The following is a 288,358-nucleotide window of genomic DNA, read 5'->3' as shown; positions in this document are numbered from 1 at the left end:
CAATGTTTCGAAACGCCCAGCCCTAGACTGATGAGTATGGTAGATTTCAAAGAACGGCTGCTTGTGAGCGACAACATGCAGCATCAGAAGTCACATTAAATGTATATTGACATTGTATGTGTTGACTTTAAAGTGAAAATTTCAGGCCTGATTGAGTGAAGAAATGTTATTATGGCTCGCACAGAAATGCAGTTGGAAATATGTACCATTTGTGGCTCTCTTGACAAAAAAGGTTTCCGACCCCTGCGATAAACTATAAAGTTAACGTGTCAGTCTGAATTGCTGAATTGATTAGGTCAAATAAACAGTATTTAAACATTGTTTTTTTGAATGAACACTATTTGGAAAATGTAAGTAGAATTGAGGAAGTCAGTTAGGAGAAAATAGTTAAATTGAAAATATACATGAAAAGCGAGAGAGCCAGTCGAGGAAAAAATGTATAAATTGTCAGCGTCATGCTAGGTTCGTCGCAGTTACAACTGTCGCGCTTCTGACTTACATGACGCTACCTTGCGGAGATAAATTAAAAGGGGAATTTCAAGCAATCGCAATATGGGATGACATCGTCTACTTGACACAAAATGTTCGGAGAAAAAATATTAACTTTTTTGAGTTCACCTTATGTGACGTCCGTCATCAAAACACAATTTTAAACTGCAAAACATTTAAACGACAGCCTCACATAAGCAATATCCCAATTTTTAGGATGCCGTGATTGTATTATACTTCCTACATCAGGGGTGTGCTAGGCGGGCCATAACACGACAAGCAATTTAGTGTGGCCATTGTCAAAAGTCAGATTTTACCCCATCAGGCATAAAATCCTAATCCGACAGTTTATGTTTGGAAGGGCGCTCACATGGACGTTTTTTCTCGGCACTCCATAGGTATGTGCACCAAGATGGCGCACAAACTGATAACCCTAACCTAGTACAAATACTATGTCCAAGTTGTATGCCATCTTGGTGCACATACTACGGGGATACCTTTTTCTCTTGTCGCGCTTTAAACTTTCGCAGGTTTTTTCCGGTGCAATTATTAAGCGACAGTCGCATTCTCTTCTACCTTTCCTGCTAAATTTTTTGTGTGGCCCAGCTAGATGTCCGAAGTTCGTTATATAGTCGACGTAAAATGTTGCACAGCCTTATGTTAAGTTATATAGCCTACAATAATTACGTTTCTGCTATAAAACTATTCAATCTAACTTACGTTAATCGCAGTTGGCACCTTCAAATCCAGCTGGACAATAGCATGAGTCAGTATCCGATCAATAGCAAATTTCTCTTGTGTTCGAGCATTTCGTGGTGCATGAATCGCCCAAAGATATAATTACGGTCGTTTAATTAGGATGAATAACATGATCCCAACGATAATTGTCCTGAGATCTCTCGTACAAAAACCACGCCAAAAAACAGCCCCGCCAACACTCAAAATAAGTAAGTAATTACGAGTTTGGGTTAGGATTAAAAATGCAAATTTTCAAATCCTTCCTAGCCGTTTTGTAGAACTTATTCGTTATTACTTATCGGTCTTATCAGCAAAGATGCCTTTGTTTAATCAGAGAGATTACTCTCTTCAAAGCCAACGCAAATATTGTTAGTCACGTGATCCCACACCATCACGTACCGATCGGTAAGTATGTTGATAGGTATTTGTCTGTCTGTCTGTTAGATGAACGCGATATCTCACGAAGGCGAGGTTGAATCTGCTCCAAATTGCATACATGCATGCGCATTCAGCATAGCTAGGATCAAAAGCCTATAGATTTTGAATGAATTATGTTGTATAATTAGCGAGTTATTAATTAATTAGCGATCTTCGATCGATAAGTCTTCGGTCTCCGACCGATATTCTCGTTTTAAAACGTGGTGTAAATTTTCTCAACTCACATATTTGTTGGCGGGGTATTTATACAAAAGATCTTTGTTCCGTACGAGGATGACCAGTGCACTGCTCTTGGCACCAGGTGGGAGAGAATTGCACTTTGTTTGAAACTCTCAAAATTTTCTCAGGAGCTAAACTTGACAGCAAAGGGACAGCCAGCTTGTGGTTCTCCCAACAAGTCAACATTTGGCTCGTATATACCTGAGTTATAAAACCTACAGCCTGCAGTAATGGTCGTTGAAACCCCTAAAAATACAATTCTTAATCATTCTTATATCTAGAATTTATAGAAGGTGGATCAATAAGCAGTGCCGCGAAGACGGTTTAATCATATGGCGAACCACGGCCTCTCGTCCGGTTACCAGTCCAGGTCAGATCTGGGATTAGTTAGCCGATTATTTGTTTTCGGAAGCTTGAACATGGTGGTGGAGGAAGCCGTAAACGACCAGAGGTTACGTGAACCACCCTACGGCGGCCAGGAGTCCAGCAATCTTCTCGCACATAACTATCCCCACATGGGATTCGAATTTGCGAACGCACGCAGGGTAATAAGAGATGCGGTGGCGAGCGTATTCCTAACGTTTAGCACGTATGTAACATCGCCGAGCCGTTAAATTTATATTGTACTGATAACCTACAACAACAATCACTAAAATCACGAAACATGCGAATGTATTGTCTGGTGACCACTTTTTTCATTATGCCCAAGCCTGTTGGTTTATTTCACTTTATTTCCTCGTGTGGTAGGGATCTTAGATGACTAATGTTTGTCAGAATTTATATTGTTTATTAGTTTTGTTCTTAGATTTTGTTAATTTTTCTCAAAAATTAATTTCTGAATCTCAGCGTTTTCCAATGTGGTTAGTTGTAACAGCCCGGGATAGATACAATTATTACGATAATTTCTCCATACCCGCAAACTTTGCACGAACTAATCGACTGTTTTGACAATGTAGATGCAATGCAATTTTGAAAATACAATTTTTTTCATCGCATTGTCCCGAGGGCAGGTTCAATCTCTATAATTCGATATAAATTATCGTTCAAGCTTTCATAATGTCAGTGAGATGAGAGCAGCTTGGACAAAATCTGCCAAGATGGATAAATATTTCTGCATTGCAATCTTATTCTCGTTTGCTGTTGCTATCAATGCATCATTATTCAATGGATTATTGGAGGGTTCAGGTTGGTGGATATATTCACAAACTTATTCTTTAGTTAGCATTTCTATTCTATTAGTAAGTGATTCTAACAGTATTATATAGGGATTACGGTTTGTGAACAAAGTTTATGATAAAATTTTTCTGCGGGATTCCGTTGGATAGTTTTTTTTCTCAACCCAGTTCATTTCAAAAGTAGCATAGTAAACTATTGTAACCAAAGCACAGTAATAGTATAAGTTGAACTAAGAAGTTTGTATCAAAATATTGAGTGAACTATATTCAAAGCAATCTAATAGTGAGGTTTCGCGCTATCAACAAACGATTGCTAAGAGTATCCATAGGTGAACAAAAATATGTTGTTTTCTGAGCCCCAAGTAAGGCCATAATAATATCTTGAAAATCTGTAGTTAGTTCACTTTTTTGTTGCAAGAATTTTGTTCGGATTCCCGTAAAGATTAGGCCGAATTGTTCTTGATTTTATATGCCTTCTCGTAATTATAGTTTAATTTATGTTGCTTTTTTTACCAATGTAAGAATTTCGTTCCCTCTCTGGTAACATGTTGTTCATATTTTTGTTATCTATTTGAAAAAATGTTAAAATTGTTCATACTCGAAATATCTATTTGGTACAAATTGCTTGCCTATTACTAGATTATGAATCAAAAGTTGCCGTTTTAGGACATATTCCGATTTGTTAATCCGTTTGACTTCTGGCAGAGTTTTTGGCCATTTCCGTTATTTCTTGTAGAATTAATTAAATTCCCAGACTAGACATCATTTTTTTTTTTATTTATCGCGGTGTTCACTTGTTTCACGCTTATTCCCCCCTTGTATTTTGACGCCATTTTACTTCGAAAATATACGCAATGCGAGGCGAGCCAATGTGAGTCTTTGGGGCCCAAAGTTTCGACTATTGTGTATTGGGCAGTCAGATTTTGCTGATTCTCGCAGATATGACTGAATAATGTGGCCAATGTGCACAGATTTAACCTAATGTATATATATGAATTAGACGCGTACTTGAAGTAAATTGAATTTGAAACCGACTCGGATTTCTTGAGCTTCTTGACATAGCAAAACGGTGAACTCACACGTAGCGAAGCATCATTCGCGATACTATTCTTCAAGTACAACTATGGCCGGGAAGTCCAGTCATTCTCTCTCATTTAATGACACCAAGAGAAATGTTCTAACTGGCCATCCTCATACAAGACAAGTATTGTATGGCAGAATAAAACTACCGTATTTTTTTTAGGAGATACTTGCGCTGGGACCGGTGAATGCACAGAAACAAATGAAGTTTGCTTTGAAACAGATAATAACCAATGCTGGTGTCCAGCTGGATTTACAGGAGACGACTGCACAGAACGTAAATGGAAATGAATAATATAATATCAGATACTCTATCTATGCATAGACATGGGTTATATAACATAAAATACTCACTCACGGTATATTGAAATAAGGGCACTCCCGAAGTATGTAAATCAAGATGGCGGACACCGGAACGTAGTATATGTACCAGGTTTGGCCATAATTTTATATTTCAATTTTCCTAATTTCAGTTTTATTACAAGTTCGGGGACTAGCCATGACTCCGGTAGTATTTGTACCTGAAATTAGGGCCTAACCCTAACCTGGTACACCTACTACGTTCCAGTGTCCGCTATTTTGGTACCGAAATAAGTACGTTTTGATTTTTCTATTTGATGTTAAGCTCTGCATCCAATAACAAATCGATGATACAGATCACAGGGAAAATTATAATGATTATCGTTACGAAACTATCACGTCCCACCCAACACATTGTAAACAATTTTATATCAAATAAATTATGCCAGGACGTCACTTATATTAAAAAATTCAAATAGGGGATTGTATATGTTTTCCAAAACAAATATAAAGTATATTAACATAAACTTGTAGAATAATAGCTAAAGGGATTTTTTAGTAAAATTGCAGTTCTATTTTTGATAATATTACGAGCTCGAAAAAAATTCACTATTGAACAAATCTAAATTCTTATCTCATATACGACTTCCAGCGAACACTGATTTCATCGACGAAAGATGCCGGCCACCAACGCTACCAGACTATCCTTGTTCTACTAAAGGTGTGAACTACTGCTACCCTGGTTGTTCCGATGGGACTATATGCTGTTCAGTAGGATGTGTCATAGCGTGTGTAGATCTTCCCGGTAAGAATTGCTTTTGTGAATCCATTTTCGCCGCTTTTCATGAGAGCCGACCTTTCCAGCAGAGAATGCATGGGATTTATGTCGCTTTAAATATTCAATCCATGATGATACAAGCATTTAGAATGTCCGCGGTTCATCTGCGATTCATGGATAAATTTATTCATGATTATATGTTGTCTATTTTTTATTGGGTGTGTCACATACTCATACCTAAGAAAGCCTTAGATAAATGTATACTGCTAGATCAGGGGTAATTTGCCGACCCCTGTGCTAGATGATAACATTTTTTGAAAATGCTTTTTACGGTTAACTGTAATTAATCTTAAATTCGCGGATGTTTGATCTGGTGATTTAAGTATGACAGTAATTTTTTTGCTCATTCAAACTTTATTGGAACGAAGTAGATCTATAGATAGCTTTGATATTATGTTGTTGTTGTTGTTAGATTTTTTATTTCTATCCTTATGAAAGAAAGCGCTTTTCTCTTCCATTACCGGACCAATTGCTTTACAATTTTCTATGGTTAAAATTTTTTTCTTTCTGAAAGGCTATTACTTTTATTTATTTCAAAAATTTTTGTGGGCTTTATGGGATTCGCTTTTCGTGTGCGACGACGTCATCAAAGTCTTCTCGTGGTAAATCTTCTCTAAACTCAATTCGAATGTATTTCAAGTGTTATATTGAGTTAGGATAAAAACAGCATTTGAAATAAAAAATATTATATCACCACGGTTGCGAAAATCGAAAATACAGGTCAAATATCTGAAAGCCACAATTTTTCACAGCGAATTAACATTTAACTCAGTTAGGTAACAACTAACAATGTCTGAGATTTGATTTTATCGGAATCAATTTTAAACGCTCCAAGTATCACAATAAATATCCGATAACAAGCAGTACGAGATAACCTGATGAAAGAGAAAATCATTGACACGAAATTTTATAATGAATATAACTGAACACGGCCGAAGTTTTATATATTTTCTTTAAAACAACGGGCCGTGGAGAGTGTCGGGAACGTGCACAATACTTAGCGGTTCGAGTTACCACTCATTGCTCAGGAATGTCTTGTCCGGCGGTTCTAAACGGGGGGCCACGGAGCAGTCAAATAAAGGGGGGATAATGCTAGGCGAAAACCTGAATTTACTTTTCTGTTTCAAGAAAGCTCTTCGCTCCTTCCTAGTTCCATATCTTGGTAAGGTTATTCCATGCAGGTAGGGTCACTTTGTTGAGCATGAACTATATGAACATAATGGGATTCGGAAACTACCAATCAAAATACCACACTGTAAATTCCACTGGAATGATAAACAGGGGGCCATGAGTGCTAAGAGCATCCGGAAGGGGGCCAAAAGCCAAACTTGGATACCCCTGGTCTAGTCTAAACATTGTGATATTCTTATAAATATTTAAGTCAAGATGAAAATTTGATGTATGATTCGTCATTGCAAACCGATAACTTTAAATCAAAAAATCAAGACTTTAAAAATAATCGTTTTGAGAAAACATATATTTTTGTCTTTTTACCATCTAAAATTTTATTGAAATACTCTGGTGAATATGGCTTCAAATTTTGATCAAAAAATAAGCTCAAAGCAGTTCTTTCTTTGTTATTTTCATAATTAATATTTTTTTCAAAATTTTAACATTCGCCCTTATGTCTTGAAACAAGGGGCGCAGCCAAGATTTTCAAAAGGGAGCTGTAAAATCGGAATTTTCTATACAACGGCTTATGAACCAGTCGCTCCGATTGTGCTACCCGTCAAGTTTCCGCGAATATTTGATACATACTTGCATTTAAAATGTCGTGTTATGTTGTTTTAACAGCGGTAATGTACTCCGCGGTGGCGCCGACGACAAAATGAAAACACTACTGCTATAAAATACCACGGCAGTTCGTGGACATAATCACGAGCGATAAACTTCCCGTTATGGCTTTCAGAGGTATCCCAAGATCTGTGCCCAAAGAATACAATTTATCTCGGTACAATAGAAAATTTGATTGAACACACTTGATCGAACACTGATTAGCCGGGAGAAAAGTCGAGTGCGTTCCCGATAGGGAATCACGAATGGATGAAAAGGCACAAAAGAAATTCGAGTTGCAAATTCACTCATTTTATTATTGTCTGGTCACTGATGATTTTGCACTGGGCGTACAGGTTTAAAATTGCCAATTCTAATGTCAGCTTTAAAAAGTTCGATTTGGAAGTGCAGACTGTAATTTTAGCTTTTATATATATTTTCCATTAAAAATCAACCAGTATTTAAAATGAAAATATAAAGTTTTTTTAACTATTTAATGCTGGGGTAAATGCCTGTAAAAAGTTTGAAACGAATTTTTAAAATTTAAAAATGTTATTACGGGGGTTGCGTTAATTTACAATTTTAGCTTGTTACGTCACAATGGTTACAAAGCTATTTCGCGTGATTTTATCCCGGTATCGCTCGAAATTATTCGCGGATAGTTTCATGATCGCTCCGCTGCAAAAGATATGCAGCGTACTTCGGACATATGGAAGTATTATAGTTAGGCTTACCATAAATCTGAAACAAAAAACCGGGACGGTGCGATTTGGCAAACATTCGGTCGATTGCCAGTCTTGATAATATTGGAACGTCTACCATGCCATTGCGGGTATATACGACTGTAAATCTCTACTGATCATTGAATTAGAAAAAACACAAAAAATTAGTTTGTATTATTCATTTAGACCAAAAGTATTTGTCCGCAGATGGAACCTTTCTCAAAAATTCTTGTTTTGATTTTGTCATAAAACTGATAACAAGAGACATCACCATTAAATTTGCAGGTTACGGAGTGGTTTTATATTTTCTTCTGACATTCTGCACCTGCTTTCGGACCAAAATTTTTTAACAATGGAAAAAATCCTTTTAACAGATGTTACGAAAAACAAAATCAACCAATTTGCTGCAAATTCGAAATGCTAATATTTCTGTTAGAAAAAACGTTAAACATCTCTGTCTACTTAATTTCAACCGGCAAAGTAAGTCAAATTGCATTTGAACCATGCTCAGATAAATATCTCTTTATCAGTATTCGTCGAAAAGTGCATCGCTATTCAAAACCTGATCAGCTAACCAAACATATCATTTATCAATTTTGCAGACCAAACTCTTCAGTCCAGTTTATTTCACTCTTCAAATTTGTCCATATGTGTGGCCTGGCAGCATTGTAGGCTTCATCGTGCAGCTCTATATACGATAGACATTTCTTTTAAAAATCGCAAACATTATTTTTAAATACAAATTTTTTCCCTGCAAATTTAGCTTCACCTCTGACAGAATATTTGCAACATCTACGGCAGGGGTCGGCAACCTTTTGTCGCCCGAGGGCCAAAATTAAGGGTTGCGAGTCATTGGCGGGCCGCACATATTTTTAGAAAGTTGAAACTGAACGGATGGTACTTTTTATATTAAAAATCATGCAGTGATACATCTCTCGAATAGAATATAGATTTATTTCCTCATTGCATCTCAAAAAATTCCATTTGAATATTTTCAGCGCCATTGAACCCTTTGCACTCAGCTTCAACTTTTCTGCGTTTTGTTGCCATTCGAGCTTGAAGTAAATCATCATTAAATTCAGAGGAGAACAGCGGAGCAATGCACCAACTCTCATTTATTCCTGGCTAAACGTGCAAAATCAGCGAATCCGCTTATCAGACAGCGGACATGAAAAATTCTAACTGTGTATATTTACAAGTTAATGCAAATTTAGCCTCAAAAAAATTTGAAATTAATTTAGAGGTGCAGTCAAAACTTTGGTCATGAATAGCAGTGTGATAGGTAAATGTCGGCTGCCAACGACACAGAATCATCCTAATATTTGTTATCGCAAAATTGGTCAGTCGAGTCGATGCCTCAATGTTTTGTGCTTCCTGCTCTGGATATGATTGTTGACATCTGAATGTCCGCCATGACTAATAGAAAAACAAATCTGCAATGCGTACAGCGTACCTTTCCTCCTTTAGTTTGCTTCAAATAAGGAAAATCTTTCTTCAACTCATCAGAAAACTTGTACTTTCTTTTTGGCATTTCGACAACTTAACGACATTGCAGTTAACGCCAGAAAACGCATTAAAACATATACTAATTGTGACATAACAATAGAGCGATTTCTCTTTCTGAACTAGCAAAGTGTGTCGCAAAACAGTGGTAAATGGGCTGTCACCGTTAAAAAAAAATTTGTAATAATAATGAATTTGAATTTTTTACCCATGAAAACCGTGCTGACAAACCGGGACCTTTGAGTCAACCGGCCGGGACAGCATGTCAAATCCGGGACTGTCCCGGCTAAACCGGGACGTATGGTAAGCCTAATTATAGTAGAACCCGATTCCGTTATTAAATGTCATTTATGTGACAAATTTTCAGTGTTCGACGCGCAAATTCTACTTTGAGATATCATAGATAGAGAAAAACAACATCAACTGCGCACTTTGTTGAATGACATTGAATATACGCTTTTGCAATGAAATGAGTATTTTTTTATTCTCGCGTGTTATTTGCATCCCTGTATTGGAACGTATAGTAACCATATTCCCGACCTGCAGTGACAATTGGACATGCTGTCGTGTGTAGCCATATGAATAAGTCTTTTTGTGGTAAATTTCCTCGAAAGGTAATACAAATATATTTCAAGTGTTATAATGAGTTAAAATACAAACAGCATTTAGGATGAAAAAATATTTTATTATCATGGTTGCAAAAATATATGTCTACATGATAGTTACAACTCGTTTGAGGCTTTGTTCAAAGTAATTCCTTAAGTTTTTCCCCACAAATAAGCGTAACTTATAAAACTTACAGATCTCTATCGAAACGCTCTTCAAGGGCAAAAAAAGTTTTGCAAAAATCAAAAACACAGGTCAAATATCTGCAATGTCACATTTATTTTTTGCAATGGAATATTAATTGGCTCGGTTTCGTAACAACTAACGATGTCTGAAGTTTGATTTTATCGGAATCAATTTTAAACACCACAAGCTTCACAATAAACGTCTTGTACATGCGGTACTCACACAATAGTCTGATTAAAGAGGATTTATTTGACAGTTCTTTGATTTGATTAAAAAGGATTTCTGAGGATTTATTTGACAGTTCTTCGATGTGATTAAAAAAGGATTTCTTTGACCACAATCCTCTTTAATCAGATTATCGTGTGAGTACTGTTTGTACAAGACGTTTATTGCGAGGCTTGTCGTGTTTAAAATTGATTCCGATAAAATCAAATCTCAGACAACGTTAGTTGTTATGAAACCGAGCTAAATGTTAATTCGCTGTAAAAAATAATTGTGGCAATTATTAATCCATTGGCTCAGTTTCGTAACAACTAACGATGTCTGAGATTTGATTTTATCGGAATCAATTTTAAACACAAGCCTTACAATAAACGTTCTGTACAAGCAGTACTTATTGACAATAAACGTCTTGTACATGCGGTACTCACACAATAGTCTGATTAAAGAGGATTTATTTGACAGTTCTTTGATTTGATTAAAAAGGATTTCTGAGGATTTATTTGACAGTTCTTCGATGTGATTAAAAAAGGATTTCTTTGACCACAATCCTCTTTAATCAGATTATCGTGTGAGTACTGTTTGTACAAGACGTTTATTGCGAGGCTTGTCGTGTTTAAAATTGATTCCGATAAAATCAAATCTCAGACAACGTTAGTTGTTATGAAACCGAGCTAAATGTTAATTCGCTGTAAAAAATAATTGTGGCAATTATTAATCCATTGGCTCAGTTTCGTAACAACTAACGATGTCTGAGATTTGATTTTATCGGAATCAATTTTAAACACAAGCCTTACAATAAACGTTCTGTACAAGCAGTACTTACACGATAATCTGATTAAAGAGGATATCTTTGACATGAAATGTTATATTGAACATAATTAAACACGACCGAAGCTTTGCTCAATTTTCTTTAAAAACTACGGGTCGTGGAGAGTGTCGGGAACGTGCACGTTGCTGTTCAAGTTACTTATTGCTCAGAAATGTCAAGTCTAAACATTGTCTGAAAAGTCTAAAAACATATATTTTTGACTTTTCAACATCTGAAATTTCATTGAAATACTCTGGTAAATATGGCTTCAAACTTTGATCAGAAAACCAGCTCAAAGCAGTTCTTTCTTTGTAATTTTTATAAAAAAAAATTTTTTTAAATTCCAACATTCGCCCTTATGTATTGAAATCAGATGCGTAGCGAAACAGTCGATAAGATTGCGCTACTCGTCAATTTTCTGCTTCGAATAATATTTTATACATACTAGCATTCAAAATGCCGCGTTATGTTGTTTTGAAGGTGTTAATGTAACTTACGGTGGCGTCGAAGACTTAAATACAATACTACTACTACAAAACACAACGGCAGTTCGTGGACATAATCATGAGCGATAAACTATCCGTTATGGCTTTTGGAGAAATAGCAATTTCTGTGCTAAGATCCAAAATATTTTCAATTTATTTCAGTACAATAAAAATTTTGATTGAACACAGTTGGTTGAACATTGATAAGCCGGGAAAAGGTTAAGTGCATCCCCGATAGTGAGTTAAGAATGGATAACAAGGTCCATCACGAGCACAAAATAAATTTGATTTGCGAATTCACTTATTATATTATCGCCTGGTCACTGATGATCGCATGATTCCGCACCGGGCGTACAGTTTCAATTTTTTTAATTCTATATCACATTTATTAAGTTTGATTTGGTAGTGCAGACTGTAATTTTAGCTTCGATATATATTTTCCAAAATTTGAAGCGAATTTCAAAATTCAGGAATGTTCTTACGGGGTTACGCCTCGAGTGAATATGACAATTTCTTAGTGTCAAGCGATATTATGATGTAAACTGTAGAAAAATTTGAACATTTTTACATCAACTCGCGCTCGCCTTCATATTGTTTTGCGAAGGTAAAAACAAATATCTGCAAATTCACAATGATTGTTTACATAGTTAAAATTTAACGACTTGATTCATCAACGATTTTATAATGCTATATACTCTACCCCAGTATTTTTTTTTGTCATCATCCCATTTATTACTGTGTTGTTATCGGGGGTATTTGATTGTATTAATATTTAAGCTCAAGAATAGGCCACTTATTACGTCGTTTTATTGATGTTGTGACCTTTCACTTCATTTTATTGATATTCAGAGAAAACCTGCACAACAACCGCGAATTGTTCGGCAAATAATGTGTGCACTCAAGACGAGTTCGTAAATGTTTGTCGATGTCCACTTGGATATACAGGAGATGATTGTATGGAACGTGAGTATCCGATATTTTGTTTGCATTTCTCAGAATTTCGACTTCAAGTAGTCTAGTGATGTGAGAATAGGTGAAACAAAAATATATTGTTCAACAGGACAAGATGGCATCGACGACAGATGTCCCCTTCCCGATAATCTGATTGATGTTTGCGTGGCTTCCCAAGTAGACAACCAGTGTTCTGAAGATAACCCATGTCCGGATAGAGAAATATGCTGCCCAGGAGCAAATGGATGTTCAACCAACTGTCTTCCAATAGGTCAGTGCTATAGATATTAATACCTTTGTCGTTCACTACTATATCAGGAGTATTTGCTCGTGTAATGATTTTAAAACCGATAAAAAGTCATTTCATGTAGTAGGCTAAAGGTTACTTTAAACCCATATGAATAATAGATTTGGTTTCAATAGTTACTCAAATAACCGCTGCTGTAGAGGGTATATTAGTATATACGCCTATTTGATACGTTTGATTTTTAATTCACACAATTCACCAAGTTAGAATATATATTTCTCTATTTAATATCAAGTTTAAATTGAATAAATGGTTATAGTTACGACATAGAATTAAAGTCGCATCGATTATTCAAGGCTATTGCACACGTCGCAATCATGTCGCAATCTGAAACAGCTCAGAGTCATTGGTCAAATGTGATAAGAGAGTGATAAAACGATAAAAACAGCATTTAGAATGAAAATAATTTATTATCATGGCGTAGATAGTATGATCATACATGGTAGTGTTCAGGGTTTCGTTATATTCTAATGTGTTTAGTCACGAACACACCAAATATCTGCAATGCCACATTTATTTTTTCAGTGAATTAATACTTAGCTCAGTTTTGTATAAACTAACGATGTATCGGAATAAATTTTACAACTCCAAGCATTATCATAAATATCCCGCAACAAATAGTACTCGATAATCTGATGAAAGTGAAAATCATTTGACACGAAATGTTATAAAACGACTACGAATATAAATAAACAGGACCGAAGAGTTTTCCATTTTGTTTATTAGAACAGCGGGTCGTGGGTTGTGTCGGGAACGTGTACGATAAATGAATGCTCAGGAATGTCAAATCTAAACATAGTGACTTCTTCTCAATATTTAAAATAATGACAAAATGCGGTGTGAAACGTCTTAAATTCTAACTACTAATTAAACTAGCTAGATTTAATCTGACTCCATAACAGAAAGGTTAATAGGTTAGCGTGTTCTATTTGAGATGCCTGTTGATTTGATATAATTTTGTTTGTCATCATAGCATTTATTACGACTACGAATATATATATAAATAAACACGACCGAAGCTTTCCCTTTTCTTTTAAAATAGAGGGCCGTTGGCTGTGTCGGGAATGTGTACGATAAATGAATCCTCGGGAATGTCAGGTCTAAACATTGTAACATTCTTCTGAATATTTAAATCAAGAACGAAATTCTGTGTATGATTCGTCATAGCAAATCGAGAGCTTATTGCGGCGCTCCAGAAGTAAGTGCTCCGAACCGAACTTGTAATAGAACTAAAATAAGGAAAATCGGAATAAAATTATGGGCTAACTTCAACCTGGTACACATAGTACGGAATCGCGTAGTTTAATTTGGAGCGTGGTTCTAATTCTAATTTAATACAGAACTGGTAAACTTGGTGTTAGGGGTATTAATTATAAACACCTCGAGTGAATATGACGAGTTCTTAGTGCCAAGCGGTTGTATGTGTGAAAAAATGCGAACATTTTTACATCAACTCAGGCAATTGTCTCAGTGCGCGCTCGCCTTCATATTGTTTTGCAAAGATTTAAAACCAAACCAACAGTTGGAGTTACGTGAAATTAACTACCTTTTCTTGTTCTATGCCTCAACACAAGGATGCTGTAGCAAGAGTAAAAATGACTGTTCTATTTATTCAAGAGTCTTGCTGCACACTAATACATTTGAATAAAAATATATAAAAACCATTATATGCAAAATCATAATAATTGTTCACACAGTTGGGCCTGGTAAAATTTAACGGTTCGATTCATCACTGATTTTATAATGCTAAATTCCAATATTTTTATTTGTCATCATACCATTTTTTCCTGTGATGTCATTCGAGTATTTGGTTGTATTAATAATTAGGCTCAATAATAGGCCACATATTACGTCGTTTTATTGATGTTGTGACCTTTCCCTTCATTTTATTGATATTCAGAAAAAACCTGCACAACAACCGCGAATTGTTCGGCAAATAATGTGTGCTCTCAAGACGAGTCCGTAAAAGTTTGTCGATGTCCACTTGGATATACAGGAGATGATTGTATGGAACGTGAGTATTCGATGTTTTGTTTGCATTTCTCAGAATTTCGACTTTATCTAGTCTAGTGATGGAGAATAGGTGAAACGAGAATATCGTTCAGAGACCGAAGACTTATCGATCGAAAGTTAGGGGATACCCCAAAACAGCGCTTTTACTCCATAGTGACACCTTGTGTCTCATCACTAATCAATTAATAACTCGCTAATTATACGACATAATTCATCCAAAATCAATAGGCTTCTGATCCGAGATATGATGAATGCATATGCAGAATTTGGAGCGAATTCATCCTCGCTTTCTCGAGATATCGCGTGTATCTAACAGACAAACAAACAGACAAATACCTATCAACATACTTAACGATCTTAAGATCGATAAGTAACAAAAATATATTGTTCAACAGGACAAGATGGCATCGACGACAGATGTCCCCTTCCCGATAATCTGATTGATGTTTGCGTGGCTTCCCAAGTAGACAACCAGTGTTCTGAAGATAATCCATGTCCGGATGGAGAAATATGCTGCCCAGGAGCAAATGGATGTTCAACCAACTGTATTCCAATAGGTCAGTGCTATAGATATTAATACCTTTGTCGTTCACTACTATATCAGGAGTATTTGCTCGTGTAATGATTTTAAACCCGATGAAAAGTCATTTCATGTAGTAGGCTAAGGGTTACTTTAAACCAATATGAATAATGGATTTGGTTTCAATAGTTATTTAAATAGCCGCTGCTGTAGAGGGAATATTAGTATATTGCCTATTTGATTTTTAATTCGCACAATTCACCAAGTTAGAATATATATTCCTTTCATTTAATATCTCAAGTTTAAATTGAAACAATGGTTATAGTTACGACATAGAATTAAAGTCGCATTGATTATTCAATGCTATTGCACAGGCCATGAAAACATGTCGCCATCTGAAACAGCTCAGATTCATTGGTCAAATGTGATAAGAGAGTTATAAAACGATAAAAACAGCATTTAGAATGAAAATAATTTATTATCATGGTTTAGATAGTATGATCATACATGGTAGTGTTCAGGGTTTCGTTATAATCTAATGTGTTTAGTCACGAACACACCAAATATCTGCAATGCCACATTTATTTTTTCAGTGAAATAATACTTAGCTCAGTTTTGTATAAACTAACGACGTATCGGAATAAATTTTACAACTCCAAGCATTATCATAAATATCCCGCAACAAATAGTACTCGATAATCTGATGAAAGTGAAAATCATTTGACACGAAATATTATAAAACGAATATAAATAAACAGGACCGAAGAGTTTTCTATTTTGTTTATTAGAACAGCCGGTCGTGGTCGCTCGTGGGTTGTGTCGGGAACGTGTACGATAAATGAATGCTCAGGAATGTCAAATCTAAACATTGTCACATTCTTCTCAATATTTAAAATAATGACAAAATACGGTGTGAAACGTCTTAAATTCTAACTACTAATTAAACTAGCTAGATTTAATCTGACTCCATAACAGAAAGGTTAATAGGTTAGCGTGTTCCATTTGAGATGCCTGTTGATTTGATATAATTTTGTTTGTCATCATAGCAATTTATTACGACTACGAATATATATATAAATAAACACGACCGAAGCTTTCCCTTTTCTTTTAAAATAGAGGGCCGTTGGCTGTGTCGGGAATGTGACATTCTTCTAAATATTTAAAACAATACAAAATACGGTGTGAAACGTCTCAAGTTCAAACTACTAATTAAACTAGCTAGATTTAATCTGACTCCAAAACAGAAGGGTTAAAAGGTTAGCGTGTTCTATTTGAGATGTCTGTTAATTTGATATAACAGAAAAAGAACCAGAAAATGCTTCTATAAGATTTTATTTCTTTTGATAATATATTACAATAAACTTAAGTCAATTGAACCAACTCACATTTCTAAGGTATTATTATTGACAGTTGAAATTTTGGCGTAATTGAACAATTGTTCTCGAGGTCGCATTAAAAAGGGTACACACTTTTTAATATCACTCGTTCAAAATCGTCTCTTCCTTTATTATGTTAAAGATCATTCGTTTTCACGAGCAGGGTTTGCTCTTTGTCATTGCAAACCGACAGCTCTTCTTCCTATACTTTACCATCGCAAAATTCCAGATTGATACTAAAAATTTAGTGCCAAATGTGATAACATATTGTTACTATGCAGGCTGTAAAGACCCCGTTGATCATAAAACATGCACCGACCAGAACAAAATCTGCATAGATGACGATTCTACTGCCGGTTTCGATTGTAAATGTCCTTTCGGATACAGCGGGGCCATGTGTGCCACACGTGAGTTTTCATACTTTATTGAATACAAAACCATTTTTCATAATATTTTTTGGTTTTTGTCACCCTAAACTGACCACAGCTGCATAATTAATGTATCGTAATTCACAATCCAGAATTGTATATTATAAGGGAAAATAGCAGAAGGCAGAAATGCTGCTCATTGTGAACTAGGCGTCCAAATGACTAATAAGTTTTTACTACCTATCCAGGAATTGCCGGTTTTGATGAGAAATGTCCTTTTCCCGAAGTTCCTGGAGATACTTGTAATGAGATTGAAACTCCAACCTGTACGAAAGCTGACGATTGTGAAGACGATAAAGTATGCTGTTCTACAGGTTGTGGAACGGCTTGTGTGGATCTTTCAGGTAAGCAATTCAAGGCATGACCGAGTTCACGTAATTAAGCGATATTTTTACACTCGAGTTAGTTGGATGGAACATTAATGAACATCATTTTAAAAAAGAATTGAACAAGGCCCAGGAAGTTCTAGGCAATGTTGTTTTCTGTTTTCGGTGCGTTGGCGCAATGTGATTACATGTAGAGTAGGCAAACTGAGAAATTGAGAATTTGAGTAGGTTATGAGGAACTGAGCTATCTATGTTCAAAAGGCTGTTGGTGCTTGGCTTGACTTTTTGAAAAAATAAAAAATAAACTTGTTTTTGTTTCAGATCCAAAACCGAAAGGAAAGAAACCAAAATTACCAGTGGCACCAGTTGGTTGCCCACCAAAGCGATGTGTTTGTTCAAAGAACCTCGGTGCAATTTGTAAACCAAATAAAAGGGGTTGCGGCGCCAATATTCGTGATCAACACACTGGAAAACGCATCACACAATATTGTAAGTATACTCGATTCTAGGAATGTACTGCTGGTAGGAAATTTACGATCTTAATCGGCGATTGGTCATTGTAAAATGTTAATAAAAACGGGTAGGCCATCACACCTGAAACCTCTATAGTGATAATTGTTTTATTTTGGTTAACATAACCCCGCGTAAAATATCCCCGATGAATTTCACTACAACTATCCAGTTTTAATATATTTTATCTCAGCTCCACGTGTGATTAGGACATTTTCATGCATTGGTTGTTTAGTATGTAAATTGGTCATTTTTCACTATTTATTTATTGTATTGTACTGCGATCGAAAGTTGGTGGCTGTTAAATTAAAGTGTCTGACAAAGACGTGGGGAATTGGGCAGTCGAGGCGCTGCTGTTGATACTCGTCGTTTACCGACAGACGATAAGCTGTCGTCTACAAGCCAATACACTTTTTAAAACCCTAAACATATGTCTTTCCTGGAACGAAAAATTTAATAAGACAATAGTTCCTGCCGCATCAGTTCCCATTTTTTCCACTGCGTAGCCTGAGACCCCAAAAATTGAGTCTCAAATAGCAGATGAGGCAACATTTTAAATACAGAATCCAACGTGTAAACAAGCCGAGACAATCATGGTCTTATCACTCTTTTTGTGTTACAGGCAAATGCGATCCATGGTATCAGATATACAGCCCTTGCTCCAAGAACAAATGTTTCGACGTGAATGGAAATGCATTAGTGTGCCCAGGTCATCCGAACGCTAGATGTCGCGTGACTCAGTGTGGAAGATGCCAGGCATATTGGATCGATATTCATACAGGAAAACAGGTCAAGTGCAAGAGAGGACAACCAGGTACTAAAAACGAAACAAGATTTTACAAGTAAATAGAAAACCATAAGCTGAACACTATCTCATTAAACTGAAAATCATAAACGATTGGCTTTGACTCTAACCCTTGGCTTCGGGAAACTAACTTTTAACAGTAAAAATATTAATAAAAATAATTAGTTTCGGTTGTAATCGATTTGAAGAGTGGAATTACGACTACGCACGCGCTGGTCAATGGCATTGCGAGTGTTATGCATTTTTTCGTGGAAAATCAATTTACAAAATGATGAAAATAAAGAACTTTAGAATATTAAAACATGAGGTTAGCCGCGCAGAAGCAGCTCAACCTAATTTCTGAACTCTGAAGTTGATCAATTAAAAAGTAGAATTGGAAATGCTTGTTAATATTTGTTATTCCATAATCTATAGCAGGGGTGTGCAAAGTGCGGCCCGCGGGCCAAATGCGGCCCGCAAGGGAAAATTGTGCGGCCCGCGGAGGCAACTGGAGAGCAATTTAAAAAAAATAATATTAAAAGATAGAAAAGTTATCTGAGTTTTGGTTACAGCCTATCGGTTGATTTTGTCTAAATTCAACCTAGAATAAGATTTGACAGCAAATTATTTGAAATGAATCTTGGCGTATTTTACAGAAAACATCTCAACCAAAATAACTTTCCACATTTGAAAAAAACCATGGCTTCAAATATATCACTTTTCAGTAACATATTTTTTTTCTAAAATGGGCGTCCTTTAGAATTGCTAGCACTTCCATTTAAGCAAATTTGGATAAAAGTAGTCGGGAAAAGAATCCAGCAGCAAATTTCTCACTGAATTCGTTTAAATTGGGTGTGACAGTATATTTGAATTACAGTTTTAAGGAGTTTATGCATTTCAACTCATCATTTCTGCAAGGACCCCCAATGATGACATGAGATCAATAACAAAAAGACATTATTTTGTGCCTGCAACTAATAGAAAGCCTGTGTAGGTGCGGCCGGCGGTTTCACCCGGTTATTGATAATTGGCCCGAGTGCGAAAAAGGTTGCACACCCCTGATCTATAGTATATTATTGCGCTCCATTGAATCCTATTGTGGGAGTTCTGAGTGGTAGTCAATTAGGCCAAACGTTTATGTATATGATAAGATTATTTATTAGGACTTGTGAAGCTGTGCTGATAGTTGCTTTTAAATTGTATGGTATTTCCAATTTAGCATTTAATATATTTCAGGTGCAGCATGTGGACCCGGAGAGATTCCGGTTCTAGGATGTCCAGATGTATGTCAACATATTAAGTGCTCGAATTATCCGTATGCAACTTGTAGAGTTCGAGCTTGTAATGGGTGCACGGCAAAGTACACCTACCTGGGAAGAGATGTCACGTCAGATTGTCATCAAGTCGTGGGATAAGAATGACTGTTAACACTCACACTGGACTGGAAAACACTTTGAAACAAAAAAAACTATTTTGAGCTAATAACTCTGATTTATTCAAAAACACAACAAACTTTACTGGGAAATTCAGTTTAAATTTATAAAATAAAAATTAGAATATTAAACCAGGGGGGTTGCCCCCATCCCCTTAAAATGTAAATAAACCTATTTTGGTACTCCTGAAATATGTGAATCAACGAAGTATGTGTACTGGGTTGGAGTTGGACCATAATTTTATTCCCATTTCATTATTTCAGTTCCATACCGCGTTCAGGGACTAGCCAAATGACTCCCATATCATTTGTACCTGAAATTACGGCCTGAATCTGGTACCCATACTATGTTCCGGTGTCCATCGTCTTGGTTCACATATTCCGGGAGTACCCCCATTTTTCTGTTTCATACACAGAAATCTTTTGCAGATTGAAACGGTTTTTGACCCTCAAGAGTCCATTAAAATCCCACGAGTCAAAAATCTTGAAACACACCCGAACCTGCTTGCTTTTACGGTCAAACTTGGTCATTAGGAATTTCAGAACACCAATTTGAAAATTACTGGCCACGCCCCTGTAATCAGCTCCGGGCAAAATTGGGTCAAATCGCCCAGACGACTGCACAATAAACCTGAAAATACCCCTTTTCTTGCCGTTTTCTTAAATCCATTCATGCAAGGCATGGTTCATTCACACACAAAAAATTTTTTACCCATGATGTCCTAAAACTTTTTTAGAATTTCTCTATTCATCGAGATGGAGCTAAAGGGTAAATCGAGATCAATAAATTACGTGTGCGATCTGATGCCAAAATCTTTACAAATTTCATGTGATATGAATGTGTTTAAAGTAAATAGTTTGCATCGTAATGTATATTGATAAAAAATGTAGTATTCATATACCTTATGTATATGCTTTGTTACTTATTTGCCTTCCAGAAGAGTTGCATTTTCGTTGTTTTTATGAACTTCAACTATTCATGAATAATCATCGTATTCTCATTTACCGGTCTTTCATCGCAGGCAGAATATTTTAATAAATACATTGTTTGGTGAAGTATTGCTAATAGCCGTTGTGGTCTGGTTTCAACATTTAGGCAGCGATCTGCACCTACCGTCTGTTCCTGTTTGTCTATGGTATGATCTGAGCAAAAATTTAAATGTCTCACGTCGAATTGTGGTACTAAAAGATTTGTACATGAAAGAATTAAGTCTTCATAAGTGTGGTACTATACTCCAACCATTGCTATACTCTAATTAATAAAGGTATCTCGCTACTCCCGAAGTACGTGAACCAAGATGGCGGACACCGAAACGTAATATGTGTACCAGGTTAGGGTTAGACCATAATTTTATTCCAATCCTCCCTAGTGTCCCCATCATGGTTCACATACTTGGAGAATACCGGCGTCTCTGCTTGTATGGTGCCTAAGTCGAGTGAGACCATAGAACACTCATGTGGAAAGTAAGCATATGTAACTTATCCACCTTCATGTATCGAATGAGTCTATATAAGTCGAGTACTATATAGCCATTGTATTAAAAAGTGTTCCCGGTTGTCTGGGCCTTGATCTGGGAGAAAAGCTAGAACGCTTCGAGGAAAAGTGTAGTACTGAAATGTGTTATTTTATGCGTGGTACTCCATCGTTATGATTGGGTAAATAATTTCTTTTTTGCTTGTCTAGGGCCTCATTCTTAGCGAAAACGTATAACGCCTTATGTAAGAAGTTTGGTACCATCAGTTGCCAAATGCTGGATTTAAATATGAGGTTTCTAGCACATATTGCTCCATTGACGGTAACATATTCGTTTTTGCTTATAATCGTCGCTATGAGCGAAAAAGAATAGTTAACTATGAGAAAGCAGACAAGCTTCAAAACATATAAATATCGTCTATTGTACTTAATTTTTTTGGTAGCAATTTCAATTGATTTTGAGCTTTGCGTAATAATCCCGTGAAAAAGAGATGTGAATTGTTTTCGCTTTTCGTCGTCATCAAAGAGGATCAAATATACTTTAGAAAGATTTTTACGTCCTTGTGCCTTTGCAGTGACGGATATTTTGGATGACGTAATCGGGTGGGGGTCATGAATGTAATGTGCAAAAAATGCACGTCAGCTAGATGTGGCCGTGGGTGTGTTGCTCTGATACACTAGATTCTGACTAGAACAACAATCTTACATGTGAAACTTCTTTATATACATCTATCTCAGCGACATGTATGGGGAAAAATGCAGCATTGTTACTATCTCTCTAGGCTCTTATCATTCAGGCAAATCACGCTTTATTAATTTTTAAACACGAACGAGTAGGATAGCATACCCAAAAAGGTGCCGGTAGGAAAATATCAATGGGTACCTGTTTCAATTTGTTCTTGTAACTTGACCGGCATATCATTCCTTCAAGTAGTCGAGCTTCATTGATAATCAATCCACATACTGACATAATGTATAAATCCATAAAACACTCAAATACCATACACCTCTCAATTCATCCTGACCCGTCTCAGATTAAAAAAAAACTGCGAGCTGAAAATATTATTGTTACTGTTGCCAGATATTTAACCGAGTAACCAATGATCCATAAGAGGCCAGGGGAGAATGATTGAAATATACTATTATGCACAAAAAACAATATTTCAAATTTTCCGTACTTTAGGATAAAAGGGGGTGCGCCAGAAGGCTGTAATTTTCGATTTTTGAGTTTTCTTCGATTTCTACGGGACCCAATGTGTTTTTAAACGAGAACCGTTTTCATTCGACCGCATTTATTATTTCCTATCCTCATTCTCTTGTTTTTTATTACTCATGATAACATGAACAAATATTAAATGTTTTTGATGACTGCAGTCGATATATTTTAGCTTAAAAGCCTAATCCAAAATTTTGGCTTTTTATCGATACCGTACTTGAAGGTTTGTCTGCTCCCTTGACTTTGCAATAAGTTTTTATTTGTTTACTTTCATCGAATATTTTGTCGTTTATTATGCCAATCATGGATTCGTAATAAACCTATAATTATGGGAAGTAGCTAAAATTTAGTTGGTTATATGCCACAGAGAAACAGACAGAAAGAGATATTTCTCCGCGAATATAGCGTGAGTGATCGGAATCTCATAATACTATTACAGGTATCAGCAGAGCAGAGGCCAAAAATCAGCATCAAACAAGGGCATCATCATAGTACATGAAAGCATAAAATAAGTTGAAATATTAACTATAAATAGACCAATCACGCAAATTATACGAGGAAACTTGAAAGTCTATTAGATTAGAGTCTAATAAGCATCTAGTGGACATAAACCCACGGGTACGTGTGCCAATATCGCCCTTCGTAAATCAATGACCATTACATGGCTCCCCTGAAACTACTTTTGTTACCAACAAAGGAGTTTCACACAATTCTTAAAATACAAAATTAGAACGAAACACATATTTCACAATGAAATTTCAGTTAAATATCACAATGTTCATAGCACAGGAAATCACTATAGTGAGAAACTGAGTGATCAAGGCTCCCTGTCGGGGAATCCCCATATTCCACACACAACTTTCACAGATCATAATATATACAATCTGTAACCCTATATTGTTTCTCAGAAATAAGATTTAAATTTAAAACTGGTACTTTTAAAAAACAGATTGTTGAATGCTATGAATCAGAATGATGGTTTGAAACAAATACCCCATTTTACAGGTGCCAATTCGCGAAATTATTCTTAAAATAAGCACCGAAAATTTTTAAAGTATAGGAAGAATTTCCCGGGAGTCAAAGGTCCGGGGAAATTTCCATTGCAAATTAGTGTCTCACAGTCCACTGTTGTATTTAGCCACACCACTCTAAAACCATTTTTCTAATTTTTAGCCTTGCTTCCTTGAATAGACATTGTACTTGCACGTAAGATAAAAACGTTAGTACTGTATTGAATTTGGTTAAATGATAAACCACTCATTCCAGTAACCTGCTAAATATAAAAACGCTTATAACTTTTTTAGTAATTTCTGGTGAAACATAATTATTATATAACACTTTTCATTTGGAACAAGTATCGTTAAAACGGTTATCTTTTTTGAATAGTTTCTGCGGTCTGAAAAGTCGAATAAGCGTTTCGACATAGTAAATGCTATGATCTTTGCCTATGCCTACCATACGTCCCGCTTTAGACGGTACAGTCCCGCTTTTTAGCGTCTTGTCCCGCCGTCCCGACAAGTCAGCCAAAAGTCTCGCTTTGGCGTTAAGCCATCCAGCATAATACACGAACATGTTCTCGTTACTGTTGTTGCTGTGTAGCGCAACGGTATTTATAAATAAATACAATTCTGAATTTAACCTGATAAGGACGTAACGTGGAAGAGCGAGAAAAATCGAAGCGCGTGATCAGCGGTGCGTTAGAAGACCACGTATTACCCGTGCGGCCGCGCAACTTTTACAATAATGTGAGGTGCTCCGAAGACGCTCTCGTTTCTATTAATGTAAGAAAACAGTTCTAATATCGGCAACTATTAACCATTTGTTCGCGTTCGACTACCGTACTCTTAATGGGTGGAAAATATTCTTGTTTTGTGATAGATGTGCCGCGATCATTCAAAGAGCTAAATAGTGTGACACGATATCAAAAAAAGGTTGGGAACCACCGCCCTAGATGCTCTAAGATTTCTGCGTCGATATTACAATGAAATAAATACGTGATTTTATTGCCATGCAAATTGTTTCAATCTTTTACTTAATATCGAAAAATCCCGGATTATACGGCTCAATCCCGGGATATCCCGATACCGGAATTTCGAAAACTGGTCCTGGAATCCCAAACCTAGTACTCAGTACTACGTCATCAAAGGCCATTTTCAAACTGCGGTCGATTTTTGTTGGGGCGGCTTTTATAAATTCATAACAAGAAAATTAGGTCGACTTCATGTAAATAGTAAGCGTCAAAAATTATGAAAAAGTATACAGTATAGAACTAAATTCATCAGAAAGAAAAATTCCGTGAGCCACCTTTAAAGCTTGTAATTAATTCTCAAAATTGGTCGCTGGTCAACCCACGACTGCTTTTGTATTACCTGGCTCTCGTTATATGTGACGCTACATTCGATAAAGTTCTGCTTCGCTTCTTAATAGCACATACTTTGACTGAATATTACATCAAACAGCCGAAAACGAAATAAAGTGGTACAAACCTACTCTAGAATCAGTTCTACAAAGCCTATTGTCGGACGGCCAGTAACGGCACGTTCAATACGTAAAACGCTATACTTACTATATAACGCAATATATGGAATTAAATTAATCAAAAAAATAATATTTCCGCGAGCCTGCGTGGGGTCTACCACACTCAGGGGCGTGCCAAACTCTTCTGCTGCCCGGGGCGAGTTTCTGATAATGCTGCCCCCTTATACCTAACCTTAAAAATAATTCGTGCAATGAACAAATTATAGATGTTGTTATGTACGAGAATAAATAAATTAAAGGTCAATTAAGCAAGATGGAAACGTTTGTTTCATTAAATAAATCATCAACCTAAGCAACAAACTCACATTTACAAGATCGAACTCATTTATTAGCAAATACAAGTCACTTATTTCTATGTCCGATCGCTACTTTGCTATCCACAAATGTCTGAACGACCTTTTCCCCCCTCGTTCGTCAGGAATATCTTTTGGGGAATAACGCAAACTACAGCTCGGTTCTGCTGCCCCCGATTACGTGCTGCACGGAGCGTTTGCCCCTTCCGCCCCCCTCTAGGCACGCCACTGAGTCCACACTGTAGCGTGAGACCTATCTCAAGCTGGTACTACATCGTGAGGTCTATCTCATTATAGCGTGAGATATATTACCATAGCATGAGATTCGCAACATGCTAGTAACATACAAATAAGACCACCAACCAAAATAAATCAACGAAACAACCCGTCTGGACTTATGAGTTTTTCATCCGTATTCACTGCCGCCATGCTGAGTAAATAATATTGACTCCAATTCCGCAATTTTTCGTGACATCTCGGATTTATCTCAACCAATATATGGTTACACTAATTTCAATAAGCTTTCATTATTCATCAGACGAAAATCTGGCAACGGTAAAGTTAATATTTTCAGCGCGCATTTTAAAAATCTGAGGCATTCCGCTGCCATTGTACTATATGAGTTCAGAAAACATACAGTGTTTTGTGGATTTAGCCGTTCAGGAACTACATTATACGGATGGATTAGCGATGAATCGTGGTATTAGACGATGAGATTTTTGCAGGTCAAGTTGCAAGAAGAAATTCAAAGCAGGTATCGATTGGTATTTCCTACCGGTACCTTTTCAGAGTTTTCCATCGTAGTATCCTACCGGAACATTTTGTCCTATTTTCATGTGCGTTTGTATCGTATTTCCAGGACCACGGCGAAATGCCTTTTACATTATCTTATTGTTTATTTTGTTTATTTATTTTTTGATGGGGGGTTTTGTCATTATGTTTGTCTGTGTCGGACCGCTGCTATGTTCATTCCTACCCCATGAAAAGAATGCCTAATCATCCTGCGACGTTAATTCGTAAACAGATGCGCCATAAAACTACCCAAAAGCAATTCTTGTGACAACGAATACTTCATCAAACAATGCGTTTATTAAAATATACATTATATGACTCACTATACAAAAAAAATATACATTATATGAAACAGTATATATTTTATCAATACACATTGATTACAATATCACCAGGACTGTTGTATAGTCTGAACGATTTGACTGAATTTATAGCCTGTTGTTGTATTTTCAATTTCGAAGTTTTTTAAATCCAAATATTAAAGCTTCCAGAAGTTTCGTGCAAATTTTCAGTGTCAAAGTTTACACATCTTGTTGCGTCCTTATTTAATTTGAGACCGTAATGCCAACTAGTCAGTAGATGCTTTCACCTTTAGCATTTATTTTGATATCCATTCTTATCCCACGACTTGGCCACAGTATGCTGTGACATCATTTCCCTGGCGATTGTACCACCTTGTCGTGCACCCATTGCATGGGTGAACTCTACAAATTGCAGACCCATTATTCACGCGAGCGAGCACCTTGACATACATCTGGACATCCATGAATTAGAGCTTCTCCGTAACCACATGCTGCACCTAAAATATATCAAACGATGAAATAGTATGAGGAAAATATGTCTCGTGCAGAAAATGCTTGGCTTACGAGTAATATTATAGGAATAAAAACATGTTTGAAAATGTTATTTTTGTCTCCTACTAAAAGATACTGGTCGCATCGTACCAAACTACCTCTGACTAGGGCTGGGCATTTCGAATTGAATAGTAAATTACGAATCGCGCCAACTTGATTGATTTAAATTCGTTAGTTTTTATTTTTGAAGCCACATTTTTTATGGCAATGTTGAAGTAGGACTCTTTTCTTTCTGGCGAGTTATTATGAAACATGTGCCTTATTGTGTGTGACAACTCAGCGGATTGACTGAAAGTCATAGCAAACAAAAACAAATCTCACTGAGCTAACAGAAATATTTAAAATGAATAAAAATAATAGCCTTCTGGGGAAAAATTTCATCTTTAACCACTAAAAATTTCAAAGCAATTGGTCCAGTGATCAAAGAGAAAAGCGGTTTTTTAATATTTCCACTAGGTGTCCCAAAGATGTCAAAGAACAACACGAACAACATAACAACAAAACGATCGTTATGTCCACTAAACGTGTCCAATAAGGAAAATTGGAATAAAATTATGGCCCAATCTGGTACACATACTATGTTCCGGTGTCCGCCATCTTGGTTCGCATACTACAGGAATACGAAAATTGACCATCGCGCTGAAACATTTCGACACCAGCTCTCAACACCGAGAAATCAAATTTCAACATCTTAAATGTTGGCGAACGCAATTCTTTTTTAATAAATTGTTAAACAAGCTCAGTAAAGTTAACGCATTTTGAGTGCATTTCAAAAGATCTGATTTATTTTCATCGCCATATAAGTTTCAACTCGGAATCTGGAGAATTAAGGGTTCTGGGTATTTCCGACTCTCTAGAATTTGAAACCCCGACTCCGGTAAAAATATGCGAAACTATGACTCCATAACCATGTCCGGGATTGGCTATTTCTCCAATTGTTTATTACGAGCCCTCCATCATTGTTGTAGATTTTTTTTCGGCAAACGTGTTCTTTTTTTCACCATTTTGTAAGTGTATATTTGTGAAAAACTGTGCGCAATGCGCGCGTGCACAGTTGTCGAATTCTTACTCATCGTGGTCGGGAGTGTGTATTTCAATCATCGAGTTTGTGACTTAGGGCAACAATTGAGATTAAAATGCTTGTAAATTCCATAATTTTCATTGTTAAAACTTATCGCCCACAGCGACCCCCATAATGACAGAAAAGATAAAGAGCACCATAATGAATAACACAAAAAAAGTAATGTTCCTCGGTCCCTGTAAATGCTGGAGCAAATTTACCGCTGGCACGGCTGGTGGTACTTGTACAAATGGTGCTCTTAGTACAGTTTGGTTGGGACGATTTGTTAAACTCAGTAGGAGTGCAGTGAGAGCGAATTTTGAAATCTTTCGTGGTGGTTTCTTATCTGTAATAAAAGAAGATTGTGATTAAGTGTTTGATTTTACTTTAAAGATTTAAACATAGATAGCTAAATTCTGCATAATAATAGTCAAAGGCCATTCCGAGGCTTTTGAATTTCCTTGCTACGATATCCAACTATTAAATCATTTTCTCAATGTGCAACTCTGCACTCGAGAAAATGCATTTTCATAGCCCAATTTTGTGCGCGGCGCAGAGCGGACAGTGCAGACGTGCGGCGTGCTTGACCAGACGCACAAAAAGAAAAAGATAGGAGGCTTAAGAGCGCATTTTTGCTGAATTTTTTTCTATCAAGGCACTCCTTTTTTTTCAAGCTTTTGTCTAAGTACTCTAAACTAACTAAAGTCGCGTTTTTGCTTCAACTGTTTTAGCCCTGTCAAAAAATTTTACCGCTTACTTGAAAGTTTCACACAATCCGTTCCACAACCTGTTGAACAGCATACTTCATCGTCTTCACAATCGTCAGCTTTCGTACTGGTCGGGGTAGTTTCAAACTCATCACAAGTATCTCCAGAAACTTCGGGAAATGAACATTTCGCATCAAAACCGGCAATTGCTGGATGGTATATAAAAACTTATTAGTCTTTTCCGCGTCTAGTTCACCAAAGAATCAGCAGTATTGCTCCACCCTGCTTGGGATGAAAATAATGCCAATTAGTTACGGAGAGATACCAGATAGCATTGACGCTTTTGGAGGTCAAACCTTTCGTTATATTTTGAAAATATTACCTGCTCCGAAATTACTTTATTTTCAAAATTACTCCGCGCCAATTATTTATTATTGTACAGCGATTTAACCAGGTTGGATATTTACAGCTTTGTATACCATAGCAGTCGAGTGGATACTGGTTTCTGAACTGAATTATTATTTCAAACGAAATTTATACTATTCAAGTAAGATGTACTTTAAAATATCAATCTGTGTTTTCGCCAAAAACCAACTTTGCAATGGGATTCAAGTAATATTTTCTATTTTTCGCTGAGCGTTTTGATAGAAAGTTGTTCCATAAAGAATATCAATATATATTTCTGGAATAAAACACTTTTCTGATATAAAGAACAGTGCAGATAGTGGACCCCTGTTAAAATGGTACCGGTTTTCTACTGCTTCATTTAATCGTATGAACTTGTTCAAAATAAATTTTGACCACACAGTCTGGCTTGACGAGAATAGCCCAAAATGCTAAGAAATTGATTTTGAATTCAATAAAATGTGGAAACTTACGTTGGCACACATCAATCCGCTGTATCCCAGTGGACATTGGCATGTAAAGCCGTCAATAGAATCATCGTTCATGCAGAGTTTCCGCTGATCATTTCATGTTTTCAGATCGATGGCGTTTTTACAGCCTGTAGGAATACAAAGTTAATAACAAAACTGAGACTAGTGGGGGAAATTTTGAAACTTAATCTTACAACAAGAAAAGGCGCGATAATGTTTTAACTCATTTATCTCGCCTTTAGTAACAAGATGAGATGGAGATGAGACTGGAATTTAACAATTTCTAAATGAGCATAATGTACGCGAAGTTTAACTATTTTTTCGCAGACCGTTTTGTAAATTTAGTAATATTTGTAGGGAATCATCATTGTGACCACGTAGAAATGCTATTACTGTCGATTTATTCAGTATTTTAATGGGAATGCAGCACTGAGGATTGACGGACAAAATATTAACATACAGGTAAATGCAATTTTTATCTAACGCCAAATAGTACAGATGCGGTTAAAAAGAGAGGAAAGTCGACGCGCGTTGTTACCGTTGCGCGTTGTTGACGTTTTCGTTTTCCAGTAATTTCCAAAGGTAGTATTGACCGCGTGGCATCAACTGGATGGTAGATTAAATCTAACGTAATTCGAATATTAGGTATTCTTCAAAATTAATCGAAATATTTGATAAAAAGTATTCGATTTTGCTCACCTCTAGTCATAACTGACCTTGTGTCTGTATAAGCCAGTGGTCGACAAGCTGCGGCCCGCGGGCCAAATGTAGCCCGCGAAAATTTTTTGTGGTCCTCGAAGACCTCACTTTTAACGCATAAAATCAAAAATTGCCCATAAAGTTATTATTATCTGCGCACGGATTGTATGTCGTAACAATAGTGTTTGTTATGTTGTAAATGGCTTAAGAGAAAGCACGTGTAAGTTGTTTGTCGTTTACTTGCAGCCCTGTCGGTTGTAATTAATACAGAAATGGTGGAGCGGGTGCGTCATAATTTGATGTTTAATGTGCAATTGTTTATAGGCGGAAATTAATATGGCCCGCTCACAACCATCAATATAAATGTTTGGCCCAGTAGTACATAAATTTTGCCGACCACTGGTATAGGTGTTTGATGCGTATGAGATAGGGGATAATATTCTGTGGTTCAATAAAATGACTTTGTGCCTTCGCTGACGGATTATATATCAAATCTTGTTTTATTAATAAATGATTGTTTAGACCTCACATTCCTGAACAATAAGTAACTTTAACAGTTAGAGGTCATGAAGGGTGAGCGTTTCCGTCAATTCCTGCGGCCCGTTGTTTTAATTAAAAGAAAAAATGTGCGGTCGTGTTTATTTGTATTTGGCGTTGTTGTATACCATTCTGTGTCAAACGTCTTTCACTTTCATCGGATTATCGTGTCAGCAGTGCTTGTAACCGGGTATTTATTGTAATGCTTGGAGTGTTTAAAATTGATTCCGATAAAATCAAACCTCATAATCGTTAGCTGTAACGAAACTTCAAAGTTCATTCAGAGTTCAAACATTATTCAAATGTGAAAAAAATAATAATTGTGGTATTTCAAATATTGGGTAGGTACTTTATTTTTAGATTCAGATTTACTTTTAAAGATCTATTCGGAGGATCACTATGAATTTTACTAATGTACGAGTATCTAAGAATATAACTTATGTAGTGGCGCAGCCATAAGGCCAAGTACAATTCCACTGTCAAAAATAATCGTGACTTTGCAGATACAACTAGCAGTACTATCATGTGCGCGCATGTTATTGCATACTGGTTTGGTAAATATTTGGCCTGTGTTTTTAATAATTGCAAAAAAATCGCCGCCTTTAAAGAGAGCGCTGCAAATTTTATAAGTACGATTACATAAAAATATTATAACATATGAATTTTCTTCGAACAAGGCCCTGAACTAGCAGTAACTATCATGTACACACAAACTATTAAAACCATAAAAATAAATAATTTTTTATCCAAAATGCGTTTGTACCGTATTATAATACTCTTATTACATTTGATTTCATAATATTAACCTCGAAGAGACGACTTATTTATATGGCGATCCACGACAACTTGTCGTTTCAACACTTTCTCGTACACGACCTCAAACCTGTTTTTGATTGGGAAATTTTCCATGTTCTACTTCATTAAGACAATACCTTTGTTGGACACGAAGTAGGCCTATGGTCGTTTCGTTATTAGGTTGTCCTTGTTGGTATTATTGTTATGAAAAATCGCCTTTTTCTTTAACTACTAGACCAATTTCTTTGAAATTTTCAGTGATTTAAAATTTCTGTTTTTTTTCAATCAAAAAATCCTGTGGGTTCTTAGGGATTGGTTTTTGTATGTGCGAACAACGTCCTCAAAATTGAAAATTGCGCACCCAGTGGCGGTTCCGCTAAGTTGATCGATGCGATTCGGTGATCAGGCGAAATCGTAAATACTATGATCAGGAGCGTAGCCAGAAATTTTCATAGAGAGGGTCTATCATTTCTAATTGTCAAGTTAGACCGTAACAGCTAGTTGGCCTATCGAAAAAAACGGGGGTTTTCAAGAGTCTAAGAAACGTTTAAAGCTACGAAAAATTGCTATGTATGATACAGAAAAATGTTTTTTTTTAACAGTTCAAAAAAAGGGTTCCGTCTCTCAAATTGGGTACGCCCCTGATTGCGGTAAGGGAATTTATTGATACCATATATTGTTTTGACCTTACATATGTATCGAATACTTGAACAATTACTGATTAAAATACAACAAACCTGGTTAAGATGTATTGGCAACTGACTTTGTACCAAATTGAAATTGTGAAGGTACTTTATGGACACCCCGTATATTAAAAAAACTAGCAAAACGAAAAGCGGAGTGCTCGCGAAAGACTCAGCGACACCCTGTTGGTGAATTCAAACACCTGATAAAGCGAAGAAACGATTATATGAGACAAACAATTATATTAATTCAAAATACACAATCATGAAAATAACAACATATTAGCAACTGGAACAAGACAAGTAAATAGAACCAATGTGATTTTTTTCATTTAGATGGCGAGCGACATCTAGTGATAAGGATATCCTCAATACGTGCAAACAGGATAAATTATGCTGATTAATATGATCAGGCACAATAGGAACACAACTGTTTACTTTAGCGCTTCTCCTAGGATAGGATTTACATATTTATCCGGGAGAAAGGAAAACCGATAGGACGGCTTGATTATATGGCTCGTCCGGTTACCAGGCAGTGGTTCCAAAACTTTTTTCCGCGACCCCATTTTTCATAAAATCAAAGCCTACAGGTACTCGCGACCCCGCAACAAGAAACATTCAGGAAAATATTATTGGCACTCGTGACGCTATCACTCAATTACTTTTACTAATATCGGTACTTGCCGACCAGCTGGAAAGGTTAAGTACCACATGAAAGTTTTGCCGAGCAATTTTGGCGCCGGTTGGACAATAAATGGTCGAGTTATTGCTGAAAAATACTGAGTTATGCACTTTTACGGTACCTGCCGACCAGAACAAATTTCACATTCCAACCTTCAAATCCCAGTCACTTGTGTGCGGCATGTTTGACAGAAATTATGCGACCTGAGAAAATCTTCACGCGACCCACAGTTTGGGAACCACTTACCAATTAGTTTTTAGTAAGCCAGTTATTTGTTCCAGATGCATGAGATTTTTAACATCAAATTCAACAAAGTGTAAATAGCGGCATTTTCCCGCATTGAATGGAATTAAAACCTCAACCACTCACGCTTCCTTTATGCCGATGTAACTCTAACTGCACTAGAGTAGATTACGCTCATGGGAAATAAAACAAGAATACTCACGTTCCATACAATCATCCCCTGTGAATACAAATGAAGGACAAGCACAAACAGCGAGCGGTGGTAGGAATTCGTAGTGGATTTTATTTCCTGAGCAATCGGCGGTTGTTTCGCAGGATTCTAAATATTAATAAAAATGAACTGAAAGGTTACAACATCAATAAAACGACATAATAAGTGGCCTGAACTGTTATTGTGCTTAGAAGTTTTAATACAACTAAATGCCCCAATAGTATCACAGGAAAAATTGATTTGATGACTTACAAATACTTCAAAAAAATCGTACAGAGAAAAACTCCTCATAAAAACTAAAATTTCAACGAATTTGTTTCAACCAATAGTGACAGTGGCAATAGTGTCAGTCAAAATAAGTGCGGGTTACGATAGTATTTAGTAATACAAAATCAAATTGATCTTTTTCGGTGAATCAAACCAACAAATAATGCTTTTATTATACATGTTTCTAAGGATGGAATCTCGCACCGTTCATATTGTTTAGACTTGACATTCCTAAGAAATTAGCAACATAAACAGATAGCGATCCAAATTGAATCGGCACGCCTGCGTCGGCCGAACGCTATACTACGCGTCCTTGAATGTTTCAGAAATAAATATTCGCGAAGAAATCGGACAATTGAATACCCAGTGAAGTACAGTATTCAGAAAGAGCGCTAAGACATCTTTCTCATACAAAACAGTATGCCATTTCATATAGTAGAATAGTTTTAATTTGCGAAAAAAGGGTCAAAATATTATGTTTTGTAGACAGCCCGCGCCAAAAAAAAATCCCTGCCCCAGTTAGAATTTTTGTTCATTGATGGAATTCAGCGATGTCAGCCAATATTTTATAAACCCCAACCCTAACTTTGTTTTGCCCCTCCCTCAAATAAAATTTAGAACTTGATACATTTTCTCGGGGCGTTTATAATTAGCTCCACTTAACGAAAAGTTTACGATGTTACCGACTCTGACAAGCTCAAGCAAATATTTTTGTACCACCTTTCCCTCTAATTATTTTAATGATTGATTTTGTATTCAGTTTCTAATATAAAAAAATTGAGTGAACCCCATAATTATCGCCATTAAGCAGTAACAAAAATATCAGAACCAGCATTCGCGAATTTGAAACTTTTATCTCGGCGGACTGTGGACACACGCTTTTTTTAAAATGAAGGTTTCACTCTGCTAACGTGGCAGTTTGTAATTAATTTTTCTCCGCGGTCCAATTTAACCATAATTTATGTTGTTCAATTTTGCACACAATCGCACCTAAAAAGCATTAGTGAATCGATATCTTTCGTACCCGGCATAGTCTGGCAATACGTACATTCCTATAAATAAGGCGTGGTTGGTAAAAATGCAATTCTCCATAAAATCTATATGTTGTATTTACTGGTGAATCTAAATACATACACAAACTACATTTCGGTGGCGGCCATCTTGGTTCGCATACCACGGGAGTACCATTTATAGACCTTTAATGTTATACACTTTCACCTGTCAGCCACATCTCGTTATTGATATGAATGATTAGAGAAAATAGCTACGTAGTGTTAATTTGAATTTGTTGTTTCACTTTCATGTTTTGTTTTAAATTTTTTTCCGATTATTGCGTCGGTACTACTTGTTAGCGACCATCGTTATATTTTACGAGACTTGGCGAAGCATTATTTCCTGTAAACACCAATTGTATTTTATCGAGCTACATAGTCAGTGTTTTTTATCTTGGCAAAATATGTTTCTGTTCTAAACGGAATTTCGAAGGAGAGTCGAAATGTTTACAGAGATCAATTATATTACAATAAGATATTTTTATCTTTAAACGAGGTCGTGGAGAAGCGCTCATTGTTGTGTATAGGAAGCTATTACTGTACTCAATTCCATATGTATCTTTTTATTTGTCTTCAAAGAGAAAAGCCGACAAGACGACTCCATCAAATGTTGAAACACTACATTTTTCGATCACCAAGGTCAAGAATGGCGACTGTATATGCGTTATACTTTAGGATGGATGGGATTTGCTATGTCTATCTAGTCTAGCGTCTCGGTGGAGTCCGTCGAACTTATCGCCCATGTTACTTCCCCCAGAGAAGAATTCTATGTGAACCCCTCTCGCAAATAGTATTAAGCGCTGTAATAGACGTTACTAAGAACTGATATATTTGCTCGGGGCCTTTATAATCTTTCCTTTTCACATGAAATCCGCGATGTCAACAAATCTGCCAAACGTAATTAACCAGTAAATAACGTGCACTTTTGGCGATTAATATGAAAGAGGTATAACACAACCAATTGTTGAACAAAATCCATAAATCATTACCATGAAATTGTGCTTATTAACTATATATTGTGGCCGGAAACGGAATCTTTCATCGACCCATGTCATAGATTGTCGTTGTTTTTTCCAAGTATACGTTTGGGCCAAAAAGCGTGGGCTGAGTGACAAAGGTCATGGCTTACCCCTAACCGTCTAAGACAAGTTCATCCATTTTAATTATTCCTGAACCCAAAGAGCATTTGTTTATGCTTATAAATCGATTGAAAAAAAAACAATTCTTACTTAGGTGAATGAACACGTACCACTTCTTTTTGGCAATACCTTCCATCTTATATTCTGTACGTTTTAAACCTTGTCCAAGGTTTTGTTTACTCTCCTGATTTCATAATCAGTTTTTATTTATTTGTTTTTATCAACCATTTTATCGCCTTTTTGCTGATTATGGAGTCGAAATAAACTTATCTTATCTTACTGGGAGAATAAGATCGGCAGGATAAACTGCATCCATCTGAACAGCATATAGTGTCCGAAGGACAATTTGGCATCGGCCAATGGTATCATCGCAAAAATCCGGTATCGGTGTTGGCTAAAAGTTGTAATTGATGGAAAAAGATTTGAATAATTCTTGACTACCATATTTGTACGGTTTTAATCACGGATATATTTACATTCTGCAGCGAATCGTGTTTTTCAAACTAATTTTAGGTTCCTCTTGCTCTTAAGCTTGATCTTAACACGATCAAAACGTTCATATAGAATTGCAGTTTTACTAAAATTTCCATCCAATAATAATTCAAAATTGGAAAAGTTCATGAAATTAATAAAATTTCCAAGTCGTTTTGAAAAATACATTCCGGTTATTTTTGAATTGTAGATTCAGATATTCTTTTCCGTCGTGCATGAAATATTGTGCAAATAAACAGTAAAAATAGACGAGGAGCGAATAAACTATTAAGTTAACGTGTGAGCGACACCCGAATTGCTGTATACAGCAGCAGATGACGTCAAATAAACAGTATTTAAACAAATATTTTTTTTTGAATAACACAATTCGAAAAATGTGAGTCGAATTGAGGAAGTCAGTTAGGAGAAAATGATTAAATTAAATGCATGGAAAACGAGAGAGCCGGTCGAGGAAAAATGTATAAATTGTCAGCGTCATGCTCGGGTCGTCGCAGTTACAACTGTTGTGCTTCTGACTAAATTATTTTGTGGAGATAAATTAAGGGGAAGTCCCCGCCATCACAATATGAAATAACATCATCTACTTTGACAGGAAATCATTTACAAAATGATCGGAGAATAAATAATAGCTTTAGACAACAGTCGTTTTTTTTCGAGTACACTTAATGTGACTTCCGTCATCAAAACGAGATTGCAAAACACAATATTAAACTGCAAAACTTCATTCTAAACTGCAGCTTCACAAACGCAATATCCCAATTTTTAGTATGCCGTGAATGTATTATACTTCTTAGGTCAGGGGTGTGCAACAGACGGGCCACAACACCACAAGCCATTTAGTGTGGCCCTTGTCAACAGACGGATCTCCATCAAGCATAAAATCCTAATCCGACAGTTTATGTTTGAAAGGGCGCGCACATGAACGTTTTTTCTCGGCGTTGCTGTAGTATGTGCACCAAGATGGCGCGCAACCTGATAACCCTAACCTGGTACACATACTATGTTCAGATTGTGCCCTATCTTGGTGCACATACTACGGGTACACCTTTTTCTCTTGTCGCGCTTTAAACTTCCGCGGGTTTATATAAAGAAAACTATCAGAATAAAAGCTTTGTCCACAAACTGCCAGGATAGGATTTACCTATTTATTCCGGGGGAGAGGAAAGCCGTTAAGACGGTTTTTTCATATGGCAAACCACGGCCCCTAGTCTGGTTACCAGTCCAGGTCGGATATGGGACTAGTTAGCCGGGTATTTGTTTTCGGAAGCGGGAACTTGATGGTGGGGAAGTCGTAACCGACCAGCGGTTACGTGAACTACCCTACGGGGGCGAGGAGTCCAGCAATCCTCTCGCACATAACTATTCCCGCATGGGATTCGAGTGCAGTCTGCCCAATTAAAAAAGTATGTAGGACTACTTGGAAGTATAATATTTGCATTTTAAACGGATTTTGCTTTTCGGTCGACCTATTCTTGAGCAGATATATTGCAGCAAGTTGCCTAATGGTTGCACAATTTTTGAAAAAAAATCGAAAGTCGGGGAGGTTATTTTCCTGTCCCATTTTCTTGTTCACCATCAGGCTTGTCATACAAATCAGAGTCAGAATCAAATAAAACTGCTACAATTTCTTCGGCTGTATGCTGCGGATGCATTGCTAGGCCATCTTGCTACGTTGCTAGGCTATCTTGCTAGGATGCCGAAATGCGTGATCAATCTGAACCGTGAAGGGAAATCACCAACAGCAAATTCACCATCCAGATTGTGACGCATCGTGTCGTCTGACTTTTTTGCAGTGCTTCTGTTTTGCTTCAATATACGCCAAATCCTATATTTTAAACTTTTTTTTTGTTGTTGTTTATAGGATTTTGTATGTGGACGGCCGCATTATTTTTTCACGACGGCCGCAGGTTGTGCACCGTTGTATTAGACCGACAAAAACAATCACTAAAAGAATAAGATTGCTAACCAAAGAAGTTTGTTTGATAACACCACTTACCCGAGCCCATTAATATAATTGTCCATTGATAGCAACAGCAAACGAGAATACGATTGCAATGCAGAAATATTTATCCATTTTGGAAAAGTTTGACGCTGCTCTCATCTCACTGGCATTATGAAAAGCCTGAGCGATAATTTGAATCGAATCACGCGAAATAAATTTGCCTCGGGCAATGCGATGAAAAACAAAACATGTTTTCAAGAATTTCACAGTTATTGACTAAGGCTACACTGACAAAACATTCGATTAGTTTGTGCAAACTTGCGGGTATGGAGAAATTATTGTAGAATTGTAGCTATTCCGACCAGACCACTAACTATATTGAATAACGGTGGGAATTAGAACCTAAATTCAAAACTTGATTAGAAACAAAAAATAATATCGCCTGACGAACAGCGAACATCGAAAATCCATCTTACATAGGAAAATAAAATGGAATAAACAAGCAGAAGTGGACATTAGAGACTAAATTTTCAGGTTTTATTGGACACGAAGTGGACGTATGGATAGTTGTATTATTATGTTGTTGTTGATCAACAATATACACTATTGCCTTCGCAAACTGACGTATTGCTCCATTGAAGCCCAATATCGTGTATACCTCATTAACCAATAAACAACAATAATATGTAATGTATTTGGCTATACAGCTATATTGTATGTTTGCCTCAATTTACCGGTTCTGGCACCGGTAACTAATTTGTAAACGCATCATATTAATTTTAACTATTTAAAATACAGGTATTATTTATTAATATTGTTATCCAGAACCCCATTTTTCACAAACTTTAAATTTTTCGATCATAGTACTGAAACTTCACCCTGCCTTAATTAGTTATGACTTCCTTGTTTGCTTCATTTGTTTTGTTACAAAAGACTCGGGATTTCTTGCAGATAATCACGTGATTTAACTTTGTAGATATTCCATAACGCTTTATTACACAATTTGATACTACAGCCACTAGGGTATGCCAATGAGCAACCGAAAATACTTATTTCTATTGTGTTGTACTGTTACTGCTCTTTTAATTTGTTTCTTTTATTGGACACGTAGTGGACATAACGATCGTTTTGTTGTTATGTTGTTCTTGTTCTTTGACACGTTTTGAAGAAATCGCTTTTCTCTCTGATTACTGGACCAATTGCTTTGAAATTTTCAGTGGTTAAAGATGGAAACTTTCTCCAGAAGGCAGATATTTTATTTTTTGCTATGACGTCATCAAAATTATGTGGTGCTACGTGGGCATATATTAGAGCACGGCTCTTTTGTTTTCTTTATTTCTCACAAAGTGTCGTAAATCCGATGACGATACAATCTTTCCTTCACGACATCTGTCATTTCTATACCATAATTATTACAGACTATTTACAGACACTTTAATGTTGAATGTTTGGCGCTCCCGAAGTATGTGCATCAAGATGGTGCACAACCTGATAACCCTGAGCTAGTACACATACTATGTTCAGGTTGTGCGCCATCTTGGTGCACATACTTCGGAAGCACCGAATGTTTTTTTAATTGACAAAAAAAATAAATCTGATTCTGATTCATGTTGTTAGTATTTCTATTTTTTTTTTATTGTGAAAAACCCGCTTTTCTCAATAACTACTGGATCAATTGCTTTACAATTTTCTGTAGTTGAAGATTGCATTTTTGTTTTTATTTATTTCAAAAATTTCTGTGGGCTCTATGGGATTTCGTTTTTTGTTTGCGATTATGTAATCAAAAACATTGTTGCAGTTACATGTTTGGCGTGACGTTTGGGGTACGTACTAGATTTCGTGTCCATATATTTGAATATCTCTTTCTTGTAATTTTTGTCAGAAAATTTGTGAATTTCGATAAAATTAACAAAATTTAATTTGTTGCGGAATTATTTTGTCAAAGACTAATATTTTATCTAGACCTTTACTTGAAATTTTGGCATTGACTGGTATTTCTTTCACCGAAGTAATAATCGTCTCGTTATCCTGCGGCGATGAAGTTAGGCGGCATACCGGAACTGAATTTTTCTAGTTGTTTTTACAGTAGCATAGATATGATGGAAACCAGTCCATGTCATGGAACAGTTAGCCAGGTTATCGACCCCGACAGTCCGGCCTTATATTTATATCCGCATTATATTTTTGGGCCCAACCTTGTTTTTAGACATGAATTTTTTTTTTCTATTTGTGATTATTCATCTTGGAGTTATTGCCCATCACTTCTACATGGGTGTGGAGTTTGCAGCCTTAGCAATTTTTTTACGGCTTGATATTTGTATTAGTGTTTTTCGTCAAATCTGTGCACCATAATGGCGCACAACCTGAACACTAACCTGGTACACATATTATGTTCAGGTTGTGCGCCATCTTGGTGCACATACTACGAAAGCACCAAATGTACTAGGAAATAGAATCAATAACTTTCAGGTATTTGTTGAAAAAAATCGTACCGAAAATATTTTCAGGCAACCCAGTTTTGGGTCGCGGCCCATATATTGGGGAACACTGTTGAAACATGTGCGTAAAATAAAGAGTACTATTTCAAAATACCAGATATTGTTGCAATTAACAATACAAGCCTGCTAATGCAGTCGGCAGTGGTTCAAGTGGATTGCGCACAGTGTGCGCAAATATACACCCGGTGGATAACAGTCAATTATTTGTTAGCAAGGATTGTTATGTAGCGGGATGATAACGACGATGCAGTATAAGATAATGCTATCACGAGAACACGAATGAGAAAATAGCTACATTTTATAGTATATCCCAGAAAAGGAATGTAATTCATGTTTATGTTCCATGGGACCATGTCAATGCTTTCCAAACTACCAAAGACTTTCAACATTTTTGCTTCTTCTCTTTTATAAAAATACATAGATATTATATACTCGCATTTCCATCTGTTTGTTCATGCTCCCAGATAACCGATCCGTGGCCTCCAAGGAGGCCGGGGTCCCCTTTTGAGAAACCCTGTCATAAACTAAAAGAGTAGACCGCGCTTCTCTTGCCTGTTGTCATGCTGTCCCTCAATTCAGCAATATCTACCTAGGACTTGGTGATATGCATCTGTTGATGATTTTATGTGTTTCTTTCGGAAGTTTAATGACAGAATTAATTGTGGTTGTTGGGGATGTTTCAAAACAAGGTTGAATGGGAAAAAAAACTTCACAAAATGTCAAGGTTTGAGAGAAGTAGAAAAAAATATTTCCAAGTTTTCTTCATTTGATAACCACGCCACAGAACTTCTCCGATAAATATACGCAGCAATTGCGAGAGGCAGAAATGCCAACATGGGATTTTATCGCATTGCAAACCAACATTAGCGATTCTTGTATATATTCGCGCATTCCCATCTGAACTGCGTGGAAGAGATTATACCTATCTACTTTGCAGCCAAACACTTGAAAAACAATGTCAGATAAGCGTCATATTATCGATGGCGATTGGCACTCATGTAAACTGGTAAGAGGCAGGTTTCATATTGAAACGCCACGGGAGGGAGCAGATAATATGAGTATCCATCCCCCAGCTGCCATTTGAGTGGGTACTGCTGTTTTCATTGCAGATGATACTGATTTTTTTTTATTAAAGATTTACTGGCATCACCGATTGGATGTCAAATGATGTATATCAATAAACCAGTTAAAAACCAACACGCAATATTACAAACCTTACTTCGAACACGCGGTTTGAATGAATGAAAACTAGTATTCTTTAGAACAGCATATAAATTCTATGGGATGAAATCATACAAAAAAGCTCGTCAAAATCCTATAGGTCAATGAACAAGTGAAATTTGATGAATGTGCGCGTTACCACGTGCAACTGAAGAACTCAAGAAAATATGTGTGATGTACTAGTGATCAAAATGTTTGATTTACCTATTTTGGCATAGCAGGTGCACACATTTCGGTTTCGCATACGCATACTCTCCACAAGGATGTATTAATTTGGCCAAAGTCAATGCTGAACCTGAAAGGGCCGGTTTTTCCAAAAGAAAACACGTTACACATGGTTAGATACAAGTGGATTCCTTTACTGATATTCGATAATATGACGCTTATCTGACATTGTTTTTCAAGTGTTTGGCTGCAAAGTAGATAGGTATAATCTCTTCCACGCAGTTCAGATGGAAATGCGCTAATATATCCAAGAATCGCTAATATTGGTTTGCAATGCGATGAAATCCCATCTTGGCATTTCTGCCTCCCGCAGGTTAAGGTTCAGGATGTGCGTCATCTTGGTACGAATACTTCAGGAGCGCCTTAATATCCACTTAGAAAAGATTGCTCAACATAATATACTCCATACCCACCTGGGAAGCATTGGATCTCCGCTTTATAGGAGACCCTTATTATTAGTCGTTCTGTCTGTCTGTGTATCTGTCTGTCTGTCTGTTTAGATGTAGCGTCTTGGCTGGACCAATCTGAATGAAATTTTTCACGTGGGTTATCCTGTCACCCTAGTATTATGCGTTTTATAGGAAGTCCAGATAAATGTTTCGTTTCCATGGTAATAACGAAACACGCGCCGATCGTTATGAAATATCTATTTTTATCACAATTCATCGCCATTTTCTTGCCAACCAAGTCGAAAATTAAAATTCCAAGAGCGCTCCCTTCCGCATGACGAAGTACTCTTTCCAGTAAGTCGTCTTTGGTCTCGATACTCCATAAACTGGAGAAGCCTTAGGGATTTTGGGTAACATTATTTTTCTTATTTTCAGTCACAGTATATCAGTCACGCGAGTACGTCAACAGAACGCCCAGCGTTTGAAATGAACCCAACGGAACGCGCAGAGTTCAAATGAACTAGCATTTTTGGTAACCAGCTCTTTTTCTTAATCGCATGGTAACCGGTTGCTTGAGTGCTGGACTGGTAACTGGTTATTGCATGTCGTTAGAGGACACTGCGGCACGCTGTCGTTAAAGGTCAGCAATTTTTCTTGGATGGTGAAAGATTGCTGGGGTGTAATCCGACATTATTCAGTAACTTCAAGAAGTTGCCCGTCAAAACATCAAAACTTTTACGGAGAATTGCCAGTTGAGATCGCACATCAGAATTGGATAGGAGCAGTGGTGGGATTCAGCCGGTTCGCACCGGTTCTATAAAACCGTCTCACAGAATTTTATGAGATCAGCGAACCGGTTGGCATTACTGGTTAATGTCAATGTTCTGTTTGTAACGGAACCGACTGAAATTCCTTCTGATCGAGACACTCAATGTAATCAAGAGTTTTTCTCGCCTATTTCTTACGAGGAAATTTTCAGGAATTCACGTCCAAGCTCACACAAATTAAAGAGATTTAAATCTGAACGAAGTTAGGCCGACCACTGAAGTGCTACAGAGTCTAAAATGAATTGGATCCTCGCGATATACTGTATGCCGCGGGCCTGGGTATCAGCGGAGATCCTGGACGCCTACCGGCTTGTTATTTATGTCAACGACATTATATCTAAACAATAAAAAAAAACTTTATGTCTCAAAACGAGCTTCGGCCACGATTCTGCCGGACTGCGATGCATGAACGACAAAAAAGACTGATATTGAGTCATTCGTTTCTCACGTTTTTTGATCTTTATCCAGGAATTAGGTATTCGAATCGCGATTTCTTTGTTAGCGCAACGTAGTAAACGTTAGGAGCACGCTTGTCATATTTAATTGCCCAGTACTAGAATTCTGTAGTGCAGTGGTACCCAACCTTTTACAATACATTTCTAATTTTGTTCTTTCGCATTTTTGAAAATTTTCATTACCCTTCGCTGTACATGAAAACTCTGTTGCCGCAATTACGCCACTCTTTGAAAATGTCGAATTTTTCGGGAATAACGATTTCTCTGTTGTGCAAAATATTCAATCCATGAACAATACGAGCGTTTAAAACGTCTTTCCATATTAAATTATTTTCAGCATAAATCACGGTTGAGTCGACTTACGAGAAAAAAAGAACCGATTCGAATATTTCAATATTCGATTGAAATGCCCTTTATTATAACGTCTGTCATAAATCATGAGCTCACGGAATTTTGGAGATTCACGGTATCTAAAATAGCGTTTATCTGTCGTAGTTTTCCTCGACACAAAATTCAAAGTGTATTTCGTTTTCTTCTTAGTATTGACACCACTATGGTGGCCCATCGTTGACACGCGTAAAATTGAAAAAAAAAAAATTTAAAAATAAAATAAAAAACTGAAAATAAAAGTAAAATAAAAAAACTAGTGGTGAAAAAACATAAAAGAATAAAACAAGAATGAAAAAAAAAATGTAAAATAAAAAATTCAAAATAAAAACGAAAAAAAAAATAAAAACGAAACAAAAAAAAGCAAAAAAAAAAGTAAAAAAAAATGGGAATAAAAAGAAAATAAAAAGGCGGGCCATCGTTGTCAATCTTTTTATTTTCTTTTTATCCGAGTTTTTTTTTTTTTCAATTTTTTTTTTCAATTTTTTTATTTCGTTTTTATATTAATTTTTTTTTTCATTTTTTATTTTATTTTTGTTTTTAATTTTTTTTTCATGTTTTCTCACCCCTATTTTTTTTATTTGGCTTTTATTTTCATTGTTTTTTTTTTTTTCAATTTTATTTTGCCATTCGCAAATTTGAGTTGCTGATTTACTTCTCACCTTCGATATAAGCCTTTGTAAAGTTGTTATGTTTGAGAAGTATTTTTTATGATGTATTCTTGTAAAAATACAAATTTTTGTTTATATTTTAAAATTGCTACAGATCCAAACTTGTTTCTGACCGCGGTACAGAAAGCAATGATTGTATATAGCTATTTTTGTAACCTGGCACTTTTTCCCACCGACTTTCGTAAATTAACAGCGTAGCATGTCTTTACACCGTTTGTTGCTGTTACGTTACAATCTGAAGCGACAAAAAAAAATCTCAGATACCAAACTGCGAAGTTTCTGCAGATAATTTGGGCTGTACCCTTGGTTGAACCCTATTTTTAGTTTGTGTTGCTTCAGCGCCAGCGCTTACTTAATTCGACCGAGCCTTGGTGAGAACCATATTCTGTTAGTACGTAAATATAATATTAAAAACTGGTCGGGAATAGCCGGCGGCGTGATCGCGAGCGACGAAGGTAATAAAATTGTTTTTTAATAACAGCATATGATGTTGAAATATGTTTGTAAATATATAATGTGATCAATCACATAATTTTGACAGTTTAGTGTTTTAACTTTATATGAATGTTCATGAATATTGAGGGCACCAATGCGCCAGAAAAAAAATTAATAATCAAATGACACGGATGTCGTCCGAGTCCCCTAAATGTGTGGGCAAATTGGTTGGGATGAGACAAATCTGGTATTACTGGGATTCGATGAACCCGAGAAATAGGCCGACGTTATAAAAGAGAAAAGGTATAAAAACACGCTTGCAACTGAGTCACAACAAATAAATCTGTCTTTAAGTCTAAAACAATTTTGAAGAAAATTATCCTATTTAAATTAACGAAATAAAAAAAGGGATCTGAGCTTTGTTACACTGCCCGGAAAAGAAGAAGATTTTCGAACAAATTTACGGAACATGCAAATCTATTGTCTGGTGACTACATTTCCCATTATGCCTAATAATGTTGGTTTATTTCACTTTATTTCCCCGTGTGGGATGGATCTTAGATGACTAATGTTTGTCAGAATTTATATTATTTATTAGTTTTGTTTTTAGATTTTGATAAATAATTTTAAAAACAAATTTCTGAATCTCAGCGTTTTCTAACGTGGTTCGTTGTATCCCAGCCCGGGATAGATACAATTATTACAATAATTTCTCCATACCAGCAAACTTTGCACAAACTATCCGACTGTTTTGACAAAGTAGCCTTCGTCGATAATTGTGATGTTTTGGAAACACAATTTTTTATCATCGCATTGTCCCGAGGGCAAGTTTAATCTTCATAATTCGATTTAAATTAGCGTCCAAGCTTCACCTAATGTCAGTGAGATGAGAGCAGCCTGGACAAACTCTGCCAAGATGGATAAATATTTCTGCATCGCAATCTTATTCTCGTTTGCTGTTGCTAACCATACACCCCTTGCGATATTGAAGGGTTCAGGTTGGTGGGTATATTAACAAGCTTCTTCGTTAGTTAGCATTCCTATTCTATTAGTAAGTGGTTTTACCGGTGTAACAGTAGTACACAGGGATTACGTTTTGTGAACAAATGTTTTTGATAAAAGTTTTCTGTAGAATTCCCGTTGGATAGACGCTTTTTTCAACCCAGTCCATTCCAACAGTAACCTGGTAAACTATTGACACCTAGGTACAGTATCAGTATTGATTGACTTAAGAAGTTCGTAGAATCATATTAAGTGACTTAGATTATTACATTATTATTACATATTAAGTGACGTGACTAAGCAATCTCGTAATGAGGTTTCGCGCTATCAACAAACGATGGCTGAAAGTATACATATGTGAACAAAAATATGTTATTTTCTGAGCCCCAAGTAAAGCCATAATAATATCTTGAAATCTGTAGTTTTTTTTATATTTTAATTGCAAAAATTTTGTTCGGATTCTCGTAAAGATTACGCCGAGTTTTTATTTTTATTTTATATGTTTTCTCGTAACTATAGTTTAATTTAGGTCGCTTTTTTACTAATGTAAATATTTCATTCTTTCTCTGGTGACATGTTGTTCATATTTTTGTTATCTATTTGAAAAAATGTTAAAATTGTTTATACTCAAAACATCTTTATGGTACAAATGGCTTGCCTATTACTAGATTATGAATCAAAATTTGCCGATTTAGTTCATATTCCGATTTGTTCATTCCGTTTGACTTCTGGTAGAGTTCTTGGCCATTTCCGGTATTTCTTGTAGAATTATTTGTATTATACATTCACAGACAAGACATTATTTTTTGTTTGGATTTATCGCTGTGTTCATTTCTTTCACGCCTACTTTCTCCATTGTATTTTAACGCCATTTTACTTTGATATAATATACGCGAGGCAAGCCAATGTGAGTGAGTCTTTGGGACCCAAAGTTTTGGCTATCGTGCATTGGGCAGTCAGATTTTGCTGATTCTCGCAGATATGACTGAATAATGCCAATGTGCACTGATTTATCCTAATGTATATATATGAATTAGGAGCGTACCTAAAGTAAATTGAATTTCAAACTGAATCGGATTTCTTAACCTTCAAGACATAGAAAAACGGTGGCGCAGTGCATTGTCACTCACACGTAGCGAAGCATCCTTCGTAATACTATATCTCAAGTTTACCTATGGCCGGGAAGTCCAGTAATTCTCTCCCATCTAATCACACCAGGAGAAATGTACTAACTGGTCATCATCATACAAGACAATTACCTTTGTATTGTATGGCAGAATGAAACGACCGTATTTTGTTTAGGAGATTCTTGCACTGACAATGATGATTGCACAGAAACGAATGAACTTTGCTTTGAATCAGATACCGAATGCTGGTGTCCTGCTGGATATACAGGAGAAGACTGCACGGAACGTAAGTGGAAATGAATAATATGATATCAGATACTCTATCTATGCATAGACATGGGTTATATAACATAAAAGACTCACTCACGGTATATTGAAATAAGGGCGCTTCCGAAGTATGTAAACCAAGATGGCGGACACCGGAACGTAGTATATGTACCAGGCTAGGCCATGATTTTATTCCAGTTTTCCTCATTTTAGTTTTATTACAAGTTCGGGGACTAGCCGAGTGACTCCCGTAGTATTTGTACATGAAATTATGGCGTAAGTCTAACCTGGTACGCATACTACGTTTCGGTTTCCGCCATCTTGATTCCGGAATAAGTATGTTTTGATTTTTCTATTTAGTGTTGAGCTCTGCATTCAATAACGAATCGATGATACCGATCTCATAGAGAAATATAATGATTATCGTCACGAAACTATCACCTCTCACCCAACACATTGTAAACAATGTCATATCGAATCAATTATGCCACGACGCCACTTATATTAAAATACAATCGAAATATGAGATCGTATATGTTTTTCAAAACAAATAGAAAGTATATCACCATAAACTTGTAGAATAATAGCTAAAGGGATTTTTCAGTAAAATTGCAATTCTATTTACGAGCTCGAAATAAAATTCACTCTTGAAAAAAATCTGAATTTTCTATTCCATTCATATACGACTTTCAGCTAACACTCATTACATCGACGATCGATGCCAACTACCAACGCTACCAGACTATACTTGTTCTAATGAGGGAGATTTGAACGGCTGCTCAGATGGTTGTACCGATGGGACTATATGCTGTTCAACAGGATGTCGGATAGAGTGTGTAGATCCTCCCGGTAAGAATTGCTTTTGTAAATTCATTTTCGGCGTTCGTTATGAGAGCCGACCTTTTTAAGGGATTTCTGTCGCTTCAAATATTCAAACCATGATGATACAAGCATTTGAAATGTCCGCGGTTCACCTGCGATTCATAGATAAATTTATTCATGACTATATGTTGTCTATTTTTCATTGGGTGTGTCATACATTCATACCTAAGAAAGACTTAGAATGTGTCGACTGATAGATGATTACATTTTATGAAAACGCTTTTTACGGTGAACCGTACGTAAATAATCTTAAATTCGCGGATGTTTGATCTGATGATTTTATTATGACAGTAATTTTGTTGCCCTTCCAACCTTCATTGGACACGAAGTGGACCTATAGGTAATTTTGTTATTATGTTGCTGTTGTTGTTAGAAATTTTCTTTTAGTCCTTATAAAAGAAATCACTGTGCGATGACGTCATCAAAAAAATTGCGCACTTTTTGGCGTTTGTGTTAGTCGTGAAGTTTGCGGTACGTTTTGACCCCGCTTTCGTGTTGATCGTGAACTGTGACCCGTACTACTTCGTATCCATATATTTGAGCATCGCTCTCTTGTATTCAAACAAATAAAATTTAAGAATGTTTGGAAAAATTATCGGATCGTTTGTACAAATCCCCCGCCAAGGCATAAAATGAGAAAATTAGTAATTATCTAGTTAAGTTTTGGGTTAGGAATGCAGATTGTGTTGGAAATTCAGATTTCCAAATCATTTCTAACTCCAAACCCTGATGTATAATCACAAATTTTCCATTTTAAAACTTGACGGGGGTGTTTTTCTCAAACCCTACATTTTTGCATTAGGGGCAGGACAAAGAGATCAAAAATATTTCGTGCCAGGGTAAATAAAAGTATAAAGTTGAAAGCTACTTTTCAAATATAGAAATGTTATTACGGAATCGGTAGAGTTGGAGACATCGCGGATACCGTGTTGATGGTGTTAATTATAAACGCCTCGAGCAAATGTAACAAGTTCTATCTATGTGTCGCACGGTATTATGGAATAATTGAAAAAATTATTACCTCATCCAACTGAGAATGGAATTTTAACCGTATAAACTTACACTGACTGACACTTTTGTCACCAAAAGGATAATTATCCGAATAGCCATCCATTGAACGTTAATTTTTTCCATTTCTTGTTGAAAAAAATCTTTGAAATTTTAGGTTTTATGGATGGTTCCAAGCATTCTGCCCTTGTCAAGCAACCACATTTTTATTGCTGCATTTTGTTTGTCACCATCCATTTAATTCTGTGACGTTATTAGGATATTTGGTTGTATAAATAGTTGGGCACAATAATAGCTCAGGCCACATATTAAGTAGTTTTCTTGATGCTGTGACCTGTCACTTCGTTTTTTATTATTAATTATTAGCCTGCACATCAGCCGCGGAATGTCTGGGAACTGAAATGTGCGTTCAACCCCCATCATGGCCTAATATTGATTGTATGGAACGTGAGGAACGCATGTTGTTCTTGTTGTTAGAAGTTTTCTTCCTATCCTTATGAAAGAAATTACTTCTATTTAATTACTCGACCAATTGCTTTAAAATTTTCACTGGCTAAAGATTGTATTTTTCTATTACTTTCGAAGATGTTGCGTAGGACCAGATGGATGTTCAACCCGCTGTATTATATTTGGTCAGTCCTAGATAATAATGATTTTGTCGGTCACTACTATAGAGGAGTACTTGCTTGTGTTATGATTTTGAAAACCACTAGAAAGTCATTTTATGTAGTAATTAACCGCTTTAGAACTTATAAGGATAGGGCCCACATCGGTATTCGAAATGGTTCCACCACATTAATACACCAAATTCACCGGGTAAGACTATGTACTTTTTTTTCTATTTTATAACCCAACGTTTGACTGAAACCATGAACATGATACGCGACAGAATAAAATTCACACTGATTAAAACTATTGCATAGCATAGACCAGGGGTCCTCAAACTGGAGGGCGCGCGCCTCCCCTTGGGACGTGCGAGATGCTCTCAGGGGTGGCGCGAGAGGTCAAATTCCCATGCAACGTCTTCTGAATCGGTTTCCGCGTTCGTTTAAAATGCCGGCTTTTTCGCGGTATAATACATTTTTCTGTCCCGTAATTTTCAATCTATGAATCTCTATTTTACTACATTTATGTTGAGGGTAACTCGCATTTGCGGCGACTCATGACAAAGATCAACCGCCCGATTATATTAAGTTTTGATATATATTGCGCTCATGCGAATTCGTTATCGTCGTTATAAAGATCTGGTATAAAATTCCAGAAAGTATATTTATTTCATTTAGTACAATGAAAATACATATAAAGTATATTGGTAAATCATATTACACCCGCGGTACGCTCCTGGGTCAGTCGTCGAGATTACGATACTCGTTGAAAGAGCCGACTTTTTATCGGATATGTAAGGTTTTTTTATGAGATTTCTGATTTAGGGAGAATACCCACCGAAATAACAATCGAAGAATTAAATGAAATGCAATCACAAACGTCATTAACGATTTTATTTTTCAGCAGTCAAGGGCCCGGGAAATGTCCACATGCATATACTATTAAAATGAATGAACGTTTTTTTATGCTAAAAATGTACATAAATTCATTTGTACTTCTCCATTTTGTAAACTGTATTTTTGACCTGGTGGTTGTCCAAAGGTTTTGGTAGTAAATTTTGAAGACGCCTGGAAGTCTGTAATTGCATTGCTCAATAGTGATGAAGTAAACAATTGATTGAAATGTTAAGTGTCTTATGTAAACGTTTGAGCATAAAATACATTAGAGCGCGAAAAGCATTCGTTTATTGCGCGTTTAGTTTTATACTTAAAACTTAGTTTGACTTTACCAGGTATTGTAAAATAGGCGGAAGAAGAATATATGATGACCAGTATTTGAGTATGACTTTATACATACGACTGTAAATAGCGAAGTCGTTCTTCGATAAGTTTAATGCCCAAACAATCTGAGCAATGAGACCAACACTCTTACGGCGCCATCTTGATATAAAGCAACCTGCCCATCACAAAAGCATTTTTTCAATGCAAACGGGAGGGGCGCAAAGTTTGTAAACTTTTTCAAAGGGGAGCGCGGCTCAAAAAGTTTAAGAACAACTGGCATAGACCAACGGGGGGCAAACCGTAGCTCGCCGGAGTTTTTATGCGGTTTTTCCCGCTAACAATGATTATATCCAAATTTTTCTAAGAGAAACTGTAGCGTAACAGTTTTTTTTAATTCATCAAGCGGTTGAATAATATATATACTACTATAATTTTGCCTCCTCCTGGCATAGACTATAAAGCATGAGAACAATCGCAATCAAAAGTAAGTCAGGTTTATTTGGGTAAAGGCCGTGCGCGAAAGTATTGACAAAACCCCACATGACGCGCCGAATATAAGTTCCGTCCAATTCCCCTTCAATATCTTATGCATAGCAGGAGTACAAATAGAGATTTGAGCCCACTTTCTTACTCGGACGCGAGCCTCATTTTTTTTTATTCGAAAAGTAAATAATAATAAAATAAAATAAAGCGAGCTGGACTTGATTATGTTACTCTCTTATCATCAACTGTCGGCGGCGGCTCAAAAGTCGCTAAGGGCGCTTGTGAATTTCACGGGATTAAATTTCTTATATTCGCCGATTGTTTTCAATAGTGTGGCGTGGTTATTTATCGGAGAGGAGACGTTTAAAGATGAAGTGGGAAAAATTAATCCGAAAACACCCTACATTTTGTTTTAGGAGCCCAGCGCCATATTGAAACGCTGGTTTAGACACCGTAAATCGCCAAAATTTTGTGTACTATTACTACGGCACACATGTTTAGTTAGTTGCCTTTGGAAACTACGGCATAGTCACTTAATTTGAAAAACTGAAAATTGTGCAAGCGATGTAACCATTCTTAAATTACCACCGGGCCGAAATAGAATATTTTCTCGGATTATGATGATATATAAGCTAATCAAAATATCAATAATATATCGCTGATCTTGGGATTTTTCTAACGGTGATGTATTAAAAATAATATCAAGTGGCAGCACTGCGTAGGAGCGGAGCAAATACAATAATCAAAACTATATATGATCAGGCAGTTCCCCACGCATTTTATGCCCGCATATTGCTGCGGTATTTTAGATAGACTGTAGTACTGCTTTTGTTGGCGTTGAATCTGACCCGCTCCAGAAGTATGTGCACTAAAATGTCGCACAACCTGAACTCTAACCGATACATACATACTATGTTCAGGTTGTGCGCCATATTGGTGCACATACTTCTGGAGCTCCATTTTGCTTGGTCAAGAGTTGACACAATCTCGAGTTACATTTAACACATTTAAAATATTGTAACATGACATCTCAAATGTCCATATCGGTTATAGATTGAATATTTTGCGCAAAAAATAGTCATTTTCTGCAAATTAATTTGTCTCATTTAGCTAGTGGCCTAATCGCGGCAACCGTTTAAGAGACCCATGCCGGAAAACTCCGTTTCCATTTTACCCCCATTAATCACGGAATCAAAAGGACACAAATATATTAATTAATTCCGTTTTGTGAGTTATTTTTATACTTGCGAGCTATTTGAAGGCAAAAAAGTTTTGCAAAAATCAAAAATAGAGGTTAAATATCTGCAATGCCACATTTATTTTTTTGCAACGGAATAATAATTGGCTCAGTTCCGTAACAACTAACGATGTCTGGGATCCGATTTTATCGGAATCAGTTATAAACACTCCAAGCACCACAATAAATATACGGTAACAAGCAGTACTCACACGATAATCTGATAAAAGAGAAAATCATTTGACACAAAATGTCATAATGTATATAATTAAACACGACCGAGGCTTCTTCCATTTTTTTTTAATAACAACTGGTTGTGGCCTTGTGGGGAGTGTCGAGAACGTGCACGATACCTTAGCTGTTCCAGTTAGTTAATCCTCAGGAATGTCAAGTTTAAACATTGTGACATTCTTCTAAATATTCAAAACAAAATATGGTGTATGGACCGAGAGCTTTAATTTAAAAAGACAAAACTTTGAAAATAAACGTTTTAAGTAAGCGTTTATTTTTGAGTTCTGAACATCCGAATATTTATTAAAATACTCTGGTGAATATCGCTTCAAGCAGCAGTTTATCTTTGCAATTATTATAATACATATTTTTCATTTAAATTTAAACATTCGCCCTCATATCTTGAAAACCGCTGCGCGGCCAAAATCTTCAGAAGGAAGGTTGTAAAGTCGAAATTTTCTATACAACGGTTTCTGAAACAGTCGCTGCGATCACGCTACTCGTCAGCTTTCTGTTGCGCAAGATATTGAATACATACTAGCATAAAAATATCGCGCTATGTTGTTCAATAGTTTTAACGTAACCTTGGGTTGTTTCGAAGACAATATAAAATACTACTACTATAAAATAACACGTTAGCGATAAACTACCCGTTATGGCTGTTAGAGATATCCCAAGATCTGTGCTAAAATCCCAAAGAATGCAATTTATTTTAGTACAATAAAAAATTTGATTGAACACACTTGATCGAACACTGATTAGCTGGAAGAAAAGTGGAATGCGTCCTCGACAGTAGGAATAGATAATTAGGTCCATCACGAGCACAAAAGAAATAATATTTGCGGAATCACTCATTTTACTATTGCCTGGTCACTGATGATCGCATGATTTTGCACTGGGCGTACATTTTTAAAAATGTCAATTCTATTGTCACCTTTACAAAATTCAATTTGGAAGTGTACTGTAATTTTGGACTGTAATTTTTGCTTTCATATATATTTTCCATTGAAAATCAATCAATATTTAAAAACAAAAATTAAAGTTTTGTAAAATATTCAATGGTGGGGTAAATGCATGCAAAAAGTTTGAAGCGAATTTTAAAATTCAGGAATGTTATTAGGGGGTAGCGTAGTTTAATTCAGAGCGTAGTTAATTTAGCAGAGTTGTAATTTAATTAGGAACTGGTAAAATTGGCGTTACGGGGTATTAATTATGAAAACTTCTGTAAACAAAAACTGTAAACAAATTCGAACATTTTTACATCAAATCACCCAATTGTTTCAGAGCGCGCTCGCCTTTATATTTTTTTTATGGAATTTTAAACTCTTCAAGCATTATTATAAAAATACCTCAACAAAGAGTACTCGACAATCTGATGAAAGACAAAATACTTCGACACGAAATGGTTTAAACTTTAAAACGACTACAAATATAAACAAGAGAGCAATGCTCAAATACATGGTCACGCAGAACAATTCCCCAAAAATCATATGCGGTGATTTACCAGTACCTGTATAAACGAAGCACCACATCACAGCAATCAACACGGTGGTCGCAAATTGGTTGACAAAGATATTATCGACGTATTGGAAATGCGCACCCCCCTATTCCCCCTCCTTTGAATGTAAAACGCGAAACTTGCAAAGATGGGTAAAAGAAACACAACTCTACCCACCTGCAAAGTTTCATCTTTTTATCTCTTATATTTGTATGGATTTTCAAGCTTTTTACAGCTACAAATTAGTTCAGTTTCACCGCGCTGTGTTACGGTATCAGAACTCTTCTATCTTTAAAAACATTGGGCTTCTAATCGCATATCTGACCGTCATATATTTTAGGAACACGGTTATTTCAAACAAAACTCGTCAAATTATAAGCAGAGCACCACATCACATCAATCAAACAGACAAAAACACGGTGGTCGCAGATTGGTTAGCACCACATCACAACAATCGAACAGACAAAAGCATCGTGGTCGCAAATTGGTTGACAAAGATGTTATCGACCTATTGGAAATGCGCACCCCCCCTATTCCCCCTCCTACCTGTAATGCCAGACGCTCCTTATTTGCAAAGCCAACCTATTCGATTTATCACGGTATTATAACAGCAGATACCACAGCGAATCATTTCGACCACAGTCTATACTATAGAGACTCTATAGATATATTCACACCAAGCGAAACAGTACAGTACCGGTACGGTTTACCGTACCTTTAGACCACAGTATACAAATATATTCACACCAAGCGAAGCAGTGAAGTACGATTTACCGTACCTCTAGACCACAGTCTACAAATATATTCACACCAAGCGAAGCAGTACAGTACGGTCTACCGTACCTTTAGCATCACCGCCATTCACCGGTAACCTCGAAAAACTTGCGATTCTTGAGTAACGACTTTCAGAATCCGCTGTTACGCCAACGTTCGATGTCATGTGATCAAAAAGAGGAGTGCCTGCATATGCGTCCGCAGAACGTTCAGTGACGTCATAGCAAACAAAAACAAATCTCATAGAGCTAACAGAGATTTTTGAAATAAATAAAAGTAATAGCCTTCTGGAGGAAAATTTCATCTTTAACCACTAAAAATTTCAAAGCAATTGGTCCAGTGATTGAAGAGAAAAGCAGTTTTTTAGATTTTCCACTGGAATGTCAAAGAACAACCACAACAAGACCAACATAATATTGAAACGATCGTTATGTCCACTTCGTGTCCAATAACACGACCGAAGCCTTTTCTATTTTCTTTAAAACAGCGAGGCGTGGGCTGTGTCGGGGACGTATACAATAAATGAATGTCCAGAAAGATCAAATCTAAACATTTTTCTAAATATTTAAAACAAGGACAAAATTTGGTGAATGATTCGTCGTAGCAAACTGAAAGCTCTAACCCAAAAGGACATTTATAATAAGAACAAAACTTCATGCATGATACTGATGATTCCGAGTGGGCGTGCAGTTTAAAATTGTTAATTCTAATGTCACCTTTACAAAGTTCCAGTTGAAAGTGAAGACAGTAGTTTTAGCTGTGATATATATTTTCCATTGAAAATCAACCAATATTTAAACAGAAAGTTTATAAGTGTTGTAAAATACTCAATGCTGGGGTAAATGTCTGTAAAAATTTAGAAGCGTATTTTTAAAATTTAGAAATGGTATTACGGGGTAGCGTAGTTTAATCTAAAACTGGTAAAACTCATGTTATGAGCTACTAATTATAAACATTTCGAGTAAATGTGACAGTTTCTTATTGCCAAGCGATACTATAGTGTAAACTGTAAAGAATTTCGAAAATTTTTGCATCAACTCACCCAATTATCTCAGTGCGCGCTCTTCTTCATATGATTTTGCAAAAATATAAATATCTACAAAAACACAATAATTGTTCACACAGTTAGGCCTAGTAAAATTTTAACAATTTGATTCATCAGGGATTTTATAATGCTAAATTCCAGTAATTTCGTTTGTCATCATAACCTTAATTCTTGTGCTGTGATGGGGTGTTTGGTTGTATTAATATTTGAGCTCAATATTACGCCACCTAATATGTCGTTTTATTGATGTTGTGATTAGGGGTGGGCAACATCGGATATTTTTTTAAAATCGAATAATTCGAATATTTTTAACGAATATCGAATATTCTTTTTATACACAACAGGGGCCCATAACGTCGGATGTCGACACTCCCTTATGAAAAAATTGGAAAAAAAAATAAAGTCAGGAATAAAGCGTTTTTTATTGGGTAATTTCATCATAATCGCTGATTGCTTTTGTCGTTGTGATTGTTTTGTCGGCGATATCCTAAAGTTGGTAATCTAAATTTCCCCCTTTCTCTTCTATTAATTCTTGCGTGTCGGCGGATATCGATGTTCTATTTTTCTGGTTTACCCGTACGGACTGATTTCAAAACCAAAATTAATTTTATTCTTATTTTAATCTTTTGCGTTGGATTGGATCTTACTTATCATCGCTTGTAAATTAACCCATTTAAAAGCGAAGGGTGATATCATTATTGCACCGGCATGCGAATATTTATTAAAACGATAACTGATTTTTTTATGCTTTTCTGTGGTGTCTGCGTTATTTTCGTATTAGATAGATAAACCTCGCAAATCTGCGATTGCGTGAATTCTGAATGATGATTTAATCCCGATTTAAAATAGTGAATAAATAAATTGGCAATAAAGGCATTTCTACGTAGTCATAAGGCTTTGTGCCTAATAGACAGTCAGACGCTAAATATAACTAATTCCCTCAAGTTCTAACGTTTTTTTTAACAAAAAATATAGCTAAAATCGTTACCGAGTAATTCACAATTTTATTTATGGAATTGGCCAATTCAACACTTCAATTAACGGTTTTGATGATGTCACGCCTTAATTCTTACTGCTAAAATGCTTTAAAATTCAACAACTGTAATCATTTCTGATGATAATAGGCTTAACGATGTGTAAACGAGTGTGCGTGGTTACAACAAAATTCACTATTGATTCTACGTTCTGTTCTACTCTTGTTTACAATTTTAACACTCTACCATACATGTTCGAGTAAAATGTTCAAATATTCGAAACATTACTTGGACAAGGATGAAAGGGATCACTGAAGAGCTAATAAAAAGAATTAAAGAGACTAATTATGGCTGCCATTTCTTATCCGGTTCCAACTCAATAATGGCTTTTCATACAAGTAACTCATGCCAGCTTATGGAAATACTTTGACTTATCATTTTCTAATCGATGCTATTTATATAACTCGAACTTTCTGACGATCTGAAATCGCTCTTTTCGCAATATATGGTCTTTACAAAAACGTCATTTTAACTTCTAATTTTTATCAATTTCATTTTCGGATGACGCAAGAAATGGCTAATAACATGTCGCCAATCATACGGAGTTTAGAATCTGGGGAATTTATATTTTAATACCTAATCTGGTATGACGTGTTTAAATTTACGGAATGGTCGGTTCGCTTTTTGAAAAATAGAGAATTGAAACGATACGTTAGGCGCAAAAATAAAGCAAATAACACCATAATAAAAACACAACGATTTCTCAAATTTGTCGCTTTTGTCTGTTAGCGATACTTTTGGGTGAATTCTCGCGCAATACAAGATTGATTTCGACATTCATGAGTTCCGTGTCCAAGCGATGCGGCTCAGATCACGTGGTACCGGATATTCGACTAGTAAAATGCCATTCGGATATTTTAATTTTCGATTCGCTATTCGAATATTTTGCCCAGCCCTAGTTTTGTTCTTTCACTTCGTTTTATTGATATTCAGAGAAAACCTGCACAACATCCGCTGATTGTCCGGCAAATAATATGTGCGTTCAAGTCGATACATCGTCACCCACTGTTTGTAAATGCCCACTTGGATATCAAGGAGAGGATTGTACGGATGGTGAGTATTCGATGTTTTGTTTGTATTTCTCAGAATTTCGACCTGACCTAGTCGAGTGATGTAAGAATAAGAAAGACATATCATTTTGTTCAACAGGAGAAGGTATCGTCGACGAAAGATGCCCATATCCCGGTGATCTGATTGCTGTTTGCGTGGCTTCCGAAATAGACATCCAATGTCGTGAAGATAACCCATGTCCGAACGAAGAAATATGTTGCATAGGATCAAACGGATGCTCAACCCGCTGTATTCCAGTTGGTCAGTGCTATAGATACTAATGTCTCTGTCGTTCACTACTATAATAGGAGTATTTGCTTGTGTTATGATTATGGGAACGGATAGAAAGTCATTTTATGTTGTAGGCTAGCGGTTACCTTGTTTAAACCAATATGAATAATGGATTTGGCCTCAATAGTTATTCAAATAGCCTCGCTGTGGAGGGCATGTTAGTATACCCTATTATTGTCTATTTGATATTCAATACATACAGTTCACCGGGTTAGAATTTATATTTCTTTTATTTAATATCCCAAGTTTAGATTGAAACCATAGCCATAGTTACGCCATAGAATAAAAGTCGCATTGATTAATCGAGGCTATTGCACAGACCACGAAAACATGTCGCAATCTGAAGCAGCTCAGATTCATTGGTCAAATGAAATAAGAGTGTTATAATACGAATAAAAGGGCTTTGTCATATTCTAATATTGTTTTGATTTGTTTTTCATCACAAACACACCAAATATTTGCAATGGCACATTTATTTTTTTCTGTGAATTGATACTTAGCTCAGTTTCGTATCAACTAACGACGTATCGGGATTAATTTTAAACGCTCCAAGAATTACCGCAAATATCCCGTAACAAATAGTACTCGATAATCTGATAAAAGTGAAAATCATTTGACACGAAATTATATAAAACGACTACGAATATAAATAAACACGACCGAAGCCTTTTCTGTTTTCTTCAAAACAGCGGGGCGTGGGCTGTGTCGGGAACGTATACAATAAATGAATTTCCAGAAAGTTCAAATCTAAACTATTTTCAAAATATTCGAAAAAAGGGCAAAACTCGGTGAATGATTCGTCACAGCAAACTGAGAGCTCTAACCCAAAAGAACAATTTTTAAAGAAAAACGTTGCGATAAAATCATATAAAAACTTTGCTCCAGAATATCAACTCTGAACCAGTGATTCGGAGTGGGCGTACAGTTTAAAATTGTCAATTCTAATGTCACCTTTACAAAGTTCGAGTTGAAAGTGAAGACAGTAGTTTTAGCTGTGATATATATTTTCCATTGAAAATCAACCAATAATTAAAAAGAAAATTTATAAGTGTTGTAAAATACTCAATGCTTGGGTAAATGTCTGTAAAAGCGTATTTGAAGCGTATTTTCAAAATTTAGAAATGTTATTACGGGGTAGCGTAGTTTAATCTAAAACTGGTAAAATTCATGTTATGAGGTACCAATTATAAACAGTTCGAGTAAATGTGACAGTTTCTTACTGCCAAGCGATACTATGGTGTGAACACTGTAAACTGTTAAGAATTTCGAAAATTTTTGCATCAACTCACCCAATTATCTCTGTGCGCGCTCGCCTTTATATTGTTTTGCAAAAATATGAATATTTACAAAATCACAATAATTGTTCACAAAGTTAGGCCTAGTAAAATTTTAACGATTTGATTCATCCGTGATTTTATTGACAGTGACAGTCATTGCAAACCGAGAGCTTTAATTCAAAAGGATAAAACTTTGAAAATAATCGTTTTGGGAATAACATATATTTTTGTCTTTTGAACATCTGAATTTTATTGAAATAATCTTGTGAATCTAGCTTCAAACTTTGATCAGAAAACCAGCTCAAAGCATTTCTTACTTTGTAATTTTTAAAATTAATATTTTTGAAAAATTTAAACATTCGCCCTTATGTATTGAAACAAGGTGCGCAGCCAAGATTTTCAAAAGGGAGGTTGTAAAATCGGAATTTCCTATACAACGGCTCCAATTGCCCTTGTCGTCAAATTTCTGTTGCGGAAAATTTTTATTACATACTAACAATTAAAATGCCCTGCTGTGTTGTTCTAATAGTGTCAACGTAACCCGTGGTGGCGTCGAAGACAAAAATAAAACACTACTCGATAAAATACCACAGTAGTGCATGGACATAATTATGACTACCCGTTATGATTGTCAGATATATCCCAAGATCTGTGCTAAAATCCCAAAGAATACACGATAATCTGATTTAAGTAAAATTTTTTTGACACAAAATGGTATAGAACGGCTACGAATATAATAAACACGATCGAAGATTTTTCTATTTTCTTCATCAGAACAGCGGGTCGTGGGTTGTGTCGGGAACGTAAATGAATGCTCAGGAATGTCAAGTCTAAATATTGTGACATTCTTCTAAATATTTAAAACAGGAACAAAATTTGGTGTATGACTCGTCATTGCAAACCGAGAATTTCAATTTAAAAGGACATTCCCCCTCATATATTTTATGCATTGCAGGATTACAAATAGAGATTTGAGGCGACCAGTATGGCGTGGTAGCACACTTGCTTACTCGGACGCGAGCCTCGAATTTTTTTTTTTTATTTGAAAAAGTCCTACAAATAAGCTTGATTATGTTGCTCTCCTATCATCAACTGTCGTATGCGGCTCGTAATTTTCGAAAGACCGAAAAAGTTGCTGATAGCGCGTGTGAATTTCACGGGACTAAGTTTGTTAAGTTCGCCGATTGTTTTCATTGGTGTGACATGTTATTTATCAGAAAGGAGATGTTAATTAAAGATGAAAAAAGGAGTGAATCCGCAACTCAATTTCCGACTGCAAATAAAGACTAATACTAAGGCTGAAAACGGTGTAGTAAAAATTAATTGAAAAAAAACTCCACATTTTGTTCTAGAAGCCCTACGCCATTTAAAAAAAACGCTATTTTAGACTCCGTAAATCGCCAAAATTTCGGGTGCTATTGCTACGGCACACATGTTTGATTGTCTTTGAAAACTATGGCATAGTCACTTAACTGGAAACACTGGGAATTGCGCAGGCGATGTACATATTCTTAAAATACCACCGGGCTGAAATAGAATATTTTCTCGAATTATGATGATATATAAGCTAATTAAAATATCAATATTTTATCGCGGATCTTGGGTTTTTTTTAACGGTAATATGTTAAAAATATTATGACGTGGCAGCACTGCGAAGGAGCGGAGCAAATACAAAAATCAAAACTATATATGATCAGGCAGTTGCCCACGGATTTTATACCCGCATATTGCTACGGTATTTTAGACTGTAGTACTGCTTTTGTTAGCGCTGACTCAGACCCGCTCCAGAAGTATGTGCACCAAGATGTCGCACAACCTGAACTCTAACCGATACATACATACTATGTTCAGGTTGTGCGCCATATTGGTACGCATACTTCTGGAGCTCCCTTTTGCTTGGTCAAGAGTTGACACAATCTCGAGTTACACTTAACACACTTAAAATATTGTAACATGACATCTCAAATGTCCATATCGGTTATAGATTGAATATTTTGCGCAAAAAAAAGTCATTTTCTGCAAAAAATTTGTCTCATTTAGCTAGTGGCCTAATCGCGGCAACCGTTTCAGAGACCCATGCCGGAAAATTCCGTTTCCATTTTACCCCCATTAATCACGGAATCAAAAGGACACAAATATATTTATTAATTCCGTTTTGTGAGTTATTTTTATACTTGCGAGCTATTTGAAGGCAAAAAAAGTTTTGCAAAAATCAAAAACAGAGGTTAAATATCTGCAATGCCACATTTATTTTTTGCAACGGATTAATAATTGGCTCAGTTTCGTAACAACTAACGATGTCTGGGATCCGATTTTATCGGAATCAGTCATAAACACCCCAAGCATTACAATAAATATACGGTAACAAGCAGTACTCACACGATAATCTGATGAAAGAGAAAATCATTTGACACAAAATGTCATAATGTATATAATTAAACACGACCGAGGCTTCTTCCATTTTCTTTAATAACAACTAGTTGTGGCCTTGTCGGGAGTGTCGAGAACGTGCACGATACCTTAGCTGTTCCAGTTAGTTAATCCTCAGGAATGTCAAGATTAAACATTGTGACATTCTTCTAAATATTCAAAACAAATTTGGTGTATGAACCGAGAGCTTTAATTCAAAAAGACAAAACTTTGAAAATAAACGTTTTAAGTAAGCGTTTATTTTTGAGTTCTGAACATCTGAATATTTATTAAAATACTCTGGTGAATATCGCTTCAGGCAGCAGTTTATCTTTGCAATTATTATAATTCATATTTTTCATTTAAATTTAAAAGTTTGCCCTCATATCTTGAAAACCGCTGCGCGGCCAAAATCTTCAGAAGGAAGGTTGTAAAGTCGAAATTTTCTATACAACGGGTTCTGAAACAGTCGCTGCGATCACGCTACTCGTCAGCTTTCTGTTGCGCAAGATATTGAATACATACTAGCATAAAAATATCGCGCTATATTGTTCAATAGTTTTAACGTAACTTGGGGTTGTTTCGAAGACAATATAGAATACTAATACTATAAAATAACACGTTAGCGATAAACTACCCGTTAGGCTGTTAGAGATATCCAAAGATCTGTGTTGAAATCCCAAAGAATGCAATTTATTTTAGTACAATAAAAATTTGATTGAACACACTTGATCGAACACTGATTAGCCGGAAGAAAAGTGGAATGCGTCCCCGACAGTAAGAATAGATAATTAGGTCCATCACGAGCACAAAAGAAATATTATTTGCGGAATCACTCATTTTACTATTGCCTGGTCACTGATGATCGCATGATATCGCACTGGGCGTACATTTTTAAAAATGTCAATTCTATTGTCACCTTTACAAAGTTCAATTTGGAAGTGTACTGTAATTTTGGACTGTAATTTTTGCTTTCATATATATTTTCCATTGAAAATTAATCAATAATTAAAAACAAAAATTAAAGTTTTGTAAAATATTCAATGGTGGGGTAAATGCATGTAAAAAGTTTGAAGCAAATTTTAAAATTCAGGAATGTTATTAGGGGGTAGCGTAGTTTAATTCAGAGCGTAGTTAATTTAGCAGAGTTGTAATTTAATTAGGAACTGGTAAAATTGGAGTTACGGGGTATTAATCATGAAAACTTCTGTAAACAAAAACTGTAAACAAATTCGAACATTTTACATCAAATCACCCAATTGTTTCAGAGCGCGCTCGCCTTTATATTGTTTTTTTATTTAATTTTAAACTCTCCAAGCATTATTATAAAAATACCGCAACAAAGAGTACTCGACAATCTGATGAAAGACAAAATCCTTTGACACGAAATGGTTTAAACTTTAAAACGGCTACAAATATAGACAAGAGAGCAATGCTCAAATATATGAACACGCAGAACAATTCCCCAAAAATCATATGCGGTGACTTACCAGTACCTGTATAAACGAAGCACCACATCACAGCAATCTAACAGACTAAAACACGGTGGTCGCAAATTGGTTGACAAATATATTATTGACGTATTGGAAATGCGCACCCCCCTATTCCCCCTCCTTTAAATGTAAAACGCGAAACCTTCAAAGATGGGTGAAAGAAACACAACTCTACCCACCTGCAAAGTTTCATCTTTTTATCTCTTATATTTGTATGGATTTTCAAGCTTTTTACAGCTACGAATTAGTTCAGTTTCACCGCGCTGTGTTACGGTATCAGAACTTCTCTATCTTTAAAAACATTGGGCTTCTAATCGCATATCTGACCGTCATATATTTTAAGAACACGGTTATTTCGAACAAAACTCGTCAAGTTATAAGGAAAGCACCACATCACAGCAATCAAACAGACAAAAACACGGTGGTCGCAGATTGGTTAGCACCACATCACAGCAATCGAACAGACAAAAACATCGTGGTCGCAAATTGGTTGACAACGATATTATCGACGTATTGGAAATGCGCACCCCCCTATTCCCCCTCCTACCTGTATTGCCAGACGCTCCTTATTTGCAAAACCAACTTATTCGATTTATCACGGTATTATAACAGCAGATACCACAGCGAAGCATTTCGACCACAGTCTATACTATAGAGACTCTATAGATATATTCACACCAAGCGAAGCAGTACAGTACCGGTACGGTTTACCGTACCTTTAGACCACAGTATACAAATATATTCACACCAAGCGAAGCAGTGAAGTACAGTTTACCGTACCTCTAGAGTCTAGACCCCAGTCTACAAATATATTCACACCAAGCGAAGCAGTACAGTACGGTCTACCGTACCTTTAGCATTACCGCCATTCACCGGTAACCTCGAAAAACTTGCGATTCTTGAGTAACGACTTTCAGAATCCGCCGTCACGCCAACGTTCGATGACATGTGATCAAAAAGAGGAGTGCCTGCATATGCGTCCGCAGAACGTTCAGTGACGTCATAGCAAACAAAAACAAATCTCATAGAGCTGACAGAAATATTTAAAATAAATAAAAGTAATAGCCTTCTGGAGAAAAATTTCATCTTTAATTAACCACTAAAAATTTCAAAGCAATTGGTCCAGTGATTGAAGAGAAAAGCAGTTTTTTAGATTTTCCACTAGATGTCCAAAAAGTGTCAAAGAACAACAACAACAAGACCAAAATAATATTGAAACGATCGTTATGTCCACTTCGTGTCCAATAACACGACCGAAGTCTTTTCTATTTTCTTTAAAACAGCGGGGCGTGGGCTGTGTCGGGGACGTATACAATAAATGAATGTCCAGAAAGATCAAATCTAAACATTTTTCTAAATATTTAAAACAAGGACAAAATTTGGTGAATGATTCGTCGTAGCAAACTGAGAGCCTAACCCAAAAGGACATTTATAATAAGAACAAAACTTCATGCATGATACTGATGATTCGGAGTGGGCGTGCAGTTTAAAATTGTCAATTCTAATGTCACCTTTACAAAGTTTGAGTTGAAAGTGAAGACAGTAGTTTTAGCTGTGATATATAATTTCCATTGAAAATCAACCAATATTTAAACAGAAAGATTATAAGTGTTGTAAAATACTCAATGCTGGGGTAAATGTCTGTAAAAATTCAGAAGCGTATTTTTAAAATTTAGAAATGGTATTACGGGGTAGCGTAGTTTAATCTAAAACTGGTAAAATTCATGTTATGAGCTACTGATTATAAACATTTCGAGTAAATGTGACAGTTTCTTATTGCCAAACGATACTATAGTGTAAACTGTAAAGAATTTCGAAAATTTTTGCATCAACTCACCCAATTATCTCAGTGCGCGCTCTCCTTCATATGGTTTTGCAAAAATATAAATATCTACAAAAACACAATAATTGTTCACACAGTTAGGCCTAGTAAAATTTTAACAATTTGATTCATCAGGGATTTTATAATGCTAAATACCAGTAATTTTGTTTGTCATCATAACCTTAATTCTTGTGCTGTGATGGGGTGTTTGTTTGTATTAATATTTGAGCTCAATATTACGCCACCTAATATGTCGTTTTATTGATGTTGTGATTAGGGGTGGGCAACATCGAATATTTTTTTAAATCGAATAATTCGAATATTTTTAACGAATATCGAATATTCTTTTTATACACAACAGGGGCCCATGACGTCGTATGTCGACACTCCCTTATGAAAAAATTGGAAAAAAAAATAAAGTCAGGAATAAAGCGTTTTTTATTGGGTAATTTCATCATAATCGCTGATTGCTTTTGTCGTTGTGATTGTTTCGTCGGCGATATCCTAAAGTTGGTAATCTAAATTCCCCCCCTTTCTCTTCTATTAATTCTTGCGTGTCGGCGGATATCGATGTTTTATTTTTCTGGTTTACCCGTACGGACTGATTTCAAAACCAAAATTAATTTTATTCTTATTTTAATCTTTTGCGTTGGATTGGATCTTACTTATCATCGCTTGTAAATTAACCCAAAAAGCGAAGGGTGATATCATTATCGCACCGGCATGCGAATATTTATTAAAACGATAACTGGTTTTTTTATGCTTTCCTGTGGTGTCTGCGTTATTTTCGTATTAGATAGATAAACCTCGCAAATCTGCGATTGTGTGAATTCTGAATGATGATTTAATCCCGATTTAAAATAGTGAATAAATAAATTGGCAATAAAGGCATTTCTACGTAGTCATAAGGCTTTGTGCCTAATAGACAGCCAGACGCTAAATATAACTAATTCCCTCAAGTTCTAACGTTTTTTTTTTAACAAAAAATATAGCTAAAATCGTTACCGAGTAATTCACAATTTTGTTTATGGAATTGGTCAATTTAACACTTCAATTACCGGTTTTGATGATGTCACGCCCTAATTCTTACTGCTAAAATGCTTTAAAATTCAACAACTGTAAGCATTTCTGATGATAATAGGCTGAACGGTTCGTAAACGAGTGTGCGTGGTTACAACGAAATTCACGATTGATTCTACGTTCTGTTCTACTCTTGTTTACAATTTTAACACTCTACCATACATGTTCGAGTAAAATGTTCAAATATTCGAAACATTACTTGGACACAAGGATGAAAGGGATCACTGAAGAGCTAATAAAAAGAATTAAAGAGACTAATTATGGCTGCCATTTCTTATCCGGTTCCAACTCAATAATGGTTTTTCATACAAGTAACTCATGCCAGCTTATGGAAATACTTTGACTTATCATTTTCTAATCGATGCTATTTATATAACTCGAACTTTCTGACGATCTGAAATCGCTCTTTTCGCAATATATGGTCTTTACAAAAACGTCATTTTAACTTTTAATTTTTATCAATTTCATTTTCGGATGACGCAGGAAATGGCTAATAACATGTCGCCAATCATACGGAGTTTAGAATCTGGGGAATTTATATTTTAATACCTAATCTGGTATGACGTGTCTAAATTTACGGAATGGTCGGTTCGCTTTTTGAAAAATAGAGAATTGAAACGATACGTTAGGCGCAAAAATAAAGCAAATAACACCATAATGCAAACACAACGATTTCTCAAATTTGTCGCTTTTGTCTGTTAGCGATACTTTTGGGTGAATTCTCGCGCAATACAAGATTGATTTCGACATTCATGAGTTCCGTGTCCAAGCGATGCGGCTCAGATCACGTGGTACCGGATATTCGACTAGTAAAATGTCCTAACCCATGTCCGAACGAAGAAATATGTTGCATAGGATCAAACGGATGTTCAACCCGCTGTATTCCAGTAGGTCAGTGCTATAGATACTAATGCTTTTGTCGGACACCGGACACTACTATGACAGGAGTATTTGCTTGTGTTATGATTTTAAAACCAAAGGAAATTCATTTCATGTAGTAAATAGTAATAGTAATCTTTATAGTAATAGTAATCTTTATTTTGATTTTCCCAAAAAAACATACACATAACAAATAATGGAGACATAAAACAAACACACAGAATAATGGGAAATCGGGAAAACAGGCAAAACCTCGAGTAGGGTTTAAAACACGTATAAATACATGTGCCTGTTGGGTTATTTAAAGCGGTTAGCGGTTACTTAAACCAATTTGGATAAAGTCCCAATAGTACCTTAAATAACTTCTTCGGTAGAAGGCATATCGGTATACCCTATTTGATAAGTTTGATTTTTATTACACGCAATTCACCGGGTTAGAAAATATATTTCTTCATCTTCTTCCATCAAGTTCAGATTGAAACCATAGCCATAGTTACGCCATATATTAAGGTCGCATTGAATATTCAAGGCTATTGCGCAGACCATGAAAACAGGTCGCAATCTGAAACAGCTCAGATTCATTGGTAAAACGATAAAAACAGCATTTGAAATTAAAAATAAATTTATTACTAAGGCTTACGTAGTATGATCGTACATGATAGTGAGTGACTGCTAGTTCGGGTTTCCTTATATTCTAATTTGTTTTGCACGAATCACAAACACAACACACTTAATATCTGCAATGCCACATTAATTTTTTTCGGTGAATTAATACTTAGCTCAGATTCGTATCAACTAACGATGTATCGGTATTAATTTTGAACGCTCCAAGCACTACGAATATAAATAAACACGACCGAAGCTTTTTCTATTCGCTTTGAAGCAGCGGGTCGTGGGTTGTGTCGGGAACGTGTACGATTAATGAATCTTCAGGAATGTCAACTCTAAACATTGTGACATTCTTCTAAATATTTAAAACAATCACAAAATCCGGTGTGAAACGTCTCAAGTTGTAACTACTAATTGAACTAACTAGATTTAATTTTACTCCAAAACAGAAGGGTTAATAGGTTAGCGTGTTCCATTTGAGAACTCCATTAATTTGATGAAACAGCAAAAGATCCAGAGAATGCCTCTATAAGATTTTATTTCCTTCAATAATATATTACAATAAATTTTAGGCAAATAAACCAACTCACAATTTTAAGTTATTAATATTGACAGTTGAAATTCTAGCATAATTGATTAATTGTTCTCGAGGTCGCATTAAAAAGGGTACACACTTTTTTCATATCACTCGTTCAAAATCGTCTCTTTCTTTATTATCTTTTAAGATCATTCGTTTTCACGGAACATGATTTGATCTTTGCTCGAATATTCGAGCTCCTCATGACAGATATCTATGTAAAACAGAATAATTCGTCATATCACATGGATGATTATTCACTTCGCAAATGGCTGTGTCGCAATATCATACTAGAATGTTCTAGAATTTCCAATATTTTATGACGTCAAGAACAATACTTAGTGTTGATGTCAATATATTCAAAAGTATCGGTTAATTTGCTAAAAACTTATATACTTATTGTTCAAGAATATCAATTCTGAACAAGTGACATTTTCCAACGTATTTATAACAAGAACAAAACTTGGTGCATGATTCGCCAGCGTAAGCGCGATTTAATTTCATAAAATTGTATTTTCGAGGAACGCACACACTTAAGGCTTATACTGCTGCATTATTCGTTACACGAGACTGGTGTTCGATTAACCATTGGATTTATTCATTGGTTGAATAAATTCTTTGCGCAGTTTTCTTACTTTTCATATGAGCATTATGACGTTATGCTGTTCATAAGTGTAATACTTTTTGGTATTTGGTTGTCTTAAGATTTAAACATTCAATAAAAATTACCAATTCTGCACAGTACTCTTAAGTCTAATATACCAGTATGTGTGAAACCGAGTGAGAGCTACATATAAGCAGAATTTCTCGCTCATTTTTAATATAACTTTCCGTAGTGTAAGATTAGGTTAAGATAATTTCCCCATTTCATCTTGATACTAAAAAGTTAGTGCCAAATGAGATGAAATATTTTATTATGCAGGCTGTGAAAACCCCGTTGATCGTAAAACATGCACCGATCAGAACAAAATCTGCGTTGATGACGATTCTACCACAGGTTTCAACTGTCGATGTCCTTTCGGATATAGCGGAACCATGTGCGCCACACGTAAGTTTTCATACTTTATTGAATACAAAATCATTTTCATAATATTTTTGCGTTTTCTTCAAACCAGACTGGCCACAGCTGAATAATTAATGTATCGTAATTCATAACCCAGACTGATATATTATAGCCGAAAAAATTAACAGCAGAATTGTTAGCAATAGATAACAACATTTTCTTGTAAAACCGATTGATTCTCCATGGAAAACAACAGTAATTTCGATTACCTGAATTGAAAAGTATAATTCGTTTGAAGTTATAAATGATACAAATAAACAGCAAATGCCTTTTTCGAAAAAAGGTCGGCCCGTTTCAATATTATTCGGTATCTCTCCGTATTCCGCTTAACAGGTAGAAATGTTGCTCATTCATTAGTGAACTAGGCGTCAAAATACTAAGAATTATTTATTAACCATCCAGCATTTGCCGGTTTTGATGCGGAATGTCCATTTCCCGAAGTTCCTGGAAATACTTGTGATGAGTTTGAAACCACCCCGACCTGTACGGAAGCTGACGATTGTGAAGACGATAAAGTATGCTGTTCTACAGGTTGTGGAACGGCTTGTGTGGATCTTTCAGGTAAGCAATTCAAGGCATCGCAGAATTTAGTTAATTTAGCGATATTTCTCCACTCGAGTTAGTTGGATGAAACATTAATAAACATCACTTCAAAAAAAAGACTAAACAAGGCCCATGAAGGCTACGGCAATATTGTTTTCTCTTTTCGGTGCGTTGGCGCAATGTGAATGTTGGCAATCTGAGAAATTGGGAATTGGAGTAGGTTATGCAAAACTGAGCTATCTATGTTCAATAGACGGTTGATACTTGACTTTATGAACAAAATTATTAAACTTATGAAAACCTGTTTTTGTTTCAGATCCAAAACCACCAGGAAAGAAGCCAAACCTTGCATTAATTGCACTACTTCTGTCCACACGCCGACAACGACCTTCTGTAATTCCTGTAGCACCACCAGTGCCAATTTATCCAGTGGCCCCAATTTATCCAGTAGCCCCAATTTATCCAGTATCGCCAGTATTACCAGTGACACCAGTTCGTTGCCCACCAAACCAATGTGTTTGTTCTAAGAACCTCGGTGCAATTTGTCAACGAAATATAGGAGGTTGCGGCGCCATCTTCATTGATCAGCACACTAAAAATATCATTACGCAATATTGTAAGTATACTTGATTCTAGGAATATACTGTTGGTAGAAAATTTACGATCTTAATCGGCAATTGTTCATTGAAAAAAAAAAGAAAAAACAGTAGGCCTACACCAATCATAGCTTAAAACATACGCTTTTTCTGGTACCAAATAGTTAGTAGCGCAATACTCACTGCCAAATTAGTTTCCATTTCCATTGCGTAGCCTGAGACCCCAGAAACTGAAATTTAGTCGCAAATACAAGATGAGGCAACATTTTTAATTACTAGATTCAACTTGTAAACAATCCGAAACAATCATGCACTTATCACTTTCTTCGTGTTACAGGCAAATGCGACCCAGGTTATCAGATATACAGCCCTTGCTCTAAAGATAAATGTTTCGACATGTATGGAAGACAATTAGTGTGCCCAGGTCATCCGAATGCTAGATGTCGCGTGACTCAGTGTGGAAGATGCCAGGCATATTGGATTGATATGTATACAGGAAAACAAGTTACATGCCAAAGAATACAACCAGTAAACCCAGGTACTAACAATTAAACAAGATTTTATAGATTAAATAGAAGGTATTCCCAAAGTATGCGAACCAAGATGGCGAACCGAACTCGTAAGTGTGCCAAGTTGAGGTTAGGCCATAATTTTATCCCAATTTTAGTTCTATTACCACTTCAGGGAATAGTCAAGTGACTCTCGTAGTATTTGTACCTGCAATTATGACCTAACTCTAACCTGGTACACGTACTTCGTTCCGATGTCCGTCATTTTGATTCCCCTACGTCGGGAGTACCAAATAGAAAGCCACGATGCTGGAGATTATTTCATTAGACTGAATTTCATAAACGATTAATTTCGACTCCAACGCTCATCCTTGGGGAACGAAATTTGAACAGTTCTCAATAAACAAGCATCCTTAGAATGATAATTTCTGAATATTAATTGACATGCGAGTAACCGCACAGAAACACAGAGCCATATCCTGGCTCCATTTAATTTCTGAAGTTGAGCAATTGAGAAGTAACATATGGAATGCTTGTTAATTAAATGATAATTCTGGATCATTGTGCTTCATTGAATTCTGATATGAGGCCTGAGTGGTAGCAAATTAGGCCAAACGTTTATGATAAGATTATTCATGAAGACTTGTAAAGCTGTGATGTTAGTTATTGTAATTATTATAATATTTCCCACTTTATCATTTGATATATTTTAGGTGCAGCATGTGGTCCCGGAGAGATTCCGATTCTTAGATGTCCAGATGTATGTCAACATACTAAGTGCCCGAAGCATCCGTCTGCAACTTGCACAGTTCGAGCTTGTAATGGGTGCACGGCAAGGTACACCTACTTGGGAAGAGATGTCACGGACGATTGTCATCAAGTCGTGGGATAAGAATGACTGTTAACACTCACACTGGACTGGAAAACACTTTGAAACAAAAAAACTATTTCGAGCTAATAACTCTGATTTATTTAAAAACACAACAAAACTCAAACCCAGCACCTGACAAATTTTCATATTTTCCTGGAAAATTCAGTTTAGATTTATAAAATGAAAATCAGAATATTAAACCAGGGGGTTGACGGTCGTCCCCACACCCTTTAAAATGTGGTACTCCCGAAGTATGTGAACCAACGTAGTATGTGTACCAGGTTAGAGTTGTGCCATAATTTTATTCTCATTTTTATTATTTCAGTTCTATAACGCGTTCGGGGACTAGCCAAATCACTCCAGTAGTATTTGTACCTGAAATTAAGGCTTAACCTGGTACCCATACTATGTTCCAATGTCCGTCATCTTGTTTCACATATTTCGGGAGTAACCCTATCTTTCTGTATCATACAATAAAATCTTTCGCAGATTGAAACGAATTTTAGACCCTCAAGTACCTTGTAAACACACGAGTCAAGAATCTCGAAACACACACGGACCTACTAGCTTTTGCGGTAAAACTTGGTCATTAGGAATTTCAGAACGCCAATTCGAAAATTACTGGCCACGCCCCTGTGTAAGCTGCTCCGGGCAAAAAATAGTCAAATCGCTCAGACGACTACACAATAAACCTGAACCTACCCATTTTTCTGGCCTTTTTTTAATCCATTGGCATGGTTCATTCGCACACAAAAGTTTTTTTTACCCACGATGACCTAAAACTCCCCTGAGGTTTTTTAGAATTTCATGCTTGTGCTCTATTCGTCGAGATGGAGATAAAGAATAAATCGAAATCAATAAATTACGTGTGCGATCTGATGACAAAATCTTCACAAATTTTGTGTCTTATGATTATGAATGTGTTTATAGTAAAAGGTTTGCATTGTAATGTATATTGATAAAAAATTTAGTATCCATACACCTTATGTGTATACTTTGTTACTTATTTGCCTGTCAGAAGAGTTGCTTTTTCGTTGTTTTTATGAACTTCAACTGTTCATGATTAATCATCGTATTCTCTTTTATCATTCTTTCATCGCAGGCAGAATATTTTAATAAATACATTGTTTGGTAAAGTATTGATAATAGCCGTTGTGGTCTGGTTTCAATATTCAAGCAGCGGTCCGTACCTATCGTCCGATTTCTATTGTCTGTCTCTGCTTGTCTAGGCTCTGTACTAAGCAAAAATGTAAATGTCTCACATCAAATTGCGGTACTAAATAACCAAGTACTAAAAGACTTGTTCTTGAAAAAATATTAAGTCTTCACAGGTGTGGTAGTATAATTAATGAAGGCGTGTTGGTAATCCCGAAGTATGTGAACCAAGATGGCGGACACCGGAGCTTGTATGTGTACCACGTTAGGGTTATCCCATAATTTTATTCCTATTCTCCCTATTTTAGGTATATTCCGAGTTCGGGGATTAGCCAAGTGACTCCGGTAGTATCTGTACCTAAAATTATGGCCTAACCCTAACTGGGTACTCATACTATGTTCCGGTGTCCCCCATCTTGGTTCACATACTTGGAGAGTATCGGCGTCTCTGCTTGTATGGTGCCTAAGTCGAGTGAGAACATAGAATACCCACGTGGAAAGTAAGCATTTGTACCTTACCAACCTTCATGTATCGAATGAGTCTATTATATAAGTCGAGTACTATATAGCCATTACTATATCAAAAAGTGTTCCCGATTGTCTGCGCCTTGATCTGAGAGAAAAGCTGAAACGCTTCGAAAAAAAGTGTGGTACTGAAATGTGTTATTTTATGCGTGGTACTCCATCGTTATGATTGGGTAAATAATTTCATTTTTGCTTGTCTAGGGCCTCATTTTTAGCGAAAACGTATAACGCCTGCCAAACGTTGGATTTAAAATATGAGGTTTCTAGCACATATTGCTTCATTGAGAGTAACCTACTCGATTCTGCTTATATTCGTTGCTTTGCGCGAAAAGGATTAGTTAATTACGAGAAAGCAGACAAGCTTCAAAACCAATGAATATTCCTACATAATTACGCCCTGGTGACGTTTTCGTCTATTGTACTTAATTTTTGTGCTAGCAATTTCAATTGATTTTGCGTAATAATCCTGTGAATTGTTCTCGCTGTTCGTCGTCATCAAAGAGGTTCAATTATACTTTAGAAAGATTTTTACGTCGTTGTGCCTTTGCAGTGACGGATATTTTGGAACACGTAATCAGGTGGGGGTCATGAATGTAATGTGCGAAAAATGCACGTCAGCTAGATGTGGCCGTGGGTGTGTTGCTGCACTGCTACACTATAACAACTTTCTTACATGTGAAACTTCTTTATATACATCTATCTCAGCGACATGTATGGGGTAAAATGGCAGCATTGTTACTATCTCTCTAGGGCTCTAGGCTGTTATCATTCATGTAAATCACGCTGCATTAATTTTTAAACATAAACGAGTTGGATAGCAAACCCAAAAAGGTGCCGGTAGGAAAATATCAATGAGTACCTGATTTCAATTTGTTCTTGTAACTTGACCGGCATATCGTTCCACCGAGTCGTAACGCGATTCATTGGTAATCCGTCCACCTACTGACATAATGTATAAATCCATAAAACGCTTAAACAGAATACACTGATGAATTCACCCTGACCAGCCTGGTATTAGAAAATGTGACCTGAAAATATTATTTTTCCTGTTGCCAGATCAATGTAAGCCTGTTTATAGAATTCATGCTTTGGGAGAGTGGTTGTAGTTGTTACAATAAATACACTTTCAAACAGTGGCGGCGCGTCAATAGGGCCAACCGGGGCAATGCCCCGGTTGTTTTTTCGGTATAATAAAAAATATTCGAAAATACCTCAATATCGGTTGCACAGACTGTCTACACTAGCCATATACTTCCGACATGGTTCATTTTTCGCTCGCAAAGCCTTCGCCGAACGTCGACGGGGCGACGCCAATTTTGCCCCGGTTGCTCATTGTATATCGTATTCTCTCTTTTATCTTCCACTTGCCGCGTTTGTCTCGTTTGTTTTCTGTTTCTTTTACTAATTCATCGGGGCCGATCGGGCCTAGCCCCGAAATTATGACGACACAATGCCGACGTTTCTTACAACAACGTGTTGACATATTTACGCATTCCTTCTCGTTCGTTGGTTGCTTGAAGAGTTGATAGTTTCCTCGCCTTCGTTTTTGTCGCTTGTTTCGCTATTTGAATCAGTTAGAGACCTTTAGTCCGTTTGCTTTCCATTTTCCACATTCCTTTTGAGCTCCTCACTTCTTTCCAGCTTCGCATTTCTTAGCCTTAGATCTCATAATGAATAAGGTTGATGCACTACTTCGCACTCCGTTTTCGCAGCTGCCGCTGGAACAAAAATTAGAGGTACAACGTCTTGGGCCTTATCAACCAAAAAATTGTTCACTGGAACAATCCCATGACGGAGGAAAGCGTCGGCGTACATTCTGCGCAGAAACTTGGTATAAAAAACACGAATGGTTGTGTTACAGCGAGGACAAAAATGCACTTTTTTGTTTTTATTGCCTACTTTTTGCTACCGCCCGTGACTCACGTTGGTGTAAATTTGGTTTTAGAGATCTTAAACATCTTTCCGAGCGTGCCAGAGATCATCAATCTCCTATGGAGCATCTGGACAATGCAGTAAAATACCGAACATTCGGAAATGTTAATATTGCAGCACAGTTGGATGAAGGACGCGCGGTTTCTATTCGTCGGCACAACCAAAACGTCGAGAAAAACCGCCATGTTCTCGGTCGATTGATAGATGTTTTGAATTTCATTGGTTGTCACGAGCTGTCCCTCCGTGGGCACGATGAACGGGCTGGCTCTTCTAATAGAGGGGTATTTTTGGATATGGTGGAATACACCGCATCCCTAGATACAGTATTGAGAGATCATCTTGATGCCGCAACTGTTTCGAAAGGGACATCTAAGGATATCCAAAATGATTTGCTCGACTCAATGTATAAAATTTATTTACAACATTTGGCTCTGGAAATTGAGAATTGCCAGTTCCTTTCGATTCAGTCTGACGCGACAACTGACATCACATCACGTGCGTTCCCCAACTGGCTGTGATTTTTCGGTTTGTGAAAAATGGTAAACCTACCGAGAGATTTCACAGCTTTGTACCAATCGTTGATCGCACGGCTTGCGGGATATCGGCTGTACTGAAAGAAGTGTTACAGCCTTACAACGCGAAGTCAAAATTGATAGCTCAAACTTATGACGGCGCGGCAGTCATGAGTGGGTCGAAACATGGTGTTCAAGTTTATATAAAAGAAGATTTTCCTCATGCTCATTTTTTACATTGTTATGCACACCAATTTAACCTCGTTATTAAAAATATGTGTCTTGATACCCCTCTCGTCCGTATATTTTTTGCAAATCTTTCGGGGTTTTCTTCATTTTTTTCCGTTTCGCCGAAGCGCTCTGACCTCCTTCGCCAGATATGTATGCCGCCGTCTCCCAGCTTGTGCACCAACAAGTTGGAACTTCCAATCACGCGTGGTGCAGGGCGTGTCCAAAATTAGGTCTGAGCTCATTGAGTGTTTCAATGGCATTCAGAGCTCTCCGGTTTGGGACGAACGCTCTGTGAGGGAGGCGGCAGGTCTAAAGCGTCTGCTAGAAGATGGTGAGTTTTCATTTATTCTCGCTTTTTTCTCCACAATATTCTATCACGTGGATGTATTATACGGCGCATTGCAGTCAAGGCTAATGGATGGAGCGTCTGTGCAGTCGTGTATTTCAGACTTCTGCGATGCTGTATCTCGTATCCGGGAAACAATAAAATACGACGACACATGGAGTGCTTCTTTACGCCGCGGGCAAACAACGCAGCGTTTGATTTTGTGGTGCTGTGACATTCTGGTGAATCAAATAGGCAATCGTCTGCGCACTGAACACCTTGCCGCGTTCTCTTTGATGAACCCCAAAAATTTTTCAAAATTTGCACGTCAATTTCCCATCCATTTGTTGGCTACTGTCTCCAAATTTTACCCCATGATAAACGTGGGTAAATTGGAAAATGAATTGCGATGTATATACACCAATCAAACTTTTTTGAACATCACATCAACTTGCGCGCTCTATGGGTTCCTCATAGATAACACTCTAGTAACTACCTTTGCGGCGTCTGCAAAATTTCTGGACATCATTTTGACGACGCCTATTTCTTCCGCCGACGCAGAGCGAACATTCAGCACGCTGAAGCGTATTAAAACGTATCTCAGAAACACAATGAAGCAAGATAGATTAAATTCCTTGGCTGTTTTATCCATTCACAGAGACGTTATTTCTGGGATGCATGACTTTAATCAGCGTGTTATTGAGCATTTTGCTTCCAAGAAACCGCGGCGTGTTGCATATATGTTCAAGCAGTAGAAGTGAGCGACGCATGTCCTTATCTTTGCATTAACTTTCCTTTCTTCATAGTAACGTTTTAAACCTTATTTTAGGTTTTGTCTGCTTTCCCGAAGTTTCTGTTAATATGTCATTGTATTTATCTGGGTAAATATTGCCTTTCCTTTTGAAAGAGGTTTCAAAATAAACTATGTCTATATTTATTAATCCCTTGACTCGGACCGGTTTTAAAGACACTTTCTTATCGTTAAAAATTGTCGCTTATGCCGATTGGTTGTTACCGATGGAATGGTTTTTATACTCATAAAATGATGGGAGAACTTACAGCGCTCATCCTGTCCCCGTAGATGGGGGTGACTTGGTCCCGCAGTAGCTTGCCCCGGTTGTCAAAATGACCACGCGCCGCCACTGCTTTCAAATAATTCAGTTTTCAAAATTTCAGAACTTGAAAATGGAAAATAGTGCCAGGAGCTCTAATTTTAGTTTTTTTTTAGTTTCCTTCGATTTCTACAAGAACCGATGATTTTAAACCAGAACCTTCTCATTCGGTATTATTCGACCGCATCCATATTGCCTCTCCGCCGATCATTACTTCTTTTCTTTTTTATTATTATTTATTACTTGTGATAAAATGAACAAATAATTGATATTTTTGATGACTGCAGTTTATATATTTCAGCTTGAAAGCCTGATTTAAAATTATGGTATTCTATTCATACCTTGAAGGATTGTCAGCTCCCTCGATTTTGTAATAAGTTTTCGTTTGTATATTTTCGACGGGTATTTTGTTCTTTGATATGCTAACTATGGATTTGTAATAAACTTATAATCATGGGAAGTAACGAAAATTCAAATGAGCATATGCCACAGAAAGAGATATTTCCCTCGCACATACCGTGGGTGATCGGAATCTCATAATACTATTACGGGTATTGACACAGTGGAAGCTACCAAATCAGCATCAATTGGGCAGAATCATAGTATATGGCAACGTAAAAATATGTAGTGTTTAAATAATAACGATAAATAACCAAATCACGCAAGTTATACAACGAAACTATAAAGTCTATCAGAGTACATTTAAAACTATAAACAAGTAAGCGTGACCAGTGTTACTACTCGAATGGTTTCCTACAAGAAATTCACAAAGCAACGGTTTGAAGATGACGTTGTATTTCTCGATCAACATCTAGCGGTAACTCTCAAACACAAAAATACACAAAACAAATACGGACATTGTGGTTTGTGACACACACATCGACTGAATTGTGTTATTGGTGTTATATTACAGTAGCGACTCGGATCGCTGGTGTTACTACATTTGTAAGTCGGACCATCTTGCAATTTTAATTCACGCTGTCACATGGCAGGAATTTCTGAAGATATGGCAGTTCCGGTACCGTAACACAGCGCGGTGACACTGAACTAACTCGTAACTGTCTCGTAAAAGCGGGGCTTGCACTAACTATTATGACTAATGTCTTCTAATCTTGGTGCTTTTCTTGGAATCGGTAAACTGTGCCGTACTGAGACACTGTGAGATAGCCATGTAGCTGCTTCACTGTTCAGGATACCCTATTTCGGTGAATTTATGATGAAATATTTTGTTTCGGCCTACGTGCCCATATATTGGAGCATAGCTCTGTTGTTTTATTTGATTCTATTAATTTCTTTTGAGCTGTAATGTCTGTATAACTGTCACAATTTACCTTATTTTAGTTCAATTACGAGTTCGGGGACTAGCCAAGTGACCCCTGTAGTTTTTGTACATGAAATTATGGCCTAACCCTAACCTGGTACAAATATTGCATTCCGGTGTCCGCCATCTTGTTTCAGATACCTCTGGAGTACCAATCCGTGTTCCCATGAATAAAAATAATACAGCGAAATTTTGTACGGAATATCAGATTTCATAGAATCCATACAAAATTTAGAAACAAATAACAGTAATAGCCTTGTAGAGAAAGATTCCATCTTTAACCTTCAGCCACTATAAATTTCAAAGCAATTTTCCAGTAATTAACAAGAAAAGCGATTTTTTTATAACGTTAGGATAAAGACTAACATGTTAAAGAACAACAATGACATAATAACAAAACGACCCATAGTTCGACTACGTATCCAATAATGAAGTATGCCCAAGATGCCTGAATTTTTTCTTTATAGTGCCTTACGGGCTTCAGGACCTGATGATGCCTACCAGATGCCCTGAGCACTTTGGTGCTTAGGAGACTAGTAAGACTAGTGGTCCGCGTTATCTAAAATTGAACTTAGTTTCAGTGTGGATGTTTTCACGGCAATTGTTTAATATTTGTAACAATGACCAATCAGCATTAGGATAATAATTATGGAACAATTGCAATTTGTCCAGTCGCGCAGACAGATATCCAAGCATCGTTGTAAACATTGTTTTCGTTGTTTTGCGCTTTACTAATCAGTTTTCAATTGTGATCACAATGAATACTTTTATCTCTTCTTAATAATGTCAATGGCAGCTTTTAAATACAAACACACCACATTCGTAGGGAAGGTGTGAAAATCATCTCATAAAATTACTTAAGATTAAAAAATTCAGCGCCTTGGAAAAAGCTTTAAATTGAGGAGCGCGGGCTTTCTACATATAGGCCAACACATCAGAACAACAACACAACAATTTGTTTATTTCTATGTTTTGTAATATTTTCCATGATCAGTCAATCGCAGGTGCATACATGTGTGTGGCCTCCTGAAGTTTTAATTTACAAGTAAATCAATATATAAACACGATTAAGCTAGAAAAATTGTTATGTATGACACAGAATTTTTTTTATCAAACGGGGGGGGGGGTGGCCGACCCGGAAAACCACCCCCATACGCACGCACCTTGCTATATTATGTTAAATAGCATTCTCTTTCACAGGCAATGCAAAATCAAATAATCTTCCAGAAACTCGTAGAGCCTTGCAACATTCTTTCCGCTGCAATTTCACCAAAAACAACCATAACAAATTCTTCTACAAGCCAACCCATATCGCCTTCTAGCGGAAAGAACTAGGATACAAGATTGCACTGAGCATTTTGCAATCGCAACACCGTTCGTAGCTACTCTGTTCCTGTGCATTTTTCATTGAAAATGTACGATATGACTCTTCATACACTGTTAAAAAAAAATTTCCAAATTTACTAAAAAAAATGGCAGCAAAAGTACTGGCCCATGTAAAAAAATTTACAGGCCCTATCAGTAGTATTATGAACAGTATTTTCAGTAAATTTACAGAGATTGATGGTAGCACAAATTACTATAAAACTGTAAAAAATACTACTTTTTTGACGGCAGTAAACCTACCCACCAGTAGTAATATTTTTTTAACTTAAAATAGTAAATAAAATTACTATCTCGATGGCAGCTACCTTACCCGACAGTATTACCAAACAATACTAGCATGATGGTAATTTCTCACTCGCGATGACCGAACCACTACGAGAGTAGCAAAGCTATTTACTGGCACGACACAACAGTAAACACACAGAATATTACAGTTAAAATAAATAAACGAGATTCTGGAAACGAAAATCATTTTATTACAATTGATATTTTTATAAAACCATAAATACACACTGAATGCCTTTAAGGCATGTAAAACAGTTTCGAAAGAAATTTCAGAAAATATATGGTCTACAGTCAAATTTAATCACCTATTATGAGACGTTGAAGGCTATCCATGCAATAAAATGAGGGCACAAGTTCTTGTAGGACATAGGAATTCTGTATTTAATGGATCAAAATTGAGTTTCTATCGGCACTTGTTAGAAATCTGGTCTATACATTTCGAGGTCTATTTATTTATCTCAATAGATCCAAATAAAGTCAAACAAGAAAACGTTTTAGGACTGGGTTGTTTAGTTGACAAACTTATTTTGAAATCAAATTTTTGAATACCAGGCTATGAGACGCTGGCAAACGTGACATAATAACGAGACTATTGTAAGAATTTCACGATTTTTTGCACTTTACTCTAATTATAATGTTTCAAAATGAAAATTTTGGGAAATATCATGCAACCTATTTTGTAGCTATGGCAAGAGTTTCAAAGATGACAAATTCTAAAGTTAATTATGCAAGATAATTTTCAAGATAAGATTTCAAGGGGCGTGAAGTCGAAGAGCGGGAGTTTGAGGATTTTGGTAGGAGCATGAGTGGGAGTTCTAAATTTTGAAGCTTGCAGAGTCTATAGAGTTAATCATAGTCGGAGTTTATCCACCCTTATGAATAGAGTTTGACTGGACATTTTTAAAGCTCATGAGCTAGAAGCAGAGTTTGCAGAAGTTGCAAATTCGAAAATGTTAAAATTGATAAAACTGGACAAAAAGTTACACTAAAGCAGCTAGCATAGCAGCAGTCAAATCTTAAAAGATCAGGGAGTCAAGAGTTTTAATTCATATTTTGAAGGAGTCTTGAGCAGGAGACGGAGTCATATATTTGCAAATGTGGGAGTTGATAGTCATGAGTGGAAGCCAGAAATTTTGTGGTTGAAGAAGATCACGGAGCTGTTTGTTTGTTTAAAATTATCCAGACTTCACACCCAACACACAGCTAAATCATTTTTTATCAAATTAATCGATCAGCCAAAAGCAGGGCTGCGAACTCGAACTTCGAAAAACTCGATCAAATACATGAACTCAAACCTCTGACCAAAGTGATGGGTCAAAAGGTCAAAAGTGATGTAAGCTGCAGTAACACCACCAAAGTTTACTTAAACATCAATTTCTAACAACGGCACATATAACGCCTGTGATAGATTCACTCTTCTTGCAAGGCCGATTACTTTTGCATGAACGTCTTTGCCTTTACTTTTTTTCGACTTAGTGCCTCTGGGGTTTATGTCACCGAAGAACCTGAAAAAAGGCCGAACTTAAATGGCGAATAGGTTTCACATATGAAATTTGGAAAACGTCCTGTCATCTCACCACCAAAATAGTGAAAACACAAACACTGGACAAAAATAGTAAAAATGTCAGGTATTTATAATGTATCGTGCCTTGCCAAGGAATAAACAAAAAATTGTCAGTGGGACAGGAATGCAATTGCCAAACCAGAAAGCTCCAGATCCTCCTAGCCCCCAATTGTCGCTAATCGCAATAGGCTCTTCCGCTCGTTGACATTCGATTGCAAATGCAGCAATTGAAAAATATTGTATTAATTTCTGTCATTAGTAATGATTTTTTGCAAATATATCAAAAATTTCCTGCTACAAAATGGAGAGCACAGTGACATCGTTTGAAATTGAAGTTCACTAAAATAGGATTGTTGTGAGTTAATTTTTCACATATGGATGTAAAACATATTAGATTAGGAGGAAACATGTGTGGTACCGCCCGTCAGTCATGATTTATTTTAACCATTAATCGGTACCGTACCGATGAATGGTTAAAATAAATCATGACTATTATTAACCACCTAAAAACTGTTTAACTAATTAAATTATTCCCAGCCCTACTTATGGCCCAGTCCCCAGGGTATGGACACCATGAGTTTGTGCAAGTCCAGTCACATATTTCATTTTCACAACCCATTTTTTGTATTGTATGTCATCAAATAACACTACATGACAGAAGTAACAGGTAATTCGTCAACAACGTGTACATTGTGTCAACAGCAAGAATTATATCAGCACTGTAGACTAGCACATTTTTTCTTACCTCTGAATAAAATCAAACGTCAGCAAGGCCTTCTTTGGATATTCTATGTTGAAAACATATAACGAAGCAAACTGAAAAGCTACCGCTTCAAAAAACGATCTACAGGAACACACCACTTCTCGTTCAGCGATGACGTAAAAAGTCTCAGCAGTCGCTACCGTGTTACCTGAAACACAAGATTGTAAACTTTAGCTTCGAATCTATAGGCTTATGAATAAAGTGAAAGTCACTTGACAGGTTGATTAATCTTATTATCTCAACTTCTAAAGCCAACTAATAACAAATACACTTACTAGAGGTGGACAATTAGGGATTTTTTGATAATATGCAATTACACAATTATTAATTGTATAATAGTACGGTCATCTCAAAATTGGCTTTGGCTATATATCTAAAATAGCAGACATGGATTTGTTCTTATTTTCACTCACCGTTGATAGCAAGCGTAACACTGATAAAACGAAGGGAGAACTTATTACATTGATGAGGCTTATGATGCGCATTACGTTCTTTCAGAAATATTATATTTCATATTTCAAGCAATGCATACTGTGATGCAACAGTTAAAGCAGGTTGCATGACAGAAGCTGGTGATATTATTTTATAATAATCACAACTGAGAAGTATATGGCGACACAAAATGGCCTTTGAAAAAGTTGCAGAATTAATCACAGGAAAACAGCTATCATATCATATTTCGAAATTGTTCCTGATATTCACAATTACATCGCTCACCTCTAACACTTACGATTTTGGAATATCTTCTAATATCTGGGAAAAAGTGGTTTCTTTCTGAAAATAGGCGAAGTAGTGAATAAATATGCAAAAAAATTCCGTTAACCACTATCATGCAGTTAGTTTCCAATTAATTTGCAGTCGGCTCACATAACTTTATACGAACAGTGTTGTGCAGAAGTTACATTACTCTTGATGCGAAAACTTTCAAAAAAAAGCACTTTACACAAAAAAAGCATAGAACATACCTGGAAACACTTAAACATTTGGTTTAGGTCCTCTCCAAAATAATAGGCGATCAACGTGACCACCCCAGTCGATTTCGGTAATTCAGTTTTCAGACTCTTTGATTCCGACTTTCAAGAACTTATAAATTCAGAAATTTCCTTATTGGTTGAATATTTCAATGTCCTAAATAATAATGCCGGAGTAAGTGATCCACTTTCTGATTGAATGACACTAAGTACTGGTAATTTCATAGAGGTTGGGTCATCGACCTTGCGATTAAAATAAAGAATAGAAGAACTTTAGAATATTTAAGTATAGCCTAACCTCAGATAAGTTATAACCTCTTATATTTTTCCAAAAACAAATAATCCTTATTTTAAACCATCACCTCAACAATAGCGAATTTAGTTTCAGTCATTTCAATTTATTATTTTCCGTTGTTACAATTATTCGTACTTTAGGATCGGTCCCCCATATTGTAAGATTTTTCATGAATCAAATATGAAATGACTAAAATTGTTCTGGTTCATTTGGAGCTCTCGAATCGAGATTCAAAATGACGTCATTTTACTGTGAAGAATAAAATGTCCTAAAAGTATTAGGATATATATATAATACAGTGTAAATTGTGAAAGCGCCAAATACGTTCCGACCAAGATGGCCGCCTTGTAGACTTTGTAGCTATAGTCTAGTTGAATTCATCTGTCTGTTACCGTACCTATTGTCGCCACTGACTTGTAACGTTTGAACGTATCATATCACCATAGGCTACCGGTAAGTTACATCTATTCCGAAACAAATACTGAAATAGTCAATTCAGATTTTTACTCTTGGTCGTCGATATATACCGTACCGGAAACACGGCGAAACTAACGCAGTGTGTAAGCATGTCGCTGTATACAGGTACGGTACCGGTACCATTAGACGCTGATGTACACGGTATTTAAAGAATATTTTGGTCTACCAACTACAAGTCTACTACTGTAACACAAACATGCTCAATTAACGCATGAAAAGCTACAAAAACCATCCACTAATAAACATCCACTAACGACAAAGAGCCTCGCTAATTCCCGAACCAGAAAAAGCGCGGGCTACAGGCACGTGACATTTGAGTGATGTCATAATTGGCACATTACCGGTACTAAATGACCTATGACGGTAAAGGGAAAGAATTAAAATATAGGAAACTTTGATCTCTGCAAAAAGCACCAGTACCATTACCTCAATAATCAGACCACTACCCGTGGTAAATCCGCACCTACCGTACAGACCGTTGCTAACACAATCATCAAACTGAGACTCACGCTATTGCATACTTAACATACGTACCGCATTGAGTTTTCATACGCACGCAACCGATGCTGAGCTCCCAAACAGCTTAGCGTCCCAGCCGAGATGGGCGGCACAAGGAAACTCGAAATCAAAAATGCTGCGCACGCAACCTGCCTCGTGGAGTTTTTGCGGATGAATATTTGGACAAATAGGTCCGCTTACTTCCGGAAAAATAATATATAAAAACAATATCTTATCTTGTCTAATGCAATAGCAAAACAATCAGAATTTTTGGGTGATAAACCAAAATAATTTTAGAATAAAATTAATTCAAATTAATACCCAGAGCAAAATTTAGATGAAATTCTAAAGGAGTATTTGAATTTGCCTCGTGACTATATCGCATGCGTAGGTAGATAAATTCGTTTATTGGAAAGAATAGTTACTCGTAAATTAGAGGATCTTAGATTTTTTTACTTTTTCCAAGTATACTAATCTTTTTACTATTTTTCTGTTATATTAATTACTAACTGATCAGTGGAATTACTATTCATTAGTAAACTATTAACAAACAAGCACCCTGATTGGCTCAGCTAAACAAGTCACGTGATTTCAATAAAATACTCTTGTAGAAAGTAAAATTTAACAAAAAATTAGTAAAAATTTACTAGAAAAATTAGTATATTTACTAATTTACCTACCATTTTCATGAAACAATTTTTTTATACCAATATGTCGTGCAAAAACTTATGGGCAATGCAGTGAGATGGAAAAATGTCGTCTTTTTTAAATTGCTCACGTACCCCAGTCTTTTCTATCCGCATACAGTTATGTTGGAACCAAGTTACTCTTTTTTACTGAACAAAAAAATCAAATTTCTGTATAGTTAAGTTGCCGTCGTTAAACGCGAAAAACTGGAAAAGTATAAAACGTTTAAATCGTACTCATATATGGCAAAGCACTAAACGTGCGGTTTGAACAAACTTTGCCTGAAGAAACGAAGCCTGCTCATTGACAAAGTAGATAAGTTCACAAATAAATCAGGACATTCATATTTGCTGCTGTAGAGCAAAACTGACTTATGTCCCCTTTTTTAAGATTTTCAATTTTTTGAGGTTTTAAACTATGCTCTTACGGTTGCACATACCCCCAAATTAGTATAGTTTGGAAGATAGCCTTAAATCAGTTCCCTATGCTGGAGTAAAAGACTGACTTATGTTACGTTTTTGAATATTACATCAAGCTTTCATGCGAAAATATCAAGAGTCCGAGTATCTTCAAAAAAAAGTTCCACAAAAATTAACTTCCATTTATATTATTTAAATTAAAAAAAGACTCGCAAACAAGCTGAACTTTGATGAGTTGTCCAACAAACCAAATTACGAAATATGCAAATCTAATCTCTGGTGACCACTTTTTGGATTTTACCCGATACATATTCGTTTATGCCATTTTTTCCGTGTGGGATAGAATCACATGTACTTAAATTAATCTCTGAATCTCAGAGTTTTCTAACGGAGTTCCGCTGTACAGAAACGAATGTATAGGTATGTATGTCTCTTTTGTAACCTGGCACTTTTTCTCATTGACTTTCGTAAATTAACAGCGTATATTTACATGACGACCCTTCGTTGCCGTTACGTCAAGCGAAAATTCTCAGCTATCAAACTTCGAACGACAGAAAAGAAGTTGATTAATCAAGGACTCGGCAAACATGACATGGATATCATCCGAGTCGCCTAAATGGGGCAAATTGGTTGGGATGGGATGAGTCGGGTATTACTGAGATTCGATGAATCCGAGTAAAAAGTCGACGTCATAAAAAAGGCAGAAAAACACGTATGTAACTGAGTTACAACAACTAAATCTCCCTAAGTCTCTAAAAATGTGTGGAAGGGAATTTGGAAGACCAATGTTTGTCAGATTTTAAATTATTTTGTAGTTTTGTTCTAACCGTTTTTATATTTTCTCCATACCCGCAAATTTTGCACAAGCTAATTGACTGTTTTGACAATGTAGACTTATAGTAGTCAATAATTGTGATATTTTTAAAAACAAAATTTTTTCATCGCATTGTCCCGGGGCAAATTTAATCTCCATAAATAGATTTAAATTAGCGTTCAAGCTTTTCCTAATGTCAGTGAGACGAGAGCAGCTTCGTCAAACTCAGCCAAAATGGATAAATATTTCTACATTGCAATCTTATTCTCGTTTGCTGTTGCTATCAATGGACAATTATTAATGGGCTCGGGTTAGTGCTGTTATTAAGAAACTACTTCTTTAGTTAGCATTCCCATTCTATTAGTAAGTGATTTTACCGGTGTAACAATATTATACAGGGATTACGGTTTGTGAAAAAAGTTTATGATAAAAGTTTTCTGTAGAATTCCCGTTGGATGGACGCTTTTTTCAACCCAGTCCATTTCAAAAGAAACTTGGTAAGCTATTGAAACCGAAGCACAGTTTTAGTATAGGTTGGACTGAGAAATTTGTATCAAAATATTAAGTGCGCTAAATTCAATACAATCTTATAGTAAGGTTTTGCGCTAACAACAAACGATGGCTGAAAGTATACAAAGAGCATAGATGAACCAAAACATGTTATTTTCTGAGCCCCAAAAGAAGGCCACAATTAGATCGTGAAAAATTTCAGTTGGTTCACTTTTTTATGCTCAAAATACGTATAAGCTATAGCTTGACTATTACGTGTTCATTTATTTCTCGCATTGTATTTTAACGCCGTTTTGCTTCGGTAATAAACGCAGTGTGAGGCTTTCTGACAGCGAGCCAATGTGATTCTTTGGGGTATCGTGCATTGGGCAGTCAGATTTTGCTAATTCTCGCTGATATGGAAGAATAAAGCCAACGTACACTGATTTATCTTCTCATATATATATATACACACACGAATTGCGAAACCTAAATTTTAAATCGAACTTGCTTTCCGCACGAACATAGCAACACGAAGCAAAGCAGCCGTTCGAAAATTATATTTTAAGTTCAATTAGCCCGGCAAGTCCAGTAATTCCCTCCCATCTGATCACGTCAGAAGCAATGTATTCACTGGTCATCCTTGTACAGGCTAATTATCTTTGTCTAATAGGGCAGAATAAAACGACCGTTTTTTTAGGAGATGATTGCAGTGGGGATAATGAATGTACAGAAACGAATGAAATTTGCTATGAACCGGATGATAACCAATGCTTTTGTCCAACTGGATTTACAGGAGACGACTGCAAAGACCGTAAGTGGAATATGATAATGTAATATTAGTTACTCTATGCATAGCCATGGGTTATATAACATAAAAATCTTCACGGTTATATTGAAATAAGTATTAATTAATGATTGTATTAATTTTTCTATTTAGAGTTAAGCTTCGCATTCAATAGCAATTCGGTGATACAGATCACATAGAGAAATATTTTAGTAAAATTGCAATTCTATTTTTAATACTAGTACGAGCTCGAAAAAAATTTTCGTATTGAAGAAAATCTGAATTCTTATTCCATTTATAACTTTCAGCTAACACTGACTTAATCAACGATGAATGCGAACTACCAACGCCATTACCCTCAACTTGTGTTAATCCGACTGACAACTGCTCCCCGGGTTGTCCCGCTGGGGCTATATGCTGTTCATCAGGATGTAATTTAGATTGTGTAGATCCTCCAGGTAAGAATTGCTTTTGTGAATCCATTTTCGGCGCTCGTTATGAGAGCCGACTATTCCAGCAGATAATGCATGGGATTTCTGTCGCTTTAAATATTCAATTCATGCTGATACAAGCATTTAAAATGTCCGCGGTTAACCTGCGATCCACTGATAAATTTATTCATGATTATATGTTGTGTATATTTTATTGGGTGTGTCACATATTCGTACTTAAGAAGGCATTAGATAAATGTATAATCTGATAGATGATTACTTGAAACTCATTATTCTGAAAATGCTTTTTACGGTAAAAATAATCTTAAATTCACGGATGTTTGATCTGATGATTTTGGTATGACAGTAATTTAGTGGCTCATTCAAACTTTATTAGACACGAAATGGATCTATGAATAGTTTTGGTGTTATGTTGTCGTTAGAATTTTCTTTCTATTCATATGAAATAAATCACTTTTCTCTTTAATGACCAAACCAATTACAATTTTTACAATTTTCCAAGCTTTACAATTTTCAATGGTTGAAATTTTATTTTTTTCTGAAAGGCTATTACTTTTATTTATTTCAAAAAATTGTGTGGGCCTTATGGTATTCGCTTTGCGTGTTCGACGATGTCATCAAAATGTGACGTTTGTGTTAGTCGGGAAGTTTACGGAACGATTTGGCCCCGCTTTCGCGTTGGTCGTGAAGACTGTCGTACCGGTAAATGGAGTTGTGACAGATTGCATACCCGTACTACTTGGTGTCCATATATTTGAGCATCGCTTTATTGTATTAAAAACAAATAAAATTTGATATGTTTAGAAAAAAATTGGATCTTTTGTACGAAGCCCCAACCAACGCACAAAATAACAAAATTATTAATTATCGGCTGTACTGAAAGAAGTGTTACAGCCTTACAACGCGAAGTCAAAATTGATAGCTCAAACTTATGACGCGCGGCAGTCATGAGTGGGTCGAAACATGGTGTTCAAGTTTATATAAAAGAAGATTTTCCTCTTGCGCATTTTTTACATTGTAATGCACACCAATTTAACCTCGTTATTAAAAATATGTGTCTTGATACCCCTCTCGTCCGTATATTTTTTGCAAATGTTTCGGGGTTTTCTTCATTTTTTTCCGTTTCGCCGAAGCGCTCTGACCTCCTTCGCCAGATATGTAGCCGCCGTCTCCCAGCTTGTGCTACAATACGTTGGAACTTCCAATCACGCGTGGTGCAGGGCGTGTCCGAAATTAGGTCTGAGCTCATTGAGTGTTTCAATGGCATTCAGAGCTCTCCGGTTTGGAACAAACGCTCTGTGAGGGAGGCGACAGGTCTAAAGCGTCTGCTAGAAGATGGTGAGTTTTCATTTTTTCTCCACAATATTCTATCCCGTGAATGTATTATACGGCGCATTGCAGTCAAGGCTAATGGATGGAGCGTCTGTGCAGTCGTGTATTTCAGACTTCTGCGATGCTGTATCTCGTATCCGGGAAACAATAAAATACGACGACACATAGAGTGCTTCTTTACGCCGCGGGCAAACAACGCAGCGTTTGGTTTTGTCTGCAAAGGAATGCTGTGACATTCTGGTGAATTAAATAGGCGATCGTCTGCGCACTGAACACCTTGCCGCGTTCTCTTTGATGAACCCCAAAAAATTTTCAAAATTTGCACGTCAATTTCCCTTCCATTTGTTGGCTACTGTCTCCAAATTTTACCCCATGATAAACGTGGGTAAATTGGAAAATGAATTGCGATGTATATACACCAATCAAACTTTTTTGAACATCACATCAACTTGCGCGCTCTATGGGTTCCTCATAGATAACACTCTAGTAACTACCTTTGCGGCGTCTGCAAAATTTCTGGACATCATTTTGACGACGCCTATTTCTTCCGCCGACGCAGAGCGAACATTCAGCACGCTGAAGCGTATTAAAACGTATCTCAGAAACACAATGAAGCAAGATAGATTAAATTCCTTGGCTGTTTTATCCATTCACAGAGACGTTATTTCTGGGATGCATGACTTTAATCAGCGTGTTATTGAGCATTTTGCTTCCAAGAAACCGCGGCGTGTTGCATATATGTTCAAGCAGTAGAAGTGAGCGACGCATGCCCTTATCTTTGCATTACCTTTCCTTTCTTCATAGTAACGTTTTAAACCTTATTTTAGGTTTTGTCTGCTTTCCCGAAGTTTCTGTTAATATCTCATTGTATTTATCTGGGTAAATATTGCCTTTCCTTTTGAAAGAGGTTTTGGTTTCGAATCAGTAGATTGGAGACATCGCGAAAACAGTGTGGTGAGGTATTAATTATAAACGCCTCGAGCAAATGTAACAAGTTCTATGTACCACACGGTACTATGGAATATATAATTGTAGAACATTCACTACCTCATTCAACTGAGAATGAACTTTTAACTCGTCTGCAACACAACAATGATTTTTTACAGTGGAATAAAGACTGGCTAAGTCTAGTAAAGCTATCGATGTTTGCAATTTTAATTCTTTAAGTTTAAACATTGTGAAATTCTTCTAAATATTCAAAACAAAATTTGGTGTATGAACCGAGAGCTTTAATTCAAAAAAAGTTGAAAATAAACGTTTTAAGAAAAGCGTTGTTTATTTTTAAGTTCTGAACATCTGAAGATTTATTAAAATACTCTGGTGAATATCGCTTCAAGCAGCAGTTTATCTTTGCAATTATTATAATTCATATTTTTCATTTAAACATTCGCCCTCATATCTTGAAAACCGCTGCGCGGCCAAAATCTTCAAAAGGAAGGTTGTAAAGTCGGAATTTTCTCTAAAACGGGTTCTGAAACAGTCGCTGCGATCACGCTACTCGTCAACTTTCTGTTGCGCAAGATATTGAATACATACTAGCATAAAAATATCGTGCTATGTCGTTTAATAGTGTTAACGTAACCTGCGGTTTTTTCGAAGACAATATAGAATACTACTACTATAAAGTAGTAGCGATAAAGTACCCGTTATGGCTGTTAGAGATATCTTAAGATCTGTGCTAGAAACCCAAAGCATGCAATTTATTTTAGTACAATAAAAAATTTGATTGAACACACTTGATCGAACACTGAATAGCCGGAAGAAAAGTGGAATGCGTCCTCGACAGTAAGAATAGATAATAAGGTCCATCACGAGCACAAAAGAAAATTTGAGTAGCGAATTCACTCATTTTATTATCGTCTGGTCACTGATGATTTCGCACGTAAAGTTTCAAAATTGTCAATTCTAATGTCACATTTATAAAGTTCGATTCGGAAGTGCAGAATATAATTTTAGCTTTCATATATATTTTCCATTAAAAATCAACCAATATTCAAAAACAAAAATTAAAGTTTTGTACAATATTCAATGCTGGGGGAAATGCCTGTATAAAGTTTGAAGCGAATTTCAAAATTCAGGAATGTTATTACGGGGTAGCGTAGTTTAATTCAGAGTGTACTTAATTTAGCAGAGTTGTAATTTAATTAGGAACTGTTTTTACAATTAGGAACTGTTTTTACACCAACTCACCCAATTGTTTCAGGGCGCGCTCGCCTTCATATTGTTTTGCAAAAATATAAAAATCTACAAAATTACAATAATTGTCCACACAGTTGGGCTGGGAAAATTTAACTATTTGATTCATCAGTGATTTTATAGTGCTATATACTCTATCCCAGTATTTTTGTTCGTCATCATCCAATTTATTCCTGTGATGTTGTCGGTTTTTTTTTGGTGTAATAATATTTAAGCTCAATCCTTCTATTGATGTTGTGACCTTTCACTTCGTTTTATTGATATTCAGAAAATACCTGCACAACAACCGCGAATTGCCCGGAAAATAAAATGTGCGCTCAAGTCGATTCATCGCCGCTCAATATTTGTATATGCCCATATGGATATGAAGGAGATGATTGTATATATGATCAGGCAGTTCCCCGCATTTTATGTCCGCATATTGCTGCGGTATTTTAGACTGTAGTACTGCTTTTGTTGGCGCTGACTCCGACCCGCTCCAGAAGTATGTGTACCAAGATGTCGGTGTACCAAGATGTCTAACCGGCACATCAGGGATGCACAAACTTTTTGCTATTGGCGCCCACATTGCATTTATTTGTATTCAATACGGCCTTCAGGGGGTTAATGAGTCGAAAACTTATTGACTTTTATGACGTCATAACCGCGTATTTGACCCATGCGAGGTGCAGTCTGCCCAATTATGAAGTATGTAGGACTACTTGGAAGTATAATATTTGCATTTTAAACGGATTAACGCCCCCATTTCCGTGTCCCCAAAAGTATAACCAAATGTCAAATATTTTAATGAATTTATTCTATAAAAGTTCGCAAAACATTGTAGCAATTTAATGACCCCCTTGGTCTTGCATGTGGGAAGATGAACTTGCAAAGTCAGGTAACTGGCTGGATACCATCAGCCTTAGTTCAGACTTCAGATTGACGTCTAACAATCTGATTCGGTACTCATTCTTCAGGTACTTCATGCCACTGAAGAATCTGATTGAATGTAATTGGGTGAATTATCACCAACAAATTTGTCACGGTATAGGTCCTTCAAAATCTCTTGATTGTCGCCCAATAATACAGCATTTGTAAACGGTTTCAAATCGTCAGCTGTTGAAACTGCACCGCCTAAGAAGCTGTTGCTGCCATCCGCGCAAGGTACAGGGTTCTCCGCAACCGGAACACGTATGTGTCCATCTGTTGAACTACTCCCGTCATTCATTATAACAATTGGGCTGTTTCCTAGATGTGCTTGGTTACCGAACAAATCTGAATTCATAGCATTTTTTCGAGATGGACCGAAGTTATCATATCCTTTGCATACGCCAGCATAGCCGCCAAATCCTATATTTTACAATTATTTTTTTTTTGTTTATAGGATTTTGTATGTGGAAGGCCGCATTATTTTTTTTACGACGGCCGCATGCGGCCGTAGGTTGTGCACCGTTGCGGGTACATATATACTATGTTCAGGTTGTGCGCCATATTGGTGCACATACTTCTGGAGCCCCCTTTTGTTTGGACAAGAGTTGCCACAATCTGGAGTTACATTCAACACATTTAAAATATTATAACATGACATCTCAAATGTCCATATCGGTTATAGATTGAATATTTTGCGCAACAGGAAAGTCATTTTCTGCAAAAAATTTGTCTCATTTAGCTAGTGGCCTAATTGCGGCAAGCGTTTCAGAGACCCATGCCGAAAAATTCCGTTTCCATTTTACCCCCATTAATCACGAAATCAAAAGGACACAAATATATTTATTAATTCCATTCTGTGAGTTTTTTTTTATACTTGCGTGTTATTTGCACTCCTGCAGTGGAGCGTAGAGTAATCCTATTCCCAGCCTGGGGTGACAATCGGACAAGCTATCGTGGGTAGCCATATGAATAGGTCTTCTCGGGGTAAATTCCCTCGAAAGTTAATACAAACAGATTTCAAGTGTTATAAAGAGCTAAGATAAAAACAGCATTTGAAATAAAAAAAATTTATTACCATGGTTGCAAAAATATACGCGTACATGATAGTGACAACTCGTTCAAGACTTTGTTCAAAGTTATTACATAATTTCATAAGTACGAAACGCTTATTGAAGGCAAAAAAAGGTTTTGCAACAATCAAAAACACAGTTCAAATATCTGCAATGCCACATTTATTTTTTGCAATGGATAAATATTTGGCTCAGTTTCGTAACAACTAACGATGTCTGAAATTTGGTTTTATCTGAATCAATTGTAAACACCCCAGGCATTACAATAAATATCCGGTGAATCGGTGATAAGAATTGCCCTCGCTAATCTGATAAAAGTGAAATCTTTGACACGAAAAGTTATAATGGATTTAATTAAACACGACCGAAGCTTTGCACTATTTTCGTAAATAAATAACAACGGGACGTGGAGTGTGTCGGGAACGTGTACCGAATAGTTTATTTGTTCAAGCTACTTATTGCTCAGGAATGTCAACTCTAAACATTGTGACATTCTTCTAAATATTTAAAACCAGAACAAAATTCGGTAAATGATTCGTCATTGTAACCCGAGTGCTTTAATTCAAACGGACAAAACTTTAAAAATAAACGTTTTGAGAAAATGAGAAGAACATATTATTTTGACTTTTAAACATCTGAAGTTTTATTGAAATATTTTGATGAATATGGATTCAAACTTTGATCAGAAACCAAGCTCAAACAACAGTTCTTTCTTTGTTATATCTAAAATAAATATTTTCAAAAGGGAGTTTGTAACAGTTTCTGTGCAGCGGCTTCTGAAACAGACAAACAGTCGACGACAAAAATAAAATATTACAGCAGTTCGTGAACATAATCATGAGCGATAAAACCCGTCATGGATGTTAGAGAAATCCCAAGATCTGCGCTGAAATCCCATAGATTACAATATACTTTATTACAATAACAAATTCATTTGAACACACTTTATCGCACACTGATTAAACGAGTGCGTCCCCGATAGTGAGTAAAAATGGATAATAAGGTCCATCACGAACACAAAAGAATATTGAGTGGCGGATTCACTCATTTTATTATCGTCTGGTCACTGATGATCGCATGATTTCGCACTGGGCGTACAGTTTTAAAATTGTCAATTCTAATGTCACATGGAAATGTAGACTTTAATTTTAGCTTTCATATATATTTTCCATTAAAAATCAATCAATATTCAAGTAGAAAATTCAAAGTTTTGTAAAATATTCAATGCTGGGGTAGGTAAATGTCTGTAAAAAGTTTGAAGCGAATTTTAAAATTCAGGAATGGTATTACGGGTTAGCGTAGTTTTATTTCAAGCGTAGTTAATTTAGCGTGGTTTTAATTTAATTTAGAACTGGTAAAATTGGTGTAATAATTATAAATACCTCGAGGAAATGTGACAAGTTCTCAGTGCCAAACGATACTATTGCGTAAACTGTGAAGAAATTCTTACATCAACTCACCCAATTGTCCCAGCGCGCGCACGCCTTCATATTGTTTTGCAAAAATATAAATAGCTGCAAAATCACAATAATTGTTCACACAGTTTGGCCTGGTAAAATTTCACGATTTGATTCATCAGTGATTTTATGATGCTAAATTGCAGTATTTTTGTTTGTCATCATACCATGAATTTTTGTGCAGTGATGGGGTATTTGGTTGTATTAACATTTAGGATCAATAATAAATAGGCCACCAATTATGTCGTTTTATTGATGTTGTAACTACGGGTGGGCAAAATCGAATACTTTTTCGAATCGAATAATTCGAATATTTTTCCAAATATCGAATAGCGAATATTTTTTTTATACACAACAGGAGTCCATAACGTCGAAAATTTTAGAAACATTGACAAGTCGGGAATAAAGCGTTTTTTACTGGTTAATTTTATCATAATCGCTGATTGTTTTTGTCGTCGCGATTGTTTCGGCGGCGATATCCAAAAGTTGGTTTTAAAGTTCCGCCCTTTCTCTTATTTATTTGTTCAAGTATTAATTTTTGCGTGTCGGCGGATATCGATGTTTTATATTTCTAGTCTACCTGTGCGTTCACATCGGCAACAGCTGTTAAAGACATTGAGAACTGATTTCAAAACCAAAATTAATTTTATTCTATTTTAATCTTTTGCGTTGGCTTGGCTCTTACTTATCACAGCTTGTAAATTAACCGTCCCGGCTAAAGGCGAACGGTGATATTATTATTGCACCGGTATGCTGATATTTATTAAAGCGATAACTGATTTCTTTTGTATTCTATGGTGTTTGTGTTCTATTTCGCACTAAATAAATAAACCTCGCAGATATGCGATTGCGTGAATCCTGAAAGTTGATTTAAAATAGTGATTAAATAAATTGGCAATAAATAACAATTATAACTAAATAACAATTAGAACTAATTCCCTCAAGTTTTAACATTTTTTTCATGCAACAAAACATATAGCTAAAATCGTTACCGAGTAATTCACAATTTTATTTACGGAATTTGCAAATTCAACACTGCCATTATCGCTTTTGATGATGTCACGCCTTAATTACTGCTAAAATGCTTTAAAATTCAACACTTGTAATCATTTTCGATGATAATAGGCTTAACAATTCGAGTGTGCGTCGTTACAACGGAATTCACGATTGATTTTACGTTCTATTCTACTCTTGTTCACAATTTTAACACTCTGACATACATGGTCGAGTAAAATGTTCACATATTCAAAACATTACTTGGCCAAGGATGAAAGGGATCACTAAAGCTAATAGAAGAAATTGGAGGGACTAACTATGGCTGTCATTTCTTATTCCGTTACAACCCAATAATGGTTTTCCATAAAGTAACTCATGCCAGCTTTTGTAAAAACTTTGACTGGTCATTTTTAAATCCATGCTATTTATAAAACTCGAATTTTCTGAGGATCTGAAATCGCCCTTTTCGCAATGTATGGTCTTGCTCAAACGTCATTTTGACTTTTACTTTTAATCAATTTTATGTTCGGATGATCAAGAAATGGCAAATAACATGTCGCTAAGCATACGAAGTTTAGAATCTGGGGAATTTATTTTAAATACCTAATCTGGTATAACGTTTCTATATTTACGGAACGATCGGCACGCATTTTGTAAAAATAGAGAATTCAAACGATACGTTATGCGCAAAAAGAAAGCAAATAACACAATAACGCAAATATAACGACTTCTCAAATTTGTCGCCTTTGTCTGTTAGCGGTCCCTTTGGGTGAATTCTCGCGCGATTCAATATTGATTTAGAGAGACTCGCGAGTTACATGTCCAAGAAATGCGGCGCAGGTCACGTGGTACCGGATATTCGAATAGTAGAATGCCATTCGAATATTTTAGTATTCGATTGGCTATTCGAATCTTTTGCCCATCTCTAGTTGTGACCTTTCACTTCATTCTATTGATATTTAGAGGAAACCTGCACAACAACCGCAAATTGCCCGGCAAATCATATGTGCGCTCAACCCCCATCAGGGCCCAATGTTTGTATTTGCCCAGTTGGATATGATGGAGATGATTGTATGGAACGTGAGTATTCGATGTTTTGTTTGCATTTCTCGGAATTTCGACCTGACCTAGTCTAGTGATGTGAGAATAAGTGAGACACAATTATATTGTTCAACAGGACAAGGTGGCTTCGACGACAGATGCCCTCCTCCCGATGATCTGATTGATGTTTGTGTGGTTTCCCAAATAGACATCCAATGTGATGAAAATACCCCATGTCCGGATGGAGAAATATGTTGCATAGGAGCAAATGGATGTTCAACCCGGTGTATTCCAATAGGTCAGTGCCATAGATACTGATGCTTTTGTCGGTCACTACTATACAGAAGTATTTTTTCTTGTTTTATGATTTTAAAACCAAAGGAAATTTATTTCATGTAGTAAATAACCTTAGCGGTTACTTAAACCAATTTGGATAAAGTCCCAATAGTACCTTAAATAACTTCTTCGGTATAAGGCATATCGGTATAGCCTACCCTATTTAAAAAGTTTGATTTTTATTACACGCAATTTGCCGGGTTAGAATATATATTTCTTCATCTTCTTTCATCAAGTTCAGATTGAAACCATAGCCATAGAATAAAAGTCGCATTGATTATTCAAGGCCATTGCACAGACCATGAAAACATGTCGCAATCTGAAACAGCTCAGATGCATTGGTAAAACGATAAAAACAGCATTTGAAAGTAAAAAAATAGTTCATTACTAAGGCTTAGATAGTATGATCGTACATGATAGTGAGTGACTGCTAGTTCAGGGTTTCCTTATAAAATAAACAAAATTTGATGCAATGATTCGCCAGCGTAAGCGCGATTTAATTTTATAAAACTCTATTTTCGCACAACGCACACACTTACATACTCATACTGCTGCATTATTCGTTACACGAGACTGGTGTTCGATAAACCGTTGGAATTATTCATTGGTTGAATAAATTCTTTGCGCAGTTTTCTTACATTTTTATATGGGCACTATGACGTCATGCTGTTCATAAGTGTAATACTTTTTGGTATTTGGTTGTCTTAAGATTTAAATGATCAATTAGAATTACTAATTCTGCACAGTACTCTAATATACCGGTATGTGTGAAACCGAGTGAGAGCTGCATATAAGCAGACTTTCTCGCGCATTTTTGATATAACTTTTCGTAGTGTAAGATTAGGTTTAAGATAATTTCCCCATTTCATCTTGATACTAAAAAGTTAGCTCTAAATGTGATAAATATTGTTACTATGCAGGTTGTAAAGACCCCGTTGATCGTAAAACATGCACCGATCAGAACAAAATCTGCATGGACGATGATTCTGCTACAGGTTTCATCTGTCGATGTCCTTTCGGATACAGTGGAGCCATGTGCGCCACACGTAAGTTTTCATGCTTATTTGAACAAAAAATCAGTTTTTCATAATATCTTTTTTTAAATCAGACCGACCACAGCTGCGTAATTAATGTATCGTAATTCGTAACCCAAAATTATATTTTAGTAAGGAAACAAAATTTACAGCAGAATGGTTATGAATAGATAACAACATTTTCTTGTAAAACCGATTGATTCTCCATGGAAAACAACAGTAATTTCGATTATCTGAATTGAGAAAACATTTCAATTGAAAAGTATATTTTCGTTTGAAATTATAAATGATAAAAATAAGCAGCAAATGCCTTTTTTGAAAAAAGGTCGGCCCGTTTCAATATTATTTGGTATCTCTCCGTATTCCGCTCAACAGGAGGTAGAAATGCTGCTCATTCATTAGTGAACTAGGCGTCAAAAATACTAAGAATTATTTATTAACCATCCAGCATTTGCCGGTTTTGATGCGGAATGTCCATTTCCCGAAGTTCCTGGAGATACTTGTGATGAGTTTGAAACCACCCCGACCTGTACGAAAGCTGACGATTGTGAAGACGATGAAGTATGCTGTTCAACAGGTTGTGGAACGGCTTGTGTGGATCTTTCAGGTAAGCAATTCAAGGCATGACCGACTTCAGTTCATTTAGCGATATTTCTCCACTCGAGTTAGTTGGATGAAAAATTACTCAACATCACTTTAAAAAAAAAGACAAAACAAGGCCCATGAAGGTCAAGGCAATGTTGTTCTCTCTTTTCCGTGCGTTGGCGCTATGTGATTATACGTAGAGTTGGCAATCTGAGAAATTGGGAATTTGAGTAGATTATGCAAAACTGAGCTATCTATGTTCAAAAGACGGTTGATACTTGACTTGATTTTTCGGAACAAAATCAATAAACTTGAAAACCTGTTTTTGTTTCAGATCCAAAACCACCAGGAAGGAAGACAAACCTTGCATTAATTGCACTGCTCTTGTCCACACGCCGACAACGACCTCCTGTAATTCCTGTAGCACCACCAGTTCCAATTTATCCAGTGGCCCCAATTTATCCAGTAGCCCCAATTTATCCAGTATCGCCAATATTACCAGTGACACCAGTTCGTTGCCCACCAAACCAATGTGTTTGTTCTAAGAACCTCGGTGCAATTTGTCAACCAAATATAGGAGGTTGCGGCGCCATCTTCATTGATCAGCACACTAAAAATATCATTACGCAATATTGTAAGTATACAAGTATACTTGATTCTAGGAATATACTGTTGGTAGAAAATTTACGATCTTAATCGGCGATTGGTCATTGAAAAAAAAAGTAGTAGGCCTACACCAATCATAGCTTGAAACATACGCTTTTTCTGGTACCAAATAGTTAGTAGCGCAGTATTCACTGCCAGATTAGTTTCCATTTCCATTGCGTAGCCTGAGACCCCGGAAACTGAAATTGAGTCGCAAATACAAGATGAGGCAACATTTTTAATTACTAGCTTCAACTTGTAAACAATCCGAAACAATCATGCACTTATCACATTCTTTGTGTTACAGGCAAATGCGACCCAGGTTATCAGATATACAGCTCTTGCTCTAAAGATAAATGTGTCGACACGTATGGAAGAAAATTAGTGTGCCCGGGTCATCCGAATGCTAGATGTCGCGTGACTCAGTGTGGAAGATGCCAGGCATATTGGATTGATATGTATACGGGAAAACAAGTTACATGCCAAAGTATATAACCAGTAAACCCAAGTACTAACAATTAAAGAAGATTTTATAGATTAAATAGAAAGTACTCCCGAAGTATGCGAACCAAGATGGCGAACCGAACTCGTATGTGTGCCAAGTTGAGGTTAGGCCATAATTTTATCCCAATTTTAGTTCTATTACCAGTTCAGGGAATAGTCAAGTGACTCTCGTAGTATTTGTACTTGCAATTATGACCTAACTCTAACCTGGTACACGTACTTCGTTCCGATGTCCGTCATTTTGATTCCCCTATGTCGGGAGTACCAAATAGAGAGCCATGAGGCTGGAAATTATTTCATCAGACTGAATTTTATGAACGATTAATTTCGACTCCAACGCTCATCCTTAGGGAACAAAATTTGAACAGTTCTCAATGAACAAGCATCCTTAGAATGATAATTTCTGAATATTAATTGACATGCGAGTAACCGCACAGAAACACAGAGCCATATCCTGGCTCCATTTAATTTCTGAAGTTGAGCAATTGAGAAGTAACATTGGGAATGCTTGTTAATTAAATGATAATTCTGGATCATTGTGCTTCATTGAATTCTGATATGAGGCCTGAGTGGTAGCAAATTAGGCCAAACGTTTATGATAAGATTATTCATGAAGACTTGTAAAGCTGTGATGTTAGTTATTGTAATTATTATAATATTTCCCAATTTATCATTTGATATATTTTAGGTGCAGCATGTGGTCCCGGAGAGATTCCGATTCTTAGATGTCCAGATGTATGTCAACATACTAAGTGCCCGAAGCATCCGTCTGCAACTTGCACAGTTCGAGCTTGTAATGGATGCACGGCAAGGTACACCTACTTGGGAAGAGATGTCACGGCAGATTGTTATCAAGTCGTGGGATAAGAATGGCTGGAAAACACCCACACTGGACTGGAAAACACTTTGAAACAAAAAAAACTATTTCGAGCTAATAACTCTGATTTATTTAAAAACACAACAAAACTCAAACCCAGCACCTGACAAATTTTCATATTTTCCTGGAAAATTCAGTTTAGATTTATAAAATGAAAAACAGAATATTAAACCAGGGGGTTGATGGTCGTCCCCACACCCTTTAAAATGTGGTACTCCCGAAGTATGTGAACCAACGTAGTATGTGTACCAGGTTAGAGTTGTGCCATAATTTTATTCCCATTTTTATTATTTCATTTCTATAACGCGTTCGGGGACTCCAGTAGTATTTGTACCTGAAATTACGGCTTAACCTGGTACCCATACTATGTTCCGATATCCGGCATCTTGTTTCACATATTTCGGGAGTAACCCTACTTTTCTGTATCATACAATAAAATCTTTCGCAGATTGAAACGGTTTTTAGACCCTCAAGGACCTTGTAAACACACGAGTCAAGAATCTCGAAACACACACGGACCCGCTAGCTTTCACGGTCAAACTTGGCCATTAGGAATTTCAGAACGCTAATTCGAAAATTACTGGCCCCTGTAAGCAGCTCCGGGCGAAATTAAGTCAAATCGCTCAGACGACTACACAATAAACCTGAACCTACCCCTTTTCTGGTCGTTTTCTTGAATCCATTCATGCATGGCATGGTTCATTCATACACAAAATTTTTTTTACCCATGATGTCCTAAAACTCCTCTTAAGTTTTTTTAGAATTTCATGCTTGTGTTTTATTCATCGAGATGGAGCTAAAGGGTAAATTGAGATCAATAAATTACGTGTGCGATCTGATGCCAAAATCTTTACAAATTTCCTGTGTCATGAATGTGTTTAAAGTAAATAGTTTGCATTGTAATGTATATTGATAAAAAATTTAGTATTCATATACCTTATGGATATGCTTGACTTATTTTCCTTCCAGAAGAGTTGCATTTTCGTTGTTTTTATGAACTTCAACTGTTCATGATTAATCATCGTATTCTCATTTACCGTTCTTTCATCGCAGGCAGAATATTTTAATAAATACATTGTTTGGTGAAGTATTGCTAATAGCCGTTGTGGTCTGGTTTCAACATTTAGGCAGCGATCTGCACCTAATGTCTGTTTCTGCTTGTCTATGGTATGATCTGAGCAAAAATTTAAATGTCTCACGTCGAATTGTGGTACTAAAAGACTTGTACATGAAAGAATTAAGTCTTCATAAGTGTGGTACTATACTTCAACCATTGCTATACTCTAATTAATAAAGGTATCTCGGTACTCCCGAAGTATGTGAACCAAGATGGCGGACACCGAAACGTAATAGGTGTACCAGATTAGGGTTAGACCATAATTTTATTCCAATCCTCCCTATTTTAGTACTATTAGGAGTTCGGGGATTAGCCAAGAGACTTTCGTAGTATCTGTAACTAAAATTATGGCCTAACCCTAACTGGGTACGCATACTACGTTCCGGTGTCCCCATCATGGTTCACATACTTGGAGAGTACCGGCGTCTCTGCTTGTATGGTGCCTAAGTCGAGTGAGACCATAGAACACCCATGTGAAAAATAAGCATTTGTACCTTACCCACCTTCATGTATCGAATGAGTCTATATAAGTCGAGTACTATATAGCCATTGCTATATTAAAAAGTGTTCCCGATTGTCTGGGCCTTGATCTGGGAGAAAAGCTAAAACGCTTCGAAGAAAAGTGTGGTACTGAAATTTTTTTTTTTTTATGCGTGGTACTCCATCGTTATGATTGGGTAAATAATTTCTTTTTTGCTTGTCTAGGGCCTCATTCTTAGCGAAAACGTATAACGCTTTATGTGAGAAGTTTGGTACCGTCAGTTGCCAAACGCTGGATTTAAAATATGAGGTTTCTAGAACATATTGCTCCATTGACGGTAACATATTCGTTTTTGCTTATAATCGTTGCTATGAGCGAAAAGGATTAGTTAATTATGAGAAAGCAGACAAGCTTCAAAACCAATAAATATTCCTACATAAGTAAGCCCTGGTGACGATTTCGTCTATTGTACTTAATTTTTTTGGTAGCAATTTCAATTGATTTTGAGCTTTGCGTAATAATCCCGTGAAAAAGAGATGTGAATTGTTTTCGCTTTTCGTCGTCATCAATTATACTTTAGAAAGATTTTTACGTCCTTGTGCCTTTGCAGTGACGGATATTTTGGATGACGTTATCAGGTTGGGGTCATGAAAGTAATGTGCAAAAAATGCACGTCAGCTAGATGTGGCCGTGGGTGTGTTGCTCTGATACACTAGATTCTGACTAGAACAACAATCTTACATGTAAAACTTCTTTATATACATCTATCTCAGCGACATGTATGGGGTAGAATGGCAGCATTGTTACTATCTCTCTAGGCTCCTATCATTCAGGCAAATCACGCTTCATTAGTTTTTAAACACCAACGAGTAGGAAGGCAAACCCAAAAAAGTGCCGGTAGGAAAATACCAATGGGTACCTGTTTCAATTTGTTCTTGCAACTTGACCGGCATATCATTCCTTCAAGTAGTCGAGCTTCATTGGTAATCCATCCACATACTGACATAATGTTAAAATCCATAAAACACTCAAATACCATACACCTCTGAATTCATCCTGACCCGTCTCAGATTAAAAACTGCGAGCTGAAAATATTGTTGTTACTGTTGCCAGATATTTAACCGAGTAATCAATGATCAATAAGAGGCCAGGGGAGAATGATTGAAATATACTGTTATGCGCAAACAGCAATTTTTCAAATTTTCAGTACCTTAGCATGAAGGGGGATGCCAGAAGGCTGTACTTTTCGGTTTTTGAGTTTTCTTCGATTTCTACGGGACCCAATGTTTTTTTGAACGAGAACCGTTTCCATTCGACCGAATTTATTATTTTCTATCCTCATTCCCTTGTTTTTATTACTCATGATGACATGAACAAATATTGAATGTTTTTGATGATTGCAGTCAATATATTTTAGCCCAAAAGCCTAATCCAAAATTTTGGCTTTCTATCGATACCGTACTTGAAGGTTTGTCTGCTCCCTTGACTTTGCAATAAGTTTTTATTTGTTTGTGAGCTGTATTATCCGTATAACTGTTGTCGCTTTTGTCACACACAATCTCATTGCCAATGTCCGCAGAATAAGGAAGTATGCCCAGGATGCCTCTATTTTTTCTCTATTGTGTCTTACGGGCCCCACAAGCTGATGATGCCTACGCCATGAGCACTTCGGTGCTTAGGGGACTAGTGAAACGAGTTGTAGTGGTGGTCACGCTGTGCCACAGATGTTGATACTAAAAATTAACTTGTGGACGCGGTCTTTACTTAGTATGCTCTGACGGGACGGCACCTTTACGAGCGAATATTACAGTCTGTGTCCTCCAAATACCCATAAACAACAGTCTACTTGACTGGATACAATCAAATGTATTATAACTTGGAAAACGTGTAACAGACGAACAAGGATTGCAAAATCAGGTCGAACACAATAACACTCGCCAAACAGTTTGGGAGGTACAAAAAAACGGTAAATAATTATAGTGTCACTCGGGTATGAACAAATGCAGTACCAAATACATTTCTAAACAGTAAGAAAACATAATGGTTACACCTAAAGAAACACGAATCAATTACAAATACAAGTCCATGTTGGGAGAGCCAGAACTAACTAAGAACGACAGACGGGGCAATTAGCCTAACGCGCAGTGCGTCGAGAACACAAGTGAACAGCACGTGGTACTATCCCAAAGTCAGAAGGTGACTGCTCTCTCGCAACACCTAGTGGACATAAATCCACGGGTACGTGTTCCAATACATTTCTAATTGCCAAGTTGGACCATAAAGTTAGCGACCCGGAAAACCACCCAAGTACGAACGCATCATGCTATAGTACGTAAAATAATATTTTTTGCAAAAACAAATAATCAGCCAGAAACTCGTGAAGCCATGCTTTTCGCTGCAGTTATCCCCAAAACAACAATACCAAATAATCGATAGGCTAATTCACAGCGCCAACTAGTGGTAAGGGGTAGGATACCAGATTTCACTGAGCATCATTTTGCAATCGTAATACCATTTCAGATACTCAGTTTCTGTGCATTTTTCATTGAAGAAGTACGATATGACTCTTTATACATTCTATTTTCACATCAATAGATCGTGCAAAAACTTATGGGCAATGAAGTGAGATGAAAAAATGGCGTTTTTTTTTCAAACTGCTTACACACTCAATCCTTTCTGTCTGCATACAATTATGTTTTAAGCAATTTTTTTTTCTAAGCCGAAAATTAAATTTCTGAATTTGAATCTTACTCATATACGGCAAAGCACTAAATGTGAATGAAACTTTGTCTGAAGAAACGAAGCCTGCTAATTGACGATGTAGATGAGTTCAAAAATAAATTTGGACAAAAGGACATTCACATAAACTTGAAAAAGAATAAAAGTAGAGTACTTTGAAGTTTGGCGTGAAATTTCAGTTTGGTTAATTTTTTTGTTTAATTTAGCTTAGCGTAATTTGTGAAAGTTGCTAGGTGATATTTTAGTTCGGTTTTGACAACAAATGCGATACCGAAAATGTCCGGGCTAATATGTGCTCGCTTTTATAACATTAATATTTATATTTCCACTGTTTCTATGTTTGTGTCAAGGGCCTGTAATATTGATTTGAGAGTATCTCGTCGTTTTAGTGACTTTGATTGAACAAACTTGCAACTCTTCTATCAGTTCTTCATTTCTAGACGAGGGCTTAGAGCATTGCCTCGAGCAAATTTGCAAGTTGCAATTCTTCTATCACTCCTTTTCACTTGTAGTAGAGGGCTCAAGACCTTGTTTTGAGCAAACTTAAACTATTTTTTCCGTTTTTCCACTTTTAGTTGAGGGCTTGCGTCCCTGCTTTGGGTAATCCTGTATGAAGAAGTATATATGTTAAGCAATTATGATAAATATATTATTACGATATATAATAATTAGAGGTATAAGAAGCTTTGACTTGAGATACAAACTGTTTGACAGTTATCTTTGTAATTACGATAAGTATGTTCATGATTGTGGAAAAATAACTGGTTAATGATTCTCGTACTCTGTTGCGACCATCTCATCAAACAGAATTTAATATTGACATTTTTAATATTACATAGTAATTATGAAGAAATATATCAGCACAGCACATAACAAAAAGCAACTAGGCGCCCAGTTTCAAATCATACAGTGGAATTGGGGTCCTTATTAACGGCACATGGACTTTTGGCACGGGTATAAATTCTGACTGTTTGTCGTCAAGTCACGAGTATCATTTAGTCCGTCGACATCGATAAACTAAATTCCGAAATTCAAAATATACGATAGCAATTGTAAAATATTTTATATTATAAAATAGTAAAGTAAAAAAACATCCTCGACGGTTAAAGGTAGGCCTTCTTTTTGTCGGTGCTAATTGATATCCTTTCATTTTGGCTTTGACTTATTGCGTCGACGATTACGATTAGCCACGAAATAAAATATTTGTAAAATGCTTTTAATTTGAACGTAGGACGGCGGCGCTAGAATGTGTGGGTGATATTCGATATTCTTTTAAACACGAATAACGATATTCGAAGGTCGCGATATTCATATTAAGTTCAAATCGGACATCCGGGCTTATGAGTTTTCTAACTGAACACCGAGATTACTAGCGTTACTGTACAATGTATCTTAATCAGTTGAAGCAAACACCAAACATTAATTTCATATTATGTGATATATCTTTTTTTCGATCTGAAATAATGTGTACTATGAACAACGCTCAAAGACCATTGCTTTAACCCGTCTGCCCTACACAGCACACCTAATTAAGTAATAATTACATAGTATCGGTATCGGAATATCAGTAATATCGGCCTTTTTGTAGTATCGGCATATCGGTATCGGCGTTTTTAGATGGTATCGGATCGGTATCGGTATCGGCGACAAAAGTGGTATCGGTACATCTCTACTACATGGACGTTTTTTCTCGGAGCTCCCGTAGTATGTGCACCAAGATGGCGCACAACCTGATACCCTAACGTGGTACACATAATATGTTCAGGTTGTGCGCCATCTTTATTGCACATACAACGGAAGCACCTTTTTCTCTCGTCGCGCTTCAAATTGACTCGGTGCAATTATTAAGCCACACCCGCATTCTCTTCTGCTAAATTTTTGTGTAACAATAAAAAAAAAGATGTCCGAAGTTCGTTATATGGCCAGCCGACGAAAAATGTTGCACATCCATTCTTAAGTTATATAACTGTCGTGTATTTAGTTTTCTCCTTAGTATTCTATGACACCGCTTTTTTAGTTTTTGTATTAATTCTCTTATTGCCAATCGCAAATTTGAGTAGCGGATTCACTTCTCACTTTTGCTATATGCCTTTGGGACGCTGTTATTGTTTGAGAAGTCTTTCTTATGATTTGTGAAATATAAATTCGTGTATATATTTTGAAAATTGCTACAGATCGAAACTCGTTTCTGACCGCGGTACAGAAACCAATGATTATATAGCCCTTAGACTTTGTAACCTGGCACTTTTTCCCACCGACTTTCATGAATTAACAGCGTAGCATGTCTTTACACCGTTCGTCGCCGTTACGTTACAATCTGAAGCGACAAAAAAACATCGAAAATCGCAGATACCAAACTGCGTCCGAGGATCGCGAGCGACGAAGGTAATAAGTTACTTTTACAGCATATGGTGTTGAAATATGTTGGTAAATATATAATGTGATCAATCACATAATTTTGACCGTTTAGTGTTTTTACTTAGCTTTATAGGAATGGTCATAAATATTGAGGGCACCGATGCAGCAGAAAAAAAGTTGAATTGACATGGGTATTATCCGAGCCGCCTAAATGGGGCAAATTGGTTGGGATGGGACGAGTCTGGTATTACTGGGATTCCATGAATCCGAGAAATAGGCCAACGTTTAGGCTTGCACGTAATTTACGGAATTACGGAATTATTTCGAGTTACGGAAGGGAAGTTACGAATTACGTAAATTCGTAATTATTGGTCGAGCGCTTTCGCGATTGAAACGAGCTCTCTTTAAAGCAGTCGATGGTAAAAAATGAAAGTTTAATAAGTAGAAGAAGTTAGAGTTTCGGTATTCGCAGCCGTTTTTCTCTCTTTTGCCAATACGTCGCCGTGATAATTAATGTCGCGCCTTTCAAACAGCAATATGACGTTGGAAGAGAAACTGCGTAATGAACCAACACAACTTCGATTTTTCGGCATCGGTAAAGCGATTGAGACGGCAGAGAAACAACAAAACGACGGGATTTCCCGCGGACCGGTAAAAATCCTTTACTTACCGGCGGTTGGGAACCACTGTTCTAGAATACTTGAATCGAATCCAGAATCCCATTCTATTTTTACAGCTACCCGTATTTAAATAGTGGGAATTCCCCACCACAATGCATGATTGCAATAATAATGAGCTAAATTGTAGCCTAAATGTATAACGACCTCTGTACAGTATTTAATTGGAAATGTCCTGATCATTGGATCATATTTAACCAAGGCAACGAGATCAAGTATTTTGACGATCATCTTTTTGTCTTTAACAGTTCAATATTCTCAATTTAACTACTATCAAGTATGAGCCAGTGTGTTTATTCTGTGCGAGATCCATTTTCTATTACAAAATCTTGATGTTCTGTTACCGGTTTTATCGTTTATATCTGTCCGGACTTGGCCTTGCTCAATATGTTTTTAACAATGCCTCGCAATATTTCGGCCAAATATGACTAACTGTCTTCACCAAATGCGGCGACTTAATTTGATTTTATCGTCGATTCGAATACCACCGGCACTCGATCAAACTTGACCGATAGGATCGTCGACTTGAGTTACTAAAAATAAGAAAATTATCTTATTTATATTAACGAAATAAAAAAAAAGGATCTGAGCTTTGTTACACTGCCCGGAAAAGAAAAGATATTCGAACAAAATTACGGAACATGCAAATCTATTGTCTGGTGACCACTTTTTCCATTATGCCTAATGGTGTTGGTTTATTTCACTTTATTTCCCCGTGTAGGATGGATCTTAGATGACTAATGTTTGTCAGAATTTATATTATTTATTAGTTTTGTTCTTAGATTTTGCTAATTTTTTTTAAAAACAAACTTCTGGATCTCAGCGTTTTCTAATGTGGTTAGTTGTATCAGACCGGGATAGATAAGTTATTACAATAATTACTCCATGCCAGCAAACTTTGCACAAACTAATCGACTGTTTTGACAAAGTAGCCTTCGTCAACAATTGTGAAGCTTTTAAAACACAATTTTTTTTTCATCGCATTGTCCCGAGGGCAGGTTTAATCTCCATAATTCGATGTAAATTAGCGCTCAAGCTTTTCCTAATGTCAGTGGGATGAGAGCAGCCTGGACAAACTCTGCCAAAATGGATAAATATTTCTGCATTGCAATCTTATTCTCGTTTGCTGTTGCTATAAATGCATCATTATTATACAATGGGTTATTGGATGGTTCAGGTTGGTGGATATATTAACAAACTTCTTCTTTAGTTAGCATTTTTATTCTATTAATAAGTGGTTTTACCGGTCTAACAGTATTATACAGGGATTACGGTCTGTGAACAAAGTTTATGATAAAAGTTTTCTGTAGGATTCCCGTTAGATAGGCATTTTTTTCAACCCAGTCCATTCCAACAGTGACCTGATAAACTATTGACACCTAGGTACAGTATCAGTATTGATTGACTTAAGAAGTTCGTAGAAAATTATTAAGTGACCTAGATTCTATAGCAATCACATAGTGAGGTTTCGCGCTATCAACAAACGATGGCTGAAAGTATACATAGGTGAACAAAAATATGTTATTTTCTGAGACCTAAGTAAGGCCATAGTAATATCTTGAAATCTGAATACTTTTTAATTGCGAAAATTTTGTTCGGGTTCTCGTAAAGATTACGCCGAGTTGTTTTTTATATGTTATCTCGTAATTATAGTTTAATTCATGTCGCTTTTTTTGCTAATGTAAGTATTTCGTTCCCTTTCTGGTGACATGTTGTTCATATTTTTGTTATCTTTTTGAAAAAATGTTATACTCAAAATGTCTTTTTGGTACAAATTGCTTGCCCATTACTAGATTATGAATCAAAATTTGTCTAGTACAACTATGGCCGGGAAATCCAGTAATTCTCTCCCATCCAATCACACCAGGAGAAATGTACTAACTGGTCATCCTCATACAAAACAATTAACTTTGTATTGTATGGCAGAATGAAACGACCGTATTTTTTTAGGAGATATTTGCGCTAGGGATGATGATTGCACAGAAACGAATGAACTTTGCTATGAAACAGATAATAACCAATGCTGGTGTCCAGCTGGATTTACAGGAGACGGCTGCACAGAACGTAAGTGGAAATGAATAATAAGATAACCGATACTCTATCTATACATAGACATGGGTTATATAACATAAAATACTCACTCACGGTATATTGAAATAAGGGCGCTTCCGGAGTAAGTAAACCAAGATGGCGGACACCGGAACGTAGTATATATGTACCAGGTTAGGCCATGATTTTATTCCAATTTCCCTATTTTTAGTTCTTACAAGTTCGGGGACTAGCCAAGTGACTCCCGTAGTATTTGTACCTGAAATTATGGCGTAACCCTAACCTGATACACATACTACGTTCCGGTGTCCGCCAAGTATGTTTTGATTTTGCTATTTAGTGTTAAGCTTTGCATTCAATAACAAATCGGTGATAAAAATCACTTGGGAAAAAATAATGTTTAACGTCACGAAACTATATCAACTCCCACCCAACATATTGTAAACAATTTTATATCAAATCATTTATGCCAGGACGTCACTTATATTTCAAAAAACCCAAATACGGCATCGTGTTTTCCAAAACGACTAGAAAGTTCATTATCATAAACTTGTAGAAAAATAGCTAAAGGGAATTTTTAGTAAAATTGCGATTCTATTTTAATAATAGTACGAGCTTGGAAAAAATTTACTATTGAAAAAAATCTGAATTCTTATCCCATATACGACTTCCAGCTAACACTGATTTTATCGACGAACGATGCGGACCACCACCACCGCCGTCCCCACCTTGTTCTACTAAAGATTTGAACTTCTGCTCTAGAGGTTGTACCGATGGGACTATATGCTGTTCAACAGGATGTGTCATAGAGTGTGTAGATCCTCCCGGTAAGAATTGCTTTTGTGAATCCATTTTCTCCGCTTTTTATGAGAGCCGACCCTTTTCAGCAGATAATGCATGGGATTTCTGTCGCTTTAAATATTCAATCCATAATGATACAAGCATTTAAAATGTCCGCGGTTCATCTGCGATTCATGGATAAATTTATTCATGATTATTCATTGTCTATTTTTTATTGGGTGTGTCACATATTCATACATAAGAAAGCCTTAGATAAATGTATAGACTGCTAGATCAGGGGTAAGTTGCCGACCCATGTGCTAGATGATAACATTTTTTGAAAATGCTTTTTACGGTAAACTGTAATTAATCTTAAATTCGCGGATGTTTGATCTGATGATTTTATTATGACAGTAATTTTGTTGCTCATTCAAACTTTATTGGAACGAAGTGGATCTATAGATAGTTTTGATATTATATTGTTGTTGTTGGATTTTTATTTCTATCCTTATGAAAGAAATCGCTTTTCTCTTCAGTTACCGGACCAATTGCTTTACAATTTTCTATGGTTAATTTTTTTTTTCTTTCTGAAAGGCTATTACTTTTATTTATTTCAAACGTTTTTGTCGACTTTATGGGATTCGCTTTTTGTGTGCGACGACGTCATCAAAGTCTTCTCGTGGTAAATCCTCTCTAAACTCAATTCAAATGTATTTCGAGTGGTATAATGAGTTAAGATAAAAACAGCATTTGAAATAAAAAAATATTATATTACCACGGTTGCAAAAATCGAAAATACAGGTCAAATATCTGAAAGCCACAATTTTTCTCAGCGAATTAACATTTAACTCAGTTGGGTAACAACTAACAATGTCTGAGGTTTGATTTTATCGGAATCAATTTTAAACGCTCCAAGCTTCACAATAAATATCCGATAACAAGCAGTACGAGATAACCTGACGAAAGAGAAAAACATTGACTCGAAATTTTATAATGAATATAACTGAACACGGCCGAAGCTTTTATCTATTTTCTTTAAAACAACGGGCGGTGGAGACTGTCGGGAACGTGCACAATACTTAGCTGTTCGAGTTACCACCCATTGCTCAGGAGTGGCTTGTCCGGCGGTTCTAAACGGGGGGCCACGGAGCAGTCAAAAAAAGGGGGATAATGCTAGGCGAAAACCTGAATTTACTTTTCTGTTTCAAGACAGCTCTCCGTTCCTTCCTAGTTCCATATCTTGGTAAGGTTATTTCATGCAGGTAAGGAGGTCACTTTGTTGAGCATGAACTATTTGAACATAAAGGGATTCGGAATCTACCAATCAAAACAACACACTATCAATTCTTTGGAATGATAAACAGGGGGCCATGAGTGCTAAAAGCATCCGGAAGGGGGCCACGAGCCAAACTTGGATACCACTGGTCTAGTCTAAACATTGTGACATTCTTCTAAATATTTGAGTCAAGAACAAAATTTGGTGTATGATTCGTGTTTCGAGGTTTTAATCATAAACACCTCGAGTAAATGTGACAAGTAGAGCTGATAATTTCAGGGTAAACACCTTAACTGGTAACCAAGTAAAATGAAACGGTTAACCGCAGTGTGATGTTTGATGTAATAATTTACAATTTTAGCTTGTTACGTCACAATGGTTACAAAGCTATTTCGCGTGATTTCATCCCGGTATCGCTCGAAATTATTCGCGGATAGTTTCATGATCGCTCTGCTGCAAAAGATATGCAGCGTACTTCGGACATATGGAAGTATTATAGTAAACCCGATTCCGTTATTAAATGTCATTTATGTGACAAATTTTTAGTGTTCGACGCGCAAATTCTACTTTGAGATATCATAGATAGAGAAAAACAACATCAACTGCGCACTTTGTTGAATGACATTGAATGTGAATGTCGTGTGTTTTTTATACTCGCGTGTTATTAGCATCCCTGTATTGGAACGTATAGTAACCATATTCACGACCTGCAGTGACAATTGGACATGCTGTCGTGTGTAGCCATAGGAATAAGTCTTTTTGTGGTAAATTTCCTCGAAAGTTAATACAAATATATTTCAAGCGTTATAATGAGTTAAAATACAAACAGCATTTAAGATGAAAAAATATTTTATTATCATGGTTGCAGAAATCTATGTCTACATGATAGTTACAACTCGTTTAAGGCTTTGTTCAAAGTAATTCCATAAGTTTTTTCCCACAAATAAGCGTAACTCATAAAACTTACAGATCTCTATCGAAACGCTCTTTAAGGGCAAAAAAAGTTTTGCAAAAATCAAAAACACAGGTCAAATATCTGCAATGTCACATTTATTTTTTGCAATGGATTATTAATTGGCTAGGTTTCGTAACAACTAACGATGTCTGAAGTTTGATTTTATCGGAATCAATTTTAAACACCACAAGCCTCACAATAAACGTCTTGTACATGCAGTACTCACACAATAGTCTGATTAAAGAGGATTTATTTGACAGTTCTTTGATCTGATTAAAAAGGATTTCCGAGGATTTATTTGACAGTTCTTTGATGTGATTAAAAAGGGTTTCTTTGACCACAATCCTCTTTAATCAGATTATCGTGTGAGTACTGTTTGTACAATACGTTTATTTTGAGGCTTGTCGTGTTTAAAATTGATTCCGATAAAATCAAATCTCAGACAACGTTAGTTGTTACGAAACCGAGCTAAATGTTAATTCGCTGTAAAAAATAATTGTGGCAATTATTAGTCCATTGGCTCAGTTTCGTAACAACTAACGATGTCTGAGATTTGATTTTATCGGAATCAATTTTAAACACAAGCCTTACAATAAACGTCCTGTACAAGCAGTACTTACACGATAATCTGATTAAAGAGGATATTTTTGACATGAAATGTTATATTGAACATAATTAAACACGACCGAAGCTTTGCTCAATTTTCTTTAAAAACTACGGGTCGTGGAGAGTGTCGGGAACGTGCACGTTGCTGTTCAAGTTACTTATTGCTCAGAAATGTCCAGTCTAAACATTGTCTGAAAAGTCTAAAAACATATATTTTTGACTTTTCAACATCTGAAATTTCATTGAAATACTCTGGTAAATATGGCTTCAAACTTTGATCAGAAAACCAGCTCAAAGCAGTTCTTTCTTTGTAATTTTTATAAAAAAAATATTTTTTAAATTTCAACATTCGCCCTTATGTATTGAAATCAGATGCGTAGCGGAGAAATCAGAAGTTTCTGAAACAGTCGATAAGATTGCGCTACTCGTCAATTTTCTGCTGCGAATAATATTTAATACATACTAGCATTCAAAATGCCGCGTTATGTTGTTTTGAAAGTGTTAATGTAACTCACGATGGCGTCGAAGACATAAATACAATACTACTACTACAAAACACAACGGCAGTTCGTGGACATAATCATGAGCGATAAACTATCCGTTATGGCTTTTAGAGAAATAGCAATTTCTGTGCTAAGATCCAAAATATTACAATTTATTTCAGTACAATAAAAATTTTGATTGAACACAGTTGATTGAACATTGATAAGCCGGGAAAAGGTTAAGTGCATCCCCGATAGTGAGTTAAGAATGGATAACAAGGTCCATCACGAGCACAAAATAAATTTGATTTGCGAATTCACTTATTCTATCATCGCCTGGTCACTGATGATCGCATGATTCCGCACCGGGCGTACAGTTTCAAATTTTTCAATTCTATATCACATTTATTAAGTTTGATTTGGTAGTGCAGACTGTAATTTTAGCTTTGATATATATTTTCCAAAATTTGAAGCGAATTTCAAAATTCAGGAATGTTCTTACGGGGTTACGCCTCGAGTGAATATGACAATTTCTTAGTGTCAAGCGATATTATGATGTAAACTGTAGAAAAATTTGAACATTTTTACATCAACTCACCCAATTGTCGCAAATGCGCGCTCGCCTTCATATTGTTTTGCGAAGGTAAAAACAAATATCTGCAAAATCACAATGATTGTTTACATAGTTAAAATTTAACGACTTGATTCATCAGTGATTTCATAATGCTATAAACTCTAACCCAGTAATTTTGTCTGTCATCATAGCATTTATTCCGACTACGAATATATATAAATAAACACGACCGAAGCTTTTTCTATTTTTTTTTAAACAGCGGCCGTGGACTTTGTCGGGAATGTGTACGATAAATGAATCCTCAGGAATGTCAGGTCTAGACATTGTGACATTCTTCTGAATATTTAATTCAAGAACAAAATTCTGTGTATGATTCGTCATTGCAAATCGAGAGCTTATTACGGCACTCCAGAAGTAAGTGCTCCGAACCGAACTCGTAATAGAACTAAAATAAGGAAAATCGGAATAAAATTATGGCCTAACCTCAACCCGGTACACATATTACGGAATCGCGTAGTTTAATTTGGAGCGTGGTTTTAATACTAATTTAATACAGAACTGGTAAACTTGGTGTTAAGGGTATTAATTATAAAAACCTCGAGTAAATGTGACGAGTTCTTAGTGCCAAGCGAACGTTTTTACATCAACTCAGCCAATTGTCTCAGTGCGCGCTCGCCTTCACATTGTTTTGCAAAGATATAAAACCAAACCAACAGTTGGAGTTACGTGAAAATAACTACCTTTCCTTGTTCTATGCCTTAACACAAGGATGCTGTAGCAAGAGTGAAAATGACTATTCTATTTATTCAAGAGTTTTGCTGCACACTAATACATTTGAATAAAAATATATAAAAACCATTATATGCAAAATCACAATAATTGTTCACACAGTTGGGCCTGGTAAAATTAAACGGTTCGATTCATCACTGATTTTATAATGCTAAATTCCAATATTTTTATTTGTCATCATACCATTTATTCCTGTGATGTTATCGGAGTATTTGGTTGTATTAATATTTAAGCTCAATAATAGGCCACTTATTACTTCGTTTTATTGATGTTGTGACCTTTCACTTCATTTTATTGATATTCAGAAAAAACCTGCACAACAACCGCGAATTGTTCGGCAAATAATGTGTGCGCTCAAGACGAGTCCGTAAAAGTTTGTCGATGTCCACTTGGATATACAGGAGATGATTGTATGGAACGTTAGTATTCGATGTTTTGTTTGCATTTCTCAGAATTTCGACTTTATCTAGTCTAGTGATGTGAGAATAGGTGAAACGAGAATATCGTTCAGAGACCGAAGACTTATCGATCGAAAGTTATGGGGATACCCCAAAACAGCGCTTTTACTCCATAGTGACACCTTGTGTCCCATCACTAATCAATTGAAAACTCGCTAATTTGACGACATAATTCATCCAAAATCAATAGGCTTCTGATCCGAGATATGATGAATGCATATGCAGAATTTGGAGCAAATTCATCCTCGCTTTCGTGAGATATCGCGTGTATCTCACAGACAAACAAACAGACAAATACCTATCAACATACTTAACGATCTTAAGATCGATAAGTAAGAAAAATATATTGTTCAACAGGACAAGATGGCATCGACGACAGATGTCCCCTTCCCGATAATCTGATTGATGTTTGCGTGGCTTCCCAAGTAGACAACCAGTGTTCTGAAGATAATCCATGTCCGGATGGAGAAATATGCTGTCCAGGAGCGAATGGATGTTCAACCAACTGTATTCCAATAGGTCAGTGCTATAGATACTAATACCTTTGTCGTGCACTACTATTTCAGGAGTATTTGCTCGTGTTGTGATTTTAAAACCGATAAAAAGTCATTTCATGTAGTAGGCTAAAGTTTACTTTAAACCAATATAAATAATGGATTTGGTTTCAATAGTTATTCAAATAGCCTCTGCTGTAGAGGGCATATTAGTATATTGCCTATTTGATTTTTAATTCAAACAATTCACCAAGTTAGAATATATATTTCTTTCATTTAATATCTCAAGTTTAAATTGAAGCAATGGTTATAGTTACGACATACAATTAAAGTCGCATTGATTATTCAATGCTATTGCACAGGCCATGAAAACATGTCGCCATCTGAAACAGCTCAGATCCATTGGTCAAATGTGATAAGAGAGTTATAATACGATGAAAACAGCATGAAAAATAAATTATTACTAGGGTTTAGATAGATAGAATGATCATACATGGTAGTGAGTGACTGCTAGTTCAGGGTTTCGTTATATTCTAACGTGTTTAGTCACGAACACACCAAATATCTGCAATGCCACATTTATTTTTTCAGTGAATTAATACTTAGCTCAGTTTCGTATGAACTAACGATGTATCGGAAATAATTTTACTCCAAACTCCAAGCTTTATCATAAATATCCCGCAACAAATAGTACTCGATAATCTGATGAAAGTGAAAATCATTTGACACGAAATATTATAAAACGAATACGAATATAAATAAACAGGACCGAAGAGTTTTCTATTTTGTTTATTAGAACAGCCGGTTGTGGTCGCTCGTGGGTTGTGTCGGGAATGTGTACGATAAATGAATGCTCAGGAATGTCAAATCTAAACATTGTGACATTATTCTAAATATTAAAAACAATACAAAATACGGTGTGAAAAGTCTTAAGTTCAAACTACTAATTAAACTAGCTAGATTTAATCTGACTCCAAAACAGAAGGGTTAATAGGTTAGCGTGTTCTATTTGAGATGTCTGTTAATTTGATATAACAGAAAAAGAACCAGAAAATGCTTCTATAAGATTTTATTTATTTTGATAATATATTACAATAAACTTAAGTCAATTGAACCAACTCACAATTCTAAGTTATTATTATTGACAGTTGAAATTTTGGCGTAATTCAACAATTGTGCTCGAGGTCGCATTAAAAAGGGTACACACTTTTTAATATCACTCGTTAAAAATCGTCTCTTCCTTTATTATGTTAAAGATCATTCGTTTTCACGAGCAGGGTTTGCTCTTTGTCATTGCAAACCGACAGCTCTTCTTCCTATACTTTACCATAGCAAAATTCCAGATTGATACTAAAAATTTAGTGCCAAATGTGATAACATATTGTTACTATGCAGGCTGTAAAGACCCCGTTGATCATAAAACATGCACCGACCAGAACAAAATCTGCATAGACGACGATTCTACTGCCGGTTTCGACTGTAAATGTCCTTTCGGATACAGCGGCGCCATGTGTGCCACACGTGAGTTTTCATACTTTATTGAATACAAAACCATTTTTCATAATATTTTTTGGTTTTTGTCACCCTAAACTGACCACAGCTGCATAATTAATGTATCGTAATTCACAATCCAGAATTGTATATTATAAGGAAAAATAGCAGAAGGCACAAATGCTGCTCATTGTGAACTAGGCGTCCAAATGACTAATAAGTTTTTATTACATATCCAGGAATTGCCGGTTTTGATGAGAAATGTCCTTTTCCCGAAGTTCCTGGAGATGCTTGTGATGAGATTGAAACTCCGACCTGTACGAAAGCTGACGATTGTGAAGACGATAAAGTATGCTGTTCTACAGGTTGTGGAACGGCTTGTGTGGATCTTTCAGGTAAGCAATTCAAGGCATGACCGAGTTCACGTAATCAAGCGATATTTTTACACTCGAATTAGTTGAAACATTAATAAACATCATTTAAAAAAGGATTGAACAAGGCCCAGGAAGGCCTAGGCAATGTTGGTTTCTGTTTTCGGTGCGTTGGCGCAATGTGATTACATGTAGAGTAGGCAAACTGAGAAATTGAGAATTTGAGTAGGTTATGAGGAACTGAGCTATCTATGTTCAAAAGGCTGTTGGTGCTTGGCTCGACTTTTTGAAAAAAAAAAAAAATAAATAAACTTGTTTTTGTTTCAGATCCAAAACCGAAAGGAAAGAAACCAAAATTACCAGTGGCACCAGTTGGTTGCCCACCAAAGCGATGTGTTTGTTCAAAGAACCTCGGTGCAATTTGTAAACCAAATAAAAGAGGTTGCGGCGCCAATATTCGTGATCAACACACTGGAAAACGCATCACACAATATTGTAAGTATACTCGATTCTAGGAATGTACTGTTGGTAGGAAATTTACGATCTTAATCGGCGATTGGTCAATGTAAAATGTTAATAAAAACGGGTAGGCCATCACACCTGAAACTTCTATGGGGATAATTGTTTTATTTTGGTTAACATAACTTCGCGTAAAATAGCCCCGAGGCATTTCACTACAACTATCCAGTTTTAATATATTTTATCTCAGCTCCACGTGTGATTAGGACATTTTCATGCATTGGTTGTTTAGTATGTAAATTGGTCATTTTTCACTATTTATTTATTGTATTGTACTGCGATCGTTGTTGGTGGCTGTTAAATTAAAGTGTCTGACAAAGACGTGGGGAATTGGGCAGTCGAGGCGCTGCTGTTGATACTCGTCGTTTACCGACAGGCGATAAGCTGTCGTCTACAAGCCAATACACTTTTTAAAACCCTAAACATATGTCTTTCCTGGAACCAAAAAGTTAATAAGACAATAGTTCTTGCCGCATCAGTTCCCATTTTTTCCACTGCGTAGCCTGAGACCCCAAAAATTGAGTCTCAAATAGCAGATGAGGCAACATTTTAAATACAGAATCCAACGTGTAAACAAGCCGAGACAATCATGGACTTATCACTCTTTTTGTGTTACAGGCAAATGCGATCCATGGTATCAGATATACAGCCCTTGCTCCAAGAACAAATGTTTCGACGTGAATGGAAATGCATTAGTGTGCCCAGGTCATCCGAACGCTAGATGTCGCGTGACTCAGTGTGGAAGATGCCAGGCATATTGGATCGATATTCATACAGGAAAACAGGTCAAGTGCAAGAGAGGACAACCAGGTATCTCATGACACTATCTCATTAAACTGAAAATCATAAACGATTGGCTTTGACCCTAACCCTTGGCTTCGGGAAACTAACTTTTAACAGTAAAAATATTAATAAAAATAATTAGTTTCGGTTGTAATCGATTTGAAGAGTGAAATTACGACTACGCACGCGCTGGTCAATGGCATTGCGAGTGTTATGCATTTTTTCGTGGAAAATCAATTTACAAAATGATGAAAATAAAGAACTTTAGAATATTGAAAACATGAGGTTAGCCGCGCAGAAGCAGCTCAACCTAATTTCTGAACTCTGAAGTTGATCAATTAAAAAGTAGAATTGGAAATGCTTGTTAATATTTGTTATTCCATAATCTATAGCAGGGGTGTGCAAAGTGCGGCCCGCGGGCCAAATGCGGCCCGCAAGGGAAAATTGTGCGGCCCGCGGAGGCAACTGGAGAGCAGTTTAAAAAAAATAATATTAAAAGATACAAAAGTTATCTGAGTTTTGGTTACAGCCTATCGGTTGATTTTGCCTAAATTCAACCTAGAATAAGATTTGACAGCAAATTATTTGAAATGAATCTTGGCGTATTTTACAGAAAACATCTCAACCAAAATAACTTTCCACATTTGAAAAAAACCATGGCTTCAAATATATCACTTTTCAGTAACATATTTTTTTTCTAAAATGGGCGTCCTTTAGAATTGCTAGCACTTCCATTTAAGCAAATTTGGATAAAAGTAGTCGGGAAAAGAATCCAGCAGCAAATTTCTCACTGAATTCGTTTAAATTGGGTGTGACAGTATATTTGAATTACAGTTTTAAGGAGTTTATGCATTTCAACTCATCATTTCTGCAAGGACCCCCAATGATGACATGAGATCAATAACAAAAAGACATTATTTTGTGCCTGCAACTAATAGAAAGCCTGTGTAGGTGCGGCCGGCGGTTTCACCCGGTTATTGATAATTGGCCCGAGTGCGAAAAAGGTTGCACACCCCTGTTCTATAGTATATTATTGCGCTCCATTGAATCCTATTGTGGGAGTTCTGAGTGGTAGTCAATTAGGCCAAACGTTTATGTATATGATAAGATTATTTATTAGGACTCGTGAAGCTGTGCTAATAGTTGCTTTTAAATTGTATGGTATTTCCAATTTAGCATTTAATATATTTCAGGTGCAGCATGTGGACCCGGAGAGATTCCGGTTCTAGGATGTCCAGATGTATGTCAACATATTAAGTGCTCGAATTATCCGTATGCAACTTGTAGAGTTCGAGCTTGTAATGGGTGCACGGCAAAGTACACCTACCTGGGAAGAGATGTCACGTCAGATTGTCATCAAGTCGTGGGATAAGAATGACTGTTAACACTCACACTGGACTGGAAAACACTTTGAAACAAAAAAACTATTTTGAGCTAATAACTCTGATTTATTCAAAAACACAACAAACTTTACTGGAAAATTCAGTTTAAATTTATAAAATAAAAATTAGAATATTAAACCAGGGGGGTTGCCCCCATCCCCTTAAAATGTAAATAAACCTATTTTGGTACTCCCGAAATATGTGAATCAACGAAGTATGTGTACTGGGTTGGAGTTGGACCATAATTTTATTCCCATTTCATTATTTCAGTTCCATACCGCGTTCAGGGACTAGCCAAATGACTCCCATATCATTTGTACCTGAAATTACGGCCTGAACCTGGTACCCATACTATGTTCCGGTGTCCATCGTCTTGGTTCACATATTCCGGGAGTACCCCCATTTTTCTGTTTCATACACAGAAATCTTTTGCAGATTGAAACGGTTTTTGACCCTCAAGAGTCAAGACCATTAAAATCCCACGAGTCAAGAATCTTGAAACACACCCGGACCTGCTTGCTTTTACGGTCAAACTTGGTCATTAGGAATTTCAGAACACCAATTTTAAAATTACTGGCCACGCCCTGTAATCAGCTCCGGGCAAAATGAAGTCAAATCGCCCAGACGACTACACAATAAACCTGAAAATACCCTTTTTCTTGCCGTTTTCTTAAATCCATTCATGCAAGGCATGGTTCATTCACACACAAAACTTTTTTTACCCATGATGTCCTAAAACTTCCCTTGAGGTTTTTTAGAATTTCTCTATTCATCGAGATGGAGCTAAAGGGTAAATCGAGATCAATAAATTACGTGTGCGATCTGATGCCAAAATCTTTACAAATTTCCTGTGTTATGAATGTGTTTAAAGTAAATAGTTTGCATTGTAATGTATATTGATAAAAAATGTAGTATTCATATACCTTATGTATATGCTTTGTTACTTATTTGCCTTCCAGAAGAGTTGCATTTTCGTTGTTTTTATGAACTTCAACTATTCATGAATAATCATCGTATTCTCATTTACCGGTCTTTCATCGCAGGCAGAATATTTTAATAAATACATTGTTTGGTGAAGTATTGCTAATAGCCGTTGTGGTCTGGTTTCAACATTTAGGCAGCGATCTGCACCTAACGTCTGTTTCTGTTTGTCTATGGTATGATCTGAGCAAAAATTTAAATGTCTCACGTCGAATTGTGGTACTAAAAGATTTGTACATGAAAGAATTAAGTCTTCATAAGTGTGGTACTATACTTCAACCATTGCTATACTCTAATTAATAAAGGTATCTCGGTACTCCCGAAGTACGTGAACCAAGATGGCGGACACCGAAACGTAATATGTGTACCAGGTTAGGGTTAGACCATAATTTTATTCCAATCCTCCCTAGTGTCCCCATCATGGTTCACATACTTGGAGAGTACCGGCGTCTCTGCTTGTATGGTGCCTAAGTCGAGTGAGACCATAAAACACCCATGTGGAAAGTAAGCATATGTAACTTACCCACCTTCATGTATCGAATGAGTCTATATAAGTCGAGTACTATATAGCCATTGCTATATTAAAAAGTGTTCCCGGTTGTCTGGGCCTTGATCTGGGAGAAAAGCTAAAACGCTTCGAGGAAAAGTGTAGTACTGAAATGTGTTATTTTATGCGTGGTACTCCATCGTTATGATTGGGTAAATAATTTCTTTTTTGCTTGTCTAGTGCCTCATTCTTAGCGAAAACGTATAACGCCTTATGTAAGAAGTTTGGTACCGTCAGTTGCCAAACGCTGGATTTAAAATATGAGGTTTCTAGCACATATTGCTCCATTGACGGTAACATATTCGTTTTTGCTTATAATCGTTGCTATGAGCGAAAAAGAATAGTTAACTATGAGAAAGCAGACAAGCTTCAAAACATATAAATATTCCTACATAAGTACGCCCTGGTGACGTTTTCGTCTATTGTACTTAATTTTTTTGGTAGCAATTTCAATTGATTTTGAGCTTTGCGTAATAATCCCGTAAAAAAGAGATGTGAATTGTTTTCGCTTTTCGTCGTCATCAAAGAGGATCAATTATACTTTAGAAAGATTTTTACGTCCTTGTGCCTTTGCAGTGACGGATATTTTGGATGACGTAATCAGGTGGGGGTCGTGAATGTAATGTGCAAAAAATGCACGTCAGCTGGATGTGGCCGTGGGTGTGTTGCTCTGATACACTAGATTCTGACTAGAACAACAATCTTACATGTGAAACTTTTTTATATACATCTATCTCAGCGACGTGTATGGGGAAAAAATGCATCATTGTTACTATCTCTCTAGGCTCTTATCATTCAGGCAAATCACGCTTTATTAATTTTTAAACACGAACGAGTAGGATAGCATACCCAAAAAGGTGCCGGTAGGAAAATATCAATGGGTACCTGTTTCAATTTGTTCTTGTAACTTGGCCGGCATATCATTCCTTCAAGTAGTCGAACTTCATTGATAATCCATCCACATACTGACATAATGTATAAATCCATAAAACACTCAAATACCATACACCTCTCAATGCATCCTGACCGGTCTCAGTTAAAAAAAAAAAACTGCGAGCTGAAAATATTATTGTTACTGTTGCCAGATATTTAACCGAGTAACCAATGATCCATAAGAGGCCAGGGGAGAATGGTTGAAATATACTATTATGCACAAAAAACAATATTTCAAATTTTCCGTACTTTAGGATAAAAGGGGGTGCGCCAGAAGGCTGTAATTTTCGATTTTTGAGTTTTCTTCGATTTCTACGGGACCTAATGTGTTTTTAAACGAGAACCGTTTTCATTCGACCGCATTTATTATTTCCTATCCTCATTCTCTTGTTTTTTATTACTCATGATAACATGAACAAATATTAAATGTTTTTGATGACTGCAGTCGATATATTTTAGCTTAAAAGCCTAATCCAAAATTTTGGCTTTTTATCGATACAGTACTTGAAGGTTTGTCTGCTCCCTTGACTTTGCAATAAGTTTTTATTTGTTTACTTTCATCGAATATTTTGTCGTTTATTATGCCAATCATGGATTCGTAATAAACCTATAATTATGGGAAGTAGCTAAAATTTAGTTGGTTATATGCCACAGAGAAACAGACAGAAAGAGATATTTCTCCGCGAATATAGCGTGAGTGATCGGAATCTCATAATACTATTACAGGTATCAGCAGAGCAGAGGCCAAAAATCAGCATCAAACAAGGGCATCATCATAGTACATGAAAGCATAAAATAAGTTGAAATATTAACTATAAATAGACCAATCACGCAAATTATACGAGGAAACTTGAAAGTCTATTAGATTAGAGTCTAATAAGCATCTAGTGGACATAAACCCACGGGTACGTGTGCCAATATCGCCCTTCGTAAGTCAATAATCATTACATGGCTCCCCTGAAACTACTTTTGTTACCAACAAAGGAGTTTCACACAATTCTTAAAATACAAAATTAGAACGAAACACATATTTCACAATGAAATTTCAGTTAAATATCACAATGTTCATAGCACAGGAAATCACTATAGTGAGAAACTGAGTGATCAAGGCTCCCTGTCGGGGAATCCCCATATTCCACACACAACTTTCACAGATCATAATAAATACAATCTGTAACCCTATATTGTTTCTCAGAAATAAGATTTAAATTTAAAACTGGTACTTTTAAAAAACAGATTGTTGAATGCTATGAATCAGAATGATGGTTTGAAACAAATACCCCATTTTACAGGTGCCAATTCGCGAAATTATTCTTAAAATAAGCACCGAAAATTTTTAAAGTATAGGAAGAATTTCCCGGGAGTCAAAGGTCCGGGGAAATTTCCATTGCAAATTAGTGTCTCACAGTCCACTGTTGTATTTAGCCACACCACTCTAAAACCATTTTTCTAATTTTTAGCCTTGCTTCCTTGAATAGACATTGTACTTGCACGTAAGATAAAAACGTTAGTACTGTATTGAATTTGGTTAAATGATAAACCACTCATTCCAGTAACCTGCTAAATATAAAAACGCTTATAACTTTTTTAGTAATTTCTGGTGAAACATAATTATTATATAACACTTTTCATTTGGAACAAGTATCGTTAAAACGGTTATCTTTTTTGAATAGTTTCTGCGGTCTGAAAAGTCGAATAAGCGTTTCGACATAGTAAATGCTATGATCTTTGCCTATGCCTACCATACGTCCCGCTTTAGACGGTACAGTCCCGCTTTTTAGCGTCTTGTCCCGCCGTCCCGAGAAGTCAGCCAAAAGTCTCGCTTTGGCGTTAAGCCATCCAGCATAATACACGAACATGTTCTCGTTACTGTTGTTGCTGTGTAGCGCAACGCTAGCCTACTTACAGAATGTACTATTTTGTTTGTTTTATTGTTTCCTGCCAACATTGTTAGCGTATCACACGTAAAACCAATACTAACTAGAGCTGCGTGCAGCTTTAACAGGCTTCCCGCGTAAAAAAAAATTTGCATTTTATTGCTAGCTGAGAACTTCTGCACATTTGAGGTGAATTTCAAGTTTGTAGGACCAATTTGAAAAAAAAATAATATTAAATAAATAATAAGGGAACTTGGATATTGTGTATTGAACTGCAGGTCCTTTCTCCTTGTTTACTTTCTACTTCGGATCCGTATGTGGTACTCACCAAAGGATGCTGATGTCAGTTAGACCGACAGTTCGGAGTTGATATGGATTAAATTACCATAGCATCTAAATCAGTTATAGAAAACTTAATTTTAAAATAAATTAAATTCTTGTGATCTTTATATTTACAGTTATATCTTGTATTGTTTGAAGAAGTTAGACCATGTTCTAACGAAAGCTCACAAATATACTTACTATTTCGTTGAAAGATATCATGTTATTTTAAAATGATTAATAATAATAATAAAACACAGGAATACAATAGGTTCCCTGCTGACAAGCAGCGGGAAGCCTAATTAGTCAAAATTTGAATTATTTGTGCCGTATCTTTAAAGCCAATTTCTTTATATTTTTTGAACTGAAACGATATTTGGACAGAGAATATGCGCATGAACTCTCGATGACAATATGGTCAATGATGACAGCCGGGATAGCTTTAAATGTAGGCCTATTTAGTGAAATCGGAAATTGTAAAGTTACAAAATCACAGCTAAGGGGTCGTTGTCTTTGGAGGCGTCCCGCTTTATAGTCACAAACATATGGTAACCCTATCTTTGCCATCAAATTATGCTCGGGCCTTGCACGCAACTCATAACGTGAAAATGTACGTCCAGCTGGGAAAATTGTTTATAACAACTTTAAACCTATTTAGTGTTTTTAGCGATAATAATTAATTGTTGTAATGAAATACAGTTTGTTTGCCACTTTTATTTCTGAATTAGGTTGTGAAAAAATGAGAATACATGCTTTTTTTCTATTTTCTTCCATGCACTTTTATTCAAATCAACAATTGTACATTCGCCAGTAACAGGGGGGGGGGGGGGCAAAACGGTATTTATAAATAAATACAATTCTGAATTTAACCTGATAAGGACGTAACGTGGAAGAGCGAGAAAAATCGAAGCGCGTGATCAGCGGTGCGTTAGAAGACCACGTATTACCCGTGCGGCCGCGCAACTTTTACAATAATGTGAGGTGCTCCGAAGACGCTCTCGTTTCTATTAATGTAAGAAAAACAGTTCTAATATCGGCAACTATTAACCATTTGTTCGCGTTCGGCTACCGTACTCTTAATGGGTGGAAAATATTCTTGTTTTGTGATAGATGTGCCGCGATCATTCAAAGAGCTAAATAGTGTGACACGATATCAAAAAAAGGTTGGGAACCACCGCCCTAGATGCTCTAAGATTTCTGCGTCGATATTACAATGAAATAAATACGTGATTTTATTGCCATGCAAATTGTTTCAATCTTTTACTTAATATCGAAAAATCCCGGATTATACGGCTCAATCCCGGGATATCCCGATACCGGAATTTCGAAAACTGGTCCTGAAATCCCAAACCTAGTACTCAGTACTACGTCATCAAAGGCCATTTTCAAACTGCGGTCGATTTTTGTTGGGGCGGCTTTTATAAATTCATAACAAGAAAATTAGGTCGACTTCATGTAAATAGTAAGCGTCAAAAATTATGAAAAAGTATACAGTATAGAACTAAATTCATCAGAAAGAAAAATTCCGTGAGCCACCTTTAAAGCTTGTAATTAATTCTCAAAATTGGTCGCTGGTCAACCCACGACTGCTTTTGTATTACCTGGCTCTCGTTATATGTGACGCTACATTCGATAAAGTTCTGCTTCGCTTCTTAATAGCACATACTTTGACTGAATATTACATCAAACAGCCGAAAACGAAATAAAGTGGTACAAACCTACTCTAGAATCAGTTCTACAAAGCCTATTGTCGGACGGCCAGTAACGGCACGTTCAATACGTAAAACGCTATACGTACTATATAACGCAATATATGGAATTAAATTAATCAAAAAAATAATATTTCCGCGAGCCTGCGTGGGGTCTACCACACTCAGGGACGTGCCAAACTCTTCTGCTGCCCGGGGCGAGTTTCTGATAATGCTGCCCCCTTATACCTAACCTTAAAAATAATTCGTGCAATGAACAAATTATAGATGTTGTTATGTACGAGAATAAATAAATTAAAGGTCAATTAAGCAAGATGGAAACGTTTGTTTTATTAAATAAATCATCAACCTAAGCAACAAACTCACATTTACAAGATCGAACTCATTTATTAGCAAATACAAGTCACTTATTTCTATGTCCGATCGCTACTTTGCTATCCACAAATGTCTGAACGACCTTTCCCCCCTCGTTCGTCAGGAATATCTTTTGGGGAATAACGCAAACTACAGCTCGGTTCTGCTGCCCCCGATTACGTGCTGCACCGAGCGTCTGCCCCTTCCGCCCCTCTCTAGGCACGCCACTGAGTCCACACTGTAGCGTGAGACCTATCTCAAGCTGGTACTACATCGTGAGGTCTATCTCATTATAGCGTGAGATATATTTCAATATATTACCATAGCATGAGATTCGCAACATGCTAGCAATATACAAATAAGACCACCAACCAAAATAAATCAACGAAACAACCCGTCTGGACTTCTGAGTTTTTTCATCCGTATTCACTGCCGCCATGCTGAGTAAATAATATTGGCTCCAATTCCGCAATTTTTTGTGACATCTCAGATTTATCTCAACCAATATATGGTTACACTAATTTTATTAAGCTTTCATTATTCATCAGACGAAATCTGGCAACGGTAAAGTTAATATTTTCAGCGCGCATTTTAAAAATCTGAGGCATTCCGCTGCCATTGTACTATATGAGTTCAGAAAACATACAGTGTTTTGTGGATTTAGCCGTTCAGGAACTACATTATACGGATGGATTAGCGATGAATCGTGGTATTAGACGATGAGATTTTTGCAGGTCAAGTTGCAAGAAGAAATTCAAAGCAGGTATCGATTGGTATTTCCTACCGGTACCTTTTCAGAGTTTTCCATCGTAGTATCCTACCGGAACATTTTGTCCTATTTTCATGTGCGTTTGTATCGTATTTCCAGGACCACGGCGAAATGCCTTTTACATTATCTTATTGTTTATTTTATTTATTTATTTTTTGATGGGGGGTTTTGTCATTATGTTTGTCTGTGTCGGACCGCTACTATGTTCATTCCTACCCCATGAAAGGAATGCCTAATCATCCTGCGACGTTAATTCGTAAACAGATGCGCCATAAAACTACCCAAAAGCAATTCTTGTGACAACGAATACTTCATCAAACAATGCGTTTATTAAAATATACATTATATGACTCACTATACAAAAAAATATACATTATATGAAACAGTATATATTTTATCAATACACATTGATTACAATATCACCAGGACTGTTGTATAGTCTGAACGATTTGACTGAATTTATAGCCTGTTGTTGTATTTTCAATTTCGAAGTTTTTTAAATCCAAATGTTAAATCTTCCAGAAGTTTCGTGCAAATTTTCAGTGTCAAAGTTTACACATCTTGTTGCGTCCTTATTTAATTTGAGACCGTAATTTCAACTAGTCAGTAGATGCTTTCACCTTTAGCATTTATTTTGATATCCATTCTTATCCCACGACTTGGCCACAGTATGCTGTGACATCATTTCCCTGGCGATTGTACCACCTTGTCGTGCACCCATTGCATGGGTGAACTCTACAAATTGCAGACCCATTATTCACGCAGCGAGCACCTTGACATACATCTGGACATCCATGAATTAGAGCTTCTCCGTAACCACATGCTGCACCTAAAATATATCAAACGATGAAATAGTATGAGGAAAATATGTCTCGTGCAGAAAATGCTTGGCCTACGAGTAATATTATAGGAATAAAAACATGTTTGAAAATGTTATTTTTGTCTCCTACTAAAAGATACTGGTCGCATCGTACCAAACTACCTCTGACTAGGGCTGGGCATTTCGAATTGAATAGTAAATTACGAATCGCGGCCAACTTGATTAATTTAAATTCGTTAGTTTTTATTTTTGAAGCCACATTTTTTATGGCAATGTTGAAGTAGGACTCTTTTCTTTCTGGCGAGTTATTGTGAAACATGTGCCTTATTGTGTGTGACAACTCAGCGGATTGACTGAAAGTCATAGCAAACAAAAACAAATCTCACTGAGCTAACAGAAATATTTAAAATGAATAAAAATAATAGCCTTCTGGGGAAAAATTTCATCTTTAACCACTAAAAATTTCAAAGCAATTGGTCCAGTGATCAAAGAAAAAAGCGGTTTATTAATATTTCCACTAGGTGTCCCAAAGATGTCAAAGAACAACACGAACAACATAAAACCAAAACGATCGTTATGTCCACTAAACGTGTCCAATAAGGAAAATTGGAATAAAATTATGGCCTAATCTGGTACACATACTATGTTCCGGTGTCCGCCATCTTGGTTCGCATACTACAGGAGTACGAAAATTGACCATCGCGCTGAAACATTTCGACACCAGCTCTCAACACCGAAAAATCAAATTTCAACATCTTAAATGTTGGCGAACGCAATCCTTTTTTAAAAAATTGTTAAACAAGCTCAGTAAAGTTAACGCATTTTGAGTGCATTTCAAAAGATCTGATTTATTTTCATCGCCATATAAGTTTCAACTCGGAATCTGGAGAAATAAGGGTTCCGGGTATTTCCGACTCTCTAGAATTTGAAACCCCGACTCCGGTAAAAATATGCGAAACTATGACTCCATAACCATGTCCGGGATTGGCTATTTCTCCAATTGTTTATTACGAGCCCTCCATCATTGTTGTAGATTTTTTTCGGCAAACGTGTTGTTTTTTTCATCATTTTGTAAGTGTATATTTGTGAAAAACTGTGCTAAATGCGCGCGTGCACAGTTGTCGAATTCTTACTCATCGTGGTCGGGAGTGTGTATTTCAATCATCGAGTTTGTGACTTAGGGCAACAATTGAGATTAAAATGCTTGTAAATTCCATAATTTTCATTGTTAAAACTTATCGCCCACAGCGACCCCCATAATGACAGAAAAGATAAAGAGCACCATAATGAATAACACAAAAAAAGTAATGTTCTTCGGTACCTGTAAATGCTGGAGCAAATTTACCGCTGGCACGGCTGGTGGTACTTGTACAAATGGTGCTCTTAGTACAGTTTGGTTGGGACGATTTGTTAAACTCAGTAGGAGTGCAGTGAGAGCGAATTTTGAAATCTTTCGTGGTGGTTTCTTATCTGTAATGAAAGAAGATTGTGATTAAGTGTTTGATTTTACTTTAAAGATTTAAACATAGATAGCTTAATTCTGCATAATAATAGTCAAAGGCCATTCCGAGGCTTTTAAATTTTCTTGCTACGTTATCCAACTATTAAATCATTTTCTCAATGTGCAACTCTGCACTCGAGAAAATGCATTTTCATAGCCCACGGCTAGAAAGCAATTTTGTGCGCGGCGCAGAGCGGACAGTGCAGACGTGCGGCGTGCTTGACCAGACGCACAAAAAGAAAAATATAGGAGGCTTAAGAGCGCATTTTTGCTGAATTTTTTTCTATCAAGGCACTCCTTTTTTTTCAAGCTTTTGTCTAAGTACTCTAAACTAACTAAAGTCGCGTTTTTGCTTCAACTGTTTTAGCCCTGTCAACCGCTTACTTGAAAGTTTCACACAATCCGTTCCACAACCTGTTGAACAGCATCCTTCATCGTCTTCACAATCGTCAGCTTTTGTACAGGTCGGGGTAGTTTCAAACTCATCACAAGTATCTCCAGAAACTTCGGGAAATGAACATTTCGCATCAAAACCGGCAATTGCTGGATGGTATATAAAAACTTATCAGTCTTTTCCGCGTCTAGTTCACCAAAGAATCAGCAGTATTGCTCCACCCTGCTTGGGGTGAAAATAATGCCAATTAGTTACGGAGAGATACCAGATAGCATTGACGCTTTTGGAGGTCAAACCTTTCGTTATATTTTGAAAATATTAACTGCTCCGAAATTACTTTATTTTCAAAATTACTCCGCGCCAATTATTTATTATTGTACAGCGATTTAACCAGGTTGGATATTTACAGCTTTGTATACCATAGCAGTCGAGTGGATACTGGTTTCTGAACTGAATTATTATTTCAAACGAAATTTATACTATTCAAGTAAGATGTACTTTAAAATATCAATCTGTGTTTTCGCCAAAAACCAACTTTGCAATGGGATTCAAGTAATATTTTCTATTTTTCGCTGAGCGTTTTGATAGAAAGTTGTTCCATAAAGAATATCAATATATATTTCTGGAATAAAACACTTTTCTGATATAAAGAACAGTGCAGATAGTGGACCCCTGTTAAAATGGTACCGGTTTTCTACTGCTTCATTTAATCGTATGAACTTGTTCAAAATAAATTTTGACCACACAGTCTGGCTTGACGAGAATAGCCCAAAATGCTAAGAAATTGATTTTGAATTCAATAAAATGTGGAAACTTACGTTGGCACACATCAATCCGCTGTATCCCAGTGGGCATTGGCATGTAAAGCCGTCAATAGAATCATCGTTCATGCAGAGTTTCCGCTGATCATTTCATGTTTTCAGATCGATGGCGTTTTTACAGCCTGTAGGAATACAAAGTTAATAACAAAACTGAGACTAGTGGGGGAAATTTTGAAACTTAATCTTACAACAAGAAAAGGCGCGATAATGTTTTAACTCATTTATCTCGCCTTTAGTAACAAGATGAGATGGAGATGAGACTGGAATTTAACAATTTCTAAATGAGCATAATGTACGCGAAGTTTAACTATTTTTTCGCAGACCGTTTTGTAAATTTAGTAATATTTGTAGGGAATCATCATTGTGACCACGTAGAAATGCTATTACTGTCGATTTATTCAGTATTTTAATGGGAATGCAGCACTGAGGATTGACGGACAAAATATTAACATACAGGTAAATGCAATTTTTATCTAACGCCAAATAGTACAGATGCGGTTAAAAAGAGAGGAAAGTCGACGCGCGTTGTTACCGTTGCGCGTTGTTGACGTTTTCGTTTTCCAGTAATTTCCAAAGGTAGTATTGACCGCGTGGCATCAACTGCATGGTAGATTAAATCTAACGTAATTCGAATATTCGGTATTCTTCAAAATTAATCGAAATATTTGATAAAAAGTATTCGGTTTTGCTCACCTCTAGTCATAACTGACCTTGTGTCTGTATAAGCCAGTGGTCGACAAGCTGCGGCCCGCGGGCCAAATGTAGCCCGCGAAAATTTTTTGTGGCCCTCGAAGACCTCACTTTTAACGCATAAAATCAAAAATTGCCCATAAAGTTATTATTATCTGCGCACGGATTGTATGTCGTAACAATAGTGTTTGTTATGTTGTAAATGGCTTAAGAGAAAGCACGTGTAAGTTGTTTGTCGTTTACTTGCAGCCCTGTCGGTTGTAATTAAAATCAGAAATGGAGGGTGCAGAAACGGGTGCGTCATAATTTGATGTTTAATGTGCAATTGTTTATAGGCGGAAATTAATATGGCCCGCTAACAACTATCAATATAAATGTTTGGCCCAGTAGTACATAAATTTTGCCGACCACTGGTATAGGTGTTTGATGCGTATGAGATAGGGGATAATATTCTGTAGTTCAATAAAATGACTTTGTGCCTTCGCTGACGGATTATATATCAAATCTTGTTTTATTAATAAATGATTGTTTAGACCTCACATTCCTGAACAATAAGTAACTTTAACAGTTAGAGGTCATGAAGGGTGAGCGTTTCCGTCAATTCCTGCGGCCCGTTGTTTTAATTAAAAGAAAAAATGTGCGGTCGTGTTTATTTGTATTTGGCGTTGTTGTATACCATTCTGTGTCAAACGCCTTTCACTTTCATCGGATTATCGTGTCAGCAGTGCTTGTAACCGGGTATTTATTGTAATGCTTGGAGTGTTTAAAATTGATTCCGATAAAATCAAACCTCATAATCGTTAGCTGTAACGAAACTTCAAAGTTCATTCAGAGTTCAAACATTATTCAAATGTGAAAAAAATAATAATTGTGGTATTTCAAATATTGGGTAGGTACTTTATTTTTAGATTCAGATTTACTTTTAAAGATCTATTCGGAGGATCACTATGAATTTTACTAATGTACGAGTATCTAAGAATATAACTTATGTAGTGGCGCAGCCATGAGGCCAAGTACAATTCCACTGTCAAAAATAATCGTGACTTTGCAGATACAACTAGCAGTACTATCATGTGCGCGCATGTTATTGCATACTGGTTTGGTAAATATTTGGCCTGTGTTTTTAATAATTGCAAAAAAATCGCCGCCTTTAAAGAGAGCGCTGCAAATTTTATAAGTACGATTACATAAAAATATTATAACATATGAATTTTCTTCGAACAAGGCCCTGAACTAGCAGTAACTATCATGTACACACAAACTATTAAAACCATAAAAATAAATAATTTTTTATCCAAAATGCGTTTTTACCGTATTATAATACTCTTATTACATTTGATTTCATAATATTAACCTCGAAGAGACGACTTATTTATATGGCGATCCACGACAACTTGTCGTTTCAACACTTTCTCGTACACGACCTCAACCCTGTTGTTGATTGGGAAATTTTCCATGTTCTACTTCATTAAGACAATACCTTTGTTGGACACAAAGTAGGTCTATGGATCGTTTCGTTATTAGGTTGTCCTTGTTGGTATTATTGTTATGAAAAATCGCCTTTTTCTTTAACTACTGGACCAATTTCTTTGAAATTTTCAGTGATTTAAAATTTCTGTTGTCGCTAGACGGCTAATTTTTTTTTAATCAAAAAATCCTGTGGGTTCTTAGGGATTGTTTTTTGTATGTGCGAACAACGTCATCAAAATTGAAAATTGCGCACCCAGTGGCGGTTCCGCTAAGTTGATCGATGCGATTCGGTGATGAGTCGAAATCGGAAATACTATGATCAGGAGCGTAGCCAGATATTCTCATAGAGAGGGTCTATTATTTCTAATTGTCAAGTTAGACCGTAACAGCTAGTGGGCCCATCGAAAAAAACGGGGGTTTTCAAGAGTCTAAGAAACGTTTAAAGCTACGAAAAATTGCTATATATGATACAGAAAAATGCTTTTTCCTTCACAGTTCAAAAAAAGGCCTCCGTCTCTCAACTTGGGTATGCCTCTGATTACGGTACCGGTACTGTAAAAAATTAGATACCCGTACTACTTCGTTTTGGTCTTCGTGTTCATAAATTTGAGTATCGCTCACTTTAGAAATGTTCATTTTATTCTAAGTGGCAAAACTATGGCTATAGTTTCGATCTAAACTTGTGATAATACAAGATCAAATATATATAGCAGGGTCGGCGAACCACTGACCACTAAGTTTATTCGGTGACCCGTCAAGTCACGAATCATGGGAAATCATACCAACATTTCACTTGTAAAGAGTTGTAAGAATCTTCTTTTCACAATAAAAATATAATTTTTGACCATTTGATTCTGCCGCCGTCCCTGATATACTGTCTTATAGTATTATTAGTTTACTTGGTGCTCCCGAAGTACGCGAACCAAGATGGCGGACATCGGAACGTAACATGGGTAACAGGTTAGGGTTAGGCGATAATTTTTTTCCAATTTTCCAATTTTAGTCCTATTATCAGTTTGAAGATTAGCCAAGAGCCTCCCGTAGTATTTATAGCTAAGATTATGGCCTAACCCCAACCTGGTACACATATTACATTCCGATGTCCGCCATCTTGGTTCGCATACTTCGGGAGCCCCGTTCACTTAATAGACATAACTTCCTTATTCGTTTTAAAATCATAATACAAGCAGGTACTCAGATACAGTATTGGCCGAATGGTACTACTATCTATCTGACCTGTTGGAAAACATTCATTTGATCCTACGCAACAAATTTCTCCATCCGGACACGATTTGGATCCTTACGGATGCATTCATAAACTATTTCGGATGCCTTGCAAAGATCGACTGGATTATTCGTAGAAGGACATCTGTCAAGTCAGGGTACTTGTATTTCTATTGTCAATCATTAAAATCGTGCAAGAATAAATGTCAGGCAATAAAGACAGTACGTTCTAATTTTTTTTTATGAACTAGTAAAGGGAATTTATTGATACCATATATTGTTTTGGCCTTACAGATGTTTCGAATACTTGAACAATTACTGATTAAAATACAACAAACCTGGTTAAGATGTATTGGCAACTGACTTTGTACCAAATTGAAATTGTGAAGGTACTTTACGGACACCCCGTATATTAAAAAAACTAGCAAAACGAAAAGCGGAGTGCTCGCGAAAGACTCAGCGACACCCTGTTGGTGAATTCAAACACCTGATAAAGGAAAGAAACGATTATATGAGACAAACAATTATAATAATTCAAAATACACAATCATGAAAATAACAACATATTAATTAGCAACTGGAACTAGACAAGTGAGTAGAACCACTGTGATTTTTTTCATTTAGATGGCGAGCGACATCTAGTGATAAGGATATCCTCAATACGTGCAAACAGGATAAATTATGCTGATTAATATGATCAGGCACAATATGAAAACTGTTTACTTTAGCGCTTCTCCTAGGATAGGATTCACATATTTATCCGGGGGAGAGGAAAACCGATAGGACGGCTTGATTATATGGCTCGTCCGGTTACCAGACAGTGGTTCCCAAACTTTTTTCCGCGACTCCATTTTTCATAAAATCAAAGCCTACAGATACTCGCGACCCCGCAACAAGAAACATTCAGCAAATTCAAAAATTAGTATATCAGTTTAATTATCTCAATGGGAACAATGTTGACGTTGACGGTGAACGTTGGCCAAAAAATATATGAACAAGTCCGGCAATGCGACGGAAAAATGGGGAAATCACATATTTAAGGGTCAATCGCCAAATAAAGCAACTTTGCTTTGTATATTCGATAACCAAGAAGCTAAACTGGTACAAAATAATATACCAACATAATTTCTGGCAGCCTGGATGTAACATGATCAAAAAGGCTATGGAAAGGAAAATATTATTGGCGCTCGTAACGCTATCACTCAATTACCTTTACTATTTTCGGTAATTGCCGACCAGCTGGAAAGGTTAAGTACCACATGAAAGTTTTGCCGAGCAATTTTGGCGCCGGTTAGACAATAAATGGTCGAGTTATTGATGAAAAATACTGAGTTTGGCACTTTTACGGTACTTGCCGACCAGCACAAATTTCACATTCCAACCTTCAAATCCTAGTCACTTGTGTGCGGCATGTTTGACAGAAACTATGCGACCCGAGAAAATCTTCACGCGACCCACAGTTTGGGAACCACTGCATTAGGGTATGGAATTAGTTTTTAGTAAGCCAGTTATTTGTTCCAGATGCATGAGATTTTCAACATCAAATTCAACAAAGTGTAAATAGCGGCATTTTCCCGCATCGAATGGAATTAAAACCTCAACCACTCACGCTTCCTTTATGCCGAGGTAACTCTAACTGCACTAGAGTAGATTACGCTCATGGGAAATAAAACAAGAATACTAACGTCCCATACAATCATCCCCTGTGAATACAAATTGAGGACAAGCACAAACAGCGAGCGGTGGTAGAAATTCGTAGCAAATTTTATTTCCTGAGCAATCGGCGGTTGTTTCGCAGGATTCTAAATATTAATAAAAATGAACTGAAAGGTTAAAACATCAATAAAACGACATAAAAAGTGGCCTGAACTGTTATTGTGCTTAGAATTTTTAATACAACTAAATGCCCCAATAGTATCACAGGAAAAATTGATTTGATGACTTCACAAATATTTCAAAAAAATCGTCAGAGAAAAACTCCTCATAAAAACTAAAATTTCAACGAATTTGTTTCAACCAACAGTGACAGTGGCAATAGTGTCAGTCAAAATAAGTGCGGGTTACGATAGTATTTAGTAATACAAAATCAAATTGATCTTTTTCGGTGAATCAAACCAACAAATAATGCTTTTATCATACATGTTTCTAAGGATGGAATCTCGCACCGTTCATATTGTTTAGACTTGACATTCCTAAGAAATTAGCAACATAAACAGATAGCGATCCAAATTGAATCGGCACGCCTGCGTCGGCCGAACGCTATACTACGCGTCCTTGAATGTTTCAGAAATAAATATTCGCGAAGAAATCGGACAATTGAATACCCAGTGAAGTACAGTATTCAGAAAGAGCGCTAAGACATCTTTCTCATACAAAACAGTATGCCATTCCATATAGTACAATAGTTTTAATTTGCGAAAAAAGGGTCAAAATATTATGTTTTGTAGACAGCCCGCGCCAAAAAAAATCCCTGCCCCAGTTAGAATGTTTGTTCATTGATGGAATTCAGCGATGTCAGCCAATATTTTATCAACCCCAACCTTAACTTTGTTTTGCCCCTCCCTCAAATAAAATCTAAAACATCGTTAGCTTTAACGAGACTTGGACAAGTAATATTCCACAATAAAAAAACATTGTGATTTTTATAATATTTGCAAAAATGTTCGCAGTGGTTTCTGCCTACTGAGAACTTGATACATTTTCTCGGGGCGTTTATAATTAGCTCCACTTAACGAAAAGTTTACGATGTGACTGACTCTGTCAAGCTCAAGCAAATATTTTTGTACCACCTTTCCCTCTAATTATTTAAATGATTGATTTTGTATTTAGTTTTTAATATAAAAAATTGAGTGAACCCCATAATTATCGCCATTAAGCAGTAACAAAAATATCAGAACCGGCATTCGCGAATTTAAAATTTTTATCACGGCGGACTGTGGACACACGCTTTTTTTAAAATGAAGGTTTCACTCTGCTGACGTGGCAGTTTGTAATTAATTTTCCTCCGCGGTCCAATTTAATCGTAATTTATGTTGTTCAATTTTGCACACAATCGCACCTAAAAAGCATTAGTGAATCGATATCTTTCGTACCCGGCATAGTCTGGCAATACGTACATTCCTATAAATAAGGCGTGGTTGGTAAAAATGTAATTCTCCATAAAATCTATATGTTGTATTTACTGGTGAATCTAAATACATACACAAACTACATTTCGGTGGCGGCCATCTTGGTTCGCATACCACGGGAGTACCGTTTATAGATCTTTAATGTTATACACTTTCACCTGTCAGCCACATCTCGTTATTGATATAAATGATTAGAGAAAATAGCTACGTAGTGTTAATTTGAATTTGTTGTTTCACTTTCATGTTTTGTTTTAAATTTTTTTCCGATTATTGCGTCGGTACTACTTGTTAGCGACCATCGTTATATTTTACGAGACTTGGCGAAGCATTATTTCCTGTAAACACCAATTGTATTTTATCGAGCTACATAGTCAGTATTTTTTATTTTGGCAAAATATGTTACTGTTCTAAACGGAATTTCGAAGGAGAGTCGAAATGTTTACAGAGATCAATTATATTACAATAAGATATTTTTATCTTTAAACGAGGTCGTGGAGAAGCGCTCATTGTTGTGTATAGGAAGCTATTACTGTACTCAATTCCATATGTATCTTTTTATTTGTCTTCAAAGAGAAAAGCCGACAAGACGACTCCATCAAATGTTGAAACACTACATTTTTCGATCACCGATAAAGGTCAAGAATGGCGACTGTATATGCGTTATACTTTAGGATGGATGGAATTTGCTATGTCTATCTAGTCTAGCGTCTCGGTGGAGTCCGTCGAACTTATCGCCCATGTTACTTCCCCCAGAGAAGAATTCTATGTGAACCCCTCTCGCAAATAGTATTAAGCGCTGTAATAGACGTTACTAAGAACTGATATATTTGCTCGGGGCCTTTATAATCTTTCCTTTTCACATGAAATCCGCGATGTCAACAAATCTGCCAAACGTAATTAACCAGTAAATAACGTGCACTTTTGGCGATTAATATGAAAGAGGTATAACACAACCAATTGTTGAACAAAATCCATAAATCATTACCATGAAATTGTGCTTATTAACTATATATTGTGGCCGGTAACGGAATCTTTCATCGACCCATGTCATAGATTGTCGTTGTTTTTTCCAAGTATACGTTTGGGCGAAAAAGCGTGGGCTGAGTGACAAAGGTCATGGCTTACCCCTAACCGTCTAAGACAAGTTCATCCATTTTAATTATTCCTGAACCCAAAGAGCATTTGTTTATGCTTATAAATCGATTGAAAAAAAAAACAATTCTTACTTAGGTGAATGAACACGTACCACTTCTTTTTGGCAATACCTTCCATCTTATATTCTGTACGTTTTAAACCTTGTCCAAGGTTTTGTTTACTCTCCTGATTTCATAATCAGTTTTTATTTATTTGTTTTTATCAACCATTTTATCGCCTTTTTGCTGATTATGGAGTCGAAATAAACTTATCTTATCTTACTGGGAGAATAAGATCGGCAGGATAAACTGCATCCATCTGAACAGCATATAGTGTCCGAAGGACAATTTGGCATCGGCCAATGGTATCATCGCAAAAATCCGGTATCGGTGTTGGCTAAAAGTTGTAATTGATGGAAAAAGATTTGATTAATTCTTGACTACCATATTTGTACGGTTTTAATCACGGATATATTTACATTCTGCAGCGAATCGTGTTTTTCAAACTAATTTTAGGTTCCTCTTGCTCTTAAGCTTGATCTTAACACGATCAAAACGTTCATATAGAATTGCAGTTTTACTAAAATTTCCATCCAATAATAATTCAAAATTGGAAAAGTTCATGAAATTAATAAAATTTCCAAGTCGTTTTGAAAAATACATTCCGGTTATTTTTGAATTGTAGATTCAGATATTCTTTTCCGTCGTGCATGAAATATTGTGCAAATAAACAGTAAAAATAGACGAGGAGCGAATAAACTATTAAGTTAACGTGTGAGCGACACCCGAATTGCTGTATACAGCAGCAGATGACGTCAAATAAACAGTATTTAAACAAATATTTTTTTTTGAATAACACAATTCGAAAAATGTGAGTCGAATTGAGGAAGTCAGTTAGGAGAAAATGGTTAAATTAAATGCATGGAAAACGAGAGAGCCGGTCGAGGAAAAATGTATAAATTGTCAGCGTCATGCTCGGGTCGTCGCAGTTACAACTGTTGTGCTTCTGACTAAATTATTTTGTGGAGATAAATTAAGGGGAAGTCCCCGCCATCACAATAGGGAATAACATCATCTACTTTGACAGGAAATTATTTACAAAATGATCGGAGAATAAGTAATAGCTTTAGACAACAGTCGTTATTTTTCGAGTACACTTAATGTGACTTCCGTCATCAAAACGAGATTGCAAAACACAATATTAAACTGCAAAACTTCATTCTAAACTGCAGCTTCACAAACGCAATATCCCAATTTTTAGTATGCCGTGAATGTATTATACTTCTTAGGTCAGGGGTGTGCAACAGACGGGCCACAACACCACAAGCCATTTAGTGTGGCCCTTGTCAACAGACGGATCTCCATCAAGCATAAAATCCTAATCCGACAGTTTATGTTTGAAAGGGCGCGCACATGAACGTTTTTTCTCGGCGTTGCTGTAGTATGTGCACCAAGATGGCGCGCAACCTGATAACCCTAACCTGGTACACATACTATGTTCAGATTGTGCCCTATCTTGGTGCACATACTACGGGTACACCTTTTTCTCTTGTCGCGCTTTAAACTTCCGCGGGTTTATATAAAGAAAACTATCAGAATAAAAGCTTTGTCCACAAACTGCCAGGATAGGATTTACCTATTTATTCCGGGGGAGAGGAAAGCCGTTAAGACGGTTTTTTCATATGGCAAACCACGGCCCCTAGCCTGGTTACCAGTCCAGGTCGGATATGGGACTAGTTAGCCGGGTATTTGTTTTCGGAAGCAGGAACTTGATGGTGGGGAAGTCGTAACCGACCAGCGGTTACGTGAACTAACCTACGGGGGCGAGGAGTCCAGCAATCCTCTCGCACATAACTATTCCCGCATGGGATTCGAGTGCAGTCTGCCCAATTAAAAAAGTATGTAGGACTACTTGGAAGTATAATATTTGCATTTTAAACGGATTTTGCTTTTCGGTCGACCTATTCTTGAGCAGATATATTGCAGCAAGTTGCCTAATGGTTGCACAATTTTTGAAAAAAAATCAAAAGTCGGGGAGGTTATTTTCCTGTCCCATTTTCTTGTTCACCATCAGGCTTGTCATACAAATCAGAGTCAGAATCAAATAAAACTGCTACAATTTCCTCGGCTGTATGCTGCGGATGCATTGCTAGGCCATCTTGCTACGTTGCTAGGCTATCTTTCTACGTTGCTAGGATGCCGAAATGCGTGATCAATCTGAACCGTGAAGGGAAATCACCAACAGCAAATTCACCATCCAGATTGTGACGCATCGTGTCGTCTGACTTTTTTGCAGTGCTTCTGTTTTGCTTCAATATACGCGAAATCCTATATTTTAAACTTTTTTTGTTGTTGTTGTTTATAGGATTTTGTATGTGGACGGCCGCATTATTTTTTCACGACGGCCGCAGGTTGTGCACCGTTGTATTAGACCGACAAAAACAATCACTAAAAGAATAAGATTGCTAACCAAAGATAAAGTTTGTTTGATAACACCACTTACCCGAGCCCATTAATATAATTGTCCATTGATAGCAACAGCAAACGAGAATACGATCGCAATGCAGAAATATTTATCCATTTTGGAAAAGTTTGACGCTGCTCTCATCTCACTGGCATTATGAAAAGCCTGAGCGATAATTTGAATCGAATCACGCGGAATAAATTTGCCCTCGGGCAATGCGATGAAAAACAAAATATGTTTTCAAGAATTTCACAGTTATTGACTAAGGCTACACTGACAAAACATTCGATTAGTTTGTGCAAACTTGCGGGTATGGAGAAATTATTGTAGAATTGTAGCTATTCCGACCAGACCACTAACTATATTGAATAACGGTGGGAATTAGAACCTAAATTCAAAACTTGATTAGAAACAAAAAATAATATCGCCTGACGAACAGCGAACATCGAAAATCCATCTTACATAGGAAAATAAAATGGAATAAACAAACAGAAGTGGACATTAGAGACTAAATTTTCAGGTTTTATTGAACACGAAGTGGACGTATGGATAGTTGTATTATTATGTTGTTGTTGATCAACAATATACACTATTGCCTTCGCAAACTGACGTATTGCTCCATTGAAGCCCAATATCGTGTATACCTCATTAACCAATAAACAACAATTATATGTAATGTATTTGGCTATACAGCTATATTGTATGTTTGCCTCAATTTACCGGTTCTGGCACCGGTAACTAATTTGTAAACGCATCATATTAATTTTAACTAAGTAAAATACAGGTATTATTTATTAATATTGTTATCCAGAACCCCATTTTTCACAAACTTTAAATTTTTCGATCATAGTACTGAAACTTCACCCTGCCTTAATTAGTTATGACTTCCTTGTTTGTTTTGTTACAAAAGACTCGGGATTTCTTGCAGATAATCACGTGATTTAACTTTGTAGATATTCCATAACGCTTTATTACACAATTTGATACTACAGCCACTAGGGTATGCCAATGAGCAACCGAAAATACTTATTTCTATTGTGATGTACTGTTACTGCTCTTTTAATTTGTTTCTTTTATTGGACACGTAGTGGACATAACGATCGTTTTGTTCTTATGTTGTTCTTGTTCTTTGACACATTTTGAAGAAATCGCTTTTCTCTTTGATTACTGGACCAATTGCTTTGAAATTTTCAGTGGTTAAATATGGAAATTTTCTCCAGAAGGCGAATATTTTATTTTTTGCTATGACGTCATCAAAATTATGTGGTGCTACGTGGGCATATATTTGAGCACGGCTCTCTTGTTTTCTTTATTTCTCACAAAGTGTCGTAAATCCGATGACGATACAATCTTTCCTTCACGACATCTGTCATTTCTATACCATAGTTATTACAGACTATTTACAGACACTTTAATGTTGAATGTTTGGCGCTCCTGAAGTATGTGCATCAAGATGGTGCACAACCTGATAACCCTGAACTAGTACACATACTATGTTCAGGTTGTGCGCCATCTTGGTGCACATACTTCGGAAGCACCGAATGTTTTTTTAATTGACAAAAAAAATAAATCTGATTCTGATTCATGTTGTTAGTATTTCTATTTTTTTTTATTGTGAAAAACCCGCTTTTCTCAATAACTACTGGATCAATTGCTTTACAATTTTCTGTAGTTGAAGATTGCATTTTTGTTTTTATTTATTTCAAAAATTTCTGTGGGCTCTATGGGATTTCTTTTTTTGTTTGCGATTATGTAATCAAAAACATTGTTGCAGTTACGTGTTTGGCGTGACGTTTGCGGTACGTACTAGATTTCGTGTCCATATATTTGAGTATCTCTTTCTTGTAATTTTTGTCAGAAAATTTGTGAATTTCGATAAAATTAACAAAATTTAATTTGTTGCGGAATTATTTTGTCGAAGACTAATATTTTATCGAGACCTTTACTTGAAATTTTGGCATTGACTGGTATTTCTTTCACCGAAGTAATAATCGTCTCGTTATCCTGCGGCGATGAAGTTAGGCGGCATACCGGAACTGAATTTTTCTAGTTGTTTTTACAGTAGCATAGATAGGATGGAAACCAGTCCATGTCATGGAACAGTTAGCCAGGTTATCGACCCCGACAGTCCGGCCTTATATTTATATCCGCATTATATTTTTTTTATTTGTGATTATTCATCTTGGAGTCATTGCCCATCACTTCTACATGGGTGTGGAGTTTGCAGCCTTAGCAATTTTTTTACGGCTTGATATTTGTATTAGTGTTTTTCGTCAAATCTGTGCACCATAATGGCGCACAACCTGAACAGTAACCTGGTACACATATTATGTTCAGGTTGTGCGCCATCTTGGTGCACATACTACGGAAGCACCAAATGTACTAGAAAATAGAATCAATAACCTTCAGGTATTTGTTGAAAAAAATCGTACCGAAAATATTTTCAGGCAACCCAGTTTTGGGTCGCGGCCGATATATTGGGGAACACTGTTGAAACATGTGCGTAAAATAAAGAGTACTATTTCAAAATACCAGATATTGTTGCAATTAACAATACAAGCCTGCTAATGCAGTCGGCAGTGGTTCAAGTGGATTGCGCACAGTGTGCGCAAATATACACCCGGTGGATAACAGTCAATTATTTGTTAGCAAGGATTGTTATGTAGCGGGATGATAACGACGATGCAGTGAAAGATAATGCTATCACGAGAACACGAATGAGAAAATAGCTACATTTTATAGTATATCCCAGAAAAGGAATGTAATTCATGTTTATGTTCCATGGGACCATGTCAATGCTTTCCAAACTACCAAAGACTTTCAACATTTTTGCTTCTTCTCTTTTATAAAAATACATAGATATTACATACTCGCATTTCCATCTGTTTGTTCATGCTCCCAGATAACCGATCCGTGGCCTCCAAGGAGGCCGGGGTCCCCTTTTGAGAAACCCTGTCATAAACTAAAAGAGTAGACCGCGCTTCTCTTGCCTGTTGTCATGCTGTCCCTCAATTCAGCAATATCTACCTAGGACTTGGTGATATGCATCTGTTGATGATTTTATGTGTTTCTTTCGGAAGTTTAATGACAGAATTAATTGTGGTTGTTGGGGATGTTTCAAAACAAGGTTGAATGGGAAAAAAAACTTCACAAAATGTCAAGGTTTGAGAGAAGTAGAAAAAAATATTTCCAAGTTTTCTTCATTTGATAATCACGCCACAGAACTTCTCCGATAAATATACGCAGCAATTGCGAGAGGCAGAAATGCCAACATGGGATTTCATCGCATTGCAAACCAACATTAGCGATTCTTGTATATATTCGCGCATTCCCATCTGAACTGCGTGGAAGAGATTATACCTATCTACTTTGCAGCCAAACACTTGAAAAACAATGTCAGATAAGCGTCATATTATCGATGGCGATTGGCACTCATGTAAACTGGTAAGAGGCAGGTTTCATATTGAAACGCCACGGGAGGGAGCAGATAATATGAGTATCCACCACCCAGCTGCCATTTGAGTGGGTACTGCTGTTTTCATTGCAGATGATACTGATTTTTTTTTATTAAAGATTTACTGGCATCACCGATTGGATGTCAAATGATGTATATCAATAAACCAGTTAAAAACCAACACGCAATATTACAAACCTTACTTCGAACACGCGGTTTGAATGAATGAAAACTAGTATTCTTTAGAACAGCATATAAATTCTATGGGATGAAATCATACAAAAAAGCTCGTCAAAATCCTATAGGTCAATGAACAAGTGGAATTTGATGAATGTGCGCGTTACCACGTGCAACTGAAGAACTCAAGAAAATATGTGTGATGTACTAGTGATCAAAATGTTTGATTTACCTATTTTGGCATAGCAGGTGCACACATTTCGGTTTCGCATACGCATACTCTCTATCTCCACAAGGATGTATTAATTTGGCCAAAGTCAATGCTGAACCTGAAAGGGCCGGTTTTTCCAAAAGAAAACACGTTACACATGGTTAGATACAAGTGGATTCTTTTACTGATATTCGATAATATGACGCTTATCTGACATTGTTTTTCAAGTGTTTGGCTGCAAAGTAGATAGGTATAATCTCTTCCACGCAGTTCAGATGGAAATGCGCTAATATATCCAAGAATCGCTAATATTGGTTTGCAATGCGATGAAATCCCATCTTGGCATTTCTGCCTCCCGCAGGTTAAGGTTCAGGATGTGCGTCATCTTGGTAAGAATACTTCAGGAGCGTCTTAATATCCACTCAGAAAAGATTGCTCAACATAATATACCCCATACCCACCTGGGAAGCATTGGATCTCCGCTTTATAGGAGACCCTTATTATTAGTCGTTCTGTCTGTCTGTCTGTGTATCTGTCTGTCTGTCTGTTTAGATGTAGCGTCTTGGCTGGACCAATCTGAATGAAATTTTTCACGTGGGTTATCCTGTCACCCTAGTATTATGCGTTTTATAGGAAGTCCAGATAAATGTTTCGTTTCCATGGTAATAACGAAACACGCGCCGATCGTTATGAAATATCTATTTTTATCACAATTCATCGCCATTTTCTTGCCAACCAAGTCGAAAATTAAAATTCCAAGAGCGCTCCCTTCCGCATGACGAAGTACTCTTTCCAATAAGTCGTCTTTGGTCTCGATACTCCATAAACTGGAGAAGCCTTAGGGATTTTAGTTAACAATATTTTCCTTATTTCCAGTCACAGTATATCAGTCACGCGAGTACGTCAACAGAACGCCCAGCGTTTGAAATGAACCCAACGGAACGCGCAGAGTTCAAATGAACTAGCATTTTTGGTAACCAGCTCTTTTTCTTAATCGCATGGTAACCGGTTGCTTGAGTGCTGGACTGGTAACTGGTTATTGCATGTCGTTAGAGGACACTGCGGCACGCTGTCGTTAAAGGTCAGCAATTTTTCTTGGATGGTGAAAGATTGCTGGGGTGTAATCCGACATTATTCAGTAACTTCAAGAAGTTGCCCGTCAAAACATCAAAACTTTTACGGAGAATTGCCAGTTGAGATCGCACATCAGAATTGGATAGGAGCAGTGGTGGGATTCAGCCGGTTCGCACCGGTTCTATAAAACCGTCTCACAGAATTTTATGAGATCAGCGAACCGGTTGGCATTACTGGTTAATGTCAATGTTCTGTTTGTAACGGAACCGACTGAAATTCATTCTGATCGAGACACTCAATGTAATCAAGAGTTTTTCTCGCCTATTTCTTACGAGGAAATTTTCAGGAATTCACGTCCAAGCTCACACAAATTAAAGAGATTTAAATCTGAACGAAGTTAGGCCGACCACTGAAGTGCTACAGAGTCTAAAATGAATTGGATCCTCGCGATATACTGTATGCCGCGGGCCTGGGTATCAGCGGAGATCCTGGACGCCTACCGGCTTGTTATTTATGTCAACGACATTATATCTAAACAATAAAAAAAAACTTTATGTCTCAAAACGAGCTTCGGCCACGATTCTGCCGGACTGCGATGCATGAACGACAAAAAAGACTGATATTGAGTCATTCGTTTCTCACGTTTTTTGATCTTTATCCAGGAATTAGGTATTCGAATCGCGATTTCTTTGTTAGCGCAACGTAGTAAACGTTAGGAGCACGCTTGTCATATTTAATTGCCCAGTACTAGAATTCTGTAGTGCAGTGGTACCCAACCTTTTACAATACATTTCTAATTTTGTCCTTTCGCATTTTTGAAAATTTTCATTACCCTTCGCTGTACATGAAAACTCTGTTGCCGCAATTACGCCACTCTTTGAAAATGTCGAATTTTTCGGGAATAACGATTTCTCTGTTGTGCAAAATATTCAATCCATGAACAATACGAGCGTTTAAAACGTCTTTCCATATTAAATTATTTTCAGCATAAATCACGGTTGAGTCGACTTACGAGAAAAAAAGAACCGATTCGAATATTTCAATATTCGATTGAAATGCCCTTTATTATAACGTCTGTCATAAATCATGAGCTCACGGAATTTTGGAGATTCACGGTATCTGAAATAGCGTTTATCTGTCTTAGTTTTCCTCGACACAAAATTCAAAGTGTATTTCGTTTTCTTCTTAGTATTGACACCACTATGGTGGCACATCGTTGACACGCGTAAAATTGAAAAAAAAATTTAAAAATAAAATAAAAAACTGAAAATAAAAGTAAAATAAAAAAAATAGTGGTGAAAAAACATAAAAAAATAAAACAAGAATGAAAAAAAAAAGTAAAATAAAAAATTCAAAATAAAAACGAAAAAAAAATAAAAATGAAATAAAAAAAAATTAAAAAAAAAAGTAAAAAAAAAATTTGAATAAAAAGAAAATAAAAAGGCGGGCCATCGTTGTCAATCTTTTTATTTTCTTTTTATCCGAGTTTTTTTTTTTTTTTCAATTTTTTTTTTTCTACATTTTTTATTTCGTTTTTATATTAATTTTTTTTTTCATTTTTATTTTTTATTTTTGTTTTTAATTTTTTTTTTCATGTTTTCTCACCCCTATTTTTTTTATTTTACTTTTATTTTAAGTGTTTTTTTTTTTTCAATTTTATTTTGCCATTCGCAAATTTGAGTTGCTGATTTACTTCTCACCTTCGATATAAGCCTTTGTAAAGTTGTTATGTTTGAGAAGTATTTCTTATGATGTATTCTTGTAAAAATACAAATTTTTGTTTATATTTTAAAATTGCTACAGATCCAAACTTGTTTCTGACCGTGGTACATATAGCTATTTTTGTCTTTTTTGTAACCTGGCACTTTTTCCCACCGACTTTCGTAAATTAACAGCGTAGCATGTCTTTACACCGTTCGTCGCCGTTACGTTACAATCTGAAGCGACAAAAAAAAAATCTCAGATACCAAACTGCGAAGTTTCTGCAGATAGTTTGGGCTGTACCCTTGGTTGAACCCTATTTTTAATTTGTGTTGCTTCAGCGCCAGCGCTTACTCATTTCGACCGAGCCTTGGTGAGAACCATATTCTGTTAGTACGTAAATATAATATTAAAAACTGGTCGGGAATATCCGTCGGCGTGATCGCGAGCGACGAAGGTAATAAAATTGTTTTTTAATAACAGCATATGATGTTGAAATATGTTTGTAAATATATAATGTGATCAATCACATAATTTTGACAGTTTAGTGTTTTAACTTTATATGAATGATCATAAATATTGAGGGCACCAATGCGCCAGAAACAAATTTAATAATCAAATGACACGGATATCGTCCGAGTCCTCTAAATGTGTGGGCAAATTGGTTGGAATGAGACGAATCTGGTATTACTGGGATTCGATGAACCCGAGAAATAGGCCGACGTTATAAAAGAAAAAGGTATAAAAACACGCTTGCATCTGAGTTAAAACAAATAAATCTGGCTTTAAGTCTAAAAAAATTTCGAAGAAAATTATCCTATTTGAATTAACGAAATAAAAAAACGGATCTGAGCTTTGTTACACTGCCCGGAAAAGAAGAAGATATTCGAACAAATTTACGGAACATGCAAATCTATTGTCTGGTGACCACTTTTTCCATTACGCCTAATGTTGTTGGTTTTTTTCACTTTATTTCCCGGTGTGGGATGGATCTTAGATGACTAATGTTTGTCAGAATTATATTATTCATTAGATTTGTTCTTAGATTTTGATAAATATTTTTAAAAACAAACTTCTGGATCTCAGCGTTTTCTAATGTGGTTAGTTGTATCAGCCCGGGATAGATAAGTTATTACAATAATTACTCCATGCAAGCAAACTTTGCACAAACTAATCGACTGTTTTGACAAAGTAGCCTTCGTCAACAATTGTGAAGCTTTTAAAACACAATTTTTTTTTCATCGCATTGCCCCGAGGGCAAGTTTAATCTCCATAATTCGATTTAAATTAGCGTCCAAGCTTTTTCTAATGTCAGTGAGATGAGTGCAGCTTGGACAAACTCTGCCAAGATGGATAAATACTTCTGCATTGCAATCTTATTCTCGTTTGCTGTTGCTATCCATGCATCATTATTCGATGGGTTATTGAATGGTTCAGGTTGGTGGGTATATTAACAAGCTACTTCGTTAGTTAGCATTTCTATTCTATTAGTAAGTGGTTTTACCGGTGTAACAGAAATATACAGGGATTACGTTTTGTGAACAAATGTTTATGATAAAAGTTTTCTGTAGAATTCCCGTTAGATAGGCGTTTTTTCAACCCAGTCCATTCCAACAGTAGCCTGGTAAACTATTGACACCTAGGTACAGTATCAGTATTGATTGGCCTAAGAAGTTCGTATCAAAATATTAAGTGAACTAAATTCAATACAATCTTATAGTGAGGTTTCGCGCTATCAACAAACGATGGCTAAAAGTATATACATGGGTGAACAAAAATATATTCTTTTCTGAGCCCCAAGTAAGGCCATAATAATATCTTGAAATCTTTCAGATTACGCCGAGTTGTTTTTGATTTTATATGTTTTCTCGTAATTATAGTTTAATTTATGTCGCTTTTTTACTAATGTAAGTATTTAATTCCCTCTCTGGTGACATGTTGTTCATATTTATGTTATCTATTTGAAAAAATGTTAAAATTGTTTATACTCAAAACATCTTTTTGGTACAAATTGCTTGCCTATTACTAGATTATGAATCAAAATTTGCCATCTTAGTTCATATTCCGATTTGTTTATTCCGTTTGACTTCTGGTAGAGTTTTTGGCCATTTCCGGTATTTCTTGTAGAATTATTTGAATTATACTTTCACAGACAAGACATTATTTTTTGTTTGGATTTATCGCTGTGTTCATTTCTTTCACGCCTACTTTCTCCATTGTATTTTAAACGCCATTTTACTTCGATATATTATACGCGAGGCGAGCCAATGTGATTCTTTGGGACCCAGAGTTTTGGCTGTCGTGCATTGGACAGTAAGATTTTGCTGATTCTCGCAGACATGACTGATTAATACCAATATGCACTGATTTATCTTAATGTATGTATATGAATTAGGCGCGTACTTAAAGTAACTTGAATTTTAAACTGAATCGGATTTCTCAACCTTCAAGACATAGCAAAACGGTGGCGCAGTGCATTGTCACTCACACGTAGCGAAGAATTCTTCGCAATACTATATCTCAAGTGCAACAATGGCAGGGAAGTCCAGTAATTCTCTCCCATCTAATCACACCAGGAGAAATGTACTAACTGGCCATCCTCATACAAGACAATTACCTCTATAGTATGGCAGAATGAAACGATCGTATTTTTTTTAGGAGAGACCTGCACTGAGTCTGGTGATTGCACACAAACGAATGAATTTTGCTTTGAAACGGATAATAACCAATGCTGGTGTCCAGCTGGATTTACAGGAGACGGCTGCACAGAACGTAAGTGGAAATGAATAATATGATATCAGATACTCTATCTATGCATAGACATGGGTCATATAACATAAAATACTCACTCACGGTATATTGAAATAAGGGCGCTCCCGAAGTATGTAAACCAAGATGGTGGACACCGGAACGTAGTATATAAACCAGGTTAGGCCCTGATTTTGTTCCAATTTTCTTAATTTTAGTTTTATCACAAGTTCGGGGACTAGCCAAGTGACTCCCGTGGTATTTGTAACTAATATTATGGCGTAAGTCTATCCTGGTACGCATACTACGTTTCGGTTTCCGCCATCTTGATACCGGAATAAGTATGTTTTGATTTTTCTATTTAGTGTTAAGCTCTGCATTCAATAACGAAGCGATGATACAGATCTCATAGAGAAATATAATGATTATCGTATCGTATATAATGATTCAGTAAAATTGCAATTCTATTTTTGATAATAGTACGAGCTCGAAATAAAATTCACTATTGAAAAAATCTGAATTCTTTATTCCATTCATATACGACTTTCAGCTAACACTAATTTCATCGACGATCGATGCCAACTACCAACGCAATTAGACGATACTTGTTTTACTAAGGAGGAAACTGATTTCAACCGCTGCTATGGTGGTTGTCCCGATGGGACTATATGCTGTTCAACAGGATGTGGGATAGGCTGTGTAGATCCTCCCGGTAAGAATTGCTTTTGTGAATCCACTTTCGGCGTTCGTTATGAGAGCCGACCTTTCCAGCAGATAATGCATGGGATTTCTGTCGCTTTAAATATTCAATCCATGATGATACAAGAATTTAAAATGTCCGCGGTTCACCTGCGATCCACTGACAAATTTATTCATGATTATATGTTCTCGATTTTTTATTGGGTGTGTCACACATTCACACCTAAGAAGGACTTATATAAATGTATCGACTGAATGATGATTAAATTTTCTGAAAATGCTTTTTACGGTGAACTGTAATTAATCTTAAAATGGCGAATGTTTGATCTGATGATTTTGTTATGACAGTAAGTTTGAGGCTCATTCAAACTTTATTGGAGACGAAATGGACCTATAGTTAATTTTTTTATTATGTTGTTGTTGTTAGAAATTTTCTTTCTATCCTTATAAAAGGAATCACTTTTCTTGTTAATTACTCGACCAATTAATTAAATGCCATGAATTTTGTATTGTTGTTTTTTTCTTTATTACTTTTACTCAAAAATTTTTGAGGGCTTTTTGGGATTCTTTTTTCTTGTGCGATGACGTCATCAAAAATTGCGCACCTTTTGGCGTTTGTGTTAGTCGTGAAGTTTGCGGTACGTTTTGACCCCGCTTTCGTGTTGTTCGTGAAGACTGCCGTACCGGTAACGCTGGTCTACTGTGACAGCTTACATACATAAACACTTCAAGCATTATTACAATATATATCTGGTAACAAGCAGTGCTAACACGATAATCTGATTAAAGTAAAAATATTTGACACAAAATGGTATAAAACGGCTACGAATAAAATAAACACGATCGAAGATTTTTCTATTTTCTTTATTAGAACAGCGGGTCGTGGGTTTTGTCGGGAACGTAAATGAAGGCTCAGGAATGTTAAGTCTAAACAATGTGACATTCTTCTAAATATTTGAGACAAGAACAAAATTTGGTGTATGACTTTTCATTGCAAACCGAGAGCTTTAATTCAAAAGGACAAACGTGTCAAATAATCGTTTTGGGAAAAACATATATCTTTGGCTTTTGAACATCTGAATTTTATTGAAATAATCTTGTGAATCTAGCTTCAAACTTTGATCAGAAAACCAGCTCAAAGCAGTTCTTTCTTTGTAATTTTTAAAATTAATATTTTTGAAAAGTTTAAACATTCGCCCTTATGTATTGAAACAAGGTGCGCAGCCAAGATTTTCAAAATAAATATTTAAAACAGGAACAAAATTTGGTGTATGACTCGTCATAGCAAACCGAGAGCTTTAATTTGAAAGGACATTCCCCCTCATATATTTTATGCATTGTAGGATTACAAATAGAGATTTGAGGAGACCAGTATGGCGTGGTAGCACACTTGCTTACTCGGACGCGAGCCTCGAATTTTTTTTTTTTTTCATTTGAAAAAGTCCTACAAATAAGCTTAATTATGTTGCTCTCCTATCATCAACTGTCGTATGCGGCTCGTAATTTTCGAAAGACCGAAATATTTGCTGATAGCGCGTGTGAATTTCACGGGACTAGGTTTGTTAAGTTCGCCGATTGTTTTCATTGGTGTGACATGTTATTTATCAGAAAGGAGATGTTAATTAAAGATGAAAAAAGGATTGAATCCGCAACTCAATTTCCGACTGCAAATAAAGACTAATACTAAGGCTGAAAACGGTGTAGTAAAAATTAATTGAAAAAAAAACTCCACATTTTGTTCTAGAAGCCCTACGCCATTTAAAAAAAAAACGCTATTTTAGACTCCGTAAATCGCCAAAATTTCGTGTGCTATTGCTACGGCACACATGTTTGATTGTCTTTGAAAACTGTGGCATATTCACTTAACTGGAAACACTGGGAATTGCGCAGGCGATGTACATATTCTTAAAATACCACCGGGCTGAAATAGAATATTTTTTCGAATTATGATGATATATAAGCTAATTAAAATATCAATATTTTATCGCGGATCTTGGGATTTTTTAAACGGTAATATGTTAAAAATATTATGACGTGGCAGCACTGCGAAGGAGCGGAGCAAATACAAAAATCAAAACTATATATGATCAGGCAGTTCCCCACGCATTTTATGCCCGCATATTGCTACGGTATTTTAGACTGTAGTACTGCTTTTGTTGGCGCTGACTCAGACCCGCTCCAGAAGTATGTGCACCAAGATGTCGCACAACCTGAACTCTAACCGATACATACATACTATGTTCAGGTTGTGCGCCATATTGGTACACATACTTCTGGAGCTTCCTTTTGCTTGGTCAAGAGTTGACACAATCTCGAGTTACACTTAACACACTTAAAATATTGTAACATGACATCTCAAATGTCCATATCGGTTATAGATTGAATATTTTGCGCAAAAAAAAGTCAATTTGTCTCATTTAGCTAGTGGCCTAATCGCGGCAACCGTTTAAGAGACCCATGCCGGAAAATCCCGTTTCCATTTTCCCCCCATCAATCACGGAATCAAAAGGACACAAATATATTTATTAATTCCGTTTTGTGAGTTATTTTTATACTTGCGAGCTATTTGAAGGCAAAAAAAGTTTTGCAAAAATCAAAAACAGAGGTTAAATATCTGCAATGCCACATTTATTTTTTGCAACGGATTAATAATTGGCTCAGTTTCGTAACAACTAACGATGTCTGGGATCCGATTTTATCGGAATCAATTATAAACACCCCAAGCATTACAATAAATATACGGTAACAAGCAGTACTCACACGATAATCTCATGAAAGAGAAAATCATTTGACACAAAATGTCATAATGTATATAATTAAACACGACCGAGGCGTCTTCCATTTTCTTTAATAACAACTGGTTGTGGCCTTGTCGGGAGTGTTGAGAACGTGCACGATACCTTAGCTGTTCCAGTTAGTTAATCCTCAGGAATGTCAAGTTTAAACATTGTGACATTCTTCTAAATATTCAAAACAAAATTCGGTGTATGAACCGAGAGCTTTAATTCAAAAAGACAAAACTTTGAAAATAAACGTTTTAAGTAAGCGTTTATTTTTGAGTTCTGAACATCTGAATATTTATTAAAATACTCTGCTGAATATCGCTTCAGGCAGCAGTTTATCTTGGCAATTATTATAATTCATATTTTCCATTTAAATTTAAACATTCGCCCTCATATCTTGAAAACCGCTGGGCGGCCAAAATCTTCAGAAGGAAGGTTGTAAAGTCGAAATTTTCTATACAACGGTTTCTGAAACAGTCGCTGCGATCACGCTACTCGTCAGCTTTCTGTTGCGCAAGATATTGAATACATACTAGCATAAAAATATCGCGCTATGTTGTTCAATAGTTTTAACACTTTCGATGCCAAGATCAGTTTTTTCAAGTTTACCGTTCCGTGCCGAGGTGAAAACGAGAGAGTTCTCTCCTATTCATTCTCTCTCGTATTTAGTTTTTGATTCATCGGGAAAGGGGCGAACCAAGCGGTGTCATCAGTTATCGTTCATTCCGACACTTCAGTCGTAGGTGAAAGAACTCACCTACACACGCGTATCTTGTCGGAATTGCTCTCTCATGCTATTATAACATAAGTTGATGATAACTTGTCTTGATCTCTCATTACGATAAGGATTCAATTCGAACATTTTATTCAGCAATCAGAATCATTTTATTATACGAAAATATCAAATTTGAACAAAGAAAACAAAATCGTTTACTAGCATAAAAGAATATCCTCCATTCGCTATATATTCCAATAACATTAATAATGGCCAATTATTGTCACTCACAAGGATAACATATTGCAAAATAAACAAAGTAGTCACATTGCATATTCATACAACTGTAACACATATGTATCTCTATGACCTCGTCACCATTACAATACGTCGAAAGTATTGAAATCGGCCTCTTATCTTGCCATAGTAGTGCGAGTAATTGTCCTTTTCGTAGTGAGATGATTTCCCCTTTCTTTAGTTTTGTTTTTATTTCTGCTGGAAGTCCCTTCCGGTTTGCCATGACTGTTCCCGTTATCGATGTTTTCCTTCGCTGCAATTCCTCGGCTAATGCGACAGAGTTATGAAGTCTAAATTAAAAATGAATATTATTAAAAATTGGTTGTGATAAAACAGTTTATGCAATTGATTGATATATCCGACAATGATTCGTTATCTAAAATAGAACGCAGTATGGCGCCGAGACGTAAATTATCTAATTTGTCTTATCAATACCGAATAATCAACATACCTATCAACAAATACGTGATATCCTCTATCCAGATGACTTCCCATTAGTTGCAAAACTAAATTCGAAGTTTTTGTGACGCCGGATGGAAGTTGTTCCAAGTTTGGATTACCATAATCTATTTTCACATTGAAAATGTATCCAGTTGTTGAATCACTCGCACTACTATGGCAAGATAAGAGGCCGATTTCAATACTTTCGACGTATTGTAATGGTGACGAGGTCATAGAGATACATATGTGTTACAGTTGTATGAATATGCAATGTGACTACTTTGTTTATTTTGCAATATGTTATCCTTGTGAGTGACAATAATTGGCCATTATTAATGTTATTGGAATATATAGCGAATGAAGGATATATTTTTATGCTAGTAAACGATTTTGTTTTCTTTGTTCGAATTTGATATTTTCGTATAATAAAATGATTCTGATTGCTGAATAAAATGTTCGAATTGAATCTTTATCGCAATGAGAGATCAAGACAAGTTATCTCCAACTTATGTTATAATAGCATGAGAGAGCAATTCCGACAAGATGCGCATGTGTAGGTGAGTTCTTTCACCTACGACTGATGTGTTGGATAATACCGAAACATGCGTAATACATTTCAGGTGCGTTTGTATCTTAGTATTGCTCCTGAGTTTTCGTCGGGCGCTTCCAGATTTGGTGGGTTCAGTCAGTAAACGATGAAATTCGAAGTCTTTACTTGCCTCGGCAAACATTTCATTCAATCTGGTATTTATAGCGAGCAAATACTTATTTGTGTGGATATTTGAACTAATATTGGCGTGCAAATGAAGTATTTCCAAATGCAATTTCAATATTCATTATACGCATCCGGTGCCTCTAAGTTGACATAATAAAAAGGTTTAAAGCTTCATCGAAATTCGTCAGTTGATCTGTCAAGAACACGATTTTCCGAAATTGTCATCTCACGCAATTTGCTACGCAAGTCGTCTCGACTGCACGTAGTCCCGTCTTCGTGGCGCCAGACACGTGATCGCTATTGCGTAGCTACGTAATCAGTACGCCATGGCTGCTTATTGAACTTGTTCATCCGACACAAAGTCGTAGGATTGCATATTTTGCTATAATTATGGTTATACAATAGCTACGGAAGTAATTCAATATGAGCTGAAAGCATACGAGGGGCACTGTGTTATTGGTAATATATTTCCCACTAAATTACTATATCTCGGATCATATCTCACTGACAAGTAGAAAAATATATGTTCCGAATAATATCAATTTCTCACTTTATTATTTCAAAATGTAACATTTCACCTCTCAGGACGATAAAATTTGCTTTCGTTGCAGATGTCCGTCAATCCGTTACCCAAAAATGATAAAAAATTAAAAAAACGTTCAAAAATACCAACATTTTGAATCATTTCATCGTCCTGCCAATAAGACGACGATCATGCATATAAAAATATTCGAATTATTTCCCGGTTTAGTAATGTTTTTCTACATCTTCGTAACATGATTAATAATATTATCATCTCTCCTCACACCTTCCAATCATTTCACCGTAAAAAGTTGAAACCGTGTGTTGGCGTCAGTCGGTCTCGTACAAATTTTTGATGATAATTTGCGGCTAATATGTACCTCGGCCATGCTAAATATGTTGATAATTTATTTCATGGCAGACCCTCCTTCCATCTTGGTATTTCTTGAATGACGCGATTGGCTGACGACGTCATTCTTTCCCCCCAACTTGACAACAAGAGAGAGAGAGAGAAGAAAAAAGACGGCAAATACCTGAACTCGACCTTCTTCTATCTATTAAACTTTTTCCTTTTCGAATGACGTATATATACGTCATTTTGCATTGATGGCACGGAACGGTTGGCGCCAAATGACGTATATATACGTCCTTGGCATCGAAAGTGTTAACGTAACTTGGGGTTGTTTCGAAGACAATATAGAATACTACAACTATAAAATAACACGTTAGCGATAAACTACCCGTTATGGCTGTTAGAGATATCCCAAGATCTGTGTTGAAATCCCAAAGAATGCAATTTATTTTAGTACAATAAAAAATTTGATTGAACACACTTGATCGAACACTGATTAGCCGGAAGAAAAGTGGAATGCGTCCCCGACAGTGAGAATAGATAATTAGGTCCATCACGAGCACAAAAGAAATATTATTTGCGGAATCACTCATTTTACTATTGCTTGGTCACTGATGATCGCATGATATCGCACTGGGCGTACATTTTTAAAAATGTCAATTCTATTGTCACCTTTACAAAGTTCAATTTGGAAGTGTACTGTAATTTTGGACTGTAATTTTTGCTTTCATATATATTTTCCATTGAATATCAATCAATATTTAAAAACAAAAAATATAAATTTTGTAAAATATTCAATGGTGGGGTAAATGCATGTAAAAAGTTTGAAGCGAATTTTAAAATTCAGGAATGTTATTAGGGGGTAGCGTAGTTTAATTCAGAGCGTAGTTAATTTAGCAGAGTTGTAATTTAATCAGGAACTGGTAAAATTGGAGTTACGGGGTATTAATTATGAAAACTTCTGTAAACAAAAACTGTAAACAAATTCGAACATTTTTACATCAAATCACCCAATTGTTTCAGAGCGCGCTCGCCTTTATATTGTTTTTTTATTGAATTTCAAACTCTCCAAGCATTATTATAAAAATACCGCAACAAAGAGTACTCGACAATCTGATGAAAGACAAAATCCTTTGACACGAAATGGTTTAAACTTTGAAACGGCTACAAATATAGACAAGAGAGCAATGCTCAAATATATGGACACGCAGAAAAATTCCCCAAAAACCATATGCGGTGACTTACCAGTACCTGTATAAACGAAGCACCACATCACAGCAATCAAACAGACTAAAACACGGTGGTCGCAAATTGGTTGACAAAGATATTATCGACGTATTGGAAATCCGCACCCCCCTATTCCCCCTCCTTTAAATGTAAAACGCGAAACCTTCAAAGATGGGCAAAAGAAACACAACTCTACCCACCTGCAAAGTTTCATCTTTTTATCTCTTATATTTGTATGGATTTTCAAGCTTTTTACAGCTACGAATTAGTTCAGTTTCACCGCGCTGTGTTACGGTATCAGAACTTCTCTATCTTTAAAAACATTGGGTGTCTAATCGCATATCTGACCGTCATATATTTTAAGAACACGGTTATTTCGAACAAAACTCGTCAAGTTATAAGGAAAGCACCACATCCCAGCAATCAAACAGACAAAAACACGGTGGTCGCAGATTGGTTAGCACCACTTCACAGCAATCGAACAGACAAAAACATCGTGGTCGCAAATTGGTTGACAACGATATTATCGACGTATTGGAAATGCGCACCCCCCTATTCCCCCTCCTACCTGTAATGCCAGACGCTCCTTATTTGCAAAACCAACTTATTCGATTTATCACGGTATTATAACAGCAGATACCACAGCGAAGCATTTCGACCACAGTCTATACAACTGGCGGACCGCGGTCCGAATCCGGATCTTTCGAGTATTGGATTTGGACCGCACCTAATTATTTATTTTGGATCATTAGCCCCACTTTTTGAATTTCCTATCATAAAATGATTTTCATAGTTTTGAATTTATAGGAAAAGAAATATAACACCATAATAAACAATTTTAATATGCTACTAATCATTAGTCGGTCGAGGAAATGCCCGTTTAAGGATGCCGAAATATCAGTTCTGGAAAGACCGGACCCAAATAATTTTGAAGTTTTGTTTGCGGACCTTCGATAAAAATAGTTGAGTAGCCCTGGTCTATACTATAGAGACTCTATAGATATATTCACACCAAGCGAAGCAGTACAGCACCGGTACGGTTTACCGTACCTTTAGACCACAGTATACAAATATATTCACACCAAGCGAAGCAGTGAAGTACGGTTTACCGTACCTCTAGACCCCAGTCTACAAATTTATTCACACCAAGCGAAGCAGTACAGTACGGTCTACCGTACCTTTAGCATCACCGCCATTCACCGGTAACCTCGAAAAACTTGCGATTCTTGAGTAACGACTTTCAGAATCCGCCGTCACGCCAACGTTCGATGTCATGTGATCAAAAAGAGGAGTGCCTGCATATGCGTCCGCAGAACGTTCAGTGACGTCATAGCAAACAAAAACAAATCTCATAGAGCTGACAGAAATATTTGAAATAAATAAAAGTAATAGCCTTCTGGAGAAAAATTTCATCTTTAACCACTAAAAATTTCAAAGCAATTGGTCCAGTGATTGAAGAGAAAAGCAGTTTTTTAGATTTTGCACTAGATGTCCAAAAAGTGTCAAAGAACAACAACAACAAGACCAACATAATATTGAAACGATCGTTATGTCCACTTCGTGTCCAATAACACGACCGAAGCCTTTTCTATTTTCTTTAAAACAGCGGGGCGTGGGCTGTGTCGGGGACGTATACAATAAATGAATGTCCAGAAAGATCAAATCTAAACATTTTTCTAAACATTTAAAACAAGGACAAAATTTGGTGAATGATTCGTCGTAGCAAACTGAGAGCTCTAACCCAAAAGGACAATTCTTAGAGAAAAACGTTGCGAGAAAATCACACTTTGCTCCGGAATATCAACTCTGAACCAGTGACATTTTCCAATAAATTTATAATGAGAACAAAACTTCATGCATGATACTGATGATTCGGAGTGGGCGTACAGTTTAAAATTGTCAATTCTAATGTCACCTTTACAAAGTTCGAGTTGAAAGTGAAGACAGTAGTTTTAGCTGTGATATATATTTTCCATTGAAAATCAACCAATAATTAAAAAGAAAGTTTATAAGTGTTGTAAAATACTCAATGCTGGGGTAAATGTCTGTAAAAATTTAGAAGCGAGAAAATCACACTTTGCTCCGGAATATCAACTCTGAACCAGTGACATTTTCCAATAAATTTATAATGAGAACAAAACTTCATGCATGATACTGATGATTCGGAGTGGGCGTACAGTTTAAAATTGTCAATTCTAATGTCACCTTTACAAAGTTCGAGTTGAAAGTGAAGACAGTAGTTTTAGCTGTGATATATATTTTCCATTGAAAATCAACCAATAATTAAAAAGAAAGTTTATAAGTGTTGTAAAATACTCAATGCTGGGGTAAATGTCTGTAAGAATTTAGAAGCGTATTTTTAAAATTTAGAAATGTTATTACGGGGTAGCGTAGTTTATTATAAAACTGGTAAAATTTATGTTATGAGGTACTAACTATAAACAGTTCGAGTAAATGTGACAGTTTCTTACTGCCAAGCGATACTATAGTGTAAACTGTAAAGAATTTCGGAAATTTTTGCATCAACTCACCCAATTATCTCAGTGCGCTCTCTCCTTCATATTGTTTTGCAAAAATATAAATATCTACAAAAACACAATAATTGTTCACACAGTTAGGCCTAGTAAAATTTTAACGATTTGATTCATCAGTGATTTTATAATGCTAAATTCCAGTAATTTTGTTTGCCATCATAACCTTAATTCGTGTGCTGTGATGGGGTATTTGGTTGTATTAATATTTGAGCTCAATAATATGCCACCTAATATGTCGTTTTATTGATGTTGTGACTAGGGGTGGGCAATATCAAATATTTATTTTAATCGAATAATTCGTATATTTTTAACGAATATCGAATATTCTTTTTATACACAACAGAGGCCCATAACGTCGGATGTCAACACTCCCTTATGAAAAAATTAGAAAAAAAAATAAAGTCAGGAATAAAGCGTTTTTTATTGGTTAATTTCATCATAATCGCTGATTGCTTTTGTTGTTGTGATTGTTTCGTCGGCGATATCCTAAAGTTGGCAATCTAAATTTCCCCCCTTTCTCTTTTATTAATTCTTGCGTGTCGGCGGATATCGATGTTTTATATTTCTGGTTTACCCGTACGTTCACATCGGCAACAGCTGGTAAATACATTATGGACTGAATTCAAAACCAAAATTAATTTTATTCCTATTTTAATCTTTTGCGTTGGCTTGGATCTTACTTATCATCGCTTGTAAATTAACCGTCCCAGTTAAAAGCGAAGGGTGATATTATTATCGCACCGGCATGCGAATATTTAGTAAAACGATAACTGACTTTTTTATGCTTTTCTGTGGTGTCTGCGTTATTTTCGTATTGGATATATAAACCTCGCAAATCTGCGATTACGTGAATTCTGAATGATGATTTAATCGTGATTTAAAAAGGTGAATAAATAAATTGGCAATAAAGGCATTTCTACGTAGTTATAAGGGTCTTGTGCCTAATAAACGGCCAGACGCTAATTATACCTAATTCCCTCAAGTTCTAACGTTTTTTTTTCAACAAAAAATATAGTTAAAATCGTTACCGAGTAATTCACAATTTTATTTACGGAATTGGCCAATTTAACACTTCAATTAACGGTTTTGATGATGTCACGCCTCAATTGTTACTGCTAAAATGCTTCAAAAACAACTGTAATCATTTCCGATGATAATAGGCTTAACGATTCGTAAAAGAGTGTTCGTGGTTACAACGAAATTCACGATTGATTTTACGTTCTGCCTACTCTTGTTTACAATTTTAACATTCCGACATACATGGTCGGAATTTTAATCAATTTCATTTTTGGATGACGCAAGAAATGGCTAATAACATGTCGCCAATAATACGGAGTTTAGAATCTGGGGAATTTATATTTTAATACCTAATCTAGTATGACGTTTCTAAATTTACGGAACGGTCGGTTCGCTTTTTGAAAAATAGAGAATTGAAACGATACGTAGGGCGCAAAAATGATGCAAATAACACCATAATGCAAACACAACGATTTCTCAAATTTGTCGCTTTTGTCTATCAGCGATACTTTTGGGTGAATTCTCGCGCAATTCAAGATTGATTTCGACATTCATGAGTTTCGTGTCCAAGCGATGCGGCTCAGATCACGTGGTACCGGATATTCGACTAGTAAAATGCCATACGGATATTTTAATATTCGATTCGCTATTCGAATATTTTGCCCAGCCCTAGTTTTGTTCTTTCACTTCGTTTTATTGATATTCAGAGAACACCTGCACAACATCCGCTGATTGCCCGGCAAATAATATGTGCGTTCAACTCGCGACATCGCCACCCAATGTTTGTAGATGCCCACTTGGATATCAAGGAGATGATTGTACGGAACGTGAGTATTCGATGTTTTGTTTGTATTTCTCATAATTTCGACCTGACCTAGTATAGTGATGTAAGAATAAGAAAGACATATCATATTGTTCAACAGGAGAAGGTAGCGTCGACGTTAGATGCCCTTATCCCGGTGAACTGATTGCTGTTTGCGTGGCTTCCGAAATAGACGTCCAATGTTCTGAAGGTAACCCATGTCCGAACGAAGAAATATGTTGCATGGGATCAAACGGATGTTCAACCCGCTGTATTCCAGTTGGTCAGTGCTATAGATACTAATGTCTCTGTCGTTCACTATAGGCCGCGAGCCGAGGCCCTGAAAAACGCCTAGAAAGTGAGTTTCGTAGCGCACATCAGGTAACTACCTGAAAATGATTTTAAAATGTTCCTTAAAAATTTAGTAACAAATATTGCCTTGTTCCCACTTCCAAAAGTTGCACGTTTTACGGAAAAGACGCTTTTACTACAAGAAATATGTGCTACGATCTGTCCTATATTCTCTACATTTTCGGCACTGAACAATGACTTCTGCATGACGTAACAATTGAATTAAACCAGCTGTTAGCGAGCGGATGAATATTAGTTATTTCTGCTCGACCTTGCGCTGAGTTGGGCAGGCTTTCCATAGCCCTGTTTAGTTATTATTAGTTAAGTTATGCTAAGACGTTGTTGAAAAATGTATAAGTAAATTATTAAACACTTGTAGATCCTTACCACGGATATGGGCCGTGAGACGAAACCATGAAAACGCCAAGAAAATGAGTTTCGTAGCGCACATCTGGTAACTAAATAAATTCTTCAGTTTTGTGTGAAAACGAACATAATGAACGCATTACAGCTTGTTCCACAATCCTGGTGCGAAATTGAATATAAGAGGTTCCCGGAAATTCAATAACCATAAGTTTACAACGCATACATAAGAACTATACAATTCGAGAGCCCTACAGCACACTAACACAAATGTATTCCTGTAATGTTTTGCCTGACCAAAATCGGACTTCCTCAGTCAATCATAATTTATTAGGTAGATTACGAAAAATATGGCATACATGTAACCAACAACAAAAAATACTTTAATTGTGTGACAGGAGTCGGGAGTGACCTCGAAAGCAGCGACACCAACAACGCTGATTCACATTTGAGAATAAATTTTATGTAATAACCACAAGCAGTTTACAACAAGAACAGCATAAAAAGCTACATCCATTTTATAGAAGCTATCAAGTATCAAACGTATTTATTTTTAAGCAATGAAGTCACAAATTAACATCGTGAGCACGAAAACACAAATAAATCAGTTATTTCTCACTTAGAAATTTACCGCAAAAGTCAAGAAAATTAAATGAATGTACAATATGTACATAACATAGTGAACAGAAATATTACAATTTACAATTAATCTTTTTTTAGTTTATGTGGTTATGTATTTGAACAAAGGCAATAATATTTCTAGAAACAGGACTACGACAGTAGCAAATGTCCGGAAAAAAAAACAAATGTATGATAGCCTACTTATTAAATCAACTGTAATATCTAATTCACTTTCTTCTGAATTGTTTTCGAAATCCACTATCTCAAAAATCGACTTTTCCTCTATAGGTGTACTGTGATTTCTGCAGTCAATACAAAAACAAAAATCTGTGCAATTTAAGTTGATTTTGGCACACTTTCATAAATTATTTTGACTATTTTTCTTTGCAGTTTGCCAACTCAAGAACTGATTTGAGGGCCACATGCTTCTTCAGTGAATCATTGTTGGGTGAAGAGTATAATCCTTATGTTTGACAGTGTTAAATAGACGTGCCCTGGTATCATTTACATTCTTCATATCCTCTTCAAATTCCTCAGCTTTATTTATTAATACCTCGTTAACCTCGAAAGATCTTCATAGTCGAGGGAAAAAAATGAATTGAAAATCTCAATGAAGTCTCCAACATGAATTTGATGGGCAGTTCCAATTGCAGAAAAGTGCTAAAGTATTTCAATATGAATAGCCCATCTAAGCTGTTTGCAACTATTATGATTCTCATATACCTTTAAGCTTCAAGACTTCTTGTTTAATCCATTTTATAGCACTGATAGCAGCAGGGATCAGAGCCTGCGTTAGGTCGGATTGGTGGAACATTGCCGTTTTCTTTTGTAGTACAGTATCTAAAATAAGGAAGAAAATAATATTTGGAGCAGCATGATTTTAAAAATACCCCTAAATACTAACTAATACCTTGAATACATAATGCATTTTATCTGATGTACTAAATGAGCGTATATATGCTCATTGCATGTTCTACAGTCCAGCAGTGTTTGCATACCATTACTAGACTATATCTACACTAAATTTTGATATATCACAGTCTGAAATGTCCTATGACAGTATGAGTATGGACTATAGACTATATTTTGAAACATCAACTGTTTGTCTACAAGTTCATTTCTCACCTCTCAATCATTTCCAATGCTACCTTTCTTTCCACTCCGGCATAACTTATCATTGCTTCCCAGGTTCTTGTCGACTCTATGAATTTAGATTTAGACCAACCGACATTAGTAAAATTGATTAATTTCTTCTCTTTCACACAACCGTGCATTACAGAAACAGCCATTCATTTCTATTTCCCAATATGCTGTGGCCTATATAGTAGTATAAGTCTGCTGAATAGTCAAGAAGAGTCATTAAATTAATCATAAACATTTCATGCAAGCCAGAAAATATCGTTGTTTGTGACATATAATTCTAGGTCTACCCTTCCTTGGAGTTACCGCACCGTACCTATTTAACAACGTCTTATGAGCTAGTGCTCAACTAAAATTGCTATTTATGGCAAGGATATACAAGTGATTAATATCTTACCTATACTTTTCAACACCTCCTTAGAATAACTGGACTAATATTACCGGTAACTGAAAAAAACTATGGAAAGGCTACTCAACGCAAAAGCGAGCAGTTGAGTACATCTGATATTCATCCGACCACTGGGGATCCACCTACAGCTGACTAACTTGACTGTTACGTCGTGCAGAAGTCTGCGTTCATTGGCCCATGATACCGGAAAAGCAGAGAAAATAGGACAGATGGTAACACATATTTATTGTAGTAAAAGCGTCTTTTCTGTAAAACGTGCAACTTTTGGAAGTGGGAACAAGGCAATATTTGTTACTAAATTTCTAAGGAACATTTTAAAATCATTTTCAGGTAGTTACCTGATGTGCGCTACGGAACTGAAAGATAAATGGCCTCGGCTCGCGGCCTACTACTATAATAGAAGTATTTGCTTGTGTTATGATTATGGGAACGGATAGAAAGTCATTTCATGTTGTAGGCTAGCGGTTACCTTGTTTAAACCAATATGAATAATGGATTTGGCCTCAATAGTTATTCAAATAGCCTCGCTGTGGAGGGCATGTTAGTATACCCTATTATTGTCTATTTGATATTCAATACATACGGTTCACCGGGTTAGAATTTATATTTCTTTCATTTAATATCCCAAGTTTAGATTGAAACCATAGCCATAGTTACGCCATAGAATAAAAGTCGCATTGATTAATCGAGGCTATTGCACAGACCACGAAAACATGTCGCAATCTGAATCAGCTCAGATTCATTAGTCAAATGAAATAAGAGTGTTATAATACGAATAAAAGGGCTTTGTTATATTCTAATATTGTTTTGATTTGTTTTTCATCACAAACACACCAAATACCGTATTTTCCGGCGAATAAGACGATTTTCTAGACCTAAATTTTTGGCCTGATTTAGGGGGGGGGTCGTCTTATTGGGCGAATATGGTAATATTAATTTTTTTCGATGTCAGTTTATTCTGCAATTAGGACCATGAAATATCTTGCGAGCGATAATATGCCTTCCCCGACAGTTTAGTTTGATGAATAGGCGTTCTCGCTTGGTAAATCTGGAATATAAACGCTTTTTAATTATTGTATTTGAAGTTTCCACATTTGCGTGTGCATCACGAGCAGAGTATAAGTCGCCAAGATGGCGTCGCATTTGTGTGTGCATCACGAGCAAAATTAATCGATGAAATGAGAGAGGCGGGCGCGCATGCCATCGCGAGAGAAACATCAATCTGTTAATCATTACTAGACAGATCAAAGTTATTGCGCGATGACCGAATCCGAATATCAAATTTCAATACTTTGAATTGCCCATGCGTAAATACGGAGGTCTCACCATGGATTTATAATTAGCCGCAGAAATATTTGAATAATATAATATTACCGCAAATAAACAACATTTGAGCGGAAACTAAATTTAACAATGGACATTTAAATATATAACTTTTAAAAACACGAAATTCAAGTCAAGTAAATTTTTTCATCATCAATCAGCACCCTTTTGTAATAAGTTTTTATTTGTATACTTTCATCGAGTATTTTGTTCTTTAATATGCTGACTATGAATTTGTAATAAACCTATAATTGTGGGAAGTAACGAAAATTCAAATGAGCATATGCCACAGAAAGAGATATTCCCTCGCACATACCGTGGGTTATCGTAATCTCATAATACTATTACGGGTATTGACACAGTGGAGGCGCACAAATGCATCAAATGGGCAGCATCATAGTATATGGCAACATAAAAATATGTGGTGTTTAAATAATAACGATAAATAACTAAATCACGCAATTCATACAACGAAACTATAAAGTCTATCAGAGTACATTTAAAACAATAAACAAGTAAGCGTGACCAGTATTACTACTCGAATGGTTTCCTACAAGAAATTCACAAAGCAACGGTTTGAAGATGACGTTGTAATTCTTGATCAACATCTAGCGGTAACTCTCAAACACAAAAATACACCAAACAAATACGGACATTGTGGTTTGTGACACACACACCGACTGAATTGTGTTATATTACAGTAGTGACTCGGATCGCTGGTGTTACTATACAGTTGTGAGTCGGACCATCTTGCAATTTTAATTCACGCTGTCACATGGCAGGAACTTCTAAAGATATGGCAGTTCCGGTACCGTAACACATCGCGGTGACACTGAACTAACTCGTAACTGTCTCGTAAAAGCGGGGCTTGCACTAACTGTTATGACTAATGTCTTCTAATCTTGGTGCTTTTCTTAAAATCGGTAAAACGGTGCGGTACTGAGACACTGTAATTTAGCCATGTAGCGCGGCGGTGGGACTCAACGGGCTAAGCGTCAGGAATACGCTCGCCACCGCACCTCTAATTACTCTGCGTGGGTTCGCAGGTTCGAATCCCATGCAGGGATTATGTGCGAGAGGATTGCTGGACTCCTCGCCGTCGTTGGGTGGTTCACGTAACCGCTGGTCGGTTACGGCTTCCTCCACCACCAAGTCCATGCTTCCGAAAAAACAAACAATATAACTAATCGCATACCTGACTTGGAATGGTAACCGGACGAGAGGCCGTGGTTCGCCATATGATTAAGCCATCTCATCGGCTTTCCTCTCCCCCTGGATAAATATGTAAATCCTATCCTATCCTTTTGTTCAGGATACCCTATTTCGGTGAATTGATAATAAAATATTTCGTTTCGGCCAACGTGCCCATATATTTGAGCATAGCTCTCTTGTTTTATTTAATTCTGTTAATTTCTTTTGAACTGTAATGTCTGTATAACTGTCACATTTGTCACACACAAATTTGCAGTATCAAAACAGACAGTCAGTCAGGCCTAAAAGATGCACCAAGATGGCGGACACCGGGTATGTGTACCATGGTTAGGCTATAATGTTATTGCAATTTACCTCAATTTAGTTCTACTACGAGTTCGGGGACTAGCCAAGTGACCCCCGTAGTATTTGTACACGAAATTATGGCCTAACCCTAACCTGGTACACATATTGCATTTCGGTGTCCGCCATCTTGTTTCACATACTTCTGGAGTACCAATCCGCGTTCCCATGAATAAAAATAATACAGCGAAATTTTGTACGGTATATCAGATTTCATAGAATCCATACAAAATTTAGAAACAAATAACAGTAATAGCCTTGTAGAGAAAAATTCCATTTTTAACTTTCAGCCGCTATAAATGAGGACAAGAGGACATTCATATTCGCTGCTGTAGAACAAAACTGACTTATGTCCACTTTTTCAGATTTCACTTTTTCCAATTTTTTGAGGTTTTAAACCATGCTCTTTCGGTTGCACATAGGCTTGACCGCCAAAGCAGGATAGTTTGGAAGATAACCTTAACTTAGTTTCCTATGCTGAAGTACAGGAATTATGTCTCAAAATTCTTGGTTCGATGTTTTTTTATGCAAAAGTTGCTTATGTCTACAAAAGTGGATATAAGCCCTATTCACACCATAACAAATTTCAAATATACTGGACATGAGTCTTTATGCATGACTGCACATACCTAGTGAATTCTGTTGTGAGTCATGTAGTCTACTTATATCAGTAAAATTTGAGAATTTTTTTCAACCAATATGTGATATTAAATGTTTATGTAATGAAAGGAAATCAAATTTTTTATCTAGGTAATCAGCTTTCTTTAACACAATCTCTTTAATTAAATTGAGAACTAATCGCTTTTTACCAATGGCACCATAGGAAAAAGATACCTTGTGGAAAAAGAGATCTCAGAATAGTTGATACAGTTCGTTTTGGCTACTCATATGCACGTTGTTATCATTTATATTATAAAATGCTCCATATAATAGTGTTTACTAGGTTTTAAGCAAATTGATGAGTATGGTGATGTTGCCTTACGGCACACACGCGGCAAGGATAAAAAGAAATAATTTAGTGCAAAAAAGACTTATGTCCAAAACATTGTTGTGCGCTATCAACAAATTATGGCTTAAAGAAGGGGTCACCAACGCGTTGCCCGCGGGCATCAAGTCACCCGTGAAGATATTATTGGTAGGGCTGGGAATTCCGCCCTTATCCCGGTGAACTGATTGCTGTTTGCGTGGCTTCCGAAATAGACGTCCAATGTTCTGAAGGTAACCCATGTCCGAACGAAGAAATATGTTGCATGGGATCAAACGGATGTTCAACCCGCTGTATTCCAGTTGGTCAGTGCTATAGATACTAATGTCTCTGTCGTTCACTACTATAATAGAAGTATTTGCTTGTGTTATGATTATGGGAACGGATAGAAAGTCATTTCATGTTGTAGGCTAGCGGTTACCTTGTTTAAACCAATATGAATAATGGATTTGGCCTCAATAGTTATTCAAATAGCCTCGCTGTGGAGGGCATGTTAGTATACCCTATTATTGTCTATTTGATATTCAATACATACGGTTCACCGGGTTAGAATTTATATTTCTTTCATTTAATATCCCAAGTTTAGATTGAAACCATAGCCATAGTTACGCCATAGAATAAAAGTCGCATTGATTAATCGAGGCTATTGCACAGACCACGAAAACATGTCGCAATCTGAATCAGCTCAGATTCATTAGTCAAATGAAATAAGAGTGTTATAATACGAATAAAAGGGCTTTGTTATATTCTAATATTGTTTTGATTTGTTTTTCATCACAAACACACCAAATACCGTATTTTCCGGCGAATAAGACGATTTTCTAGACCTAAATTTTTGGCCTGATTTAGGGGGGGGGGTCGTCTTATTGGGCGAATATGGTAATATTAATTTTTTTCGATGTCAGTTTATTCTGCAATTAGGACCATGAAATATCTTGCGAGCGATAATATGCCTTCCCCGACAGTTTAGTTTGATGAATAGGCGTTCTCGCTTGGTAAATCTGGAATATAAACGCTTTTTAATTATTGTATTTGAAGTTTCCACATTTGCGTGTGCATCACGAGCAGAGTATAAGTCGCCAAGATGGCGTCGCATTTGTGTGTGCATCACGAGCAAAATTAATCGATGAAATGAGAGAGGCGGGCGCGCATGCCATCGCGAGAGAAACATCAATCTGTTAATCATTACTAGACAGATCAAAGTTATTGCGCGATGACCGAATCCGAATATCAAATTTCAATACTTTGAATTGCCCATGCGTAAATACGGAGGTCTCACCATGGATTTATAATTAGCCGCAGAAATATTTGAATAATATAATATTACCGCAAATAAACAACATTTGAGCGGAAACTAAATTTAACAATGGACATTTAAATATATAACTTTTAAAAACACGAAATTCAAGTCAAGTAAATTTTTTCATCATCAATCAGCACCCTTTTGTAATAAGTTTTTATTTGTATACTTTCATCGAGTATTTTGTTCTTTAATATGCTGACTATGAATTTGTAATAAACCTATAATTGTGGGAAGTAACGAAAATTCAAATGAGCATATGCCACAGAAAGAGATATTCCCTCGCACATACCGTGGGTTATCGTAATCTCATAATACTATTACGGGTATTGACACAGTGGAGGCGCACAAATGCATCAAATGGGCAGCATCATAGTATATGGCAACATAAAAATATGTGGTGTTTAAATAATAACGATAAATAACTAAATCACGCAATTCATACAACGAAACTATAAAGTCTATCAGAGTACATTTAAAACAATAAACAAGTAAGCGTGACCAGTATTACTACTCGAATGGTTTCCTACAAGAAATTCACAAAGCAACGGTTTGAAGATGACGTTGTAATTCTTGATCAACATCTAGCGGTAACTCTCAAACACAAAAATACACCAAACAAATACGGACATTGTGGTTTGTGACACACACACCGACTGAATTGTGTTATATTACAGTAGTGACTCGGATCGCTGGTGTTACTATACAGTTGTGAGTCGGACCATCTTGCAATTTTAATTCACGCTGTCACATGGCAGGAACTTCTAAAGATATGGCAGTTCCGGTACCGTAACACATCGCGGTGACACTGAACTAACTCGTAACTGTCTCGTAAAAGCGGGGCTTGCACTAACTGTTATGACTAATGTCTTCTAATCTTGGTGCTTTTCTTAAAATCGGTAAAACGGTGCGGTACTGAGACACTGTAATTTAGCCATGTAGCGCGGCGGTGGGACTCAACGGGCTAAGCGTCAGGAATACGCTCGCCACCGCACCTCTAATTACTCTGCGTGGGTTCGCAGGTTCGAATCCCATGCAGGGATTATGTGCGAGAGGATTGCTGGACTCCTCGCCGTCGTTGGGTGGTTCACGTAACCGCTGGTCGGTTACGGCTTCCTCCACCACCAAGTCCATGCTTCCGAAAAAACAAACAATATAACTAATCGCATACCTGACTTGGAATGGTAACCGGACGAGAGGCCGTGGTTCGCCATATGATTAAGCCATCTCATCGGCTTTCCTCTCCCCCTGGATAAATATGTAAATCCTATCCTATCCTTTTGTTCAGGATACCCTATTTCGGTGAATTGATAATAAAATATTTCGTTTCGGCCAACGTGCCCATATATTTGAGCATAGCTCTCTTGTTTTATTTAATTCTGTTAATTTCTTTTGAACTGTAATGTCTGTATAACTGTCACATTTGTCACACACAAATTTGCAGTATCAAAACAGACAGTCAGTCAGGCCTAAAAGATGCACCAAGATGGCGGACACCGGGTATGTGTACCATGGTTAGGCTATAATGTTATTGCAATTTACCTCAATTTAGTTCTACTACGAGTTCGGGGACTAGCCAAGTGACCCCCGTAGTATTTGTACACGAAATTATGGCCTAACCCTAACCTGGTACACATATTGCATTTCGGTGTCCGCCATCTTGTTTCACATACTTCTGGAGTACCAATCCGCGTTCCCATGAATAAAAATAATACAGCGAAATTTTGTACGGTATATCAGATTTCATAGAATCCATACAAAATTTAGAAACAAATAACAGTAATAGCCTTGTAGAGAAAAATTCCATTTTTAACTTTCAGCCGCTATAAATGAGGACAAGAGGACATTCATATTCGCTGCTGTAGAACAAAACTGACTTATGTCCACTTTTTCAGATTTCACTTTTTCCAATTTTTTGAGGTTTTAAACCATGCTCTTTCGGTTGCACATAGGCTTGACCGCCAAAGCAGGATAGTTTGGAAGATAACCTTAACTTAGTTTCCTATGCTGAAGTACAGGAATTATGTCTCAAAATTCTTGGTTCGATGTTTTTTTATGCAAAAGTTGCTTATGTCTACAAAAGTGGATATAAGCCCTATTCACACCATAACAAATTTCAAATATACTGGACATGAGTCTTTATGCATGACTGCACATACCTAGTGAATTCTGTTGTGAGTCATGTAGTCTACTTATATCAGTAAAATTTGAGAATTTTTTTCAACCAATATGTGATATTAAATGTTTATGTAATGAAAGGAAATCAAATTTTTTATCTAGGTAATCAGCTTTCTTTAACACAATCTCTTTAATTAAATTGAGAACTAATCGCTTTTTACCAATGGCACCATAGGAAAAAGATACCTTGTGGAAAAAGAGATCTCAGAATAGTTGATACAGTTCGTTTTGGCTACTCATATGCACGTTGTTATCATTTATATTATAAAATGCTCCATATAATAGTGTTTACTAGGTTTTAAGCAAATTGATGAGTATGGTGATGTTGCCTTACGGCACACACGCGGCAAGGATAAAAAGAAATAATTTAGTGCAAAAAAGACTTATGTCCAAAACATTGTTGTGCGCTATCAACAAATTATGGCTTAAAGAAGGGGTCACCAAAGCGTTGCCCGCGGGCATCAAGTCACCCGTGAAGATATTATTGGTAGGGCTGGGAATTCCGCATCGAATAGTAACTTATTCGAATCGGTCCAAAGCTAAATTTCGAATCGCCGCCATCTTGTTTTTTTCTTTTCGCCAATGATCTAGGCCAGGGGTGGGCAACCTTTGTCGGCTCGCGTGCCAAAATCGGCTAAATTTAACGACGAAATTCTTCCGCGTGCCGACCAAAATTAAAAACAATTATCTGCTACTTTTCATTCGAAAATACACAATAAACCTTTTAAACACGTACAGACAGATTCACCATTCGGAAAAATATCAATCCGACAAATGGACTTGATTACTTTCTATCAATCAATCATTTATTTTGGTTCTCTGACATAAACAATACAAAAAGTAAACACACAAAACAGATGCAGAGATACCTGGGAGACGGGCATAACTTAAAAAAAGTGATAAAGCGTACAGTGTACGTGCCCGCCCACCAAAAAAGAATAAAACAAACACAGGAAAACGCAATTTACAACCAGGCAGTACTTTGCAAGCAATTTAACAAAAACAGCAACTCTCATTCTATATCAGTGCGACTCCTGCTGCTGCATTACCACTGATAGAGATTTTACATTGGGTTTATATTTTGTAACTTTTCGAGAAACACACGGACTACTGATTTCATCTTTCGGGCTACTCCTGTTACGAGACTTGATAAGGTTCATAACTGAGAAAAAAGATTCAAATGCATAATATGTAGATGAAAACATTGAAATTAATGCAGATACAAAGTTTTTAAGACATGAAGAACTTTCGAGAATGGCATACTAATCACGCAATAGCTCGTTTTATGCACTTCTCTCTTGTATTCCCTTCCCTAATCGCTTATATTGCTTTTGAAATCAATTTATAACAGTAAGTTAGCAAGTAACCAATTGAGCCGTACAACTCCATAAATCAAGCAGAAATGAAAAAAATGGTGGTACAGACGGACTATATCACGTAAGAATGTAGCCAAATGAATGCCGCGGCCTTCTCGACAAAATTTCTCGAGAGCTCACTCATTTATTACGTCGTAGTATATTTGTTTGTAGCCATATGCCATGAAAGGACAAAAGAGTTCAAATAATAGATTGTTAACAAATCATAATGAATATACGAATGCTCAGTTTGATATCTGATAATTCAGAGTCTTTAAAGGAGAACGATTTCGTTTCGCCTCGCTCGCGTGTCGAATAAACGAGCTCGCGTGCCAAGTTTGGCACGCGTGCCAGGGGTTGCCCACCCCTGATCTAGGCGAATTCCTCATTTTTTGTTCATTGAAGTCATAATTTTCCAACGCAATTATAACATATGACTATTCCCTGTAGTGAGTTATTGATAAAACGTGTTTGTTATTGTGTGTGAACGCTCAGTAATCTATCTGAGTGATGTATTCTATGGCTTTAGTAATTCATTTGTTAAGAGGAGCAATTACCATAAAAGAGTCGCTCACAATTATATATTTCCAAGTATTCGAGATTCGATTCTGAAATCACAAGGTATTCGAAAATGCCCAGACCTACATATGAGTCGCCCGCAGGTCTGTTCCAAACTAAGCTTAATAACGGCGCTTAAAGGTAAGCTAAATCAATCAAATTTTGACCTGCTATTCTTGTTTAAATCACATTTATATGGGAACTGGGAATGACACTATATTAATTGTTGTAACTATCAACCTGATTTTCATCAATGTTACGGATCAATTAACACTCTTCCAATTATGACATCACACTGATATTACGTTTCACAAACCCGCGCTTTATCTTGTCCATTGGTTTGTGTAGCAGCAATAATACAATTATTGATTCCTAAGAAAAATGGCAGAAAAACGATGAAAAACCCACAATTTTCACGATGATCGGGAGGTGGATATATTTTTACCACCATGTAAACAGTCTGCGTGTGTGTCTCATTTGTGGGGCACATCTTGTCACGCAATCTATCCACTCACTGGTCAGCGCAGTACAGACAGGAAAAGTTCGCGATTCAAATCATACAGCAATCCTATTTTACGAGACCATTGTTTGGTTCAACCTATCTTTGTGAATCAACATTTTTGACGTAAACTCAGCATAGGATGGGATTTACATATTTATCCCGGTGAGAAGATAGCTGATAAGACGGCTCAACCATATGGCGAACCACCTACTATCGTCCGGTTACTATTTCACGTCGTATGCCAGTTAATTATTTGTTTTCGGAAGCTTGGACTTGATAGCGAAGGAAGCCGTAAACGATCAGCGGTTACGTGAAACACCCAACGGCGGCGAGGAGTCCAGCACATCCTTCGCACATAACTATCCCCGCGTGGGATTCTAACCTTTAAATCACATTTATATGGGAACTCGGAATGACACTATATTAATTGTTGTAGCCATCAACACCGCCGCGACTCACTCCACCAGGAACAAACACGGAACGCGCCTCACTGATGAAAATCTGCAAAACACGCTCAGAGTTAAAGTGTCAAGGTACACGTCGGAGTACAACACTCTGCAACATCTGATAGTACAACTGTTGAGTCCATTTTATCTTGGACTGTGCAGAGTGTTTGTGAATAATCCAATTACGTTGTGGTTTCCTAGGGTATTATAGTAGTGATCACTTCAAAATCAATTTCAAAACACTCAGTTTTGAAATGCAAGTGTCGTTGATAAAAATTTATTTGATATGTTGTGATAATCGTTTGATTTCCTGAGGAATCCTCCTGAAGTTTATCTGTGCTTCTACTTGACTAAATACCAGTAATTATCAATATTTGAAGCAAACTGACTTTTTTTAGAAGTGTACATTAAACTGCTTAATTTTGTCCATTTCCGGTTGACCAAAATCTTCAAAATTTTAGGTTTTATGGATGGTTCCAAGCGTTCTTCCCTTGGCAAGCAACCAAATTTTTAATGATTTATATTGCAAGTCATCATCCATTTACTCTGTGATGTTATCGGGTTATTTTGATATTTAAGCACAATATCATGCCATATATTACGTTGTTTTATTGATGTTTTACCCTTTCACTTTGTTTTTTACTATTAATTATTAGCCTGCACATCAGCCGAGGAGTGCCCTGAAAATACAATGTGCTTTCAACCATCAACAGGGCCCAATGCTCGTGGTTGCCCAGACGGATTTGGAGGACTGGATTGTATGAAACGTGAGTATTCGATGTTTTGTTTGCATTTCTCAGAATTGCGACCTGATCTAGTGTGGTAATGAGAAAACAAGTGCGACAAAATTATATTGTTCAACAGGAGCAAACTACGTCGACGACAGATGCCCTCAACCCGATGATCTGAGTGGTGTTTGCGTCCCTTCCTAACTAGACCGCCAATGTACTAATGGGGGTATTGACAAATGTCCAGATGGAGAAATATGTTGCCCAGGATCAGATGGATGTTCATACCGTTGTTTTACAATAGTCCTAGATAATTTGTCGGTCATTGCAATACATGAATATTTGTGTGTGTTATGATTTCGAAAACCAATAGAAAGTCATTTTATGTAGTAAGTAACCGCATTGGAACTTATATGGATATGGCCACAATCGGTATTTGAATTGTCCTCGCCTCATTAATACACCAAATTCACCAGGTAAGACTATGCGAAAGCATTGACAAAACCCCACATGACGCGCGGTAATTTGAGTTTCGTACAATCCCCCTTCAATAGAGATTTGAGGCGGCCAGTATATCGTGCTCGCATTCTTGGTTACACGGACTCGAGCCTAAAAATATTATTTTTCCCATTTCATATGAAAAAGTCCTACAAATAAAGCGAGCTCTACACGATTATGTAAATCTCTTATCATCCACTGTCAGCGACGGCTTGGAATTTTCGAAAGAACAAAAAGTCGCTGATAGCGCGCGTGAATTTCACTGGACTGTTTTAGTTAAATTCATAAAAATAAACGTTTTGAGAAAATGAGAAGAACATATTATTTTGACTTTTAAACGTCTGAAGTTTTATTGAAATATTCTGATCAATATGGATTCGAACTTTGATCAGAAACCCAGATCAAACAACAGTTCTTTCTTTGGACCTCCTGAAGTATACGCACCAAGATGGCGGACAACCTGAACTCAGGTTGTGTACCAGGTTAGGGTTCAGGTTATGCGACATCTTGGTGCGCATATCCCAGGAGTACCCTTTCTTTGTTATATTTAAAATGAGTATTTTTAAAGGGGAGTTTGCAACATTTCTATACAACGACTTCTGAAACAGACAAACAGTCGACGACAAAAATAAAATATTACAGCAGTTCGTGAACATAAGCATGAGCGATAAACTACCCGTCCTGGCTGTAAGAGAAATCCCATAATCTGCGCTGAAATCCCATAGATTACAATATATTTTTTTTTCATTACAATACCAAATTCATTTGAAGACACTTGATCGAACACTGATTAGACGAGTGCATCCCCGATAGTGAGTAAAAATGGATAATAAGGTCCATCACGAACACAAAAGAATATTGAGTGGCGGATTCACTCATTTTATTATCGCCTGGTCAGCATGATTTCGCACTGGGCGTACAGTTTTAAAATTGTCAATTCTAATGTCACATGGAAATGTAGACTTTAATTTTAGCTTTCATATATATTTTCCATTAAAAATCAATCAAACATTTAAGTAGAAAATTTAAAGTTTTGTAAAATATTTAATGCTGGGATAAATGCCTGTAAAAATTTTAAAGCGAATTTTAAAATTCAGTAATGTTATTACGGGGTAGCGTAGTTAATTTAGCGTAGTTTTAATTTAGAACTGGTAAAATTGGTGTATTAATTATAAATACCTCGAGTAAATGTGACAATTTCTTAGTGCCTAACGATACTATTACGTAAACTCTGAAGAAATTCTGAAATTTTTACATCAACTCACCCAATTGTCCCAGCGTGCGCACGCCTTCATGTTGTTTTGCAAAAATATAAATATCTGCAAAATCACAATAATTGTTCACACAGTTGGGCCTGGTAAAATTTCACGATTTGATTCATCAGTGATTTTATGATGCTAAATTCCAGTATTTTTGTTTGCCATCATACCATTAATTTTTGTGCTGTGATGGGGTATTTGGTTGTATTAACATTTAAGATCAATAATAGGCCACCTATTATGTCGTTTTATTGATGTTGTAACTACGGGTGGGCAAAATCGAATACTTTTTCGAATCGAATAATTCGAATATTTTTACGAATATCGAATATTTTTTTTATACACAACAGGGGTTCATAACGTCGAAAATAATAGAAATATTGACAAGTCGGGAATAAAGCGTTTTTTACTGGTTGATATTATCATAATCGCTGATTGTTTTTGTCGCCGCGATTGTTTCGGCGGCGATATCCAAAAGTTGGTTTTAAAGTTCCGCCCTTTCTCTTATTTATTTGTTCAAGTATTAATTCTTGCGTGTTGGCGGATATCGATGTTTTATATTTCTAGTTTACCTGTGCGTTCACATCGGCAACAGCTGTTAAAGACATTAAGAACTGATTTCAAAACCAAAATTAATTTTATTCTATTTTTGTATCTTTTGCGTTGGCTTGGCTGTTACTTATCACCGCTTGTAAATTAACCGTCCCAGTTAAGGGCGAACGGTGATATTATTATTGCACCGGCATGCAGATATTTATTGAAGCGATAACTGATTTCTCATGTATTCTATGGTGTCTGTGTTATATTTCGCACTAAATAAATAAACCTCGCAAATCTGCGATTGCATGAATCCTGAATGTTGATTTAAAATAGTGATTAAATAAATTGGCAATAAATAACAATTATAACTAAATAACAATTAGAACTAATTCCCTCAAGTTTTAACATTTTTTTCGTGCAACAAAACATATAGCCAAAATCGTTACTGAGTAATTCACAATTTTATTTACGGAATTTGTAAATTCAACACTGCCATTATCGCTTTTGATGATGTCACGCCTTAATTACTGCTAAAATGCTTTAAAATCCAACAATTGTAATCATTTCCGATGATAATAGGCCTAACGATTCGTGAACGAGTGTGCGTCGTTACAACGAAATTCACGATTGATTTCACGTTCTATTCTACTCTTGTTCACAATTTTAACACTCTACCATACATGTTCGAGTAAAATGTTCACATATTCAAAACATTACTTGACCAAGGATGAAAGGGATCCCTAAAGCTAATAGAAAGAATTGGAGGGACTAACTAAGGCTGTCATTTCTTATCCCGTTACAACCCAGTAATGGTTTTTCATAAAGTAACTCATGCCAGCTTTTGGAAAACTTTGACTGGTCATTTTTAAATCCATGCTATTTATAAAACTCGAATTTTCTGACGATCTGAAATCGCCATCTTCGCAATGTTTGGTCTCAAACGTCATTTTGACTTTTACTTTTAATCAATTTTATGTTCGGATGATCAAGTAATGGCAAATAACATGTCGCCAAGCATACGGAGTTTAGAATCTGGGGAATTTATTTTAAATACCTAATCTGGTATGACGTTTTTAAATTTACGGAACGATCGGTACGCTTTTTGTAAAAATATAGAATTGAAACGATACGTTATGCATAGCAAGAAAGCAAATAACACAATAACGCAAAGATAATTACTTCTCAATTTTGTTGCCTTTGCCTGTTAGCGGTTCCTTTGGGTGAATTCTCGCGCGATTCAAGATTGATTTAGAGACTCGCGAGTTCCGTGTCCAAGCAATGCGGCGCAGGTCACGTGGTACCGGATATTCGAATAGTAGAATGCCATTCGAATATTTTAATATTCGATTCGCATATTTGGCTCAGCCTTTCGTACTACGTTTTATTAATATTTAGAGAAAACCTGCACAACAACCGCGAATTGCCCGGAAAATCATATGTGCGGTCAAGTCGAGTCATCGCCGCCCAATGTTTGTATTTGCCCACTTGGATATACTGGAGATGATTGTATGGAACGTGAGTATTCGATGTTTTGTTTGCATTTCTCGGAATTTCGACCTGACCCAGTCTAGTGATGTGAGAATAAGTGAGACACAATTATATTGTTCAACAGGACAAGGTGGCTTCGACGACAGATGCCCCCCTCCCGATGATCTGATTGATGATTGTGTGGTTTCTTAAATAGACCTCCAATGTAATGAAAATAACCCATGTCCGGATGGAGAAATATGTTGCATAGGAACATATGAATGCTCTACCCGCTGTTTTCCAATAGGTCAGTGCTATAGATACTAATGCTATTGACGGACACTACTATAACAGGAGTATTTGCTTGTTTTATGATTTTAAAACCAAAGAAAATTCATTTCATGTAGTAAATAACCTTAGCGGTTACTTAAATCAATTTGGATAAAGTCCCAATAGTACCTTAAATCAGTGATTCCCAACCGCCGGTCCGCGAGTAATTTCGTTGTTTTATTTTTTTATGCCGTCTCAATCGCTTTACCGTAGACAAAGTTGCGTTGGCTCATTACGCAATTCTCTTCCTCCCTCATATTGCGACGTCTTTCGCGACATGTTGGCGCCGTCTTACGCGACATCTTGGCGCCGATCATTCACACTTTTTCGGCTCCGATTCATCGCGAATGCGCTCCATCAAATCTCGCAAAATTAAGAAGCCTAAAAATCGGCTCGCGTGCTTTTTCTGTTCTGCGTGCTTTTCCTGATTAATATGACCATCCATATAAAACGTAATGCATATCTCCTTGTTTAAACCAGAAAACTGTCAAGAACAGTACAATATTCCTAGAATATTGCAACAATATTCTAGAACATTCCAATATGATATTTCAACATAACATGCGAAGTAGCGAATAATTCCCGTGTGATATGTCGAATGACCTTGTTTTACATGAATAATCTGTGTAAGAACGGTCACGAACAATCGAGAAAATTGTTACAACAACAATTGTTTGTCAACAAAACTTGAAACAACAAAACTTGACTGTCGTTTTAAACAGCAATTGATATATACAAGAATTAAAACCATAAACGTTACTTGCGACTAATTGTAATAAATTGAATACAAAATCAAGTTTGGGATTGAAAATTGATAAAGACACGACAAGGGGTAGCAATTTTGCTACACATAATTTTGTCTATATAGTTTACTTCAAGTAATGTTTATTTTTGGAGTGTAAAAATGTGTGGAACAAGTAAGAGTAATGTATTCCTTCCTCTCACTCACACGACTTTAAATTTGTTTGTGAGTTGGATGATTATATTAATTTAGGCATTAGTGAATTTTGTAAAAAATGATTAAATTAATTCTAAATAAATATTTCATTATATTTATACGACTGTTTATAGCTCTTTGCATTATCAGTGGTAATGCCTAGTGACTTCAGGTCTTTAAAGCTTTTTATATTTTAGTGATTGCCATAAGGGGGATTGTAAGAAAAAATTGTTTATGCTAACAGGACTGTATTATGAACAACAAATAGGCAAAAATGAAGACAATAGGATGGTGGGGAAATGGGCAAGAAATAAAACATTGGAAATTAGGCGAATATATATAAGACACTAAAAATTGCGAGAAAACTACGGCGAAAATATATAAGACACTGAAAATCGGGCGAACAAAAAAAGGCGAGAATGAGATAATAAAATGGTGGAAAACCGGTACTGCAATATTTTCTTGATTACGTATGAGGTATGACACAATGAACCAACGAGAAAATAAATCGATAAACTGGCAAAAAATAGACGTTGGATTGACGAAAAATTGACACTGCATTTGGCGGAAATTGGGTACTTCAATATTTTCTTGGTGTTTTAGCTCAAGTCATAAGCCTAGTTGGCTGCTTGACTGAGCTTCTCGCTCTTGCTCAATGTTTGCGCATTACCAGCTTGACTTTTTCATCTGAAAAAGATCTTTTAGGCCCCATTTGGTCATTCACACGGGTGCCTCTGAGCGCATTATTACGATTTTTTGACCTAGTTGGTCTGTTTTTGCCCATGTCGGGTTGAAGTAGCGCATTATTGCAATTTTGCGACCTAGTTGGTCTATATTTGCCCCATGTCGGGTTGAAGTAGCGCATTTTTTTTATTTCGTTATGCCAGCTTTGGGCTTTTTCGGGAAAAAATTAAGCTTTTCGTCTAATTTTAGTTAAGTCAAGCTTGGAGTTTATTCAATCACCGAATTTACTTTCAAGGGTATTTTAATAATAACGAAATCTATCCAATCAAAAAGGGGTTGTTAATTCCCGCCAAGCTTTCAGTTATTATAAATCTCTCGAAAGTCATTTGAAGCTCAAACATTCAAATTCTTCTACCATTAATTCATAAAAATTGAAAGCCAAATTGTAACACCACATATATACAAAGGGAAAAGGGTTATATATTAGAAATAGAGTAAATATGGGGAAAAAAACATAAAATAAAATGATGGATTACGTTTCTAAACATGTCTATTAGGTAGGGATTCGCACTGGCATCTTTATTATTCAGATTATAGCTGGTTTTATTTCCATTGGAGAAAAACTTTGCCAATGCACTTTATTAATTATTTCGTTCTCGATTAAATTACTTCCAGAAATATCCAAAATTTCTTGTGTGTCATTTTCGTCGTCAATATCACGATGTTTTGACATTTCTGGGTTTCCTTATATTCTAATTCGTTTCGCACGAATCACAAACACACTTAATATCTGCAATGCCACATTTTTTTTTCCAGTGAATCAATACTTAGCTATTGGTATTAATTTTAAACGCTCCAAGCACTACGAATATAAATAAACACGACCGAAGCTTTTTCTATTCGCTTCAAAGCAGCGGGTCGTGGGTTGTGTCGGGAACGTGTACGATAAATGAATGTTCAGGATGTCAACTCTAAACATTGTCACATTCTTCTAAATATTTAAAACAATGACAAAATCCGGTGTGAAACGTCTTAAGTTGTAACTACTAATTGAACTAACTAGATTTAATTTGACTCCAAAACAGAAGGGTTTATAAGTTAGCGTGTTCCATTTGAGAACTCCGTTAATTTGATATAACAGCAAAAGATCCAGAGAATGCCTCTATAAGATTTTATTTCCCTTAATATTATATTACAATAAATTTAAGGCAAATAAACCAACTCACGATTTTAAGTTATTATTATTGACAGTTGAAATTCTATCATATATCACATGGATGATTATTCACATTGCATACGGCTGTGTCGAAATATCATACTAGAATTTCCAATATTTTATGACGTCAAGAACAATACTTAGTGTTGATGTCCGAATATTCAAAAGTATCGGTTAATTTGCTATGATTCGTCATTGCAAACCGAGAGCTCTCATACAAAAGTGCAATATATATTAAAAAAAAAACTTTTGAAAAAAAAACGTATATACTTATTGTTCAAGAATATCAATTCTGAACAAGTGACATTTTCCAACGTATTTATAACGAGAACAAAACTTGATGCACGATTCGCCAGTGTAAGCGCGATTTAATTTGATAAAACTATATTTTTGCGGAACGCACACACTTAAGGCTTATACTGCTTCATTATTCGTTACACGAGTCGCGAGACTGGTGTTCGATTAACCGTTGGATTTATTCATTGGTTGAATAAATTCTTTGCGCAGTTTTCTTACTTTTTATTTGAGCATTATGACGTTATGCTGTTCATAAGTGTAATACTTTTTGATGTTTGGTTGTCTTAAGATTTAAATGATCAATTAAAATTACCAATTCTGCACAGTACTCTAAGTCTAATATACCAGTATGTGTGAAACCGAGTGAGAGCTGCATATAGGCAGAATTTTTCGCTCATTTTTAATATAACTTTTCGTAGTGTAAGATTAAGTTTACGATAATTTTCCCATTTCATCTTGATACTAAAAAGTTAGTGCCACATGTGATGAAATATTGTTAGTATGCAGGCTGTGAAAACCCCGTTGATCGTAAAACATGCACCGACCAGAACAAAATCTGCGTTGATATCGATACTACTGCAGGTTTCAACTGTCGATGTCCTTTCGGATACAGCGGAACCATACGTAATACCATGCGCCACACCATAAATTTTCATACTTTATTGAATACAAAATCATTTTCATAATATTTTTGCGTTTTCTTCAAACCAGACTGGCCACAGCTGCATAATTAATGTATCGTAATTCATGACCCAGACTTATATTTTTATAAGCGAAAAAATTAACAGCAGAATTGTTAGCAATAGATAACAACATTTCTTTGCAAAAACCGATTTTCCATGGAAGACAACTAAGACAATTTTGATTCTCTGAATTAAAATAAAAACATCTCAATTAAAAAGTATAATTTCGTTTGAAATTACAAATGCTTAGAATAAACAGCTGATGTCTTTTTCAAAAAAAGTTCGGCCCATTTTCAACACTATTCAGTATCTTAACGGATCGGAATTACTTTCACGATCAACAGGAGACAGAAATGCTGCTCATTCATTAGTAAACTAGACGTTAGAAGACTAATAAGTTTTTATTAACCATCCAACATTTGCCGGTTTTGATGAGGAATGACATTTTCTCATACGTAATCAATCACCAGGAGTTCCAGGAGATACGTGTAATGAGATTGAAGACCCGACTTGTACGGAAGCTGACGATTGTGAAGACTATGAAGTATGCTGTTCTACAGGTTGTGGAACGGCTTGTGTGGTTCTTGCAGGTAAGCAATTCAAGGCATGACCGACTTCAGTTAATTTAGCGATATTTCTCAACTTGAGTTAGTTGGATGAAAAATTACTCAACATTACTTTTAAAAAAAGACTAAACAACGCCAGTGAAGGCTTGAAAAATATTGTTCTCTCGTTTCTGTGCGTTGGCGAAATGCGATTATGCGTAGAGTGGGCAATCTGAGAAATTGGGAATTTGGGTGGGTTATGAGGAAATGAGCTATCTATGTTAAAAAGGCTGTTGGTAGTGGGCTTGACTTTTCGAAACAAAAAAAAATTAACTCATAAGAATCTGTTTTTGTTTCAGATCCAAAACCACCAGGAAAGAAGCCAAACCTGGCATTAATTGCGCTGCTTTTGTCCGCTCGCCGACAGCGACCTCCTGTAGCTACAACAGTTCCCATTGTACCAGTAGTCCCAATTTGTCCGGTATCCCCAATTTATCCAGTGTCGCCAATAATACCAGTGGCACCAATTGGTTGTCCACCAAACCGATGTATTTGTTCAAGGAACCTAGGTGCAATTTGTGAACCAAATATAGAAGGTTGCGGCGCCAATATCCGTGATTAACACACTGGAAAAAGCATCACGCAATATTGTAAGTATACTTGGTTCTAGGAATGTACTGTTGGTGGGAAATTTACGATCTTAATCGGCGATTGACCATTGAAAAATGCCAATAATATGAAACGAAGTCAAAACAGTCAATTTGGAGCCTCGAGGCATTTCACCACAACTATCCAGTTTTAATATAATTCATCTCAGTTCCAAGCGTGAACATTTTCATGCGTTGGTTGTTTAGTATATAAATTTGTCATTGTTCTCTATTTATTTATCGTATTGTACCTCTATCGTAAGTTGGAAGCTGATAAATAAAGACATTATCTTGTCTCGTTAAAGTGTCTGACAAAGACGCGGGGATTGGGTAGTCGAGGCGCTATTGCTGATTCGCGACATTTAACGACAGACGATAGGTTGTCGTCAATAAAACAACAAACAAATAAATATATTTTCAATACTCTAAGCCAGGGTTTCCCAAACTGGGGCCCGGACAACTGCAGAGGGGGTCCGCAACGACATGAAAAAGTCTGATCGATATCTAATGATTGATTTCAATTAAAGAGGAATTGTATATTTTTTAGTTGGGCGTTACGGACGAATATCCATTGCTCTCATAAAAGGCAATTGGAATCCTTTTGCAACGACCTACATTCGTGAGGCAGCATTTTCACTCTTATAATTTGATGACAAAATACTGGTCGACCCTTGCCGTCCGATCTATAGGTTTGCTTGTCACAAATTGCTCCGAGAATCGAAAAATTGTGCAGTGAAAACCAACCTAATTTATCACATAATGTCGTTTGTGTTGTGAATGAAACATTATCTTTACTCGTCGGTTAACCACTAAAATTGATACGGCAAAGCGCGGGGGTCCGTCAAAATTAGAATTCTCAAATAGGGGTCCGCGGCCCAAAAAGTTTGGAAAACTCTGCTCTAAGCATCCGCCTTTTCTGGCATCAATAGTTAGTAGGGCACTAGTCCTTGCCGAATCAGTTCCTATATTTTTCATTACGTGAACTGAGACCCCCGAAATTGAGTCGCAAATAGCAGATGAAGCAACATTTTAAACTACATAATTCAACGTTTAAACGAGCCGAAACAATCATGTGTTACAGGCAAATGCGACCCAGGTTATCAGATATACAGCCCTTGCTCTAAAGAAAAATGTTTCGACATAAATGGAAGACCATTGGTGTGCCCGGGTCATCCGAATGCTAGACGCCGCGTGACTCAGTGTGGAAGATGCCAGGCCTATTGGATGGATATTTATACAGGAAAACAAGTTACATGCCAAAGGAGACAACCAGTAAACTTAGGTACCAAAAACTAAACAAGATTCTACAATTAAATAGAAAACCATAAGGCTGGACAATGAGCATTATTTCATTAAACTGAGAATCATAAACGATTAGCTCAGAGGCCAACCCTCGGCTTCGGGAAACGAAATTTGAACAGTTGAAACCTCTAAGCATCCTTAGTTTCGGTTGTAATCGATTTAAAGAGTGAAATTACAACTACACAGGCGCTGGTCAATAGCATTGTGTTTGTTTTACATTATTCGTGGAAGAGCAACTTACAAAATGATGAAAATAAAGCATTTTAGAATATTGAAACATAAGGTTAGCCGGGGATAAGCGGCTTCACGTAATTTCTGGTCTTTGAAGTTGATCAATTAATAAGTAGCATTGGCAATGCTTGTTAATATTTGTTATACTGTACTAATGCGCTCCATTGAATCTTAATGTGGGATTTCTGAGTGATAGCCGATCAGGCCAAACGTTCATGAATATGATAATATGATTCATGACTCATGAAGCTGTGATGTTAGTTGTTTTCAAATGGTATAATTCCTAATTTATCTTTTGATTTATTTTAGGTGCAGCATGTGGTCCTGGAGAGATTCCGGTTCTTGGATGTCCAGATGTATGTCAACATATTAAGTGCCCGAATTATCCGTATGCAAATTGTACAGTTCGATCTTGTAATGGGTGCACGGCAAGGTACACCTACTAGGGAAAAGATGTCACGGCAGATTGTAACCAAGTCGTGGGATAAGAATGGCTGGAGAAAGAATAAAACTCAAAACTAATCGAAAGTAATAGACGTACCAAAATGTAAACTGCGAAACTGAAAAATCTCAATCTGTTCTATAGTTAAAGTCTCAAGTTTGGAAAATTCAACATTTTGATTTACATGGTTGTACTACTACTGCTCAGTAGGCTATATCATGTAATGTAATAATATATGCTTTGTTGAAGAAGTAGTTGTCACAAAAACTGATTTTTGGTAGTATTATGATTTATGACCTATATGTTCATGAATAAAGGCTGCAGACCGACGGAGAAATAATGAATAATCACAGGTTTTCAATTACGCGTAGTCACTCACTACCTATTCTAAACCAGGGCTACTCAACTATTTTTACCGAAGATCCGCATACAAAACTTCAAAATTATTTGGGTCCGGTCTTTCCAGTATTTATATATCGGCATCCTTAAAAAAGCACACTTCCTTGACCGGCTAATGATTATTAGCTAATCAAAATTGCCTATTATGGTGTTATAGTTCTTTTCATATATATTCAAAACTACAAGAGTCATTTTATAAAAGGAAACTTTAAAAGTGGGGCTAATGATCTAAAATAAAGAATTAGGTGCGGTCCGAATCAAATACTCGAAAGGTCCGGATTCGGACCGCGGTCCGCCAGTTGAGTGGCCCTGTTCTAACAACAAGATGGCGGACACCTGAATTTTCTTATTACACCTCTTATTTTAGTTATATTACGAGTTCGGGGACTAGCCAAGTGACTTCTGTAGTATTTGTACCTGAAATCATGGCCTAACCCTAGCCTGATACACATACTACGTTCCGGTGTCCGCCATCTTGTTGCACATACTATGGGAGTACCAGTCTTTATAAGTATTATAGTTATACAACACCCATCTCTATATTAAAATTAATGTTCCTGAATTTATTTGGGTAGTGTTTTGCTGAGCAAAATCGTAGAGCCGCATATGAGAAAACCTCTAAACCATGAATTAAAAATATTATGCCTAAATATTCACGCTATAATGCTCTATTTATGCTTCGTGATCGTTCGTCGATTGTTATTTGAGATCTACGTAATGATCTCCAGTCGATGGCTCGCTAGCGAATGTGACTTTGTATTTTGGTCGTTGGTGCCCATACGGCGATTGTTTATACACTTTGGCAAGCTCTGTTACGTGTTGTAGCAAAATTTTCTAATGGCGTAGTGAGGTTGGGGTTGGGAAAGACCGTACACACCTTACTATATATACTACCCTAGGCGGTTGGCGCATTGTGCTAAGCGTTAGCAGCACGTTGGCATTTTACTTTTGATTACCATGCATGAGTTCTGAGGTTCGAACCCGTAGGGGGTTATTTTGTGCCAGAGGATTGCTGGATTCATCGCCGCCGTAGGTGGTGATGGACGAGGGGGGTGCCTTTACCATCATGTCTATGCAACTGAAAGAAATATCTGGTTATCTAATCTCATCCTGGAGAGGCCGTGGTATATGTCATATAATTAAGCCGCATTTTCGGATTCTCTTTTCCCCCGGGATAAAAACAACAACACTCGGATGCTACTATAAAGCGATAATAATTCAAGATAATACTATAGCGACATATAACGGTAGGCTTTTAGCAGTGGCACCAATTGAACCTTGAAAGAAAAACTACAAATATAACTGCAAAAAAGGACGTAAAAGAAAAGTTCTATTCTTGTTATGGCGATTTATACAATTTGCCATCATTCTAATCGGTGATCAATAAAATGTAACATAAAAGCAATGTTACTATCCTACTAAGGCGCTATCATTCTGACCAATCACGCTTCAATAGAAAACTAAACACAGACAAGCCTCCAAAATAATTTAATTTGAACTCCGCCGTGGTACCGTGTTCCCCCGAAAATAAGACCGGGTCTTATTTTCAATTTTCCTCCAAAAATACCTTTAGGGTTATTTTCGAGGGATGTCATTTATTTATCAAAAACAAAATTACAAAGAAGAAAATTACGAGATTTTAAAATATATAAATTATAAATATGAAAACCGATACCCGTTTACTTATAAATAACACGTTTTCCTTTTTATTGCGTTTTAGATTAATCATTTAAAACTTGTAAGAGACATTTCTTGCTATCGACTAGGTCTTATTTTATGGGAAGGGCTTATATTAAAATCATTTATAAAATTCAGACTAGGTCTTATTTTCAGGGTAGGTCTTATTTTCGGGGAAACACGGTACTAATAGTTACAATACAAACACACAGGGCCATATGGCATAAAGTACCGGTAGGATGGCGAAAGTAAAAGGTTGCCGTACCCATAGGAAATAATACTAAATACCTGCTTTCAATCTGTTGTCGCATTTTTGCCATCATATCTCACACAGGCGTAGTTATACGTCCCAATGTTAATCCATCCATATGTTTAGTTCTTGTGACTGTGAGGTTAAATCAATGAAAAGCTCAAATACCCTAAACCTCTGCCTTGACCCTGAACCAGATTAAAAAATTGCGCGCCAAAATATTAACTTTGTGGTTGCCAGATTTATATCTGATCAATGAATAAAATAATATTTAATCGGCGAAATACTATTTTGGCTTTTGTTCTTATACTTTTCAAAGTGATGTCTTGGGATATCCTAAAATATTTTTTTGGTTAGAATTGGAGCCAAAATTACTCATAACGGCAAAAATACGAATGATAAATCTGCTGCTGCCTTGAAGTCCAGATGGAAAATTTATATTCGAACGTGGCATAGGCATACAAATCCTATTTCCTATTTATTGTGTAGTCCTGTTGTTATGAAAAATAATACCGTGTACGTACTCTTTCAGCATTTGCGAATAAATTGCTCCGTTTTGCATAATCAAATAAATAACAAAAGGGAACTGCTAAAATAACTGCTTCGTTTCTTAAAAATTAAATTGTATCTTTACGCTGATGTTTAGCTGAGCTATCATCCCATTGTGAAATAGCGATAAAATAAAAGTTTAAAACTGTAAGTATGAAAATGAAGGTCCCACCGAGATTTGAACTCGGATCGCAGGATTCAGAGTCCTGAGTGCTAACCGTTACACCATGGGACCGGTCGATCGCGATTGTTCGTATTGCAGTATACAAACATGTTCTCTCGTATTTTGATCGAGAAACGCGCCGGAGATATCAGTCAGCCAGAAGTTTATTTTCTCACATACCGAAAGAACAAAGCGTAAAACAGATATGTATTGATGTCTTATTTAAAAGTGCGTTTTTATTAATCATTGTAATACGCTACCTTTATCGATCGTCTGTTACAGTGATTTTCCTACACCTTTCACTAGAATTTCAAACACCCCCTTCTTATTTAGAGCTCAAATATATAATCCAAGTGCATGTACTGAAACAAATAACTGGCTAACTAATCCCATACCCGATATGAACCCACGAGAGACCGTGGTTCGCCATATGATTAAGCCGCCTCATGGACTTTCTTCTTCCCCGGGATAAATATGTAGGATAGGATTTACATATTTATCCTGGGGTAAAGGAACCACCCTCTTCAAACACGGCCCTTCACACTACATCTCGAATAATATACGGGCGCAAGAGCATTAAATCAACTTTGTATCGTGTGAAGAATGTAATTTGGCCAGTTTGGGCCGGTATTGGTACATCTTTTTTTTCGCTTGCTTATTTGATGTGCATTCGGGCGATGTCAATCAGATGTAATAGTTTTATTATCATGCGCAAAATAATCCTTTCTTTGACGTACCCACTGACTGTGTAAGGCGCGGCGGTGTGGCTCAACGGGCTAAGCGTTAGGAATACGCTCGCCACCGCACCTCTAATTACTCTGCGTGGGTTCGCAGGTTCGAATCCCATGCAGGGATGGTTATGTGCGAGAAGATTGCTGGACTCCTCGCCGTCGTTGGGTGGTTCACGTAACCGCTGGTCGGTTACGGCTTCCTCCACCACCAAGTCCATGCCTCCGAAAACAAAACAATATAACTAATCCCATACCCGACTTTGAATGGTAACCGGACGAGAGGCCGTGGTTCGCCATATGGATAAGCCGTCTTATCGGCTTTCCTCTCCCCCGGGATAAATATGTAAATACTAATACTACTAATACTAACCAAAATTCACTTATAAGTATTCATATAAGCGCGCATTGATTTTGATGAGAATTTCGAATTTCACCTGCCCACACTTGCCCAAGCTCACAAATTAAACCTTACTTACCAAGTCTCGTGATCTGCGCTTTATCGTTGCGAGGATACGCGTTGCCAGAGAATTTTGTGCTGAGGGCGTGTGCATATCGTCTATATTCAGATATTTGCTTTTAGACCGTTGCTTTTGCTGGTATTTAGCTGCAGTTCGTCTGACTGGCAGGTGTATGTATCGCAAATGGCAATATTATTATAAAATTCCAGTTTCCTATGTCGATATCTTAAATATATTGCATTCATAATCTTATTTCACCCCATGAGTGCTTTGGAGTTTGGTGTGTTTAGGATTGCATAAATTTGTGAATAAGATAAGTTTATTTACATACCGTAATCAGCATAAAAGGCGATACAATGATTGGATAAGGTTTAAAACGTACAGAATATAAGATGGAAGGTTTTGCCATAAAGAAGTGTTACCGTACCCTGTTACCCTGTTCACTCACCTAAAATTATTGAATCATTTCACACCCACACACACACAACCACAGGCGACAGGGCTTTAATAAAGTTAGGAAAAAGAGAGAAGCTTTAGATAGATTATATCTGTATATAGTAAATAAAAAAATGTATAAGTTGAAAATAAATTAGAATAAAATATATAATTGTAATAGAAAATAAGAATTGTTTTCCACACCATTTTAATAATTCTGTAATTGTATAAAAGTTCCTTAATCAAATCAGGTTTTATGAGCAAGCGTGAACAGTATTTACAGTATACAGGAATACAGAAAGAACATAGCGTTTTCACTTTCAACTTAGCGTTTCACTTTACAGATCAGCTTTCACTGTACCAGGGACTGAGGGATGGAGTGCATATATGCTTCATTGTTCATTCGAATTTACATAAGGTGGTGTAGCCAGTCTGCGGACGATTTCATTCAAACCGCTATGAAACAAAAACCAATATTTCTAACCCGTTAATTTTTTCACGGTAGGTGCATTGGCATTTATTCTACACGCTAAACCTCGGATTAACTTTCTACGACCAGGGGTTAAAGCTATATAAACCACCAAAGTATGACACTCTGAAGACGTATTTGCGACCGAACGACCAGTGTGCGACCACGGATTTATTTCATCCTTGAACATCATTTCTGCTGCGTCGAGACTAAGGCATACGCAGCCATGTGTGAAAAAAATTGGCTTCTAATTGCATTTCTGACCGTCATATATTTTAAGAACACGGTTATTTCGAACAAAACTCGTCAAATTATAAACAAAGCACCGTATCGCAGCAATCAAACAGACTGAAACACGGTGGTCGCAAATTGGTCGACAAAGATATTATCGACATATTGGAAATGCGCACCCTTCTATTCCCCCTCCTTTAAATGTAGAAACGCGAAACTTCAAAGATGGTTAAAAGAAACACAACTCTACCCACCTGCCAAGTTTCATCTTTTTATCTCTTATATTTGTGTGGAATTTTAAGCTTTTTCAATGAAACAATGGGTAGTTGGCGACATGGAAAAATGGTCTGTTTTTTTTCTTCGGTCGGTTTTTGGTCATAACTTTTTTGTGTGTGGTCGCTTTTCAGTGTAATACGTTAGAGCTACGTGGGATAAGTGGACGATAACGCGTGAGAAATATCGTCGCGGTTCGTTAATTCTTTCGGCATTAATTTAATCGATGAAGTTGATGGTCGCAAATAGGTCGTGGCCGCAAAGTGGGTAAGCCACCCTATTCAAGAGTCTTGAGGGTCTAAAAAGTGTTTCATTCTCAAAAAATTTCTATGTATGATACCGAAAAATTTTTGTTTTACATTTCGAAAAGACTGTTCCAACCCGCCTAGCTACGCAACGCACCTCTAATTACCCTGCGTGTTCGCAGGTTCGAATATCAAACAGGGATAGTCATGTGCGAGAGGATTGCTGGACTCCTCGCCGCCGCAGAGTGGTTCGCGTGACCGCTAGGCGGTTACGGTTTCCTTCATCAAGTCCATACTTCTGAAAAAAAATAATGATAATAACTGGCTAACTATTCCCACACCCGACATGGACTGGTAACCGGACGAGAGGCTTGGTTCGCCATATGGATAAGCCGTCTTATCGACTTTCTTCTTCCCCGGAATAAATATGTAAATCCTATCCTATCCTAAATTTAAAAAATAATGGGAATTCATACATGTGATTGTTTTTCAAAGAAATATTATTGGAATGAAAATTCATCGCTACTTTGATGTTTTCATTGGAACAAAAAATACTATAGTTAAAACAAAAAATACATATTATGCGCTTCGGTATTCACTTTGGCAAAAAAAATTTCAAAAGAAAGTTTTTCTACTACTAGGTAAATAAATTTAGCTTTTGCATATTTGTTTGCAGTTTGCAGCAAGTGATCAATTAGTCATCAATTACATTTTCTATAGTCGTGTTACGTCACATTTCCTGTCACACAGAACGGACTTTAGACTTTTAATAAGGCTGTTCTTTGTACTGTTTGTATAAATACATGAAGACAGCTCTGTGCTGTAGTAATAGCATGAGATCCGCGACCATGTGTCACCTGCAAAGTTGCAGTCTGTGGTCTACCTTTGGTCTTAACAAGGCTCAGACTGCCAATACTTTTGCTGGAATGTCAGCATTCTAATCCTTAGATAGGATTTTCATATTTCTCTCGGGCGAGAGAAAGGGCGGTTTAATCATATGGTGAACCACAGCCCCTCGTTTGGTTAGCAGACCATGTCCTGTATGGGATTAGTTAGCAAGTTATTTGTTACCGAGGTATGGACGTAAGGTATGATGATGGAGGAATATGCATATTGTTTGGTAATTCATTCAGAGGAGTGGCCTGACTTATTGCAACCTATGAGGTACTGCAATAGGCAGTAATCAGTAGTTTCAGCACACTGAAAATACACTTTATACAAACAGAAAATAAATACAAAAAAACTAAAAATGGCATTTCAGAGACAAGCAGGTTGAGGGCAGGGTTATCAAGTGAATACTTTCATGCCTATTTGTTCATTGATAATTTCTCTTGTTTAATAATGCATCACTTGCATATTTTCCAATCGCCAGACAGTAATAACTATTTCACAACTCGCAAACAATATTGATACACAATAATTGTGATTTTGAATCCATGACTACATCTGATAATAAAAAACGCCTGATAAAATACACTATAGTATTGCAATTATTATTTTAAGTTATGCGCTTATAATTGACAGGGTTATACCTTTTCGAATTGAGCTATTGGTATATTTCATTGTCTTATCAGACACAAAGTGGACCTGTGGATTGTATTGCTAAGTTGTTCTTGTTGGTAAAATTGCTTTTCTCTGAAACTAATAGATTACTTGTTTTCAAACTTTGCGGTACAGCAGGTGTGGCTGCCGAAGACATTTCGAGGTCTCGCGATTCCTGTCGCAATTGAACTTACCGTAGTTAGATACAGCCTTTTTCAATGTTTTTTATGATGCATTTATATTGTGTTTGACAAATAAATGGTGATTAATTGATTAAAGATGGAATAAGTTCATCAATTTCACTGTGTTTCGAATTTTTTCTCGAGTTTCATTGGGCCTGAGATTTAGCTTCCTACTTCTCTGTTGTTTGTAGTTCAAAGCATGACTTTAAGTACAATTCTTCTAACATTCGATTGAAGTTATCGCGATGATCTTATGATCACTTGACATTCAGGCATTTTAGCACTTTTCTTCTGCTTGATAGTGCATTACATGCATGTTTGCCAATCACCAGACAGTAATTATTTATGTGGCAAACAAAATTGATGACACAGTAATTGCGGTTTTGTCAGAACAAACATTTTACGTATTTCACAGGTTAAGATAAGTTTGCCAGTCAGATAGTTTTGTTTTTATATGAGAAATTGCTAAAAGCAAAGTCATATTCGCTCCCTCAGAAGTTGCGAAATGAATAATAATTTTTTATTCTTCATTAGGATAATTAGGAGGTCATGCACGCTCACTCAGATGTAAAACAGACTCATCTCTGAGCAAAGTTACATGCTTTCATTTCGAAATAAAGCAGGTTCATCTCCCAGCCAAGTTACGGGCACACACTCAGAAGTAAAGGATGTCATCTCTGAGCAGAGTTATGGGCAATCACTTAAACGTTAAGGGGACTTATCTCTGTGCAGAGTTATGGTTACACACTCTGATGTAGAAGAGACTCATCTCTCTGAGCAGAGTAACATGCACTCACTCAGACATAAAGAAGACCCATCTCAGCGAAGTTATGGGCACTCACTCAGGAGTCAAGGAAATTCATGCTTGAGGAAAGTTCACTGAAATACTATGAGCTAGTAGATATCATTTGATTGGACGTCCCTGTACTAAATCTTAATTATCAACTTAGAAATAGCTCTCAGTGTACGATACTATTTGCCAATGTACGGCCGTTGGTTTGTTTACTCTTATAGTAAAACAGAAAAGCAAATATATGACAGATTTCCGTGGGACACACCTCCATGTTTGAGAACATTGCGACATTTTATCGTAATTCATTCATGTGATGAGAAACTTGATTGTCAAGGCCTTAATAAATTAACCAGTGAAGCAAGAATGGGCAGCAAAGGCACTTGCTTATCGGAGTGACTGGTCACGCCTCAAAGATTTTTATGGGTTATAGATTTTGAAATTGAAATAAAGCATACTGGGACCTAATAGTGTTGGTTTACGGAAACTGTCAGTTCAAAGTCCAACTTCTATTGACTGATTGATTCTTGTAACCGAAGTGATAGTAATTCTTGTATTTTTGACCTTGGTTTTAGGCGATGTAATGTATTTAATTAGTGATATTCCGATTCATGTATCTTTCAGGTTACTTTTTATTGGGGATGGCAGAATTGAATGTATTATGGGAAGAGCTATTTTTAACAAATGAACGGAGGTCAATATATAGTGAATGAGCTGTAATCTGAAAATACAAAAAACTTAAGTTGAACAGTGGTTAGATTGGTTTTGTATTTTCCAATTTCCAAAAACTGGATAAAGGCCTTCTTGGTCATACTATAAGACTTCAATTGCTTGAAATAATTTTTCCCAAAAGAAACTAAAAAAATGTGATAAAGCATATCGGTGCCCAAAAGTGTTGGCTTTCGGGAACTGTTAGTTCAAAGTCCAACTTCTATTGACTGATTGATTACTTCTTGTAACCTAAATTATCGTAAGTGTTGTATCGCTGACCTTGATGGTCTCAATAATGTATTTATATAGTGATATTTCAATTTGTATATCTTCTAGGTTTTTGCATCGTTGTTTCATTCAGAGTTGTTCAGTGATAGATAACAATAATGAATCGCTTGTGCAACATATCCAGATATGCCACATTCTGAGTCCGAAGTAATATTTTTCAATATGGAATATAGAATGTATTATAGGTCGAGCCATATTTAACAAGGGAAACATAGAAGTCAATATGTATTAAATGAGCTGTAATCCGAAAATGAAAAAACTTAAGATGAACAGTGGTTATGTTGGTTTTGTATTTTTTCAATTTTCAGAAACTGGATAATGGCCTTTCCATTCATACTGTGAGTCTTCAATTCAATTGTTCGAAGTTTTCAAAAGAAACTATTTTAAATCATTTCCTAAACTGAGAGCTGAAAAATGGAATCTGACTAGTTTTCGCCCACTGCTGGTCCACAGAAAATGTTTTAGGTGGAGCACAAATCTGTAAAAAATGTAAGATTTATTGATAAATTGGTTAAATTTGATTGTATTGGAAATGAAAGTTAATGATGTTTTTTGCTACTAATTGTTAATTTTTTATTTACTTATTCAAGTGGAAGTTCCTACCTCTGCAAAAAGAATTTTTTGTTTTCTAGTTTTTCCTGTGCATATGAAAGTTAATTGGCCACAGATTTTTTTGTACAACGAAATAAGGCCACGGAAGAAAAAAGGTTGGGAACCAATGCTAGATGTTTTCTGACTCGAACTATACTACAATCTTGAATAATTCATAATTTTTTCGTGGAAGCGACATGCAAACAGTTAATTCATTAGACTTGACTGTATTGTCATCGCAGGTTCTTATGCCAAGCCTGCCACCTCACCCTCGGTGTGAATATTGATTGGTAAAGCAATGCTGAACTGAAAAGATTCCATGTTGTTCCAAGTAGAGTTCATTTTTTCAAACAATAGTAGCTCCTCATATATCTTTAGATATCAGTAGCAGCTTGGGGTCTAGTGTAGTTTCGGACCTCAAGTACTTCTAGTGGACGTAGCGAAGCGTTTTCTGCATAAGCCAATCCTAACCCCCAACTGACTACACCATCCAATGTTTACGTCATAGAGCTTGCCAAAGTGTACCTACGATCGTCCGAAATGGCATCTGCGTCAACGATAAAGAGCTCACTGACGGCAGCTATCTCTCTCATATCGGGATCGTTTCTATGAGAGAAATAGCTTGTTCGATACCGGGTGATCGCCTGCGCGTTTTTGATGACAGTTCGTATAGTTTGGAGGGCCTTATTACATCTCTGTGATGTCGTAGTAACATAATTTTTGGATGGCGTAGTCAGGTGGGGGTTTGGATTGACATATGCAAAAATTGTTATGCCATGCCCATTAGAAGTTCTTGAGGTACGACACACACTAGACTCGCAGCTTGTATATGGTTTTGTTTGTAGCAAAGATTTAATCTCTCTAACACTGTCAGATTAGTAATTGCATCTGTTTCCTGTCATTGTCTGCACATCAGGAAACGTGTGATGGTGCATATTGATCCATATTGCTGCATATAGGGTTGGAGGCCTGATTTAGTAAGTTGGTTACGCTGGACTCTAATCCAGGACAGAGGGAAATTCGTTTCTTGTAGGAATTTGATTTTGCAACTAGGGAGGAATTAATATTTTTTATTTAGTGTATCACTAATAAATTCATATAGTATTACTATTATTGTTCTACATATCGTATTTATACACACACAGACTATTGAAGATATACAAGAGTAAGAGTTGCTAGTATTATTATAATGATGAATTCTTGATTGAACAACTATTGGACAGGTTACAGAGTATTCATGAATAATTTGGGGCAGGGGGAGTTTGACTGCCCCCTCCAACCGCTCTGCGGTGCGCTTGGGAAGGCACCCCAGGGTTGGGAACCAGAGTTCTAGAGTTATTGGCCCAAAAAAAAAACTTATCCGATAATAACTGATGGTTGTGAGACAATAACAGAATAGTACTAATATTTCTTTCTGAGAAATTGTTTAAACCAAGGTTGTTATGTTCGAAACTAACTCTCTAAATTCACCCTGAGGGCGTTTCTACGTTGTCTCGAACAGATAGCTTAATAATTTATGGCATGTTAATTACTACTTTCACACACTAGCATTGCTAACTGCAGCTGAAGGTTATTACTTATTCAGAATGTATGTGTATTTCAGCAATGAAAGATTTCTTAAACTAGTCTGCTGAAATTGTTAACCATAGACAGAGTTTCTAAAACAATTCAATTTGAAATAATTATTTGCTGTTTGATTGGGCTGAATCTTGTTTTGACTATGATCGAATAAAAACTCAAAATAATGCAGTGTTCACTTTTTCCAGTTTTTACATCTAGATCCAACAAATATATAAAATTGAATTTATTAAAAAAAAAAGATGAGTTCTACATTGATGCCTACGATGTACATGAAGGATGATGGTGAACTGCTGTACACGACCCTCGTCGGAATGGTGATGGCGGCAATATTTGCTACTGGATTCCACGATAATGTCGATCAAACGCTGACCAACTTGGCTCCTCAAGGTAGGTTTATTTAGTTACTAGTGAAATAATTTGTGGTTGATACCATTGTTGTTTGCAGTTTTTGATGGTAATCCATAAACTCTGGCACTACAGCATGTGATAGACGCAGGCTGAAACTATAACGTGAGATTTACGGCTGCTATCTAAACCAGTGATTTTCAAATGATGGGGTGTGCCCCACAAGGGGGAGGTAGACAATTTTTCAAGGGGCTAATTAAATTAAAAATATCTGTTAGATTTGCCCGCCTTTTTTTGGATCTTTACATTTTTTTATTCTTTACATTTCTTTTTTATGTACACATATTTTCAACATGTTTTTTGAATAAAACATATTCTCGCCTTACTATCTGTTATTACCATTGTTAGCTAGTTATTTTTGAGATGGGGTGTGAGACTTGAATTCTAAAAAGTCTTAAAACATTTAAGAACCTGAAGATCTGAAGCTAATTTGACTTGAAATAAACACTATCTGGGAGGCGTCATATTGACCTCACCGTAGACCTCACGCTGGCAAACTTATAGCTTGTGTTGATCTATGTTCAAAGTGAAATCATGGATGAACCGTTGGTGGGATTCATCCGGTACGCACCGGTTCTATAGAATCGTCTCATGAAATTTTATGAGATCAGCAAATCGGTTTGCTTTACTGGTTACTGCTGTTCTATTTGTAACAGAACCGGCAGAAAAATATGACTTTTGTGGTGAAACCGGCTGACAAAAAATTGAATTTCACCATTGGGATGAACTCTGTTGTCTACAAATTTTGTATCCTCGTCCAGCATCTCTTCTAATTGATTTTTCTCTTTCTCAGGCACGACCTACCCATTCCCATCTCACACTCGGCTTCCAGCAGCGAAACTGGCATCAGCAATTGCTGGATTCCTTCTCGGAGTTTTCTTCTGGACTTTGATGGGCCTCATTAGATGGAGTCTCGTCAGAAAGCTTCTTACTTACAGGTTTGGTGAATTTTTGAAATATTTTTATCAGAAGTTAGATCATAGTTTGGCAAGTTTGGAGACTGGATTCATAGAAGCAAACTTGTTATTTTCCCAATTTGACTATTTGAAAATACAATGTTTTAGATTTTGAGGTATAACACTTAACCATTACCAATGTGGTTTCACAGATTTTAAAAAATTTCATAAAAAATTATAGGTTGTTCAATAGAGAGTTACGTTTCAATGACTTTCAGTATTATAAGATTACTTATCATTCTCCAAACAAAGCGCCCACTCCGTATTCTGTGTAAATATACTTTAATATAAACCGTGTCACTGATACTCTTCAGCCAAATAGGTTAAGAGGGTTCAGAGCGTCATTATCAAGTAATATGATATCCACGGAATGTTTGGCAGCGCGAATCGGCCGCATTTATAAATTATGGCCTACGAGGAAGTCTTGAAACATTTAATTTTGAAGAAGTGCTTTATTTATTATGAATACATTTTGTTATGAGCTTTCGAATTATTGAATGTTTTATTAAAATCAGCTCACTTCCTCATTTAGCATTAAAAGATATGTACAATTGACTTCATTTTAATTTTGTCCTCTGCCTTATAATGGGCAATTTTCATAAATATGTCAATTTTTAAAACATTGTTTAATTTATGATACATTTAATATTCCCTATTCAAATAAATTTCATATTCGGAATAGTAAACTATCCAGAAGCAGTGTTTCCCAAGTTTTTCGGTAAATTACTCCCTTTGTCTATTTCGAATCTCTTTTTTTCACCGCACTACTCATAAAAACTCTGTTTCCCGTTATTTGTTTAATCTATAATGAATCATTAGCCAGTGCCGCACAATAATCTCATTCTGGCTTTTGCTCAGTTTGGGTAGCTTATAGTATATCAATAAATAAAAAGGTGGAGAGTGATATTTTCGTCTCAAGAACATCTGAATTCTGGGATCCCTCAAAAACTTTGTGTGTTTTTTTTACATGAATATTTTATCCTGTTACAGGGACTGGCTGAATTATCCAAAAGCTATGAAGACAAAGGTAAATATTAACTTAACTTAATAAATTCCCCCTTTTACCTATTTCGGAACCCTCCCCCCCACTTTGCATAAAAACTCTACTTCAGTTATTTGTTCAATCTATAGTTAGTATTAAGCGTAAGTCACACTTTGACTTTTGTGCAGTTTAAAAAGTTTACAATCTGTTCATAAATCGACGCATGAAATCCAAATTGGGCTAAGTCCATTTTTCTAGTTTTGAGAAAAACGCAAAAAACGTTTTTTTTTTGTTTCTTTTTTTTATTTCTCAAATACCTTACATCGAGGATGTCTAGTTTTTATGGTCCACCAAAGTTACAATGAAGGCCATATTTAGATGGTATAAAAAAAATTGTGCTCCGCCCCAATTTTTTTTGGGGTTTTTTTTTTTGGACTTAACCCTTTTCGGCTCTCAATTTTCTGGATCAGAAACAATTTTATTGGACTTGGGGCCCCTTTATTATGTTATTATAGAGGCTGGTATGGACTTAGCGCTTTGTATTATATTTTTTGAGAGGAGCTATGTCCAAAAAACGGACTTAGCCCCAACTTACAATGCAGTTATCCAGAGCTAAGTCCACTATAGTAGACACAGCTCTGTTTAGTTCTCAAATGCCCTAAAAAAAGCAGGGTTATGTCCATAGCTGTCTTGAGATCTAGAGCACCTAGAGATAAGGCAAATAGACCAAAATGTAGAGCTAAGTCCAGGAAAATCAGCAATTGAAAAATGTCATTTTTTGGAGAAGTGGACTTAAGCACTGTTTGGTTTTGAGTTGTCGAAATACGCATTACAATAATTCTAACTATCGAAAAAACAATATTAGCTGGTAGACATCAAATACAAATTCAATTTTTCTCCGGAAAAACAAAACCTAATACTGGGTAAGAATTTTTTTTCTGGTTAGGAAAACGTTGACTCATATTCCTGTGTTTAATTAGGAAAGATGGCACGGTATGAAAGGGCGTTAAAAACCAGAGCTGGGCATTTAGAATCGCTTGGAAATTATTCGAAACATTTCAGTCAAAAATTTCGAATCATTGCCATCTCGCTTTTATATATAATTATAGTTAATACAATTCAGACAATATAAGGCGATTAAAACTTTCTCATGGGAGTCCCTTTGGAATGCTTCATTAGGATTCCAGTGAGCAAAAAAGATTGAAAACTACTCCTCCAGAACAATAAAAATGATAGTTCTGGCATCAACTCCAGTCTTTTTAGAATTTAGAATATGTTTTACTTTCCATAATTAAAAAATTTTTCAGAATATTCTGGAAATAGTAGATATCCAATTACTTACTCCAATTAATTACTCCAATTAATTACCAGTTGGGGTTACGTGAAACTAACTACGGTAACTTTCCTTGCTCTACATGCCTTTGCGCTGGTGTATGCGTATAACGCAAGGATGCTCTAGCAAGAGTGAAAATGACTATTCTATTCATTGATTGCATTTTTTCTCAGTTCTGGATGCTCTCCTTAAAAATTCTCGTACCACGGAAAAAGGTCATGTACGCTTTTCAACATGTGTTGCCGAAGTATCCGCTACCAAGATTGTCAGACACCTGTAGAAGGTTTGTATTGAATTGGAGATTTTGGCCTGAAATTTATAGGTACTCTCGAAGTATGTGAATCAAGATGGCGGACACCAGAACGTAGTATGTGTACCAGGTTAGGGTTAGGCCATAATTTCAGGTACAAATTCACTTGTCTTGTCCCTGAACTCGTAATAAGGAAAATTGGAATCAAATTATAGCCTAAATTGTTCACATTGCTCAATTTTTAATATTTCACGAGTGTTTTTGCAAATTGAAATGACTGCATTCGTGGACCTATGGATAGATCCCAATTTTTTGTACAAAAATGGACATTTCTCTCTTTTTATTTCAGACTCTTAGAAGTTTTCCAACCTCTGGTAACAGAACAAGAATTCAAGCAAATGACGGACGAGATGCGAGAGTTTGAGAAGGGAGAAGGCCCAATGCTGCATGCTATGCTGGAGAAAAAGTAAGATAGTATTTACATATTTATCCTATGGTAGGGGAAAGTCGACGGCCTCTCGTTAGGTTACCAGTCGGGGTATGAGATCAGTTAGCCAGTTATTTGCATGGACTTGGTGGTGGAGGAAAACGTAACTGACCAGTGGTTACTTGAACCACCCTTAATTGGCGAGGAGTCCAGTAATTCTCTCGCACATAACTATCACCGCATTTGATTCCTTGCTTTGACACTGTGGATCCTTGAGGGCCCATGGAACTCATTTAGGAATTGAAGTGAAACCATTTGAGTAAAACTTAGACCGTTTTCTAGGCTTTTATCAACTTAAACATTACTGAATGCAATACTGAAAAAAGGAAAAGAACAATTTACAGGATGTAGCAATCTTGACGCGACTAAATAAAAGCAACCAACTAAAACCATCGCTTTGCCACGCGGAGCTCGAAAACAAAAACGCTTACCAATTTTCACATTTCCTTTTATAGGTATCAAACAGAGGAAAACTGGGTTGCTGAACTGTGGGATAATTTTGCTTATCTTTCCCAACGGACGCCGATCGTCGTTAACACGAGCATAGGGTGCCTAACTGCTTTGAACAAAACAACATTGAAAGCCTGTCCTGCTGTCAAACAAGTTGGAAGAGCTGCAAGTCTTGCTTACTCCTATCTTACCTTCTACGAGATGAGGAAAAATAATACAGTAAGTGAACCTGACTCAATTTAGGGTACACTACGATATTCCTGTATATCCCTGAAGAGAGAAAAGCCAATAACATGGCCCTTCTTGTCTGATGGTCCTGGGCGACTCACAAAAATGTTATATCTTTTTGTTGAATCTTCTTGAAAAACTTCATTCAAGTATCATTAAAAAGCTTGTTTTTGTCGCTTTTTGCTAAATGTTGCACGAGATTCATACCTTACCCCATGGTGTCGAAAAGTGAGATATTCAAACTATAAACCTGAAAATAACATATTATTGTCACATTAAGAAAGACCAAGGATGCTATATTGCTCCCAATATATTATTCTATCGAAGAAAGAGGGTTTAACCATATGACAAACCATGAATTGTTAGAGAGATTTGGACTTTGCCTCAAGCATGTTGATTACCAATCTTTTGTCATGCCACCCAGCTCGCATTTATTCATTGTTCATTCTAAATATTCAACTTATTTAATTTTCAACATTGTTCTTTTTTTTTTTTAGCTTCCTTCAATTCTTGTACTCGACTTGGTTCCTATCTGCGCTCATCGTTACAAATTCTTGATGGCCTGCACCCGAATACCTGGCGTACAAATGGATGAACTGAAATGTTACGACGATTCCAAGCACATTATTGTATTCAGGTTGGTGATCTAACTGTAAGATTTGAGGGGTGTACTAGGGTATTGTGTACTGTATTGTAAGTCCTTTCGCCTTGTTTACTTGTCTATTACAGATCCGTATGTATCGGTGACCGTACATTTGAATCCATACATTTGCACCTGTATATCCGCGGGTTCAATCTATATGCAGGTGCTAAAATACATGGGTTAGGGTTGGTATGGGTACAAATATCCGTAAAACAAAAAAATTTCCATAGGTGCAATAGTATGCAGGTTCAATTGTCGTGGATTCATATTACGGGTTCAAATGTAATGGAACAGTGTGTATTATTTGCCACAAGGATGCTTGAATGAGATAGTATTATAAAGTTAAATAAGAATAACATAATCTCTTTCCATGAAATAGCAAGTATATTTGTGTGCTTTCTTTGTTAGATCATAGTCTAACTTCTTCAGATAAAACAAGATATGGCAGTCTATGATCTAATGAAAGCTCATAAATAAACTTACTATTTTGTGGAAAGAGATTATGCTATTCATATAAGATTTAAATCAAAATTTTGCTGAAAAATAACTTAAAAGGAAACTGAAATCTTCAAACCTAAGACCTGTCCTCCTTATTGGTTTCGCCGGCCCGTCAATCTTAAGTTTCCTTTTTTCCCAATACAAGCGCTTAAAGCAGAGGTGGGCTAGGTTTTTGAACCAGGGGGCAAAAATTTCGGCCACTTTGACTGGCGAACAAAATTTAATTTACAATGTTACAAAAGCAAAAGTGAAAAATAATAAGCCTCGTGCCATAACTAAATTTAATCATAATCTCAACAAATTCCTTTAGCTATTTTTAGGCTAAAACATCAAAATTTGGTTTTAGTTTGGCTGTGGCAGCATTAGGCGGGCCAGATTGAATTACCCAACGGGGCAGATTTGGCCACAATGCTAGACTCAAAACTGATTTTACTTTTACTGGAAAACTGAAACTATATACTTTCATTGCTTGATAAGGTTGTTTCACATGATGGTATCACTTTGCTGCTGAGCATGAATTGTTTGAACATAACAGGATTAGGAATCTAACAATAAACATAACACTACTAATACTACTGTAATGACAAACAAGGGGGTCATGAGTGCTTGAAGCTTCCAGAAGGGGGTCAAGAACCAAGGGTCGGGAACCATTGATTTGGACAAACAAACAACCACTGGTACTGGTGGTAAAGAAACACTACTATTTTTTGGAAAGGTCAGAGTATGATTATGTTTGGAGGATTGCTATGGTCAGTGAACAATTCCACTGCCCTGGAATCCTTTCGCAAAAAACTATCTCTTGCGTGATTCGAACCTGCGCCCTGTTTCACCTTACTAAGTTTTGATCTTAATTTTTTGCTATCCTATTACTAAAGTCTTCAAAAACTTTCACAGAAAAGGAATAATGTATCGTCTTGAAGTGTATGGTCTGACACCTAGTGGTGAAGAGAAGTTAATCCCGGCAGAAGAAATTCAACGTCAACTTGAAATAATCATGGACGATACAGCTGATATCAAAGAAACTGCCCAGAATCCATCTCTTTTCACTGGCCAACCTAGAGCTGTATGGGCCAGGGTAAGCGAAATAAATAAATTTGTCTATGGGTGCATTTTAATCTAAACAAGGCCGTGGGCCAGGGTAAGATATTGAAAAGCGTTTCACGCCAACACTTTCACCAAAGACTATATGAGTAGTCACTGAACAAGTACCCAAGTAGATTCAGATATTTATTTCCGTCGTGCATGAATTATGGTACGGAAAACGGAAGAAAAAAAATTAATTAAGAGAAAAAAATAACAGACTTACAATATTTCAACTGCAATAGATGATAAACTATGAAAGTAACGTTTCAGCGACACCTCTAAGTATGTGAGTACTAAAAAGATCTTGTAAATATTACAGCATTTTTTTTAAAATAAAATCTTGCAACTATATTTTGTTATTTTCAGGATCGGGAAAGACTTCAACTGAAGCGAGTCAATGCTGTTAGTCTACGAGACGTTGAAAGTGCAATATTCCATGTCGTGTTGGAAGATACCAGGCCTGGGGTGAGTTGAGATTCGTTTTTACTGAGGTTCCATATAGTCTTAGCGCACTCCTGTAGTATGTGTACCAGGTTAGGGTAAGACCATAATTTTATTCCGATTTTTATTATTTTAGTTCTATTATGAGTTCTATTATGAGTTCGGGGACGATTTATGTCAGCCAAGTGAATATACCCTCTACCCATAGGCTTCCATCCTTTTACACCACTTGATGTAAAGTAGGCAAACAAAATTAGTTACCTCCGTATTGGTACACATATTTCTAGAGCGCCGTCTTAGCATCTCGGAATGCTCAATTGTCGCCTGTAGGTTTGCTCAGGGATATTGCTTTTTTACTTTGAGTGAGTAGGCATAACCATCCTTCGAGCAAATTCTAGTTTCTGTTGTTATGCCAGTCGTTTGCCATTTACCAGTCCATGTCTGGTATCGTAATAGTCAAGTTTCAGATGCATGGACTTGATGATGCAGGAAGCCATAACCGACCAGCAGTTACGTATACCACCCTACAGCAGTAGTAAGTCCAGTAATTCTTCAATATAATTATCCTCTACTGCAGGGGTCGGCAACCTTTTGTTGCTCGCGGGCCTAATATAAGGGTTGCAAGTCATTGGCGGGTCGCACATATTTTTAGTTGAAAACCAAAGTTGAAAACCAAACAGATGATCTTTTTTATAATATAAATCAAGCAGTAATACCTCTTTCGAAATAGAATATAGAGTTATTTCCTCATTGCATTGCATCTCAAAAATCCCATTTGGATATTTTCGCCGCCATTGAACCTTTTGCCGACCCCTGCTCTACTGGATTCAAACCTGTGATATGGCAAGCGTGTTACTAGCGCTCAGCAGGAAGTGCCAATCTATTCTGAGAGATTCTAAACAACTTTACTTCTATTCAGAACCTCACAGAAGAAGCCTGGTTCAATCTATGCAGTCAAGGTTACAACTTATGGTGCGATAAGAGCATGACGATACAGGTACACGAAAACAGCAGAGCCGGCCTACATTTTGAACATTCGACTGCAGACGCAACTGTGAGTTACTTTTGTTATGAATTTATTACTGAAAATTACAAGGCTGGGTAAATTAAATCCTACTCCAAAATCCGAGCCAGAAAAAGTTGTACTCCCGAAATCAATCTGAAAAAATATTACAGCTTCACAATCCTAGAAAATCTAGTTTTGATAATTTTGTCTGGGGATTGCTGCTTGACCTATTGCTTTTTGCTGAGTTTATGTCCGAAATTTTGAGCTTTGAATATCGCCATTGAATTTTACAACATCTATTTTTGATTCTCTATTCAATGAATAAACATCATATTGTTTGATCACTATTTTGTGAAATTACAATTGCGTTTCTGTGCAGCAAGACTCTTGAATAATTTAATATCGAAAAATTTCATTTAAACTTTTACTTTTTCCAGTTATACGGCAGACTTCTGGAATTCGCTTGGAACTATGCAAAATATGATTCCCAAGGCAATGCAGTCAGTGGAGGCTCGGAGGCTGTTGTGAGGCGAGTTCACGTCTCTCCTCCCCAGAGATTGGAATGGGATTTATCACAATTTACTCAGGTTATTCCGAAGTATGAAGCCGATCTAAATAAACTAGTAAGTTTGAACTTTGATTTTGTAGTGTTGAGCTTGCCGGTGAGTTGGGAGTCGTGACACACAAAGGGGCACTTTTCAAGTGATTGCAGAACAAGATAATTTTACTTATGATTTTTTGCTATAAAGTTTATCCTAATCAGTGGTGGAGAAAATAAATTTGTTTATAGACGGAAAAATTAAAAACGAGAAACAATGGAAACCAATTTTTAGGTTCAGGGTTGACCAATCCTAGAATGAACTTATGTCTTATTTTTGTATGTAACTGGTTTGTTTTTTTGCTGTTAACTTTTTCAATGAAATTATTTTCGACTTTTTCTCTCTTCTGTATTAATTACTGTTGGACTGGATACTGAATATCCAGTATTGTTTTTTCGTACCCCCTTTTATCCTGAAATTCCATATTTGATCTTCATCATATCATTCACACGAAGTGTGTTTTAGTATATTAAAAAAATGAGGTACTGATAACTGGTCTCTTGATTTAGAAACAATTCTTTTTTCAGTGCAATGATGTTGAAGTGAAAGTCTTCACTCTATTCCACGGCAAAGGTGCGATGAAAAAATGCAGAGTCAGTCCCGATGGATTTATGCAAATGGCTCTTCAACTTGCGTTCTATAGAATGCATAAATCTACACCGAAGACGTACGAAAGTGCATCTACAAGGTGAGTGGGGGAATTTCTGAGGAAAAAAAGGGGGTCATATCAAATTAGATGGTATATCTAGAGCAGCAGTCCTCAAACTTTCGAGATCCACTACTCGTAAAGACCTCTTGCTCTTCAAGGAAAATACTCAGTTTTGCTTTTTAAGAAGTTTCCATCAAGTATTTTGTGCGACACATTTTATAAAAAAAAGACAGCGAAAGCCAACCAGTAAAAGAATAAAATGCTTTACAGACAAAATTTAACAGTTTGAGAAACCCTGGACTAGCGGTTAAAATGCTGGATCCAACTATCAGGATTGTGTGGTCTGACCTGTTTTTACTTACATTGGAGTTACAGTCAAAGTTGAAGTTTCTAATTATGTGCCATCATTCAGGCTTGTAACTGGAATTATCAAAGTCAAAATTTCTGGCAAATTCGGGAAGTTGACTTAGACTTTCAGTAGACAATAAAAAAATGTGAAAATGCCAGTTTTTATGTCAAAATTCGAAGCCGGAAACATAGTCTACGACAGGGCTACTCAACTGGCGAATCGCGGTCTGAATCAGGACCTTTCGAGTGCTAAAGCCTCAAATATAGACTTAATTATATATATTTTGACGGGTGGTATGGGGGTGCACAACTGAAGCTTCATTTGTCAAACGATGTATTGGAAATGTTGTTTGCTTGGTTAAAATATTTTGTTTGAATGAAAGGATCTCTGTAATTTTTTAATTTTGTGTGCGGAATTTTAGTGAAAATAGTTGAGTAGCCTGAGTCTATAATACTGACATAATTTAGCCCAATGCTCTGGCCACTTGTTAACGTTCATTGAAATTTTTCTTTCACCTTTTCCAGATTCTTCAAGTATGGGAGAACTGAAACTATCAGAACTGTCTCAATGGCCTCAGTTGCTTTCACAAAGGTAGGTGGTGAGCTTTCTCAGAATTAGATTCTGTCCTGTCTTGATCTCCTATATAGATTAACAGGTTTGAATCCTATGTGGGAAAATTCTTGTCCGGAAAATTCGTTTTAGAAAATCGTGTCGCATGAAAAAGCACAAATATTTGTGATAAAAACAGACGGTTGTTAGGGTTAGGGTCAGGGATGGCCAATACCGAATAGTTCACTATTTCCAATACATTCGAAATTATTATTTTCGAATATGAAATTTCGAATACTTCGAAAATAAAATCCAGTAATAGAATCTAAGTGTATGAAGGAATTTTCATACAATAAACAATGGAATAACTTCTATCTACATTCTACAACCTGGCTATATTACCAGGCATTTCATGTTTGCAGATAATTGCGATATATATTTTATATAACATGAGTTGTGTTAATTAACAGAATTGAAATAATACGACAAGGCATTTTAAATAGTGGTATCGGTGATGGATTTGAATGCTTGCACAACACAAAATCATCCTAGTAAAACGCCCATACTTCTAAATACCAACCATTATCCAAATTATTTGTCAAAAAGCGGGATACAGTATGAGCTCTTTTTCAGACTTGTGACAATTTTTTCGTGAGTACAAAAATACGAATCAAAAAGTAATTATATTCGGGAACTTTACCACACATTTTAAGTCCGCAGATCGCCGTTGTATGTTTGTGTAATAATAATTTTATTATTTTATAAATACGAAAATAGGGCTCAAAAACTATTTATAATCGGTGAGTTTACCACACATTCAATGTCCACAGATCACCTTTGTATTTTGTAAATACGAAAATAGAAATCAAAAATTAATATCAATCGCGAGTTTGCCTCACAATTTATGTCCACAGAATGCCGTGATATTGTGCCCGAATATACTTAATTTTTGATTCTTATTTTCGTACTCACGAAAAAATTGTCACAAGTCGGAAAAATAATTTATACTTTATTACACATTCAAGTCCACAAATCGCCGTTGTATTTTTGAGTTATAATAGTTGTAATATTTTGTAAATACGAATCCGAAATTAAATATAATTGGGCAGTTTACCACACATTTCATGCCCACATTTACCCGTGGTATTTGGTATTAATACTTTCATTATCGATACTTTTGACCATCATTATCAAAATTATTTGCCAGAAAGCGGGTGAAAGTATTTTTCTAATAAATCAACTTGTTTCCCAACTTGTGTCAATTTATTGGATATCGTAACAATTACGGCTATAAATACCGTATTTCCCGGCTAATAAGTCTACATGGCATATAGGACGATGTATATTTTTAGCACTCAAAAAAGGGGGTTTTCCATATAGGCCTCCAAGAAGATGTGTAGAAAAATTGTTCCCTGTTGTTCAGTTATGCTAATATGCGATAATAATAATGTTTAGAACCAGATCACGTTTGTTTAGTAGAATCATACTAACAGAATTAACTATTTTCAACAATAAAGCGGTAATTGTAATAAGTTAAAAATCACAATCATTTTGAACAATCTATAATTTTAAAGGGTCAGAACAGAACCAGATCATGTTTGTTTGGTAGAACCATACTCACGGAATTAACTATTCTCAACAACGAAGCGGTAAATTTAAATTATAAAGCGGCAATCATTTTGGACAACCTATCAACCCGAATGTTGAAATAATTTTGGAATGTGATAAGTACCACACGGTACGTCCACGGGTTATTTCACAGCTGTGTTTCATGTCCCTGTCGTTTTCTGCTGAATCGGCAAAACCAAAGGGTCATAAATCACTTTTATTTCGGTGGCGGTGGCCGTGTTTTCTCTTTTAAGTAACGATAAGCGGCCTACGATTAAATATCATGATTGGCAGACCCATAAGAACCAAATATAAGGTTAACACAAATTATGCTTGAGAAGACTAATGCGAAAAATAAGCAGGCCACATAGAAATAAAATAAACATGCTTTCTCAATAGGGCGCCCCTCCCCCCAAAAAATCAAGCCAAAATTGGGTCTAGAAAAGCGACTTATTAGCGGGAAATACGGTGATCGTCGATTTTTCGACTAATGGAAATGATTTTGTGAATTAAAAGACGTATGTCGGCAATGTCCACCAACGCAAACGTGCAAATGTGTCGCAACACTATGCGACGTACATTCGCGCTGAATATAAACAATCAAAATGCCGACTCTATTTCATCGTCTCATTACAATACGTTAGAAAGCGTAAAAAGTCGTTTGAAGATTCCGGTAAAACGAAACACCGTGTTTACGGCGAAAAGTGACTACTATTCGTAATTATTCGGAAATGAGCCGAAAAGGTATTCGAATACTTTGATATTCGAATAATTTCGAATATTCGATTCGTTTTGGACAACCCTGGTTAGGGTATGCTCTTAAATATTGAATCTTTTTTAAATAAAACGTTTTTCAAATAAAACCATTTTTATCACAAATACTTGTTCACAGCAAAATGCTCTTGCGGCGAGATATCCTACGGAAAATTACCTAGAACCGGGATAATTATATGCTAGAGCTGACATAAGCAAACTACGGCCCGTCAGCCAAATCCGGCCCATTGGCAAATTTAATCTGGCCCGCATGATGCTGCCACAAACAAACTAAAACCGAATTTTGATCTAAAAATAGACCAAGGAATTTGATTGCGATTAAATTTAGTTTTGGCACGAGGTTTATTGTTTCGCACTTTTGCTTTGTAACACTGTAAATATTTTTCATAAAATGTGACTATGTCAGTAATGTCACGCTTACATTACCTGCCAGCCAAAACCCTTACCCACCCTTGTGCTAGAGAATTGCTCCTCACTGTCATATGGTGGTTCACATTAACACTGGCCTGGTATGGCTTCTTCTATTATCACGTCTATGTATCTTGAACAAATAACAGACCAACTAATCCCACAGTATTCGTTTGCAATATGTTTAATCTGTCTTATCGCTTTCTTTCCCCTCTGAACAAATTTGAAATCCTATTCTATTTCTAGGCAATGGACAACCCTAACGTTTTGCAATCTGAGAAAGCTGCATTGCTGAAGAAAGCCATTAACCATCAACACAACTATAAACTACAAGCCATGAATGGCCAAGCTTGTGACAGACATATGTTTGGGTTATATATTGCTGCTAAGATGGCCGGAGTTCAACCAAGGATATTCCAAAATAAGGTGAATAATTGTTTTTTTATCACACTTTTACTTGAGCAAGGCTAGGGAAGCAGCCGGTGCTAGGAAAGCAGTTGCTGCATTGTTGAATGGCCAAAATCTTACGGTTTTGGCATTTTCGACACAATTTATTACAGCTTGGGTGAGGTGGGGGAAGCAGATTTGATTTTTAACCTGCAGCTAACCCAGGCCAAGCACATCAATCACTAGGTTATCACAATTTTCACACTCAGTCACATATACATGTGGGCGATGCTTTCGGAATACTGCCAAAATTTGAATAGAAACACTCTGTTTTATGTCTTGCACTGAAAACGAGGCACGTACACGTAGATAGCAACTATTCTTCTAACGACTGCAATCTTTCCTGTTCAACATTGCCTATAAATTACTTTTTATATCGTTTCTTGACTTTCTTATTCACATGCCATGCTAGCCCCAGACTAGTGGTACTTTTTATAACACAGCGTTTTTATGTGTCTTTTGCTCGAAACAAGGCATTGTTCCAGAATCCACTCATATTACATTGTGCTACTATTTTTGTATCAACTAGGGCGATGGTTTTCAAACGTGGTACTGTGGTATCCCAGGGTGCTACAAGTTTCCATTCAAATGCGAAAGTCTTTATCGAATGTACAGGGTGCCCCCCCCCCCTCCAAAAAAAAAAAAAAAACGCATTCCAGTCCATTTGGAACATATTGTATGAATTCCGTTTTTTGGGGATCACCCTGTTTATTGTTCAAACATAACAGAAAAGCCAAACAGGATTGCCACTATAAGTGAATTTGCTACACTTCAAAAATAATTTTGTTTTGCCAGTATTACATTTGCTTATATATAATATATATATATTTATAATTTATACAATTCAGACGACAAAATTTATTTGAACTATAACACAGGAGTTCCCCAACCTACTGCAATATTACTCAGGGTTCCGCCCAATTAAAAAAGTTGGAAACCACTGAACTTGGTCTTTTCATCCTCGCATTGCCCACCCATTTATCGTCTTTTTCTGAATCATTTCTAAACTTTACCATTTACAGGCATTACTATCTCCAGACCAGCTCTCAACTTCACAATCTCCATATTCTTTCGACTCCGATATTCTCAAAACGATGCCAGTGTTCCCGTCTGGAGGAGTATTCGGACCACAACGCCCAGATGGTTACGGAGTTTATTACCTATTTCTGGCTGATGACGCAAGTAAGTAGATAAAAGAGAAAATATTTTATCCCAATATTTTTAAAGCAGGGTCTCGGACCCTCAAATGGAAGTAGAAAGAGTACTCGTAGAATAGTCGCCACTAGCAATACTAATATTCTTTACTTACTCACCATATATCCTCGCATATAAGCCAATCTTGCATAAAACAGTAAATTTATATAAATTTCTCATATAAGCCGACCCTACAAATCGTACATTCTTATGAGAACTTATTTGAGTTGTAGCTGTTGGAATTAAGTTAGCATCCTGTCATTTCGATATTAGCCGATTCATTGAAGTGCTCCAGAAGTGTGTGTACCGATGTGGAGGTAACTAATTTTGTTCGCCTTCTTTACATCAAGTTTTATAAAGGGACGGAAACCTATGGGCAGGGGATATATGTACTTGACTAACACAGGCAGTCCCTGAACTCCTATTTGAACTAAAATAAGGAAAATTGGAATAAATTTATGGCTTAACCCTAACCTGGTACACATACTATGGGAGTACCCCCTTTAGTGCGATCAGAGTTATGCTTGCATAGGGTGACCCCTTAGTTTGGCAACTTTCTTTGGAGTTTTTTTCTATTACATATTTATGCGCATATTATGAACCCTTCAAACTTAACAAAAGCCAGGTTGCGAGTTGTATGTATCACTAGCGATGATTTTTTAAAAATTAAACAAATAGCAGAAACAAGAGTTTATTTGCATAATAATGTAGAGTTCAAAGTAGGCAAATTCCATGCGGAGATGGTTATGCGCGAGAAGATTGCTGGATTCCTCGTTGAGGGGCTTTGGAAGTATGTGCACCAAGATGGCGCACAGCCTGAACTCTATACTGGTACACATACTATGTTCAGGTTGTGCTCCATCTTGGTGAACATACTTCAGGAGCACCCTCGTTGCTGTAGGGTGGTTCACGTAACCGCTGGTCAGTTATGGCTTCCTCTACCAACAAGTCCATGCTTCCGAAACAAATAACCGGCTGACTGATCCCATACCCCGCATGGATTAGTAACCGGTCGAGAGGCTGTGGTTCTCCATATGATTAAGCTGACTTATCGTCTTTTCTCTCCCGGGATAAATATGTAAATCCTATCCTAACCGAAGAATGGTAACCAGTTCGTTTCATGAACAAAATTATAATTTCTTTCCAGTGACAGTCTATGTTTCGTCGATCAAGTCTTACCCTGAAACTGATTCCACACGCATGGGAGAGGAAATCCTAAAAGCAATTGATGATATCAAGGAATTACTCGGACAAAAAAGACAAAAGTGAACACTGAATATTCCCACATGGCTTGGATTTTTACATTTATCATTTTGTTTTTCATTTCATGATTGTATGTTAGGTTACCAATTTAATGAGTTTTAAATTAGGCCATTTTTTTGTATGGATTGAGTGTAATTCACGGTTCCCCAAACTTTTAACACTTAATGCATTCACTATAATTTTTACTGCAAAAACTTGGCAAACCTTTTTTTAACTGTTTTAGACCGCTGAGTCAATTTAATGCTTTTTTATGTTTTTTTTTGGAAATCATGACTTGACAGTTTCCATCAGCAGTTTCTAGCTCCAGTATCAAATTAGAGCAGTTGCTCCCAAATTGCAAACTGCGGGCCAATTATGCCCAATTAATATGGCTCGCCGAACTCAAGGGAAATAGTTTATCACTTCATGTTTTCCTTTTTGTATTCTAGATACCGCCAATTGTTACATCATCACAGTTTAGCATGTGTATATTCGTGACAATTCAATTATACCGGTATCCACATTACTAGTAAAGGTATCTCCCTTCTCTTGGCTCGCAAATATCCTTCTGATTTGCCCCAGTCAATCAACTTTGGAAACCACTGGGTGACAGAATTCAAACTCTGTCCAAGACGCCTCTGTCTGCTAGTGTGTTGAAATAGTTATATTAAAGCTTCTTTTTTTTTTGCGTTTGCTAATCAATTTGAAATATTTTGTTAAATGGTGAATAGGTTGTTTTTATATATGAAACTATAATTCTAACAAAACCATGTTTATTCGAATTGTCGAAAAATTTTGAGATTCCAATGTTTAATTTGAAAACTATTTTAAAGGCTACTTGCTAAAAACCTATTTCACAGTTCTTCGCCAACATTTCTATGTTTTCATATACCTACATAATTTGAGACCTTTTTACATGCTTTTTTCTACTTGTTTACTCCCTACTTCCCTAAAATTTTGTTTGAGCAATTATTATTTTGAGTAATTAAACATTCACAGTTTGACCAAAAGCCTTTTCTTTAATTTCTAAAAAATCAATATAATAATTGAAACTAGATAACCGATCTGCAGTTTCGATTCCTTTGCTCTGACTCAATAGCAATCAATAGCAATTTCATTCAAAATCAATAGGCTTCTGGTACGAGATATGATGAAGGCACATGCAAAATTTGGAGCAGATTCAACCTCACTTTCGTGAGATATCGCGTAACGTACGAACGTGTCTAACAGACAAATACCTATCAACATACTTACCGATCGAAACCGATAAGTAATCACTGTATATTTGTAAGCTTTTGTTGGGTAATAGTCTCTAACTTCTTCAGACAAAACGAGATATAATTTATAGCTCATTCATGAATCTTATCGAGTTTTATATGGAGAAGTCAGACTATGATTTCATAAAAGTTTATGAATATATAGGGTGATCCAAAAAAAACGGAACTTAGGCCATTTGGAATATATTGCATGGGTTCTGCTTTTTTGGGTCTTCCAGTATATATTTGATATTTTGTTGGGAGAGATATGTAATTCCTATTTTTACAAGAAGTTATGTATTTTATTATTGTTGGATTTTTTCTGTTTCTCGAATGCAAACTCGAATGAAAATGAATATTTTTTCCATTGTTGACATCATGTACACCTGCAATGGGGGGGAAAAACCGGCTACCTTTCACTCAAAATAGAGTTTAGTGACACCATGTGATCGTGGAACAGATCTAGCTAGGCTCATTACTGTCACTCTGAACTGCGAAAATCTGTATGTAGTATGATAAAAAAGCTACATAACGCAGTAGGGAAATAACAAATTCAATTCGATGGCTGTTATTTTTAGCACCCAACGTATCGTTGAGTTTGTTCAGTTATGAGATTTATGGTATAAGATTTACATTTCTATTCTGGGGAGAGAATAAGCCAATAAGATGGCTTATTCATACGATGTACCACGGCCTCTTGTCATGTTACCAGTTCATGTCGGGTATGGAAATAGTTGGTCAATTATTAGTTTTCTGGTTCATAGACTTGATGGTAGAGGCAGCTGTCGAGTAATCAGAGATGGCAAGCGTATTCCTAATGCTTATCATGATGCGCCTTATTGCGCTTATTTGTACGTGTGTGAATAACAAGGTTGTACTGTTTGTACCTCGGAGGTAGACTTTTGAAAAGAAAAATTGTAGTTTCACATTATTTTCACATATTCTTATATATATTTCTAGATAATTTTGGATCAGCATGAGATTTTATTGAGATGATATGAATACTCCTGACCTCACTTTGAGCAGTTATGTCATTTCCTTAGTGCTGTAGTGAATTTTAATTTTTTCAAATATTAATTGACAATGAATTTGTTTTTCCGATGTCGTCACACCATGGAGATGAATAATAGAAATGTAAAATAGCACTTGGGGGGTTTCTGAAAAAAACTTCGCTCTGACTTTCAATTTTTATTGTATCAAGGTCACCAGACCCCCAATTTTCATTTTTATGTTGGTATAATGGTGTGTTTTGTTTTTAAAAGGATATTGTATTTTGAGAGTGGGTTCTTGGGTCAGGTTTTTATAAGGTTTAACAGGAATTTGTGTAGTGCTTTTCACTTTCCTAAACAAGACTCGCTCCACTGGACATTTGGAGCTGCTGTGTTTTGAAACGTGAGCGTATTGCTATAATGGTGCGTTTTGTTTGGGAATATTTTGAATATCATTATTACGGTATATCTGGGTGTTTGACGGTTAGTCTGTTTAGCGTTTCACACCTCTTCCTTGAAAGAATGCAGGCATCCATTTGGGGTTACTTTGTATTGTGTTTGAAAGAAAATGTAGCAATGAGCCCATGAGGATAGTTTGTATCAAAAATATAAGCATCTTACATATTACGTTTAAATTTTTCAAGCATTTTGTGGTTTCACCATTTGGTTTAATCATGCCTATGCCTATACCAGATATTCTTATTTTAAAATTCACATTCACAAAAAATTTTCCCTATTTGTAATTTTTGCTCCAGTAATACAAACTTATGCTATCAACATGTATAAATTCTTGTCCGAATTTCAAAATTGTTCCCAAATATCATTTTTATAGAGAAGTTACATCTTGCGTTTTTAATATGGAATGATTTTGCTTGTTTTTTGTTGGGATATTATTTAGCTGTTTGTTCATAAATTTGCAGAGACGAGCCTTCTTTACTTTAGGGCAGTGGTTCTCAAACTTTTTAATCCGTGCCCCATTTTTAGTATTTGTCAAGTCTCGCGCCCCACCTCAAAAATAACTAGCTAACAATAAGCTACAGATAACAGATAGTAAGGCGAAAGTATGTTTTATTCAAAAAACATGTTGAAAATACGCAGATGGAACGTAAATTTTCAAAATAAAGGAATGTAAATATCCAAAATAGGGCGGGCAAGATGAATACTAACAAATATTTTTATTCTTAATTGGTTCACGCCTCAAAATATTGTCTACGCCCCCCTTGTGTGGACACGCCCATCGTTTAAGAACCACGGCTTTAGAGTGAATGTGAGCATGCCACCACCTCGCTAAGAGTACTAAATTGCGTTGTCCTTCATATATCAGCAACTCTGCTTTCAGAGAACCTTTTCTGGATCGAAAAGCGCTGCATTGAAAATAGGAGATGAGTGGCTACAACATTATCAAGTTATAATTATATAGACTAATTATAAACTACCACACCCATGTACTATGCTTTTATATCTATTATTATGTTTGTGCCTTGTATTATTTTACCATGTAATAATTCATTTTATAATTTTCATTGTACCTATGAATTCGCCTATGAGCATATTAGCTTCATTTTAGATTGTGCACCCATGTAAATAACTCCTAAAAGTTTTAAGACAGAACGACGAAAATTGACGTTTAAACGAAAAAATTATTTGAGATGATGCAAAAATAGATGCTTTATAAACTGGTACTAATCACAGTTTGAAACAATTTTCATCAAAGTATTCAGTAAGAGTTACAGGAGTTCATATAGTAATATCCTGAAAAAATATTTTTGGAAAACAGCTCTTCGGGGTTGGAGCCCGGTAAGTCTCTCCTATAATGATTTTCTTAACTTAGTTTTGGTGAAGTTTACTCTGGTTTGCATACCCTTACATAAATTGTGATGCATAAGAAGGTAAAACTTGAAAAATCTTTTTTGAGAGATGATGTATATTTTTGTTTCCATGGAAATATGTTGGGGAATATTGCTTTAAACCAGCGGTTACCAACCAGGGGACAGAGCAGTTGGGAGGGGGACACTGATGCTAGATGCAGAACTGATTATACTTTTCACTTTACAACAAAAGTCCCTGTTCTTCCCAGTTTATTGCTTGATAAGGTTATTTCACAGAATGTTTTCACTTTTTTGTGCAGATATTATTTGAACATAATGGGTTTTAGAATCTTCAAAACAAAATAACATGATAAACAGGGGCTCTGCAGAATGGGGCCATAAAAGGTTGGGATACACTGCTCTAAACTATGACAGAATACCAGCTTAAAAATACCTATTTTTTAAATTGGAAATTTTAACATTTGGCTATTTGTCTTGAAACTCTTGCTATGTCTTACAGCACCCTAAAGATGTCTAAATTGACATATCAGTATTTTGAATCCCTGATTTTAACTTGGTAAAACTCTCTCAAGTCCTGATTTGAAAACATTAACACTGATTACCTTTGCTTTCCCTGAGATGAATTGTGGGTACTCTCGTAGTATAAGCACCATGGATTAGGCAATAATTTTATTCCTATTTTTTACTTGAGCTTTCCCGTTGAACTGAGAATATTTTAGTTCTATTACGAGTTCGGGGACTGTTTTGTGTTAGCCAAGTGAACCGCTGAATACCGCTGCCCGTAGGTTTCAGTCCTTTACACAACTTGATGTAAAGTAGGCAAACGGAATTAGTTACCTCCATATTGGTACATACTTCTAGAGCATCGCATTGTGTGTACTTTGTTGCTTCTCTTATTTTAGGGATGTCCAAAATGAATCCCAATTCTAATCATTTATATTTGCTATTCGAAATTCTTGATTTCAGGATCTGGATTAGTCCAATTCAAAACATCATTAAGAGCAAATCGACTTTTATGTTATGTTTAAATTTCATGCGTTAGGAAGCATTTTGTTTGAGCAATTAAAGTCTCACATTAAGGACCAAAAAGCCCTTTATTCAAATTCTGAGAATTGATAAATTCAAATAATAGTTAAATCTGTGTTTATCTTGACTTCCCCGCACTTTTAGATTATTCTGACTAGTCATGCATCATTGATTCTTAACAGGTGTTTACATGGTTTTAATCACCAATTAATTTCAGACAGCATGGGTGCATTTTAAATGTTTGTGTATATTCAAGCCTATTATTTTACGCAGTTTGTGTTACCTTTGATTTTACCATGAGTACTGAAATCAATAAAGTATTTTTGCATGCATGTAGAGTTCTTGTTTTTACTGTTCAAGACAGTATGGTCAGGAAAGCAGGAATGTTGAATTCTGAAGCCTGGTGTGATTTGAAGATGTTGGGAATCTTATTCGCCAAAATCCTAATTTTGAGTTCTTCAAAGACTGACTTCAGACAATTTATTGGGGGCAATCGAAGCCAAAATGTTAACTTCGCATTGTAAGCAGACAAGTAAAAAGGGACTTGGATTTGAGTGTTGTTTTTCCGAACCCAAAATTATTGAAATCATGTAGGTTTATGGGAAGCCTGCGAACTTCCCCATAAACCTTATTAATAATTAGTACAAAAAAGGCCTTGCACATTCTTAGTTAGTACTAATCAGCTAGTGAATGTGTGAACCACCTCATCGATTGCGATTAGTCCAACAAGTCTCCTGCGTCAGTCATCACAGTATTCGTTCGTACCCAGTCAGCAGCACACTTGCAAATATATTCCCTGACAAATTTAAGAGAAATCCACGATCGACCAGTGATGAAGTGAAACACACTTTGAAGGTTCCACAAAACTACAAGCAGCAAACTTACAAGAAAGAGCTGTGCGATGACAAGAGTATGGATTAGGAACAAAGTTTTTTCTTCTATAGATTAGGGACAAAGTCTCGCGTAAATCACTAGTACCGTAATTAACTACACTATATTATTCTTTAGAATCTCAGTAGTTATTGGCACTTCAGTGATCGTCCGTAACTTTGTGCAGCGATCGATCAATCTCCTTTGTGGATACAGCACTTTATTATAAACCTATTTTTTGGGTTTGTTTGCATATTTAACCGATCTTCTGTCGATTTTGTTCTGTGTTAAATATATATGAAGGATCGAAATAAATTTGAATCGTCTTTTATCTATCTCTTAGTGGTTTTGCTTTCCTAACATTCCTATATAAGCTGCCTAACTTTGAACTGACCTTTTACACCAACACGGCTAACACCATTGATATCACAACAAATATTTAAAAATATTATTTCACATAAATTCGAATAAAATTAAATAAAACAATTTAAAAGTCAGAAGACAGTTAACATGATTATCCGACCTGTTAAAAAGTGGTGAATTTTCATTTAGATATCCAGTGTAGAGGCAAAGTGAAAAGACGGCTTAATGAAGAAATTGAAATAGTAAACTAGTTCCCTTCTCCAGATGAATGCATGGAGGGGGAATCACTTTCAATCTGTGGAAGTATTTGCAGTGACTAGTTTGCTGCTACAGACGGTAGTGAAAGTCGCTCTGTAGTAGTAAAGTCTATTTGGGCCTACATGAAGACTTCAACACAGGAAATTTCGCTGTTGGAAATCTCGCCTTATTCAAAAAAGGTTCGTCATTTCAGAGCATACACTAACCCTATAAACCTAAATGTTTCTCACAAATAGTTCTTTTACAGCAAAATGCTCTGGTGATTTTTCCTGAGCGGCAAAATTTCTTATGGCGAATGAAGACCTCTATTATTGGCATAATTATTTGCTCTGTATGAAGTTCTATGTGAGGAGTTATTATTACCAGAATCTTTCCACATCGTTATTATTTTCTGAGGTGGGGCCGTGGGTCTTGAACCCCCGATGCAAACATAGTTATGCCGAACACTCCAACTTATTAGCATATCACAAGTAAACTTCACTCTCCCACTACCTCTCCAGAGTGGTACGTGTTCCAGAATCCTTTATCAAGCCTTCCTTTTGGCATCGGGACAGATTTCTCTTTGATGCATTTTTCCAAAAAGTTTTTTAGTCGGATTAAAGGCGCTCTATGCCCAACGCCTGTAATTTCTTCTAGTTTGGGGAAGTAATCGTGACATAGAACATATAAAAGTTTCTCAAATTGCATTTTATATGTCTTCATTAGAGCGTGACCGGCAACTTCTAAGAAATCGTACAATACAGTTGCAGAGACGTCTGGCTGTGGTTCCATATTTAACATTTCTGCCAGCCAGGCCCAACCTTTTGCAAGTCCATGTGGGTGAACACTGACCCCTGGTGGTAGCGGAGATTGTATCACTGCAGCGTAAAGTCGAACTAAACCAGACATTCGTCGTAAATATTTATCTTGTTGCTCTACGGCGCCATCTTCTGACACAATATATCCCAAAAGTTTTTGATGTTCTTCCTCAGTCTGCGAATCTTGTTTTAACAAATACATAGGAACAGAGTAGATGCATTTTGATTGTAGATGCGCTAAAAATAAATCCCCAAAATCTGACGATTCAGCCCAGATTCCGATCACCATAAAAGCTATGCTAAACGCTGACGTAAAGTTTGCTGAAACTTGCTCGTTCGCCTGCGAAACAATTTTACGCGCGATTAAATTTATCGCAAATTTTTGTGCTGCTGGGTTCCCTTTCGTTGAAACTGTCTGCGTTCCCGAAGTCACAGGGTTTGTTTTTATAACGTTCACGAGGATTTTAAGGCGGCTCTTCAAATCGGAACCAGAACGATCTGTAATCGAAGATATGGGAACACTGACCGCTCTGCTTAAACCCATTGCTAGTTGTTTCATGCTTCTATCGCTTGATTTTGTTAACTTTCGTCCTTCTGATTCGTACTCTGTCATTTTCAATTTCAAATTTTTGTGCAGCTCTGTTAAACTTTGAGTTGGAGCCTGTGCAGCAGCTGACGCAGCAGCCTTAGCCTTCGCCGATTCAGCAGCAAGCTTTTCAGCCTGTGCAGCTTCCCGTTTTTGCCTCAAAATCAGTTCCTGTTTCTCTTTTTCAGCTCGGATTTCCAATTCTTTTACTCGTAAACTAACTAAGTCAATTTCACTGAGAATATTTTTGCGTATATTTGTCATCATTTCCGAATCCGATTTAAGACGCACAATCTCATTTTCATCAGTTTTTCCACGATTTTTTGCTTCGGTGAACACTGAATTTGAGCGATTATAAATTTCATTCAAATTTCCGACAAAAATTGGAATTCTACTGTTCCCAATTTCTGCAACAATGTTTTGTGGGAGTTCTCTAATCCTCTCCAAACAATCTTTTTGTATGTTTTGAATTCCACTCATGTGGTTCGCAAGTTTTTCAAAATCTTCTTTCTGCTTTTTCATTTGCAAAAGTTGAAGTCTGAGTTTTCTCTCTTCCATTTCCTGAATAGAAATAATAGTAAAACTGATAAGTCGGACATAAAATAAAGTCAAAGGGATGACTAAAATGTCGGTTTTCTCAAGCTGGGGCCACCAGGTAAGACTGATTTGCAGTCTAGCCAGAAAAAAAATAAAATCTGAATTTCTGAAAATCTGAAATTACCCAAGTGAGACTCATCAGCCAGGCGGAATGAAATTTAAAGTGGAGGCAGGGATGACCATAACCAAATGTTTTACTATTCTGAATATAGGCCTATCGAGTCCAAAACCAATATTAGGAATAGTTTAAAATTGTTTATACCGCATTTGCTCGTTTTGTAGCCCGAGCCCATATGTTTTATTAACCAAACTCACTAACCGGGCCCTTATTCAAACCGGCCCTCATTCAAGCATGGGCGCTTGTTATTTTCAAATAAGATCGATCGTTACAATAATTAATATATTTTCATTTCCAGTTATCAATTATGATTTAAACGAGAATAACGAAAATTTTGACTTTTTCTACGCACCGCAGGTACAAATCCGCAAAAAAAGAAAAGTTTTGCGATGTCCTATCGATATTGAAACGACGCACATGGGCGTTGCAACGCCCAGTTTGGAATCAGTTACGTAATCAATTCTATCTGTTATGTAATTGGATGCGTTGGGCGTGAGTGTTATCTATCAGCGCCTAAAATTCAACAGCGTTGTGACAAAAGCGCTTCTTATTTCCTATTGTTCTCTACCAAAATCAGCTTTTACATCGGGCGGTCATTCGAGCACCGGCCCCTATTTATTTTTATGTTCTGTTCACACAGGCGGCTATTCAAACAGGCCCTTAATCAAGATCGGGCGGTAAAACGAGCATATACGGTATTTAATATCAAAATTCTTGATTTTAGGTATAATTAAGAATACTGTAGTTTCAGTTGAAAAATTATAAAAGCCTCACAGTATGACCAAAGAGAATGTAATTAATTAGGTTAATTAGATATTTACATTCTTTTATTTTGGATATTTACGTTCAATCCACAAATTTTCAAAGTATTTTTTGAATGAAACATACTTTCGCCTTTTATTTGTAGCTTATTGTTAGCTGGTTATTTTTGATGTTGGGTGCGAGACTAAACAAATTCTTAAAAGGGGGTGCAGCCACCTCACCTGTTGTCTAGTTTTAATAATATGATCTTGGTGCGCTTGCATCTCACGGCGAATCCTCAATGCACTCTCTTCGGCTTCTTGGAAAAATCTTTTCATCTAAACAAGGTGAACATCGAATGGGGAAATGAAACATTCCAAAGTAAGTGCACCAAGATGGCCCACAACCTGAACCCTAACCTGGTACACATACTCCGTTCAGGTTGTGCGCCATCTTGGTGCACATACTTCTGGAGCTCCAAAAAAAATGTACCTAAGTACCTAATCGTATGGCAAACTACGACTCTGTCCGGTTATCAGTCCATGTTGGGCACGGGGAGAGAAAATAGTTAACCAATTATGCATTTCACATGCATGGCCTATGATTTTGGAGATACAGTCAGAAGTTCCTACACGATGAGATCAATTTTTTTTCCAATCTGAGTTGGAATTCGAAGTCTGGTAGTTTGAATAGCTTGCAGTGGGATGTGAATATTCCCTCAGCTCTACAACTTTGTGTAAAAAAGTACTCGACTACAGAACAGCGCAGCCAAGGTTATATTTTTAGAATAAAGGGGTAACATGATTCCATGACAACATGTTAGGCATTATCAAGGGGGAAAGACTGAGATAGATAGCAATAAGACAATCTATGATACTCACTCTCTCCTCTTCCCTAGATTTTCTCTGCAATTCTTCTTTTCTCCTATTTCTGACTCTTTCCTGTGTTTTTCTTTCAATTTCAGCGTAAAATTCTTCCTGTTTTTTCATCTGTTCAATATTTTCCCTTCGTTTTTGTTCCTCTAATTCAGCTTCATACTGACGAAGCGGCGCATCAACATCAATAAAATCTGAAAAATAGGAACATCTAGGAAAAACTAGTCAATGTGAGTCACTGTCGGCTGAGAGGCTTCTGTGCCATAGTGAAGAGAGGGGTATGCAACCTGCGCCCTACACAGAAAAATTGTGCGGCACACGGAGAAGTGCCGATATTGAATAGTGTGAAAAAGTTTTTAATTTAGTTTAATCTGGTTCTTGCGAGTATTTCCAATCCTTTTGCAAAGTCCATACCGTAGTCCGATTCAATAGCTATGTTATATCTCCTCTTTTTGTGCTCACAATTACCAGAAAGCCTATTTTGAAACAAACGTGCGATTATAAGAGAATTTTTACAGTCTTCGCGTCTCTTTCTGTTTCCGCCCAAAACAAACGGATGAAATAAATTGGGTAAGCGATGACAAAGAAGTTTTCGCTCCTTTTTCGATTCAGTTTTTTTATGATTTCAATAATGTAATGTGACCATAATGCATTCCTTTTTTAGCTTTCATTTGTTCAATATTTGCTTGAAACAACTCACCCGGAAATAAAAGAGAATGGTATCTGAGAAAAGGCACTGACAACCAATAAGAAATTGTAGCATAGAATTATGGGTACTCCCGTAGTATGTGTACCAGGTTAGGGTTAGGCCATATTTTTATCTCGATTTTCTTCATTTTAGTTCTATTACGAACTTGGGAACTGTCTGTGTTATCCAAGTGAATATACCCCCTGCCCATAGGTTTCAGTCCCTTTACACAACTTGATGTAATGTAGGCGAACAACATTAGTGACCTCCATGTTGGTACACACACTTCTGGAGCGTCGAATTATGAGATGGTCAATGATGTGAGACTAGAATCACTTTATACACTATGAAGAACACGAACCTCTAAATCTCTCATCCAGTTCTTTTTCTTTCCCACTCATTTCAAGCCGGGATTTCGCTTTCTCCTCAGCGACAACATTTTCCACATGAACATTTGCGTCATCATCAATTGCTTCGAGGGCCGCTCGGATCGACGACACTTCAAAAACAATTCCTTCTGTGCTTCGACGTATTTTTGGCGACGCAATATCACTTGCTAAGTCCTTTGCTGTCCATTCGTTATAGTATTTCAATCGGCCTTTTTCTGTTTTTCTCAAAGATTCGATCACCGACAGTGGTGAAGGCATAATTATGGTTTTTGTTAACTAATTCTATATAAAACCTATTTGAAACATGAGATATCAAAGTTTATATAAATTTTCTACAATTTGAAGAGTTTACAGAGAGTTTGCATTGGGTTTTGAAGACAATAATATATAAAGTAAAACATAAGGTGTAATTAAGAAATAAAAAAATGTGAAAACTCTACATTTTTGGCAATTCTTGAATTTCTGCAACTTTAAATGAGAAAAGTAAGAGCACAGTAAATGGCTAATAATTCATTATTCCAAATACATTAAAATACAAATATTATTTTAAAATATCTGATATATAGAACAAACAACACATAAAAATTGATAAAATCAAATGAATTTGGATTTTAAAATGCTGGAATGTTAAGATGAACGCTAGAGTAGTTGGTTTTATATTGTTTACAGTTTTTAGAAATTAGATTAAGCAAATAGATTGCAGATAAAAGTGATTTGATTAGTTTATTATTTTTTACAGTCATAGCAAATAAGGCTCTCATGGTTAACAAGAACATAAAATATCAAACATTTGGAACTCCCGGAGTATGTGAACCAAGATGGCGAACACCGGAACATAGTATGTGTAAAACATTTGAACTTTTCATGATAAAAAATGCAAATTGATAAAAAAGGCTGTGATTGGAGTTTGACTCAAAATTTTCTATGGAATATCAAAAAGCATCAACTTTACTAGCAATCTTAACAATATTAGGATTTACATATTCATCCAGGAAAACCATGCCTTCTTGTCAGCGACTAGTCCATGTCGTATATGGGACTAGTTAGCCAGTTATTTGTTTCTCGGAAGCATGGACTTGATGGTGGAAGAAGCCGTAACCGACCAGCGGTTACGTGAACCACCCTGCATCAATGAGGAGTCCAGCAATCCTCTCGCACATATTTATCCTTAAACAGGATTCGAACCTGCTAACCCCCGCAGGCTAATCAGAGGTGCGGCGGTGGGCACGATGCGCCACACCTAGAATGCTTCAATTGAAAATTGAACTTTTCGTGATAACAAATATATGTAAGTGAACAGGAGTTTTGCTGATAAATCTGAACTTGATGTTGTAAACAGAATACAGTATTGTTAACATTTTTTTCATATGGAATAATTTCAAATAATATATTTTGTGAGTCCAGAAATTCCCTCATCCAGCTTTATACACTGGATTCTTGCTTGACACGTTTGCAGTCCCTCCCTCAGTAGCTATGACGTTAGCTGTTGTTTTTGTACTCGCGTCGTAAGTGAAATGAATGTTCGGTGAATCCACTGTAAAAAAATACAGGAATTAATACCTCAGGACGAAGCTTCTTACCTATTGGGAGAAAATAAGGCTTAGATTTCACAAGTAGGAAATGCACAAAAATAACCCAATCTCTTTCCACGAAATTGCTAGGAAAATCAAGTGTATACAAAGCGGTAACCAGGGGGCGGCCTGACGGGTCTCTTCACAATATTAAACCCTGATAAACTAAAGACCACTTTAGAAATACGAATAGAAAGTTTGGAATCGTTTGTAAACTTTCATTGACTTCTTATCATGTCTTCAAAATTCAAACGAAACTCTTAATACTTACTCTTCACGACAATCGGCCATGACGTTCCGAGAGGAGAAACTTCTTCTTCTTCTCCCTCAACCCTTGTGTAATATCTCATGTTGATACGTCCCTTGTATTCTCCGAGCTCGGGGTCAAAGGTGAAATAAACAACGTGCTTTCGTTTCTTTAGAAAAGAGGGGGTGACTTGGACTGTCTGGTTACCACACGATGTCATTGCAGTTGATTGTGGATGCTTGCAGTCAATACGAAGACTTATCTTTGCACCCATTTTCGTGATCATCTCTCTTTCACTCATAAGGATTTGTACGATATTTCGATCTCGTAAATTTTCCCGTGTTTTTTCGTAAAACGTAAAATCAATGAAAAAAAACGACGCAACATACTCGGTGTCTTTTTCAATAAAAACATCATTAATAAGATGAATTTCACCTAATTCACAATCTTCTTCCGAAACCGCTATGACATCATCAGAAAAATGCAAAACCTCGAATTCAAGATAATTTTTACGGCCGAGACGCAATTTTTGTGTCTCTTTCCATTCCGAATCAACATCTTTACGACCAAAAACAATCGCTGAAATTTTATCAGAGCCTATCGCGCTAAAACAAGTCGAGAGGCCGACTTTAACAGGCTTATCAAATTCAACATGAGGGACGCACGACAGGATGGGGGTAATTGGGACCCCGATATCAGATACATTGTCAGTCTCATGGTTCAATGTTATATCCAAATGAATTTCTTTTTTCAAGGCACCGGGGGGTATATGTATTTTATTTCCACCAATAGTAATCACCCCTCCGTCTGCGCCCACTGTTTTGGACTGACTCATCTTTGGAACAAAGCCCTGCCCAATATTGGCAGGTTGTGAAACGTCTTTTTGAGACCTGCAATACAGAAAGTAGTTCATTAGGATTTATATATCTCGGGGGAGAGGAATGACGAAAAGACGGTTTAACCATTTATCCTTTGGAACTTATATTTTTAAACTAAATTTCCAGGTTTGAATGATATCTGAAACTTCAAAGATTAATTTAAAATTGTGCCAACGTTTTATGGTTGTGATCAATGGATATGCAGAGACAGAGAGAGATTAATATTTCGTCAACCAGAGAACAAGCAATGGTACAAAAAAATATAAACAAAATCAATTCGTTATAGACTGGAGGGAGCGATACAGATACAAACATAAGATCATCGAAGTCAGCTTCCCCGAAATTCACTATTAAGATTCACAGTTAATGTATGTGAACCATGTAGCATCGGATCTGATTGATACACAAAACATTTAGTTTTAAGATATACATTGATAATAAGACACAAATTCAAAAAGTTTGGGCGTTGATTCTTGAGAAAGAAAAGTATATATACGCGAATTGTTGAATTCGGGCGTTAAAATCTTGAAAAATAAAAATACATGAGCATGAACTCGGGCGTTAAACTTGACTTGAAAAGTTGAGTCAGCTACGAGGAATATTGAAGCTCCAGAGCTGTAGCCACAGATTAATTTTACTGTGGAGATGGATTTGGAGTAATTGTGATTCCTAACCAGCTCCCAAGCCCTGCTCATGACAAAACTGAATCATATACCAAACCTCACCTATGCATCTGAAAGTCTTCCATACTTTTCTTATTCAAGGATGGCGAGGTTTCAGGTTCTGAAGTCAAGACTATCTGCCCAATCAGTTTGTCCTCTGTAAAAAAGAGAATTGGAGATTGCCTATCAATTTACTGTAAGCCAGGGTGATGTGAATAGTGTAAAAATAAAATAAACTACCATGCACATTTATATAAAGCATGTTACACTCTCAATTGAAAGGGCCTTCTGGAAGGCCCTATTTAGGTCGTTTTCGGGCGGTCCAGAAGTGTGTGTACCAATATGGAGGTAACTAATTTTGTTTGCCTATTTTACACCAAAGTGTGTAAAGGGACTGAAACCTATGGTCAGGGCGATATTCACTTGGTTAACACAGACAGTCTCGAACTCGTAATAGAACTAAAATAAGGTAAATCAGAATAAAATTGTAGCCTAACCCTAATCTGGTACCCATTTTTCGCAGTACCCATTTTTGAAATAAATTCTCACAGTAAATATAGTAGAAAAAGTTCTAAATTTTTCAGCTTAAAAAGTTAATTAAATGTTATTTACAGACTCCTAAAAACTACTGCACATACATAGTTTTTATTAGTCTGCTCAAATATTGAAAAGTTTTAACTTTTTTTCATCTAAGAGAATTTTTATATATTTTTCAAGAATCGCAAGAAGTATGGGCAATCCAGGTATTAATCGAGGCACTGTTTTTACTGTTTCGTAATTTTCTATAGATTCACAACAATTGCAATGTGATGGGAATGGACTGTCATCATTTTTGTATGCAAATAGAGATAGTTCATTGATAAGAGAATGCGATAAATTTTTGTTGTTCCAGTGTCAATAAATGTATTCTTTGTAATTGCGGACCCTTTTTTTAGACAAGCATGATTTCATGTTGATTGCTTGATTTATTGAGAAACAAAATGCAATTCAGAATGTTTAATGATATAGGAAACTTGGACATTACTATAAAAAATGTAGGACCTTCTGGAAGGCCCTATAAGAAATAATCAGTTACAGGTATTAGGGTTGAATCTTAACATTGAGAAGAAAACCAGAGTTTTGGAGGGAAGAAAAATTAAATAGAATTTATCATTTTTTGTTACAGATTGACGTAATATTATATTTGAGTTTAAGCTATACAGAAGAATAAGTTCAAAGTTGAATGCTGCTACGTGCAGTATCATGATTTTAGTTATCACCCAGTTGGGATTCAAAACATGAGAAAAAAAGAGAGTTAATGATACATACCAATTTCATGTTCAAATAACTTTGAATATATCTCGACAGCCCCATAGTTTTCTTTATTGCTTCGCACCCATTTCATGCATTTCTTGATGTCTCCTTTAGTCTGATAGATTGAGGCTTTTGCTTCTGTAGCACTCATCTCATACTTTGTAACCAGTATTTTAACTTGGTATATTTTCATCAGCATATCTAGGATTAAATAAATATAAATCTTTTAAAAGTTTCATCCAACGATTTGGATAGGATTTACATATTTATCCTGGAGAGAGGAAATCTGATATAATGGCTTAATCATATGGCAAACAGTGCGCTTTCGTCCTGTTACCAGTCCATGTCAGGTATGGGATTAGTTAGTTAGTTATTTGTTTTCGGAAGCATGGACTTGATGATGGAGGAAGTCCTAACTGACAAGCGGTTACGTGAACCAAGTCCATGCTTCCGAAAACAAACAATACAGTAAAAACTAATCCCATACCCGACTTGGAATGGTAACCGGACGAGAGGCCGTGGTTCGCCATATGGATAAGCCGTCTTATCGGCTTTCCTCTCCCCCGGGATAAATATGTAAATCCGATCCTATCCATCCACCGCGGTGAGGAGTCCAGCAATCCTCTCGCACATAATCCTACCCCCACAGGATTCGAACCTGCGAACCCACGCAGGGCAATCATTGATACAGTGGCACGAGTATTCCCTATGCTTAGCACGATGCGGCTACCACCAAACCATTACTATTTTTTTGGAAAAACCAGAATTTTCCTAGTTTGGCATGGCTTACCCAATTTATTGTGATGTGAAGTAATGGAATCTGTAATACCAGCTGTGTTTCTTCTAAGGAAATGTTACACTGAGCAAAATGTTTGTTTTACTGAGCATGAATATTTTAACGCTGAGCAGAGTCCTATACGATTCACAAACTTTGTGAAATATTCCAACAATATAATATATTATCAGAATGCGCTGACATGTAGGCTTGGCTAAAACTAGCCCGCTCCAGATAATCTCAAATAATTAGAGGTACTTGTACATAACAGACAAGTATCCAACACCCCAATGAACAGTGGCAAGCAAACAACCGGCACATATAAAACGTGGAATGAGCATTCTAGCTAGGCGTTAGAAAAGATGAGTCAAAGCCACAATTTGAAAGCGTAATGTTGCAAGTGCGGGATAATAAAAATTTAATTCCGCAAATGGTGTGGTGGCAGTGCGCAACTTAGATCACACCCACCCATGGGTTTAAAGATAGGAATAGATATTAGTAAAAGCCTTTATGCTTAAACGCTAGGTCAGGAGCATTGGTTTTATTTGATACCAAACAGGCAATATGGCCTTATCAAATTTTACCGTTCACAACTTACTCAAATTTTGATCATACTCTTCAGATAATGATGTGATCAAACCCTCGTTGAGTTTGTTCTTCTCGGCCCAGTCCATACATGAATCAACATCTAGTGTCGAATTACCCTGAACTGCTGCTTTTGCTATCGTTTCGCCCAACTGATCAACAAGTTTTAAAACAGTGGCTCTTTTCGAAAATATTTCTAAAATTAATTTAGAAAAGCATATTAGGTTAAAATAGGCTATTTATTACTTATATATACTGGAAGCGAAAATTGATCACTACTAACTAACTGGGCTAAGTGGCATTTACTTGCGTATAATACATTGCCACAATTCAGTAGCTATTGACCTTTCGGTAATAGGTCATACTTTGCTCTGAGATTAGTTTCTTTTACTTCTGAGTGAGTGTGCGTGATGCACTGCCTATAATTCCTTAACAGTAGTTCCTTATACAGTGCCTTGCCCAGAGTGAAAGGTCCGTAGAACATCATATAAATAAAACCAGAGACTAATTTTATGTAAACCCAATTCCTGGCAGAAAATATCACTCTAAAATACAAGCTACAATATTCTGACAAGTTACGCTTAACTGCTTAATAAATTTAAAACACTCACCAATTTGGCGATCAAACAAAGTTGCCAATCTTTTAACCAACATGACTTTTTCATTTGCGACAACGAAACCCAGCCATTTTGACGCTTTGGGAAAATTCCCAAAATTTGCTTGAAAAGCGGCTTTCGCAAGTTTCGAATCAATGCTATTCTCTTTTTGTAATTTCGCGACCGACTCCTTCATGCTATCGGTCTCTAAAAGCAAAATAAAGTTTTTACTATCAAGGCTGAAGAGGAAAGAAATTTACAATTGATTCCGACTTTAAGTTGAATTAAATTTTGGCTCAAGTCCCAACTCCAAAATGCTCGAAAATTTTACTCAAGCTTTGAATTTCTGAAGAAAAATTTAATAACAAAAACTTGCAAGCCTTCTTCAATAGGCTATTAAGAACGCTAAGCCAAGGTAATTTTCTGGCCTACCTGTGAAAAATCTCATTGAGCTGAGTTTCACTGCCCCATAATCTAATAACCCAGTACTCGTATATTTCATACATACTTCTTTCCAAGTCCCGTATCAGATTATCTTTTGCGTTTCCCTTCATGTGATAAGTTGGCTCCAAGCAATCTTCTGTGTCATATGACTCCCCCAACTGACTAGGGCTGCCCGTTTTCTTTCCAATGTCCAATGAACACATTTCTAAAAAAAAGGTTTTATATTCAAGGTGTAATAGATTGCCTTAGCTTGGCTGTGTGGCTCATCGTGCTAAGCGTTAGGAATACCCTCGCAACCGCACTCCTGATTACCATTCGTGGGTTCTCACGTTCTTATGCCATACCTGACATGGACTCGTATCTTCACTCCAAACAAAACCCACTAATGACCAAAATTATTAGAGATTATTAAAACAGTACTGGGTGGATAAATGACTAAAATAAATACTGTAAATATTTTAATACAAAATCATGTGTGTATTTGCACATGATTGTCAACAAGAACAATATAACGTAGATGTTACTTGACAGATGGCAACATAAATTAGGTGCAACTCTGCACATAGAGTACGGCACACTTTACAGATCGAGAGACATTGTCTCGTTTCAGAGAATCCCATTTTGCTTATAAACAAACACCCCTCAAATGGGGTACGTCTGAACATTGTTGTCCCTCAATATTGGGTAAAATACAGTAAAATGAAGTTGCGCAAAAAAGCGCAATCTAAAAACGTCATCATTGAATTCCCTATGAAAAAATAATCAGATTTACTGAAGGAAAAAATTTTCTACAGTAGAAATCGATGATTTTAAGCAAAAAACAGGAATTTTAGTCCTGTGACGACCGCGATTAATTTAGATTATTATCCAGACAACCATGGCACGATATGACTCGTCTGTCGTCATGTCAGACACTCCTAGTTTGAAAGTTTGTTGAACCAAATGACGGCACATTCTTGGAATTTGGATAGTGTGCCGTACTGACATACACATTTAAATAAGATACTTCTGATCAATCATGCCTCAAAGATCTATTCGTTTTCGGAGCTGGAATCAAACTTGAGTCAACCAGACCACACTAACCTTCATCCAATGAGTATTCAGCATCTTTCTGTCCAGCTGAAGCCATAGTGAAATATCACACAGAGCAAGCCTCTATTAAGGACTATACATCAGAAAACATGTTATTGTATATTAGAAACTGGAAAATGCAAATTATGTACCATTATACAGTTATACAAATATTAGTTTTAGCCTATACAGCTATATGATATTTTTACAATTATCACATACCAAAATACATACTCTATAACTCAGTAAAATCCAATATTGCAATATTCCATGTCCTTGTGTTTCAATACAATACAATTTTATTTCGATCTTTCGTCTACAACACAGAATACAGATAAAAATTAAAATACAGACGGAAAGATCGGGAAAATGGGCAAAACCTAGAGATAGGTTTATAACGAACGCTGTAACCAGCGTTTGTGCCCAATTTTAGTAACTGCTTGTCGAAAACCTTGCTTATGCTAAAGGGTTTCAAAAGCCCTACATATTTACACCGGTAGCAGTAGGCATTTACCGGTACCTATATCCAGTGGTGGAATTCAGCCGGTTCGCAACGGTTCTATAGAACCGCCTCACGTAATTTTACAAGATCAGCGAACCAGTTGGCATTACTCTGTTACTGGTGGTTACCCAGTATTGTCAATGTTCTGTTTGTAACAGAACCGGCTGAAAAATAAACTTTTGGGAGGGAACCGGCTTACAAAAAAACTTGAATTTCACCACTGCCTATATTGTATATACCAACACCCTACAATCAGACAATGCTGCAATGTTTCCGATAATCTAATATTTGTTGAATGCCCTTCTATAGCCAGTGCCTGAGTGCCAAGAGTCTGAGAGTGTTGCTGTCAGACCCCAGCTTTACAGCTCGAATCAGTTTACAGTGTTCCGAATATTGAAAATAAAAAGGCTACAAACAGAAAATCAAGCTCTATCAAAATTTGTTTTTTAAAAAATTATTCAACCGCCAACTCTCTCTGTCCCGCTATCTGCTATCCCCATGAAACAAAATTTTTTTTAAGGCGATTCTACCTGACCCTGACACCCAACAAACAACGAACCAGGAATAAACAGGAAGTCACATGAATTATATTAACTCAGGAAACGCGAGGTGGTGCTGTGGAATCGAATTTTAATATTTTGAAAATCTCCTGACATCAAAAAATAGTTTAATTTGAGTCCTGTATTTTTGGAAGAATTTCTGTGTCGCCTTGTTGATTTAGCGTAACCGTGATTTTATTCTGGGGGAAAATGCAGAAATTTGTGACGTCATGACTAGTGACGTCAACAAAAAACAAACAGAAAGGTTACAAGCCCTTTAATGGTATTCCATCAGTCAACAAATAAAGTTTGATCTTCGCCTAGAATAGAACTAACGTTAAAAAATAGCCAATTTGAACTCGTGTAGGGTACCACTTCAGTACTTGGTCTAGTTTTTTCAGTTTTTTGTGTCTTTGATAACAGTTGGATAAATTTTAAGTAAGCAATGATGAAGGGGGTTACCTGTAATTATGTTCTAGATCAGTGTTTCTTAAAGTATACGTCGCGGCCCAAACATAGGTGGGGAGGGTTAAAAATGGGTCGTGCCAAGGTCTGAAGGTCGTCAATGCAAGGGTGATCCAAGAGGAAGGGGTCGAATCTTTCAGCTGGTCTAATTTCTCAATTTACCTTCTTGACTGATATTTCAGTATTTGAAAACAATGAAACATAAAATGTCATTTACGGAAAGAACTGGCTTAAGCGAATTGTTGCATCACAATTTCTATATATACCAGTCACGTGTCTTGTTTTATGGTGTCCGTAACCACGCACGTCGCTTGTCATTGTGTTGACGGCGCAAAATGTCACCTTACGAAGAAAAAGATGATCGTCTTTCAACATTCTAAATCTAGAGGTAATTGCCCCCAAAGGGGTAATTGGACAATATTACAGTATTATGGGGTAATTCAGACGTTCACTATTAACAATTTTTTACATTTATTGTCCTTTTTGCTGGTCTGCTAAAAAGCTGGTCGATCAGCAGATCAGTGTTCGCATTGTTGGTGATTATTGTCAGCGCACCAGGCAGTGAGCGTGGTTGGCTGACGATATGAAATGCTGTCTGTCGTTCATGTTGCCAAGGTTTTGTCGTTTTATATTGCCAAATGAAATCCACTCTTGCCACTGACATTAAATCAAGGAGGTTGGTCAAGTGCTTAGGGATTATTATTTTATTGTGGCTGCTTAAATTGGATAAATTGTGCGCTGGAAATTAATTTTTATGAAAGGGGTGATTCAATTTAGGGGTCACAATACCATAATGTTTAGAAGCCACTAGTCCAGAGAGAATGTGGCTTCAGATGATGAGTGCTCATCCAGCATTCTAGCGCTGATCTGTTACGGCTTCCACCAAAATTCAAGTCCATGCATCTGAAACAAATAACTGGCTTACTAATCTCAAACCCGACATGGACTGGTAACCAGACGTTAGGATTATGCCATGTTATCGGCTCACCTCTCCCTCCGAATAAATATCTGAGATCCTAATCCTTTATTACAGTATTAACATAGCTTATATAATAGGAAAAGGATCAACTGAATCATTTCTCCTCGGACCCACCTGTGAGGAGATTCTTCAGTTGGAATCACCTGGGGAAGGGGGGGACATTCTTCAGTTGGGGTGGAGATTCTTCAGTTGATCACATTTCCCAACTGAAGAATATCCCACTCCCCCAACCCACCTAGGCCGATAATACCAGTTGATCCATTATTTGACCTGGTGAATACCAGTTATTCCTTCATTTGACCTGGACTAATTATTTGGTTGGGTTAGGGTTAGATGGTCTTAGTTAGGGTGGAGATTCTACAGTTGGTCTTAGTTGGGGTGGACCCTACTAAAAAGGTAGGTATCATAGGTATCACTCCATAAAAAGATAGGTATCAGACATCAGTAATAAATGACTAAAAACGTAGGTATCAGTAGTAGATGACTAAAAAGGTAGGTATCAGTAGTAAATAACTAAAAAGGTAGGTATCAGTAGTAAATGACTAAAAAGGTAGGTATCAGTAGTAAATAACTAAAAAGGTAGGTATCAGTAGTAGATGACTAAAAAGGTAGGTATCAGTAGTAAATAACTAAAAAGGTAGGTATCAGTAGTAGATGACTAAAAAGGGGGCTCCCGAAGTTTGCGAACCAAGATGGCGGACATCGGAATGTAATATGTGTACTAGGTTAGGGTTAGGCCATAATTTTAGGTATAAATACTACGGGAGGCCCTTGGCTAGTCTTCGAACTGATAATAGGACTGAAATAAGGAAAATTGGAAAAAAATTATCGCCTGACCCTAACCTGTTACTGATACCTAACTTTTTAGTCATCTACTACTGATACCTACCTTTTTAGTCATTTACTACTGATACCTACCTTTTTAGTCATTTACTACTGATACCTACCTTTTTAGTTATTTACTACTGATACCTACCTTTTTAGTCATTTACTACTGATACCTACCTTTTTAGTGAGTGATACCTATGATACCTACCTTTTTAGTAGGGCCCCTTGGGGTGGAGATTCTTTAAGTATCAAGTATTTGAGTTTTTTACATTTCGTGTGGTTTCTCTCCGTGTTGCGATGTATTATTCCGCTTCACATTTACCAGGTTTATTTTGCACTGTTTCGTGGTGTATTCAGTAGTTTAGTGAGACTCTGTAAACAGTAACCAGAATTTTTGTTGTTTTTTGGGATAAATTTTTGTGTTTTTAATTATGGTATCTATTTACTCTGGGACTTTAGCAGTTACTGACATTCCAGAACATAATTATGCTATAAGGCAGGGGTCGGGAACCCATGGCTCGCGAGCCATATATGGCTCTTTTGGTGACGGCATAGGGCTCCCAGAAAAATCTAATATTCTAAGACTAAGCTTACTATTGTTACAAGATTTCAAACTCTTTTATAGCCAATTTTGGCAGGAAATTCCCAAAACGTTTGAGAACGCGCGCCCAGCACATGTCTATGTTATGTGAGATAATCACCAGACAGGCATTGTGACAAACAAGGGGATTCTGGAACATATATTGTGACATCACAAAGCGATAAGGGTTTTAAATACACTACGGAGATGCCTAAACGAAAAAGGGTGATGAGAATCGTAGATTTCAACTTGGGCTGCATGTGAGCAACCGTTCAAGGCCCGCAGCGACTACATGCAGCATCAGAAATCACATTAAATGTATATTGACATTGTATGTGTTGACTTTTGAGTAAACATTTCAGGCCTGATCAAGTGAAGAAATGTTATATGGCTCGCACGGAAATGCAATTGAAAATATGTATATTTTATGGCTCTCTTGACCAAAAAGGTTCCCGACCCCTGCTATAAGGTATTCGTTTTAATATTGAATTCATTTCAGGACGCTTACCGTATATATTTTTTATTGGTGTTTTTAGCGATACATTTTTTTATGCAGCCTATGTGCGAAATAGATGTCCTTGGATTGCAATGTGGAATAATTTTTATTTTTGCAGAATTGTTGTCACAGCTTATCTTGTGTAAATTGTGCTCGAATTGATTTGTTCTTAATTACTTGTTTGTATGTTTGTTTTTATCAAACTTTGACTCCAAGTTTTGAGCATTTGTATTTATGTGTGAGAGAAAGTAACAGATTGAAATGATGAATTACACTGAACTTATTTCGCTATAGACTGGAAGATGACGTTACAACCAATAGTCATCACCAATTCCAGCCAGATAATTATTGTCGAAAGTTGGGGTCTCTTGTAGTGAGTACTAAATACTTTTAGTGGGCGTAGCATAACAATTTTTGCATATGTCAATCCTAACCTCCACCTGTCTGCATCATCCAAAAATTATGTCACTACGACGTCACAGTGACATAATGGAGCCTTTCAAACTATGCGAACTGTCATCCAAGACGCGCAAGCGATCACCCGAATCGTGCAAGCTATTTTTTTCGTTTTCTCATCGCTGCCGTTAGTGAGTTCTTCATCGTCGGCGCAGATGCCATTTCGGGCGATTGTAGGTATACTTTGGCAAGCTCTATGTAGTTTTTGAATGGCGTATTCCAGTCAGGGTTAGGATTGACATGTGAAACAATTGTTATGCTACGCTCACTAGAAGTATGTGAGGTACGAAACCACACGAGACCCAAAAATTGTCCATACCATATATGTGCTCCTTGAGTAGCAGTTTGCTACTGATTATAATCAAGAAAGTCTCATTTTTCGGTATATTTTCTGTACAGCAAATAAAATAAAAAAGTTAATTTTGAATAATCACACTCAACCAATGAAAGCTACATTTCTATGGATAGTGGTTTGCTGAGTTAATATGTACTTAAATTCTTTTGAAATGCTGAAATCAAACAGACTGAGAGAAGTTTTTATTTGCTCGAACAAAGGTTGATAAACTCATTTGTACAGTTGTAAGTGAGAATTTAAGAGTTTATAAGAGGCAGTTCGGAAACCAGTGGCCATTTGTCAAGAACTTTGTGAAGTTGTGAACAACACCTCAAGATTTGTTTGAAGCAATTCCTGTTACCAGATTACTTAGTTCCAAATCAGTCAAGATTAGCATTCTAAAGTTGACTTGAACACGTCCAAAATTAATCTCAACCTTTTCTCTAGTAAAATCCATAATTTTATTCAAAATTTTTTACTTTTTGAAAGATAGCAATTGAATATTTAGTAAGATATTTAGCGAATTTCTCTTCTGGAATTTTGAAAGAAATTTTATTGAACCAAAAGTCAAAGCTATCATATCATTACAATGGGAAAGAAGGATGATAAGGTATTAAAATTATGTTCATTTATTCTCTGTATTTTTGTAATTGGATATAGTGGAATGATTTTGCATCATTAATTTTAGTAATTTGTGACAAATTGGATCTAATTTTTGTATATTGCCATCGTATTTTTGGACCGTTGTATGTCAATAGCCTATTAACTACAGCAAGAATAACACTAACACTAAATTGATCACACTCTTACTAAAAATAATTTTTTACAAATTTAATTTGTAATGTTGAGCTATGTAGTTGGTTTCAGCATTAAAGAGGCTTCAAGTCATTTATCAAATATTTTTACATGCCTTGTTTGAACAGGACCCAATTTAGAATGTTTTCCGATTTTTCATGAAATAATATCATTTTATTTTGACACCTTTAGAATAGTTTATTATTATCTCCTGTGGTGTTAGGAAGAATCAAAATGCAAAGGAAATTACACAAGTATTATGTTTTGTTCAACTAATGTTACTCAGAAAAATAAATTTCAGCTGTAGAATATTTCATGTTGGTTTCTGCTTTATTAGAAATTGTACTTGTCTAGGGCCTTGTTTCCAGTGTAGTTGTTTTAAATTTGTGTTACAAAAACTCAAATTATTGTTTGTGATGTGTTCAGTTTACCTTAGTGCTCAAAAACAACCATAAAAAGATGTTGATTTCTAACCCTGCATCACATGATTTTATTGCTCTGTCATCTTCATGAAGTAAATAGCATTGTCACACCATTATTATGTCATAGATCAATAATTGTTAGGCATTTTCTACCAACTATTTGAGCAGTAAATATTTACTTTTTGCCATGTGACTTAGGATAACTATCAGTAGAGGTTCCAATTCTTTCCCAAGGCCTTTGTACTAGTGGATTCGTATGCATTTAATGCAAGGCTGCTTTCGCACAGGGGTGTCAAACATGCGGCCCCAGAGAATTTCCAATGCGGCCCTCGAACACTTAACAATAATTCTAATATTTTGTAAGTTTTTTTTTTCATCTAAATGTAATACATTTTTTAAACCTTTTGAAGTGAAATTGATTATTCACACAAAAAAGGACAATTTACAGAAAGTAGTTTTCAAAAATTAAATTTTTTTTATGTTCAATTTGACCCAATTATGGATACACCTCAGGCTGGTAAAAAAAAAATTGAAAAAAACATATCAGGAATTAAATGAAACGCAAAGTACATGAAGAAAGTGGCATTTTTGTAAATAAAAGAGGGGTTGCAATATTTCTGTATTTCTCAAAATTTTAAAGCACATTGTTCAATAAGTTGGCACATTTCTATCAGCACAATGAAAGAATACAATATAAGTAGACTCAAGATAAGCTCAGCAGTCAATATGACAAATTTAAAGATCAACTTCGAATAGAATATTTTTATGTGTTTGTATATTATTATAATTATACAACTGCCTAGTTACTGAAAATCAATATATATAACCCAAGCTATATATATAACCCAAGGTCATATGCCACGTGATGCCAATGGTAGAAAATGTGGCGGGAAATGTATGGTCCGAAAAGTCAGTCATTACTTTTGTTTACTGATCTATACATGAAATGATGAATGTAATATTTTTGCATTACTGAAATTAATCGAACATTCTCAATGATCATGTGACCACGTTAATTAAGGTTGGTACTGTAAAATCATTTCAGCCTGCTATTAGTAAGCTGGTGGCACAAAAGAGATGCCAAACGTCAGGACATATGTAATAAAAAAACATCGTTTATTCTGTAGTATTTTTGTAAATTTTAGGGGTATATATTTAAATTAGGTCATTTTTAGTTTATGTATTATTCTTTCCTTATCAAATCTATGTTCAAAAATGTTTTGGATAGTTGTAAAAAAATTCATTTTTGTAATAAATACAGTAAATTGTGATAATAGTGAAATACCAAGAAATTAGTATGTAAATATGTCATTTGAAATTTCAGAAAATAACAAAACTTTATTCGGCTATTCAATTGCATCACAATATATGTCACTAACTACACATATCTAAAAATATGCTTTAGGTAAATATTATCAAAATATATCAAAAACTTTTTGCGGCCCTTTGCACAATTCCCAAAATGCAATCCGCCCTTGAAAACCCACGAGTTTGACACCCCTGCTATAGCAGTGATAAAAATACCATACTATGCAATTCAAAAGTCTTGCTGCACACCAACACAATTGTAGTTCGGTAACGTTGAGTCTTACCAAATTCAGACCTCAGGCAGGCAGTTTACAGTCTGATTTTGGTCAGAGGAAACATTACTGAAATACATTTGTGTTAGTGTGCAGCAAGACTTTTGAATTGTACAATAGGACTTAGAATGGCCAATAATTCACTACTTCAAATACATTCTAAGGATATATGTTTGAATCTTTGTATTATTTCAAATTCTATGACTGACACTAAAGTTGAAAAATACATGTACAAACAAGACAACGTTTTGCAACAAAATGATTACCCGAATATATTTTTTTTATTCAACTTTGATTCACGCTTTTCGGCTTAACAAGGTTCTCAGCCACTGATAACTAACGATAAATAAGAAGCTACAAGGTGTATTTGAAAAACTGTCTTGTTGCATATTGAACATAGATATTGTAACTCGATACAAATATTAGTCATTGCGTTTCATAACTAATTCATAACAATAAGGCTTTAAAAATTATTCAAATTCTGAAATATAAGATGATGCCTTTTTTTTTATATTTATCCGGGGGGGGGGGGGGGAGACGAAAGCTGATAAGACCACTTAATTGTATAGCAAACCATGTTATCTCGTTTACTTACCACCAGGAAGTGAGCAATAGTAGCAATAGGTAAGGCAAATGTTTTCTTCGCGTAAAAACTCTCGCACATGATCATGCTTCCTTTATTTCAAGAGAAGTTGCATTTTTAATTTTAGAGCTCATAGTCAACTTTTTTTTCTTTGTAGCTTCAACATATCGTTTAGTATTTGGACTGGTTGTAATCATCATCTTTTCTCCTTCACTATGTGTTGCAGACTTGAGCTCAAAAATGGTCTTGCTTTCGTGTTTCCCGGCTTTTTTTAAACGAATGTAACGTCCGTTTGCTGTCACTAAATATTCTTTACTCTTGTAGCTGAAATGTTAAACATAAATTTTGAAAGATTAAAAAATTTGCTTATGATAATTGATTGATCCCGGCTTTTTTTAAACGAATGTAACGTCCGTTTGCTGTCACTAGATATTCTTTACTCTTTTGTAACATAAATTTTGAAAGACCAAAAAATTTGCTTATGATAATTGATTGGATATGAAAAATTATCAGCTGCAAAATTGGCTCTCTTAGTGAGTGCTGTAATGTTGCGTCAGCAAGTAATGTCGGACATTTTTTTCTGTGACCATAATATAGTATCTGGGCGGGTCACACAAAAAATTGAGCGGGAAAGGCACGAGAAGAGAATGTGGCTATCACTTAGCCTCACAGTAATAAATGCACCAGGCAAGATGGCGAAAGATTTAACGCAGTGACAAGAGCAAAAAACACACATTTTTAACCATATGAGCGCCTGTTCAAACATAAACTGTCAGATTAGGATTTCATGCTCGATGGGAAAAATCTGAGTGTTGACCACACTGAATGGCTTTTCAGGTTGTGGTTGCGGGCTACCTGTTGCACACCCCTAGTTTACACAATTAAACTATTGCACAGAGATTCTGAAGCATCTGGAATGTATCATTGGGGTTGTGCTACACCAAAAAGGTTGAAAACCTCCAATATATTGACTTTTACTCTGAAACCTTATTATTTATATAGACATCCTTACCTGTGAGATAATTTGAAACTGTTGTCATTTTCTTGTCTTCTTGTCCATTTAGGAACTTTGTTTGGATCATTGAAGGTGTCAACTTTAATTTTTAATTTTGATGGATACACATAGCGGCCTTCATTAAATCCATCTTTGATTTGAATAATAACTCGAATAGGGTTGCCAGTTTTTTTTGGTGTTTTATTGTCACCTTGTGCAGTACTGGGTTCTGGTTTTGGCCTTGTTATTGCATTTCCATCAGGAACATCATCATCTGACTCATGGCTATCTGTGTATAAGTAGATAGAAATTGGATAGTATAAGTTTCACATATTTATCCCGGGAATGGGAATGGAAAGCTACTATGACGGCTTATTCATATTATGGTGAACTACAGCCTCTCGTCCGGTTACCAGTCCATGTAGTTATCTGTTATCGGAAGCATGGACTTGATGGTGGTGGAACCCGTAACCGTCCAGAGGTTACGTCAAAACCACCTAATGGCCGCGAGGAGACCAGCAATCCTCTCGCACATAATTATTTTCCACAGGATTCGAACCTGCGAAACCACACAAGGTAGTCAGAGGTGGTTGCAGGTGTATTCCTAATGCTTAGCACAATGCGCCACACCACCGAGCTGAAAAATGGTTTGAGCATTAGACTTGACTATGATGGCATGTTGGAAAGTCTGGCTCAAATTCGATGCTCATCTCCTCACCTTAGGCATAATAAATTGATTAATTTTTGATATGAAACTATAAAAATTGCTTTTTATTTACATATTTTGCATTAATCTATTAAATTGCATTTTGATGTAAAAGTATATATACGAAAATCCAATACCAGTTATTGCATGGCGTCAACAGAAAATAGCGGAACGAAAAGTTTGAACTGATATATATTTAAATACATCAAGGCGACTTGGTATACTCAGATACAATATGATTGTAGTAACTTCATTTTACAAGACTAACTTATATGATTACAATTTATTATATTGGTCAAATTGATCAAATCACTGGGGTAGTTGTGGCCTAAGACAGACACCAATTCCTGGAGGATGCTTCACCACTCCAACCTGTCTTGATGAAACAAATATCAAGCAGAAATTTCATGCTCAGAATTGGCAGGCTGTGCTGAAATAGAGCACCTGAGGCCCAGTCCGGGTAGAGCCACCACTAAATTATCTCAAAACTCGGCAAATACACTTTGATCGGTGCTATCACTAGCTGCCTAACCTAGGTTCATATTAATTTGCTGAAATGTATGTATCATTGCAAAAAAAATTACCGCTAGTCGAAAAAATTCTGATAAAAGGAATTTAAAACTCACCATAATAAATTGAAATTGAAGTGAGGGGCCCTATGTGGCCACATAGGTTGCTGTGGCCTAAGGACAATCATGTTTGATATCTTTACCTATGTCGACCAATCCATCAAATTTCACAACATTTTAATGGTTCCCAGCCTCACTCTCCCGCAGAGTCGACCTTAACTATCGTGGGGCCCATGCGAAAATAGAGATAACTGGGTAGAGATAACAAAATTAACTGAAAATGAATAGCGATTCACTGCGGCTGTATGGGTAAGGCCAGTTCTGAAGTGTATATTTCTTTACCTGAGTCCACTATTCCATCCAATTCTACAACGTTTTGATCGTTGCAAGCCTCACCACTCTCTTCATGTGTTTCTGTTCTTGCTTTACTGCATATGCATCCCATTTGTTTTTCAGAAATATTTCCCAACTAGAGTGCACTAATCCCAGATTTAATTAAAAAAGTAAAAGGAATCTTATTAAACACTGATTTAAACAAAATAAACCTGGTTATGAATATGATATATTCCACTTCCACTATATATATATTTCACTTCCATATTGAGAACTGACTTCATAACAGAATTGAAATTGTAACAAGACATTACACACCATATAACCAATTTGAATAATCGAAGCCCCAAACATGACCAAAAAGGCCAATCTGAAAACTTAAATATTCTAACTCATCATACCTGAAGTCTAGACACTATATCTAATCCCAGTGTGTTTATAAAGCCTTGTTAGAATTTCAATTTTGTTACGGTGTCAGTTCTCAATATACCTTATACAGGATCCGTGTTATTTATATTTTCACTTCACTCAATATTTCATATGCTATCCATTCGGTGCACGAAGCACTTCCACGTTTTTTCTTTAACTAATTTGGTTCTTTCTGAGCAACATGTATTATGGCCATTTAATTTCCAATGCATTTGAGTCACTGAAGTCTCACAGCGTGACCAAAAAGGCCGATTCAAAAAAAAAATAGCCTACCTATTTCATTCCTTTAAGATATTACTGTAATCGGTAATTTATTTTTCTACCATACTAAAGTACACTTTAAGAATAAACAATATTGAAAACATGAAAAATGGTAATTCAGGGCGAAGGGTGGCGCGAGACTTATACCTTTAATTACGTTTTCAAAACTTCTTTCTGTAACTTAGACTAGTTTTCCAGAATTTTCACTTCCATTATCACGACGTCTCTCGTTTATTTAAGTGGATCGTGTATTGTGTGTTCTTGTTTGTTTTATTCCACATTTGGCAATAGAAAACCAACAGACCATATTATTATATGTATACCAGGAAACCGTCAATAAGGAATTTATAATGATAGCGTGTTGTTTTCAACCGGGGCACCCTGAAGTTTCCCAATACAGTTCTGGGTTTGCAAATCCGAGACTTTGTATACAATATTAATTACTTATCGATTTTAATCGGTAAGTATGTTGATAGGTATTTGTATGTCTGTATGTTTGTCTGTTAGATGCACGCGATATCTCACGAAAGCAAGATTGAATCTGCTCCAGATTTTGCATGTGCATTCATCTTATCTCGGACTAGAATCCTATTGATTTTGGGCGAATTATGTCGTATAATTACTAATTAGCGAGTAGGGCTGTCCAAGCGAACCAAATATTCGAAATCGAATCGCAAATTATTCGAATCGTTTTTCGGCTAATTTTCGAATCGCTAAAATTAGGTACCGGTACATAAAGCGGAAACCACCTTAACGGGATGTTTTTCATCGGGCAATCGGCGGCGCTCCGAGCTCAGACCACTCTCGCTCCCGGCTTGCTTAATTGGTTTCCCGATATTTCTCTCGCCTTCATTTTGTGATGAACATGTCATTACTAATGCCCGCCCGGTGGCACGTGATTAGCCATTTCATGCATGGTCGTCATAACAAGGTATAATCGATCGTGACCTTTTTGAGAGAGAAAAAGGAGACAATCTAGAAAATGATAGTTCTATAAATAGAATCGATTTGAAGCTGTTGAGTTAGTTATCATAGGAACATGGTACAGGTAACTCAAAGCTGAAACAGGTGTTTTGGGATCCTTATGATGGCAATACCTTCTTTAAATGGAATTTGTAATTTCTTATGATGGCATTACTGTATTATCCATCTAAATACCAAGACAAATAATTGCACTCTTGCATTTTGATGGTTGTTGTACATTAGCAATATTATAGTCATCAAATAATATTGTCATCAAACTAGCTTGGAATTTTTAAATGCAATTTTGAACTTGAGCAACAGTTTTATCTATATTGATGGTTGTTATTATTTTGCTGAAATTTACACAAAAAAACATGAAGACTAGTGAATAGGATTAAAATAGCATCTACAGGCTTTATATGTCCTATTAAAACTGAATCCATCAAAATTGAGATTGCAATTTTTGAATAGTGCGATTTTTACTCTTAACACTCAACAGTTTTCGAGACCCAAATTTTGGAGTTCTCCAATATTTTTGACCAGGTCATACAAGCGTGTGATCTCCTTTGATGTAACTGCACATACGTTACCACAACATCGAAGGGCAGGCGTTTATTGTATAATAGAGACAGATTTACTATTGCGCAATAATATTCGATTATTCGGTTCGATTCGGCGAAAATATTCGATTCGATTCGAATCAAAAAATTATTCGATTTTGGACAGCCCTATTAGCGAGTTATCAATCAATTATTGATATAGTGATCTAGATTTTTGTAAAGCGAGAGAATTTCGAGACCCGCCGAGTGTGTGTGTGCGATGCGCAGTGCGCAAATTACAAGAGCAGATGAATCGAAACTGCAGTTTCTGTTTTGGGGGATCCCCTAACTATCGATCGATAAGTCTTCGGTTTCCAACCGATATTCTCGCTAACATATTGTTTATTAAATATCAAATATCCAGATTTGGCCCGCGGGATGTAGTTTTCCCATGTCAGGTATAGACCAACGTTTTCGAACTAGGAAGGAAATATGTTGTTTTTGAGGGAGAGGGGGGTGAATATTACTTTGTATCCGGCTAGTTTACATATCATTGTTTACATATTTAACAATATTTCATACATATTTATGGGTACATTGTATACTATTTAAACTACACAAAGATAGAGTGCGATTTGCGCGAAAGGTAAGATAAGGATCCATTAAAGATTGAATAAATGAGTGTTTATGCATTGTGAAAGAGAATAAAGAGGTACAAAATATTCTTAGGGGGGAAAATTAATCATGAAATGTTGGGAACTACTGGTATAGACATTTGAATCTTTGGCTGAACCTATATTGTTTGCTACCCACCATTTATTGTGCGTGTCCTAAAATTTGTTTGCTGCAAAAAGTCATTAAATCAACATGGAGACACGAATATTAGCGAATGTCAGTACCAATGGTCTGGTAAGCCCTATAAAAATGTATGGCAATTTAAATACTTTTATGGTGTTGGTGTTACTGTTTACGCTACCAGCCCGACCCAGGCCTGTGGGTATTAAACCCGACCCAAGCCCGACTAATTAACTTGATTTGCAGGCCCGATCCCGAAGCAAACCCGAAATTTCATATTTTATTTAGGAGTTTTTTGAATTGTTATTGCAAGAGTTTAGTACAGTATATACAGTTTTAGTATATATTTTTTATAAATATATATTTATTTTAAAAAAAAAGTCAGCGATGGAGAAGCCGGAACCGACCAGAACGTAATGATTGACATTTCAGGCCCGACCCGAATTTATAAAGCGCATATCCATGCTAATTTATTTCCTACTGGAACCCCTACCCACAGAAATCGTAATTACACAAACACAAATTTATTTTATACTTTTCATTATAATATAAAACAGCACAGACATAGTCGATAAATAGCGATGACAAACCGTTTTTCAATGAATGGGTCAAAATTTTTTATATGGAGATAGTGGAGCATAGATAATTATATTTAATCAATGTCTTCATCAGTGAGAAACTTGCTGTATGAAAATATTTAATGAAACTTTCGATTGCATAAGGCATTGTGAGGTTTTGTGATTTGTTGCCAGTAGGTTTATACTGTAATACTAAAGTATTGGCATTATCTTTAGATAGAATAAGTTGACTTTTGTTAACCGTTTTTATTGTCGAAATTTTAGTATGTATTTTGCATTGATCGCTGTTTTGGCAAAAAACAGAAAACAAACGTGGATGGCCTCTAGTTGTTGAAGTGTTGACTCAACTTTTACAGTAACGTAGAGTAAATTTCAATGCCAACCACCTTATCCAGGGTGCCATGAATTGGGCCCTCCATAAGTGTGAACCAAGATGGCAGAAACAGGAACAGAGCATGTGTACCAGGCAGGGTCATAATTTTATTTTAATTTCCCTCATTTTAGTTCTATTACGAGTTCGGTGACTAGCCAAGTGACTTTCTTAGTATTTGTACCTGAAATTATGGCTCATTCCTAACTTGGTACACATACTACGTTCTGGTATCCGCCATCTTGGTTCACATACTTCGGGAGTACCATGAATTGGATGGGCAATGCCAATCGGAAAAGATTCTGGTTTCTTCAAATAATAGTAACTCTACTCATTTCTTTTTGAGAAGCCCGACACCCTTAGCAAAGGAATTGAGTGCTATTTAAAAAAGAAAGCGAATCAATTTTTGTCATCACCGGCACCTTTACACGTTTGTAACTTCGAAGCTTGATCCCTGATTCTCGTTATCAACCAGAATTAGATTGTCATTTTGTGTTACTTGAACATATTTTCTTCTTTGTGTCTCATATAGTTGCACACTGTCTCCATGTGCCTGATTTTTTAGTTGAAACTCACAAATTTCAATGAAACCACCCTGTTTTTGAACCCCAGCTTTGGTACTTAGTTCAATTCTATCATTATAATCATACACCCAGTTTAATTTCTTCCCTTCGCTGCAGAAACTTTGAATTTTGAAGTTATTGCCACTTGCCAGTCATTCCCCAGTTAGTTTTCAACCACTTTTCTTTCTTTGACGGTGATACGATGGTCCTAATTTTCATTTTCCTCCTTTTATGCCGAATATATCGTCCACTGATTCCACATTTTATGTATATATCAGTTGTTTTAGATATCTCACTATCGGTTAAATCAGATATCTCACTGTAAGTGTTTTCTTCTTTGCTACTGTGATTACCCATAGTCAGTGATATGATGTTTAAATGTTTCAAAGGCCTGTTTCGAGATGGCCAGAACTAAATGATTTATGATTCTGAATGTATTCTGTAAAAATATTTTCAAATATTAAAATATCAAGCCGATAGCACGGCTCAATTTGTTTACGACCCACAGCCTCTCTCTCGGTTACCAGACCATGTCGTTTATAGAATTAGTTACCCAAGATTACTTGTCTCAAATGCAAAACTTGGAGGTGAATTCTTGCATAACAAAATATTCTAAGTCATGTCACATTGCTTAAATAACTCCATTTATTCGCAAGACATAATCCTAGAATACCATACTATTACCGTACTCTAAAAAGTCATCAACAACTTCAATTTCAAATTCCGTTCCAACTAAAACTTGTATGACTGTGATGTAATAATAACGCTTGGTTGGATAACAAAGGATTTATCCATGACACGCTTCCATGAGTTTCATTGTACGTGGATGTGTGCAATAAACATATTTTGTTATCTTCTCTAAAAGACTTTATTGATTTTACTTATCCAAAAGTTTCACCTGTCCACCTCACCCTCAATAAATATCACAATTTTTTTCTCTTATTTTTGCTATATTTTATTTTACAAAATGAAATTTACAGTTTTTGATTGAAGATATATCGCAGATTTAGCAAATAAAACAGTATGAATATAAATGCGTGATAAACATGAGAAAATAAGTCTATAGTAAATTCGGCGATCCAGAAGTGTGCGTACCAATATGGAGGCAATTAATTTTTTTCTCCTACTTTACATCAAGTTGTGTAAAGGGACTGAAACCTATGGAATGGAAGGGGTATATTCACTTGGCTAACACAAACAGTAAGTCAATGCAGGCGAAGTTATAGACAAATGATTAGTCAAGTCAGTTTTCTTTCAACAAATAAAATAATTCAATTCTACAAAAACTTCCTATCATGATTAAATAGTTTTGTTTGGTAAGGGACACCCGTGGGAAACCAAAGACGGTTTGATCTAGCAGCGACACCCAAGGTTTTATTTTTTTGATTGAATAAATCGGGAATTTTAGTTTTGAAACTACTGGTATTGATGGTAAGTACCACACAGAAACGTAACCAGTAACTTTCAAAGGTGGTTCTGAAATTTCTAATTGCCAAGTTAGACTATAATAACCAGCAGGTCCGGTCGGAAAACGTAGATTTTCGAGAGACTTGAAGGTCTAAAAAGCATTTCATGCTATGAAAAATTGCTATGTTTGATACAGAAAAATGCCTTTTTTGTACATTTCAAAAGGGGTTCTTACCTCCAACCAATCCCCCCCCATTAATTTCGTACCCCGATGCATTTGGAAGTTCATGATTTTGAATCATGCGGGCGACAAGCTCAAAATCAAGACTTGGGCACCTGCTCAGTGACTTACTGATAGCAAGGTTTTTGTGAGCCGTTTTCACACTTACTCTAAAGCACTAGATTTAAATAAAAATACAAATAACATGAAGAATTATACAAGGCAGCATTATTTGTAAGATAATAATAGCCTAACTTTACAGACAAACCACTAGTTAAGCTAAACAAATGCCTACAAAAAATTACTCCACAAGAATTCCCAGAATAAAAGTGTGTATTTGGACTGATTTCGAATAGTTTCATTTGATGGAACATCGAATTTTTACGAATGGGCGCAATTTTGAATAACAGCAGCATTTTTTTAACCTGATATCTATGTAAAGGATTCTCACAATTTACATTTTTAACCATCATAGTTTTTGATTCATAAGTTCCTTTTCATAAAATAATCAAGTACAATAATATAGCATTTTCTTCAATAATATAAAAATTTGCTCAAAGCAAGATCGTGCACATTCACTAAAAGTTATGATGACCACTGAAATTATTTTGAAATATTGTGCTTTTCTTAAGAGATTTGCTCTAAGCAAGGTCGTCCACTCAGAGGTAAAGGAGATGACCACCGATGAGTGGCAAGAGCTACCGAAACTATATAGAATGATGGCGCTGCATTTACTGGCTTTTATTTAAGATAGCATTTTTGGTTATTTCAACCAAAACGTCATTTGGAAAAAAAATTATTTATTGAGATTCCTGGTATTTCAGATTACTGTTTTTAATAGAATTTACCATTTTGTGACAAAGTTTGATTCCGAAACGCGAAAACGAAACATTTTGATGTTTCATGCAGTTTAAGCTCATTTAGAGATTTGATATCTAACTGAATCACAAGTGAAATTTTATATGGTTTTTACTACTTTGTGCTTCTGTAGTCATGCTTCATCCGTCACATAGACTTGAATTCCCTCAGCCAATCGCTCTTCCTCAATGAGAATTAAACGTCGATTTTCCGTTAGTGCGATAAATTTTCCGCTGTGTACGTGTCTCATTAACCTTTTACTTTCCGGGTCGTCATACAATTCAAACGCCGTACTCTCACTGTTCCGGGCTCCTTCCAGAAGTTTTACTTTTTCTGTAAAGTGTTAATGAGTAATTAGATAAGGATAGATAGATTAGATAAGTAATTAGTAATTAAGTGGGTCTAGTGTAGTACCACAAGTACTTCTAGTCGGCGTGGCTCTAACTATAACTTCCAATGTTTACATCATTACGACATCACAGTAGGCCTGCCAAAAATATACTAACTATCTTTCAAAACGTGCAGACAATCTGCTGAAATCGAGCAAGCAAATTTGTATACATTGTCTTGTTTCAAATAGTTCAGCAATGAAGACTAGGGAATGTTTAATTATGGCTGCCTCAACAAAAGTTTTAAAAAGTGTTTCAAGCTATGAAAAACTGCTATGACTGATACAGAGCCTTATTCAGAGCAATTCTGACGGCTCCTCCCCCCCATCCACAAGAAAATAATCTTACCTTTCGATGTTTTAGTCATATAATAGTCTTTTCCACAATGATGATGTCGGAGTATAAATCCTCCCGTCTCACATTTCAATTTTGTCCACGTTTTCGGAGTGTGCAGAGTTTTGACACGAATTCTTCCACTATTAGTCGAAGGATAAACAATCTCGTGGGTTTGCGTCACTTTCACTACGACTTCTACCGGTCCATCATACGCCCCGTCGATACAATCCTCTCTCTTTGTTCTTAGACAACTGAAAACACATCCCATAGCGATTTCTTGTTACCAAACACCGGTTGCTTCCTTTTTTTTTATGAGAAATTTTTTTTTTGATAAGTTTTGTTCAGTAAGGGAATGCAGATATTAAAAGACAATGTGTAGCATAAAATTACTTCTTATTTTTTTATCTGTAAGGAAGAGTGAGTGTGTGTTAATATTATAGTCCGATATTCTTTTACATTTCGAAGTCTGGGGGGTTCTGACCTTTAGTTGAAATCAACTCGCACTCTTGCTTTTGCAACTTTGAATAGTAACTACCGGTAACTAATATTAGTAAAACAACACCAAATGCATAGTAATACTTCATCCCCAGAAATTCTACCTTGGTTGGGGAACGCTGCACTACTCCCACAAAAACAGGAGGGGTCAATTTATGAATGAATACCAGATGTATCTAGCCCACCGAAGTGTTTCAGCCGGCCTTTTTGTGTTTGCTGCAATTACGACTATAGTTTTTATGAATATAAATTTCCATTGAAAATATGGATGAAAATACCTCAAAATGACCTCAATTGTTACATTGTGCTTCTTATTATTATATAAACGTTAGGCTAATTGTTGTAAATTAACTGTTTTTCATAGTTTTTCATATCGAGTTTTTAGCCTTCGGCCCCATAACCAAGTTCATTATCTGTAGCTGGCCCACACAGAAAAGTAATTGCCCAACCCCGCACTAAAACAACCTGTGCCACTCAAGCCATTCTAAACTATATGGCAAGTTACCTTCTCAATATACATAGAGAATATAAATAGGAATTTTGAACTTAGTATGGCCTGACATAATTCGGGACTGAACAATCTATTTATCCATATTTTATCTTCGCATGTACTGTATTTATAACAATTTCACCGTCTACTGCGCAAGTTAACAATGTAAAAAGATAAATTTGAATTTTTATTTCGTGTAGAATTTCACTTTCGTTTTTTAAATTTGTTTTGACTTATTTATCTATAATATTTTATGGAGAATTGCATGTGAAATATTTGACATTGACGGGCGTTATAGTTCGATATACATACGTCATTTGGGTGATAATGTGATTATGTTTATGAACGTGTATCGACATATTCTTTGACTTCATTTATGTGGAATCCACCACTTCATAGATGTTTTCTGGGCGCTCCCAATGGATGCGCACCAAAATGCGCACAACATGAACCCTAACCTGGTACACATACTACGTTCAGGTTGCGTGCCATCTTGGTGCACATACTTCTGGAGCTCCGTTTGTGAGTATATACACATGGACTGCTTTCAGTCTTTTGTCCATCAATATTTACTTACACATTTTCGTGTGAATTTAATGTTGTTTTTGGACACACTTGATATGTTAAACCATATATAAATGCATTTTTTATTCATGTTTATTGATATTAATATTGGGTAGTAACTGACTCCGATGACCGCATGGTCGTATAGTTGCCACCCAGTCTGTACCAAAAACTTTTTGCTTTCAATTAACTATATTTTGTTGTGAATATGTTTTTTTGCGGACAAAACTAAAATAAACTCTACCTCTAAAAAGAGTTGCAGTAGCTCTTAGAATTTCGGTGACAGTCTAGAACTTTGCTTAGACATTTCTTCTTCATTTTTACCAGGGTTAGGTATTGACCACGAGAACACTGTGACATCAACATGGTTAGAATCGGTGTTTAATAAAACAAACCAGAAATTAATTAAGCCTGAAAAGGTCAAAACATCAGATGCCAATTTGGCAGAATCGAATAAAAAAAAAATTACTTTTGACTTCCTTCCTTGCAGACTTGGGAACTAGACTGATTGCCATGAATTCATCCTATTTCAGGTCTATTGCAGGGTGGTTTATGCAACAACTGATAAAATAAAACTAAAAAAACATCAATATCTCATTTAGCGGTGATACTTTTGGATTTTACTCAGGAGCTATTATTTTCTGACATGTAGACTACTTGTAATCTAAACCAATTGCCTATAGCAGGGCTTCTCTACTATTTTTACCAAAGATCTGCTAACAAAACTTCATTACAGTTATTTTTTTATATGTATGTCCAGGTCCAAATATGAGCAAATAATAAAATACCCTTCGAGAATTTGAAAGTCATTTATTAAAAGGAAACCTCCTCATGTCCAAAGTTGGGCCGATGAACAAAGATTTACGTGCGGTCCGTACTCGCAAGGTCTGATTTCAGAACAATGGTCTGCTAGTCGAGTAGCCCTGGTCCATCATAGCACACTGTTTAGGTCCATCAGGTCATTCAGTCATTACCATACATAAGCCAACCCAACATAATTAACTATCATCAGTAGCCCCGAGTCGCAATATTTTCTGATCCAAAGACTTATGGTGTAAACTGGTCAATAATATATTGCTGTGTCAAGTCTTTTACTACAATAAATTTTCACATTTCATTATTCAGAGTGATTCATATATCTTGTGATTGACATTGATTCATCTTCTTGTCGTAATGATAACCTAACATTGTAAGTTCGCTTAGAACAGAGAATTCTAATAATTAAAAATGCTCCTTCTTAGCATCTCTAGCCCTCTTAAAGCAATTTGTGCTTATTTAACACTTTGGTTTGTGACCTCCTTTTTCGATACATTCTTTCCTCTAACTATTTTAGATCTATTTACTCCTCCCCCCCCCACTATGGATAAAATCTTTGTTTTCATTTGTTCAATCATTGTAGAAGGCTTTCTCTCTGGCCTTTATACAGTTTTGTATATGTGCCCTTAAATATTTATTATTGTTTTATCACAATAATACTAAATAAATTAGTCAAAAATATTAGTGATGTATGCAGAAATACAGGGTAAAATTTCTTTCCCCAAAATATTAACATTCCTTTATGTGAAGAAATTTCTTCTGGTTGGGAAATTCTGTCTTAGCAGCAATGCTTTAAACAAATAAATTATTTTTCTATCGGGGCGAAGGCCTTTATATAAATCCCTCAGCAAATATGTAACAAAGACTAGCGATTTAGAATGAATAACTTAAAGGTGAATGAACGTTTTGCGATTTTCGAAGTTTTTTTCGGGGCTTTTATCGGGTTGAATACATTTTTGTTCCGGGGCTGTGGATCGGGGCTTTCCACGGTAAATGATATGTCTAGGGTGACAAAAGAATCATTGAACCGGTTATCATGTCGGCTAACATGACTAATAGCAGTAGCTCGTCGCCGAGAGCTTCTTATATCCGGTCAAAGGTGGTGATGTTATTGTAAGGTTGTTCAATTCAGATATTTAAAGTACCGGTAATAAAAATACAAGTTGTCTGTATGCAGTTACTTACTTTTATGAAAAAATATTTTCAAACAAACAAGTAATATTGCTTTTGCTATATGTATATTGTTATTGGGGATAAAATACCTAAGTTAAAGTGGGAATCCTTTGGGTAAAAGCTCCCTGTATTGTCTCGGGATAGTGGGTACGGGGTTGGTAATTGTAAAAGACATGATGATGTAAGATCCAAATATAGATTTAAATGTGTACTTCATGTGGAACACTAATAATAAACATTCAAATTGTTGATATTACGATATTTTGTTTTTCTACTTCTATTAGTGTATTAGAAAATATGTGAAATGTTAATAACACAGATGATGGATTTTATATTCCATTATCAGTATGTTATTTGTTTATTTTCTCATAATGTAACAGCATAATAAATAAACATAGTAGAGATGGGATACATGTACATTGCTAGTACAAGATACAAGATGAAGAACAATATGTACTTTACACATATAGTATATATATAGATTAAATGAGAGCTGTAAGTCCGTCATGTGGTTGTCAAATGTGTTCTATGAACACGGTCTATGAAATTGGTTTATTTATTTAAGATATTTAATGTTATTGTTTATATTTTGTCTGTGGAGTTGATAAGGCAATAATATTTATATGTGAAGTAATTTTTAATTGTGATACATATAACAGCCTTTAGAATTAAGTTATTCTGGCAATTAGCAGATGACGAGTCCTAGTCATAACATACTATATAGATAACTCCAGTCACCTATTACAATATCTGGTGATTCTAGTCAATGGCTCCCAGCACTGCTGAATACCCAACTTATATTCGTTATTATTGTTTTAGGAGAGATTTCAAGATGTTGAGTACCATGGCTCTCCTCGTCGAGAATCTTTCCTCTGCAAATACGCTCTGACAATGTTCTTTGCCATTGGTTTCGGTATGGCTTGTGGATTGGTTGGATATTATGTCGGGCAATCAAACAGTCAGAATGGTGAGTGTTTTCATTGTAAATATAGTGTAGAAATGAGAGGTCCTTAGGGTAATGTTCAAACATTCAATTTTAAATTTACTTGTGTATTCACATTTATTTTTTGATACAACATTAATGAATGAATCATACTCCATCATTTTTTTCAAAGACTTACTCAAAATTAAACTCTGATGGCTAACTTCTACTCTCTCTCTGGTCTCTCTGGAGGGTTAGCCATGTCCGAGACCAGTCAAACCTTTCAAAATTTTGGATTACTGGCCACTACCAAGACTGTTAAGAGAGAGACTTCAGTCCATCTAATAATTCAACCTAGATTTCGAATATTATATAAACAGATAAAATCATACATAGATAGGACTTTACTGTCTATTCGCTTGATAATGCAAACATTTTGTCTAGTTGATGTCATTGATAGCGGAGAACCAACATCATTGCCTGAACCTCAGCCCGGTGATTATTATGTTGGAATTGGGAAGTATGATGTGACTGGACCTGTTGCCCAAGTCAATATGGTATGTGGATATTGATATTGCCATGTAGAAAGTGAAATGTGTGGAAAAAGTATAGTTTTGAATTTTATTTTATTATGCATTATCAATATTAACCCTAGTGTACTTACATGCATTAAATTCTTAATCGTAAAATTCAGAACGCACCATGTGAAATAATTGCAGTTACAATATCCAAAATATCTTCAACTTCAAATATCCAGCTGTTTGAATATGGTGTGGACCCCATAGCCATTAGATCAGGCGTGGTCAGCAAACTTTGGTCGGCCCGCGGGCCAAATGTGGCCCTAGAACGACTTCAATTTTAATGCATGAAACAAAAGTTGCTCATAAATTTATTGGGGCTCCCGAAGTATGCGAACCAAGATGACGGACATCGGAATGTAATATGTGTACTAGGTTAGGGTTAGGCCATAATTTTAGGTATAAATACTACGGGAGGCTCTTGGCTAGTCTTCGAACTGATAATAAGACTAAAATAAGGAGAATTGGAAAAAAATTATCGCCTAACCCTAACCTGTTACACATGTTACGTTCCGATGTCCGCCATCTTGGTTCGCATACTTCGGGAGCACCAATTTATTATTATCTGTGCTCGGGTATATGTCATATCACTCATAACAATGGCTGTAGCTACCCTTTGTTGTAAGTAATACAGAAATAGAAGTCGCTGTTACATCATAATTTGAGTTTTATGTAGCGATTGTTCATAAGCGGCAATTAGTGTCCCCCATGCTTCCGAAAATGTGTATATAGGCCCAATAGTACATAAAGTGTGCCAAGCAATGCATTACATAATGAAGCTAGCTATTTTGTGTTGTATGGGGGAAGCGGGGTAAATTAGAATTTGTTACTATTGCCACAGTGGACTAGGCACAGATTGCCAATAATTTCTGAAAAAATATTGAAAATATTATTTAGGCCCATAGTCATGTTGCCATAGGAACGCATATGTGACCCAAGGTATGTTTGTTTCAAAATATATAATAGCACCCACAAGGTTAAATAGTGTTATCAAATCTTAATAGTGGACAAATGAGCATGCATGATACACACATACAAGCACACTAAAACTGGTAAATATCAGGAAATCCAATAAATATTTCAATTTGTGGCATATCCAATATTAAATGAGAAAAGGCTTGAAGCGGTGTCTAAGTGCATAAACGTCAAAAAATGATGCACAGTCACAAATAGACTTAGATTAAATCCTCATTTGCCAACACCATAGAATAATAAGCAATTCTTCTCCTTCATTTGTTTTTTTTAAATCGTATTCGGAGGTGTTTTTGTTGATTATATAAATTAGGTGCGGGCCGTGCCGCGATTTGATTATGATTAATTTTGCGCCGCAATCTATGTCCGGAAAGTGCTCTGTAACATGGTATTTTATATTTCGCGCTTGCGGTGTTTGTTTCGGTAGCGTCCGCTCTATTGCTCCAATTTCGTTCGCGTCCGCGTTTTATATTTCACGCGTGACTGCTTACGATTAATATTGTGACTCAACAGAGTAAACCTTTTTTCATTTCGTTGTTTCTCTCTCGTTTTCATTTATAACCGCATCGTCGAGGCTTTTATCCGTCTGCCTCCATAGCTCAGTGGTTAGAGCACTGGTCTTGTAAACCAGGGGTCGTGAGTTCGATCCTCACTGGAGGCTTTTATTGGCGGTCGCTAGGACAATTGTCATCTCGATTCGGGATTGAGAAAATTCATTATGTAATTAATTATGCGGCATAATATCCACAGACCCTATAACTATAATATTCATTAGTTTATTCAGACTCAATAATCGACACAACAACATAAAATTAATGATAAAAACAAATAAATAAAAACTGAGAATATAAGTTGAAAAGTTTTTGCGAAAAAGAAGTGGTATGTGCTAACTCCCATGGTAGTATTAACATTAAATGAATTCATACACACTCTTCTTACATAAACCTTCACTTTATGTATATACGGAATATATCTTAGCATCATGAGACAAATAAACTTACATAAAACTCGTTTCTTGTTTACTCGCTTGACACTGACTGGTTTATAATAAATAAAGCACAATCGGTGTTAGCAAAACGATGTAGTTTGCCGACGTTTCGAATTTCTATACAGAAAAACTATATCAGGGCATGATAAGGAAAGGACACAAGTGGGTATATATAGAGCAAGAAAAGGCAAAAAAAATTTTTTTCCTTTTCTTGATTGGCATTATTGACCATACTTTTCTTTCCCTGGGATAAAAATGAAAATCCAATCTCAACTTCCCCTTCCGAAGTTTCTTTGAGATATTTTTTCCCTTAGCTGTTTCCCTCGCATTTATGACTTGAATTGTTCGAGTCAAGCATTCCCTTGAGTTGAAAAGACAATTAGTTAATTGATATTTTTAATTAGTATGACAAATAAATTTTTTTTATTGTAATTCTCTGGCTTTCACATGTGCGAGTGTGCATTACTTATATATTTTCCACTTACCTGTAGTGTAAATTACATGCCCTTTATCAACAATTTTTCATTTAAATCTTGTTCGTCATGTACCTTAGAGTTAAACAGGTTCGGTTTACTTTTCTGATACTATAACTAGTTTTTATTTGTTCATTCGTAACGTTTATTTTATGATTCGCTATGCTGAATATAAGAGCAAAATAGCCTTCATATTAGCAGTTCGTTTTCCACTTTTTTTTTGAAGGTTCTCAACGTCTGTTTGACCAAATTTATAAACAATGATTCCAATTTTGAAATCTCAAAGCATGCCTGCTTTTTCTTTCAGATGGGATATGCAGTTCCTTCTCAAATTGCTCACGGACTCCACATGAGATTGTACAGTCGGGCTTTCATCTTCTCAGATCTTGCTCAAAGCAAACGTTCAGTGTTTGTCAGTATTGACTCTGGAATGATGACCCAGCTTGTCAAACTGGAAGTCGTCAAAAAGTTGAAAGAAAAATATGGGGATATGTGAGTGTTTATCAGTTTATTATTGTTCATTTAAAATAGTGTTTATAGGGTCTGTCTTGAATCATTAGCGTCGGATTTCCATTATTATCTTGGGGCCAAGGTCGATAAAACAGCCTAATTATATGGCAAAACCCTGTCTTGCGCCTCGTTACCAGTTAAAGTCAGGTTTTGGAATAGTTATTAGTTCAGTTAGTTCATTTATGCCAGGAATTGATGGTGGAGGAAATCATAACTATGTGAAGCACTCTACGATTGCTGGGAGTTCAGCAATCCTCTCGCACATAAATATTCTCCATGTGATTTGAATTAACAAACTGAGGCGAGGTATTGCGGTGTTTTTGCGCTTTGGGCATGCTCAATTGTGTAAGTAATGCTGAAGCAGGGAAGGTACTGCTCTTTCAAAATAGTTGCTATCTTCCCGGCAGTACTTATTTGAGTGAGTATGTAAAATCGTTTATATAAAAAAAAAAATTTTTTTTCCAGGTATGATGAAAAGAACGTTGTCTTATCTGGCACCCATTCTCACTCTGGACCTGCAGGATTCTTTCAATTCCTTTTGTTCGAAGTTACTTCACTTGGATTCATTAAGCAGAGCACAGACTCCTTTGTAGATGGGATTGTCAAGAGTATTGACATTGGTGAGATGGAGAAACGTCTATTTTAGCGTTGCTATTACCTTTTCCCATACTTGACTGAAAACCAGATGATCATCCATGGAATCTGAAACCCACTAGGGGCCACAAGTGAAGCCTATTTACCATGACTAAGTTAATATGAAGTAAATACCTGACTGTGATGCGTTTATTCTTTTACTTCCACTTGTCGGCTACTTATCACTACTACTTGTCGGTCATTAAACACAGGTGTTTAAACACAGGTGTTTAAACACAGGTGGCCACACATGTTGAGAGCCCTTTGAATGCGGCCATGGATCGTGAAAGTCTCAGAGGCACTGTACTATGTTATCTTACCCTCTAATATATTATAAATTTGTATTTTGAATTCTTTTCAGCCCATTCAAACATGCAAGAATCCATTGTCTACATGTATTCTGGAGACGTGGATGAAGCAAACATCAATAGAAGTCCGAGTGCCTACACACATAACCCTGAGCATGAGAGGTCCAAGTAAGTTAGTTTCCATGTGTTTTTAATTTATTACTTACACGTCAAAATGATACCAACAATTACCGTGGATCTCGTAACTTTCAAGTTTATATCGGCTCGGCGGTTTGGCACATTGTGTTAACTGTTTAGAATATGTTCGCCACCGCACCTCTAATTACTCTGCGTGGGTTCGCAGGTTTGAATCCCGTGCAGGGTTAATTATGATCGAGAAGATTGATGGACTCCTCATCGCCATAGGGTGGTTCACGTAACTGCTGGCCAGTTCACCATCAATTTCATGCTACCAAAAACAAATAACTGGCTATCTAATCCAATACCCGACATGGAGTGGTAACCAGATAAAAGGCTGTGGTTCGCCATATATTTAAGCCGCCATATCGGCTTTTCTATTTTCCGGGATAATTATGAAAATCTTATACCTATACCTTGGATGTTGCTGCTCAATGACCAGCTTTGGTTTCCTGTGTCTTCCCTTTCCCAGTAATAGTCTTATTTTTTTTAACTCCTTGTCCTTCCAGGTACACCCACAACACAGAACAAGAGATGGTTCTATTGAAGATAACTTCCACTTCAGGAGCCGATAGAGGGTTAATAACTTGGTACCCAGTGCATGGAACCTGCATGAATAACACTAACGAGTTAATTAGCTCAGATAATAAAGGTCGCGCTTCAACGCTTTATGAAAATGAAATGAAGCATGAAGGAATGGTGAGTTATGATTGGTTAATTTGAAAATAGGAGAATACATTGGTTTTTCTACTCCATATTCCTTGACCCTTCAATACTAAAGTTGTTAAATGCAGTTTCTATAAGTTAGTAATGTTCAAAAGCCTACACCGAGGAAATGGATCTGAAACGAATGACTTGTTAACTAATCCCATGTCCGACATAAACTGGTAATCATATGAGAAGCTGTGTTATGGGCTTTACTTTTGCCCATACAAATATGAAAAGTCCTATACTATTTATTCCCTGTGGGCTTTCGATGTCACTTTCTTTTTGTCAGCTTAGTTCTCATTCATTCCGATATGGCAATGGCGTTTGCAGAATCCCTCCTAAATAATTTTGAAGCAAGTCTAAAATATGACATTACACAATGAATTATGAAAGAGCCCGGTGATGATGTTATTGTTGAATTTTGTCTGGGCTCTCAATATTATATTTTTCCAAGCATAGATTTTTCTATTTTCTTAGGTTTTTGAATTTTTACTAAAAGCTATGAAATTTATATTTTCAGCCGGACTACGTAGCAGCATTCGCCCAAGCCAACCTAGGAGATGTTTCACCGAATACTAAAGGACCAATTTGCATTGATACTGGTAATTTGCATTGGATATTTCGGTATTCTTAACTCTGTTATGTCTGTTTACTGGCAACAGTTATTTATCTGCTCAGTCATTATTAAAGCATATTATCTGCAAAACTGTTGTTGGCAAGGTAATTATATGTTTTGGCCTTCCATATATTTTTTTGTTTTTTATACATTTTCATGCCACATACGTCTGTCACAACACAGTTCGCTGGTTACCCTGCATTGGTTACAGGTTCGAATTCAGGGAGGGATAATTATGGGAAAAAACTTTCTGAACCTCAAGCTGTCTTAGCGATGTTTAACCAAACTATTCCCATAACTGACTTACAAGAGACCATGGTTTGCCAGATATTTAAGCTGTTTTATCTGCTGTCCCCAAGCATGAAAATGAAAATATTTGGTGCTCCCGAAGTATGCGAACCAAGATGGCGGATATCGGAACGTAACAGGTTAGGGTTAAGCGATAATTTTTTTCCAATTTTCCTTATTTAGTCCTGTTATCAGTTCGAAGACTAGCCAAGAGCCTCCCGTAGTATTTATACCTAAAATTGTGGCCTAACCCTAACCTAGTACACATATTACATTCCGATGTCTGCCATCTTGGTTCGCGTACTTCGGGAGCCCCAAATATTTTCTCCAACTGAATTATTTTTTTATGTTTTTTATCCCTGAATTTCCGTTTTGTCTGTTGGTACTTTTTCACCTTGGTGGAGCTCAAAATAAGTATATCTTCCTTCTATGCAGGTGAGGCATGTGATTATGAGCAATCAACATGTGGCAACCCTCCCTCAGTGTCAAACTGCATTGCATTCGGTCCTGGGGACGATATGTTTGAGTCAACTGATATCATTGGGACGAGGCAATACCAAGCTGCGAAAAGAATTCTATCAAGGTAACATTATTGGACAAGAAGAGGCGATTTTAAATATATAGCGTACCAGCGGCCTGTCATCCGGTTATCACTTCATGTTGTGATTATTATTTTATTATTACCCCTGGTTTAGGGAGTCGTAACCGACCTGCGGTTACTTAAAACGCCTTACAGCAGCTAGAAGTCCAACAATACTCTCCATATAATAATAATTGTTGTTATTAGGCTTGTTTTTGTTGGCCAACTTTTTGGTTAGCCAATTAGTCATGGACCTAACCGCCATAACTGGTTACATGAACCAGCCAACAATGGCGAGGAGCCCGTCATTATTCCCAAAGCTTAGCACTAAGCACCAAGCCAAAGCATAGTACTTCCAAGAACTACCGTCACTGCAATGTGTAATTGTATAGTTTTCTTCAGAATTAAATCTTTCTCTCCCATCTTACAGCGCCCCTGCACTACGTCTGCAAGGCCCACTCAACTTTGCTCATCAGTTCGTTGATATGACGAAGGAGGAAGTCACATTAGCTGATGGATCGAAGGCCACAACATGTAAATCTGCTATGGGATACAGGTTTGTACATTAATGGGATATAGGTTGGTATGGTTACGGCTGGGGTAAAGGATATGATTTTCATATTGATCGTCGAAGAGAAGAAATCTGAGATAACGGCTCAGTCTTATGGCATACCACAGCCTCTCGTTCGGTTACCAGTCCATCTGGGGTACGGGATTAGTAAGCCAGTTTTTTGTTTCAGATGCATGCTTATATGAACCGATTGATACTCCTGTAGTATATGTCAGGGTTAGGCGATAATTTTATCCCGATTTTCCATATTTTAGTTCCATTACGAGCTCAGAGACTGTCTGTGTTAGCCAAGTGAAGATACCCCTGCCCATATGTTTCAGTTTCTTTACAGAGCTTATGTAAAGTATAAGAACAAAATTAGTTACCTCCATATTAGTACACACACTTCTGGAGCGCCTATGAACCACCCAACGACATTGATGAGTCCAGTGATCCTCTCGCAGGAAATTGTCTCCAGGATATTCAAACCTGCAGATAATCAGGTGCATGAAGGGCAAGTGTATTCTCAATGCTGAGCCACTTGGGTTTGTACATTTGTGGAATATGCAAAACATATCCAAAATAGTCAAGTCTCGACAAGTACGCCATGGCTAACTTTTTTCAAATGTTCGGTGTTGATAAACTAGCTATCTTTTTTAGTTTTGCTGCGGGAACAACCGACGGCCCAGGAGCCCCTTTCTTCCATCAAAGTCAGCTGGAGGGGACGCCATTGTGGGAACTGGCTACCAAGCTTATTGGAAAAATTGTTTGCAAGACTGAGCCGACCCAAGCAGACTTTGACTGTCACAAACCAAAGCCAGTTCTTCTGCCAACTGGATGTAAGTTTAATAAAAGAACAAGGATGTTTAAACCAGGGTTGTCCAAGGTTGTCGCTCCGTGGGCCACAAATTTATTTTTTCATTGTTCGCGGGCCACAATAGTGCCAAGAATTGGTAAACAGTGCAATACAAAATAAACACTTTTATTGTGCAAACACATAGTTATCAGACATAGCCATCCCAGGCTAATAGAATCCACATTCGATTTTCAGTTTTCTATGATGCCTTTATTGATAGCATATACCTTCGACCAAAAAGATAGAAAGCCAGATAATAGTTTAGACTGCATTCAACTTCGCTATTTGCCTCAGCCAGCCATAACACTAGTCAATTCAGTGACATTAGTGTTGAAACAATATGTCAAAAGATTTTTCTGATAAATTTGATTACGAAACAACACGAAATGCGATTTATCGATTACTCTCCGAATGTGACGCGGGCCACAGATAATGAAGCGGCGAGCCACATGTGGCCCGCGAGCCTGGGTTTGGACCACCCTGGTCTAAACTGAATCGAATCTTTGAACCGATTAAAATCATGAGGGCTTCAACCTAAAAAGGGAAAACTTTCAAAAAAACGGCTTGACAAAATGATGAAAACATACAGGGTGTCCATAAAGTCCTTTTACAATTTCAATTTTGTTAGGATGTCAGTTCTCAATATATCTTAACCAGGTTTGTTGTTTTTTGATCAGTAATTGTTCAAGTATTTTCACTTCATTTAATATATCTGCGAGGGCCAAAACAATATATATGGTATCTATAAATTCCTTTTGCAATTTTGAAAAATTTAAAGACTTTATGGACTGTCAGAATCACTGTTTATCCTAACTACCGATATTTCAAATTTTCAATATTTATTGACTTCTATATGTTCTTCATTGAATATGACCTAATCTCACAGTTACAGTATGATAAAAAGGCTCTCACTAATAATATTTTAAATTGGACAATTTCATGTTTCACAGTCATGGACATTCCATATGCATGGCACCCTTCCATCGTAGATGTGCAATTGATTAGAGTTGGTCCGTTGATCATTTCCGCTGTGCCAGGAGAATTCACGACAATGGCTGGTAGGAGACTAAAGGACGCTGTTAAAGCAGAAGCAATCAAGATGGGAATGGCAAATAACTCCAAGGTAATAATAGAAACTTGGATATTGTGTATTGAACTGCAGGTCCTTTCTCCTTGTTTACTTCCTACTTCGGATCCGTATGTGGTACTCACCACAAGGATGCTTGATCGATAGTAATAATAGAAGTAATAATAGGATTCACATATTTTTCCCTGGGAGAGAGGAAAGGCGATAAGACGGCTTAATCATATGGCGAATCACGCATCTCTTCAAAAGTACATTAACCTCTGGAGATACTGCTTTAGACCAGTGCTACTCAACTTGCAGACCACGGTCCGAACTCGCACTCTCCGAGTATTTGATTCGAACCGTTTCTTTATTTTGGTCCAATAGCCTCACTTTTGAAGTTTCCTTTCATAAAATGACTTTTATAGTTTTGAATATATATGAAAAGAACTATAACGCCATAATAAACAATCTTGATTAGCTAATAATCATTAGCCGGCCGAGAAAGTGCGTGTTTAACAATGCCAAATTATAATTTCTGGAAAGACCGGACCCAAATAATTTTAAAGTTTTGTTTGCGGACCTTCGGTAAAAATAGTTGAGTAGCCCTTCTCTAGACTAGACCATGGCACCCAATCACCAGATGATTATAACCAGCATTATAATAATCATTTCTTCAGGTTGTCATAGCCGGTCTTTCCAATGTTTACACTCACTATATCACCACACTTGAAGAGTTCGGAGCTCAGAGATACGAAGGAGGATCAACAATTTACGGGCCGCACACCCATGCTGCTTATGTGGCGAGATTTACAAATTTGGTGGAGAATTTAGTTAAAGGGACAGCAGGTAGGTGGCTTTTTCATACAGACAAATGGACCAGAGACTGTATGGTCTCGCACTCTAATTTCCATGGTTACGTAGACTTTGGTGCATGGAGTCGTTGAAAACAGCATTTAAAAAAAATTATCTGAAGATATTGCAATGAAATATGTGCTTCATAACTATTCTTCCCACATTTCTTATAGACCATGTTTTCAAGATGAATTTAAAAAATAGAAAAAATGCGCATCATATTCATAAAAAAACGTTTTCAACACAACAGCAACAATTTTGCTGCATGACCCCTTTTTTTCAATATTTCATCAAAGTAAGGTCACAAGAGCTCACACAAAAATGAACGATCACTAAAATGCCAAAATATACTGAAGGATTATACTGTGGTTAAACAGTGGTATCGTTTTTGCGGACCATAAGCTGTGCCTAGTTATGAGGCACGCTGTCAACAAACAGTTTAGATTGGGGTTTTGTTCATACATGAGGCGTACTGGACTATAAGACGGTTATTAAAGGGTATCGGGTTATCATACAAAGCTCATTAAACGAAAAAAAACCTAAATTTTTCATGGTTATTGTATTTTATATAAAGAAAATGTAAAACCGAAGCGACATGAAACATTAGGCACACTGACTTATAAGGCCACGGTCGATTTTTGAGAAAAAATATGATTTGTAGTTTTTCGTATGCTCCAGAAAATACGGTAAATACCAATTATTGGTTCGGTTCTGTCAATAATTTCTTCTTCTATTCCAGCCGATCCAGGACCAATGCCTGAGAACATTCTTGAGAGTCAGATTGAGCTCCTACCGGCACCAAGACCAGATCGCGTACCTGAAGGAAATGATTATGGCGATGTTATCACAAATGCAAATGAACTTTACCGAGGGGGAGAGAAGGTCTCAGTGAAATTTTATGGAGCGAACCCACGGCATGATATGAGGGTAAATTATCTGAGTTTTTTCAGCTGACATTGGTTTAATATTAATTTTTATGTTTTAGTTATTACATTGTGATTGTTACTTATGTTTATGTTTTATTATAAGCTTAGAACAGGGGTGTGCAACAGGCGATGCAGGCCACACCCTGGCTGGCGATGAAATTCAGTGTTGCCTGTCTCAACTGGCCCTAATCCGACATTTTATGTTCAAAAATAAATAATGATTTTTGCTTTTTTCGCAACTGTAACACTTTACATTGTGATTGTTCGCTTATGTTTATGTTTTATTATAAGCTCAGAGCAGGGGTGTGCAACATGCAACGCAGGCCACACCCTGCAGAGCGAACCCGCGGCATGATATGAGGGTAAATTATCTTAGTTTTTTCGGCTGACATTAATTTTTATGTTTTAGTTATCACACTGTGATTGTTCACTCATGTTTATGTTTTATTATAAGCCTAGATCAGGGGTGTGCAACAGGCAATGCAGGCCACTTCCTGGCTGGCCATGAAATTTAGTGTTGCCTGTCACAACTGGCCCCAATCCAACATTTTATGTTTAAAAATAAATAATGATTTTTGCTTTTTTCGCAACTGTAACAATTTACTTGTTAAACTAGAAGCTAAAAATAGTTGCTTCTTACATGGCAGTGGCTCTCTTGTGTACATAACATTGTTTGGATTAAAAGGCGTTTTAGTAAACCTAATTATTTTCTTTGTAGCTCGGTTCTACGTATCTTGAAGTTCAAAGATTTGACCAAGACAACGGAGATTGGGAGGCGTCATTCACAGATGCTGACTGGGAGACAAAGTTCAAATGGGAGAAGATGGACAATAACAATGTCACGTGAGCTGACTATAATTTCATTTTTTCATGCGACAATTTTACTCAGAATATGGCTCTGTGCAAGCATTCGTTAGAACAAGGTTTCTCAAACTAGAGTGATTTTTTTGGAGACACTAGCACAGGGGTTCCCAAGCTTTTTTCAGGACAACCCCAAAAACAACTTTCAAGTGTCCAGTGCGACCCCAGGTCAATATATATATTTTCCATGAAACTTTAGAGCTTCTTCCACTGGACTTTTTGAGTTTGGTCGTGTGGTGGTATTACTATTAGTAAAAAAAATGAGGTAAAACCAAACAGTGATGTCACAATAAGCACCTTACATTTTCTATAGCACAAGCATAGAGCGATGCTTATGGGCCGGTTTGCAGTAAGCCATGGTACAAACTGCTGAATTTAACATGGTTTGTCAAATCTTAGTCGATTTGTACATCCATCCTCTACCATACCTCAGCGACCCCATGACCTGTTTGCGACCCTACCTACTGATCACTCCGACCCACTTTGGAGTCGCGACCCCTGGTTTGGGAACCTCTGCACCAGCAGATACCTACTTCACTGGGCACCATTTTGTGATATTTACATTAAATTGAATGTGCTTTGTTCAATTCTGTGGTTGCAATGCATTTATTCTTTCGTTAGTAAGGGTTAGTTGGCTTACCATAATTTGACACAGTGCCTAAAACAACTGATGAAAACTTGCTAATATCATTTTAAATTAAGCTCAAATCTGTAGTTATGTCAAAATTCCTTCGAATCCGATAAAATAAAATTTTGATAACAAAAACTTTGGCGAGGAGGAAAGGAAAAATTGATTTTTTTTAACACCATAGGGTACATTCCCAACTGAAAAAAAAGGGCGAAAATATGATTCTGACAGCTGTGAGAACAAGCCAAGCTCTTGACTACTGGCCCTGATTCACACAAGCCTTTTTAAATATTTCACGCTTGGCGGAATGGCACATTGTGCTAAGTGCTAGGATTGCGCTCCAATCACGTTTCTGATTCAAATCTTGCGGGGGATAACTATCGTATGTGCGAGAGAATTACTGGACTCGCTGCCTTGGGGTGGTTCACACAACCGCTGGTCGGTTACGGCTTTCTCCACTATCAAGTCTATGCTTTGAAACAAATAGCTGGCTAAATATTCCCATACCCAACATGGACTGATAATCGAACGAGAAGCCGTGATTCTCCATATGATTGAACTGTCTTATCCTCTCCCCCAGGATAAATACGCAAAATCCTATTCTACCCCAAGCCAGGAAAGTAATTGTTCACTTTCATTTCCGCAGTAAAAAACTGACGATGATAGATGGCCTATTCAACCTCATTGCAAAAGTCATTGGATACAGAATAAACTTGGACAGAATGGAAGAATTGATGAAAACAGATGAATTTAGCATGAAAGACCTGAAAACAGATGAAAATATGGAATACGCTGAGTCGAGGAATAAGTACGACATCTTGCAAATTTTTTTTAACAGCACCTATTCATGTCATTCGGTTTCAATGTGATGCCCTATCCAAGTAGTAAATGATATCTAACAGTAATGAGGAGATTCATTTATAGGGCGAGAATTTTCCCGATTCAGCTTTGCACGATTTATATGCCCTGTGTGAGGTGGTGGCCATGAGATTCTGAACACAAGATTTTTACCCTTTTTCCCATCCTCACCGCCCATCTATGTATAGAAATTACGAACCACTAAGGGTTTGTCAGAAACTACTTCTGTAGCATAGGCCAGTGGTTCCCAACCTTCCTTTCCAAGCAACTCAAATTTTCTAAAACATCTCGCGACCTAAGGATAAGGTCAAATACTAAGTGCCATGTTGTTGTTCAATGGCGGCAAAATTGATTGACTAATGTAAACCAAAGTGGGAAAGCTGTTTGCCCTCAGCGAGATTTTAAAATTGTGGCTCCACTTAATCTAAACAAATAGATGCTTCCCAGTTTTTATGCTGTGATACCTCCGACTATACAATTACTATTGAACAACACTTCATTATCAAATATAAAATGAACGAAGAAATTCAATAGTAAATAAAATTAGTGACTTTCAGGTTTTTGTTGAAAAACCAAGCGACCCAAGAAAATTTTCTGGCGACGCAGTTTTGAGTCGCGACTCATAGGTTGGGAAACTGGCAGATGCAACGTAATAATCCTATCTAAACGACCGAGTTTGTACGATTCATTCTTTTGTTGTTTCATATTGTTTCTCTCTTTCAGTCTTATAGCCAAACTTGAAGCGAAAGGCATCTTGACCAAGGAAGATAAACGTCCGATATTAGAATACCCTACGACCGACGAAAGCCATGTCACCATAGAATGGGACATTCCAAAAGGACAGGTACAGTTTTACTGCTTTTTTTCATGCTTTTCCCTCTGAACAAGGCAATTCAAGGTTTTAACCAGTGATACCAACATAGTCAGGGGTAACGCTTTGATCGTAAGGCCATTGCACCATTTTTTACCACTTCTTTCACTGTGAACAATGCTTTGTACAAGAAGCCGCAGTAACTAAAGGTCAGGTACAGTTATTATTATTTATTTAATGGTAATTATAACTGGCTTAGTTTTGTGCACCAGGACAATGATATTACTCGTAGGGTGTTCAAATGCTTCGACCCGTTTTGAGTACGTATTCTATAACAAAAGATATAATTCTGGGATTTGTTAGTAAATTGATAATATTCACGGGACATATATCCAGTTCTTTGCAATGATTAATTGAAATTCATCTTGGGAAGTCATACCGGGGACGATGTAGAATTAAATTTTCCAGACTATTCTTCTGTTCTATACATTTCCATGCCTCCACTCCTAACAAGGCTTCACACAGGCAAGCACAGATATATAAGGATATTCATGACCAAAACGTTACTTAATTTTTTTTATACTGCTCTCCACCTCACCCGTTTTATATTTTTTTATATATTGTGCTTCTCACTTGGCAAATCTAATAATCTCTCTCTCCAGGTCCCAGGAACATACAGGATTGTATACAATGGAGAGCATATGTCTAATGATGGTGGAGAAGTGACTGTTACTTCGTTCAAGGGAATGTCAAGAGAATTCCAAGTTCAGAGTTAAAGACTTTTGAATTGTGAATTTATACAATATGAAGATTCATTCTAATTACTAGCAACTGTAGATGGTGACTTGTTTTCATCCGATATTTGCTCAATAATGATCTCATAATATATTTAATTTACTCTTTAGTGATGTAACAATGTTCTATGCAGTTTAAATTTTTGTGTGAAAATAATGAAAACGAATTAGTATTATAAACTTTTTAATTGTGAAAAATTTCAAATAAACCTATTTCTGAATCATTTGCCAAAACCTAAATTATATATACTTGATGTAAATCTTTTATTATTCGTTTATTGATTGTTCAGTGCATATCTGTTCAATTCAATTTTTGCACCCAGCTTCAAGACATCCAAAATACAGACTCTGAATTGATCAAATGCTGGCTCCAACTCCCTAGTTGATAAAATGAGTGCTTCCGAAGTTTTCGTACTAAGATGGCGCACAGCCTGAACATAGTATGTCTACGAGGTTAGGGTTGTTCAGGTTGAGCGTCATATTGGTACGAACATTCCCGGAGCGCCTAAAAAAAAGCAATTTTTACTTTTAAAACTTGGCGTTTGCAATCGTTGCACTTTTTGAAACTTTTCGTTCATCTAATTCCTTTTTTTTGACGAGTTAAAATTGAATTGTTTGAAAATTCAACTCTTACGGTGAAATATGCCAAAGTTAGACTCAACGTCCCAAGCTTCGTTGCAACAATGTATTCATGTTTAATTTTTCATTGCAGTGTTCCAATAGCAATTGCTTGTTTATGTGTTATCAAAATGCATTGATGATTTAGGTTGGTATTTTAATTTATCGTAAAGAGATGAAAAAATATGAGAGATAATAACCAAACTGGATAAAAGTTTTAACCTAGCAGTAATAGTGACTTGGCCACTCCGTTACTTCTTGGCACATTCGCGTCGCGGTACTCCCGTAGTGTGTGTAACAGGTTAGGGTTAGTCCATAATTTTATTCATATTTTCCTTATTTTAGTTCTGTTACGAGTTCGGGGACTGTCTGTGTTAGCCAAGTGAATATCCATTCCCCTAGTAGGTGGACAAAATTAGTTAACTCCATATTGGTACACACACTTCTGGAGCGCCATAAATTTCTCCAATAAATAATCGTCACAATCAACTTCAAAGTATGGCGCACTCTTGACTTGTTTGGCTGATCGAGAAATTGGGTTTGGAATATTACTCAACGAAGATTACCCTGCGTGGCTGTTACGTTAATCAAAGCATCCTTGACGAAATATATGGTCATATTTGACTAGAAGAAAAATTTGAAATTCAATAAATAACGATAAAATTCAGCTAAGCGATCCATGTGTACACATCTAATTAGGACATGTTCATGAAAAAATGGGACAGTACAGGTTGGACAAGCCTTGGTTCGATTCCGGCTTACTATCATTCAACTCCTATGAATATTAGTAATACTCAAATTATTGGAAAACGTGCACTTCTCGGCATTTTGAATAATTTAACAGCAGTACAGCCAACGTCCGGTGTTAAATTGGTACTCCCTAAGTATGTGAACCAATATGACGACACCGAACGTAGTATGTGTACCAGGTCAGGGTTAGGCCAAATTTTATTCCAATTTTTCTTATTTTAGTTCTATTACAAGTTCGGGGACTAGCCAAGTGACTCCCGTAGTATTTGTACCTGAAATTATGGCCTAAGCTGGTACACAGGCTACGTTCCGGTGTCCGCCATCTTGGTTCACATACGCCGGGAGTACAAAAATCAGTCAGTAATCAGTAATTTATTTTTTCACCAAACAGAAAAAAACACTTCATGCAAAAAAATATAAAAAAGGAATTTGAATACGGCATTTCAGGGCGAAAGGAATCGCGAAAAACCAAAACTGGTTAACGAGCAGCGACACCCGTGAATTAATCTAACAGAAATATAAACAGGAGAGAGAGAAAGAAGTCAAACATTATATCATGAGAAAAAAAAGACAGCCAAATTCAAACCAAATACGTACAACACTAGACTCCGAGCACCGTCAGTAATGTAACCATGGAAACGACTTTCAAAGATATGGCCACACAGAGTACGGTGCCGGTAACCATGGACTTTGTTAAGTTCACCTTCAAATAGAGAGTGAGGTGGTGCTAGAGTCGTTACAAAGTCCAAGAAGAATTGAGAATTAAATGCAAAAGCAATCCAATAAGTTAAAAAGCAAGATAACAGGTAAGAAAATATTTAAAAGAAAAAAACACACAAAAATTCTTCCGGCAGGATAAGAGTTATTATTAAAATAGCTCACCAACCTACCTAGCGTATGCAATACATAGCCATACCGGTTTTAAAAAATAATATTAATCAACAGCAGCCATAAATGGATTTTGAGTTTATAGCTCCATCTATATGTTCTTATGAAGACTCTTAGTCTTACGAAATATATTATCTATAAAAGCAATTGGTACATGGTTCAAAAATGTAGGTACTCCTGAAGTATGCGCACCAAAATGTCGCATAACCTAACCCTAACCTGGTACACAACCGGAGTTCAGGTTGTGCGCCATCTTGGTGCGCATACTTCAGGAGGTCCAAATATTGTTTGTTTATACCACGATTTATATAGGATGCCTAGGATGGATTTAAAACAGCTGGTGGCGCTAGCACGGTGAGCGGTGCCATCGCACCTCCATTTACCTTGCACGGGTTCAAATTCCGTGGGAGATAAATATCTGCGAGAGGATTGCTGTACTTCTCATCCTGGTTGATGCCGGTTTCCTCCGCCATCAAGTCCATGCATTTGAAACAAATGCCTGCCCAACTAATCCCATACCTGTCAAAAACTGGTAACTGGACGAGAGGCCGTGGTATGCTGTATGATTAAGCCATCTCGGTTTCTTGTCTGTCTGGAGTAAAATGATATTTATCATAAACGCATAAGTCGAGGAATATTGAATGGGTTAATTATTAATTACCGTATTTTGTGGACCATAGGGCGCACTTCATTTCCTATGCTCATTACCAATGGTGCGCCCTATGCTCCGTAAAAGATGGTAATCGGATAAAAATGTGGCAACGTTAAAGTTGTTATTTTTAGCGCGCAATTTTAAAACTGGTTCTGAAGTCAGGCTGGTCAAGGATTTGACAGTGGTACAGATATTTGGGCGTTTCATGGATTAACCACACGAGAACTAAGCATATGGATGGATTAACATCGAAGCGTGCTACTGAGTATGTGGAATTTACGCTGACCAAGTTGCAAGAACAAAACGCAAACACTAAGAGCAGGTACCGGTACTCATTTATATTTCTTAGTTTGCCATCCTACTCGTTCATATCAGCTGTTTAATGAAGCACAGTTTGTCAGAATCATAACAGACCAGTGATATAGTAATGATGTTGCTATCTGCGCTTCATTGGTCCCCGATTAAGCTTGACAAATCGTATACCATACCGGTACAAGTGTCGTAAATCAAGTCCATGTATCTGAAGCAAATACCTGGCTAACTATTTGAGATATTTTGTAATTATTTCTTTATTTGAAAATGTCACGTCGGATTTGGCGTAAATGATAGGAATGCTCTCGATAAGCCGTTAATTAATTCAAAATTTGTATTTTTACGGTCGTGTACTATTTGCACCCCTGCATCGGAACGTATCACAGTAATCCTCATGTCAACCTGGGGTGATAATCGGACAAGCTGTCGTGGGTGGCCATATGAATAAGTTTTCTCGGGGTAATTCCCCTCGAAAGTTAAGACAAATGTATAATGAGCTAAGACAAAAACAGCTTTTGGAATAAAAAATAATTTTTGCTATGTTCGCACTGATGCGTGTCTACATGATAGTGACTGCTATTTCAAGGTTTGGTTCGAAGTAACTACACTTGTTTAATTTTCATGTAATTGTAAATATGAAATTTTCAGTGTATAATCGAATATCTCTTCGATATTAGTGATTTGTCTCGCAAAAATCAAGAACACGGGTCAAATCTCTGCTATATTTTTTAAATTTGAATAATAGTTGGCCAAGTTTTGTAACAGATGTCTGAAATTTGATTTTATCGAATTCAATTTCAAACTCTCCAAGTCTTAGTTATGACGAAAATTATTATAGAATTTTAATTTTATCTATTCCGGATACAATTTAACACATTAGGAAACGCCGAGAATCTGTATTTAATTTCAAAAGTAACTTAATAAACCACGAAGAACAAAAGCAAAATATACCAAAATGTCTGACAAACATTAGTCATTAGTCTAGAATTAATTAGTGATGGGACACAAGGTGTCACTATGGAGTAAGAGCGCTGTTTTGGGGATCCCTAACCTTCGATCGATAAGCCTTCTGTCTCTGACCAATATTCTCGTTATTATTTTAATGGTGCTTATAACTGGCTTAGTTTTGCGCACCATGACTATGATATTACTCGTTGGGCGTTCAAATGCTTCAGCCTGTTATGAGGACGTATTCTATAACAAAAATATAATTCTGGGATTTGTTAGTAAATAAATAAGATTTACGGGGCATATATTCAGTTTTTTGCAATGATTAATTGAAAAGAATCTTGGGAAGTCATACTGCGGATAATGTAATATTAAATGTACGACGGTTTCGTTTTCCAGACGATTATTCTGCTATATACATTTCCATGCCTCCACTCTTAACAAAGCTTTACACAAGCAACTACAGATATATAAGGAGCTACTATCGTAGGGGTTCATGGCCAAAACGTCACTTGATTTTTTTCATACAGCTCTTATTCTCTCTGACTCGATGACCCCGAAAGGTCGTATCGTTGTCTCCCCGTCATACACCTAAGCATCTGTTTTTTATTATTATTATTTATATATGTGTGCATATATTTTTATGGTTTGACGAATAAAATAAACTCTCTCTCGCTCTGTACAAACGTCCACTGATATGCTTCAAGACACCTACAATTTGCAGAGGAAGCCACCTCACCCGTTTTATATTTATGTATATATTGTGCTTCTCACTTTGGCAAATCTAATAATATCTTTCTCCAGGTCCCAGGAACATACAGGATTGTATACAATGGAGAGCATATGTCTAATGATGGCGGAGAAGTGACTGTAACTTCGTTCAAGGGAATGTCAAGAGAATTTCAAGTCCAGAGTTAAAGACTTTTGAATTGTAACTTTATACATTATGGAGATTTATCCTAATTTCTAGCAAATGTGGATGGTGACTTGTTTTCATCTGATATTTGCTCAATAATGATCTCATAATGTTTTTAATTTACTCCTTAGTGATGTAACAATGTTCTATGCAGTTTAAATTTTTGTGTGAAAATAATGAAAATGAATTAGTATTATAAACCTATCAATTGTGAGTGTAATAAACCTATTTCTAAATCATTTGCCAAAACTTAAATTATATATACTTGATGTAAATCTTTTATTATTCGTTTATTGATTGTTCAGTGCATCATCGGTGTTCAATTCAAAAAAATTTTCACTCTGCTTCAAGACATCCAAAATACAGACTCTAAATTGATCAAATGTTGGCTCCGACTCCCTGGTTAATAAAATGAGTTTAAAAAAAGGTGCTTCCGAAGTTTTCGTACCAAGATGGCGCACAACCTGAACATAGTATGTCTACCGGGTTAGGGTTGTTCAGGTTGAGCGTCATATTGGTACGAATATTCCGGGAGCGGCTAAAAAAAGCAATTTTTACTTTTAAAACTTGGCGTTTGCAATCGTTGCACTTTTTAAAACTTTTGGTTTATCTAATTCCTTTTTTTCGTTGAGTTGAAATTGAATTGTTTGAAAATTCAACTCTTACGGTGAAATATGCCAAAGTTAGACTCAACGTCCCAAGCTTCGTTGCAACAATGTATTCATGTTTAATTTTTTATTGCAGTGTTCCAATAGCAATTGTTTGTTTATGTGTTAACAAAATGCATTGAGGATTTAGGTTGGTATTTTAATTTATCGTAAAGAGATGAAAAAATATGGGAGATAATAACCAAACTGGATAAAAGTTTTAACCTAGCAGTAATAGTGACTTGACCATTCCGTTACTGCTTTTTTCCGGCACATTTCCGGTAGCGTGTGGGTCACGCTATTCCAATTTTCCTTATTTTAGTTCTGTTACGAGTTCGAGAACTTTCTGTGTTAGCCAAGTGAATATCCATTCCCCTAGTACTGGGATGGCGAACCTTTTTCTATGAATGGGTCAAAATTATATTTTTAGCGCGGAACAGAAGAGAGTGGGTCACATATATTCGATCAATGTTTGTATCTATATGAAACAAATCGTATAAGTTTCTGTTGGTGTTGGCGTGGTTTTGGGCTTTATTTATGCAGCACTTCTATCAGGCACTTCAACACTGCCCCCTTGTTATTTTAGGTTTCTAGGCTTCTAAGTCTGAAAGATTTTGTTCTCTTAATTAACGACATCGTAGGCGAGAAACTAATAAAATACAAAGTAGCATCTAGTTCTCGCATAATAACCCCTCTATCAGTCTGCCGTTGAACTTCCGAAAGAGACTAGTAGACGTAGCGACAAATGAACATATCGGTTGCATTGTTATGTCATAAACGATGTGCCAATAGCTGAATAACGGTTCACAGCGGTGCAGATATGCGTCCAAGATTAGGAATTTTAAAAATTACCATACCGGCCCGAAAAAGTACCAATTTGAATATGAATTTATGGCCGGTTTTAGCAATTTTTATAACTGATATGTTGGCATTTTTTTAAAATTTTATTCGTGCCTTGGCGGATCACGAATAAAACGCGATGGTCGTTCGCCATCCCTGCCCTAGTAGGTGGACAAAATTAGTTACCTCCATATTGGTACACACACTTCTGGAGCGCCATAAATTTCTCCAATAAATAATCGTCACAATCAACTTCAAAGTATGGCCCACTCGTAACTGATTTGGCTGATCGAGAAAACGGGTTTGGAATATTACTCAACGAAGATTACCCTGCGTGGCTGTTACGTTAATCAAAGCATCCTTGACGAAATATATGGTCATATTTGACTAGAAGAAAATTTGAAATTCAATATATATATATATAATATAGATATAGGTATATAAATACCGATAAAATTCAGCTAAGCGATCCATGTGTACTCATCGAATTTAATTAGGCCATGGACATGAAAAAATGGGACAGTGCAGGTTGGACAAACCTTGGTTCGATTCCAAGGCATACTATCATTCAACTTCTATGGTTCCATTACATTTGAACCCACGTACATTTGAACCCATGACAATTGCACCTGTATGCTATTGCATATATGGAATTTTTTTTGTTTCTCGGATAGTTAAACCCATACTAACCCTAACCCATGGGTTTTAGCACCCGCATATAGATTGAACCCGTGGATATACGCATGGGTTCAAATGTACGGTCACCAACTTCTATGAATATTAGTAATATTCAAATCATTGGAAAACGTGCACTTCTCGGCAATTTGAATAATTTAACAGCGGTGCAGCCAACGTCCGGTGTTAAATTTGTACTCCCGAAGTATGCGCACCAAGATGTTGCATAACCTTCACCTGGTACACAACCCGAGTTCAGGTTGTGCGCATACTCCAGGAGGTCCAAAAATTGTTTGTTGATACCACGATTTATATTTCTGCGTAGGATGGAATCAAAACAGCTGGTGGCACTGGCGCATTATGATAAGCGTGAGCGGTGCCATCGCACCTCCAATTACCTTGCATGGGTTCAAATTCCGTGGGAGATAAATATCTGCGAGAGGATTTCTGTACTTCTCATCCTGGTTGATGCCGGCTTCCTCCGCCATCAAGTCCATGCATTTGAAACAAATACCTGCCCAACTAATCTCATACCTGTCAAAAACTGGTAACAGGACGAGAGGCCGTGGTATGCTGTATGATTAAGCCATCTCGGTTTCTTGTCTCTCTGGAGTAAAATGATATTTATCATAAACGCATAAGTCGAGGAATATTGAATGGGTTAATTATTAATTACCGTATTTCATGGACCATAGGGCGCACTTCATTTCCTATACTCATTACCAATGGTGCGCCCTATGCTCCGTAAAAGATGGTAATCGGATAAAAATCTGGCAACGTTACAGTTATTATTTTTAGCGCGCAATTTAAAAACCGGTGTTGAAGTCAGGCTGATCCAGAATTTGACAGTGGTACAGATATTTGGGCGTTTCATGGATTAACCACACAAGAACTAAGCATATGGATGGATTAACATCGAAGCGTGCTACTGAGTATGTGGAATTTACGCTGACCAAGTTGCAAGAACAAAACGCAAGCACTAAGAGCAGATACCGGTACTCCTTTATATTTCTTGGTTTGCCATCGTACACGTTCATATCAGCTGTTTAATGAAGCACAGTTTGTCCGAATGATAACAGACCAGTGGTATAGTAATGATGTTGCTATCTGCGCTTCATTGGTCCCCGATTAAGCTTGACAGATCGTATACCGTACCGGTACAAGTGTCGTAAATCAAGTCCATGCATCTGAAGCCCAGACTGGATTCCATGGCAGATGCACGCCCGAGGGCGCTAGCGCTCCACAAAAATGCACGCGAGCGAATTCATTTTTGCACGCCGAAAATTTGCAATTGCTCATTAATGTAAATAGGTTTAAATAGTTTGTAAATCAATTATCTAGTAATATAAAGATGCCAAAAAATTATAACTTCACAATTGTCGACTAATACTAGATTGCAAGTTTGGCCTGATCGAAAATTGCAAAGCAGAAAACACCATATCGTGTTGAATGATAGGAATCCCGTGAGAAAGATTGCCTCCTCACCGACGCTGGCCAGTTATGGCTTTGATTCAGCGTATTTTTCATACAATAATTTTACACGAATGTACTGAACAGTACCGGTAACCAAAGTCGCACAACCACTCTCAAAATTAGCAACAAACTGTAGAAATAATGTTTGGGGGTCAAAGGTCAAACGTCCATTTTTGCTATGATTCAACATATTTTTTGTCCAATACCGGTAATTTTACGCAGAGCAGATGTATTGAGAATGAGAGGTATCTTAGGTCGAAGTCAGTTTCACGCGGGCGCAGTTGTTTTGCATGCCGTGAGCTATAATTGCACGCCAGAAATTCTTATTTGCACGCGGGAATTTCTGATTGCACGCCCGATTTCTCGTTCAAAAAGGCCATGAAATCCAGACTGGTCTGAAGCAAATACCTGGCTAACTATTTGAGATATTTTGTAATTATTTCTTTATTTGAAAATATCACGTCGCATATGGCGTAAATGATAGGAATACTCTCGATAAGCCGTTAATTAATTCAAAATTGGTATTTTTACGGTCGTGTACTATTTGCACCCCTGCATCGGAACGTATCACAGTAATCCTCATGTCAACCTTGGGTGATAATCGGACAAGCTGTCGTGGGTGGCCATATGAATAAGTTTTCTCGGGGTAATTCCCCTCAAAAGTTAAGACAAATGTATAATGAGCTAAGACAAAAACAGCTTTTGGAATAAAAAATAATTTTTTACTATGTTCGCACTGATGCATGTCTACATGATAGTGACTGCTATTTCAAGGTTTGGTTCGAAGTAATTACATTTGTTTAATTTTCATATAATTGTAAATATGAAATTTTCAGTGTATAATCGAATTGCTCTTCGATATTAGTGATTTGTTTCGCAAAAACCAAGAAGACAGGTCAAATCTCTGCAATATTTTTTAAATTTGAATAATAGTTGGCCAAGTTTTGTAACAGATGTCTGAAATTTGATTTTATCGAAATCAATTTCAAACTCTCCAAGTCTTAGTTATGACGAAAATTATTATAGAATTTTAATTTTATCTATTCCGGATACAACTTAATTACTTAACACATTAGGAGACGCCGAGGTTCCGTATTTAATTTCAAATATAATTTAATAAACCACGAAGAACAAAAGCAAAATATACCAAAATGTCGACAAACATTAGTCACGTAAAATCCATACAACAGGGGAAAATAAAATTGCACAAACGAACAATCTTCAACATAGGGCGTTTCAAAAAGTGGACACGAGCGATTTTTATGTTCCGTAATTTTGTTCAGATAACTTCTTGTTTGTTCGGCAAATCATCAAAGTTTAGCTTGTTTGCGTGTATATTTTTCAATTTCGATAATATAAATAAAAGTTACTTTTTTTGTGGAACTTTTATATTACTGAGGCTTTTGATATTTTCGCGTGTAATCTTGAACTAAAACTATGTACGGTCCTTTTAATTGCGTAGCGGAACAAGCGGACAGGGTAATTTATTTTAAAATCCGTCATGGTAAGAAAAAAACAGTGTGTCGGCAAACTGTGAGCCGCGGCCCAATTGTGGACCGCCGAGCATTTTGTAGTGGGCCTCAAATAAATTTTAATTAAATGTCCCTTAACAAGTTTATAATGTGGCTAAATTTAAAATTTCCAACGAAATTCTATCTTACTTCCTGAACATAGTATGTGTATTGTGTACCAGGTTAGGGTTCAGGTTGTGCACCAGTGTTCACTATTAGCGCACTTTTTTGCGAAAATTGCGAAACACTCCCGCAACTTTTTTTAGGGACTGCGGAATAGCACTTTTTTCCGATTTTAAAGAGAAATAGCACTTTTTTTCGATTTTGAATGGAATAAAAATTCAAAGTTGACAAATATTTTTGTGTGCGTATTAAGTTGACAAATAAGTAACATACTAGTACTTTTGTAACTCAATTCTGCATATCATAACGATATTTACCGGAATTCTAACCTATGTGGTGAAGACATGGAAGATAAAGCTTTTGCATTAATGGCAAAATTCTTGTTTATAATATGATTATTATACAAGCACACCGATTCCGCTTCGACCGCGAAAACGCTCGGCGGCGTCTTTGAAACCAGATGTCCGAATGCAAGGCAGTGCGTTTCTCTAAACGAGAGTGGTCATGTGACTGTCAATGACATGGATGAATTGTGACCAAAGTACACGATTTTCTAGTACTGGTTTGACACGTCTGTGTTCTCTTCTTAGTGAATTTACTGGAGCCATTCAGAAATTTCTGATACTCGACAGGACATTGTTTAGTAATGGAATGTAAACTTGGGCCATTGTTTGTTAAATTAGAAGAAACTTTTAGCAGCATCTCACAGATTTGCAAAATCGCCAAATTGACAAAATACATACGTCATATTAACATTTAA

At 36.4% G+C, this 288,358-nt stretch overlaps 13 protein-coding genes, 3 long non-coding RNA genes and 2 other non-coding genes across 30 annotated transcripts; 9 read left to right on the top strand and 9 right to left on the bottom strand.

The window, feature by feature from the left end:
- Positions 1 to 2,877: 2,877 nt before the first annotated feature.
- LOC120348112 (uncharacterized) lies at positions 2,878 to 124,822 on the top strand. 2 transcript variants are annotated; one of them, XM_078117650.1, is made up of 14 exons: positions 2,878 to 3,069; positions 4,303 to 4,416; positions 5,092 to 5,244; positions 12,432 to 12,545; positions 12,643 to 12,804; positions 14,741 to 14,854; positions 15,249 to 15,410; positions 118,542 to 118,655; positions 119,052 to 119,213; positions 120,584 to 120,709; positions 120,919 to 121,074; positions 121,378 to 121,545; positions 122,188 to 122,379; positions 123,546 to 124,822. In XM_078117650.1, exons 1-14 carry the CDS (start codon positions 2,952 to 2,954, stop codon positions 123,722 to 123,724), a joined length of 2,034 nt encoding a protein of 677 aa, XP_077973776.1. In that variant the 5' UTR covers positions 2,878 to 2,951; the 3' UTR covers positions 123,725 to 124,822. The 2 variants fall into 2 exon arrangements, with proteins under 2 accessions (XP_077973776.1, XP_039274166.2); XM_039418232.2 differs by lacking the exons at positions 118,542 to 118,655; positions 119,052 to 119,213; positions 120,584 to 120,709; ... (2 more) ...; positions 122,188 to 122,379; positions 123,546 to 124,822 and adding exons at positions 17,031 to 17,156; positions 17,366 to 17,521; positions 17,825 to 17,992; positions 18,636 to 18,827; positions 20,034 to 21,235 and having other exon boundaries at positions 2,880 to 3,069.
- LOC144429555 (uncharacterized) lies at positions 28,314 to 34,012 on the bottom strand. Of its 2 annotated transcripts, XM_078117635.1 has the most exons (4): positions 33,880 to 34,012; positions 30,042 to 30,166; positions 29,214 to 29,372; positions 28,314 to 28,802 (listed from the first exon to the last, which is right to left on the bottom strand). In XM_078117635.1, the coding sequence occupies exons 2-4, from the start codon at positions 30,082 to 30,084 to the stop codon at positions 28,561 to 28,563; spliced, it is 444 nt and encodes a 147-aa protein (XP_077973761.1). In that variant the 5' UTR covers positions 30,085 to 30,166; positions 33,880 to 34,012; the 3' UTR covers positions 28,314 to 28,560. The 2 variants fall into 2 exon arrangements, 1 of the variants encoding a protein (XP_077973761.1); XR_013478843.1 differs by lacking the exon at positions 33,880 to 34,012 and having other exon boundaries at positions 29,214 to 29,445; positions 30,042 to 30,484.
- LOC120336897 (uncharacterized) lies at positions 46,771 to 74,517 on the top strand. Of its 2 annotated transcripts, XM_078117651.1 has the most exons (10): positions 46,771 to 46,886; positions 48,193 to 48,303; positions 48,978 to 49,133; positions 59,236 to 59,355; positions 59,452 to 59,613; positions 70,712 to 70,837; positions 71,255 to 71,413; positions 71,712 to 72,011; positions 72,329 to 72,529; positions 73,214 to 74,517. In XM_078117651.1, the coding sequence occupies exons 1-10, from the start codon at positions 46,775 to 46,777 to the stop codon at positions 73,390 to 73,392; spliced, it is 1,626 nt and encodes a 541-aa protein (XP_077973777.1). In that variant the 5' UTR covers positions 46,771 to 46,774; the 3' UTR covers positions 73,393 to 74,517. The 2 variants fall into 2 exon arrangements, with proteins under 2 accessions (XP_077973777.1, XP_077973778.1); XM_078117652.1 differs by lacking the exons at positions 59,236 to 59,355; positions 59,452 to 59,613.
- On the bottom strand, positions 81,992 to 85,888 carry LOC144429691 (uncharacterized). Of its 3 annotated transcripts, none has more exons than XR_013478983.1 (4): positions 85,448 to 85,888; positions 85,200 to 85,256; positions 84,465 to 84,630; positions 81,992 to 83,660 (listed from the first exon to the last, which is right to left on the bottom strand). XR_013478983.1 is itself a non-coding variant. In XM_078117861.1 (3 exons), the coding sequence occupies exons 1-3, from the start codon at positions 85,312 to 85,314 to the stop codon at positions 83,519 to 83,521; spliced, it is 423 nt and encodes a 140-aa protein (XP_077973987.1). In that variant the 5' UTR covers positions 85,315 to 85,329; the 3' UTR covers positions 81,992 to 83,518. The 3 variants fall into 3 exon arrangements, 1 of the variants encoding a protein (XP_077973987.1); XR_013478984.1 differs by having other exon boundaries at positions 85,213 to 85,256; XM_078117861.1 differs by lacking the exon at positions 85,448 to 85,888 and having other exon boundaries at positions 85,200 to 85,329.
- On the top strand, positions 88,856 to 104,450 carry LOC120348076 (uncharacterized). The gene is made up of 10 exons (XM_078117653.1): positions 88,856 to 88,953; positions 89,833 to 89,946; positions 90,228 to 90,377; positions 99,295 to 99,411; positions 99,509 to 99,670; positions 100,629 to 100,754; positions 101,191 to 101,349; positions 101,662 to 101,961; positions 102,280 to 102,459; positions 103,165 to 104,450. Exons 1-10 carry the CDS (start codon positions 88,878 to 88,880, stop codon positions 103,341 to 103,343), a joined length of 1,563 nt encoding a protein of 520 aa, XP_077973779.1. The 5' UTR covers positions 88,856 to 88,877; the 3' UTR covers positions 103,344 to 104,450.
- LOC144429565 (uncharacterized) lies at positions 111,515 to 113,063 on the top strand. The gene is made up of 3 exons (XR_013478854.1): positions 111,515 to 111,902; positions 112,676 to 112,789; positions 112,986 to 113,063. It is a non-coding gene; the product is annotated as an uncharacterized LOC144429565 (long non-coding RNA).
- Positions 124,823 to 131,547: 6,725 nt separating the features above from the next.
- On the bottom strand, positions 131,548 to 145,012 carry LOC120347590 (uncharacterized). 2 transcript variants are annotated; one of them, XM_039417629.2, is made up of 5 exons: positions 144,910 to 145,012; positions 134,759 to 134,883; positions 133,931 to 134,089; positions 133,367 to 133,515; positions 131,548 to 132,054 (listed from the first exon to the last, which is right to left on the bottom strand). In XM_039417629.2, exons 2-5 carry the CDS (start codon positions 134,799 to 134,801, stop codon positions 132,025 to 132,027), a joined length of 381 nt encoding a protein of 126 aa, XP_039273563.2. In that variant the 5' UTR covers positions 134,802 to 134,883; positions 144,910 to 145,012; the 3' UTR covers positions 131,548 to 132,024. The 2 variants fall into 2 exon arrangements, with proteins under 2 accessions (XP_039273563.2, XP_039273565.2); XM_039417631.2 differs by lacking the exon at positions 144,910 to 145,012 and adding an exon at positions 135,455 to 136,042.
- A 7,633-nt stretch (positions 145,013 to 152,645) lies between these two features.
- Positions 152,646 to 189,105, top strand: LOC120346974 (uncharacterized). Of its 3 annotated transcripts, XR_013478853.1 has the most exons (7): positions 152,646 to 152,924; positions 154,146 to 154,259; positions 154,786 to 154,947; positions 183,845 to 183,964; positions 184,062 to 184,223; positions 188,534 to 188,653; positions 188,968 to 189,105. XR_013478853.1 is itself a non-coding variant. In XM_078117655.1 (5 exons), exons 1-5 carry the CDS (start codon positions 152,807 to 152,809, stop codon positions 184,127 to 184,129), a joined length of 582 nt encoding a protein of 193 aa, XP_077973781.1. In that variant the 5' UTR covers positions 152,646 to 152,806; the 3' UTR covers positions 184,130 to 187,844. The 3 variants fall into 3 exon arrangements, 2 of the variants coding, with proteins under 2 accessions (XP_077973781.1, XP_077973780.1); XM_078117655.1 differs by lacking the exons at positions 188,534 to 188,653; positions 188,968 to 189,105 and having other exon boundaries at positions 184,062 to 187,844; XM_078117654.1 differs by lacking the exons at positions 183,845 to 183,964; positions 184,062 to 184,223; positions 188,534 to 188,653; positions 188,968 to 189,105 and having other exon boundaries at positions 154,786 to 155,441.
- Positions 167,362 to 169,006, bottom strand: LOC144429645 (uncharacterized). Of its 2 annotated transcripts, XR_013478945.1 has the most exons (3): positions 168,800 to 169,006; positions 168,398 to 168,514; positions 167,362 to 167,976 (listed from the first exon to the last, which is right to left on the bottom strand). It is a non-coding gene; the product is annotated as an uncharacterized LOC144429645 (long non-coding RNA). The 2 variants fall into 2 exon arrangements; XR_013478944.1 differs by having other exon boundaries at positions 167,362 to 168,514.
- On the top strand, positions 173,259 to 181,042 carry LOC120348114 (uncharacterized). Its single transcript, XR_013478855.1, has 3 exons — positions 173,259 to 173,390; positions 180,081 to 180,191; positions 180,289 to 181,042. It is a non-coding gene; the product is annotated as an uncharacterized LOC120348114 (long non-coding RNA).
- Positions 189,106 to 194,268: 5,163 nt separating the features above from the next.
- Positions 194,269 to 194,340, bottom strand: Trnaq-cug (transfer RNA glutamine (anticodon CUG)). Its single transcript has one exon. It is a non-coding gene; the product is annotated as a tRNA-Gln (tRNA).
- An 8,622-nt stretch (positions 194,341 to 202,962) lies between these two features.
- Positions 202,963 to 224,814, top strand: LOC120348184 (carnitine O-palmitoyltransferase 1, liver isoform-like). The gene is made up of 16 exons (XM_039418309.2): positions 202,963 to 203,182; positions 203,994 to 204,138; positions 205,147 to 205,183; positions 206,645 to 206,754; positions 207,071 to 207,187; positions 207,664 to 207,877; positions 208,384 to 208,523; positions 209,922 to 210,102; positions 210,477 to 210,575; positions 211,471 to 211,605; positions 211,995 to 212,180; positions 212,684 to 212,844; positions 213,679 to 213,745; positions 216,740 to 216,919; positions 217,963 to 218,122; positions 219,282 to 224,814. Exons 1-16 carry the CDS (start codon positions 203,035 to 203,037, stop codon positions 219,401 to 219,403), a joined length of 2,202 nt encoding a protein of 733 aa, XP_039274243.2. The 5' UTR covers positions 202,963 to 203,034; the 3' UTR covers positions 219,404 to 224,814.
- A 956-nt stretch (positions 224,815 to 225,770) lies between these two features.
- LOC120347097 (uncharacterized) lies at positions 225,771 to 231,144 on the bottom strand. Its single transcript, XM_039416938.2, has 4 exons — positions 230,731 to 231,144; positions 229,688 to 229,875; positions 229,049 to 229,144; positions 225,771 to 227,911 (listed from the first exon to the last, which is right to left on the bottom strand). The coding sequence occupies exons 1-4, from the start codon at positions 231,014 to 231,016 to the stop codon at positions 226,445 to 226,447; spliced, it is 2,037 nt and encodes a 678-aa protein (XP_039272872.2). The 5' UTR covers positions 231,017 to 231,144; the 3' UTR covers positions 225,771 to 226,444.
- Positions 231,052 to 239,012, bottom strand: LOC120347098 (uncharacterized). Its single transcript, XM_039416939.2, has 8 exons — positions 238,893 to 239,012; positions 237,874 to 238,014; positions 237,381 to 237,572; positions 236,783 to 236,965; positions 235,425 to 235,610; positions 234,180 to 234,273; positions 232,601 to 233,466; positions 231,052 to 232,292 (listed from the first exon to the last, which is right to left on the bottom strand). Exons 1-8 carry the CDS (start codon positions 238,936 to 238,938, stop codon positions 232,171 to 232,173), a joined length of 1,830 nt encoding a protein of 609 aa, XP_039272873.2. The 5' UTR covers positions 238,939 to 239,012; the 3' UTR covers positions 231,052 to 232,170.
- Positions 239,013 to 244,545: 5,533 nt separating this feature from the next.
- LOC120346975 (putative neutral ceramidase C) lies at positions 244,546 to 283,538 on the top strand. Of its 4 annotated transcripts, none has more exons than XM_078117773.1 (18): positions 244,546 to 244,669; positions 262,107 to 262,254; positions 262,654 to 262,766; positions 265,528 to 265,712; positions 266,196 to 266,350; positions 266,725 to 266,839; positions 267,358 to 267,547; positions 268,077 to 268,158; positions 268,896 to 269,043; positions 269,471 to 269,596; positions 270,251 to 270,429; positions 271,397 to 271,569; positions 272,193 to 272,361; positions 273,107 to 273,294; positions 274,012 to 274,136; positions 275,429 to 275,590; positions 276,364 to 276,484; positions 282,218 to 283,538. In XM_078117773.1, the coding sequence occupies exons 1-18, from the start codon at positions 244,649 to 244,651 to the stop codon at positions 282,329 to 282,331; spliced, it is 2,514 nt and encodes an 837-aa protein (XP_077973899.1). In that variant the 5' UTR covers positions 244,546 to 244,648; the 3' UTR covers positions 282,332 to 283,538. The 4 variants fall into 4 exon arrangements, with proteins under 4 accessions (XP_077973899.1, XP_077973898.1, XP_077973901.1 ...); XM_078117772.1 differs by lacking the exon at positions 282,218 to 283,538 and adding an exon at positions 277,114 to 278,065; XM_078117775.1 differs by lacking the exons at positions 244,546 to 244,669; positions 282,218 to 283,538 and adding exons at positions 251,072 to 251,191; positions 277,114 to 278,065.
- LOC120347489 (uncharacterized) lies at positions 247,386 to 250,238 on the bottom strand. Its single transcript, XM_039417495.2, has 3 exons — positions 250,051 to 250,238; positions 248,452 to 248,722; positions 247,386 to 247,763 (listed from the first exon to the last, which is right to left on the bottom strand). The coding sequence occupies exons 1-3, from the start codon at positions 250,151 to 250,153 to the stop codon at positions 247,523 to 247,525; spliced, it is 615 nt and encodes a 204-aa protein (XP_039273429.2). The 5' UTR covers positions 250,154 to 250,238; the 3' UTR covers positions 247,386 to 247,522.
- On the bottom strand, positions 255,429 to 258,272 carry LOC120347490 (uncharacterized). The gene is made up of 2 exons (XM_039417496.2): positions 257,762 to 258,272; positions 255,429 to 257,357 (listed from the first exon to the last, which is right to left on the bottom strand). The coding sequence occupies exons 1-2, from the start codon at positions 258,015 to 258,017 to the stop codon at positions 257,158 to 257,160; spliced, it is 456 nt and encodes a 151-aa protein (XP_039273430.2). The 5' UTR covers positions 258,018 to 258,272; the 3' UTR covers positions 255,429 to 257,157.
- On the top strand, positions 264,348 to 264,420 carry Trnat-ugu (transfer RNA threonine (anticodon UGU)). The gene has a single exon. It is a non-coding gene; the product is annotated as a tRNA-Thr (tRNA).
- Positions 283,539 to 288,358: the final 4,820 nt, after the last annotated feature.

This window comes from Styela clava, chromosome 11 (genome assembly GCF_964204865.1).
Source record: "Styela clava chromosome 11, kaStyClav1.hap1.2, whole genome shotgun sequence".
NCBI classification, from domain to species: Eukaryota; Metazoa; Chordata; class Ascidiacea; order Stolidobranchia; family Styelidae; genus Styela; species Styela clava.
The sequence above is the reverse complement of the archived record's forward strand: the minus strand, read 5'-3'. Positions and strand labels throughout refer to the sequence as shown.

Coding starts and splice junctions, on each gene's coding strand:
- LOC120336897 (XM_078117651.1), top strand. CDS start 46,775: ATGAGAGCAGCCTGGACAAACTCTGCCAAGATGGATAAATATTTCTGC. Junction 48,304..48,977: donor AGGAGAAGACTGCACGGAAC/GTAAGTGGAAAT, acceptor TACGACTTTCAG/CTAACACTCATTACATCGAC. Junction 70,838..71,254: donor CGGAACCATGTGCGCCACAC/GTAAGTTTTCAT, acceptor TTAACCATCCAG/CATTTGCCGGTTTTGATGCG.
- LOC144429691 (XM_078117861.1), bottom strand. CDS start 85,314: ATGATAGTGGTTAACGGAATTTTTTTGCATATTTATTCACTACTTCGC. Junction 84,631..85,199: donor CAAAATCGTAAGTGTTAGAG/GTGAGCGATGTA, acceptor CTTGTGTTTCAG/GTAACACGGTAGCGACTGCT. Junction 83,661..84,464: donor ACGTTTGATTTTATTCAGAG/GTAAGAAAAAAT, acceptor GCCTTTTTTCAG/GTTCTTCGGTGACATAAACC.
- LOC120346974 (XM_078117654.1), top strand. CDS start 152,807: ATGAGTGCAGCTTGGACAAACTCTGCCAAGATGGATAAATACTTCTGC. Junction 152,925..154,145: donor TGGGTTATTGAATGGTTCAG/GTTGGTGGGTAT, acceptor TATTTTTTTTAG/GAGAGACCTGCACTGAGTCT. Junction 154,260..154,785: donor AGGAGACGGCTGCACAGAAC/GTAAGTGGAAAT, acceptor TACGACTTTCAG/CTAACACTAATTTCATCGAC.
- LOC120346975 (XM_078117773.1), top strand. CDS start 244,649: ATGGGAAAGAAGGATGATAAG. Junction 271,570..272,192: donor GAATGGCAAATAACTCCAAG/GTAATAATAGAA, acceptor TCATTTCTTCAG/GTTGTCATAGCCGGTCTTTC. Junction 272,362..273,106: donor TTTAGTTAAAGGGACAGCAG/GTAGGTGGCTTT, acceptor CTTCTATTCCAG/CCGATCCAGGACCAATGCCT.
- LOC120348112 (XM_078117650.1), top strand. CDS start 2,952: ATGAGAGCAGCTTGGACAAAATCTGCCAAGATGGATAAATATTTCTGC. Junction 5,245..12,431: donor AGCGTGTGTAGATCTTCCCG/GTAAGAATTGCT, acceptor ATTGATATTCAG/AGAAAACCTGCACAACAACC. Junction 15,411..118,541: donor AACCAACTGTATTCCAATAG/GTCAGTGCTATA, acceptor ATTGATATTCAG/AAAAAACCTGCACAACAACC.
- LOC120348076 (XM_078117653.1), top strand. CDS start 88,878: ATGGATAAATATTTCTACATTGCAATCTTATTCTCGTTTGCTGTTGCT. Junction 101,350..101,661: donor GGCTTGTGTGGATCTTTCAG/GTAAGCAATTCA, acceptor TTTTTGTTTCAG/ATCCAAAACCACCAGGAAGG. Junction 102,460..103,164: donor AAAACAAGTTACATGCCAAA/GTATATAACCAG, acceptor GATATATTTTAG/GTGCAGCATGTGGTCCCGGA.
- LOC120348184 (XM_039418309.2), top strand. CDS start 203,035: ATGAGTTCTACATTGATGCCTACGATGTACATGAAGGATGATGGTGAA. Junction 207,878..208,383: donor AGATGAGGAAAAATAATACA/GTAAGTGAACCT, acceptor TTTTTTTTTTAG/CTTCCTTCAATTCTTGTACT. Junction 218,123..219,281: donor ATTTCTGGCTGATGACGCAA/GTAAGTAGATAA, acceptor ATTTCTTTCCAG/TGACAGTCTATGTTTCGTCG.
- LOC120347590 (XM_039417629.2), bottom strand. CDS start 134,801: ATGCCAATGCCCACTGGGATACAGCGGATTGATGTGTGCCAAC. Junction 133,516..133,930: donor GGATTGTGTGAAACTTTCAA/GTAAGCGGTTGA, acceptor CTTTCATTACAG/ATAAGAAACCACCACGAAAG. Junction 132,055..133,366: donor ATTTGCTCCAGCATTTACAG/GTACCGAAGAAC, acceptor GATATATTTTAG/GTGCAGCATGTGGTTACGGA.
- LOC120347097 (XM_039416938.2), bottom strand. CDS start 231,016: ATGCCTTCACCACTGTCGGTGATCGAATCTTTGAGAAAAACAGAAAAA. Junction 229,876..230,730: donor ACTGGATGAGAGATTTAGAG/GTTCGTGTTCTT, acceptor CCTATTTTTCAG/ATTTTATTGATGTTGATGCG. Junction 229,145..229,687: donor AATCTAGGGAAGAGGAGAGA/GTGAGTATCATA, acceptor CACCTTGTTTAG/ATGAAAAGATTTTTCCAAGA.
- LOC120347490 (XM_039417496.2), bottom strand. CDS start 258,017: ATGGGATGTGTTTTCAGTTGTCTAAGAACAAAGAGAGAGGATTGTATC. Junction 257,358..257,761: donor TATGACTAAAACATCGAAAG/GTAAGATTATTT, acceptor AACACTTTACAG/AAAAAGTAAAACTTCTGGAA.
- LOC120347098 (XM_039416939.2), bottom strand. CDS start 238,938: ATGGCTTCAGCTGGACAGAAAGATGCTGAATACTCATTGGATGAAG. Junction 236,966..237,380: donor TTTGTTTGATCGCCAAATTG/GTGAGTGTTTTA, acceptor AATTAATTTTAG/AAATATTTTCGAAAAGAGCC. Junction 235,611..236,782: donor AGAGTATGATCAAAATTTGA/GTAAGTTGTGAA, acceptor ATTTAATCCTAG/ATATGCTGATGAAAATATAC.
- LOC144429555 (XM_078117635.1), bottom strand. CDS start 30,084: ATGCCAATGTCCACTGGGATACAGCGGATTGATGTGTGCCAAC. Junction 29,373..30,041: donor GCGGATTGATGTGTGCCAAC/GTAAGTTTCCAC, acceptor TATACCATCCAG/CAATTGCCGGTTTTGATGCG. Junction 28,803..29,213: donor GGATTGTGTGAAACTTTCAA/GTAAGCGGTAAA, acceptor CTTTTATTACAG/ATAAGAAACCACCACGAAAG.
- LOC120347489 (XM_039417495.2), bottom strand. CDS start 250,153: ATGGGATGCATATGCAGTAAAGCAAGAACAGAAACACATGAAGAGAGT. Junction 248,723..250,050: donor GGATGGAATAGTGGACTCAG/GTAAAGAAATAT, acceptor ACTTATACACAG/ATAGCCATGAGTCAGATGAT. Junction 247,764..248,451: donor AGTTTCAAATTATCTCACAG/GTAAGGATGTCT, acceptor TTAACATTTCAG/CTACAAGAGTAAAGAATATT.